Below are 270,955 nucleotides of genomic sequence, written 5' to 3' on the forward strand. Positions count from 1 at the left end.
GTCTATAAAAATAACAAGCAGCAAAGCAAAGCAAATATATTTCTTTAGCAATGCATTAAAGTATCTTACAAAAACAAGTTTCCACATGCTGAACTGCAAAATATTCTTTGACTACAAATAGTTGTGGTCTTTTCTTGGGAAAGAATCTCAGAAAATGCACAATAATACATTTCAACTAAAAATAAAGATTGTATTCCCCTCTTAAGGAAATAGAAAGTTTGCGTGTGTGTATGTGTTTAATACTAGTATTTATAGACCTAAGGGAGTGAGTGCTGCTAGAACTCAGAGGAGCCCAAAGATGAGAATTGAATGGTCCCACAGGGAGAAAACTGCGAAGGAATTGAAAAAAGCAAGCAATGGTTCCCAGCATTATTTTAAAGCCATCTCAGTAGATGCTGATGGTTCTACAGCAAGTAGCAAAATTCTATTCAGAGAAAGACAACGTTCACCTATGAGCACACATAGCTGAGTTCTTAAATATTTTTTCACATGAATGATTCTTCAGGACTGTGGAAAACTTTGTTTCAGTCAAACAAAGCTACTTGTCATCGCCCATCCACAGCATGCTCATTCTTGTTTCCAGGCCTTTACCCATTACATTCTTCTTGGAGAATGCCTGATTCACTTTACTTATATTTGTCCTTTTTGTCTTTTAAAACACAGCTTAAAGCTCTGCTCCTCCAGGAAGTCTTTTCTAATTAACTCATGTAACTGACTCAGTCATTCTTTTGTGGCCCTAATCTATACATTTTATACTATATTTCTATGCAGGCATTTTGCTTTATAGGTGCTTTTGGCTCTGTGTAGGGTGTGTGTGTGTATGTGTGTTCAGGTCTTGGTGGTAAAGTGGCAAGATGTGGTGGGTAGGCATCTGATCTACTTAGATTGTGAGACCCTCGAAAGCAGGGACAATTCCCTCAGGCTGTGGTGGAGTCAGACATATTTCATAAGTGTGTGTGACTTTAGGCAACTCCCATAGGATTGCTGTGAGGATTAAACAGCATGACAAACGTGACCTGCAGGGCACCCGGTAGATGTTCAATAACAGAAGCGCTCTATCTTTTTGTGATTCTAGTACAAGGCTCAGTATGGGAGCTCTTCACTCCAGATTGCTAGTTTTCGTGGCTATTGCTGTTGTGGTTGCTTAATAAAAATAGCCTACGTTTATTCTTCTGGGAGAGTTAGATGGCCATTGAAACTAATGCTAGCATTTAGGAAACACCTTGTCTTTCACTAACTACTTAACCTCCTTGGGCAGGTTGTTACAGGCACACCTCATTTTATTGCACTTCACTCTATTGCACTCCACAGATATTGCATTTTTTTACAAATTGAAGGTTTGTGGCAACCCTGCACCAGGCAAGTCTATCAGCACCATTTTTCCAACAGCACATGCTCACTTCATGTCTCTGTGTCACATTTGGGTAACTCTCACAATATTTCAAACTTGTTTCTTGTGGTATCTGCGATGGTGATCTATGATCAGTGATCTTTGATGTTACTATTGTAATTCTTTTGGGGAGCTACAAACTGTGCCCACATAAGTCGGCAAACTTAATCTATAAATGTTGTGTGTGTTTTGACTTCTCTACCTACTGGCCATCTCCTCATGTCTTTTCCTCTCCTCGATCCCGCCTATTCCCTGAGACATAACAATATTGAAATTAGGCCAATTAATAACCCCACAATGACCTGTAAGTGTTCAAGTGAAAGGAAGAGTCACTTGTCTCCCACTTTAAATCAGAAGCTAGAAATGATTAAGCTTAGGAAGGCATGTCGAAAGACCAGGCAGGCCAAAAGCGAGGCTTCTTGCACCAAACAGTTAGCTAGTTGTAAATGCAATGGAAAAGTTCTTGAAGGAAATTAAAAGTACTACTCTAGTGAACACATGAATGATAAATGAAACAGCATTATTGCTGATATGGAGAAAGTTTTAGTGACTCAATAGAAGATCAAACCAGCCACAACATTCTCTTAAGCCAAAACCTAATTCAGAGCAAGGCAGTAACTTTCTTTAATTCTACGAAGCCTGAGAAGTGTGAAGAAGCTGCAGAAGAAAAGTTGAAGCTAGCAGAGGTGGGTTCATGAAGTTTAAGAAAAGAAGCTGTCTCCATAACGTGAAAGTGCAAGGTGAAGCAGCAAGTGCTGATGTAGAAGCTGCAGCAAGTTATCCAGAAGGTCTAGCTAGGATCACTGATAAAGTGGCTACATGAAACAACAGATTTTCAATGCGGAAAATATAGCCTTCTATGGGAGGAAGATGTCATCCAGGGCTTTTACAGCTAGAGAGAAGAAGGCAATGCCTGGCTTTACAACTTCAAAGGATTGGATGACTCTCTTGTTAAGGGCTCATGCAGGTGGTGACTTTACATTGAAGCCAATACCAGTTAGGGCCCTTAACAGTTATGCTAAATCTACTCTGCCTGTGTTCTATAAATGGAACAACGAGGCCTGGATGACAGCATATCAGTTTGTAGCATGATTTATAGACTATTTTAAGCCCACTGTTGAGACCTACTCCTCAGAAAAGAGGATTCCTTTCAAAATATTACTGCTCACTGAGAAGGTACCTTGTCACCCAAGAATTCTTCTGGAGATGTACAAGTAGATTAATGTTTTTTTTCATGCCTGCTCATACAACATCCATTCTGCAGCCCATGATCAAGGAGTAATTTTGGCCTTCAAGCCTAGAGGTATATTAATATTTTGTAAGGCTATAGCTACCATAGATTGTGATTGTTCTGATGAATCTAAGCAAATTGAAGAGCTCTGGAAAGAATGTATCCTTCTAGATTCCATTAAGAATATTCATGATTCATAGGAGCAGGTCAAAATATCATTAAGGGGAGTTTGGAAGAAGCTGGTTGTAGTTCTCATGGATGAATTTAGGGGTTCAAGACTTCAGTGGAGAAAGTAACTGCAGATGTGGGGTAAATAACAAGAAAACTAGAATTAGAAGTGGAGCCTGAAGATATGACTGAATTACTACAACCTCATCATAAAAGCTGAAGGCATAAGGAGATGCTTCTTATGGATAAGCAAAGAAAGTGGTTTCTTAGATGAAATCTACCCCTGGTGAAGATGCTATGAATGTTGCTGAACTGACAACAGTGGATTTAGAATATTACATACACACAGTTGATAAAGCAGCAGCAGGATTTGAGAGGATTGACTCCAATTTTTAAAGTCCTACTGTGGGTAAAATGCTATCAAACAGGATCATCTGTTAAAGAGAAGTCTTTTGTGGAAGGAAGAGTCAACGAATGTGGCAAAGTTCGTTGTTATCTTATTTTAAGAAATTGCCACAGCCACCCCAGTCTTCAGCAACCACTACCATGATCAGTCAGCGCCATCAACATGGAGGCAAAACCCTCCACCAGCAAAAAGAGTACAACTTGCTGAAGGCTCCAATTACAACTTGCTGAAGAATCTGGTGGTTTTTTTTTTTTAGCAACAAAGTATTTTTAAGTTAAGTACCTTATTTGTTTATTCATAATGTTATTGAACACTTAATAGATAAGTATAGTGTAAAGATAACTTTAATATATACCGGGAGACCAAAAAGTTTGTGTAACTTGCTGTATTGTGATACTTGCTTTATTGCAGTGGTCTGGAACTGAATCTGCAATATCTCTGAAGTATGTCTGTAGTCCACAAGCTCTCTCCCAACCATCAACATGGCAAAATTTCTCTCCACTTCGGCATATAGGTGCCTTTCCCTCTTACCAGTCCCTCCAATACATACTCTCTAGGCTGTACGTTACATAGTTTTACTATTTCTTTCCTATTTCTAGTTTGCTGTTTGTCTTAATTCTAATCTGATTTCATCCATATAAAAACATCAGGCAAGCTACACAATGCAGTTTGTCCTGAATCCTGCCTTTATGGCCAGACCTGATTTTATTTGACATTTATAGCAGAATAAGTTCACAACATTTATTCATATATTTTTATGTCCTTAACACTCCCCTCCATGTCTCTGTTGCACTAATGTTCTCATACTCAGAAGACTACAGTGGTTTTTAAAAGTAAAAACGAAAAGAAAAGGGAGATATGGATGTGGGAGTCAGCAATCATTATGCAGGTGCCTGTGACCCAGAAATGAATGAAAAGAGGCCTGGGTTCAGGGCTGGAGGGCCTGGATTTCCAGATCCATTTGTCATGGAATATATGCTACAAGACAAACCTTTTTACCTTTTGTGCCTTGGTTTCTTCTTTGGGGAATGGACTAAGAACACTTGTTGGTTTATAAGAATTTTAGGCTGAATTACTGGAGATGATGTAAACAGAAGACTTTAGAAAACCCACATAAACTTTAGCTCTTAATAAAGACGATGATGATATACATTGATGTTTCTGTATGAAGCCTTTTCTTTATCTTCCTTTGCCGCTAGTGCCCTTTGGACAGTTACCAATTAACACTGTATTTTGTTCTTTAACTTTTCATGTTACTCTATTAAGACTGCATGTTCCTCAACTGCATGCACCATATGACCACCTGTAGAAATGATTGTAAAATAATTAGTACATATCCTAAAATAGTTACTTTTCAAGATTTTATACTTGAAAAGAGGCTGTCATCATTCATTGTTTTAAATGCTCCTTTGAGGAATGATCCAGTTTGATGAACATAAGAAAATACTGTTGTTTTTACTATTACATTTCTGTTGTTTGATCAAATGTGGGATTATCCAATTTAATTATCCATGCAGTTCATCAAAGTTGTTTCCAAACAGATACTTCATTAAAAATAAGTCATCAAAAGACAAAGATTTACCACCCCTGAGAATATACAAAACATCAAACTACAGGTTCCAGAGCTCTTGCAAAATAAATTCATAAAGTGTACCATCACATCATTGTATTAAATATATACTTCCTCAGAGTGACTACTTTGAAAGCTCAGCTCAAGTTTTGCATACAACTCTTGTTGTATTTATATAAAAATTTTGGGAGGCTGAGGTGGGCGGATCATGAGCTCAGGAGATCAAGAACATCCTGGCCAACATAGTGAAACCCCGTCTCTACTAAAAATACAAAAATTAGCTGGCTGTGGTGGTGCATGCCTGTAATCCCAGCTACTGGGGAGGCTGAGGCAGGAGAATCGCTTGAACCTGGGAGGCAGAGACTGCAGTGAGCACAGATCGCACCACTGCACTCCAGCTTGGAGACAGAGCGAGACTCCATCTCAAAATATATATATATATATATATATTAATTGCAACATGTTAGCATCATACCTCATACCTAGCACCTCTTAGAATAGAACAGAACTCATAGTACATGCTCAACAGTATGCAATTGATTGTGGCTTATTGTTAAGAGTTTGATATGACAGAAGTAGATAACAAAAGAATGGTTAAAAATATTACAAATGAAATATACTTTTTCATATGTAAACAAACCTGGATTCTAGCCATGGTAATCTTCTGAGATGCATATTCCATGATTGTAATGTTTTTAAAAGGACACATTTATAACTTTAGAAATTTAGATGTTTGTCTTAGTGCTAGAAAAGGAAGATATTAGTAAATAGTGGAAAAAGTTAATATGGGAGTCTTGGCAATTGAGTTCTTAAGCAATGGATGGCAAGTGCCCAATGGGTGACTATAGAGGGTCAATTTGGAAAGATTAAGGACACTTAACCTGGGTTCTTCGCTTATGAGTGGTAATATACTAAAATCATCTGAAAGAAATCCAGGATCTGAAAACATATGCTCAAATTCAGACACATGATTAAATCTACTATCCATTCATCTGCTTAATTGAGCAACTCCCATATGCTAGGCACTGTGCTAGGCATTAGAGACACGGTATTGGACTGAACATTCACAATTGCTTTATTTTAGTCATTATTATAAGAGCTATTAAAGAAAAGTAGAATATATTACTAAAGTAATAGGGAGCTTGGTTTTTATGAAATGGACAGGAAAGAGTATTCCAAAACTGTTTATTTATCTGAAAAAAAAGTACTGCTAAAACAGTTATAATAAAGCTGTTTCTACTATTACAGAGTTATAAAGTTTACACATCAACTTTGATGGGCTGCACTGATAATTAAATTGGATAATCTCACATTTGATTAAATGGTTTCAGTCTGCTGAAAGGCTTTTGCTTAGGTTATAATGTAGACTCCTATTTACTATATGATTTTTTGCTGAACTACAAAAATATTATTTAGCACTAACAGAAATAGAAAACTATCAGTTATTGAAGATAAAGCAGTTCATAATGTTGAAATGTAGTAAGTGTACTGGTGTCAATATAATAAAGCTGGTGTAATATTACGAAATGTAGATCAAATATAAGTCACCTGCTCAGGAAGGCATCTTTATTATGGTTTTCAAGTACCTAAGCTAGTTGTGGAACCAGTTGAAGCTGTTTATACAAAAGCTTATTGGAGAAATGCCAAAATATTAAGGCAGAAAGCAAATTATAATTGGATTGGAGAATAGATCTAGCTGCTGTAATTCATTAATTTTTTTAGAAAAGTTAAACCTGGGTGCTTGTGTTTGTTAAAAGAGTAATATAATCAAGACATAACAAAATATTATTTGTATAATGGGAGTCTCTGGTTTTGAACTGTCTAGACACTGAAAGTACCTATAAAAATGTGAACTTCATGTGGGTGGGGATTTTTGTCTATTTCGTCTACTGCTGTTTCTGAAGAGCTTAGAATAGTCCCTTACATTAACAGAGCTATATATTTTTAAATTAATGAATGAATGAAAAGCAAAGTGAAAAATGGTGTATTTATGTAGAAAAGGAAGAAATCAACAAAATGTTAAGTGATGTCACATTTAACATAGAAAAAATAATTTGAAGGCATTGAATAAATTGAGTTTATAAAAAGAACCTACAAAAATAACATTTTTATATTAATAAGGTAAGTATAAAGACATGAGGGAACAATTCACTTAGTGTGTCATCTAGGAAATCAAATACTCAAATTGCAAGCCTGTTTAAAAGGGCATTGAACTACATTATGTGTAATTTGTAGTCACAAATGCCAAGTAAAAGACAACCAAGCTCCTACTTTAGGGAGGCTACCATAAGACTTTTAAGAGATTGTTTTGCTTTCTATGTGACTTTACAAAACTACAGTATGGAAGGTACAATAATGTGGGTATATCTATACTGATACATTTATGAACTCATATGCAACCATTGTTCCTTTGAGATCACGCTATGAATGTTGATTTTCACCTGCACTTTTCCAGCATTGCTAAAGACCAGTGCATAACTCACCGCAATAGTAACTTCCATGTGTCTTGTTCTTTGTTTTGCTGTGCCAATTTGCACTGCCAAGTGACACTGTGACGCTCAGTCTGCTGAAAGGCTTTCACTTAGGAAGAGTCACCCAATTTCTGATGACTGTTCCCTGGGGTTGACCGCCAGCTCTATTGCCTCTAGCACTTCATTGTCGTGTCATTCCATTTTTAATTTTTCAACCTACTTTTGAAGTGTTTCCTCCTGACCAAGTACAGTACACCTTGGTTTATGCAGATACTCATTTAAAAGACTTATTGAAATATCAATGATCAGCAATTCCTATGTATGGATAAAAATGAATAATTACAGTAAAATCACAGAGCAGTAAAATTAGTGGCACTATGGTAATCTGTAGGAGACAGAATAGAGTCACTTTGCTACCCAGTCAATAACATTTACTGGGAAGATACTTTGCATACTATGTAAACTCTTATATCCCCCAGTTGTAGACTTTAATTATCCTCCTATATTTTCAATTCTCCTATATTTTCAATGATGCTTCTTAGAAATTTAAAAGAATGTGAAAGTTCAGGAGAACATACAAGTCAATAAAAGTCATTTAGGAAATTGGGCATCTACTAATTGCTAAGCACTGTGCTAGGTTCTAGGCAAAAATAAATAAGACATATTCCCTTCCTTTTCCTAGTGCACAGGTGGATAGGGGACCAGCCAGGTACACAGTGCAAGGAGAGCAACAGTAGAGGTATGTCCAAGGTACAGAGGTAGTGCACAGGGAGTGATTAATTAACTGTGGGTGTGGGGAGAAACAGTGGTGTCAGGATAGGTTTCTAAAGGAAGGTTTTTAAAGACCAACTCTGAGGCCATCAGGCAGAAAAGAGGAGAGGACATTCCAGGAAGACAGAACAGATGACACAAATGCACGGAGGAGTCAAGCAATATGGTGTGTTCGGGGAATTCCAAGAAAACGAACATCGCTGAACCTACAGTGCTTGTGGGAAACAGAAGAGTAAACAACTCTTGGAGGTTATGTTTGTGAGGTGTGGAGTGGCATAACCAAAAAAAGCATTGAGCTGACCCTTGCTGGGTCTGACAGTTTATGTATATGCTGATGGCTATGAAGACAAGTATAAGTTAAATTATCACAAGGACTTTTCAGTCCTTCTATGACAATATATACAATGTAAAAGGCAACAGCTTTAAGCAGTTTTAAAAATACGATATATCGTTTCTTTTGAGGATCTTGTCCATTTCAGTGATTCTATATTTTAAGTAGTGAATGTTGACACAATAAAAATTCACCTTGCCAGACAGGCAGGCAATCAGGACCCAGTTTATTTGTGACAAGGACTGATTATTCTTTCCTGATGGACATTAACCTTGTTTCTCTTTAGCTGAGACTGCTCTTTGTTACCTTACCGAACTGTCTATCCTGTAGTTTTCCTGTGTGGCTAAATGAAAGATTGTAAATAGCCTTGTAGTACCTAAAACAAAGTATGCAAATAATTATTGACTGGCCAAGTCTATCAGACATTGGATACATCTAAAGCACATGATATAAAGACATGTGCAGTTTTAAGAGTTTACTATTAATCTGCTGAATCTGTCACATTTGATAAATTCTTTGTTTACAAATGACTGCAATCTGTTAATGCTCATTTGTATGAATTCAACATGTTTTCCACTTTGCTCTTTAAAAAGAATGCGTAAGACTGACTGCCGCTAACTATTAGGTGAAGAATATTCCCCTAGAACAGCACAGCATGGCATGTGGTAGAATGGTGCCCAACAAGCATTTATTGGGTGCCACTCTACCACAGAATGAATTATTAATAGCTTATAATCAAGGCCTTTGATTCTTAAGCAACTAAGCCTTTTTATTCTCAGCTTTGACCATATGGAGAAGTACTGTCCAACAGAGAGATAATGTAATGTAAACCACATATGTAAGTTTATATTTTTTAGGATCTGCATTTGAAAAAGTAAAAAAGAAACAGTTGAAAATGATTTAATAATATATTTTATTTAACCTAATATATTAAAATATTGGCATTTCAATATGAAATGGTTATAATATTTATAAAGAGACATCTTACTCTCTTTTTTTTCCTACTATTTGAAAATGTGGTGTGCATTTTATATTTATAGCACATCCCAATTCAGGTAATACATTTCCATGAGAAATACTTAATCGGTATATAGATTTCAGAAAATTTACAGTTGAAAAAGTAGATTCATATACTTAACATACTTTCAAACATAACACAATTTTTTCAGTCACTGAATCAAATCGGTTTTTAAGTGTAAATTATTTGAAATTGAGTCAAATTAAAAATTCAAGCAACATGTCAAGAGCTCAGTAGTCACATGTAACTGGTACTGGACCCGGTAGTTCTAAAAAATTCTACTCCATAGGGCTGACGGTAGGCAATGCTCTTTTCCCACTTTTCACTGTAGGTTTAGCACCTTTTAGATCTTTATTTCCCTTTTGTTTTGTCAGTACTTCAATTTTCTTCCAAAACTTTCATTACCCTAACACATTAAGTTAGGAACCTGTGAATTGAACATGCCACATTTGGTTAATAACCCAAAAAAAAATTACTCAAAGCCTTAAAATATTCCCTTTGTCATTTCTCCATAGTCACAGACACAGAAGCTATATATAGTAACACAAAAAAATTTTGCTCATGAGCATTTTCATTTCTAAGGACTAGGGTTAAACAGTATTGACTCCATCACAATAATGCCTCATGTCATTTTTTTTTCCTCTCCCATGTTTAAGGATCTACTAATGCCATTTTAAGGGGAGAAGAGCTCATATAGGGACAGACAGTATTTCCTTTTGAAAAACATAGTGACTTTTTTTTTAACCTGGGCAAAGTGCATTTTCACTTAGTTTTCACTACATACCAAGCTTAAAATTGTTAGGTATTAATAAGGATTATTTGAATGGCATTTTCTTTTGGATAGAATTGTTCTATCCAAAAAAACAATTTGGCTAGCTAGAATTATGGATTCGAGCTACCTAGTAATGACTCTCTTTGAATGTAGTTTCACTGTTAGAAGTGTTCTTGGGGATTGACTTAAACAATAAATATCCCTTCCTATTATTATGTGATATTCCGTAAATTTCAATATGTGAAATAGTGAGCATTGTGTAGCAAATATAGCTAAGGGATTTGTCCATGGCTTTTAACAGACACTTTAAAATCTGTGGAAGCCACTGTGCCAGAATCTGGGGCTCTCCTTTAAGCTCTGTCTCGAATTAGCCATTATATCTTATGGGGTGAACCTATGGTTTTTGTGACTGGTGCAAGATTGAACAGCACCACATATTTCAGTTATCTTCTTCTGTATCTTATTAACCTGGTGCATCTGTGATCTTGAACAAGTTAACTTAGTGGAATTTTGTAAAATGGAAATAAATATGCCTGTCAGGGTCACCACGATTATAAAGATAGAAAAATATGTGAGTATACTTTAAAGAGCAAAATACATACTACCAGCTGAAGGAATGATTCATATTCCAATGGGGCTGAACGCCTTTTCACAGCTACTTGTTTATTGCTAGGTTAACTCAGGTACTATTGCAACACTAGGTACCCTTGTGTGGCTGCAGCAGTCAGTGATGCCGCTGACACTGTGATGGCAGCCCCTACAGGCAGCCGTCGCAATAGTTAACCAGAAAATAACCAGAAAAATACAGGATTATGCCCTTGCAACTTCAATGTATCTTGGTGATTCAGGATTTTCTGCAGAGGGCACGTAAATGCTTGACATTCTCAGTAACACATCATAGTTCAGGAGGCAGCATTGCAGTTCCGCTGCCTAAATTCTGTTTGAGAAGTGGTGATGACCACCAAAGGGATCTTGTTTTTTTTTTTTTTTTCATTTGCTTTGTGAAATTGGTAAGTGGTTACAAGAGAAAATGCTAAAGAAATAAGTACACAGATGGTGTTCTAGAAGTGAATATAGACTGGGTGAGAATTGCTTCTTTCCTCAAAGGATTTTTGTGTTTGCTATTTTCAGGTCTTTTGGACCCATGCTTCAAGGGTCAAGTGTTAACTTTTCAGAAACAACCTTTAATGAGTCAGGATAAAAACCATCTGGTTCAGGGATTCTTCTTTCAAATGGAGGAAATTCAGAAGAGACGAGAAATTTCCCACCATTATAAGAATTCCACTGGAGGCATACTGAAGCAGCTCAGAAAATCAATGTATCCGCTCCTATCTTTCATTCCTTTTGTCTTCCTGCCCATCCATGAAAGGAAGTGAAAAAGAAATGTTGCAAAGAAGAATAGAGAGACGATAAGGTTTTCGTTCTACAGGCTGAATGTGCAAAATGTAAGCTCTCAAATGAGATTAAAAAAAAATGCAGCCTTGCTTATAAAAGGCGAATGGGTCCTGGACAATGCACTACAGACGCGGGTGCCTACAGGATGTCTTGAGGCAGGTGGGTGGAAGTGTGAGGAAGCCACCTGGAAGAGGGAGGACAGGGCCCAAATCAGACACAGCTCTCCATCCTCCCTAAACAGGCTCGCCTAAGTGACACTTCCTTGTGTCCCAGGAAGTGACGATCAGCCAGTGTAGATGTTGTGACTCGCGGGTCTCACCCACTCCGAGGGTGCTGCAGGGCGCCCAGAGCGAGACGTCTTCCGCCGGCCCCATTCCCGAAGAGGCCGCGCCGTCGGGGGCTGAGACCCACTTGTACTGAGTCTCCAGCCGCCTCCCTAGGCTGCTGGCGCTTCTAGGGGCTTCTGTGCTTTTTGCCAAACTCTGAGGGTGACCCTGAACCTAACGGCTCCCTAGAGAAGGAGACTGACAGAGGGCTCAGGCGAGGATAGGGATTGAGAAAGCGTGGAAACGGGGGAGGAGGAGTAGAATTTAAGAATGGTAAAAGTCCCGAGGTAGGAGAAAAGGAGGGGTAGGATCCAGGGTAGGATTGAATCCAATTCTTCTCCAATGAAACGGACAAACAAACAAACAAACAAACAAAAACAGAAAGAAAGAAAAAGAAAAAAAAAAGCCACTGATTCACATCAGCTCTCTCTCACCCTCAACCCGGCAAAAACCAAACACGAATAAAAATAAAACCACCAGAGGCTCTTAGACGACCGTAAACTCTGCGGGTGGGGCACGAAACAAAAATAAACACAGGGACAGGCGGGCAAGAGAGCGCGGGAGGAGGAGGAGGAGAAAAAGGAGGAGGAGGAGGAGGAGGAGGCGGCCCCGCATCCCTAATGAGGGAATGAATGGAGAGGCCCCCTCGGCTGGCGCCCGCCCACCCGGCGGCGGCCGCCAAGTGCCTCTGGGCGCTGCGTGCCGCGCCCGCTGCTCCGCGCGCAGCCGGCTCGGGCCGCTCCTCCTGACTGAGGCGCGGCGGCGGCGGTGGCTGTGACCGCGCGGACCGAGCCGAGACATTCGCGCCGGGGGATCGGGCGCCGCCGCCGCTGGGCCCCGGGCGCGTGGATGCGGCTGGGTCGGGCGGCGCCGTACACCTGAGGCGGAGAACGGGGCGCGGCGCGGGTGACGCTGTCAGGGCCGCGGTTCCTGACGCCCAGGCGCTCGCCAGGACGAGCCAGGCAGTGATTTGAGGCACCGGCTTCACCTTCACCCATGGTCCGGAGAGCCTAGCGGGGCTCGCCACCGCCTCCCGGCTCCCCTTCCACGCCTCATCCTGCCAGCCTCGCCGCCCCGCCAGCGCCGGGCAACCGCCTCGCCCGAAGCCCTCCCTCGTTACTGTCCGCATACCCCGGCGGCGCCGCCGCGGGAAGCGGCTCCCCCTCCTCTTCCTCCGCGTCCTCTTCCCTCTTTCCCCCGCCGGGGCCGCTTGTTGCACCGCCCCGCGGCCTGCGGGAGCCGCTCGCCCCGGCCTTGTGCTCGCGTCCGCACCCCTTTCCTGTCGCCCCCCGGGGCCCGCACCACAGCCCGGCCGGCGAGACCCCGGCCAGACCCCGCTGCCCGCACAAAATGTCGGCCCGGACGCCATTGCCGACGGTGAACGAGCGGGACACGGAAAATGTGAGTAACCGGAGCCTCCCTCGGGAGCAGTGGGGGCGAGACCCTCCTCTGATCCCCACTTCACCCGCGCTTGGGCCGTCCCCCGTGCCTCGGCGCGGCCACCCGCGGCAGGGTCTCCACCTGGAGCCCGGCGTGACCCTCACCCACTGCTCAGCCCTATTCTTCATTCCAACCCCATTTCGCTTGTTTCCCCTCAAGGGTGAGGGTAGGGAACCGTAAGTGGCGCCCTCTCGCTCGGAGGTGGTCCTCCAGGGGCGGATGGGGTGATGGAGGGCAGAGAAGCAGAATGGGATGGCAGAGTGGGCAGTCAGGATTGCTTTATTTCTACCTCTGCATTCTGTGCCCCCACCCGAATGAATGCTTGCTTTACAATAGCAGACGAGCCGGCTACCTCTCACACTCTTGCTTTTCTGGATCTTTCAATCCTTTGCACTCTCCCCTCCTCCCCCCGCATTGCCCCATGACTTTGCTTTTTGTAACATTGTGTCCACATTTTGGGTCATGGGCACCAAAGCGAGAAGGATGGGAATGGAAGTGGAGATGTGTGCGTGTTTGTGTATGAGTTTATACTGCTGTGACACTCTTAGTAGGGATGAGTAGAAGAATTTCACGAACAGCATCTATGGCCCTGGGGTTACAGCAAAATGTTGAAAAGCCACATGAAGCCAAGGGCTTTTTAATCTCTTCCTTAAGTCAGTGATAATGATGCAGGGCAGGTTTTACTTTAAATATCTCTCCTCCTTGGAGTGTCACAAGGTGCACATCTTTAAAGGAGGGATTTTCTGTGTCTTTGATCAGATTGCCCTCTGGAGCTGTTATCAAGATGCAGATGTGCCGGGCTTTTAAACTCTTGAAAAACGAAAAGAACAAGATCCCTTGTATTTCCACCTTCTGAAAAGTACAGTTGTGTGTGTGTGTGCAAGTTCCTTTGTGGGAAGGTTTTCTTGTTTTTGTTTTTGTTTAAAACACTCAAGACCTGTAAATAGGGCTTGGCTGATTTTCCGACTGATTTTAAGGACCTAGAGGGGTACTAAGTTTTGGTCAGCTGTCCAGAGCTCTCTGTCTAGTTATCTCATCAGCCGTCCAGCTTTTGATATACCACTGACTTCATGGGGTTGGTAAAATAAAATAACGAAGCGCTTTGGTGTTCTTAGACAAAAGGCATGAGAGAAAGGATACAAGCTCACTTCTGAGTTGTTGGAGGGGTATAAACAGATGATTTCATCTTAGGAGGGAAGCACAGAAATTTAATATAACTATACAAAGAGAGAAGAAATTCTACTAAGAGACCATTGTTAGAGGACCTGTGAAGATGTTTCAGAGTATGCTTTTGTCTTCCCTAGCGCCGTGCATTTAAATGGGAAAGATAGTGTAAGGCTGCTGCTATCATAAATTAGAACTTCATTTGCATCATAACTATTTTAGAAAATATAATTGATACATAATTTTGATTGAGAGATTGAACAAGTTCAGAGAAAAAGATGGATATTTTGGTTTGAGTTGGTTTTAAAGCCGAGTTGGCACAGAATTTTTCTAACAGGAACATTAAAAAAATGCCTGTCATTCAAGAGTGTGAATGAAAAGTATGACAGATGATAACCTTTGTTTTTATTAGCAAATTACTGTATGTGTTAACCCAGGAGGAGTGGAAAAATACATTGTTTTTATTTTCTTTTAGATTTTGAATAGTATAGCTTTTCTCATACTTGTATGAATAAGGTACTTCATAAAGACATGAGATATAATTATAGAAATATGCATTAAGGAATAGCACAAAATGCAGCTTCTCATGTAAGAACACACAAAAAAGGATTTTAAAGCTAAGCAATAATAGTATGATAAATTTTGTTGTGAGTACCTTCTGAAAATGATTATGCTGTATAAACTGATTTGCTGTTTCTGAACATGTTATTTCAAAGTCACTTTTATGGTCTTGTGCCTTATTGTGTTGTACATAATGATATCTCCATTTAGCTTACTTTACCCACACCTTATTTTCTCCTAATTGCTGTGGAAAATATCTATTATATGACACCTGTCAATTAATAAGTATGCACTCAGCATGTTCATTTTTTAGGTAAAGGGTTGGGAAGGGGATATAGAAGTAGTGTTTAAGATAAAGTCTCTCCCTGCAAGGAGCTTACAGAAGAGATAATAATCCCAAACAAGTAATGTATGGTAGAAGACATTGTGTAAATAGGGCTAAATTGGTTTATAGGTGTTATAGGTGTTTATCAAAGAGGCCACCACTGATGGCTACGAAATCACCATTGGTGACTCTCTTTATTCTCTAGTTGGTAGTAAATGGCATCATCCATTTTTACTTCTCATCGATGAAATAAAGTAACAAGCCTGCTTGTTAGCTAATATATTAATGCCAGTATGGCAGCCAAAATGTATTTTTGTTTATAGTCATTTTCAATTACATGACATATTTTTAAAAATAGTTACAAAACTTTTATATTCATATGACTATTAAAGGGTTCTAAGTCCTTTGGTATATCAAGGACACTAACTAAAAACATTTTATTTTCCTTAGAAATTAAAATCAACAAATACAGTAATTTAAAACACCATCTTGATATTTCGTTGTCGTTTGCAGTTAATATAAACATTTCTTTGGTCATCCATATAACGTATTTGGATTTTGTGTCCTTGGGAATATATAATATCTACCCTTCTCAGTGTCACTAATATATATTCAGGATAAATAAAAATCCCAAAAGAGGAATATTATAGCACTGATCTCTTATATACTACTGCTATATATAGTAGAATGAGAAAGAATTGCTTTTCTCTAAGAACAGTCTATGTGTACTTTTTCAGGAGTATTTTCTTTGATGAAAGATTTGTGTGTGCCTTGTTAATAGGCCTCAACGGGCTAAATACAACAGGACAACCAATGATTAACTTTTAAGGCAATAAACACTTTGTAGTAAAGTAAAAAAAATGTGTTGCAGATAATAGAATCTATGCAAAATGTGTTTGATTTTAGATTATAAACAGTAAGTCCAGAAAAAGAGTAAAAAAGATTTCTCTTTTTTTCTTTTGTTAGATTTTATTTGGATAATTCCACCATGGATATAGATAATATATTATCATTACTCTTACATGTTTTTTAATGAAACAAGAAAAAAAATTTAGTATTTGGGAAAAACTCCGATTATGCTAATTATTAATGGGTCAAAAATGCTCAGCCTAGCTTTCTGTGATGAAATTTTGATCAGTATGAAGAAAACTCTTTTGACTACTTCTTGGAATGTTTTAAAATTGAATTCAGTTAGACTAAAAAGCCTTTAATAAAAAAAGACTCGATGTTGAGTCTTGTGACATACTGAAATTCATGGCGGTGATTATAATGATTACCTATTGTAACTAAGGTTGCCATCAGTAGTTTGTCTTTTGAGAATCATTGTTAATGGCATGAAGAAGCGAGAGGAAAGCATACCTTTGTCACTATCCTTGGATTTTCTGTGCATCCTTCACATGTCACAGTACCTATCACATAGCATCTAATTGCCTGACTTTGTCTCCCTTAGTCTGTGTTGCCAGTGCCCAGCACAGTGACTAGTACAGTATATAAGAAATCAGTGCTGTAACACCCCCTTTGAATTTTTTCATTTATCATCAAAATATATTGGTGACATTGGTGAGGGTAGACATTACGTATTACAACCTGAGAGGCTGAATGAAGCCTTCAGAGAGAAAATTTAGTGACCTACCCAAGGTTAATAATTCTATCCTTCAAGGTGAATAATGAAAATCTGACACCTTCCACTATTACTGTACTCATGCTGTTACTTCGAGAAAGTGTTTTTTTGTTTTCTTTTGTTTTGTTTGTGTCTTAAAGAGTTTAGAAGAGTGGCTCATGCCTCTAATCCCAGCACTTTGTGGGGCCGGGGTGGGAGGATTGCTTGAATCCAGGAATTCGAGACCAGCATGGGCAACATGGAGAAACCCTGTCTCCACTAAAAATACAAAAATAAGCTGGGCATGGTGGTGTGTGCCTGTAGTCATTCACAGCTACTAGAGAGGCTGAGGTGGGAGGGTTGCTTGAGCCGAGGAGATAAAGGCTACAGTGAGCCAAGATCACACCGCTGCACTCCAGCCCGGGTGACAGAGTGTGAACCCTTTTTTTTAAAAAAAAAAATAGATTTTAGAAGAGCATATGAAATGGTATAAGATACTTTATTAGAGGAAGAACAGGGTATGCCGTCCCTATCCCTACTTCTGAACCTTTACTGTTTTCTGTGTGGAGTGCCTTGCACTTGTCCCTTCATATCAAATTTACAAATCCTTTATGGCTTGTCTCATTGTTTTAACAAGACTTCTGAAATGATTGCAGCTAATATTGTTGTTTGTTGTAGCTGAACAGTGGTGGATGTATATAGTACACATCAGTGGTCTCTAAAGTGGGTGTGCAGGGCAATACATTGGAAGAAGAAATGTATTTAATGTTTGTCACTTCACTTCTGACCTACATGCTATTATTACGTCTTTTTTTTTTATAAAAATCCAGTTCATATAGAATTAGACACATGATTTTAAAGTTATTATTATTGTTATTATTTTTCCTCTTCCATCTCATTGTTTCCTTTGGGTGTCATTTTCTCTTTTCCTGATGAATATCTGTGGAAGTTCTTTTGGTGCAGGATTGTTAGTGATGAACTTTTTTAGATCTGAAGACATATTTTGCCCTAATTCTTAAACGATAGCTTTGCTTAGTCTGTAACTCTAGGTTGATAGTTTGATTTCTTTCACCACTCAGAAGGTAGTATTCCATTGTCTATTGATATACATTGTTTCTGTTCAGGAGTCATCTGCTATTTGGTGTGTGATCCTTTCTGTCTGTCTCTATCTTGTGTGGATTCATATGTCTCATCAGTTATGGGAATGTACCAACCATTATGTCTTTGAATGTTACCTTACCTCTGTTCTGCATAGTATTTCTGGCACTCTGGTTAGATGTGCGAAAATTTATCATTCTATCCTTCATGTTTAACCTGTCATTTATTTTTTTCCTCCTATTTCACTGTTTATCTGTACTCCAATCTGTAGTATAACCTATACTATAGTTACCATATATGTTTAGATCTTTCTTCAGCTGTATATAACCCTGTTAACCTATCTGTTGAATTTTTTTTCATTGTGGTAAAAAGCACACATCAGATACACCCTTTTAACAAATTTTTAAGTGTGCAGTACAGTATTTTTGGTGGGGAGGGAGTAGATTTTAGTGGTGGTAAGGTGGCAATTTTATTTTTTTATTTTTTCACGTCTTATTTTTTATTTAATTTTATGATATGTATTAGATCTATTAGTGCATATTTTGGGGGTATATGTGTTAATTTGATACATTCATATAATCAAATTAAGGCAATTGGGATATCTATCACTTTACATATTGATCTTTTCATTATACTAGCAACATTAAAATTATTCTAGCTATTTTGAAATGTACAATTGATTAGTTAACTATAGTCACCTCAGTGATCTATTGAACACGAGGTCTTTTTCCTTCTAAGTGTATGTTTATACTCATTAATCAATCTCTCTTCATCCTCCCCTTCCTACTAACCCTTTCTAGCCTTTGTTAACCACCAATCTACTCTCTATCTTCATGAGATCGCTTTTTTAACTCCCACATATGAGTGAGAACATATTTGTCTCTCTGTACTTGGCTTATTTCACTTAACATAATGACCTCCAATTTCATCCATAGGCACAATATTGTACAGCACATCTCTAGAAATTTTTCATCTTGTGTGACTGAAACAGTGTACATATTGAACAGCAACTCCCTATTTCCCTTTCTTTCCAGACCCTGGCAACCACCATTCTTATTTTCTGCTTTGATGAGTTTGACTACTTTAGATACCTCACAAAAATGGGATCATGTAACATTTATCCTCTGTAACTGGCTTATTTCATTTTAGCACAATGCTCTTAAGGTTCATCCATGTTATAGCATATGACAGGATTTCTGTCTTTTTTATAGCTGAATAATATTCCATTGTATTATGTACCTTGTTTTGTTTATCTGTTTATCTGCGGGTGGACATTTGGGTTGCTTCTACTTCTTGGCTCTTATAAATAATACCTCAGTAAATATGGGAGTGCAAAGATCTCTTCAAGATCCTGATTTTAGTTTTTTGGATAAATACCCAGAAATGGTCGTATGTTAGTTCTATTGTTGGGTCATATGGTAGTTCTACTGGGTCAAATGGTAAGTCTATTTTTAATTTTTTGAGGAGACTTCATATTGTTTTTCATAGCAGCTGCAGCATTTTACATTTCCACCAACAGTGCACAAGGGTTGCAATTTCTCTACATCCTCACCAATGTTTATTTTCTGTTTTTATTTTGTTTTATGGTTTTTAAAATTATAGCTATCCTAACAGTTGTAAAGTAAATATCTTACTGTGGTTTTGATTTGCATTTCCCAGATGATTTGTGATGTTCACCGTCTTTTTATGTACCTGCTGGCCATTTGTATGTCTTCTTTAGAGAAATGTCTATTCAACTCCTTTGCACATTTAAAAATCAAGTTTTTTTAAATCAAGTTTGCATATAGTTTTGCTCATACTGTAGTGTGCTTTTTCACTCTGTTGTTTTCTTTGATGTGCAGAAGCTTTTTAGTTTGATTTAGTCCTGATTGTCTATTTTTGCTTTTGTTGGCTGTGCTTTTGATATCATATACAAGAAATCTTTGTCAAGACCAATATCATGAAGCTCTTCTCCTATGTTTTCTTCTAGGGATTTTATAATTCAAGTCTTAAATTTAAATCTTTAATCCCTTTTGAGATAGTTTTTGTGTATGATATAAAATGAGGGTCCAGTGTCATTCTTTTGCATATATATATCCATTTTCCCAGCACCATTTGTTGAAAAGACTGTCCTTTACCCATTGTGAATTTTTGGCATCCATGTTGAAAATCATTTGACTGTGTATGCATGGGTTCATTTCTGAGCTCTCTATTCTGTTCTTAGTGTATATCTCTGTCTTTAAGCTATTACTATACTATTTTGATTACCATAGCTTTGTAATATGTTTTGAAGCCAGTAAGTGTGAGGCTTCTAACTTTGTTCTTTCTGAAGATTGTTTAGGCCATTCAGGGTCCTTTGTGGTTCCATATGAATTTTATACTTTTTTTTTGTTTCTGTAAAAAATGCCATTAGGTTAGTTCTTTGTTAGTGCATAGAAATGTAACTGACTTTTGTATGTTGATTTTGTAGCCTGAAACTGTTGAATTTGTTTATTATTTCTAGCAGTTCTTTTTTTGGTATTTGGAATCCTTAGGGTTTTCGGCATATAAGATAATCTCGTCTACAAACAGTGATAATTTTGCTTCTTTCTGATTTGGATACCTTTTATTTATTTATTTTTTTCTTGTCTAACTGCTCTGCCTAGGACTTCTAATACTATGTTAAATAGAAGTGGCAAGAATGGGCATCCTTGTCTTGTTCTTGGTCTTAAAGGGAAACCTTTGTTTTCTACCACTGAGTGTTATTTATATTAGTTGTGGGCTTTTTTTTTTTTCCCACACAATACATTTTATTTTATAAACTACTGTGTACATTTTATACAATTATGACTATTTTCCATGCCTTAAGTTTCTAACCTTATCATTTGCAATGGCTACATTAGAGTGGGTGAACTAGCATTTATTTAACCAGTCCTCTCTCTCTTTTTTTTTTTTGAGATGGAGTCTTATTCTTTCACCCAAGCTGGAGTGCAGTGGCGCAATCTCAGCTCACTGCAACCTCCACCTCCTGGGTTCAAGCGATTCTCCTGCCTCAGCCTCCCAAGTAGCTGAGATTATAGGCACACGCCAGTAGCTGGGATTACAGGTGCACACCACCATGGCCGGCTAATTTTTGTACTTTTAGTAGAAACAGGTTTCGCCATGTTGGCCAGGTTGGTCTCAAGCTCCTGACCTTGGGTGATCTACCTGCCTCAGCCTGCCAAAGTGCTGGGATTACAGGCGTGAGCCACTGTGCCCGGCCCCAGTCCTCTCTTGTTAGATATTGAAGGTTTTTCCATTTCTTTACTGTAAATAACCTTGATGAGTATCTCCATAGATAAGTCTCTAAGTGTATCTATTGTTATTTTTTTTTTTCAGTTTTTAAGTTCAGGGGTACATGTACAGGATTTGCACATTTGTTACATAGGTAAACATGTGGCATAGTTTGTTGCACAGATCATCCTATCACCTAGTTTTTTTTTTTTTTAATTTAAGTTTTAGGGTACATGTGCACAATGTGCAGGTTGGTTACATATGTATACATGTGCCATGCTGGTGTGCTGCACCCATTAACTCTTCATTTAGCATTAGGTATATCTCCTAATGCTATCCCTCCCCCCTCCCCCCACCCCACAACAGTCCCCAGAGTGTGATGTTCCCCTTCCTGTGTCCATGTGTTCTCATTGTTCAATTCCCACCTATGAGTGAGAACATGCGGTGTTTGGTTTTTTGTTCTTGCAATAGTTTACTGAGAATGATGATTTCCAGTTCATCCATGTCCCTACAAAGGACATGAACTCATCATTTTTTATGGCTGCATAGTATTCCATGGTGTATATGTGCCACATTTTCTTACTCCAGTCTATCATTGTTGGACATTTGGGTTGGTTCCAAGTCTTTGCTGTTGTGAATAGTGCCGCAATAAACATACGTGTGCATGTGTCTTTATAGCAGCATATTTATAGTCCTTTGGGTATATACCCAGTAATGGGATGGCTGGGTCAAATGGTATTTCTAGTTCTAGATCCCTGAGGAATCGCCACACTGACTTCCACAATGGTTGAACTAGTTTACAGTCCCACCAACAGTGTAAAAGTGTTCCTATTTCTCCACATCCTCTCCAGCACCTGTTGTTTCCTGACTTTTTAATGATTGCCATTCTAACTGGTGTGAGATGGTATCTCACTGTGGTTTTGATTTGCATTTCTCTGATGGTCAGTGATGATGAGCATTTTTTCATGTGTCTTTTGGCTGCATAAATGTCTTCTTTTGAGAAGTGTCTGTTCATGTCCTTTGCCCACTTTTTGATGGGGTTGTTTGTTTTTTTCTTGTAAATTTGTTTGAGTTCATTGAAGATTCTGGATATTAGCCTTTTGTCAGATGAGTAGGTTGTGAAAATTTTGTAGGTTACCTGTTTACTCTGATGGTAGTTTCTTTTGCTGTGCAGAAGCTCTTTAGTTTAATTAGATCCTGTTTGTCAATTTTGGCTTTTGTTGCCATTGCTTTTGGTGTTTTAGACATGAAGTCCTTGCCCATGCCTATGTCCTGAATGGTAATGCCTAGGTTTTCTTCTAGGGTTTTTATGGTTTTAGGTCTAACGTTTAAGTCTTTAATCCATCTTGAATTCATTTTAGTATAAGGTGTAAGGAAGGGATCCAGTTTCAGCTTTCTACATATGGCTAGCCAGTTTTCCCAGCACCATTTATTAAATAGGGAATCCTTTCCCCATTGCTTGTTTTTCTCAGGTTTGTCAAAGATCAGATAGTTGTAGATATGCAGCATTATTTCTGAGGGCTCTGTTCTGTTGCATTGATCTATATCTCTATTTTGGTACCAGTACCATGCTGTTTTGGTTACTGTAGCCTTGTAGTATAGTTTGAAGTCAGGTAGCCTCCAGCTTTGTTCTTTTGGCTTAGGATTGACTTGGCGATGTGGGCTCTTTTTTGGTTCCATATGAACTTTAAAGTAGTTTTTTCCAATTCTGTGAAGAAAGTCATTGGTAGCTTGATGGGGATGGCATTGACTCTATAAATTACCTTGGGCAGTATGGCCATTTTCACGATATTGATTCTTCCTACCCATGAGCATGGAATGTTCTTCCATTTGTTTGTATCTTCTTTTATTTCCTTGAGCAGTGGTTTGTAGTTCTTGAAGAGGTCCTTCACGTCCCTTGTAAGTTGGATTCCTAGGTATTTTATTCTCTTTGAAGCAATTGTGAATGGGAGTTCACTCATGATTTGGCTCTCTGTTTGTCTGTTATTGGTGTATAAGAATGCTTGTGATTTTTGTACATTGATTTTGTATCCTGAGACTTTGCTGAAGTTGCTTATCAGCTTAAGGAGATTTTGGGCTGAGACAATGGGGTTTTCTAGATATACAATCATGTCATCTGCAAACACGGACAATTTGACTTCCTCTTTTCCTAATTGAATACCCTTTATTTCCTTCTCCTGCCTAATTGCCTTGGCCAGAACTTCCAACACTATGTTGAATAGGAGTGGTGAGAGAGGGCATCCCTGTCTTGTGCCAGTTTTCAAAGGGAATGCTTCCAGTTTTTGCCCATTCAGTATGATATTGGCTGTGGGTTTGTCATAGATAGCTCTTATTATTTTGAGATATGTCCCATCAATACCTAATTTATTGAGAGTTTTTAGTATGAAGTGTTGTTGAATTTTGTCAAAGGCCTTTTCTGCATCTATTGAGATAATCATGTGGTTTTTGTCTTTGGTTCTGTTTATATGCTGGATTACATTGATTGATTTGCATATATTGAACCAGCCTTGCATCCCAGGGATGAAGCCCACTTGATCATGGTGGATAAGCTTTTTGATGTGCTGCTGGATTTGGTTTGCCAGTATTCTATTGAGGATTTTTGCATCAATGTTCTTTTTATATACGGTCTTTTTTATGTTGATGTAATTTTTTTCCATTCTTATTTTGTTGAGTGGTGTTTTTAATCATGAAAGGGTACTGAATTGTGTCAGTGCTTTTTCTGCATCTATTGAGATGATCAGGCAATTTTAATTTTCCTTCTATGAATGTGGTATATATCACATTGATTTTTGTATGTTGTGCCATCCTCGTATCCTAGGGATAATTGCCTCTTGGGCGTGGTACGTGATCCTTCTAATGTGCCGTTGAAATTGAATTGCTAGGTTTTTTTTTTTCCTGAGAATTTTTATATTGATATGCATTAGGGATATTGACTTGTAGTTTTTTTTTCCTGTAGTGACTTTTTCTGGTTTTTTATCATGGTAATGCTGGCTTTATAAAATGAGTTAAGAAGTATTCTCTTCTCTTCTTTTTGGGGGAGAGTTTGAAAAGGGTTGGTTTTAATTCTTCTTTAAATGTTTAGTATAATTCACTAGTGAAGCCATCTGGTCTTGGGCTTATCGTTGTTGGAAGGTTTTTGATTCCTGATTCAATCTCCTTACTAGTTATAGCTTTGTTTAGATGTTCTATTTTTTCATAACTTAGTTTTTGTAGGTTTATTAGGGTTCTCCAGAGAAACAAATCCAATAGGCTGTATATAGATATATGAGAAGATTTATTATGGGAACTGGTCCATGTGATTATGGAGGCCATGAAGTGTCACAGTATTTCATCTGAAAGTGGGAGAACCAGGAAAACCAGTGATATAATTTAGTCTGTGTCTGAAAGCCCAAGAACCAGTAGCTCTAATGCCTGCAAGCAGGATAAGATGGATATCCCAGCTGAAGAAGAGAGAAATAAATTTTCCGTTTTTTTTCTTTATATTCCAATCGGGCTCTCTCAATGGATTGAATGATGCTTGCCCACATTGATGAAGGTATATGCTTTGTTCAGTTGCTGATCAAAATGCTAACCTCTTCTGGAAAAACTCTCTTGGATATACCCCAAAATAATATTTTGCCAGCTATCTGAGCATTCCTCAGCCCAGTCAAATTGACATATAAAATTAACTATCACGGTAAGTTATATGTTTCTAGGAATTTATACATTTCTTCTATGTTATCTGATTTGTTGGAATATGATTATTCATGGTAGTATCTTATATCGTTTTTATTTCTGTGGCATCAGTTGTATTATTTCCTCTTTCATTTCTGATTTTATTTGAGTCCTATCTTTTTTTCTTAGTCAAAGGTTTGTCAAATTTGTTGATCTTTTCAAAAAACCAAGTCTTTTGTTGATTTTTTTCTGTTGTTTTTGTATTCACTAATTTGTTATTTCTGCTCTAATCTTTTTTATTTCCTTTCTTCTGCTAAATTTTGACTTAGTTTGCTCTTCTTTCTCTAGTCCTTGGGGTGTTGAGTTAGATTATTTATTTGAAGTCTCTCTCTTTTTTTTTTTGTTTGAGATAGAGTCTTGCTCTGTCATCCAGGCTGGAGAGCTGTGGTGCAATCTCAGCTCACTGCAGCCTCTGCTTCCTCGGTTCAAGTGATTCTCTGCCTCAGCCTCCTGAGTAGCTGGAATTACAGGTGCCTGCCACCATACCTGGCTAATTTTTGTATTTTTAGAAGAGACGGGGTTTCACCATGTTGGCCAGGCTGGTCTAAAACTCCCAACCTCAAGTGATCTGCCCACCTTGGCCTCCCAAAGTGCTGGGATGACAGGCAAGAGCCACCACACCCAGCCTCTTATTCTTTAACGTAGGTGTTTTTTTAATGAAATCACGATAAACTTCCCTCTTAGTACTGCTTTTGCTGCATCCCATAAGTTTTGCTGTTGTATTTTTGTTATCTGTCCTGGAGAATGTTCTGTGTGTGCTTGAGAAGAATTTATATTGTGCTGCTATTGGGTGGAATGCTCTGTATGTCTACGTGTCCGTTAGGTCAATTTGTTCTATAGTGTTCTTCAGGTCCTCTGTTTCCTTGTTGATCTTCTGTCTAGTTATTCTATCATTATCGAATGTAGGGTATTGAAATCTTTTATTGTTGTGTCGCCGTCTATTCCTGCCTTCAGTTCTGTCATGTTTGCTTCTGTTCTGATGTTGGGTACATATGTATTTATAATTGTTATAGCTTCCTCATGAATTGATGCTTTTATCACTACGTAATATTCTTCTTTGTCTGTTGTGACAGTTTTTGACATAAGGTCTGTTTTATCTGATGTAAGTTTGGCTACCTCTGCTCTCTTTTGGTTATTTCATCCTTTAATTTTTAGCCTGTGGGTGTCCTTAAATCTAAAGTGAATCTCTTGTACACAACATATAGTTGGATGTTATATTTTTAATCCATTCAACAATTCTGTCTTTTGATTACAGTGTTTAATCCATCTTCATTTGGTGCAATTAGTGATAGGGAAGGACTTACTATTGCCATTTTGTTAACTATTTTCCGTCTTGTAGGTTTTTGTCCCTCTTATCCTCTCTTGCTGTATTCCTATGTGTTTCATTGATTTTTTTGTAGTGACCTCTAGTGTAAGCTGGGTTCTATCAGCATCTAAAACCAGTCCCTCTGGCAGTCCCCTAAAAATCAGAGCATTGGATCCGTGCTCCACTCTTTTTCCCCATCTGTTGAATTTTTAATTTCATTTATCATATTTTTAATTTCTAAGTTTTAAGATTTTTCTCTTAAGCTTGTCTGCCTTTTTAAGTAGATTCTTGGACTTTGCTTATTTTATGATTTCATCTTCATTTCCTTGAACATTTAATATATAGTAATTTGCATCCTTGCAATTTAATATATAGTAATTTGTTTCTGGTAATTCCATTATCTGAAGTCCCTAGGAGGTTAGATTTATTGTTGATATCTGCTAATTCTCATTCACTATGGTTGTTTCTTATTGAATTGCTGGTATTTGATGGTGTCATTCACTATGGTTGTTTCTTATTGAATGTGCTGGTATTTGATGGTGAACTCCTCTTTGCCTGATTGTTATTTGTGTGAAACTTGGGGGCCTAAATTGAGGATGCTTCCTTCAGAAAGGGATTGGGTTGCTTCTGCTGGGAACCCCTACTGACGTGGGGCACTTTAGTCTCCTGTAGGGATTCCTGGGAGTTGTAGGTTCAGCTCTCTCACCCTGTAGTGAGTCCAAGACTTAGTATTTGACTCCAGGGTAACTAAGGCTTTTGTGGTTAACTTTTAGCTGTTGTTTGTTGATTTGTTTTTTTATGTTTGTTTACTTGTTTTTGTTTTGCCCTTGGAGGTCTCTCTTACTCTCTTATAGTTCAGTAATTCATTTAAAAAATAGATACTATTTTGGAGTACCCCTTATGATATCATGCCTACTGCACTGTAGAAATTCTGGAATAAGTTTTTTGTAAATGGGTCTTCAGAAATTTACATACTTATGGGATTTCCATACTTATGTTCCATACTTATGTAAATTTCCATACTTATGTTCCTAAACCATGTATCATTTCTGAAATTCTCGTATCTGTATACTTTAAAATGTGCATAATTTTCTGTTTATAAATCTTTCATTTGAAAATTTACTAGATTTTTGAAATCATTTGTTACAATTGTTAGAATGATTAATTTTCAAGAATGGCTCAGGCAAAGTGGAAATCTAACAGAACTTTTGCATAATTGATGAATAGATCGAACTATGAGCATCATAATTAAATAAATGCAAGCAGTTGTCCACTGCTTCCATTTATGTGAGATGCTCTCATTAGCCATGACAGTCATTGAAATTAAGTAGCAACATAAACTGGACTTATAATCAGTCTTTCAGTTCTTTATCACAAATTGTTAAGCCAACATTTACAAAACTCAAGAAACATTCATTTGTATTGTATAACATTAATAATATTTTGCTAATCACTGAAAAGTTTGTACCATTAGAATTCAATATATTTCCAAAAATTTTTATACTATACTTTTTAATATGCATAATCTATTTATAAAGTAATTCATATGTAATTTATTAGCATTTCTATGGGAATGCATACTTACACATTTTGAAGCTAAAAATACCTTGGACTGTAGTTTAGAGGCCATTCTATGCCACAGAGTTTAGCGTTGTTCTCTAATTCTTCTGCGTATAAACTTCTGCTTTCTAGCTAAATTGAAAATATTTTGAGGCCATGGACCACTTTCAACATTATTTCTGTATATCCTTTATTACCTAGCATAGTGTTTGGCATATTTTTTGGTACTCAACAATTTAATAAACCAAGGTCTATTTTATTTATTTATTCTCAAATACAGTGAGTTTATGAACTACCTGAGGAGATTGTTTCAAATTTGCATTTCTTAACTCCTGCTCCCTCCCAATCTTTGTTCTTGCTCAGTTTTTCTAGGGTGGGGTCTAGGAATTTCTCCAAACCCTTAGGGAATTCTTACACAGATAGGTTTTGGAAAACACTGATTTATGTGATGATGATGATTACATTGTAATTAACCTCATATTATGATGAAAATGAAAAGACAATTATAGTTGATGGCTATATTTTAGAAAGTAGGATGGAAAAAATGATAAGTCAATCCTTTTGTAGGTGATGACAACAGTAGAAAATATCAGGGAATTTTCTGTAAGTAGTAAGGTACATGCATGTGGTTGTTATAGGTGTGAGATAGAAGAAAGGGTTTAAAGAGGAATTTCATGTTCTTCCCTTCCCTTTCCTCAAATTTATGTGGTTAACAATAAAGTGGGAAGGGAGATGGCAACCGAAAAAGGAGTTTACCATATGGTGCCTGCTGTGGTGTGAATGTGCCTCCCAAAAGTTTGTGTGTTGGAAACTTAATACCCAATGCAACAGTGGTGGGAGATGGGGCCTAATAAGAGATGATTGGGTCATAAGGTCAGAGCCCTCACGAATGGCTTAATGTTTTCTCAGTAGCAGGTTAGTTATCTCGATAGTGGGTTGTTATAAAGCAAGCCCTGCCCATAGTGCTTTTCTCTTTTGCACACTTGCTTACCCTTCTGCCCTTCTGCCTTTCCACCATGGGATGACGCAGGCTGAAGGCCGTCACGAGATGCCAGCCCCTTGATATTGGACTTCCCAGCCTACAGAATCATGAGCTAAATAAATTTTTGTTCATTATAAATTACTCAGTCTGCCGTATTCTGTTATAGCAACGGAAAAGAGATTAAGACAGTGCCTTTAGTTTTAGGCTGAATCTTTCTCCTGAGAAAGTGTTATTTAATACTGTTTTGACCACTGTATCAGGTTAGTCCAGGTGGTAAACAAATTAGAAGCTGAGCCACAGTACCAAATTATAGTTAACTACCTGTAAAGTATATGGTGACAGGTTTAACAAGACTACCTTTCCTTTTGGGATCAGCAATGCTGCTTTCACAATTTGAAAAGAGGGTTTGCTTTTATTTCCTTTTCTATTCGCTTCATCACAATTGAAGATGATAAGGATACAAAGACAAATGAAACCTGTTCCCTGCTCTGGAGTGACTCAGAGCCTGAAGTGGGAGACAGACATAGAGACAAACAAGTATAGTAGAAAGTTGCAGTTCCTTGTCATCCAGCTGATTAGAACACAGAGTAAAGAAGGAAGGAGAGGCGGGCCAGGTGCTCAAGAAAGCCTTTGAAATGAGGCTTGAAAGATAAGTACTCCTTCACCAAGTGGCTCTGTGGAAAGTTGAGTTGGTGGGAAGACGAGGGCATTCGGGGTGGAAGGTGCATTTGCACAAAGTCCCTGAGTGTGAAGTGGAGAAGAGGAGAACATCACCCTGAAGAGGGCAGCATTTAGTGAGAGGGCCTGGCTTGAGATTAGGCAGGGCCTTACATGCCATAGCAAGAACCAGTCCTGGAGGCCGCAGAAGCTCTTGGAGGATTTAGATGGAGGGTCAACTTGATGAGATCTGTATTAAATATTTTCTGTGTGCCTGCATGCTTTAGAAACACTCTAGTTTTTAAATTCAGTGGGCTGCTTTCTCATGGTTTTTTTTTTTTTTTTTTTTTTTGAGATAGGTTCTTGCTCAGGCTAGAGTGCAGTAGCGTGATCACAGCTCACTGCAGTCTTGGCCTTCCGGGTTCAATCAATCCATCCGCCTCAGCCTCCTGAGTAGCTGGGACTATAGGTGCTCACTGCCATGCCTGGCTAATTTTTGTATTTTTTCGTAGAAATGGGAGTTTCGACATGTTGCCCAGGCTGGTTTCGAACTCTTGGGCTCAAGCGAGCCACCCTATCTCTGTCTCCCAAATTGCTGAAATTACAGGCATGAGCCACCACACCCAGCCTGAAAGCGCTTTTAATACAGTATTTATATACACTTTATCTGGCATATGAGAGAAAGGTTTGGTAAAGGGGAGACGCCAGTGCTAGTGACAAAGACTCTTGACAAACTTTAATTAGGCTGCTCAGAGTCCTGTTCTCTACTAGGCCTTGACCTTGGCCCTCTATTTCCTTCCTTCCCTTACTGGGCCTGCACAACTCCGAATTAGCAAAGAATCTTGCTAAGTCAGTTTGGTGAGATATCACCCTTGATATCTGACCACCCCTGAGAGCTGATTGAGTTCTTCACCCCCCATCTTTGATGTCTGAGTCCTTGGCCTGTCATTTGCAAGAACCACCTTACCCTTGATGTCTTCTTTAGTACTTTTCCATCTATTGACCCTCTCACTCTGCTCCTTGCCTGTAAATCCCTAGCCATCTTTGCAATATTCAGAGTTGAGCCTGTCTCTCTTCCCTATGGTAATACCCCTATTACAATAGTCTTGAGTAAAGTTTTCCTTATAGTTTTAACAAACATCAGAATAATTTTTTATTTAACACCAGTTAAGAAAAGATTCACATTTCATAATGAAACCCCACACATTTTTCACTGTGGTGGTATGTATTGCGAGTATGGTTACAGATGTCCATGGTAACCATAAAACAATCACTTAGTATACTAGAAAGTAGAGTTTCTCTAGATTTAGGGCAGAAGAATAGGATGATAAAAAGGGGCAAGGAGAAGGATTTAGCAAATACTAGGATTGGTATATCGTTGTCCTTTAATGGTGATTGGTCTTTGTGATTTTAATCAGTGATGAATATAGTTGAACTAAAGGGAAAGATTATTTAGCTACTGCTCTGTTCTGGGTTAGATTTATCTTTCTATTACCACCTCTTCAGTTTCTTAAGGAGGGATATTATTGCTTTGTAAAGATAGTGTCCAGCCTGCTTTTAGAAATGAAAAGCAACTAATTGGCTGGGTGCAGTGGCTCACGCCTGTAATCCTGGCACTTTGGGAGGCTGAGGCAGGTGGATCGCCTGAGTTCAGGAGTTCCAGACCAGCCTGGGCAACAACGGTGAAACCCTGTCTCTACCAATACAAAAAATTAGCTGGGCATGGCGGCGTGCGCCTGTAGTCCCAGCTACTCGGGAGGCTGAGGCAGGAGAATCGCTTGAACCCTGGAGGTGGAGGCTGCAGTGAGCCAAGATCGCACCAGTGCACTCCAGCCTGGGCAACAGAGTGAGACTCCGTCTCCAAAAAAAAAAAAAAAGAAAAAAGAAAAGAAAAGAAAAGCAACTATAGGAATAGAAAGCAAAAAGCTATGGATAAGCTAGTTTATCTTGGATCAAATCACTAACCTTTCTTTCTTATGGCTCTTACTGGTACATCTCATTTTGGTACCTACTTACCTGTAAACTGTCTTGGGTACTTTTTTCTGCAGAAATTATTTATTAACTGAATAGCACTACTAAATCATGCCATTGATCCTTCTGGCCACTCTAGATTCTTTCTGTATTGCCTAAATACCAAGAACTAAAAGGAAATAAAGTATTTACTAGTAGCCACTGTTTAAACCAGTGGAATTGGCTTACTAGTGAATTGTTAACTACCAGTGCCCAAATAACATCCTACGGAAGAAAGTCTTGAATAGAAAAGGTTGGAACCAGGTTGGTTGATCACTTCCACCTTTCCCTTCTACCTTCCTCTCCAGGAGGGGAGAAAAACAAGGAGAGGTAAGAGTATGGTCACTGAGGAGACTCTACTCCCCTTTTTGCCAGAATTGAGTATTTATCAGTTGCTAATTCTGCTTTGTATGTACTTTGTGACAGTAGTGTCAAACTGTACTGTGATTTTCTTTTTTTTTTGAGGTGGAGTCTCACTCTGCCACCCAGGCTGGAGTGCAGTGGTGCGATCTCAGCTCACTGCAAGCTCCACCTCCTGGGTTCACACCATTCTCCTGCCTCAGCCCCCCAAGTAGCTGGGACTACAGGTGCCCGCCACCACACCCGGCTACATTTTTTTGTATTTTTAGTAGAGACAGTGTTTCACCGTGTTGGCCAGGATGGTCTGGATCTCCTGACCTCGTGATCTGCCTGCCTCAGCCTCCCAAAGTGCTGGGATTACAGGCGCGAGCCACCGCGCACAACCTCTGTACTGTGATTTTCTTAAGCCTGTCACACACATAATGCTGCAAACTCCTTGAGACCAAGAACACTATTACTGACTCCTGTATCAAGCAAACAGTGATACCTGCACTTTGCAGAATTGCTTACCTTGCTGGATTAAAAACAGCAAGAGTATGTCAACAAAATACATTCCTCTTCCTACAATACTTTAGCACAGTGCTGTGCACATAGCAGCAACTCATTGGATGTTTAGTAAATGTATACAGTTAAGATTCATTCATTCCCTGGAAATAGTGGAGTACTTTAAGAATATGAGGTGATGCTATGTAGATACAGTATTTGCTGGTTAAATTCTGGTCATTTTTTGGTGAACATCTGAAGTATATCGGAGAGAGGTTCCTCTATGTTCATGATCAAAAGTTAAAGTTATCATAAAATTTCAATGTACTTCAAAAAATTAATTTAAGTTGATATGATTATTAGCTTATATTAGGAAATAATTACTGGATTTTGTTAGATTTACTAAATATAACTGAAATGAAGGTTGTAGAATAAGCTCTGACTACTATAGTATTAAATTAAATCAAATGTAATGATTTAGAGAACAAACATCGGGTTGGGCACGGTGGCTCACACCTGTAATCCCAGCACTTCGGGAGGCTGAGACTGGCGGATCACATGAGGTCAGGGGTTTGAGACCAATCCGGCCAACATGGCGAAACTCCATCTCTACTGAAAATACAAAAATTAGCAGGCGTGGTGGTGGGCACCTGTAGTCCCAGCTACTTGGGAGGCTGAGGCAGGAGAATTGCTTGAACCTGGGAGGCAGAGACTGTGGTGAGCCGGAGGCTGCGGTGAGCCGAGATTGTGCCACTGCACTCCAGCCTGGGTGGACAGTAAGACTCCCATCTCAGAAAAAAAATATAATAATAATAATTAATAAATAAAGAACAAACACCTATTGTAATTTCTGGCATGAGTTTGCTGTAACGTTTTTGTTCTTGTGAGAGTGAAAGAACTAGGAAGTTTGGAAAAGAATTTAACACGGTATTTTTAGATAATTTAGGTAAGTGTTTTCTTTTATTACCAGCTTGTAATAAATCCTGGCAAGTGGTAGTGAAAGCCCTCCCAAAGTAGCTTCTTGGGGTGTAGGGGAGTATCTTAGGGAGAAGTGCCTCTAAAAATACAGGCTCAGCCACTCCCTGTTCGCCTCCTCTGTCTCAGCCCTCAGGCTGTGCTTGTGTGGGGAATAGGGGTAATTGCCCTTTGTATACCACAATTCAGATGTAGAGGCAGTGTAATTTCTTGGTTAAGAGCACAAGCTTTGAAGCTCAAGTCCTTGGGTTCAAATCCTAGCTCTAGCATTTATTAGATGTGACCTTGGGAAGCCACTTAACTTCCTTATACCTCAGTTTCTTTACATGTAAAATGGAACAAAAGTGTCTACCTTATTCAGTTGTTGTTTTGTTTAACTAACTGAACACATATAGCGCCCTTAGAACAGTACCTGACACCTAGCAGAAGTGCTAGCTGCTGATGCTGCTGTTATTATTCCATTTAATTAAAGCTTGAAAGAAGTAAATTTGCCAGTTTTAAGTGCATCTCAGGGTTCCTGAATTACATGGTTTTCATTTTTTAAATTTCTGTATTTTACATCATGGATTTATTCCTTTTTATACCAAGAAAAAGTATTACATTTACAACATGAGGTCTTTCTGTTTTACTAGAATTTTTGTAGTAAGTGTAAGAGGGCCACTGTGAAGCTGAATTATCTGCAGGCGGCTTGGTAAGCAGGGAATTAGAGCAGAGTACAGAAGAGGAGAGTTGTTTAGTGACATAGATGTCCTCAGTGGGAATGGACGTATTTGTGGTGTTACATAATGTTTAAGAGCACAAACTTTGTAGACAGGACATTCCTGGGGTTTATCCCGAGCTCAGCCTTTTACAAGGTGTATTACATTGGGCATGTCTCCTTATCTGTAAAACAAAGATAATACACACCTGGTTGGATGGTTGTTGGGTTTTCATTGGTAGGCTTATATAATATACTTTTGTAATAATAGATGTTCAGTAATGGTATCAAAGAAGCAAGGAATCAAACCAAAATGATGAGAAAGTTCACAGTTGTTGATCAGGATGTATTTCTCTTACCCCACAGTCGTGATACAACTAAATTCATGTTCTTTGGGCTTGCCTTTTCTCCATGCTTACCAGTTTCTTCATTTTAATGCATTCATTCTTGAGACTGAGTACAAATATACTTGAAATGATTACAGCTTTAAACATGCTAATGGAATCTCTCTCTTGAGACTGCATTGATTTTACTGAACCCAAATATAAAGGCAAGTCTTAAGTCAGGGATTTACAGCTTGAAGATAATTTTCATAATGTCATTGTGTATGCTGGAATATAGTATTCTTCTGTTGTCTTTTCTGAATCATAATGCTTATATTTTTGCCCCTTAGAAATGATAGATAATAGTTTGATGAGCTAGAAGCAGAGTTAGGAGAAGCTCTTTTTTTTTCTTGAGACAAGGTCTTGCTCCGTTGCCTAAGCTCGAGTGCAGTGATGGGAACATGGCTCACTGCAGTCTAAACCTCCCATGTTCAAGTGCTCCTCCCACCTCAGTCCCTCAAGTAGCTGGGACTACAGGCGTGCGCCACCACACCCCGCTAATTTTTGTATTTTTTGTAGAGACAGAGTTTTGCCATGTTCCCCAGGCTGGTATCAAACTCCTGGGGCTCAAGCAATCTGCATGCCTTGGCCTCCCAAAGTGTCAGGATTACAGATGAGAGCTGAGGAGTTCTTCTAATTCTGTTTGTCCTGTGTCCCTTTAAGGAAAGATATTTTCATCTTTCTTAAAGTAATGCTTGGTATTTTTTTATTCAAAGGAATTAACTTCACCTTGGTCAGGTTTACATAATAGTGACTTAAATTAGAAATACAATCTCATGTTCAATTACCTTTTAGAAGTAAGAACGTTGCCATTTAATTTATCACATTGGAGTTCAGTCAGGGAAGCAGAATTCTGTTAAGTGATACAGAATAAAGCTTTTACTAAGGGATTATACTTACACAATTGTGGAAGCTGGTTAAGCATTCTGTGTATAGTTGCTGCTTCAGAGTCTGGTATTAAGAGGCTGAAATCCTCAGGGCCAGCAGTCAGGAGGGAAAGATGAATGTGACATGGGGGAGTAAAACAAATTAGAACCTGCGAGGACAAACTGGAACTCGTGTCTCTCACTGCCTTCTGTCTTCTAAGATGGGTGACCTGGAGGATAAGCTGGTGCCCTTCATTGGAGAGTTGCCCAGGCATCTGGACCAGAATTCAGAGCAGCTGAAGCAAGTGGTCCAGCGGGAGCTGAAGGAGCTCCATGAGACATGCCAGCAACATCAGCTATGTCAAGCGTGAGTGCTGCTGTGTCTGGCCCTGCACTGACCTTCAGAGCATATAAATGGTTACTGTTTTCATTTCTGCCTTCTTAATCTTGTGCAAATTTCTCTTGTGGCTGATGTTAGCCTAGGACCATAGAGAGAAGGGAATTCTGGGAAACGGAGTTCCAGTTTAGCTAAGTTAACACATTGGAAGTCATTAAAACCCACTCCTTGTCAGCTTGGCCATCATTTTAAGTATGAGATTTAGCCACACTTCTCTTAACCATACTTAAGATAAAGATAATAGCAGAATTAATCTTTAGCCTAACATGATACAAAAGTCTCTTTATCTATCTTTAGGTGATGCTCATTTCTCTTCTCAGTCTCTCCTTATTCCCTGCAACTTCAGTATTAACATAAAGAGTTAGCTAATGTTAACACTTTGATGTTGAATGATGGAGAAATGGGAAGGGGAATCAAAAAGAAAAAAAAGAATTGGTTAATATATATGCAAGTGTATTTACAGCAAAATAAGGAAAAAATATTTATAAGTATTACAGGGCTTGTTTCTGTAACTGGTCATGTGGTTGTAGGTGGTATTTATAATTACCTCCTTCAACTACTGATTCCATATTTCCTTTGCTCTCGGCAAACACTTCAGCTGAGTTTTGTTCTTTGCCTGGTGAAGTAACCCAAGCCTTCATTCCTGAGGAGTCTGGGCCATCAGAAGTCTTGCCTGCACTGGGTTATTGCAGTTTTCCATTGCCTTATCCCATAGGACATGGGAGTAAGAAGAGGTGCCCCAGAGGATCCCCTGCATTTCAGATATAGTCCGTCTTACAGACATTATGTAATAGCAACCTAATTTTCCCTTGATAGTCAGGATCAGTCACCCCAGCCAGTATGGTAACCTCTTTTTTTGCCTATTGATTCACTGCCATGAAGCAGTCTCAACTTGCCATTTAATGGACCATTACTATGACATCTGGTGGAAGCATTTTCTCCCTAGGCACTAAGACTTCTAGACCAGCAGAACCCAAAGTTGTAGGGACTAGAAAAAAATTTTTTTACTAATGGATCACTAAGGATAATAGTGAGAACAGCTATTCCCATTTCTATTTATTGATTCCTGAACCTGTGAAATCTGGTTACAGGAGAAATAGCACCATATCTTAGTCACAAATTTGGAGTACATATTGCATCCTGGAATATATTACCCCAGCTCTGCAAGGTGTCGTTACCCAGCTGGCATCAAAACAATCTTCAAAAGATTGTTTTATCAAGACAGCTGCTTCAGAGTATTGGGGGAATATAGTGAGACTGGTGATTTCTCAAAGCATGAGCCTGCTTTCATTCTTTATTTGCTATAAAATGAGTTCGTTGCCTAGAAGCAATGCTATGTGGAATACCATGATGCTAAAGAAATACTATAATGGTGAAAATGTATTCTGTAAGTCCACCAGTGAAGGTTTTGTCATAGCATTGTGGACAGAGAAGACAAATACATGTCTGTAGCAAGTATCTGTTCCAATGAGAATAGACAAAACACCTTCCCTTCTATTATGAAAGTAGTCTAAAATAATCAACCTGTCACTGGGTGACTGGGTAACCTTCTCTTACCCACCTGCCCACTCCACCCCCTGCCGCCTGCCACCCCCAGGAGTGGTGCTATTTTGGGAGCTCAGTGTTGTTCTATGAAGCTGACAGATTAGCCTTAGTGAATGTTCATCTATGTTGCTGGGCCCATGCATAACCTTCATCCCTGCCATCATGGCTACTTTGTTCATGAGGCCATTGGGCAAGAATGGGTGGCTGGAGAAAGAGAGTAACTGATGTATACAGCATGAGTCATCTTTTCTGAGTATGTACATGGGAAACAGTGATCTCCATATGCTGTGCTCATTCAGGGAGATCTATTCACAGATTTCCTCCTTGTTACTAATTTTCAAGTCATACTCTTTCTAAGTCCTTGATCATTCAGCCAAGCCATTAGCACCAGTCTGTGAATCTCTATAGATTTATACTACATACTCTCTCTCTTTCTAGGCAAAATAAACAACCAGGTACACTGCTCAAAGTTCCGCCTGTACTCTTCCTTTGGTACCACCCCAGAGTGGGACTCTAGTGCTCCATCTACTTATGGGTGGTACCAGCATATTGTGCAGAAACAACTGTAAATAAGACTTGTATTGTTTCTTTCTTCATCACCAGGTCCTAGGGAACTCCCCATGAGGCCATACTTGTTGATTTAGACATCAATGTAGCAGGGGAGCAGGAGTATGGGTCAGGAGCATCTCATGCAATGTAATTTGTTCCTTCAAGACCTGCTCAAGCTTTATCTAATACATACCATTTGCATTTATAGTGGAATGTTGCAGTGCATGCCCAACTTTTTGGCTTGATGAATCGGACAACACCCAGCTCATAATGGGAAGCTTATGTTGAATGGTAACTTGGTGGCCTATGGTCAATTGCTCAGTGTTTACTAGAGTTCGGTAGTAAGCTACTAGCTGCTTCCTCAAAAGAGAATAGTTGTCTGCAGAGAATGGCATACCTTTGCTCCAAAATCCTGAAGATCTACACTGTGGTTCATAAGGGGCCCACCAGAGGCTCCATACTGGATTTCTATCTGCCACAGACAGTTACTTCAAGCACCAGTGAGTCTTCGGGGTTCAAGTGGCTAAGCAGCTTGCATGACAGCCTAGGCCTGTTGCAGACCTCTGATGTTCTGGCGTCCATTCAAAACTGGCAGGCTTTCAGATTAGCTGTAATGGTAATGCAGTATATATTACTTTCACTACTGACATACATGGTACCCTTTCTTAAGGGTAGAAGGGCCCAGATGCAGCAATTTCTTTTTGTCCTAAGAGAACTATCTCAGCATGTCCCAGACCACTAGACTCCTGGGAATTTCACTGAGGAGGCAGGTCCCTGAATTTATGTGGGATGTATATCTCACCCTCTGGCATGCTTGTGTCTTATCACGGTGTCTAAAGTAGTCATTACTTCCTGCTCACCAGATCTAGTCAGTGTAATGTCATCAATATAATGGACCAGTGTGATTTCCTATAGAAGGAAAGGTGATTAAGGTCCCTGTGCACTAGATCAGCGCTTCTAGCTGGGGGCAGTTTTACCTCCCAGGGCACATGTGCCAATGTTTGGAGACATTTTTGGTTATCACAAGTAGAGGTTGGAGTACTACTGGCATCTGCTGAGTAGAGGCTAGGGATGCTGTTACACTTCTTATAATGTGTAGGATAGTCTTCTATAACAAAGAATTATGTGGCCCCAAATGTCTGTAGTACTGAGTTTGAGAGACCCTGAACTAAATTATGACATAAGGGTAGAGGTTTGAAATAGCCCCCAGGTAGGATAGTAAATGAAGCAGCAAGCTGGTTCAGATGTTTCTTTACTAACAGTTATAAATAAAAAAGCATTTGCAGTTCATCAGTCACACACCAGGTACTGGAGTGTGTTGATTTGATTCAGCAAGGAAACCACATCTAGAATAGTGCTGTAATTGGCATAACCAACTTATAAAACTTTGATAACTTAACTGTCATTTTACAAGATTCATCTGTCTTCTGCATAGGCCAAATAGGTGAGCTGAGTGGAGATGTAGTGGGAATTGCCATCCCTGAAAATTTTAAACTTTTTATGGTGGCACTAAACCTACAGTTCCCCCAGGAAGCAATATTGCTTTTGGTTTACTATTTTGGTAAGCCCAAGCAGTTCTAATGGCTTCCACTTGTCCTTTCCCAGTGTAATAGTCCTTAATTCGCAGGCCAAGGGATGAATGTGTAGGCTGTAGCAGATGCTGAGTACATGTCTTCCAACTGTATTCCAGAACTGGGGAAGTAACCACAGAATGGGTTTGGGGACCCACTGATTCCATTGTGAACTGGACCCAGTCCAAAACGTCATTGATCATCTGATTTCCATAAACTCCTGCTTTGATTGGTGGATCACAGTGGAATTTGGGGTCTCTAGGAATTACTACTTTGGAGATAGTTTGGAGATGTGGCAGGGGGTTGAGGGCATGGAAATCTATTACATAATCATCCTATCTGTATTAGATATATTTAATTGTAATGAAAATAATCACATATGACTTAATTTATGTCTCAGTTTATTCTGGCTGCTGTGGGCAGAATTCTTAGGGGTAAGGAGGATGCAAAATAATGAGAAGCAGAGAAAATTGTTGGGAGGTTGTTGATGTATTGAAGTAAGAGATGATGACAACTTGGTCTAAGTGGTAAAGGTAAAGGTGTAGAGAAGTGAATGGATTCGTGACGTGTTTTGGAGCTAAGGTTGATTGCCTTTGCTTATGGGACTTGATTTGAGGAGTTAGGGTGAGGAAGAAGAAAACCAAAAATAACTAATTGATTTTTAGATGTAGAACCATTTAATGAGATGAGCTATTCTGTGAGAGGAGCAAATTTGATATTTGGAAATTAAGTTATGTTTGGCTATGAGAAATCTGAAGTGCCTATTCGATATCCATATGGAGATGTCATACAGTTGACACACAAGTCTAAAATTCAAGGAAGGTCATAGGTAGAGAGAAAGTTTGGGTGTCATATGGTACAGATAATATTGAAAGTCACATGACTGAGTAAATTCACCTAGGGAGAATATATAGCCAGGAAAAAGGGGAGAGTACCAAAAACATAGTGGACTGAATTGACATGGTTCCCTTTCTTCTTGCTGCTAATATGTAGATAGACTTAAAATATAATTTCTGAAAGTTTATTAACTACATAACTGAGCTTTAAAGGACAAAGGAATGAAGAGAAATCAAAGCCAGAATGGTAAGCACAAGCTGACATAATGGCATTCCTCAGGGCTTTTTGATCCAGCATAAGAGTTGGGACATGTAGCTCTAACACTGTCTTAGGGACAGGAAATACGGTATCAGCACCATCTGTGCTGGAAGAACTGGAAATGAACCTCCTGTATGAAGCTCAAAGCCTTGATAGCTCTGTCTCCCTGCAAAGAAAGTTAGAAAAAACTCTGCCCCTTAGTTGAGGGAGTTGACAAGGAAGCTTGTCATCAGTACCGGAGGCCTTAAGTTTAACGGGGAGACACTTAAACTTAAATGATTATTCTAAATAAATGAAAACATCAGCTCCATGCTATATGTCGAGTAGAAACCCCAAACTATGAAATTAACTTGAAAAAAATTTCATGACTTGTTTTTGCTAGAAACAAGTGAAAAAGTGCTTGGTAGGATTACTTTCAAAATCTAGGACCCATGGGACTGTCACAAAAAAAAAAAAAAAAAAAAACAAATTACAGATTTCATGAGGAAACTAACCACTTGTGGAGAGAGTTAACAAATACAAAAAGTAGTAATACCACCCTAAGAACTGGAAATAATGCGACTATCTGAACAATCTGAAATAAAGCAGAATATAAATTTGTTTAAAAAGTTTTAAAGGCAGTAATAAATACCATAATAAAAGAATAAGAAATGAAGAGAATTAAGCTGATTAGAAAAAGAACTAAATAGAAATTATAGAAATGAAGTATGTTGTCACTGAAATTAAAATCTCAGTAGAATGATTAAGCAGCAGATTATTCCCAGCCAAAGATAGACTTGATGGACTGGTATAGATCTGAGGAAATGACTTGGAATGAATCATAGAGAAATAGGGACTGAGGATATTAAAGACTGGTTAATAAATATGGAATACAGATAAGAAAGTGCAGCATTCATCTAGTAGACATCCAGGAGGAGATAATAGAGTAAATTTTTGAGAGGCAGTATTTGAAAGATTGTGGCTAGGGGTTATCCAGAAGTGGAGAGAGATACATGTCTTCAGATTGATGCACAGCAAGTACCAGCAGAATAAATAAAAGGAGATTCATACCTATGGAATGGCAAACTCACAATAGAAAGAAAATTTTAATAACAGAGAAAACATGATTTCCAAAGTAACAAAAGTTAGAGTTCTCATCAGCAATAACAAATATTTTTAAAATGAAATAATGTTTTTAAAGAATATGAGAGAAAATATCAGTCTCATGTTATCTTCTTAACTAAATGATCCTTCAAGAATAAGGACAAATTAAGCTGGGTGCGGTGGCTCACGCCTGTAATCCTAGCACTTTGGGAGGCCAAGGCGGGCGGATCACTTAAAGTCAGGAGTTTGAGACCAAACATGGTGAAACCCTGTCTCTGTTAAAGTAGAGCTGGACCTAGTGGTATGTGCCTGTAGTCCTAGCTACTCGGGAGGCTGAGGCATGAGAATTGCTTGAGCCCAGGAGGTGGAGGTTGCAGTGAGCCAAGATTACACCACCGCACTCCAACCTGGGTGACAGAGAGAGACTCTGTCTCAAAAAAAAAGGACAAATAAAAGTTTTTTCAGACAAATGAAAACTAAGATTTTTCTACCTATGTACTCTTATGTTTGAATTACAAAAAAAATATAGTTCAGGGAGAAGGAAACAGAATTTAGAGGAAAGAAGTTGGATACAAGAAGTGATAATATGCAAAAGAAGTTGCAGGTTGATAACTATGAACAAGAACTGACTGTAAAACTGCCAAAAAAGAGCAATTGCTTATTTTTAGGGTGTTGGAAAAATCAAGTGAGACAAAGATGCTAGATAAGAATAATATGGAAAATGCCTGGGCACTGTGGCTCACACCTATAATCCCAGAACTTTGGGAAGCTGAGGCAGGTGGATCACTTGAGCCCAGGAGTTCAAGACCTGCCTGGGCAACATGGTGAAACCCATCTCTACAAAAATTACAAAAAAATAGCTGGGCATGCTGGCATGCACCTGTACTCCCAGCTGCTCAGGGGGCTGAGGTGGTAGGATCACCTGAGCCTGGGAGGTCAAGGTTGCAGCAGTGAGTCATGATCACATCAACACACTCCAGCCTGGGCAACAGAGTGAGACCCTGTCTCAAATAATAATAATAATAATAATAATAATAATAATAATAATAATAATATGGGAAATGGCAGGGGAAACATTGGAGCTAAAAATTCTGAGGTCTTCAGTTATTGGGGAGGAGGATGGAAATGGACTATTTTATTATGCATTATGCATTTAAAAATTTAAAAGAATAAAAACTGAATGTATAACTTCATAGCAGCTTGCAGTAGGGAGGAAGATTGAAGAAAAGTAAATCCAGTGGATAGAAGAAAAAGAAAAAACCAGGTAAGATAATCAGAAAATAAATATAAAAGGATTAAACTCTCTTATTTAAAAAAATAGTTTCTCAGCTTGTGTAAAAACTAGTAAAACATAACTCTAGCTATTTTAAAGTGACTAAAGCTTGCTGACAATGAAAGGTTGAAAAAAAGATGATTAAGAATCTGACATATCAATATTAATATCAGACTAATAAGATAAAGAGCATTATTAAAGATAAAGGCCATTACCCTAAATAATCAAAGATATTATTAACAAGGAGATATATTACTGTAACTTATACATATATAACAACATGGTCCAAAATATATAAAACAAAAAATTGATATATTTATAAAAGAAATGGGCAAATAGATGATTTTTAAGAAGCATCTCTAATGATAAAACTATAGAAATAAGAATAAGCAAAACTTGAACAAGCAAAATAAGTATTACTCAATGGAAATGTATAGAGTCGTATACTCTCAAAACAGAATATACTCTTCTCTTGAAACATTTATAGAACATTTCAGCTAAAATGCAACTAGGATGAAAATTTATTACCCTACATACACATATTAGAAAATAAGGAATTGAAAATTAATCAGCTAGTGTTAGAGAACTAAATAGGTTCAAGAGGTCAGTTTTGCAACCTAAAATAGGTTAAACAGATAAGGTAAGTAGAAGGAGGAAGTAATGAAAATTAGAGCAGCCATTAATGAAATAGCAAAATAAAGAAAAATTACAGAAATCAGAAACCTAAAAAGCTGGTTCTTTGAAAAGATGAATAAAACAGAAGGGGCTTTGGGACAGAGCTCTTGTGCATGTCAACATTTGGTGCTAGAGAAGAGCAGCAAAGGGCAGTGAAGTATCTGTTAGTAGGTTAGAAGGAAAATCTGGAGATTGTGGTGTTGTGGAAGCCAAGAGAATAAAGAGGGATAGGTCATCTGTGTTAAATGCAGCTGTTGTCAATCAGCAGGTAACTGATGATCTTGACAAGGCTAGTCTCAGTGGAATGATGGAGGCAAACCTGGTTGGAGTGGGTTGAAGTAAACACAGAGAAGTGATACAACAACTACAAAAACTTCTTTTAAGAACTTTTTATATATAGGAAAGCAGAGAAATAGGCCCATAGTTGGAAAGGGACATGTGGTCATGGGAGAATTTTCTCTTTACCATGAGATACAGGAGCATGTTTATATGCTATTGAACAAAGTCTATTTGAGAGGGAGTAATTGATGATTCAGGTAAGTGAGACTAAGTGCGGGAGCAAAAGCTCTTGAAAAGATGGAACTGAACAGAATCCATAGCATGGGAAGTGGTTTTGGCAGGGAGATTTCACATAGGCAGAGAATATGGAGGCAGTGGGTAGGCTGCAGTTTTGATACAGATTGATGACTGAGTGGATCTCTAATTGTTTCTGGATTAATGAACCATAAAGCAAAGACATCACTGGCAAATGGGGATGTAAGAAGACAGAGGAGGAAGAATGAAGTGGAAGTTTTAGAGAAGAGTAAAGTGAGTGTACAGTAGAACATACTTGGGGTGTATGTTCTAAGACTGTGTTAGTCTGTTTTCACACTGCTGATAAAGACATACCCAAGATTGGGTGATTTATAAGGAGAAAGAGGTTTAATGGACTCACAGTTCCATATGGCTGGGGAGGCCTCACAATCATGGCAGAAGGCAAAAGGTACCTCTTACATGGCGGCAGGCAATAGAGAAAGAGCCAAGCGAAAGGGGAAACCCCTTATAAAGCCATCAGATCTCATGAGACTTATTCACTACCATGAGAACAGTATGGGGGAAACTGCCCCCCCATGATTCGTTTATCTCCCACCAGGTCCTTCCCACAACACATAAGAGTTATGGGAGCTCCAATTCAGGATGAGATTTGGGTGGGGCCACAGCTAAACCATATGAAAGATCCCCCCAGTGGATGGCTGAAACTGCAGATATACATATACTGTGCATGAATTTCTTTTTCCTCCTTTGCAACTTCATGGTTAGATTTGTTCTTCCCATGGATCTTAATTGCCTCAGCATGGGATTATTATTTTTTCCTTAATGTTGAGAACTTGCACCTTCTCACTTAAATTAAGTACATCATGGCTTCTCTTTGGCATACCTTAATTGCCAGCATCACTGCCCTTGCACTTGGACCATTACGAAGTAAAATAGAGTTACTCAAACATAAAAGCACTGTGATGCCGAGACAGCCTATCTGATAAGTGAGATGGCTACTAAGTGACTAATGGGTGGAAAGCCTATACAGCATGTGTATGCTGCACAAAGGCATGATTCAGGTCCTAAGCAGGACAGAATGGACAAAGTAAGACCTCATCATACTATTCAGAATGATGCACAATTTAAAATGTATGAATTGCCTATTTCTGGAATTTTCAATTTAATATTTTCAGGTCATGGTTGACCTTAGGTAACTAAAACCAGAGAAAGTGAAATCACAGATAAGCTGGGAATACTGTACTCAAAGTACAGAGGACTGTCAGGTGATGTTGAGTCCTCATTGGGATCTGTGACCAAAAATTTAAGTGAAATCAGGGAGCTCATTTGTATATGTGTGTAACAATGTTGAGCTTTCAGGTGCAGATGTAGAGTAGGGAGTGGTTGGGTTTTGGAATGGTGTGGGTTTGCCAAGCAAATATGGAAGAGAGTGTGGAAAGCAGGGAAGTTAGGGATGTTTGCAAAGGAGTGGTTATACCGAAGGACCCTGACATATAACCTGAGTAAGGAGGTGTAGGTAGGACATTACAGGGATGAATGGTAGTGAGAATGGGAAGGGCCAGTGAATTAGAGGCTTTGAGGTTAAAGAAAGCTTTGAATATTCCAGGAAAGGTATTTGAGACCAGAGTTAAACACATGAGATAAATGCTCTGTATCAAGCTTGTCCAACCTGCAGCCCCTGGGCTGCATGCAGTCCAGGGCAGCTTTGAATACAGCCCAACACAAATTTGTAAACTTTCTTAAAACATTACGAGAATTTCTGTGATTTTTTTTTTAAGTTCATCAGCTGTCATTAGTGTTATTTTATGTATGGCCCAAGACAGTTCTTCTTCTTCCAGTGTGACCCAAGGAAGCCAAAAGATTGGACACCTCTGCTCTAAATGTTCTTAGCTTCTCTGTGACAAGATTTACTTAGAGGGATACATGAAAAGTTAAAAAGTTACAAAGAACAAGGTCAAACAGAGTTTGATAATAGTGTTTCTAAGCAATGTGACAGGATTTAAGCACTTCCTGGGAAGATCCATGCCATTTTGAGACACATGATCAGATAAATATTGTTAATATTGTCTGAGTTATTATTAAGATCTACTAGAATAGTATAGACAATGGGTAATGAAAATTGGACTTGGGTGAATGAAGAGACAGTATGTTAATGAATAAAAGATCAACCATTTTGTATTTGGAATTTGGCCAGGGAGCTGTTGTGTTCTGTTTACTTCTAGATATTCTAGATTTCAGAGTTTCATGGACTTAGAAAATTAATAAAAATAAAAATCTATTGGCAATGGATGACATTGCGAGCTTTTTGTTTGTCAAGTATGTGGGGGAAAACTTACCATGAGAAGAAGGCCATGATTTCAGAGGGATGATCCTTTTAAGAGAGAACATTTGGCAATCTTACACTAATATATGTGTATGCATTTGCATATGCATACAAATATATATTTTTTATTTGCTGAAGACCTGTGTAAACTTTTATCTGGTTGGAAATATTTTGGAAACCTTAACTTGCTTATTTGAGAATCTTGGTATAGCCAGTTGGCCTTTTGATGATACTATTACTATTAACAAAAACAGGCCGGTCATGGTGATTCACGCCAGTAATCCCAGCACTTTGGGAGGCTGAGGCAGGTGGATCACTTGAGGCCAGGAGTTTGACACCAGCCTGGCCAACGTGGCGAAACCCCATCTATACTAAAAATACAAAAAAAAATTTGCCTTAGTGTGGTGGCACACACCTGTAATCCCAGCTACTTGGAAGGTTGAGTCACGAGAATCACTTGAGCCTGGGAGGTGCAGGTTGCAGTGAGCCAAGATAGCGCCACTGCACTCCAGCCTAGGTGACAGAGCGAGAAGTCTGTCTCAAAAGGAAACAAAAACAAAAACAGTAGCTAAGATAAAACTTCAGCCATAATGAGTAAAGGAATTTGAAGGTCCCCAAAGAACTGTGTAATTGATGAGGATTTCCATTAAATGCTCAGTACCATTTACAAACTCCCACCTCCCTCAACCCAGTAACATTTTGTATAGTTGTCACTCCATGTCTGTGGGGATTGGTTCCAGGACCTCCCTCAAAAAAAAATTGACAGATGCTTAAGTCCCTTTATATAATATGGCATAGTATAATATTTGCATATATCTTGTGTATATCCTCCTATATACTTTAAAGCATCTTTAGATTACTTATAATACCGAATACAGTGCCTTCACACCAGTTCATTCATGTGGATTCAATGTAGTATTTGGCAGAGCAAATTCAGGTTTTGCTTTTTGGAACTTTGTGGAATTTTTTTTTCTGAATATTTTCAATCCATAGTTGGTTGAATCCATGGATGTGGGACACTACAGATGTAGAGGGCCAACTGTACATATTGATATCAGTCCTCTTCCTGCATTTAAGTAGGTAGCTTGGCCAGTAGCAGGTGCTGAACTAAGACACAGTCTCTTGGCAGGCCAGGGCTGTCTTTATTGCTTTGTCTACAAAATGTGGTTCTTAGTATGGTGCTCAATAAATGTCTGAGATCAAGGTAAATGAAATAATGTATCCCAAAGGCAGCTCCTAACACTGGAAGGGAAAATCCTTTCAAGCAGTAAATTAATGTAATTCTTGATTTTGGCAAATCGTAAATACAACCTGCAAAGACAATGAGGAAATTTATAAATAATTTTCCTTAAAAGAAGGTAAAAGAAAAGCCAAAAAAAAATTACCAATTACCTGAAAAATAATGGCTAACATTTATTGAATGCTTAGTATACCTCTTACTGTATTGTATGTTACTCATTCCATTTACTCAGCGTTACTGAGTTCCTACTTGTGAGTACTGGGGACTGTTCCTAGGAATCAGGACTATAGAAGTAAATAAGACAGACAAGATTCTTATTCTTACAAATCAGATGAAAACAAGTAAATGATAACTGTCTATCATTTTAGATAGTAGTAAGTTATGTGAAGAAAATAAAGGAAAGTTAAAAGATGGAGAGAAACTGGCAGGAGGCATTTTTAAAAACAGTGATCAGAGAAGACCCCTCTGTGTAGTTGGGTGAAAATTGACCATAGCCCTTTGAAGAAGATATTATCATTCATTTTCCTACTTGTGGTAACCTAGGAATACCCAAGTTAAAAAACGTGCCCAAGGTCACACAGCTTACAAGTTGCAGTGCCTGGATTCAAACCAGGTGGCCTGATTCCAGACCTGTTCATTTCTTTTAATCACTGTGCTAAAGTCTGTAGGAATGAATGAATAATCAAAACATATTTTTAATGGAAATATTTTTAATTTGAACCCCCATCTTTTTTTGCTTTAAAAAACTGATAATCCAGTTTATATAGAGAGAGCCTTCCTTCTTTATTGTGCTGTCTTCCTTTTGGTTATTTCATTGTAAATCAGTACTTCCGTTAGAGGATAGCAGTGGAAAAGAGAAGAGTTGCCAGGTTAAAATGGATTACATGCTTATTTATTAAAAACATTAGTTTAGTGAGAGACAAAGTAGAAATCATTGCATTAAATGGCCTTTAAATAGCCTGTGGATTTAATTTCTCTGAGTTCTCTGTGATCTTAATTTAATACAAATAATTGAGGGTTTTTTGTTTTATGTGTTTTTAGTCTGTAACTTCTTTTTGTGTCTTGGATTGAAACAGTATTCATTAACTAAAGGCTTTGTGACATCTAATGAGTATGAGGTACTGCACTGGGGAAGCCCAGTCGTAGGGCTGTATGTATTTGGATGTTTAATCCTTTGTTTCATACATGAAAATCTGTTGTGAGCTGAGTATCTGGTACAAAGTGTTTTGTTTGGTATGAGACAAATGAGTCAGCACTTTTTCTGCCCTTTGGAGACATACAATTAATTATTTAATTATAGCGATAATTGTTAAGAAGGTAAAAACCAGATGTATATGCAAATTGTTTTCTCTATATATTATCCAATTAGGTCTCGGATGGTACAAGGTAGATAAGAGATCTACTGAATTACAACTCAGGTGGCCTGAGAATTGCTGTTTAATGTTGGGAAACAATTCTAGCTGACAGAAACATAGCATCCTGTGTGTACCTTTCTTATAAAGTACCATATCATATGGAAACTGTTAGTTTTTCCTACTAACCTTTAATATTTTGGGCCATTTCTTGTAATAATGTTTATTTCTTCAGCAACTATAGGTTGTCAATTAGTATTGGTTAAATTCAACAATTCAACTAGACAATGTAATGTTGAAGTGTAGGGACTTCATCTTATTCCTGAAGTAATACTGTCTTTTTTCTTCTTTAAGGCTGTTTATTCAAATACCAAAGAAGAAGTATCCAATATAATTTCCTCTTTATTATCATTATTCTCATTTTCTTCTTTAGATTACTTTTTCCCCTCCTTCCCCTTCTATTTTTTCAGAGAAGAAACTTGCTTATATTGTAATTTAAAACACTACAGAACTACCTATTTTATGCAAAAGCATGTAAAATCCCAAATGTGTATAATTCTGCCTTTATATTTCAGTAAGGTATTGTTTGCAGTAAATTTTTCATTAAGAATAGAACAGTAGATGTGAAAAATGAGCAGAGCTTTAGGGGAAAATAAGTATATTTTAATTATATCCATCAAATATATTCCCATTTGTTTCTCACTGAGCATTTAAGCTATAACATGAATGATCAGTTTTCTCAGCTGTGACCATCATTTAGAGCCTGTGGGTGTCTTTCATCAGCTAACAACCTATTTCAGATGGTGCCACAATATTGAGGTCCTTCTGGGAGCCACCAGTATCCCTATGGTAATATCCAGAGAATACTACCTTGACTCTTGGTTTTGTAAAGTGGCCCATAATCTTGATTTGTTGAAGTTGCCGTCATTGTTTTGGAGGAACAGAAGGAAATGCTGAAATGTGAGTGTGTACTTGTATATGCACTGTTCTGTGAGGGCTGGCTACATGGCAAGCCCCTGGTCTTGGATTGCCTATGAAGAGCGGGGGTCGGGGGGAGGGAGGTTGGAGCAACAAAATATAACTGGGAGTGGGGAGGAAACAAAGGCTTCCCTAGCCCAAAAGCTCAGGCTAAAGACTCTGTAGGAGGAAACTGGCCTTGTTGTAGTAGCCAGTGAGAGATATTGATGAGATTTTTCCTTGTCCATGCCTGTAAGAATTCCCATCAGATTTTTGATGTTTTTCTCTCACTTATTGTTTTTAGTTATTGGTAAGGCTGGACAGTCACAAGCCTCTGGCACAAGGGGCAGAGCCTGCCTTGCAAAGCTTACCATGTAGATGAAAGCTGATAACACTCTGTAAACACTCAGCCCCAAGAGGAATCCTTTGGTATCTTCAGAGACTGTTAATGTTGGGATAGGAGGAAGGTTTGGGGAGGTAGCTCTAGTGAAAAGCATAGGTCTTATAGTAAGATGGATTTAGGTTTTGCCTCTGGAACTGACATTTACTAGCTGTGTGACATTTGTTTTGCTTTCCAAGCTTCTGATGTCTCATCTTTAAATTGGGTAATGTTATCAGTTTCTCAAGCTTACAGTTAGGATTAAATAATATAATGTCTAAAAAAGCATTCAACACAGAAGACATTGTCAGTGTTGAGTAAATGATGACTGCTATTACTATTATTGGACTGGTAGTAACATTATTCCTGTTTTCAGGGATTACAAGTAGTTGCCAATGTGTTCTGCTCGTAGTAGAAGCTAGGACAAAATGGAAGAGAAGTGACCAGATGAAAGAACCACCATTTAAGGCATAAACCTATGCTATTTAGTCTTGAATGATCTATTAATAAAGAATAATACTGAGTCACACCATTTCACCATACATCTATCTGCTAGAATTTTCTAGTTTGGATCTCCATCTGCAGACCAGAAAACATTTGTACTTGAAACTATTATTGGTCAAGCAGTTTACTGAGAGCAAACCGTTGCTGGGGTTTTTTGTTTTGTTTATTTGTTCATTTCTAAAAGGAGGTGATGTGAGTGGATGTAAATACACTGTGCTTGCCAGGATCAGTAAATGTAATTTGTGTGGGCATGTATGTAGTTCCCTAATGACAGCAGTATTAACTAAACAAATTATGAAATTGAAGAAAAAATGTCCATACATAGTAGATATTTAGTTAGCCTTTGGTGAACAAATTCAGGCATAATCTACTAATTTGCTTAGAAAGTAGGTAAGTAGTTTCTATCTACTTAGTAACTACTTAATAGCAGCCATCATTTACTCAACACTGACAACATCTTCTGTGTTGAATGCTTTTTTAGACATTATTTTATTTAATCCTCATTGTAAGCTTGAGAAACTGGTAACATCTGCTAAGTAACTACTTAGAAACTAACTACTTAATAGTCTTTTGTTTAAATATTTTTGTTGATAGGTAATATATTCAAATACATGAAAATTTTAAAAGTTCAAAAGGGTATGCCAGTGAAGTTTTCTTCCCCACCTAGTCCTTAGTATCTTGAGTTTGTTTTCATACATATTTTATGTATATATAAGCAAATACAGATTTCTCCCTTACACAAATGGCAGCATATGACACTGTAAGTGTAATAGTATGTCTTAGAAATGATTGCATATCACTATATGAAGATTTTATTTCTAAAAATTGCTTAATACTCTACCTATGGACATATTTAACCAAGTTTGCTACTGATGGCTATTTAGGTTGTTTCCGACCTTTTGTTATTACAAATATTTTATTGCAGTGAATGTCTGACCTGTACTTGTGTAATTTCACATTCATATGTGTGGGAATTTATTTGTAGGCTAAAATCTTAGAAGTGGAGTTGCTGGCTCATGGAGTAAATACTAAAGAAGCTTCTGATAGGACAAAATTAGTACTTGTGTTTTACCTATGAGGGATGGAAAAACACAGGAGAGCTACCAGTTATGTGGTAAGCCTTTTCACATTAAAGGCTATTCAGGCCTCTTCCGATTCCTGAAGAGATACCCGAAAGCTAGAATTGCTACTCTGGACTTTCCCTTTATTTTAAAACAACTCGGATTAGGCCTGTTTTTCTGATATCAGAAATATTGAAAGGCATTTGTTCCACTTTGAATTGTGACAAGGACAGTAATCACAGTAGGTTCTGGTATTGAGAATGTGCCAAGCACTGTGTTAAATGCTCTCTTTTGTATAGTTCTAATTTAAAAATCCTTGACTTATAGGTAATAACAACATTTTATAGAATAGTAAACTGAGGCTCAGAGAGGTAACTTCCTGAAGGTCACATTACTTAGTGGCATAGGCACTATTTGATACTAAGTCTGTCTAGCTTTAAAGCTTATCCTCTTAATTACCACATGGCCCCTGCTTTCTATCCATTTGTATTTGCCTAGTATATTTTACTTTTAACTTTTTTTACTTCAGTTGTTTTATATGTGTCTCTTATGGGCAGCATATAGTTGAATTTAGGTACACCCCTCTCATGGTATAAAAAGTCTTTTTCTTTTGAATAGGTTAATGCAACCCACTTATGCTCAGTAATATAATAGATATGTTTGTTAAAATATTGTTAAATTATTGTATTTGAACCTTTTTGGTACTTCTTGATATTTGTACTTTCTCAGACACTTGGGATATAAAAGTAAATGCAATAAATATCTTTGTTCTTATGAGGGTGAGAAAACACTAATAAACAATCAATCAGTAAGGCAAAGGAGATGTGTGGTATGAAACAGGTCAAAGTAAACCTCACTGCAAAGATGAGATTTAAGCAAAGACTTGAGGGACCTGAAGGAATTGGACAAACTGATATCTGAGAGAAGAATGTTCTAGGCAGAGGGTACATCTAGAGCAAACGACCTGTTGTATGAGTGTGCCAGACATTCCTGAAGAATGGCTATGAAACCAATTTGGCTGGAGCAAGGTGAGTGAGAAGGGGCATAGTAGTAAATGAGGGCAGAAAGGTAATAGGGGGTCCGACTTTGTTAGTCTTACCTTATTGGTCATATAAGGGCTTTGATTTTACTGTGAATAAAATGGGGATCTGTTGCAGGATATTTAACAAAGAGTGTGATGATATGATATGAAAAAGAAAATGTTCCCTATACTCCCGTTTCCCAGTCCCCTAGCTCCCTTTTCTAGAGGTAACTACTTTCTCTTCTGTGTCTTGTGTAACCTTCTGGAGATAGTCTGTGCTTATTGAAGCATGTGCATGGAGGCACATGTACACATATACACATTTACAAAGAACATACCATACATACATAACCAGCTCTGCCTATTGATGGACTTTGTGCTTGCTTCTGTTTTTTGCTGTTACAAACAGTGCTACAATAAATATTGTATGTGTTCATCTTTACACTCATTTGTGACTATGTCTGTAAAACTAATTACTAGAAGTAAAATTTCTAGCCCAAGGATTGTGGGAATTTACTTGATAGTTGTCTCCCAACTCCTCCTATACATAGAATTTGTGTCAATTTTCACTGTGACCAATGATATATAAGTATGCCTAGTTCTATACCATCACCATCAAATGCTATCAAACTCTAATCGTTGTAATCTGATAGATGAAAAATAGATTTTATTGTAGCTTTAATTTATATTTCACTTATGATTTACTTCATATGTTTAAAAGTCACATATATGTCCTTTTCTGTGAAATATCTGTATACATCCTGTGCACATTCATATTTGCCCATTTTAAAAATTGACTTGTGGAAGTTTAGTATTTTAAAATTAACCATTTTCCTGCCATATGTTACAAATATTTTTTCTCAATTTATTTTCTGCCTCTTTACTTTGATATAAGGAGAGTTTTTTAAAAAATCAACTACTGTCTTTTAAATTTGCGATGTCACATTTATTAAACTTTTTTTTAGTGACTTCTATTTTATGTTATACCTAGAGAGCCATTTCCCATGCTGAGACTAAAAAACACTTGCTGAACTGTCGATTCTTTCTTCTAGTACTTTGGTGGTTTCTTTGTCTTTGTGTTTTTTTCTGTTTCTTTTTACATTTATATCCTTAATCAATTGTGAATTTATTTTGGAGTAAAGAGTGATACCTCACTCCTAGAGATTCAGCTTTATTTTTTCTAGCTGTTCCAATACCATTTGTTGAATAATTTATTACTTCTTCATTGATATGAAGTGCTAAATTTCACACTAACATATCACATATGTTTGCATTTAGATCTATTCCTTAGACAAAGGTTTTTAAAAAGTTTTTTTCACCTGGAACTTCTGTAGGATTTCTTCTGTCTTTTATTGTTTTGTCATTCAGAGGTCACAGTTTGTGATGTGTTTATAGATGTCAGTAAGCCATGTTTCTGAAAGGTTCAACCTTCTGGAATAAGTCCAGAAGTAAGTGGAAAAATGTTCCTTTGTACCTGTTCTGTATCTAATGGAATTATTGTTTACATGTGAAGTTGAAATAAGAAAAATTAGTAGCTGTAAAGATTCAGAAAGTGTAGCACCTACACACCTATCTGAAAAAAATTTTACAAACTAGAAAAATCGAAGAGAAGTGCAAGGATGTAAGAAACAATGGTGAATAATATATCATTTCATAAAAATTAATTTAAAAATTTGGAACAGTGCAGTGCTAGAAATAATAATAGAAAGACCAAATATGACACTGAACCTGGCTTAGTTGAAGAAGGAGTGGAAACTCCAATATGATGTGTGGTGTTTCCTGGGAAGTGATATCTAAGCTGAATGCGAAAGGATGAGTGAAGAGTTAACCCAGTGATTTTTCTCAGAATGTAATGATTATTAAGGATGTTTCCTGTCTCTTACAACTTTTTGAACCTCCGAAAGATACTTTATTGATTTACTTGGATTTTCTAGGTTTATATTTATACCAGCTGCAGAAAGAGAATACAAATAAATCTTTTCCATGTATATATCTTCTTAAGAAGTATTGCTGATATATCTAATACTACTGCTTTGTTGAATGAGGGTGTTTGATGGGATATTCTTGTTTCTGTTTTTATGGTTTATCTCACTTAGTACTACTCTATGTTTTTAAAGTTGAAGCAGTAAATTGTAATATTTTTCTTGTATAGAGTTAACTTTGCCTTCTGATCATACACCTAATTGATTGAAGTGATAATTGTTTAATATGTTATTGGTGATATCAGCTAATATTTCATTTAGGTTCCTTGGATCTCTATTAATACACTGTATTGGCTACTTTTCTTCATTATTATCTTACTGTTTAGGTTTTAAAACTGAACCCATTTCTAGTACCTAAAAACAAGTCAGGTAAAAGACTACTTGTAATATGAACATTTGGAGAAGTATGCACTTGCTCAATAAGGGCAGGCAGGAACATATGGTACAATTTCTCCCTTTGGATTTATGCTGTGCATAGCATAGTAGCTTTCAGAAGGTTTTAGTGGCAATTTATTTCAATAGCTTTTTCTTTTTCCATTGTTAGAACTCATATTTTTGTGTTTTATGTTTTTGTAAATAGGTATGTGACTGTCTTATCAAATTTATTGACATCTCATTGAAATAAGCTCCGATATATCAAATAAAATTGATTTTTTTGTTTGTAATTAAGTTACATTTTGTGGAGGACTTTTAGTTTTGTTGATTTTAAAGAACCAGATAAAATAATTATTGGCCAGTTTGCAGAAGGATTTAAGTTGAGTATTTAACAATAGAAGATAACATATTTAGTGGGTCCATTCATGTACTAGTCACTATATTGAATGATAATGCATGTAAAAGACGTAGTGCGTGACAACTTAAAAGCTCACAGTTTCATAGAACATGGTTTAAAAAAATAAGGTAGTTTCATTGTAAGGTTGTAAGTATTATGTAAAAGAATGTTTCAAGTGCAGTAGGAACATAGAGGAGGAGAATCACAGGTCTTTTGTGCTTCATAAGCATTCTTTTCCAGCTGTTAAAACATTTTTGTCACTCATAAAAGTACTGTCACTGACAACATCCACCATCGTACTATTTAATATGAAAATTCACCTTCAAATGCCAAAACAGGGGAAAGAGGGAGAGATTATTATTGTATAGTAACATAATAAAGGAAGCGTACCAGCTCAGAGAAATATTTCTGACAACTAAACTCAGGCAGATTCATTGCTTGGATCCTTATGAAGTAGGTATTAATTATTATTAAAGTATCTTCAGCCATGTTCCTATACAGATGTAACTGTTCTTTTTTATTTATTTATTTTTATTTCTTTAGAGACAGGGTCTCACTATGTTGCCCAGGCTGGAATGCAGTGGCTCTTCACAGGTGCAGTCCCACTGTTGATCAGCACGGGTGTTTTTACCTGCTCTGTTTCTGACCAGGGCTGGTTCACCCCTCCTTAGGCAACCTGATGGTCCCCCACTCCCAGGAGGTCACCATATTGATGCTGAACTTAGTGCAAACACCAGGTCAACATAGTGTACTACAGCCCAGAACTCTTGGGCTCAAGTGATCCTCCCACCAGCCTCTTGAGTAGCTGAGACCACAGGGAAACACCACTGCAGCCAGCAAAGTAGCTGTTCTTTAAGTTATCCTTTGATAAAAAGACAAGTTATCACTCTAAAGAGAACTAAAATATCTATGGAAAGAGCTTAAGGGAGCTAGAGAAGTGTTCTTGACTTAGAGTTTAAGAACTATGTGCTTTAAGAAATCTGTAAGCTTCCATAACTTGATAGTGTTGTTCAGATTTTGTGTATCCTTACTGTTTTTTCTTTTCCTTTTTTTTCTTTTTGGAGACAGAGTTTCAGTCTTTTTGCCCAGGCTGGAGTACAATGGTGCGATCTCTGCTCACCACAACCTCTGCTTCCCGGGTTCAAGCAATTCTCCTGCCTTAGCCTCCCAATTAGCTGGGATTACAGGCATGTGCCACCACACCTGGCTAATTTTTTGTATTTTTAGTAGAGACGGGGTTTCTCCATGTTGGTCAGGCTGGTCTTGAACTCCCGACCTCAGGTGATCTGCCCTCCTCAGCCTCCTGAAGTGCTGGGATTACAGGAGTGAGCCACCGCGCCTGGTGGTTGTTTTTTCATGTATAGTTGTTCTTTCAGCTATTGAGAGAGTAATGTTGAAATCTCTGATTGTGGTTTTGTTTTCACATATACTTACTTCTGCTTATAAGTTCCACGTACAGTATTATGCTTTGCTTTGAACAGTCATATGTCTTTTAAATAAATGAAGAGATGGAAAAATGTGTACTGTTTTGTATTTACCCACATATTTTCTAGTTCCAGAGCTCTTTATTCATTTATATAGATTCATTTTACCCTCTATTGTTACTTTCATTTCTTTAGCATTTTTTATAGTGTATGTCTGTTGGCAACAAATTCTTTCAGTTTTTGTTAATCTAAAAATGTCTTTTTTGCCTTTTTTGAGGAATGTTTTCACTGGATAATGAATTTTGACTTGCATTTGATTTTTCTATAGCACTTTAAAAATGTTGTCATCTGACTTCCATTGTTGATTAATGAGAAGTGAGTTGCCATTTGTATTGTTATTCCTATGTGTGAATGTGTCATTTTTCCCTGACTCCTTTTAAGGTTTTTGTTTTCCTCTATGCATGGTTTCAGCAATTTGACAGTGATCTTCTACACTGGGTTTTTTTATTTGTTTGTTTGTTTGTTTGTTTGTTTTGGTATTTATCCTTCTTAGAATTTACAGTTTGGAGGAATTGTATGGCCATTATTACTTCAAGTACTTTTTTCTACCCTATTTTCTTTTATTCCTTCTCTGGGCCCCATTTATACATGTGACAGTTTATGTGATATTGACCCACCACAGATCATAGAGGCTTTGTTTATTTATTTATTTATTTTTTTGAGATGGAGTCTCGCTTTGTCGCCCAGGCTGGAGTGCAGTGGCATGATCTTGGCTCACTGCAAGCTCCGCATCCTGGGTTCACACTGTTCTCCTGCCTTAGCCTCCTGAGTAGCGGGGACTACAGGCACCCGCCACCACGCCTGGCTAATTTTTTGTATTTTTAGTAGAGATGGGGTTTCACTGTGTTAGCCAGGATGGTCTCGATCTCCTGACCTCGTGATCCACCCACCTCAGCCTCCCGAAGTGCTGGGATTACAGGCATGAGCCACTGTGCCCGGCCGAGGCTTTATTTTTATTCAGTCTTCCTGTGTCCCAGTTGTTAAGATTGGCTATATTTTATTAATCTGTCTTCAAGTTCATTGACCCTTTCTTCTTTGCAGTCTACTGTAATCCTATCCAATGAATTTTTCTTTTTAAATGTTGCAGTATTGTAGTATATTGTATATTGTAGTATATGTAGTATATATGTAGTATATATTGTAGTATATATGTAGTATATATTGTAGTATATATGTAGTATATATTGTAGTATATGTAGTATATTGTAGAATTGCCATTTGTCTCTTTATTATAGTTTTCATTTTTCTGCTAACATTTCCCATATACTTGTTCTTTCTGGCCATATTTTCCTTTACTTTAAAAAATGTATTTATAATATCTGCTTTAAAGTTCTTGCCTGCTGATTCCAACTTCTGGGTCATCTTGGGGTCTGTTTCTGTTGACTATTATTTCTCTTGACAGTGAATCATATCTGTCTGTTCCTTCATGTGTCTAGTAAGTTTTATTTACATACTGGACATTTTTATTGATACTCTATGGAGACTCTGAATTTAATTATCTTCTGAACTGTTGGTTTTTGCTTTAGCAGACAGTTAATTTGGCTTGACTCAAACTTCAAATTCAGCCTGCGTTGTGGTGGCCAACAGGCCAAATACCTACTTTATTATCTTACACTTCTAACTGCCTTGTTCTAATGTGTTCCTTAGAGGTTGTCTTGCTTATACATCGTTTGGGACTTAGCAAAGCACCTGCAATTAATATACAAATTTCATTTTTCTTCTCCATGACTTCATTTTTCCCAAGGTTTTCTCTCTCACTTTCCAGCCATTTTGTGAGCTCCCAAACCTATCCTCAGACTCCTTTTTAGCCGAGAAAACTGTTGCTGTCTGCTTGAGTTTAAGTCACATGGAGTGAGGTGGGCCAGAGTTTGCCCCCAGCTCGAAACTGTAACAAGCCAGATTCTATGTTGTGAAATTTTTCTTCATTCAATGATCAACTTCCCTTAAGACTTTGCCTGCTTTTTTATGGCTCTTCAGAGCCTTCAAACAGTTGTTTTTAATATTTTGTCTACAGATTATATTTTTGTCTGCTGATAGGTTTAGTTAGTTACAAACTATTCTTTGTTGGAAGCAGAACTTCCCTACTCCTTTAATAAAATGACTTTGAGAAATGAAAGTTTGGTTATTGTTTCTAAATTGCAATGACCTGTATTGGTGCTAATATCACTTGGCCAAAGGGTGGTTGTGGTATGCAAAAATAGCATATTCCAAAGTCCTGAGAGCAGAGCTGTGACAGCCCTACCTTCAGGTCTAATATGTTATCTGACTTTTTAGGAGTATTTGAATATTCGGTCACCAAGCAGATTTAGTGACTGTCATAAAACATTGCAATTTTTAAAAAATATTTCTAAGGATGTATAGCCAGTGAGTAGAAGAACTTCATTTCAGTCAGTATTAAAGGCGGGGAAAATTCTCTTATTACTCAGGAATTTGAGTCTGGTGCTCCATGGGATGCAGCACTGAAGAGCTAATGAAATCATTATCTCTGCTTACTTTGACTACACTGCACACTCAGGGCAAGCTTTAGGGTCACATTACCACTGCTGCAGAAAGAATAAAGGAATTCACAGTCTACTGGATTAAGTGGAAAACTTGAAGAAAGAATGACAGGATTGGAACTTGTGTTTTCAGATAAAGGTAGAAATTTAAAATTCATAGACATGCTGTAATTGAGCTAACATAATTTCTTCTATTTAACAGCCTTAGGATTGAGGTAGTTCCAAATTAAATTCACTGTTTAATCTAGCATGAGCTGAATTGATATTCTTGCCACATTTTCTATTTGAGAATTAAGCTATTGATCAGGAAAGTGAGATCAGCTATCCCAAACTGTACTTCAAAGAGTCCTTCCAAGGAAAGGTTGTCTCCTAAGTGATGCTGTAGCAATCCTAAGGAAAGATGTAATTTTTGAAAATATTTGTTTTGGTGGATATCTTATAATCAGAATATATAATATATTCAGAATGTATAATATATGTAATATAAAATATATGCTGTGTATTCTGATTTTTTATTTAAGACATATAAATGTATTGTGTATAAATGATCATGTTTAATGTTGAGGGCTAGGAGATCTTTTTAAAAAATCATTGAGAACAATTTAAACCTGTATCCCAAAATGTGACATGTTACACCAAGGGTTGGCCAACTGCAGCCTATAGGCCCATGGGTATTATTTCTCCAGAATCGTTTGTCGATCTCTGTGTTACACCATACTTGGTGATGGGGATGCAAAATAATCAAGGATTCTGCTCCCATACAGCTTACAATGAAGGGTTTCTCCTTAGGGAATTGACCGTATATAGCTCCTTTTTTTTTCTTCTCTCCCTCCCTCCCTCATCCTTTCTTTTCAGACTCTGCTAAAATGTAAACATGTCTGATAAGAATCTTCCAATTGTTCATAAGTTTTTCCCTTTTCTCTTGTGTTTACTTTTTAATTTTAAAATAACGATAGCATTGTGTATCTACTGACATTGCCGTGTAACAAATCATCCCAACCTAAGTGGCTTAAACCAAGAACCATTTATGATTTCTCATGAGTCAGAGTCAGCTGGGGATCAGTTGATTAAATCTTGGCTTAACTGGCAGTGACTCTGCTCCATGTATTTCTCATCATCCTGCTGTCAGTCTGGATAAGTCCTTCTCATGGTGATGGCAGACAGCAAGTTGAGACACAACAAGGCCTCTTGAAGTCTAGCTTGGGACTCGCATACCATCATGTCTAACTCATTTTATTGGCCAAAAAAAAAAAAAAAATCACTTGACTAAACCCAAAGAGTGGGAAAGTATGCCCCCACCCTCAGTGGGAGGGTCCTGGAAAAGTTACATGGCAAAGGGTGTGAAAATTTGGGATTAATAATACAGTCCATCAAAATGTGGTATAGTATTAATATATAGCCTACAACCAGCATTAGGAGCTGAGCTACATCTCAAGTATTTTAATGCGTATTGCTTTTATATGCAGCAAAGATCTGGACAGCATGGACTTACTCCTCAGAAGTCATTCTATAAGGGTACCAGGAGTATGAGGATCCTAAATCCCTTCAATTTAGTTAGTATGTATCAAATGCCTTATTTGTGCCTAACACTATATTAAGTTATGGGGCTTTAGGAGCTTTAAGTCAACGGTAAACACAGACCATGGACAAGTACTTAGAAGATGGTGTGAGAGTTCTAATAGTTGAAGTATATATTGGGTATATAGGTAGCAACAGAAAAGAGGAATAATCATCTCTGTGAAAAGACATAGAAAGCTGTGTGGAGGAGATACTCATATTAAATCTTGAAAGATGAATGGCCAGATGCGGTGGCTTATGCCTATATCTCAGCACTTTGGGAGGCTGAGGTGGGAGGATTGCTTGAGCCCAGGAGTTTGAGAACAGCCTGGCCAACATGATGAGACTCCATCTCTACAAACAAAACAAAACAAAACAAAAAAACAGTTAAAAAAGTAGCCAGGGGCAGCAGTGCACACTTGTAGTCCCAGCTACTCAAGAGGCTGAAGTGGGAAGATCACTTGAGGCTGCAGTGAGCAGTGATCGTGCCACTGCACTCCAGCCTGGGTGACAGATCAAGACCCTGTCTCAGGAAGAAAAAAAAAAAGATACATCTTGAAGGCTGGAGAAGTCAGCATTCCCTGCAGAACAAGTTCAGGTAGAGAAGTACTAGTTGTAGGAAATATCATGGCAGTCTGTTAACTCTTAGAAATTAAGTACTATAATTAAAATCTCTTGTTTCTACCCAGGTAATAGAAGAGTCTCCAAGAGCCAGTGAATAACTTTGTATTTTACTCCTTCTTACATTATTTTCATTGCAGTTCTCAAATGTTGGCATGCATCAGAATCACCTGGAAAACTTGTTGAAATACAGAGTGCTGGACCCTACCCCCAGAGTTTCATATTCAGTAGGTCTGGAATAAGACCAGAGAATTTGCATTTTGAACAAGTTCTCAGATGATTCTGATGGTGCTGGACCAGGGATAACACTGTGAAAACTATTGCTTTATTGAATCCTTCCTGTGTATCTGGCAGCCTGTAATGTGCTGAGTACATAAAGATGAAAAGAAAACATCTGTGCCCTAAAATTGTTTATAATAGGGTGGTGGGAGACAGACGAGTAAATGTATAATGATAGCACAATGGAAAGCATGCTGTGATACGTGGAAGTACAGGTTGTGGCGAGAATACCCCAAAGCGCATCCAACACAGAATGAGGCCAGAGGTTGCAGATGTGTATAAGACCCAGCAAAAACCCTTAATCCTGAGCTGAGTTTTAAAAAATTATCATAAAATAAAACAAAAAGTAGTAACAAATAGAAAAATGACTTTGAATCATGCTTTGCGTGAGATTGGTAAATGGATTCCTCTTTAATGTTGCCTTTAAGATCAAAATTCTTTAGGAAGCTGTTGCTTTTACAGGTGGGGCAATATAACTCTGCATTAGTCATTTTGCAAACAAAATATATCCTTTCCTTTGTTATTTTGTTTTACTCTTCTTCAGCAATTTTTTAAGAAGCCAGAGAAAGATGTTGTGTTTATTATGTGTGATTCAACATTTTCACAAAAACTGCTAGAAATTTTATGTATGTCAAAATGCAGACAAAGCTAGACAAGAGCAGGAACAATCACAGCTAGTGAAACAGAGCTGGTTAGGCAGCTTGACCTGGGAATTTAGGTGTTGAGTCCATAGGTGAACAGGATCAGCTCTCCATTGCAATTGTAGGTTAGCGTGAGACCATGAGACAAAGTGACATCTTTGCCTCCAGAACAGCACTGATGCAATGGATAGATTATGGACCTGGGCAGGACTATAGATAGCTTTCACTTGGACATGATAAACTGGGTGAGGGGGTTGGGCAGAAATGAATTAGAGGTATACTTGAGGCAGGCTGCTGATTGGTCAGTTCTTTGAGTTATATGCCCAGAAAATGGAAGCAAGAACATGACAAATGGCTGGGCTAGTTTTGAGAAAAAGATTTATACCCATGAGGTTGTCTTGGCAATAAAGACATTCTGCCTTTTTAATGAAGCAGCCCTGAGCTATACTGTCATCACAACCTAAAGCGATAACACCTTTATAGGAATAATGGTTTGTGAGGCTTCTGGCTGTATATTTACAATTTTAAATTGAAAGCATATCCCTAAAGCCATGTAGAATATTTCACTTTATTTTATTTTTTTGAGATGGAGTCCCGCTCTGTCACCCAGGCTGGAGTGCACTGACATGATCTTGGCTCACTGCAACTTCCGCCTCCCAGGTTCAAGCGATTCTCCTCCCTCAGCCTCCTGAGTAGCTGGGATTACAGGCACGTGCCACCACAACCGGCTAATTTTTGTGTTTTTGTAGAGATGGGGTTTCACTGTTTTGGCGAGGCTGGTCATGAACTCCTGACCTCAAGTGAACCGCCTGCCTTGGCCTCCTTAAGTGCTGGGATTACAGGCATGAGCCACCACCATGCTTGGCCTGAATATTTCATTTTAAACAATTATACTCTACCTGGTAAAGGGAGCTGAAGTCCAGAAGAAATTATAAATAGAATGCTCAAACTTTAAAAGGATGTAGTGCAATATGTTTTTATTGAAGAATTGGTAATAATAATTATTTGTACTCTTTTTACTTGTCCTTTTATAATATAATTTAATTAACAATGAAATCTTGTAAACTTTTTCTTAGCATACATCTGTGGATGGATATACTGAACCACACATCCAGCCTACCAAGTCGAGTAGCAGACAGAACATCCCCCGGTGTAGAAACTCCATTACGTCAGCAACAGATGAACAGCCTCACATTGGAAATTACCGTTTACAAAAAACAATAGGGAAGGGAAATTTTGCCAAAGTCAAATTGGCAAGACACGTTCTAACTGGTAGAGAGGTAAGTTTGCACAATGCCTTTTAATATCTGCCTGGACCTCTCTGGAGTCTTGTTAAAGCTTCCTTATAGCCCATGTTTGGGAGTAAAATGACAGTTTCAATATGATTAACACTGGGGTGTGTGTGAATGGAACATTAGTAGGCAGAGGTTTATCACGGCATAAAAGTTGACCTTTTAATATTTAGAAAAGAATCATTCCTATATATTAGCATCTCATAAATCAGGTGTGCTGCAGATGAGCTTTCCTCAGATTCTGACTTTCGTTATATGATTTCTGTGAACATTTCTGATTGCCATTGCTGCCCAGCCCTCAGGAACAAAAGTTCTTGCTGCTTGATATAAGTTAGGTATAAATATGTAGAAAGTCACCTGCTAATTTGTATCTGTTTAGAGACTACATTGAACAAGTACTTCTATATGGGTGGTTTTCTCAGGTAATAAGATAATTGGATTTCTAAAATCTCGTGTGTTTTAAGTTATATGTATTTATATAGTAAGAATTTATATATTTGCACATATGTACGTTGTGTATATATACCTGTATGCTAGGGTTACAGACTTTATTTGAATAAATGTGTAACATTTTGTATTATATAACGTTTACTAGATCTGATTAGGACATTATAAAAAAAAATCTCAATCAGGCCCAATGCAGTGGCTCATGCCTGCAATCTCAGCACCTTGGGAGGCTGAAGTGGGCATAATTGCTTGAGGCCAGGAGTTCAAGACCAGCCTGGGCAACATGGCAAAACCCCAGCTCTACAAAAAATACAGAAATTAGCTGGGCTTGGTGGTGTGCAACTGTAGCTACTTGGGAGCTTGAGGTGAGGATTACTTGAGCCCGGGAGGTCAAGGCTGCAGTGAACTGTGGTAGCACCACTGCACTCCAGCCTCAGCAACAGAGTGAGATCCTGTCTCAAAAAAAAAACAAAAACTCAAAGAAAATATTTTTAATAAATTTTCACTTTGCTCTATGTATAATATTATTGTCGTTTCCCATTGAATTTGGTTCCTTCTGTCTATTCTGACCCCAGGAGCCATTCAGAGGCAGGGAATACTGGGCAGAGCCTTAGATATTCAAGTCCATTTTGTCAGTTTGCTCTAAGTAAGCTTGGATATCCAATCTCTCTACCAACATAATTGTTTTATTCACATAATATTTAACTTACTGCAAGTTCACAAGCCACTTCCCCCTATAATTGTTGCTTATCAAGATCGTGAGTAAAAGGTTAAGATACAGGATGATTTTTACTTTAAAGAAGGAAACTTAGAAGAAATAACAAAGCTTTCATTTCATTGGCTCAGGATCAAAAGATTAAAGACTTGGGTCAATGGAGTATATTCTAAGACTGCCAAATTATCAAAATGTTACTATCTGATTATGTGAACACCTAAAAAGAGCTAAATTATATCTAGTTAGGAATGAAACAGAAATTGGATTTTTTGAAAGTTTTATTCATTAAAATATGCATTTTTCAAATAGAGTTTAATGATTCTTCTTTTTTAGGTTGCTGTGAAAATAATAGACAAAACTCAGCTAAATCCTACCAGTCTACAAAAGGTATTTAATTAATTTAATAAGTAATTAAAATGTGAGTTTATCATTAATATGTGATGTTCTGTAAAATCAGTCATTCTAAATTTTCTATTAGGTACAATTCTACATTTCATCAATATAAGAAGAAAAGACATAATATAAAATGTAATGTTTATGACTTACCAAGTAGTTGCTTGAAAACTATCTACTACTTAAATACATGTAGTATATGAAAGAAATGTATCTCTTCTATTCAATAGAATAAAACCTTGTGTCATACATTTTGAAGTATTCAGGATTTGAAATATTCAAATATTTTGAAGTATTTTCAAGTATTCAGAATTGACCTCTGAAAATTAGACTTATATTAAATGAATAATCCATTTACTGATAATATCTGGTGCCTTAGCTGTTATATAAAATGACAAATGGTGGTGACCTAAGCCATTTAAACTTTTGTGAGTTTTCAGATAAAGTCCAGAGACCTTGCTGATAAGCTTCTTAATTAAAAATCTAGTTAGAAGTTAATATTGTTCATAGGTGAGTTTCCTTTTATTGCTTCATTTGCTCTTCTTCCTTCTTCCACAAGAACTACTAGTCTTTCAGATAACTCACAGTACAAAATAAGAATGTTTCTTTAAAGGATTGAAAATATGAAACAACATAGAGAGAAAAGAAAGCAGTTAGGAAGGGGATTGCCTTAGCAAACCAAAGCTGTTTCACGTTACTTCATTAATTACTTAAATGGGAAAATTTTCTCAGATGCACATTTTAGTACTTTAAAAATGAAGCAAATGTTTTAACATTTATGCTGTATGTGATAGGTTTGTATAGAGTGAGAGAATATACATTGTGACTTTTATTAGAATATAATGGGACCATTGTCACATATGTAATTTTAATACAAATGACTTTGAATTCCTAAAACAGAAAGAATCTTATAAGAAATTGTTAGTATGTGTGCTTACATCTGCTATGATTATAGCATTAGATTAAAAATTTAGATTTGTGATATTCAAACTTTCTTCTCATTTGGCTCAGTCCCAGATTTCTTCTTAGAGCTCTGCCTTTGTACTTATCGGAGATTCTTTTGAAAATTTGACAACCAGTATAACTTTTCATAACACTGATATTTCTGCCCAGTAAGAACATGAAAACTTTGCTGGGTTCTTCTTTTTCTGTGAATGTGAGATAATGTATTATGGGTCTCTTCTTGGAGAAAGTCTCTTCTTTTAGCACCAGTCTTTTTGCTAACCATGATGCCTTTGTGTAAGTGAGAAAAAGACATCCTACCTGGACCAATTAACTATGCAAAGATGCTGTTTTTTACTGGGCTGGAACCACAGTAGGACATATCTTTGCCTACCCCTGTGCTGGGAACCCACTTAAAATGCACAAACTGGGTAATTGTACACAGTGTCCCTGTCCATGGCCCACATAGCTTTTCTACTTTTCCTGGATTTAGTTGTGGGTTACTCTGGCAAATTGAGTGATTTTTAAGTGGCATCTAGAACTACTCAGGCCTGTTGTGCTAGCTGGAATACACAGCAATGCGACTCCTACTCTGTCTTTCCCAAGGTTGTATAAACAAAGTTGTACTTATTGAAACATGTGAACATGAAACTGAATGTTGCTTTCTTTATCTGAATAACTAAAACGTGTACTTGATGATGATAAGTAATTTCTGTCATAAAATCTACTAATCTTGTTGATAAAGTATTGCTTTTCCAAATAGGCATATAAAAATGATACAATTTTGTTTTCTTTAACCCGTGAAAATAAAGATGAAGACTCACTAAATGTAGCCAGTACACTGTGTGTGTGATTGTTTTTTGAGTGATTTACATGTATGTTGATAGATTTGCTTTCTTTTAGAAGTTCTGAAGGAAAAGCAGATCAAGTCTTCATTAATTCTCATGTGTTTAGAACATTCAGCATTTGACCTTTCCCATTTAGGCAGTAGCATCTCCCAGTCAGTCATACTTAAAAAGTAATGGAATGTGAAACAATCCATTTTTCCCTAGCATTGAAAAAGACAGTAAAATTTGCTTCCATGTCTTAGGTATACTCATAAAAGGCAGGTAATTATCGCACATTTATATGAAATAAGGATTCATTGTAATCTCACTTCTAGAAGTGTTTGGGTAAATTTGTTCTGGTTTGATCTGAATTTAAGCTGATCCCTCTCCTTTATCCTCTTCTGTGTATCAGATATTTATAGGAATTACTGCCTTCCTTTGCAAACATCAATGATAGATAAAAGAATCTAAAGTTGATACACCAACTGCTTAATACTGCCAAAATACAAAGTTCTTAAACGTGTTTGGTTTTTGGAATTGTTAAGTATCTTTGGCTTCAATATTGTTCCCATAATATGCTCATATTATTTGTATTACATATTTTGAATTAATGGAATCCAATTCAATGAGTTTTCATAGTTAAAAAGTATTTTAGGTAGATGCTATTTTTAGTTCTTCCTCTTCAAAGCATTAGTTCTACCTCATAGAATAATGTATTTTAGAAGAGGGTCCATGAACCATACTAGTGATTCCTGGGTTCTTTTTTTTTTTTTGAGACAGAGTCTTGCTCTGTTGCCCAGGCTGGAGTGCAGTGGCGCGATCTGAGCTCACTGCAACCTCCACCTCCCAGGCTCAAGCGATTCTCCTGACTCAGCCTCCTGAGTAGATGGGACTACAGGTGCATGCACCATGCCTGGCTAATTTTTTTTTTTTTTTTTTTTTTTTTGTATTTTTAGTAGAGACGAGGATTCACCATGTTGGCCAGGATGGTCTCGATCTCCTGACCTCGTGATATACCCACCTCGGCCTCCCAAAGTGTTGGGATTACAGGTGTGAGCCACTGCACCCTGCCTCCTGGGGTTCTTTTAAGCAGCCTACTAATGTTGAAGGAAAAGCAAGACAATAAAATAATATTTTTCATAGTTCATAAATTTGAAATGTAAGATCATTTTCTCAGAGATATCACTAGTTTTGAAACTTGGACACATCAATTGATGCAAAGATGACAAAGTTTGTGTCAGTCTGTCTCAGCTTACAGTCACCAGAGTGCAGTTTATCTCTGCTAACATTTTTGTATCTTCTGTGTATTACTTATTAATTTACATTTTCTATTGTTTTACTGTGTTATATTATGTTGCATATTCACAAAAGTGGCTAAGTGGTTCAGAAGTGATTTCCTAAGTAGTAAAATCTGTAATGAAAATAAAAACAAGACTTAGTACAACTCAGAATTATGTCATTATATAATAGATGACTGCTGCGCTAAAGTTTTATAGAATGTGAATCGCTTTGCTAGGACAGTGATTTTACACAAACAGGAAAAGGGTAAAACATTTAAATTATTGAATTCTGAAAATTAGACTTTATTAAATGAATAATCAAGTTACCGCTCGTGTCTGGTGTGTTACCTGTTATATAAAATGTTGTCAAATGGTGGCCTAAGCCATTAAACTTTTGTGAGTTTTTAAATAAAGCCCAGAGACCTCTCTGGTAAGCTAATTAAGTTTTCCAGATTATCTGCAAAATAATCTTTGTCATGTTGAAGAATTTGGTAACTAAAGGTAGAGAGGAGAACAGAACCATGGGAGCAATATTCAGAATTCAATATATTTTAGCAAATTATCAGAAACCAAACTTGCAAAACCAATCACAAAATTATTGACAAATATTTTTATCAAGGAGAGAGCACAAGAAGCTCTTTGGAAATATTCCTTAACAAATGTCACTATTGGACATATATTGAAATATCAGCTACTCTCACATATACATGCTATATAGCATATTTCACTCTATAGCTGAACAAAACCACTTATGTGCTGAGTACTTCTTTCATACAGTTCTTGTCACATGTGTGGATCATTTGAAGGAACAATTTGGCCAGTTCTTACGTGGGCCAACAAAAACATAAGTGATAAGAGAATTATTATTTTGTGAAATGATATGTAGACTGCATAAGTTATCTTTTAACCAATAATGATGAAATACCCCTAGAGCTTTTTTGAGGGTTAAAGGTGGGGATATTCTGCAAGGAATAATTCTGCCATGTGAATAAATAAGATTATGCCTAATAGCCAGTTACCCACTGTTTCACTCTCCATGAAATTAGTGGTCAGCAAAATGCTTTTAATTTTGATTTGGTTTTGGACAAAGTACTGAAAACAGAGTATAACATAAAATCATAGGAAGAATTGGTGGGAAGTATACTTTTCACACTGAAATATGAGGATTTTGAGGGAAAGGTGTTTAAACAAGTGTTTTAAAGGTGATACCAATAATATTAATATCTGGCTAAAATATCAACAGTTTAAATGTTGAGGATGTGATCATCAGATTTGCTGAGAAAAACAAACTGTGCAGTTTAGTGACCAAAAATCTGACTTTTCTAAACCTTGTTAGCCCTCTTTAATTACTGGGGAAAGGGCTCAATGACATATAATTGGGCATTTTTAACATACAGATGTGCATCCAAATATGAAAAATATCTTCCAGAGCAAGCATATCCAAAGAGTATGTCAAAAATCTATTTGCTAATATCCCTCAAATTAAAACTTCCAGTCTTTCACGTTTTGAGTTTAGTAAGCTCAACAACCTAGAATTTCACAGCCATACATAATCTTCGGGGAGAAATATCTCTTTAAGGTTAGATTCAGTAATCACTCTGAATGTCTTGAGAATTACCTGAAACATTACCTAATGCTTATTCATTTTCCCAGTCAATCTATGATTGTGACTTGGGAATTTTCTTGCTGATTTTATTTCTTGTATCTCTTTTGAAAATGTCTGCTTTTATCTTTCTCTATCATGACCAGTTTAGACAAAGTCACTGTTATCTTCTTGTAGCCTTCCAACTGCATCCACTTTACATACGTATACACACACACACACACACACACACACACGCGCGCGTGCGCAGAGAGAGAGAGTTTAAAATGTAATACATAGAGTTTAAAAGTTGTCAAGGATGCAAAATACGTCTGTGAATATGCTATCCCTTTGTTTAAGCTTTCAGATGGCGTTTTATTGTTTGTAGTCCAAAAATCAAATTCATTAACATGGTATAAAGGTCCTCACTTCCTTTTCCACCTCATGGACCATGAACTCGCCGTAGCTTCTCTTCACTCTCCTCTTCCCCGACTCCTACAGCTTTAGTGATTTTCATCTGCTCCTATTCATACTCTATTCCAGTTACCAGGCCTTTGCAACTTTCTCCCACCTTCTGGGTAAGGCTTATCTCCCCTCTTCCCTTAATTAGTCCTTACTCATTCCTCCCATTTCAGCCTAGAGTCACTTCTTCAGGGAAACCTTTCCTATTCCCCTAACAGTGTTAAATCCACTTACCCTCCATAAAATCAAGCACTCATAACCAAGGATTATTTATAAATAACCACTTTATTTTTATTTGTTTTGGTTTTGGTAGTCGTTTGTTGATTTGTTTGTTGACACTTTTTGTTTCTGATGTTTTTGTTTTAATGCCTGTATTCTACCTCTAACTCCAAAAACCTCTGTCCTAATTGCTTGGTTTTTAATAGCTGCAAAGCATCCATTTCTATGTTCTCAAGAAGCTACTTAAGATATACTGAAATCAATGTGGAAGAATTTTCTCTTGAGGGAAATGAAGGAGGCTTAGAGTCTTTAAGTCACCTATGAAGTTTAGACTAACTATCTGGCTGTTTTAAAAGTCACAGTCTTATTTTCTTATTTAGTTATTTTAAGCATCGTATTTTCATGTTTTTCTAAGCTTGGCAGTTTGTTGATATAATAAACTAGTCTATTTTTAATTTTTGGATGGGGACTTCAAAATGTCTTTCCCATTTTAAAAAAGTTGCTTTCTCATGATATTTATTTATTGCACTAAAATGTTTTGTTCTAATCTTGTTTTTAAAGAAATAAAACATCACAGCTATAATTGAAGACCCATGTGTCATTTCTTGGTTCCAGTCTTGTCTTTCCTACCTAGAAATAACCACTATTCTGAATTTGATCTTTCTTATTCCCACTTAAATTTTTAAAAACTTTTTTTTACATATGATTGTACTTAAAATACAGTATATTAGTTATTTTAAAATTTCCTATCTTTCTGTAATCAGATTTTTTCATTTAACATTGTCTTATAGTTTATTCATGCTAACTATATAGTCTCTCCTTTCCTTCCTTCCTTCCTTCTTTCCTTCCTTCCTTCCTTCCTTCCTCCCTCCCTCCCTCTCTCTCTCTTTCTTTCTCTCTCTCTCTCTCTCTCTCTGTCTCTCTCTCTGTCTTTCTTTCTTTCTTTTTTTGGACGGAGTTTCACTCTTGTTGCCCAGACTGGAGTGCAATGGCGTGATCTCTGCTCACTGCAACCTCCACTTCCTGGGTTCAGGTGATTCTCCTGCCTTAGCCTCCCAAGTAGCTGGGATTACAGGTGCCCGCCACCAAGCCCAGCTAATTTTTTGTATTTTTAGTAGAGACAGGGTTTCACCATGTTGGCCAGGCTGGTCTTGAACTCCTGACCTCAGGTGATCCACCTGCCTCAGCCTCCCAAAGTGCTGGGATTACAGGCATGAGCCACCGTGCCCAGCCTTGTTCATTTATTTTTTATTGCTATTGTTAGATCCCATTGTATGAATATGCCATGCATAGTTTATCCATTTTCTCCTTAATATACTATATCTATTTATTTTCCTGTTAGTGGATTTTATTGTTCTATGTATTTTATTTTGTTTTTCTAGTTAACTATTTGTTTTTACTATACAGATAATGAATGACCATTATTGTGTATATCTTTTTGAGAAGATGTATAGAGGGATGTCTCTCTTCAAGTAGAATTGCTGGGTTGAAGGGCATGCATAGCCTCAACTTTACTAGATAATGTCAAATTGCTCTCCAGTGTAGTTGTACCGATTTTTACTTAAGCCAACACTGTATGAGATTTACTGTTGCTCCACATTCTTGCCAACACTTTATATTACCATGTTTTAAAATTTTTGCCAACCTTATGGGTGTGAAGTTGTATCTAGTTTTAGTTTTAATTTCCATGATTTCTAATGAGATTGGCCATCTTTTCAAATTTAGGCTGCTTTTAAGTTTAATATCTTCTTTCTGAAATTATTTAACTTCATATCTCCAACAATTACTTTTACTGAGCACCAACTTATACCCAAAGCTGTGCAGGATCTTAGGAGAGATTCAAGTAATGTGAAATTGGTACTAGTTCATAAGAAATTATAAGACTTATAATCTTCTTATAAGAATCTTATAATCTACCTATGTGAAGACAAAACTTTGGGAAACTGACACAGGCTATCATTTATAGAATATTTCCTTCTATTACTTTGCAATGAATAATTGGCTGCAAGTTATCAAGTTTATAAAGAAATACTGAATAATTATTTTACTGTTGTAGTTATAAATCATCTAATATATATTCATTTAATTATATTCAGATCTCTTTCTGTGCTACGATTTCATAGGAAGACCTTAAGAAGTTAGCTTAAATTGTTATAGTGCTGCTAGCAATAATTTTACAAAATACTTGACATCCCAATGAGATGTCTAAAAGCTAAAAAGGAAATGACATGATGATCCTAGAATTTAAAAAGCTGAAAGTTTAATCTGTAGGATTCTGTTAACATAGATAAAATATATATATACATAATCCCTCAATAAATGGCACTTATGAGATAGTCTAGACAAGGACCTAGCAGTCTCTTGGAACTGCATGTCACCTTCAGGGTAAAACCACACCCACACTTCATATTAATAGGCCAGTAAACTGTCAAATATACAGACAGAAGTTTTATAAAGATTGCAGTGAAGACAAAGAAGGGTTCCTATCCCTCCTGAAACCCAAATCAGAGCAAAATCCTTGAAAGGTGAAGAAGGCTATGTTGTAAGGCACAAGAACTGTATGCCAGCCTTCTACTAGCCCAGTTTACTGTGACTCTGAAGACAGCCTGAAAGAACTCTCTCAGGAGGAACAAGCTGAACCACTGCCTTTGTCAAGCTCCCAATGACCACAATGTGCTCCTTCTGCCTCAAGATCAAGCAAGCGATGGCGAAGTCCTGTGACATTGATGAGACCAAGGGCAACTTCGTCAGACTGGTGAGCAGGTCTGATGGAGAGAAAACCATGTGCATTTGGCCCCTGACTATGACACTTTGGGTGTAACTAGAATGACGATTGTCTAAGCCATGTCCAGTTGGCTAGTTCTAAAAATGACAGACTTTTTCATCATCACAAAAAGAGTGCTAGCAGAGGAATGGAAGAGATAGGAAGGAACAAAGAGCAGTTGAGAAGAGAAAAGGAAAATGCACATAATTGAGGGAAATATTGATTGACACTAATGGAGTTTGGCTAACCCTGACCTAAGCTCTAGCCAGGAAAGACCCAATTGAAAAGTAAATATCTCCAAAGAATTGAAGATTGTTTACTACTTTAGTTATCTGGAACAAAGCCAAGAACCAAGAAGGAAACAAAGACCTCTGAACAACTAGAATAGCTGTGATATAGAAGACATATCTCAGGCCTTCACTCCTGGCTTATTTTCCTAATTTAACACACAAGTCTAGCAAACTCTGGCCTTAATTTCCAGCCTACAGCAAACCTGAAACAGTAAATTTGAAGGGGAATAGTAAATTCAGAGCTCTTTTACTAAATTTACATTTGCTAGCAACATTGTGTGACATCACAGTTTGAAAATGAGAAAGAAAAAGAACTGAAAATTAACATCAGAAACTCAAATAGTAGCATGGCACTGCTGTTCTTAAAATTACCTCTATTTTTTATACTTGTACCTGGAGTGTATGACACATGCAATAATTAACTTTTTAAAGAATAACTCTGTTTCAAAGTAAACTTCTTTTCATAGTCTAAATGCCTACTCAGCTCTCTCCACTGACCCAAAGAAGTGTGAAGATTGGCACCTTGCTGATGAGGATCTGCTCTGGGTTAAAAGATCACATATGTATATGTGGCTCTTCCTCTCCCTCTCCCTGCTTCCTTTTGCCTCATGCAGCTCATGCAGAAAACTCTGCCATTAGCTTCGGTCTCTTTCTTTCATGCAGCCAGCTGGAAAATAAAGAGTTAGGCAGGGGTTTAGGGGAGTCTTGGAGAGGAAGAGATATCTTAGACATTTGCTTAAGATGTGGTACTTTTCAATTGGCCAAAATTCTCTAGATTTGGAGGGTTATCATATTAGTCTGCTAGTCGGGCCATCACAAAATACCACAGACTGGGTGACTTAACAGAAATTTTCTCACCTTTCTAGAGTCTGGAAATTCAAGATGAAGGTGTGTAGGCAGGTTTGGTTTCTCCTGAGTTCTCTCTCCTTGGCCTGCACATGACTAGTTCATCCCTGACATTTCTCCCTCTTTTTAGGACACCAGTCATATTGGATTGGAACCCCACTCTTCTGACCTTATTTAACCTTCATTAGCTCCTTGAATTCCCTGTCTCCAAGTATAGTCACACTGGGCATTAGGGATTCAACATATGAATTTAGGGGGGCACAGTTCATTTCATAACAGGGATCCAAATCCAGCTGACAATTCAAGTGTTTCTTTGTGAGGAGAGATGCTTGATGGAATAGGAATCTGGTATTCCATTATCCTTACTCAATATACCATGTAAAACATCCTAATGTTCCTTCTTACAGCAACCATTCTTCGACAACTGCCTATCATTTTTAGTCAACACACACCCAAACCCACGCACATCTTCTTGTTATCGCTTATGTTTTTTTCTCTCTCCTTGTCCAAAGCTGCTGAAGGAGAGGAAACTAAGGATTAAACAATATACTCAAGACATCTTTGAGATATAGGAACCCAATGGCTGTGTATTGTTGTTTTATTGGAATTAAAAATTCCAGTTAAAGTTCTGATTAGAACTTTGGCCCTGCCTACACGTCTTTTTCTTGCTTCTTCAGATGGAAGTGGAGTGACCTTCTGTTTAGGTGTTGTTTTTGTTATGGATGCCCCAGTTTTCACAAAATGATTTTAATCCTGTCCCTCAGCTCATGTCTGTTCTTTGTAGAACGGAATAACTGCATTCCAGGTACCAGTCAGGGATTGAATTTATGAACTAATTGCAGTCAAAAACCCAACTTAAGAAATAATTAAATAAAAAAACACCCCAATACTTTTGGAGGAATTCCTGAAGAATTTGCTGCCAGTCTATTTCTTTAGATTAGTTGTTCTGAAACATGGAGCTGCCAGGAAACATCAGTATGTTTCTGTTAGTTTTGAGATATGTCCCAGCCGATTCTAAGAGAAAACTACCAAATTTGCCAGTAATTTCATAAAAAGTAACTGGAGTAAATTCAAGATTATTCATATGACAGTGTTGTCTTCAGTATACTGTAATTTGATGTACTTTGTCAAGACAAGAGAAAGAAGAGGAGTTAGAACCCAGAAACCAGCATGGCTTATTCATGTTGTAGCTTAATGGGCCACACTTCCTAGTACACAGGAAATGCCTGTGCCAATTAGAGAGTACAAGTAAAAGCCCTCTTTCATAGTGCAGTAAGGAGCTGTTAATTGAAAAAAGCAGGTTAAAGTGAGGAATTATTAAAAGTTATATAAACATTTAACACTTCTATTGTACACACAAATGTATATGCATTGATGAATCTTTTCATGTAGGGCCAAAGCTTTTTATTTATTTATTTATTTTTTGAGTTTGGTTCTGCCAATTGTCATTCTGCTTTATTTACCTTGTACAGATCACACTCATAAGCTCATAATACCCTTCCTACTATTTCCAGTTTTGTTTTGTTTTAATTAATGAGAGAATTGAATGACACTCGGGCAGCAATCAGAGCAGAAGCCTAGATTTTATTCCAGTCTTTTGCATTTATCTTGCCCACACCTAGCTGGACAGCAGTCTAGCAGCTTTTATCTAGTATTTCCAAAGTATTCAATTTGGTTTGTTTTGTCAAACAACAAACATGTACTTCATTGGTTTATGTAAAATTTGTATTGGACAGACTTTGAGGCAACCCCCATGATTCTTGCCTTCTGATGTTCACACTTTTGCATAATCCCTTCCCCTTGATTGTGAACAGGACCTATGACTTGCTTCTAACCAATGCAATAGGGAAAAGGTGATGGAATTTCACTGTCATGATTATATCATATTATATTATATTATATTATATTATATTATATTATATTATATTATATTATACTATCTTGCTAGCAGACTTGCTCTAGAGACTATACTTGCTGGCTTAAGAAAGTAAATAGCCATGTTGGAGAAGTCCACTTGGCAAGGACCTATGTACAGTCTCTAAGAGGTAAGGGTGGCCCCTAGCTGACAGCCACCAAGAAGCCAGGGTCCTCAGTACTAACAGCTAAAAAGAAATGAATTCTGCCAGTAACCTGGGTTAGCTCAGAAGTAGATTCCTCCCTAGTCAAGTATCCAGATGAGAACCATCCTGGACAACACGTTGATTGCAGCCTTACGAGACCTGAGCAGAAGACCCAGTTAAGTCAGGCTTGGAATACTGAGCCGCAGAAACTGCAAAGCGACAAATGTATGTTGTAAATTGCTAGGGTATGGTACTTTGTTACTCATCAATAGGAAATTAATATATAAACTATTTCCAGTGGTAACTGCAACTGGCAAACATGTTTGGGACCTAGATAACCTCTGGTAAGCATGATTCTCAACTGCTTGGAGTGTAAGGCTGCAGGGAGCACCACTAGCCAAGAGCATTATGGGTGCACAGATGTCACTCACTGTGTGTTGCAGAGGGAATGCAGAGCAAAGGTTGGCAGGTTAGTTAGTAGAGGCCAGTTACAAAGATGTCTGATATACTGAAATGCTGAGTTGTGATTTTTTAAGTCATTTCCTACAGCTTAACAAATAAATAAAATTTTAACAAGAAAGCAAGAATAGATGAAGAAAGTAGAAGCAGTAATTCATTTAGATATTCTATATGAGTGTAGGAGAGCAAGACTGATGCCAGGGACTTTTCTGTTAGAGATATATAATAGCAATAATACAAATAAATTACAAATGAAACATAATAATGCTACTTATATTAATAACAAGTTCATAAACTTTAAAATCTATATCTTATAGCAAAACCAAAATAAGTACTGTTTGTATTTATTCTTTATAATATGTTCTCGGAGGCTTGGGGAACACTATTTTTAAAAAATTATGTTCAATTTTTAAAATTACCTCAGTTACACTTAAGCATTTTTTCTTATAAAATGACTTCTAAATGTTTAAATGGCTGATTTTACTACTCAGTGCTCATAAAATGATTTTATGAAAGTCATCAAATAATAAGCTACCGTATTTGACTTGACTTTCTGGAAAAAATTACTTGGTTACATTAAAACCTAGAATCATCAGATTTGTGAATTTTGGTTTTATAGCTATATGTGAATCTTGTCTGCTCATATTACTTGTGAATTTTATCTGCTCATGTGCCACAGTAAGAAAAAAAATAGGTTGAAATAAGAAGCCTAGATCCTCTGCAAATCTAACCCACAGAGCCCCACCCCTACTGTCAGCCTGGGAGTCTCTGGGCAGTGGTCACCTGATGAGGTGCCCCCTTGTTTCTCTTTGGGGTTCTCAGGGAGGTGAGTCTGGGGCGGGTTAGGTAGGCAGAGAGGAGGCTCAGGTGGAGTCAGAAGCCAAGGTAAAAACCCTGAATGTGTTCTGAGGGGACTACCTGCTCAGACCAAGGGACCCCATGGAGCTCCATTTCTGTTGTCAGTCCTGGGTAGGCCCAGGCAGGGGTGGCATCCTTTCTGTGTCAGAGTGAGAGGCCCCCTCAGCCCTCACTCTGGATAATCACCCAGATTCCAGGCACATTCTCCTCTGCTGACCTGAGGGCACGCCACTCAGACCAAGGCCCACACCTCCCTGAGACCCCTGAGGAGGAATTGAGGGAATATGACTTCTGGCTCCCTCTGCCCAGGACCTCCAGGACTGCCCACGGTAAGGACCCTTTCTCTGATGTGACAAATTAGAATCAACAAGATATTTAATGAACATTCTACATTTCCTACTGTCCACAGGCATCTGGTATTGTTGAGGATTGGAGCAGGCTTCTCAAAAATTGGCTTGAAAAGGCTTGAAAATGAACAACTTGATTAACACATAGGTGAAGGATCTGAACAGACACCTCATCAAAGAAATTATATAGATGGCAAATAAGCATATGAAAAGATACTCCACATCATATGTCATCAGAGAAATGATAATTAAAACAATAGTGAGATACTGCTACATACCTATTAGAATAGCAGAAGTCCAAAACACAGCACCAAATGCTGGCAAGTTTGTGGAGCAACAGGAACTCTCATTTGTTGCTGGCGGAAATGCAAATGGTACAGCCACTTTAGAAGAGAGTTTGGCAGTTTCTTACAAAACTACACATATCTTACCATATGATCCAGCAGTTGCATTCCTTGGTATTTACCCAAGGAAGCTGAAAACTTACGTCCACACAGAAACTTGCACATGGATGTTTATATAGCAGCTTTAGTCATAATGGTCATAACTTGGAAGCAACCAAGACGTCCTTCAGTAGGTGAATGGATGAATAACCAATGGTACATCCAGACAGCAGAATATAATTTAGCACTAAAGGGAAATGAGCTATCAAGCTACGAAAAAACTTGGAGGAACCTTAAATGTGTATTACTATGTAAAAGCCAATCTGAAAAGGCTACATGCTGTATGATTTCAAGTATGTGACATTCTGGAAAAGGCAAAACTGGTGACAATAAAAAGATCAATGGTTGCCAGAGGTTAGGGAAAAGGGAGGGATGAACAGGTGGAACACATTTTTCAGAGCAGTGTTAGTATTAGTCTATGTAATACTAAAATGATGGGTACATGTCTAAACCCATAGAATGTATAGTAGTAGCAAGAGTGAACAGTAATGTAAATGTGAACTTCCAGTGATAATGATGTGTAGCTCCATCGATTATAACAAATGTACCTCTCTGGTTTGGGATGTTGATGGTGGGGGAGGCTCTGCATATGTGGGGACAGGGAGTATATGGAAACTGTTTGTACTTCCTGCTCAATTTTGCTGTGAACCTAAAACTGCTATAAAAATAAAGTCTATTATGTTTATGTGTATCATAGATATGTATATGTATGTATGTATATGTATATAAAATGACTTCTGGTGCTACTTTGACTTTTCCTGGTTCACATACCTGAGTAAGGCAATTTGGTCAGTGAATGCAGCTGTCCCTCTGTGGGTCAGATGCTCAGTTTTGACAAGCAATCAGTAGCACGCTAATAGCTAATAGCTTTTTAAAACCTGTTAGCCCTGTTTGGGAGGTGAAGAGTTCAAAACTCTGAGGAACGCTTCTGAGTGAAGGCTGACTCCCATTGTCCAAGGCTGCAATAGCAAAATCATCAGTTACAGTGACTTGGAGCTCAAAGGGGCCATTAGGACTGTGGAGCACAAAGGTAGAGCAGACGAGGCTCAGAGTAGGCACTTGAGAGTCATGAGATAAGGCTAGAGAGGTAAATAGGATCTTGATTTTTTTCTAGAGTCTGGTAGCCAGTGTTCAAGATTAGGGGTTTAGTTCTAATAGCATTGAGAAACCACCAGTGGATGTTAAGTAGTAGATAACGGATTGGAGGATGGGAGGATAGAAAAGATGTGTGGATAACAGGTTGGAGGATGGGAAGGTAGAAAAGAGAGTCAGAATGGTTGTACCAAGACCAGTGAGATTCAGTGTGACAGTAGTGTCAATATGGATGGGTAGACGTTGATGGATTTGAGATAAACTGTGGAGGTGAGTAAAAATGTCTTAATGATGCATCGATGTAGAAATTTCAAGAGATGGTGTTGTTAAGGATGATCCTAAAGTTTCAGTTATTAGGGTGCTTGACAGACATATGGAGCTGGGGAAAACCAGTATCAAATTTGATGTGAGAAATCAAGTATTGGGTTTGAATTTCTGTGAGACAGCCAAGTGAAAATATTGAGTAGGTATATATGGATTGGATATAAATGTTGGGATGATAAAGTTAAATTTAGTAGTCAGCAACAAATCGATGATATTTGAAGCCATGATAAATCATTAGGAGAAACATGTAGAGTGAGAAGATAAAGGGGGCTAAGGGCTGAACCCTGAGGACCTCCATGTTTAAAGGTTGAGTAGAAGGGGAGAGGTTTAGTGGAAGACTGAGAGGGGTCATTTAGGCAGGAGGATGGTCAGGAAGATGTACTGTCAGAGCCAGAGCAAGAGATGATCTCAAGTGTACTGAAGACCCTGTGTACTGAGAGGTTAACCCGTATGCTCTTTGTCCCAAATTTGAAATGAAAATGTGTTTCAAAGTTACAGAAAGTACTTGTCTTGAACATGAATGAATCCACCTTTATATTTTATTTACTGATAGGTAATTTTTAATTATTAAAGTTGTAAGTATCATGGACTTTATAAAAATTTATTTATATGAATATACATATGCACACATACAGACTCCCTGGGTTTATGTAGGAATTATTGAGAATAGCTAGGGAAAGCAAGCTTTTTTGTAGGAGGTAAGCCTTAAGTCATTTTGTTTTAATTGGGGTGAACATTTATTGATTCATTTTTGCACATTTTATTTCTTTCCTTAAATTGTGGTAAAATATACCTAACAAAACTTACCATTTTAACCATTTTAAGTATACAATTCAGTGGCATTAAGGTGCATTTACATTGTTGTTCAAACATCACCATCAATCTCCAGAATGTTTTTCGTCTTCCAAAACAGAAACTCTGTACTCATTAAACAGTAACCCGCCCAGTGCCCCATCCTTCCAGCCCCTGGCAACCATCATTCTACTTTACATCTCTATGAATTTGACGACTCCACTCTAGGTACCTTATATAAGCATAATCATACAGTGTTTGCCCTTTTGTGACTGGCTTATTTCAGTTAGCCTAATGTTCTTAAGGTTTATCCATGTTGTATCTATCATGTGTCAGAATTTCCTTCCTTTTTAAGGCTGAATAATATTCCATTGTTTGTATAGACCACATTTTGTTTATCTCTTCATCTGTTGATAGACTCTGGTTGCGGGGCTATTGTGAATAATGCTACTATGAACATGGGTGTACTAGTATCTGCTTGAGTCTCTGCTTTCAATTCTTTGGGTATATGACATATACCCAGAAGTAGAATTACTAAATCATATGGTAATTCTGTTTTTAATTTCTTTAGGAACTGCTATGTATTTTTTTTCATGGAGGCTTTATCGTTTGTCATTCCCATCAATACTGCAGAACTGTTCCAGTCTCTCCACATCCCCGCCAACATTTGCTATTTTCTGGGCAGAGTTGGGGGTTGTTTTTTGATAGCAGTCATCCTAATAGGTGTGAGGTGGTACCTCTTTGTGGCTTTGATTTATATTTCCATAATGATTAATAATGTTCAACATCTTTTTGTGTTCTTTTGACTATTGTGTATCTTTGCTGCAGAAATGTCACCTCTGAAAGTAGTAACTTTAGATTTTATTCTGATAAAATGCATATGTCTTAATATACTTTCAGAATATCACCAATTTTTGGTTCTCCTATTTTCTTGAACAAATTGCTTTATTTGGAAGCTAACATATACTCAAAGACATAGAGAAAATAATACCAAATTATGCTTTTGAAAAATGTGCCCTGTATTGTTTAAAAAGTAAAATGAAAAGGAGGAAAATTTTAACATTTGTGTTTCAAGTCGCTTCTTGTCATTTTGTTTTTATATAAATTAGTAAATGTGTTTTTATTGTTCTTTAATGTTATTCTACAAATCTACCTAAAAACCTTACTGAATCTTTCATTAAAATGTCTGATCAGTCAGAAGAGATGACTTTAAAGAGTCAAACCCCTAAGGAAGGTGGTTTCTGGGTAAAAATCATATGAAGGAGCATTTAGTTTCATTTTCAGTGTTTTTCTTCTGTAGCTTTTCATAAGGAATGGTTAAATAATTGTAAGTTTTACTGTGTATAGTGTATTCACACCACAGACACACACAGATCATTTGAGTTCATCTACTTAAAATTCTTTTAGAAACCAAGTCACAGCGAAGTTAATGTCACAGTCTAAGTTAACATAGCTTGTTTGTACAGAGTTGGGACTGAGAAAATATCTTGTTTCAATGCATTGCCAGAATCCTGTAGCATTTTGTAAGCAGATTAATTTCTTCAAATAAATATTTTAATTGGCTCTCTGCTTGCTTGTTTTTTTTTAACAGAAATATATCTACCTGTTTTCTTTAACAGTTATTTCGAGAAGTACGAATAATGAAGATACTGAATCATCCTAATATAGGTATGAAATATATATATATTATATATATATATATATATAATTAGCGATGAAGTGTTTTCCTTAATTTGAGGGTATTTGAAAAGACACAATGTTTAAGGATAGTTTATTTAAGCAGAAGAAAAGTGATAACCTGAGTGATAACCCCAGGAAGTGATACTTTGGGTAAAAATAGATTACAAAGAAGCTAACTGGAGGCTACAGATTGCTGTTTTCTGCTACCTTGCTATCTTCTGCTCTCCACTAAAATAATTGATATCATTCAGAATTAATGCATACAATTTTTTTTAATTTCCTAATTAAATGTTTCTAAATTTAAAAAAAAATGTCTTTCTGGCCGGGCGTGGTGGCTTATGCCTGTAATCCCAGCACTTTGGGAGGCTGAGGCAGGTGGATTGCCCGAGTTCAGGAGTTTGAGACCACCCTGGGCAACACGGCAAAAAAATACAAAAATTAGCCAGGAGTGATGGTGCGCACCTGTAGGCCCAGCTACTCAGGAGGATGAGGTGGGAGGATTGCTTGAGCCTGGGAGGTGGAGGTTGCAGCGAGCCAAGATCGCACCACTGCACTCCAGCCTAGACAACAGAGTGAGACCCTGTCTCAAAAAAAAGTCTCTAAATAGATATTGCAGGTCATTTAGGTATCTATAAAAAAAAAATGGCTTTCAGATATTTTGATACTATGCACTTGGGTTTGATCATAGGTTTACAGGCAAAATAACTTTGCGTTTTAAAGAAAATAAAAAGTTGATTTCAATTTTAGTAAAATTTTTCAGTAAGTTCTGATTTCTCCCCCTTTGCAAATAAACGTATTGATTAGATATATTATTATATGAAATCATTTGATTGTGACAAGTAAAATTCTTTTTAAAATCTGTTTTTTAAAACACTTTTTTTTGCACATTTAAAAATCTTATCTGTATATAGTTGTTAAAGTATTTATTTGTGGTGAATATTTGAACTACATAAATTTGATAATTTGGTAATTTTTCTAACCAGAAACTTTCATAATATCACAGAAATACAGAAATTCTTTTGTTTCTGTACCAAAGATTATTTAGCATTTTTTGATGTCTCACTGTAATGTAACATAGTCTCTTTTTAAACTTCAGTTTAAATTCTGTTTTTCTGATTTTAAGAGTTCCTTTTATTACCTTATTCTAATTTGAAAAAGTAATGACCTTTTAATCCTAGAAACTTAACTTTTTCAACTCAAGAAGTTGGTTCTAAATCACTTTGTGGTAAGTAGTTTTCTGTCATAGGAGTAATAATCTTTGAGAGACTTTTTGAACTTAAAATTGTGATTAATAATGTTTAGCAAGTAGTCAAATTTTCTACTAGTTTAGTGTTACCTTAGATTTTCTTAAAGCATATTCAATCTGTGCTAACAGTTATAGAGTTATATCTCTAATTTTTTTTCAGTAAAATTGTTTGAAGTTATTGAAACAGAGAAGACTCTCTATTTAGTCATGGAATACGCGAGTGGGGGTAAGAATGAGGGTGATTGAAAAGTTCTCTTTGCTGAGACATACAGAAATGTTAACACCTAAGAGTTCATTATGACATTTATGTCTTCAGTGTTAATGAATCTATTGTTTTATCTAAATGCCTTTAAATTACATCTTAAGGAAAATTCAGTGTTTACTTTTAAGACCTTTCGATCTTACATTATAAATGGAATTTTTGGCTTATTTACATTTTACTTAGGGACATTTTTTGAAACGTTAAATTTGTATTTTCATCTTATAAATGTATTGATTCTCTTATCTAAATTTTACTATATCATATCATGATTAGAAACTCTTGGCTATCAGCAGGGAATCTCAAGTACAGAATGTATTTAATAAAATCTATAATAAAAGCTTGTTCTAGGTCAGTGTTTATTTCACTGATTGTTCACATATGACAGATTCTCAATATACATACATTTCCAAGATAATTCATAAAGTGAATTAAATATTTCAATTTAAACAAGTATTGATCTGTACATTTTATATGTTAGAGGACTGAGTTGACAGGGAGATAGCAAGATGCATTTGTAGTAGAATATCACATATGTTTTAACTATCATGGTGTCAAAAATAGGAATGATTTTGAAACACTGATATGTGATAGAAAATCATCTTCATCTCCTGCACTTTCCCTTAAACGAGAAATGTGTCAGCTCAGAATCACTTTTCTTTTAGACTTAGGACTTCACTTTCTCAGAAATGGGTTGAAAATTTATGGAATTAATCATTTAATAAGTAAAAATAAAGAATACTTAAAGGGAGGTTTTAAGGGCTCAGGATTTAAGCAACTGAAGAAGAAAGAAGGCAGCTGAAATTATTTGGCTGGTTGATTTTTTGCTAATCAATAGAAAAACTTAGTGTTGAACTTACTATTGAGCTCTTTTAGTTAATGAAATTTATAATTTTTATGGTGATTCAGATTTTATGTGAACTAGAATAAAAAGGATTTATCTAGTCTGTAGCAACTAAACTATATTTATACTGTCTCGTATTTCTTTTCTTTTTCTTTTTTTTTTTTTATTTTGAGACGGAGTCTTGCCCTGTAGCCCAGGCTGGAGTGCAGTGGCACGATCTCGGTTCACTGCAAGCTCCGCCTCCCAAGTTCACTCCAAGCTTCGCCTCCCAGGTTCACTCCATTCTGCTGCCCCAGCCTCCCGAGTAGCTGGGACTACAGGTGCCTGCCACCGTGCCCGGCTAATTTTTTTGTATTTTTAGTAGAGATGGGTTTTCACCGTGTTAGCCAGGATGGTCTCGATCTCCTGACCTCGTGATCTGCCTGCCTTGGCCTCCCAAAGTGCTGGGATTACAGGCATTAGCCACCGCGCCTGGCCTCATATTTCTAAAAAACTACTATAGATGTTAATATATTTAATTGCTTTTGCAGTTGTTTATACAGATTGAATATTTTAGTCTTTTTTTTTTTTTTGCAAAACTTTTGTCACCTGAAAAAAATATTTCAGTGTAGGTTCTTTGACTTAACTTGAAAATCTATCATTAATGTTTATTATGATAGGATTTTAAAAATTGTATTAAAACAGCCATGTAAATTTCCATAAAATGTGGATCTATAATAAAACTAATGAATCTACAGATACCACATAATGAACTATTTCTCTATTTTTATGTCCTTCAGTTAGATTGCTATAATAATCTGTCTCATGGGAACCCCAATTATTATTTTTAGTTTAGTTAGACTCTTTTCTTCCTTTTAGTGATATAAAATTTAGAGAAAGGGGCTATACCCACTTTGATATGGGAAATCATAGACTGCTAAAATTCTGTAGACACCCTTCTCTTTTTATAAAGGCCCACTGCAAGGCTTTGTTAATATTAATATGTGTACTGACTTAATGGTTAATGGTAAGTACAGTCAACTCTCTATTGGTGCTAATGAAGGGGAGTAATGGCTAGAGTAAGAGTATGTAAGGCCTTCACCACTCTCCTTCAGTAGCATATTTGGGAGGCACAGTGGGGAGTAGTGTAGAGAAATGGGTACAGGAATTCAGACCACACCAGCCAGTCTCATTAAATCCTGATTCCTGCGATAGGTTTTCTTTGAGTTTGCAAGTTAGTGATTCTGTAACAAAAACCATCATGGTTCTGTGGCAGTAAATCTAGAATGATTTTCTTGCCTTTTTAATCCATAAATGGCAAGGTGACTCTGGAAAATAAAACACTAAATATTTTTCCTCTGAAATTTCTACTTAGTTTAGGATCAAATCTGACATGTACACTAGAAAGGTAATGTGAATAAGAATTAAGTCAGACAACTGCCTCTTTGCCAAGAGTTGATTCTGGTTCACTAATGGAATGAAAATTTTCAGTGATTAGAAAATCAAAGAAATCTTTTTTTTATTTTGAACCATGTTTAATCCAAAGGAGCCTATTAAAAGTAGGTTTCAGGACTACTGTGGAATGATGTGTTTATTCTTCCTTTTGTTCTTTCAAACAACATTTATAAAATGCTTACCATGTGTCAGGTAATGTTCTAGGTGCTGGGAATACATAAGTGAGCAAAGACAAAGTCCCTACCCTCAAGACACTTACATTCTAGTTGGGGAAGTAAATCATACACAAACAATATATGATAAGTACAGGACTATGTCATGTAAATACCTGGGGTAAGTGTATTCTAGGCAGCACTTAAGAGTAGATCCAAATTTTTTGAACTCTTGTATATATCTTTCCTAGCCTAAACTCAGATATCTAGAATTAACTGCTATGATGGGTTAACTAGAATTAACAACTATTACCACATATCTAGAATTAACTACTATGATGAGTCAACTAGAGCATCCATTCATTTCTCTGTTCTCATCATCCCATTTAATCACTTAAGTATGCTTAATATTATATAATATGCTGTCTAACATTGTAGATGTATTAGTTTCATGTGACATACATTCATTACGTATTTGATTTTTAATATTTTATTTATATCCTAGGATTGATATTGCATATATATGTAATATATCTGTATACCTAGGTACAAAAATGCAATTTATTGAGTGCTTACTATATGCCAGTCGCTGTGCTAAGCACATGCATTATTTCATTTAATCCTTACAACAACCATGTGAGTAGACAGTAGGTAGAAACTGAGTCTTAATGAAGTTAAGAAATCTTCCTAATAATGTCTTTCAGTAGTACTTAGGGCTAAAACAAAATTCATACCAAAATTGGTCTGATTCTAAAGTCTGAGTTTTTTTGTTTTTACCACTTTGCTATACTTTACAAGAACACTTTAAGCCATTTTGTGAGTTTTTAATATACATGTATATCTATCTGGTACAAATTATAAGGACACAAAAATAAATTTAATCCTTATACTAAGATAATATTTTATTTTTAAAATTGTAACTCAAGTTTAATTTAGTTTTAAGCTATTACTAACTAGAGAAAAAGGAGAAAAACTTACAGACATGTAAAGTAATGGATCCAGTAGAAAATTTATACAGCTTCTAGTTCTTTTTAAATTATTTCACCAAACATTTATCTATCCACTTCGTGTTCTGCCATGAAGATGAAGATGCAAATTAAGTACAGATATTATGATGATTTTCAAGTAATTTACAGTTCAGCTGGGGTATTAGAGATACACACACAAATGATTTAATTCTGTATAATTTGTGGCTGACTACTAGAATGTATGAAATGAGTAGAGTGAGAATAAACACAGAGTATAGGAAAGGAAAGAAATAAATCAATGTGGATGGAAGTAGTGAGATGGAATTTTATCCAGACTACATGACAGGGAGAATTTAAAAGAGCAATCCAACAAAACACACTTCATCATTTTGTTTGAAACGTAGGCCCCAAATACAAAGCCAAATGTAATTTTTGATTGACCAGGCTGTGGCTTCCCTTTACTAGAATGTATAATAAAGAGTTGACTGTATTTTTACATAATACTTGAAAGCAGAAAGCAAGTTTTCTTGGTTGTGTTTTTATGACTTATTTTTTAAAGAGTTTTGCTAAATCACAAACTGCTACAGATACTCAATTTTATATGTAATTTTTTCCTTTTTTCTATTCATGTGTTAGTTTGTAACTTACATAAACTAGCAGAAAATTGTGGGCCAAAAGTTTCTTTATAAACAAGGAAAAAACTTGACATTGCATATATTGTTAACCAAAAATCTATGTATATTTTACTACCTGCTTTACCTTTCTGATTCAGGTGAAGTATTTGATTACTTAGTTGCCCATGGAAGAATGAAAGAGAAAGAGGCCCGTGCAAAATTTAGGCAGGTATGGAAAGTAGTTTTCAACTTTGTTTTGCTGATAATTGTAGCGATGTACAATGGACAGTATTACAAACTGGACTTCACAGCACATGGTATTTTAAAAAGAAGAATTCCTGCTTTCTTATATTTTTAAGGATGGAAAACTCCTAAAAAATAAACCTTTCTGAATTTAAATTTAAATAGTTGCAGATGGTTATTTTCAGATTGTCATAAAGAATAAATATTTATAGATGAGACTCACCTTATTAAGACTCTCTGAGAGTCCTGGAAACGTAGACTAGACTGAGATAGAAAAAAATTAGTTAACCCTTTGAAGTCTTTATCCAATAATTATTATAAATTATTACTGGCTTTATATATACAGCATATATGTGTACTGTTTAAAGAGTTTATTGTATTATATTTTTTTAATTAAAGATGTTTTGGTGTTTAAACTCATTTTTGTAGATTTAAAGAATATGGTCAATTTTATTTTAACCAAGTAGGCAAGAAACTCCAAATTGTGGCAGAGGAATATGGTAAGATACTCATATTTCCAGTTCAACTTGAATATGACTTATTACAGAAATGATAAAATAAGAAAAAATAAATTTATCTAGAATTTTATTTTTAATTTTTAGAACTGAAGTGATTGAAATAAGCATACATATAAGTTACCATATAAATAGCAAATTAGTGAATTGTAAATTGTAAGCATACATATAAGTTACCATAGAAATAGCAAATTAGTGAATTGTAAATTGTAAATTGTTCATAAAATTTACTAAAGTTTAAGTGGATAATTTACTATATCCTAAACTTTTATTAAATTTAGAATTTTAAAAATGGCTCGCTACCTCTTCTGCCTGCATGAACACTTTAATTCTACAATTAAAGAGGTTCTGTAATCAGTATGTTCGGAAAAGACCAAATACTGATATAAGATCTTTCTCTAAGATACATATGTGTGTGTTAACATGTTAAACAAATAGAGAAGTCCTGAAAGGGAGGGGAGGAAAAAGCCTGTTTAACTTGTTGTAACATGGCATTCTCCAAATTGACCATGAAATGAGTGTGTTTGTTTTGTGAAACCTCTGTTATTAATGTTTCACAGAATTATTGCTTTTTGGAACACAATTTGTGAAATGCTTTATACCAAAGGTATGCATAGCACTTTTATTTGTGATAGATTCCTAGAAATATTCGTGTTAAAATAGCTGAATGTAAAGACAACTAGTAATAAGGAAAACAACTTTAAGAAACTGAATGGCATTCAACCACGTACTGTAATATTATTTTCTATCCTGGGATGGAAGTTCAAGCTTACCCTTAAATAAAGTATTACACACATCATTTTTTTAAATTTTTATTTATTTTATTTTATTTTATTTTATTTTATTTTTCTTCCTTTTTTAAATTATACTTTAAGTTTCAGGGTACATGTGCACAACATGCAGGTTTGATACATAGGTATACATGTGCCATATTGGTTTGCTGCACCCATCAACTCATCATTTACATTAGGTATTTCTCTAATGCTATCCCTCCCCCAGCCCCCCACCCCACGACAGGCCCCAGTGTGTGATGTTCCCTGCCCTGTGTCCAAGTGATCTCATTGTTCAATTCCCACCTATGAGTGAGAACATGTGGTGTTTGGTTTTCTGTCCTTGTGATAGTTTGCTGAGAATGACGGTTTCCAGCTTTATCCACGTCCCTGCAAAGGACAGAAACTTATCCTTTTTTATGGCTGCGTAGTATTCCATGGTGTATATGTGCCACATTTTCTTAATCCAGTCTATCATTGATGGACATTTGGGTTGGTTCCAAGTCTTTGCTGTTGTGAATAGTGCCACAATAAACATATGTGTGCATGTGTCTTTATAGTAGCATGATTTATAATCCTTTGGGTATATACCCAGTAATGGGATTGCTGGGTCAAATGGTAGTTCTAGTTCTAGATCCTTGAGGAATTGCCACACTGTTTTCCACAATGATTGAACTAATTTACACTCCCACCCACAGTGTAAAAGCGTTCCTATTTCTCCACATCCTCTCCAGCATCTGTTGTTTCCTGCCTTTTTAATGATTGCCATTTTAACCATTCTAACTGGCGTGAGATGGTATCTCATTGTGGTTTTGATTTGCATTTCTCTGATTACCAGTGATGTTGAGCATTTTTTCATGTGTCTGTTGGCTGCATAGATGTCTTGTTTTGAGAAGTGTCTGTTCATATCCTTTGCCCACTTTTTGATGGGGTTGTTTGTTTTTTTCTTGTAAATTTCTGTGAGTTCTTTGTAGGTTCTGGATATTAGCCCTTTGTCAGATGGGTAGATTGCAAAACTTTTCTCCCATTCTGTAGGTTGCCTGTTCACTCTGATGGTAGTTTCTTTTGCCGTGCAGAAGCTTTTTAGTTTAATTAGATCCTAATTTGTCTATTTTGGCTTTTGTTGCCATTGCTTTTGGTGTTTTAGTCATGAAGTCCTTGCCCATGCCTATGTCCTTAATGGTATTGCCTAGATTTTCTTCTAGGGCTTTTATGGTTTTAGGTCTAGCATTTAAGTCTTTAATCCATCTTCAATTTTTGTGTAAGGTGTAAGGAAGGGATCCAGTTTCAGCTTTCTACATATGGCTAGCCAGTTTTCCCAGCACCATTTATTAAATAGGGAATCCTTTCCCCATTTCTTGTTTTTGTCAGGTTTGTCAAAGATCAGATGGTTGTAGATGTGCGGCATTATTTCTGAGGCCTCTGTTCTGTTCCATTGGTCTGTATTTCTGTTTTGGTACCAGTACCATGCTCTTTCAGTTACTGTAGCCTTGTAGTATAGTCTGAAATCAGGTAGCATGATGCCTCCAGGTTTGTTCTTTTTGCTTAGGATTGTCTTCACAATGCAGGCTCTTTTTTGGTTCCATATGAATTTTAAAGTAGTTTTTTCAAATTCTGTGAAGAAAGTTATTGGTAGCTTGATGGGGATGGCATTGAATCTATAAATTACCTTGGGTAGCATAGCCATTTTCACAATATTGATTCTTCCTATCCGTGAGCATGGAATATTCTTCCATTTGTTTGTGTCCTCTTTTATTTCGTTGAGCAGTGGTTTGTTGTTCTCCTTGAAGAGGTCCTTCACGTCCCTTGTAAGTTGGATTCCTAGGTATTTTATTCTCTTTGTAGCAATTGTGAATGAGAGTTCATTCATGATTTGGCTCTCTGTTTGTCTGTTATTGGTGTATAGGAATGCTTGTGATTTTTTGCACATTCATTTTGTATCCTGATACTTTGCTGAAGTTGCTTATCAGCTTAAGGAGATTTTGGGCTGAGATGATGGGATTTTCTAAATTTACAATCATGTCATCTGCAAACAGGGACCTCTTGACTTCCTCATTTCCTAATTGAACACCCTTTATTTTTTTTTCTTGCCTGATTGCCCTGGCCAGAACTTCCAACACTATGTTGAATAGGAGTGGTGAGAGGACATCCCTGTCGTGTGCCGGTTTTCAAAGGGAATGCTTCCAGTTTTTGCCCATTGAGTATGGGGAATGCTTCCAGTTTTTGCCCATTCAGTATGATGATATTGGCTGTGGGTTTGTCATAAATAGCTCTTATTATTTTGAGATACGTTCCATCAATACCTGGTTTATCGAGAGTTTTTAGCATGAAGGGCTGTTGAATTTTGTCAAAGGCCTTTTCTGCATCTATTGAGATAATCGTGGTTTTCATTGTTTGTTGTTTATGTGATGGATTACGTTTATTGATTTGCGTATATTGAACTGGCCTTGCATCCCAGGGATGAAGCTGACTGCATTGTGGTGGATAAGCCTTTTGATGTGCTGCTGGATTTGGTTTGCCAGTATTTTATTGAGGATTTTTGCATTGATGTTCTTCAGGGATATTGGTCTAAAATTCTCTTTGTTTGTTGTGTCTCTGCCAGGCTTTGGTATCAGGATGATGTTGGCCTCATAAAATGAGTTAGGGAGGATTCCCTCTTTTTCTATTGATTGGAATAGTTTCAGAAGGAATGGTACCAGCTCCTCTTTGTACCTCTGGTAGAATTTGGCTGTTAATCCATCTGGTCCCGGACTTTTTTTGGTTGCTAGGCTATTAATTATTGCCTCAATTTCAGAGCCTGTTATTGGTCTATTCAGAGATTCAACGTACTCCTCGTTTAGTCTTGGAAGAGTGTATGTGTCCAGGAATTTATCCATTTCTTCTAGATTTTCTGGTTTATTTGCATAGAGGTGTTTATAGTATTCTCTGATGGTAGTTTGCATTTCTGTGGGATCAATGGTGATATCCCCTTTATCATTTTTTATGGCATCTATTTGATTCTTCTCTCTTTTCTTCTTTATTAGTCTTGCTACTGGTCTATCAATTTTGTTGATCTTTTCAAAAAACCAGCTCCTGGATTCATTGATTTTTTTGAAGGGTTTTTTTATGTCTCAATCTCCTTCAATCCTGCTCTGATCTTAGTTATTTCTTGCCTTCTGCTAGCTTTTGAAAGTGTTTCCTCTTGCTTCTCTAGTTCTTTTAATTGTGAGGTTAGGGTGTCGATTTTAGATCTTTCATGCTTTCTCTTGTGGGCATTTAGTGCTACACATTCCCTCTACACACTGCTTTAAATGTGTCCCAGAGATTCTGGTATGTTGTGTCTTTGTTCTCATTGGTTTCAAAGAACATCTTTATTTCTGCCTTCATTTTGTTATTCACCCAATAGTCATTCAGGAGCAGGTTGTTCAGTTCCCATGTAGTTGTGCGGTTTTGAGTGAGTTTCTTAATCCTGAGTTCTAATTTGATTGCACTGTGGTCTGAGAGACAGTTTGTTGTGATTTCTGTTCTTTTACATTTGCTGAGGAGTGCTTTACTTCCAAGTATGTGGACGGTTTTGGAATAAGTGCAAAGTGATGCTGAGAAGAATGTATATTCTGTTGATTTGGGGTGGAGAGTTCTGTAGATGTCTGTTAGGTCTGCTTGATGCAGAGCTGAGTTCAAGTCCTGGATATCCTTGTTAACCTGTCTCATTGATCTGTCTAATATTGACAGTGGGGTGTTAAAGTCTCCCATTATTATTGTGTGGGAGTCTTAAGTCTCTTTGTAGGTCTGTAAGGACTTGCTTTATGAATCTGGGTGCTCCTGTATTGGATGAATATATATTTAGGATAGTTAGCTCTTCTTGTTGAATTGATCCCTTTACCATTATGTAATGGCCTTCTTTGTCTCTTTTGATCTTTGTCAGTTTAAAGTTTGTTTTATCAGAGACTAGGATTGCAACCCCTGCTTTTTTTTGTTTTCCATTTGCTTGGTAGATCTTCCTCCATCCCTTTATTTTGAGCCTATGTGTGTCTCTGCACATGAGATGGGTCTCCTGAATACAGCACACTGATGGGTCTTGACTCTTTATCCAATTTGCCACTCTGTGTCTTTTAATTGGGGCATTTAGCCCATTTACATTTCAGGTTAATATTGTTAGGTGTGAATTTGCTCCTGTCATTACAACGTTTGCTGGTTATTTTGCCCAATAATTGATGCAGTTTCTTCATAGCATCGATGGTCTTTACAATGTGGCATGTTTTTGTAGTGGCTGGTACCAGTTGTTTCTTTCCATGTTTACTGCTTCCTTCAGGAGCTATTGTAAGGCAGGCCTGGTGGTGACAAAATCTCTCAGCATTTGCTTGTCTGTAAAGGATTTTATTTCTCCTTCACTTATGAAGCTTAGTTTGGCTGAATATGAAATTCTGGGTTGAAAATTCTTTAAGAATGTTGAATATTGGCCCCCACTTTCTTCTAGCTTGTAAGGTTTGTGCCAAGAGATCCTCTGTTAGTCTGATGGGCTTCCCTTTGTAGGTAACTCAACCTTTCTCTCTGGCTCCCCTTAACACTTTTTCCTTCATTTCAACCTTGGTGAATCTGACAATTATGTGTCTTGGGGTTGTTCTTCTCAAGGAGTATCTTTGGATGTTCTCTGTATTTCCTGAATTTGAATGTTGGCCTGCCTTGCTAGGTTGGGGAAGTTCTCCTGGATAATATCCTAAAGAGTGTTTTCCAACTTGGTTCCATTCTCCCTGTCACTTTCAGGTACACCAGTGAAATGTAGATTTGGTGTTTTCACACAGTCCCGTATTTCTTGGAGGCTTTGTTCATTTCTTTCTACTCTTTTTTCTCTAACCTTATCTTCTCGCTTTATTTCACTAATTTGATCTTCAGTCACTGATAGCCTTTCTTCCACTTGATCGAATCGGCTATTGAAGCTTGTGCTTGCATCACGAAGTTCTCGCACCATGGTTTTCAGCTCCATCAGGTCATTTAAGGTCTTCTCTACACTGTTTATTCTACTTAGCCATTCGTCTAATCTTTTTTCAGGGTTTTTAGCTTCCTTGTGATGGGTTCAAACATCCTCCTTTAGTTTGGAGAAGTTTGTTATTACAGACCTTCTGAAGCCTACTTCTGTCAACTTGTCAAAGTCGTTCTCCGTCCAGCTTTGTTCTGTTGCTGGCAAGGAGCTGCGATCCTTTGGAGGAGAAGAGGTGTTCTGATTTTTAGAATTTTCAGCTTTTCCGCTCTGGTTTCTCCCCATCTTTGTGGTTTTATCTACCTTTGGTCTTTGATGTTGGTGACCTACAGATGGGGGTTTTTATGTAGATGACCTTTTGGTTGATGTTGATGCTATTCCTTTCTGTTTGTTAGTTTTCCTTCTAACAGTCAGGTTCCTCAGCTGCAGGTCTGTTGGAGTTTGCTGGAGTTCCACTCCAGACCCTGTTTGCCTGGGTATCACCAGTGGAGGCTGCAGAACAGCAAATATTACAGAACAGAGAATATTGCTGCCTGATCTTTCCTCTGGAAGCTTCGTCCCAGAGGGGCAGCCACCTATATGAGGTGTCTGTCAGCCCCTACTGGGAGGTGTCTCCCAGTTAGGCTACATGGGGGTCACGGACCCACTTGAGGAGGCAGTCTGTCCATTTTCAGAGCTCAAACACCATGCTGGGAGAACCACTGCTCTCTTCGGAGCTGTCAGACAGGGACATTTAAGTCTGCAGAAGTTGCCTGCTGCCTTTTGTTCAACCATGCCCTGCCCACAGAGATGGAGTCTAGAGGCAGTAGGCCTAGTTGGGCTGCGGTGGGCTCCACCCAGTTCAAGCTTCCTGGCTGCTTTGTTTACCTACTCAAGCCTCAGCATTGGCAAATTCCCCTCCCCCAGCCAGGCTGCTGCCTCGCAGATCAATCTCAGACTGTTGTGCTAGCGGTGAGCAAGGCTCCGTGGGCGTAGGACCCGCCAAGCCAGGCACGGGAGAGAATCACCTTGTCTGCTGGTTGCTAAGACCTTGGGAAAAGCGTAGTATTTGGGTGGGGAGTGTCCCGTTTTTCCAGGTAGTCTGTCACGGCTTCCTTTGGCTAGGAAAGGGAAATACCCCAACCCCTCGTGCCTCCCTGCCCTGCTTCAGCTCGCCCTCCGTGGGCTGCACCCACTGTCCAGCCAGTCCCAGTGAGATGAACCAGGTACCTCAGTTGGAAATATAGAAATCACCTGTCTTCTGGGATGATCATGCTGGGAGCTGCAGACCAGAGGTCTTCCTGTTCGGCCTTCTTGGAATGTCCCTCGACATGTATTTATTTTATTTATTTATTTTTTATTTTTATTTTATTTTTTTGAGACAGAGTCTTGCTCTGTCACCCAGGCTAGAGTGCAGTGGCGCTATCTTGTCTCGCTGCAACCTCCGCCTCCTGGGTTCAAGCGATTCTCCTACCTCAGCCTCCCAAGTAGCTGGGATTACAGGCACACACCACCACGCCCAGCTAATTTTTGTATTTTTAGTAGAGATGGGGTTTCAGCATGTTGGCCAAGCTGGTCTTGAACTCCTGACCTCAGGTGATCTGCCCACATCGGCCTCCCAAAGTGCTGGGATTATAGGCGTGAGCCACTGTGCCCAGCCACACACATCGTTTTAAGTATTATTCATTTAATATCAGTCACAGTAGCTTTTGTTAGTAGCAGACCAGCAAGAAAGTTCCAATTTGCGTTAAATATTCCCATTAGAATCCTAATGTATATTTTAAAGATTATTGCTACTTATTTTTTAAGGCAGCTAGTTTTACTTATTTTTTGATAGATGTAGAAAATTGTACTGGGTACTATATGGAATTAGAGAAGTTGGAAATGCCTGCTATTTTAAAGAGCTTTCCATCTTTGCTGGTGAGCGAGAGCAGGATAAGAGGTTGGGACATAGGTATTTTAATAGAGATACAAATAATTACTAAAATTGGCTTGGTTTTTTAAATAAAGTCTGTAATATTTTGAAATCATCTTCATATTCTTTACATTGCAGAGACTGAGTGCCAAATGAATGCTATATAAATTGTAAAACAATGGCAAATATTTTCTTTATAATGTATTTATTTACTATAAATTTTAAATGTATTTAGTATCTATATATGTTTTCCCAAAACTAAAAAAGTTACTAACTCACATTTTTACAAACCAGAGATATGTAAACATACATACACACATGCACACACATACATTATTTTGTAGTTACCTGACTACAGATAAATTTATACTTAAATTTATTTTTGAGGAGCTTACTTTTATTTATGGATTTGATTTAAACTCTTATGGACTTAATGAATATACATTTACTTTTATTTGCTTTTTTATTTTAACAGTGAAAGAATGTATGTATTAATACTGTGTCAACAATAATAAATGTATATACATCCTTGACCTTACTCTTAGAAATACCAAAGACACTTGGGCAGTTTAAGACCACTGAGCAGCCATTGCCCATACAATGCTTTTACATCCCTTAAGACTTGAGCCTACAGAAAAAAAAAAGTCGTAATATTGATTCAATTCTTGCAATATCAAGTCTACCACTTATAAGTATTAACAATTGCAAAGTAACCGTGATAACTCCACCTCAATGGAAAACACTGATGTGTGTGGTCTTACCGTCAGTACCCAGCTGACAGTAAATCATGTTTTCAGGATCCATTAATAGAAGGCTCATAGGGAAGTTCCGATATCCTATTTATGGAAGTACAGAATGGTTTGAGATGGGAAGGTCTAGCTGTAAAATAATGCAGTAAAAATTGGGCTTGTGGAGGGGGATTCTTGCATTGAGTCAGAAGGCAGAACTTCTTTCATGGCAGAAATTGTTCCCTGCTAAGCAAATGTGGTAATACTATAATAAACTACCACATTTGACTGATAGCTCAGAGTTCATAGAATTTGGGGAGAACACATGCTTAATGCAGAGGATTCTTTGTAATTATCTTTGCATTCTTGATGCTTTGAGGCTCAGGAAATGTTTGATTCCAGAAGTACTTATAGAACTGTTTTCATAGAGACCATTCTGTCTGACATGAGTTGCATGGCCTCTGATCATGTTTGGTAACCAAATTATTATCTGTTGCATACCTTCAGTGGCTCATACAAACATGTGACTAACAAAAGATAATGTAATTATCAGCAAATTTCTGGCACTCATGATACGAAATAATCTTATAATATGAACATACTATAACCTATATAGTATGTCTAATAAAATATACATATAAATGTATGTATCTTTTGGCTAATGAACATAATTCAGTGAAAATTGGGTATTAGAATTTTGAAGCATATTGCTTAAGAAAACTAATACTACAAATTTTCATCATTAGAACCTTCTGTATTTTGGGGAATCATACTTCAAATTGATTATAATCATTCCCAGTCACCCTGCCCAAGAACATCTAGTGGTTCTGCAGTACCTGCCTAGTTTTGAATTCATGACTTTGACCAACCTATTTGTCAAGATTTGACTCCCACTGTCACCATTTTTCCACCTCCTTTTCTTTAAATGATTTTTGGTTTGGTTTGGTTTTGTGGGGTTTATTTTGTTTGTTTGGTCGGTTGGTCTGTTTGTTTGTTTGTTTGTTGTTTTTGAGACAGAGTCTCACTCTGTTATCCAGGTTGGTGTGCAGTGGTGTGAACATGGCATACTGCAACCTCGACCTCCTAGGCTCAAGAAATCCTCCTGCCTCAGCCTCCCGTGTAGCTGGGACCACAGGTGCACACCACCACACCTAGCTAATATTTTTATTTTTTGTAGAGACGGGGTCTCACTGTGTTGCCAAGGCCTGGTCTTGAACTTCTGGCCTCAAGCGATCATCCTCCCACTTCAGCTTCCCAAAGTGCCGAGATTATAGGCATGAGTCCTACCTGCTTTTCAAATACACAGTTCCCTTGTCATTAATGCATTTCGTCACCTCCCCATCCCCAGATCTCCACATTTTAAAATATTTCTGTCCTTCAAGGATGGCTTAGACCAAATATCACCTCCTTCAGGAAGCATTTCCAACTGAAATTATTCTTTATTTTTTATGATTCTCTCATAAAAGGTAGAGTTCTGTGATTCTACCTTGTATTATAGGGGAATAATATATACCTCTCTATATACAATATATAGAAAGGTAATAATATATACCTCTATATATAATAATATATACCTCCATAATACAAGGTATATAGAGAATATATACCTTATTTTCTCTTCTTAATCAGATTGTAAGCGCCTTAAGGACAGAGTCCACTTAGTATTCATTTTTGTATTTGCCTAGCAACCATCACATTTCCTTGCACATAGCAGGTACTCAATAAACTGTTGAATCAAAATGAATTAAATGGAATTGTGTATTACTCATTGTGTGTTGATGATTTTGTTTTGAATTCATGTTTTCTCTGTCTTCAAACCATTTTAATATACATTAGAATAATTTTATAATACTGAAATATCAGTTTACTTGTACTTTGAAGTTTTTTTTCCACCCATATTCCTATTAGCATGGTCATACTTCACATCACCTTTAGACTTTTAAAAAAATCTCATTTTTGTCTCCATTTGTAAATGCCTAACATTCAAACTGTTTTTATATTTAACTGAATCCACAGAACTGAATGTTCTGATGTACATTAAAATGACTGTCCTTCTATTCATCAGATGTAATTATATGTACAAAATAGTTCTTAATTGATTGCTATCAGATGCTTTCTATTTCTGTATTTTATGTAATAAAGAACTATCATAGAATTGTTTATAATCTATTTCTCTCATAGTTTTGGCCTTTAAACTGTTGGGTTCCTCCTTGTTTAGTCCTTTTCTCCAAAGAGCCCTGTGTGATAGTTAAAAATTATGGCTGCATACAAAATCAAGTTACAGGCATAGAATACTTCACCTGACTGAATTAGTGACAGGTTTAAGATTGAATTTCATTTTTCCCTCTTTTCTGTTGCTGATCAGGTTTCTTTTTAAGGCTCAAACATTTTCCTTTCTCTTTATATATGAACAGATAAATATAGATATTGCTAAATACCTCATTGTTAAGTTCTTAGTGATTTGGCCTCACTAAAGAAACATGCCTTGAACACATTTGATGTAATTCCTAGAATAGAGTTTTGCTTTTTTAACTTGAGACAATTATCTTAAAATACTAATTCATGTGTGCCAAAGCTTTTATTTCAACACTATAATAAACCATTTGGCCAAAACTATAAATTGTACACATTCAGTCACATAAACAGAGAACTATAAATGATCCATATGAAATCTTCACAGCCTCTGACAAAGAAATATTTTATTGTATTTTCGCAAGAGAATATTACTTTACCATATTTTCTGCATTTAACAGTGAAAGTTTCATCACTTTAATGTGTATAGTTTTCTGAACTAAAAGCATTGCATATTTATTAAATATTACCTTGAAATCCGAATTAGTAATTTATCTAAATTGGAGGTGATTATTGGGGAAAATTGCGTTTTTTTAATAATTTGACTCTTTTATCCAAATGTTTATTCCAGATTGTATCTGCTGTACAGTATTGTCATCAAAAGTACATTGTTCACCGTGATCTTAAGGTAAGCTTCTGAGTGTAATTTTTTTAAAAAAAAAATCGTTATTATTAACATATATTTAATAATAATATTAGAGCTGTCTATTTTATTGCCTAACTGTGCTGCTGGACACTATACAAGTAGTTAGTTTTTGATTCTCACAGCAACTTTATGAAAGGTAATATTTTCACTGAGCAAATGAAGAAAATATGAGTGATAAGTTTTCTAGCTTTAGAAGTTAGACGATTTGATTCACTATTAATTAGTTTGTTTTAAATGCATAGATATGGAACTTCGTTCCCAGCCAAAAGTGTGGGACCTCAGGCAGAAGCAAAGTCAGAGCACAGACCCATGTTTCCCTTACGTAAGAGACAGTATTCACACTCTACCTTAAAGCTCAAAGAACTAAGGAAAGTTGTAAAACATTTTTATGAACATTAAATGTGTATAATAGTACAAATGAGCATACTTTGGAATAAGAAATGTGTAGTTAGTCAATAAATGGTTGTGCCACATAGATTTTGTTGAAAGTGGAAACACCCTGGACTAAAATGTTTATACCTGTTTTTCCTTTTTTCTCTAATCTTCCAAATTTAATTTGCATTGTCCCTTACATAGGACTCTTATTTTTCTGTTTTACTTTTTTCCTCATCACCTTTATCAACTACTATCACCAGTTTGGGTTATATTTGAATATATTATCCTAAACAGTTGTCAAAAAGTCAAGTCTAATTCTGTATTTTAGCTTCATTTTTCAGAGCTTATGAATTTTCTGTTGCTCCAAATTTTTCTATTTCTTGGTTTCCTTCCTTGGCTATTTTAAGGGGAATCACTTCTATGATGAATGAGAAAGAAAAGAACTGTTCCCCTGCTTCTGTGTTTAACTCCCAGTTTATCATCTCATTTCTTATATGAAAAAAATCTGCAAAAAATAATCATGTTCAAAACCTTGTGTTTTCCCTCCAGTCCAATAGAGAGAGTTTTCCTGTACATTCCTGGAAGGAGACCTCAGAACCCCTTGCAGCTCTTCTCTTCTGAGGCAGCTTGGATACTTTGATATCCATCCAGACATTTTTAGAGAGACTGAAAAAAGTCCAGCTTGCTCACAAACAGCTGCAGAAATTTACAATGACCAGCCCCTTACATCAGAACATAAAAATAACCTGGTTTTGTCACAGTTCAAAAATGTGACAATCTAATATAAATTTTTCCAAATATATGTGCTTTTATAGTATTTATGTGATAAATTATACCCTATTTTTATTGTATATTTTGGGTTCTAGGTGTATCTGCATTTTCCAAAATAAAATGAAAACAAATATCCCAAGCTAGTATACCATAAAAAAGAAGAAAAGAAAGGTTGTGGTGGGTAGGGAGGGAAGAGATAGATGATGGGCAGAGTGCTTGACTCTTATAATTGTTGGACCTTCCAGTAATATAGAGAAATCTGATTTTTGTTTTAGTCAAATTTTATTTCTTTTTGGAACCTGATAAAACACATCTACAAAGTAACCTATTACTTTGTTAGTCTATCCATCCATTGTAATAGAGTTTAAAATAAAACATGTACAAAAGCAAGTCCTTTATTGAGTTGCTTCTGTTTACAAAAGGGACATGTAAAATATTGTCTTTGAGTGATTCTGCTTTAGGATTTTGGAAAACCATCTCAAAACGTGGAAAATTCATTGTTTTCTATGTAAAATATACATCAAGAAGAGAATCTAGTTTTAGAACAGCAAAAAGAAGCTTAAAACAGACAAGATATAATGGAGGCTGTATTTTTTGGTCATGTTTTACTGAAACAGTACTTTGTTGAGAAAACATTCTACAAGAGAGAACAAAGGAATGAATTAGTAGTCACAGAACCTCTGACAGGCAGTTACTGTAGATATACCTTTGAGCCTTGCTTTAACCAACAATACCCTATTAAAATAGAGCTCCTTTGGGTAATCATGTTGGTTTAAGTCCCAGATGGATTCGTATTATGTTCTTTAGAGTAGGTCATATTAAGGTACGCTTCCAGGATGTTTCTGACTGTGAGGAAAAAAATGAGTTTAAAATAACCTATGAAAGAAAATAGGTTTTAAATAACCTTTCTTAAGTAGTTGCATATATGCATATAAAGAGAGCTTTCCTTATGTAGTGTTAAAATTTAGTCTTATGTAGATGTAATTCAGAACAGTTATGCATTGAAGTACCATACTGGGCTTCTAAATTTGATACTACATTTAGAAATGAGGGGCAAGAGATATGTAAGTTTGGAAGCTAAAACTCTTTTACAAATATTTTTATTTTATGTAGGCTTTTTACATTGTTCTTTCTATTATTTTCCTCTTAGGCTGAAAACCTTCTCCTTGATGGTGATATGAATATTAAAATTGCTGACTTTGGTTTTAGTAATGAATTTACAGTTGGGAACAAATTGGACACATTTTGTGGAAGCCCACCCTATGCTGCTCCCGAGCTTTTCCAAGGAAAGAAGTATGATGGGCCTGAAGTGGATGTGTGGAGTCTGGGCGTCATTCTCTATACATTAGTCAGTGGCTCCTTGCCTTTCGATGGCCAGAATTTAAAGGTATCAGCTAAATTCTTTATTAATGTTTTATCCCCAAGTATGATTATGTCAAAAACCAGTTATAAGTGCTTTCTTTCACTTTTATTAAGGAACTGCGAGAGCGAGTTTTACGAGGGAAGTACCGTATTCCCTTCTATATGTCCACAGACTGTGAAAATCTTCTGAAGAAATTATTAGTCCTGAATCCAATAAAGAGAGGCAGCTTGGAAGTAAGTAAATTTTTGTACTCCAAATTTAAATTTTAACAATTAAAATATTCCAGGAACCGAAGAGCATTTTTCTCCTATGTTTTCTTAGGAAAATTGCCAAATTATCTAATCTGCCTTTTGTTTGTAGGTAGGGAAAATTACATGACTTTTTTTCACTTTCAAAAGTTGCCACAGTAGCTGTCTCTAAAAACTATTATTTCCTCTTTGTTCTGCAGTGCCGTATTAAATAAAAACAACACAAAAATAGAGGTTGACTTTTAGTTAGAGAAGGAGGAAAACGTAGCTGCTGTCAGAAATTGCTTTGTCGAAAACAGAAACCTTGTTTTTAGTAAGTACTCAATAAATATTTCAAGGATAAAAGAAAATAGTGAAAATTCTAATCTAATGAATATTTCACAGCTATATCTGACATTGATATCTAGCATTTAAAAATGTAGGGCTGGGCACGGTGGCTCACGCCTGTAATCCCAGCACTTTGGGAGGCCGAGGCGGGCAGATCACGAGGTCAGGAGATTGAGACCATCCTTGCTAACATGGTGAAACCCTGTCTGTACTAAAAATACAAAAAATTAGCTGGACGAGGTGGCACACACCTGTAGTCCCAGCTACTTGGGAGGCTGAGGCAGGAGAATGGCGTGAACTTGGGAGGCGGCGCTTGCAGTGAGCCAAGATCACGCCACTGCACTCCAGCCTGGGCGACAGAGCGAGACTCTATCATAAAAAAATAAAATAAAATAAAAATGTAATAGAAACCTCTCAACTTTAGTAAAGAAAATTTACAAATATTTAAGTACAACATACTGGAAACAGGCATTTCATTTCTTAGCACACTGTTGTGTTGCCTACATATGTTCTGTATGTGAGGTTATTTATAATAATAGACACTATTATAAATGGACTAAGTATGTTACAGCCAAGCAAGTTCACATAACCAAAATGTCTACTATTTTTTTTCTTCTGGCACTGCAATTAGAATAATTTATTTCTTAAGTATTTTGCCCATCTGTTTTTAAGAATGATATTTTAGCCTTTACTAAGATAATTTCAGAGATTCAGCATGCATTATTCACTAGTACTTTCTGTCTTCTTTTATTTACCTTAATAGAAAGGGTAGAGAATTCAGAGAATTAACCTCATATAAACTGTACTTTTTTAGTGTAGCAATGGGGCTTTCTGGCATGGACTTCATGCTGCTTAGGAGGCAGCCTTATAGTGAGCCATCCCTGTGTACAGAGCTCTCAGGTTAGTGTGGGCTTTGTAATTTTATTTCCACAAATATTTTTCAGTAGAGGATACAGCATGTTTTGATGGAAGTTAAGGGATGGCGACTTCCATTGGGAAATTATTTTAAATGCTTTGTGTCAGTTAGTCAATTATCATGATTTTTTTACCGAATTATTTGTTTAAATGTGATTAGTTATAGCTTATGAGTTTTGTGGGCTTTTCCCTCCTTATGGGGTTAAAAAAAATGAGTTAATGCTTTAATAGAGAACATGTACTATATAATGCCCACTTTTATATCACTTATTTTGAAAGCTTTCCATCATTATTCATAGAAAAATTAGGTGAAATATTTAAAAAGCTAAAATTTTTGACTCTCATATCAGTTCTAAAATAATGAACTTTAGAGAACATGTTTTGTAATCCTGTTTTGTGACTAACTTTTATCATAAGAACCCCACTTGACCTGAGTGACACAATAAAATGCTCAAAGTTGAAGCAGCAGCTTAGCTAATGAGCAGAGCAAAAAGAACATACAAAAATTATTTTGGGGGGATAGATATTACAGATCTCTATGGACAGTAGGTAAGATGTGCTTATGTCTTAAAGATGATTAATTTATAGTAGCCAAACACTTTAGTCTTTTATCATTATTATTAACATGTTGAGGATTAAAATATTAGAGTGCTTTGAGTTGAATTTAAAAGCCAAATTTTTATTACTAAAATATTTGATCATCAGAAGCTCATTCTAATATATTTCAGTATAGTCTGCAACTTTCTGTTCCAGCTTACCAAAACAAAGTTTTTCAGCTATGAAACCACGAGTCCCCACTGGAAATATTATATTATAGATATTACTATACAAAGGCTGATTTGCTTCACAGTTCCCAGAAATGACTTTCCAGGGAAACTTGACACCATTTTTTAAAAAAGAAATATTTCTTATACCATACCTTAAGAAACTCTCCTAGAAATATTGGTGACTTCAAAAATTGTTAGTCTTCACTTTTATTTTTCATACCAATTTTATTAGCTTTACAGTAAAAAACCTGTAAACTTTTTTAAAGCTATTTTCAAAATACTCATCTTTATTATGTAAATATAACATTTTATGTGTTAGTAATGTTTTATATTATGTTCCATTCTTTTTTTTAACCTTAGAAGCTTTTGATATGCACTTCTTGCTTTGTCATAAGAATGCACTCCTTCCTTTTTAATAGCTATGTTATTCTCCTTGGGTTACGTAACGTAATTTATTTAACTATTCCCTGCTTATTGCACATCTGAGTTGTTTCCATTGTTTTTGATAAAAAACAATGTGGTATACTTTTTTCCCCTTTGGGATATATGTTTAGATAAATTCTTCAGAGTGGAATTACTGGGTCAAAGGGTGTAAGTGATCGGATAGCTCTTTTATCATTGCCAAAAGATATGTGTGACCCAAGGCTTTTGAATGTACCTATTCTCCATACCCTGATTCAATAATGGATACAAATTCTAGTATTTGATGCCTCGCTTTAATTTGTATTTCTTTTATTAGCAATAAAATGGAATATTTTTAATGAATAGTTTGTGCTTCTTCATGTATAAGCTCTCAGTGTCTTTTAACTACTTGTCTTAAGGAGTCTGGTTAATAAGCCTCGTAGATTTGTACCAACTTTGTATATTTTAATATAAAATATTTTTCTGGTAATTTCCACATTTAAAAAAAATGGAACATCATGAATGTTTTTTCAGTGTTACTTTAGTGTCATGAATTATTGATTAGAGTATCCTCTAGTCTTTCTTCACTATATATTTTGCTAATATTGAAATTTGATTTAGAGAATTTTACATGGTTGCATATTGTTTCAAACTTATTTAACTTACCTTTCTGTTGCTACCAGACATAACTGTGTATTTTATTAAAGTGTTTCTTAAAGACTCATAAGTTAAATGCCTTATTTATCATCTGTGAAAATAAAAATTATTGAAATTAGTTTCACATTCTACTAGGCCTATAGTTTGTTTCTAGACATAAGCAAACAGTTATATAATTTTTTCAGGTTATATATGTGAATGCTGTCAGCTCTTTCTAATTGTACTAGTCTGGAACTTCCATGTGTTATACTGTCCTCTCATAATGAGGGCATTATGATTTTAAACGGATTTGTGCTTTATGTTGTACACTAGGGTTTTTTTTAACCCATTTATTGGAATATTAGTATGTCTAGATTTTTTTATTAGAAAGAAACTGAAAAACTTTTCTGCTTTCCCTGTTTTGTATGTGTTCATTCATTTTTCCAGTGTTTAACCAAGATGGACTATATTACCTTTCAAAACAATGCAAAATTTGAGCCTGAAGCAAAGCTCCTCTTATTGCCCTCTCTTTGTCGTCATTGGTCCTCCCATAAAAGTGTTTATTTTGACTTTTGATACTTAATTTTTCAGGTGTTACTAAAATAATCTTTACAGTCTTGTTTATGTCTGCCAAATGACAGTAAAGCAAAAAAATCAATTAATTCATAATTTTTTAATGAAAGATTTCTGTGTACAAATTCAGAAGCATATAGTATATTTTACAAAGGTTGAAATCATTTAAGTAAAATTATTTGTCTGGCCGTTCTAAATTCCATATTTTTAAAATGTGCACCTCAGGCCAGGCTTGATGGCTCATGACTGTAATCCAAATACTTTGGGAGGCCAAGGCGGGCAGATCACCTAAGTCCAGGAGATCGAGACCAGCCTGGGCAACATGGAAAAACCCTGTCTCTACATTAGCTGGGCGTGGTGTCACACATCCTGTAGTCCTAGCTACTCGGGAGGCTGAAGCACGAGGATTGCTTGAGCCCAGGAGGTTGAGGATGCTGTAAGCCATGATTGCGCCACTGGACTGCAGCCGGGATGACAGAACAAGACCCTGTCTCCAAATAAGATAAAATAAAATAAATGTGCATCTAAGTATAGAGTGTATATTTCCCATAGCTGGTTTAATTCTTTAATTCGTCTGAATTAATTATTTTGTTAATATAACTCTCAGGCAGTCATTTATGTTCATTGGCACTGATGGCTAGAGTAAACTTTGTTTTGTTAATTTTGGAATTGTTTTTGTCCTCTAGTTTCTCATGAGATACCTGAAATGAAATCGGAGTGGATGAGTTTATTCAGCTAGTTTCTATGTCTAGTGCAGTTGGTTGGCCTAGTTCTTTATACCATGCCTGAGACCACCCAGACTCGGGTTACATGAGCTCTCTCCTGTCACCCAGTACCTCCATTTTCTGGGAAAGTTTTTCCCTCGACTTTTAACGTTAACTCTTTTGGTTACCATGAAAGAATTTTACATATGCATGAGGTTCACACAACTAAGGGCAGGTAGTCCATATCTCTCTTCCCTTTCATGTATCCATACTTCGTTGCTTTCTATGCTTTATTTTGGAAAAAAATAACAGAGTTATTAACAGAGTTAAACCCCCACATCTTCCCTTTCTTAAGGAGATCTTCTTTCCAACCTTTATCTTCCATTCTGAGAAGATTACTTTTATTCTGCTTTGAAATACAACTGTTGTTGTGAGACAAACTCCTTAGTAGACTCTTGGTGATTCCCAGTGGCTAGAATAATAATAATAAAGGGAAACAAAACTGTTGATTCTCTCATTGCTGCCCAATTCTCTTTCTTTCCTTATCACTGCATTTTCTACTTTTTCTGACTCAGCCTAGCCTCAAATCTAGTTTTATGTGAGGATTAGCAGTCAGTCCTTCTGTGTCCACCTATTGTATTTTTTCCCGTGCTAATTATAAAATGTTGTATAAAATGTATTCTTTCATTGTATACAATCTGTGTGCTTAGTAAAAGAAGGGTGCCTCCTCACTGTTCCTCACATCCTTCTGCCATGACTTTGCACCATTCCAAATACTGCTTATATTTCAAATCAGTTTACATCCTGCCCCCTTACAGTTCCTTCCCTGAAAATCCCAGCCCACACTTCAAGTTGTTCTTTTGGTCTTTATTAAAACTCACTGCTAATAACACAACTTTAAATAGTTAATTCTGTTGTGTATTCAAATAGTTTTGGCTGACACCTGTAATCCTAGCACTTTGGGAGGCCCAAGGGGGCGGATCACCTAAGGTCAGGAGTTTAAGACCAGCCTGGCCAACATGATGAAACCCCGTCTCTACTAAAAATACAAAAATTAGCTGGGCATGGTGGCGAGCGCCTGTAATCCCAGCTACTCGGGAGGCTGAGGCAGGAGAATCACTGGAACCTGGGAAGTGGAGGTTGCAGTGAACTGAGATCATGCCACTGCACTCCAGCCTGGGAAACAGAATGCGATTCCATCTCAAAAAAAAAAAAAAAAAATAGGTTGGGCACGGTGGTTCACAGCTGTAATCCCAGCACTTTGGGAGGCCGAGGTGGGCGGATCACCTGAGGTTGGGAGTTTGAGAGCAGCCTGACCGACATGGAGAAACCCCGTCTCTATTAAAGATACAAAATCAGCCAGGCATGGTGCCCATGCCTGTAATCCCAGCTACTCCAGAGGCTGAGGCAGGAGAATCGCTTGAACCTGGGAGGGCAGAGGTAGCAGTGAGGCGAGATTGTGCCACTGCACTCCAGCCTGGGTGACAGAGCAAAACTCCGTCTCAAAAAAAAAAAAAAAAAGTTTTAGATTTCATAAGTAAATCTCATTTCCCCAAATAACAAACAAATCACTTAAGGGTTTGATCCATGTATATATTTTTTCTGACAGGAACATATGGATATGAAGTGAGCACCAAATAAATACAACTTAACTGAGAAACATCAGAAAGTTATTTTCATTTTCCTTCTAATTGCTTATCTCTCAGCTGTCAAATCTGCTATTGCTCCTATATTTCTTGCTTAATTTATAGAAACCATATTCTGCCAGGCACCTGATTTAAAATTCTCAGAACTCTCTTGTATTCCATCCATTCCCTCAGAACCAAATGAATCTTGTCATCAAGTGCAATAGATTATACTTCTGGTTTCTTTCTTCCATTTCTTCATGTCTAGTTCAGTCCTCTGTTCTCTTTCCTGGACGTTATAACAACTTCGTAAGGTGTCTTCTTGTTGCTAATCTCTGGATTCTGTCTTACCCAGGGATCTTGTAGCAACATTATTTTAAAACACTACCTTGTTCAAAAACAGGCATCTGTAGTGAGAGAAACAGTATATAAGGCACAGCCTTTGTCCTCAAGGACTTTAAATAATGTGAAGGAGATAAACCTCTACACAACTAACTGTAATCAAAGGTAGAGTTTAATAACAGTAACACTAGGATATAAGCAGAGTTCCATGGGAGCACAGGAGAAGGACAGATGAGTGATTAAGACGAGGTTTTATTCATTCAATTTACAAATATGTACTGACCATTTAGTGCTGGGTACTTTTAGGTGCTGGATATGCAATATTGAACAAACCAGACATGGATCATTCTTTGATTGGGTTTATGGTCCAGTGGTGGAGATACATGATTAACAGGTAAACCAAAATATTACATAACAACAAGCTACATTCAATTGTAGGCAAAGATCAGGGTGCCATGAAAGAGAGTAACAGAAAGGTCCCAGGCTTTATGTGGTCATTTTGAAATAAAAAGGAACTTAGGTGGGAAGATAGGGGAAAACATTCTAGGCAAATATCCTTGTCTTTTATTCCGCTGAGAAAATAGAAACCAAAAGTCATGAGTACTCTTCACTTACCATTCCCATACCTTAAACATTACTGTTGAGACCAACTGATGGGAGGGATGGAAGGCAAGCAAGATGACGCAGACACAGGGCACCAGGAGGAAAGTCTGTTACTACTACGACGGGGATGTTGGAAATTAATATTATAGACAAGACCATCCAATGAAGCCTCACCAAATCTACTACTCACAATTTGCTGCCCAGCTATGGTCTCCACTGAACAATAGAAATCTGTCACCCTCACAAACCCAGTACTGAGGAGATGACCAAGTACCACAGGGATGACTACATTAAATTCTTGCGCTCCATCTCTTCAGATACATGTTCGAGCACAGCAAGCAGATGCAGATTCAACGTCAGCAAGGACTGTCCAGTATTCAATGGCCTGTTTGAATTCTTACAGTTGTCTACTGGTGGCTCTCTGGCAAGTGCTGTGAAACTTAATAAGCAGCAGATAGACATCGCTGTGAATTGGGCTGGGGGCCTGAACCATGCCAAGAAGCCTGAGGCATCTGGCTTCTATTACATCAATGACATTGTCTTGGCCATCCTGGAACTGCTAACCTATCACCAGAGGGTGCTGTATATTGACATTGATATTCACCACGGCGATGGGATGGAAGAGGCCTTCTATACCACAGACTGGGTCATGACTATGTCTTCTCCTAAGTAGGGAGAGAACTTTTCAGGAACTAGGGATCTACAGGATATTGGGGCTGGCAAAGGCAAGTATTATGCTGTTAACTACCTGCTCCGAGATGGGATTGACGACAAGTCCTATGAGGCCATTTCAAGTTCAGTGCTCTTACAGTGTGGCTCAGACTCCTTATCTGGGGACTGGTTAGGTTGCTTCAATCTGATCATCAAAGCACATGCTGGCCTGTCGTGGTGGCTCATGCCTGTTCTCAGCATTTTGGGAGGCCCAGGCAGGAGAATCACTTGAGGTCAGAAGTTTGACACCAGCCTGGCCAACATGGTGAAACCCCGCATCTACTAAAAATACAAAAATTAGTCAGACATGGTGGTGCACTTCTGTAATCCCAGCTATTCGGGAGGCTGAGTCATGAGAATCGCTTGCACCCTAGAGGCGGAGGTTGCAGTGAGCTGATTGCACCAGGGCACTCCAGCCTGGAGAACTGAGTGAGACTCCATCTCAAAAAAAAAAAAAAAGGGTTGAGGGGGGCATGCCAAGTGTATGGAATTTGTCAAGAGCTTTAACCTGCCTATGCTGATGCTGGGAGGAAGTGGTTCCAATTTGTAATGTTGCCTAGTGCTGGACATATGAGACAGGTGTGGCCCTGGATACAGAGATCCCTAATGAGCTTCCATACAGCGACTACTTGGAATAGTTTGGACCAGATTTCAGGCTCCACATCAGTCCTTCCAGTATGACTAACCAGAACACGAATGGTACTTGGAGAAGATAAACAGCGACTGTTTGAGAACCTGAGAATGCTGCCCCACAAACCTGGGTCCAAATGCAGGTGATTCCAGAGGATCTGTCCCTGAGGAGAGTGGCGATGAGAGCGAAGAAGACCCTGACAAATGGATCTCGATCTGTTCCTCTGACAAACGAATTGCCTGTGAGGAAGAGTTCTCTGACTCTGATGAGGTGAGAGAGGGTGGCCACAAGAACTCTTCCAACTTCAAAAAAGCCAAGAGAGTCAAAACAGGATGGAAAAGAGAAAGACCTAGATGAGAAGAGCAAAGTCACAGAAGAGGAGAAAACCAAGGAGGAGAAGCCAGAAGCCAAAGGGGTCAAGGAGGAGGTCAGGTTGGCCTGAGCAGACCTCTCCAGCTCTGGCTTCTTGCCAAGTCCCCTGCCTTTCTCCACCAACACCTCAGATTTTATGCTTTCTATTTCTCTGTGTATTTATAGGAAAGTTTATTAAATATAAATATCCCCAGGGACTAGACAGAAACCAAGGCCCTGAGCCCAGGGCAGCTATGCTGGGTGAACTCTTCTAGGAGCTGCCTTGCCACCCATCCTTCCATCCTTCCCCAGTTCTTAACTTTGAACCATAAAGAGTACCAGGTTTGGGTGAAAGGGATACTTTCATGCAACCATAAGACAAAATCCTGAAAATGCCAAATGCCTGCTTAGTAGCTTTGGAAAGGTACCCTTATTGAACATTCTAGAAGGGGTGGCCAGGTCTTCAAGGGTCTCCCGTTCTTTTCAGGCTGCTAATGTAACATCAGCCATTTTTAGATTGGCTCTGTCCTCATACCTTCCCAGTGGCCTCAGGTGAGCCAAGAAACTCACACTGCCTGCCCTTTGTCTTCCCCTAATTCTGCAGGTGGAGGTTGGTGGTCTAGTTTCCTTTTTGAGATACCGTTTTCATTTTTGAGACCTTTGTAATAAAATGGTACATTTCTATACAAAAAAAAATAACTGTTTAGACCCCATCTCTCCCCACTGCTTGTCACAGTGGAAAGATGTCTTTTGTTGAAGACTTCACTCACTCATCTGTTTGCTGTATCTGGTGACTACCTTCCTTCTCAGTATCTCACCCCTTCAAAAAGGCTCTCTCCTGTAACCAACTGAACCTTATCTCTATCGACTCCTTTTCCTCAGCTTTTATACATACGTGAATCTCTTCCACTAAAAAAGGCATCCTTCAACCTGGCAATCCCCTTTCAGTGCTGCCATCTTGCTCCTCCTTTGTAGTGAGCCCTTTTGAAGAGTATCTACACTTAAACCATCACCCATTCCTCACCAATCCATTTACTTTCTGGTTCCTAGTGCCACCACTCCACTGAAACTTCCCCCAGCAAAGTCCCCCATCTCTGTTGCTAAACACAAGGGGCTACTTATTTAGGCGTCACCTTATTTGACCATTTGGCTATATTTGACAGGACTCTCCTCTTCGAACTCTTTCCTCGCCTTCCATGTCATGCTGTGCGGGTTTTTCTTCTTGGATTTCTTTTCTTTCTAACCTTTAAATACTAGTGTTCCTTGAGGCTGTAATCTGAGCCCTCTTCTATTCATTCTTACACTATTCATTCTTCCTGGAGAATCGCACCCACCCCACAACTTTTGTACAGCATCCTCTGTAGGCTAAGGATTCCTGAGTCTCAATCCCTAGCCTTCCAAGAAAATATGAATTCTCTAGAAAGTTTAATTTAAAAATGTATCATGTGGCTGGGCATGGTGGCTCATGCCTATAATCCCAGCACTTTGGGAAGCCGAGGCAAGCAGATAACTTGAACCCAAGAGTTCAAGCCTGGGCAACATAGTGAGACCCTGTCTTTAAAAAAAAAAAAAAAAATCATGTGATGATGACTGCTGGAAAAGCCTCCAATCCAGCACAGCAGTATTCTTAAGAGATTCCAGTTGTTAGAGATCTTCCCTGGATTTCTTATTTTCTGGTGATTAGCTTTAGGTAGATATTAATAAATGAGGGGAAGGTACCTGGGCAGTCAAGAAATTAGCCTTCAAAAGATATATATATGGGAAGTTATTTTTCTAATTAGTGGAATATTGGCAAGTAAAGTTTAAAGATGGAGAATGTACTTTACAGGACCTGGAAAAAGCAATTAATATATCAGCACCTAAAATGAAAACCTAAAATTCTGTAGTAATAAAAAGTGAACAATCTTTCTAAATTAATACAGAATTATTCAAATAAGTTTCTTCCAGTTTTCCATTGCCTGACCATGAGTATAGTAAATTCTCTACAAGATTGCCTTTTTTTTTTTTTTTTGGTGGTGGTGGTGGTAAAAAACACGTAACATATATTTACCCTCAACAACTTCTAAGTGTGTATCACAGTGTCGTTAACTATGTGTACATTGTTGTACAACAGATCTCCAGAACTTTTTCATCTTGTGTGACTAAAACTCTGTACTCATTGAACAAATCCCCATTTCTCCCTCATCAGCCCCAGCAATCACCATTCATCTTGTGTGACTAAAACTCTGTACTCATTGAACAAATCACCATTTCCCCCTCATCAGCCCCAGCAATCACCATTCTATTATACTTTATGTTCCTATGAGTTTAACTACTTTAGATAATCTGTATAAGTAGAATCATGCAGTATTTGTCTTCTGTGATTGGCTTATTTCACTTAGCATAATGTCCTCAAGGTTCATCCATGTTGTAACATATAACAGGATTTTTTTTAAGGCTGAATAATATTTATTTGTATTTATGTACCACATTTTCTTTATCAATTCATTTGTCAATGGACATTTAGGTTCCTTCCACATCCTGGCTTTTGTGACTAATGCTGCAGTGAATATAAGTTTCTGAATATCTCTTTGATATTCTGCTTTCAGTTTTTTTGGATAAATACCCAGAAGTGGGATTACTGGATCATATGGTAGTTCTATTTTTAATTTTTTGAGGAACCTCTGTACTATTTTCCATAGCAGCTGCACCATTTTAGATTCCTGCCAGCAGTTCACAGGGGTTTCAGTTTCTCCACATGCTCACCAACACTTGTTTCTTGTTTTTTTGATAGTGGCCATCCTAATGAGTATAAGGTGATAGCTCACTATGGTTTTGAGTTCCCTGATGACTAGTGATGTTGAGCATCTTTTCACACAGCAAGCATGCTTGTTGGCCACTTATGTATCTTTTTTGGAGAAATATCTGTTAATTACTTTGCCCATTTTTTATTCAGGTTATTTGTTTTGATGTTATTGAGTTGCAGGCATTCTTTACATATTCTGAATATTTACTCCTCATCCAGTATATGTTTTGCAAATATTTTTCCCATTCTCTAGTTGGCCCCCACAAGGTTGCCTTTTAACAGCCCAGGACTGTCTGTTATTTCACAGCCTTAGCTTAATCTGACTCTGGTAATTCACATCAACCCCAGCTTGATTCTTACCTAATTCCTAACTCTAGACTTAAATTTTGACTGCCTTCCCTTCCCACATTATCTTAGCTATCTTTATTGATAGCTTTACTGCCAACCCTGATTTTCATTCCCCATGACCTCTTCTTTACTAATATTTTAGTAAATGATGATTTTAAAATAAGGCATATATTTGGCATAAAACAGGAAAAAATTATAATCTCTGTATTAATCTTAAATGTAAAAATCTGAAACAGAAGTTAAAATCTGTTTTATAAGAAGTAAATTCTTATGTTAAAATATCCAAATTTGAAAATATTCCCTTTGAAGGAATAAGAGAGGCATGCTATTTTGAATCAATGCATTTGGTGAGTGTGTAGGGAGATAGTCATAGTTGTTGTGTGTGTCCCAAAGTCTTACACCTCTTTTTGGCCCACTAATCAAACTAGAAATGTCACATGAAACTTCTTGAGTGAACTAGTAATTTTACATTTGCTAAAATAGAGCTATAATAAGTGGCTGAATGTTCTGATTGACCACACATAATGTAGAGTTTATTTCCTAGCAAATAATGAAAGATCGATGGATGAATGTTGGTCATGAAGAGGAAGAACTAAAGCCATATACTGAGCCTGATCCGGATTTCAATGACACAAAAAGAATAGGTAAGTATTTAAACATGGTAAGAAGTGCTGTCCCTAGGCAACAAGTAAGAGTCCTTTAGTGTGCCAAAATAGTGTTTAAGAGTATAAATAGGAAGCAATTTTTATTTGAAAAATACTTGCATTGTCATTTTAATGATAATATGCTGAAAATTATACATTTCAAGTTCCCTAATTTGTTCCCATATATATTATGGTCTAATTCAATGTTTGACAACAGTGATATAAAACCTAATGTAAATAAATCGAATTCTTTCCTTTCAGTGATGCCCAGCAGGAGGAATGGCTGATGTAACTATCAGCACTGATCAGACTGATAAGCATCAGCGAACATAGCATGTATTTTAACCAAAGACATAGAGGCACCGAATTAAGAGTTGAACACTTTGGCTCTCCCTTTCTTTTTCCACTGTCTTAGCAATGTTTATTCTCCCTCCTCACTCGTCCTGCTACTGCCCATACCCAACCAGAGCTCTCCTTCTAACTTGTTCTCTTCATTTCACAATCCCTTCCCAAAGCCATCATTTAGTCTCAGCTGAGTCATCTCAACTGTGTTCCTATCTGGCTTGAGGGCAGAGTGGCAGGGGAGAGCATTTTAGGGTGTTAGGAACCTGATCAGAAAAACCATGGAAATTCAAATCTCCCAAAGAAGAGTCAACCTACTGCAAATCAGAAAGCAGAAAATTTTAAGAGATGAAAGAAACCACTTCACTAGTAGCTGAGGACGAATTGAGAGAAAGACAGAGAATTTTGTGTGTAACAAAGACTGACATGGTCTTAGACTGGACAAAGAAAGTTAGCTCAGGAATGTATTAGGCAATGAGAAATTAAGTGGGCCCATTAATATATTAACCATGATGTAGGTAATTTCTGCATGTAAAATTATCATTGTACAATATCTGTGAACATATGGTATCCGTAGGTTAATAGTCCAGAAGTTTTTAAAACTACACTTTAAATTTTCATGACTAAGTTTTCATATTCAAAGATGGCAAACTTGCCCATTTTTGTTGATTTGTTTACGAAAATAAAACCATTTTCAGAAAATTTCTCTTTTTTAAATTTCTAGACATTATGGTCACCATGGGCTTTGCACGAGATGAAATAAATGATGCCTTAATAAATCAGAAGTATGATGAAGTTATGGCTACTTATATTCTTCTAGGTAGAAAACCACCTGAAGTAAGTTTTTCACCTTTTCAGATTACTGTGAATTATTTCTTGAGCTAATATATTAGTTAATATATTCTTTGTGGAATCAAAAATAATATAAAGATCCTACCCTAACATTCTTATTTATTGGAATTCAAAAATCAAGATGTTAAATTATGAACTGGTTGTATTTCTGGGTACCAAGAGAGATTTTATGAAAGAATAGGTCTACTGTCTTTCTTAGCTCCAAGAGCCACCATTCACAGCCTGGCCTTTGAGAATGGCCTCCCACACAGCTTGTGCATCCAAATGTAACAGTCCCACCAAAGGTAATATGGTTATTCCAAGTGTGCAGAAAAGACAGTGAGTGAAACATGAGGAAGTGATAGCATTTAAAATAAAATGTATGTCTTAAAGGATTTTTAAAAGAGGTAACTCCAGGAAAGGTTATTTGATGATATTTTGCCTTATAAAGTGTCAAGTGACTGATGCTTTCAATTGGGAATTCTCAAGGCCAGGAGAACTATAATAAGGAGATGGATTCAGGAAATAACTGCATACAAATGGTGAACTATGTTAGTCAGTTTTGCATTGCTATAAAGAAGTACCTGAGACTGGGTAATTTATAAAGTAAAGAAGTTTATTTGACTCACAGTACTGCAGGCTGTACACAAAGCATAGTGTTGGCATCTGCTTCTGGTAAGGGCCTCAGGAAGCTTACAGACATGATGGAAGGTGAGGGGGAGCCAGCATGTCACATGGCAAGAGGGAACAGGTGAGAGGTGGGGGAGGTGCCACGCTCTTTTAAATAACCAGATCTAGCGTGAACCCGTAAAGGGAGAACTTGTTACCACGAGGGCAGCACCAGGCCATTCATGAAGTGTCCACCTTCCTGACTCAAATACCTCCCTCTAGGCCCACTCCAACATTGGAGGTCACACTTCAACATGAGATTTGGAGGGGACAGAGCATCCAAACCATATCATGAAGCATAAAAGCAATGATTCTTTAGGAAAACAAATATAAAGGCTATACATCGAGAGTCAAGAACAGATCGCAGAGCATTAACAATTTATTGGAAGTTAGACATCTGTGGGAGGTATTTTAGAGAGAAAAAGCTGAAATTATTTATAATTCCGTAGTAACTGTTAATGGAGCAGTGCATTCCAGCTGACATATATTGAACCTTTATTGTACCAGAAACGATGCTGTGTACTGTGAATAGAAGGACGAGAAAGTCTCTGCTCTCAAGGAGCCCTTAGTCTAGAGACGAGGTGAGCAGTTAATAGTATGGTACAGTATGTGTTCTGATTTGGGGGATGCACAGCATACTCTGGGAGCATATAGGTGGACATGTACCTACAACAGGCTAAGGTCAGACCCACCAAGGCAGGTCTGTGTGACATGTAAGAAGTAGAATTAACAGTAGCACTTGGCGACCAGTTGGAAATAAGAGATAAGAGCCCATGAGATTTCCAATATGGAAGACTGTGTAAGCACATTTGCCAAGATAGGAAAGGTACAGATTTCAGGGGGAAGAGGGGAAGTTCAATTTGAGCTGGTTGAATTTGAGATTCCTGTTGGATGGAGCTATTAGGCATTTGGATATAAAGATCTGAATTGGAGGGAGAGATTTGAATAATTAATAGATTTGGAGTCTTCATTAGAGGGGAACACATTGCACACAGTAGTGTGCCAGGAACTGTTCTAAGGACTTTACAAATACTAATTAATCCAATCCTCCCAGTGAACCTACCAGGTAGGTACTATTATAATGGAAGAGAATCTTTAGTGGAGACATTAATAGCTAGAGATGTGGTATCAAAGAAGCCAAGTCAAGAGAATTTTAAGTGGGAAATAGTATGAATGGTTATTTCTAAAGGCTTTGAACTGAACTGTTTCTACTTAGATTTTAAAGTACACTCCCGAAGTCTTTAATTTTCCTGTTAATTTAAATATAAAAGAAGCACTAATTTTATAAGTATATAACCATGCCACGCATGAATTTAAATGAAGTATGAATTGTATCAAATATAAACGAATGAGGCTACTGGTAAGTAGTAAGAGCCTGAACTTCGGAGCCAGCTTCACTGGATCTAAGCACCCCCACCCCTGCCCTACCCCAGCACAACCACTAACTATGCAACTAAGGCAATTAATTTTCTGTGCCTCAGTTTTCTTATCTATAAAATGAGGGCAATAATGTGCTTATCTTTTAGAATCATTGAAAATGTTAAATGAATGAGTACTTATAAACTCGGAACAGCTTCTAGTGAATTATTATGTGCTTAAAAACTTGAAACAGTTTCTAGTGGATTATTATGTGCTCTGCATTAGCTGTTTATTATCATCGGTATTGCTCTGTGATTTATCATTAGTATTATCTATATATGAATTTAGATTTCCTATTGGGATGCCAGTGATTCCAACAAAAGTTTGCTGGCAGCAAACAACTTGTATGTTACAGAGAGAGGGATAGTGTGTCAACCTGCAGTTTACCATGCTGAGTTCTAAATAAATATAATTTCCTGATCAGAAACAGTAAACCAGATTTTTTTTTTGCAAATGTGGAGAAAACCAAACAAATCTATATGTATGTTTATATGCATACATATGTGTATATACATGTGTGTATATTTAAAATTTTAGATTTTATTGTAAGTTTGAATCTCAGTGATGCCCCTTAACTTTTTTAACCTCAGTTTTTCCATCTATAAAGTGTAGGTTAATACATCATAGGTTTGTTGTGATGATTAAATAAAGTGACATATAGAAAGAGCTTATTTAGCACAGTGCCTAGTCTATAATAACCCATTCAGTAATTGGTAGCTGTTATTTCGTATTTTGACTAAACTAAGGATTTGTACAAGATAATACAAGATTATGAGTAGTCACTAAAGCGTATTCTATCCAGTTCACCCCTTTTCCTGCTTGCCAACTTAAAGTTCTAGGCCCAATACTACACTGTTTTTTCAGTTTGGATTACTTCTTGTATAGCTTTAAGTCATTTAGAAAATCAAGAGTGCAGTGTTTGTGCAAACTTTTTTTTTTTTTTTTTTGCTTTAAAATCCCTGTGGTTTTTCTTCTTATAGTTTGAAGGTGGTGAATCGTTATCCAGTGGAAACTTGTGTCAGAGGTCCCGGCCCAGTAGTGACTTAAACAACAGCACTCTTCAGTCCCCTGCTCACCTGAAGGTCCAGAGAAGTATCTCAGCAAATCAGAAGCAGCGGCGTTTCAGTGATCATGGTAGGGGAAAAAGTCACATAAGTGAAGCAACACACGGGTTCTTCCCAAATTTGTGTTTTTAAAGCATTGTACATTCACGTCTCTATGTGCTTGTGTTATCTAGTTCTCACAGACTTATATTACTGAATTATAAATATAATCCCTTTTGCAGGGACTGACCTGATTTTTGAAATCAAAATTTAATCTTCGTTCAGAGTTTAAAGCATGCAAATATGGATAATTTTAATACAGAGTTTTTGTTTGTGAGCAGAAAGTAGATCAGTTGTTTTTCAGCTCATTATGCTATTTTTAAAAAAATTATAGCTGGTCCATCCATTCCTCCTGCTGTATCATATACCAAAAGACCTCAGGCTAACAGTGTGGAAAGTGAACAGAAAGAGGAGTGGGACAAAGATGTGGCTCGAAAACTTGGCAGCACAACAGTTGGATCAAAAAGCGAGATGACTGCAAGCCCTCTTGTAGGGCCAGAGAGGAAAAAATCTTCAACTATTCCAAGTGTGAGTAAATACTCTGGTATATTGCAATTTATTGTAATAACTTGTTTTAGGGTTATGTGTAAAATTTTTATCTTTCATTTTTTTAAATGATTGAAAAATTTAAAGGGAATTATAATTTAAAGAACATGCAAAAGGGACCACACTTCTCATAAATGCAAGTTAAAAACAACAAAAAAGAATTCTTTTTTGCATGCGTTAACACTTAACCTCAACACAAAATGGTACATGAAACTTTCCTGCTTCATTTTCCTTTTTATAATGTTTATTTAATATTATATTGGCACATTTCATTTTTATTTACCAATAAGCTGTTTAATGAAGGCAGACTCAGTTAAATAATTAATTTATAAAGTTGCCTCACATTATTCACTTAAAACAGCAAACTAGAAATTATATAATGGGAACTAGAAGAAGATGCTCTCCCATAAGGCAGCAGGAAAGAATAGAGATAAGAAAATATAAAAGAAAACTAAGATATACGAAATGTAGAAATAAGACTTGGTAACATTCAGATAATAGGTGTTTTGAAAGGAAAGGGAGCAAAATGAAGGAGGAGAAATAGTTAAAGAAATAATAACAAAAAATAAAGAGGGAAGATTTCATTTTGAAAAGACCCAGAGTGACAAATAGAAGCCAGAAAGAAAACCTATTCCTGGACTCTTAAAATAGAATTTATAGATACCAAAAAAAAGATGAAGAATATTTTAAAGATTCCAGAGTCAGCGCAGACGACCTTAAAAGGAACAAGATTCTGTAGTCCCAGCTACTCGGGAGGCTGAGGCAGGAGAATAGCTTGAACCCGGGAGGTGGAGCTTGCAGTGAGCTGAGATTGCACCATTGCACTCCAGCCTGGGCAGCAGAGCGAGACTCCGTTTAAAAAAAAAAAAAAAAGGAACAAGATTCAGATTGACCTTAGGTTGATCAATAGCAACATGGATACAGTAAGATAAAGGGAAACATATTTTTAAAGTATTGAAAGAAAAGCTCATTGAGCCCAGAAATCTTATCTAGCCATGTTGTCATTTAAATATGAAGGTACAAAAACCATGTTCTTTGGCATAAAATGTCTCAACTGTTTTACTACACGGTGACCATTTGAAAACACCTTAGTTGGAGGAAGCATTCTTACGGGAAGAGAAATGAATCTAGAATGTTGCTGTAAAATATATAGGAGTTGAAAGTAATCAACTTACTAAAGTATTTTATGTAGTAACATAAGCAAAAAGAGGAAAATAATGAAAATTCAGAATCAAAACTCTGAATAGTATCCAGGGCATAAGGATAGAGGTGGAGATTAAAGAAATATAAACAAACACATGCCTTGTTAGGCAGATGATAGGAGTAAGTTTAAGAAATCATTAGCAGTTAAGAGAGCAGGCACAGTGGCTCACACCTGTAATCCCAGCACTTTGGGAGGACGAGGTGACTGGATCACTTGAGGTCAGGGGTTTGAGACCAGCCTGGCTAACATGATAAAACCCTGTCTCTACTAAAAATATAAAATTAGCTGGGCATGGTGGTGCACACCTGTAATCCCAGCTACTTGGGAGGCTGAGGCAGGAGAATCTCTGGAACCTGGGAGGCAGAGGTTGCAGTGAGCCAAGATCATGCCATTGCACTGCAGCCTGGGCAACAAGAGTGAAACTCCATCTCAAAAACCAAAAAAAAGAAAGAAAGAAAGAAATCATTAGCAGTAAGCAGCAAACATGAGTTCAGGAACTTAAGGGTGAACAATGTAAGAACAAAGAATTAAAACCTTTAAACCAGCAGAAGGAAAAAAAAAAAAACCTCAGCCTGTGGACAGGAGAGAAAAAAATTACTTTAAATAGCAAATGCAAGATAAGATACCAAAATGCGCAAAATTCCAAGTGGCTTCAACTCCCTAATACCCATTATTTTATGTAGTCCACTGGAGCCTTACCTCTTTTGAATATGGTTATGTATATTTGAATATGTATGTATGATATGATTAGATTATCACCTTTTAGTCTGTGGAACAGATGTGCATAACCACTTCAAGAATTGATGGATAAAACCACTTAGCTTCTACCTGATCTGTTTAGAAATGATTGAACTATAATGGGGCTTAAATTTTTTTTTTTTTTTTTGCTACAGAAGCCACTATTTGCCTTAGAGGACAGTTTCCAGTGTAATCACCCCACATAGCAGAAAGAAATAATTGGTCCCGTACTTTCTACCATTTAATATTAACCTGTCATTTGACTGAACTGAGTCTTATTTTTCCATGAACATACTCAGCTTTGTCTATCTCCATGTCTGTCTTTATGTAGTGCCCTTGCCTAAACAGTCCCCTTACATTATGAAAATTCCATTTCCATAGATCATTTCAAGTCTTGTCTCCTGGACAGAATCTTTTATGGCCAAATACTCCAAAACCCATCAGCTTTTTCAATTGCTTATCCTGTCATTTAGCTCTTAGCTGTTTATATGCTGTCTTGTTTCATTCACTGTTGTTTTCCCATGTAAACCTTATCTCCCCAAATTTATAATCTGTTGTATATTGACACAGCAGCTTTCTCAGAGTCATTAGTGCTGAAGCATACAGTGTGTATTCAAAGCATATTTATTAAAGAAGGCATAAAAATTAAGAAATTAGTTTAAATTCAAATTAAATATGTCACACTTATTTATCATTTTTTTAAAAAAAACATAAGCGAAAAGATTTTGATAGAGAAATTCTGTTCTTAGCCACATAATACTATAATATATTGTTATTTACTGTTTTAATTTTGGTAGTTTGAGAAACCAAAGTAATATATTTTGTTTAATTTTAGCACTATAGGAGTTTCTAAAGTAAAATTAATCATCTCCTCTTCCCTATCCATTTCCTTTTAGTCTGAACTCCTAATTATAACTAGTGCTAATCATTTAGGATTAATTCTTCTATAGGTTTTCCTTCATTAAAGAAAACATAGGCTGGGTGCAGTGGCTCATGACTGTAATCCCAGCACTTTTGCAGGCCATGGAGGAAGGCTTGCTTGAGGCCAGGAGTTTGAGACCAGCCTGGGCAACCTAGTGCAACTTGATTTCTACAAAATATTTTAAAATTAGCCTGGTGTAGTTCCAGGCTAGTTCCAGCATGCCTATAGTTCCAGCTACCTGGAAGGCTGAGGAGGGAGGATGACTTGAGCCCTGGAGTTTGAGGCTGCAATGAGCTATGAGCTATGGTTGTACCACTGTGCTCCAGCCTGGGTGACAGAGTGAGAGACCCTGTCAAAAAAATAAAAATAAAAATAAAAATAAATAAGTGAATGTATATGTACACAGAGCATTATTTTATTTTACTTTTTTATAAAAATGAGATCATACTATGTAACATTTTAATTTATTTCACTTATAATAGTTTGGGGGTCCTTCTAGATCGGAACATCAAGATCTTTTTAATAGATGCATATTATTTCATTGGTATTAACAGATAGATATAATTTATTCAACCTTTCTTTTGGTGAAGTGTTCAGAGTTTTTCATTCTCCAGAGTGCACATCCTTATACATTTATGTTATTGGTATACTTCTATTAGAGGCATTCTCAAAAGTTCCATGTCTGGGTCTATGTGACTTCTTTTTAACCTCAGTGGCAAAGAGGCAGGCTCCTCATGCTCCTCAGTCCATGACACAGTCACCCTTGGTCTGTGCAGTCCCATCCCCACTGGCACTCACCTCACCTAAAACCTCAGCTCTGATGTGTCTTAGTATACTTGACTATGTGTATATCCTTGGAATATATACATTTAAATTTTTAATAAATGCTACCAAAGTAATTTTCCAAATGGTTGGGATAATTTAGAGAGTAGTTATTTCTCCACAAACTCATCAACAGGATATTATCAATCTTTAACATTTTTGCCAATCTGAAGGGCAAAAAGAAAAAAAAAGTTTCCATTTGTTTTCAATTTGCATTGTCTTGTCTATTGGTGACATTGATGGTGTGGCCCACAAAACCTAAAATGTTGACTATATGACTCTTTACAGAAAAAGTTTGCTAATCACTGCTTTAAAGCCAAAACACACAGCTTTAATACCTTTTCTTTGAGGTAATTTTTAGAAAGTACTTGAGCATTTACAATTCAAGCCCTGTAATAGTGTAAAATATTGCCTGAACAAATGAACATTTTTACCAGTGTCAGTAGAATATAATGGAAAACATTAAATCCATTCAAATGGCATGAAATGGTCCCTTGCTTTCTGATGGAAAAAGAAATAGTGCCCATAACATCCATAGGTAATTAACAGGTGATAGTACATTTAACGTTTATAAAATCAGAATTGTCTTAGTCAATAGTAAAAGCTCTTGCTTATAAGTATGATTCTATTGACAGTATTATTTAATATTAGTTTAGTATCTTGACTGAAGGATGATACTGGCAGATGATCTTTAAAACTGGCCAGTTGATAGCATGGGGAGAGTTTTGAGTTAAATAGTTAAATAGAATAATGGTTGGATAAATGTTTTGGTTAGTTATCTGAGTCATCTGTTTTATTGTTCATCACCCACAACCATCACAGACTAGAAATGAAAGGAGTCTCTCTTAGTTCATTTTGTGTTGCTATAACAGAATACCACATAATGGATACTTTATAAAGAAAAGAAATTTATTTCTTACAACTCTGGAGGCTGGGTAGTTCAGTATCAAGATGCCAACTTCTGGTGAGGGCATTATTGCTGCATCATCCCGTGGCATAAAGTGAGGTCAAGAGGGCACATGCAAGAAAATAAGAGGGGGCCAAATATGCTTTTTATAACAAAGCCACTCTCAGATAACTAACGCACTTTCACAAGAATTCCTTTGTGAGACTAGAGCCTAATCACCTCTTATCAGCCACACCTCCCAACACTTTTGCATTGGGGATCAAGCTTCTAACACAGGAACTTCAGGAGACACATTCAAACTGTAGCAGAGTATTACTATTTGTAAGTAAGGTGCAGGAAAAACAAACTTAATATTTTCCTTCTAGAAATTCCCATCCAAAAATTATATGTGGGAGTTCAGGGAAAACCCTTGACTAGCCTAGAAACTTGGGAGCTAAGTGTTGAGTTTTGAAGACACAAATATGTTGTGCTGTTTTTGAATCAAGAAAACAATAAAACTTGTAAAGGTATTTTCCATATTATCTATCACATGTGTGAGCAGTACAAAATATAAAATGATGTAAACCACTGTGGTATGAATCTTAGTGCCCCCTGCACCCTCTGCCAAAATTCACATGTTAAAATTCTAACCCTAAAGGTGGTAGTATTAGAAGGCAGGGCCTTTAGGAGGTGATTAGGTCATGAGGGCCCTCACGAATGGGATTAGTGCCCTTACAAAAGAGGCCCAAGGGAGCTTGTTCTACCCTTCTACCGTGTGAAATCACAACAAAAAGATGGCCATCTAGGAAGCGGGCCTTCACATGCTGAGTATCTCTGCACCTTGATCTTGATCTCACAGCCTCTAGAACTGTGAGAAATATATTTCTGTTGTTTATAAGCCAGCCAGTTTATGATATTTTTTTATAGCAGCCCAAACAGACTAAGACATGAACGCTAAGAAAAGTATTAATCAATTTTTTTACAAAATAAAGGGAAGAAGGAAGGGCCAAAGATGGCTGAGTAGAAACAATGCCTGTCTGCATCTCCCACCGAGAGGAACGCAAAAGGCGAGTGATTTCTGCCCTTCCAACTGAAGTACCCAGGTTCTTTCATTAGAACTAACTAGGTGATTGGTGTAACCCAAGAAAAGCAAGGAAAAGCGGCAGGGGTGGGGGTGGGCGGTTCACCCAGGAGCTGCACTGGGCAAAGGGACCTCCCTCCCCGAGCCAAGAGAGGCAGTGAGGGAGTGTGCTGCCTGCCTGGGGCACTACGCTTTTCCCACAGATTTTTGCAACTCATGGATCGGGAGATTCCCTATGAGCCTACACCACCAGAGCCCTGGGTCCCAAGCACAAAACTGGGCAGACCCATGGCAGCTGCCCCTGTCAGCAGCCGTTTGGACAGGCACTGAACTGCAGGAGTTTTTACATAATCTGGTGGCTCTCGAAACTCCAGAAAGGCAAGAGATTTGTCCACTCCCGTGGAAAGGGGGCTGAAGCCAGGGAGCCAAGCAGCCTCACTCAGTGGGTCCCCCTCCCATGGATCCCCCGCAAGCTAAGAGCCACTGACTTGGAATCCCCACTGGCCAGCACAGCAGCCTGGAGTCTGCCTAAGATGACCAAGTTCCCAGCGTTGGGGGCAACCGCCATTACTGCAGCTCTAGTCAGTGATTTTCCCCTGCCAGTGTTAGGGAGGCTGCATGGTTTGGACTGGGCTGTATTCCCCCACAGCACAGCATAGCAGCTGTGGCAGATCATGGCCAGACTGCTTCTTTAGGTGGGACCTGGATCCATCCCTCGTCACCAGGCAGGGCCTCCCTGCAGGAATCCCAGCAACTCCAGCCAGGGTCTTACAGACAGAACTCTCATCTCCCTGAGACAGAGCACCTGGGGGGAGGGGCAGCTGTGGTCTCAGGTTAAGCAGTCCTACCTGCTGACTCTGAAGAGTCTGGGCGTTCAGAATGAGGGCAATTCCCTGAGCACAGATCACCAGCTCCACCAATGGGCAGCCAGACTGCTTCCTTAAGGACGTCCGTGATACTGTGCTTTTTGTCTGGGTGAGACCTCCCAAGTGGGGTTAGTAGACAACTCATATGGGAGAGTTCCAGCTGGCATCAGGTTGCTGCCCCTCTGGGACGAAGCTTCCAGAGGAAAGAGCAGACAGCAATCTGCTGTTCTGCAGCCTCCACTGGTGATACCCAGGCAAACGGTCTGGAGTGGACCCCCAGAAAACTGCAGCAGACCTGCGGAAGAGGGGCCTGAGTGTTAGAAGAAAGACAAACAGAAAGCAACGACAAGTACATCAAAAAAGACCCCACAAAAACCCCATCCAAAGGTCAACAGCCTCAAAGATCAAAGGTACATAAATCCACGAAAATGAGGAAAAACCAACAAGAAAATGCTGAAAATCCCAAAAGAAGAATGCCTCTTCTCCTCCAAATAATTGCAACACCTCTCCAGCAAGGGAACAGAACTGGCTGAAGCTGAGATGGATGAACTGACAGAAGTAGGCTTCAGAAAGTGGGTAATAATGAACTTTGCTGAGCTAAAGGATTATGTTCAAACCCAATGCAAAGAAGCTAAGAACCGTGATGAAAGATTACAGTTGTTAACTAGAATAACCAGTTTAGAGAGGAGCTTAATGACCTGGTGGAGCCGAAAAACACAGCACGATGCAAACACAAGTAGCAACAGCCGAATAGACCAAGTGGAAGAGAGACTATCAGTTTGAAGACTGTCTTGGTGAAATGAGGCAGGCAGTCAAGATTAGAGAAAAAAGGATGAAAATGAATGAACGAAACCTCCAAGAAACATGGGACTATGTAAAAGGACTGATTGGAGTACTTAAAAGAGACAGGGAGAATGGAACCAAGTTGGAAAACACACTTCAGGATATCATCCAGGAGAACTTCCCCAATCTAGCAAGACAGGCCAACATTCAGATTCAGAAAATACGGAGGACCCCAATAAGATACTCCACAAGATCAACCCCAAGACACATAATCATCAGATTCTCCAAGGTCAAAACGAAGGAAAAAATGTTAAGGCCAACCAGAGAGAAAGGCCAGGTCACTTACAAAGGGAAGTCCATTAGACTAACAGTGGACCTGTCAGTGTAAACCCTGCAAGCCAAAAGAGATTGGGGGCCAATATTCTACATTCTTAAAGAAAATTTCCAACCCAGAATTTCATATCTGGTCAAACTAAGCTTCAAAAATGAAGAAGTAAAATCCTTTTCAGACAAGCAAATGCTGAGGGATTTTGCCACCACCAGGCCTGCCTTGCAAGAGCTCCTGAAGGAAGTACTAAACATGGATAGGAAAATTTGTTACCAGCCATTACAAAAACACACTGAAGTACACAGACCGATGACACTATGAAGCAACTACGTTAACAAGTCTGCAAAATTGGCCACCCAGCATTATGATGACAGGATCAAATTAACACATAACAATATTAACCTTAAATGTAAATGAGCTGAATACCCCAATTAAAAGACACAGAATGGCAAGCTGGGTAAAGACAAGATCCATCAGTGTGCTGTATTCAAGAGACATATCTCATGTGCAGAGACACACATAGGCTCAAAATAAAGGGATGGAGGAAACTTTACCAAGCAAATAGAAAGCAGAAAAAAGCAGGGGTTGCAATCCTAGTTTCTGACAAAATAGACTTTAAACCAACAAAGGTCAGAAAAGACCAAGAAGGGCATTACATAATGGTAAAAGGTTCAATTCAACATGAAGAGCTAACTATCCTAAATATACATGCACCCAATATAGAAGGACCCAGATTCATAAAACAAGTTCTTAAAGACCTACAAAGAGACTTAGACCCCCCCCCCCCCACACACACACAATAATAGTGGAAGACTTTAATACCCCACTGTCAGTATTAGACAGATCACCGAGACAGAAGATTAACAAGATACTCAGGACTTGAACTCAGCTCTGGACCAAGTGGACCTGATAGATATCTGCAGAACTCTCCACCCCAGAACAGCAGAATATACATTTTTCTTGGTGCCATGTGGCATTTACTCTAAAATTGATCACATAATTGGAAGTAAAACACTCCTCAGCAAAGGCAAAAGAACTGAAATCATAATAGTCTCCCAGACCACAGGACAATCAAATTAGAACTCAAGATTAAGAAACACACTCAAAACCACATAATTACATGGAAATTGAGTGACCTGCTCCTGAATGACTTCTGGGTAAATAATGAAATTAAGGCAGAAATCAAGAAATTCTTTGAAACTAATGAGACCAAAAAGGCAGTGTACCAGAATTTCTGGGACACAGCTAAAGTAATGGTAAGAGGGAAATTTATAGCACTAAATACCACATCAAAAAGCTAGAAAGATCTCAAATCAACACCCTAACATCAAAACTAAAAGAACTAGAGAACCAAGAGCAAACAAACCCCTGAGCTAGCAGACAAGAAATAACCAAGCTCAGAGCTGAACTGAAGGAGATAGAGACATGAAAAACTCTTCAAAAAATCAATAATCCAGAAGTTGGTTTTTGAAAATATAAATAAAACAGACCACTAGGTAGACTAATAAAGAAGAAAAGAGAGAAAATTTAAATAAGCACAATCAAATGATAAGGAGGATGCCACCATTGACCCCACAGAAATACAAACAACCATCAGAGAATACTAAAAACACCTCTATGCAAATAAACTGGAAAATCTAGAAGAAATGGATAAGTTTCTGGACACATACACCCTCCCAAGACTGAAAGGAATAGCTTGAATCCCTGAATAGACCAATAACAAGTTCTTAAATTGAGGCAGTAATAAATCGCCTACCAACCAAAAATAGCCCAGGACCAGATGGATTTACAGCTGAATTCTAATAGAGGTACAAAGAGGAGCTGAAACCATTTCTTCTGAAACTATTCCAAACAATTGAAAAGGAGGGACTCCTCCCTGACTCATTCTGTGAGGCCAACATCATCCTGATACCAAAATCTAGCAGACAACAAAAAACTTCAGGTCAATGTCCCTGATGAACATCGATGCAAAAATCCTCAATAAAATACTGGCAAACTGAATCCAGCAGCACATCAAAAAGCTTATCCACTGCGATCAAGTTGGCTTCATCCCCAGGATGCAAGGCTGGTTCAACATACGTGAATCAATAAATGTAATCAGTCACATAAACAGGACTAAAGACAAAAACCACATAATTATCTCAATAGACACAGAAAAAGCCTTCGATAAAATTCAACATCCCTTCATGTTCTCAATAAACTAGGTATTGAAGGAACATATTCTGAGTTCCTTAAAAATAGTAAGAGGCATATATGACAAACCCACAGCCAATATCATACTGAATGGGCAAAAGCTGGAAGCATTCCCCCTTGAAAACTGGCACAAGACAAGGATGTCTTCCCTCACCACTCTTATACAACATAGTATTGGAAGTTCTGGCCAGGGCAATCAGGCAAGAGAAGGAAATAAAGGGCATTTAGATAGGAAGAGAGGAAGTCAAATTGTCTTGGTTTGCAGATGACAGGATCCTGTATCTAGAAAATCCTATCATCTCAACCCAAAAGCTTCTTAAGCTGATAAGCAACTATATCAAAGTCTCAGGATACAAAATCAATGTGCAGAAATCACAAGCATTCCTTTACACCAACAACAGGCAAGCAGAGAGCCAAATCATGAATGAACTTCCATTTACAATTGCCACAAAGAAAATAAAATACCTAGGAATACAGCTAGCAACGGAAGTGAGGGACCTCTTCAAGGAGAACTACAACCACTGCTCAAGAAAATCAGAGGACCAAAGAAGATGGAAAAACATTCCACGTTCATGGATAGGAAGAATCAATATTGTCAAAATGACCATACTGCCAAAGCAACTTATAAATTCAATGCTATTCCCATTAAACCACCATTGACATTCTTCACAGAATTAGAAAAAAACTATTTTAAAATTCATATGGAACCAAAAAAGGGCTCGTATAGCCAAGATAATCCTAAGCAAAAACAAAGCCAGAGGCATCACGCTATCTGACATAAAACTGTACTACAAGGCTACAGTAACCAAAACAGCATGGTATTGGTACAAAAACAGGCATGTAGACCAATGGAACAGAATAGAGAACTCAGAAATAAAACTTGCATCTACAACCATCTCATCTTCAACAAACTTTACAAAAACAAGCAATGGGGAAAGGAATCCCTATTTTAACAAATTGTGCTGGGAGAACTAGCTAGCCATATGCAGAAAATTGAAACTGGACCCTTTCCTTATACCTTATACAAAAATTAACTCAAGATGGAGTAAAGACTTAAATGTAAAATCCAAAACTATAAAATCCCTAGAAGAAAATCTAGGCAATACCACTCAGGACACAGGCATGGGCAAAGATTGTATGATGAAATCGCCAAAAGGAATTGCAACAAAAGCAAAAATTGACAAATGGGATCTAATTAAACTAAAGACCTTCTGCATAGCAAAATAAACTGTCATCAGAGTGAACAGACAGTCTACAGAATGGAAGAAAATTTTTGCAATCTATCCATCTGACAAAGGTCTAACATCCAGAATCTACAAGGAACTTAAGCAAATTTACAAGAAAAAAAGAACCCCATTAAAAAGTGGGCAAAGGACATAAACAGACATTTCTCAAAAGAAGACATACACATGGCCAACAAACAAGAAAAAAAGGTCAACATCACTAATCATTAGAGAAATGCAAATCAAAACCATAATGAGATACCATCTCATGCCAGTCAGAATGGTGATTATTAAAAAGTCGAGAAACAACAGATGCTGGCAAGGTTTCAGAGAAACACTTTTACACTGTTGGTGGGAATGTAAATTAGTTCAACCATTGTGGAAGACAGGGTGGTGATTCCTCAAAGATTTAGAACTGGAAATATCATTTGACCCAGCAATCCCATTACTAGGTATATACCCAAAGGAATATAAATCATTCTGTTATAAAGGTTCATGCACACTTATGTTCATTGCAGCACTATTAACAATAGCAAAGACATGGAATCAACCCAAATGCCCATCAATGATAGACTGGGTAAAGAAAATGTGGTACGTATACACCACAGACTACTATGCAGCCATAAAAAGGAATGAGATCATGTCCTTTGCAGGAACATGGATGAAGCCAGAAGCCATTATCCTCAGCAAACTAATGCAGGAACAGAAAACCAACACCACATGTTCTCACTTATAAGTGGGAGCCGAATAATGAGAACACATGGACACAGAGAGGGGAACAACACACACTGGGGCCTTTCAGAGGAGGGCGGAGGTCGCGGGAGAGCATTAGGAAAAATAGCTATTGCATGCTGGGCTTAATACCTAGGTGACAGGTTGATAGGTGCAGCAAACCACCATGGCACACATTTACCTATGTAACCTGCACATCCTGCACATGTACCCTGGAACTTATAAAATAAGATTTAAAAATTAAAAAAAAAAAAGAAACAACATTTTAAAAAATAAGGGGAAGAAGAGATTTCTTTTAGGAAGACTCAAAAAGATTAAGAATGCTATAGTAAGTATAAAATACTGTATATAAACTTATGGTATAATTATATAAAATATCACTTTACTGTGAAAGAACCCCCAAAAAGTTGTTTACATGGTTGGTTTCCACATTGGGGAAGTTACCAAACTACAGTTTAAGAGTCTGCAAGGGTAGTTTTCCACCTAGTTCCCAAATCCTCAGCAGAAAGAACCTTACCTGCTTAGTGATAACTAGATCTTTTTTATTTGAACTAGGAAAGTCAGCTATAAAAGTTAGTTTTATATGAATGTATGACAAATGGAAGCAGTGACACTGTGTTTCCATAACTTTTGCATAATTGTATCTTAAATTTCCTTGGGGAAATACAACTGATGGTTGCCATACCTGAATGTCACTGGCATTGAAGCCCCAAGGCAAGGGAGGTAGAGTGGGAGGAGCACAAATTCAGAGGCACAGCTTGGAAGGAGAGATCCCATTCACCATCAGCCTTTGAAAAGGAAAGAAATGTCATTGAGAATAGCCAGAAACATTTTAGAGGCTTCTAGAAGATGTATGGTAGCATGATTTGACAAGGAATTAAGTTATTCATATGACAGTTTGGCCAAAATTATGAGATTATCAAAAGCAAATATTTTTATATTGGTACATTTGGTGCCCATGGGGTGATTTTACAGCTTTTCAGTAATCCTGTGCAGTTTTAATAATTGCCCAGGGTGTTTTTCCTGTTTCCTATTACGTATTTCTAAGATTTGTCCTCTAGATTTCAAATTTCCAGTTAATTTCTAGGGAATTAAATATTAGTAGCTTCTAAGAGTAAAGTAGGAAATAATTTAAGTGTTCAAAAATTAGGAATTTATTGATTAAAATAAAATATGGTATGTCTGTACAGTTGCATAGGCTACAGCTGTAAAACTTTAGTATCACTTGATGTGGATAGATGTTAATGACATGTTAAATGGGAAAGCAGGTAATGAAACAATTTCTTTCAAACTGTGAAATACGGATGACATTTCTAGTTTTTTGAGAACTTTTGTGTAAGTTAGTTTCATAATGCGTCTGCATAATCGAATCAATTTTCTTTGCCTTAATAACATGGACCAAGTCTTTTTTTTTTTTGGGGGACAGGATTTCACTCTGTTGCCCAGGCTGGAGTGCAGTGATGCAATCACAGCTCACTGTATTCTTCTCAAGTTCTTGGGCTCAGGTAATCCTCCCACTTAAGCCTCTCGAGTAGCTGGGACTACAGGTGTGTGCCATCACACTCAGCTAATTTTTTTGTATTTTTTGTGGAGATGGGGTTTTGCCATGTTGCCTAGGCTGGTCTTGAACTCCTAGCCTCAAATGATCTGCCCTCCTAGGCCTCCCAAAGTGTTAGGATTAGAGGCATGAGCCATCACAATTGGCCTACATGTTCCAAGTCTTACCTAAACATTTTAATAATCTTAGCCTGTTTTGCTACCATACTTTTATAGTTTTTAGCATATGCTTTTTATATAACTGGTGACAAAATTCCTTCCATCTAGGAACCTGCACTACTGAAAAATTTTAAATCTGTATTCAGTTTTGTTTATATGAGTTTTTTTCCTTCTTCAAAGTGAATTCAAGCAAGTATCTATTAAGTTTGTAGCCCTCATGATTCAACAATGTTTAGGTTGCTTATATATTTTAAATGCTGGGTTAGTCAAAAGTAGCAAAAATTTTTGTTCTGTTGGGTAAGGATTAAACAGAAGAGTATTATATCCACATTGAAAATCATTTCTGTATATTTTATTACTGGTGAGTAGTCAAGGATTTGGCAGGCACAACAGTGGGTTACAGGTCAAAGGTTGTGTGCATGGTAAGGAGAATTACCTGCCTATCCCTTTTTGCTTATTTTCTCTCTTCTCTCCAAGGCTCCTCAGACTTGGCCTGCCTTCTAGCTCAAACCTGAGACTCGAGGAAATATCTTCAGGGTGGCACTGCACACACCACTGTTGGTGGCCTCAGCTGGACATGCCTTTGATCCTGGGGCATTTAGTCTGCTTAATATTCCTGGTGGTTGAGAGAGTTTCCCAAGCAGGTGAAGAAAGGCAGCCCACTGGCTTCTGAGTGGGCATGCCATCTTCACTGCCCGAGGCTCCTGTTGGTGATGATACTTAGTGTGGAGTTGGCTTGCACTCCTTGTTACTTAGAGCTGCTCACACCCCTGCTCCTGCCCTTTCTCTACCACCAGCTCACAAAGGAGGGAGTGAATAGAAACCCAGCTCTCCTATTGCTTCCAAACTGCTGGCTGCTATTATAGGAGGATAAGCTAAAACTGTAATGAGTTCATTTTTGATGCTTTGTCTTTTACTTCTGAAATCTAAATTAGAGAGAGGCAGGGGATAATCTTGTTAATATAAGATTCTGATCAATTAAAATTCTGTGGATTTTTCTCAAAGTCAGCTTAAATACATTTCTTTGGCTTTCCACAAATATATTTATAATTTTTTAATTGCCTTTTTTTTATTCTTGAAGAACAATGTGTATTCTGGAGGTAGCATGGCAAGAAGGAATACATATGTCTGTGAAAGGACCACAGATCGATACGTAGCATTGCAGAATGGAAAAGACAGCAGGTAAATGCCACAGTGCCAAGTAGTAATACCTTTGCTGTTGTTCTGTGTTAGTGCCCTTGCTGAAATGCCTGCAGCCGAATGGGTCAGGAGAAAAGCAGTTATTACATGAAATAGTAAGATTGCAACCAACCGTTCTTAGTAAGACATCTTTCCTGTACCAGGATAGAAGGATGGGAAAACATTTAGAGAAAACAAGAAACAAATCTCTTTACCTGCCAATTTCTGAGTAAAATCTGATAGTAAATATTTTTCTATAACAAAGCAGATCATACCATCCTAATTTCATCTTCATAATTTGAATCTTATTCTCTTATGCACCTGCTGCCTCCTTCCCTTTCACTTCCCATCAAGTCATTGCTGTATCTCAATAAAGGCTTTATTTTTCTCCCTCTGAAAAAAATGTGACCATCTTATTTCTCATCATTCAGAACCACATAATTTTTAAAGTGTTTTATTTCAAATAATAATAAATCATATTATTTTTATTACTTAAAAGATGTGTCTTCTTTCTATCATGAGTCACAAGGACTACTCATCAATATAGTACAAAGACATGGAGCCTATTCTAATGAAATTATTTTCTTAGTACCACCTTCAGTCATTTCAGTAGTGTGTACAACCCATTCTCACATTTGTTTCTTCTCACTTAATAAGAATGTAAAGTAAGTGCTATTGTAAGGCATACAAAGAAAAATGTATCTTCTTTGGACATAAGATAATTGGAAATTGATTTCAGACTTATGATTTTTCCTATACTAAATTTTAATCTGCAGCTCCTTTAATCTGCAACAGTTAACCTATTGACTCATAATATGATCTAAAAGTGTTTTGATGAATCTAGAGATAATATTTTTGGTATAATTATCAATTCTGATTGTATGAATAATGGACAATGAACTACAGCAACATATCACACCAAACTGTGACTTTGGGGAAGTAAAAAATGACTCCAGTCATAATAATTTTATCTGAAACTATCGTATATCCACAAAAATAATTTTGTACTTTCTCACATTTACATACATAGTGTGTGTGAGATTTTTTTCATAGATGATAGTGATAAATTCACCCTGTATACTTTTCATAAGAATATTAATTGTTTTGTTAGTCATTAATAATGCCACTAATGTTAGTTTCTTTCAAATGTTTCAGTCATGAAAGGTGTTAGTCAGTTTAGATTTTTTAAAATATAGTTCTTAAATTTTAGTAAACCACAAATTTTCCTCTTTTTTTCCATGGTCTTCTCAACTGCTTTATGGTGAAAGCCTTACGGAGATGTCTGTGAGTAGCATATCTTCTGCAGGCTCTTCTGTGGCCTCTGCTGTCCCCTCAGCACGACCCCGCCACCAGAAGTCCATGTCCACTTCTGGTCATCCTATTAAAGTCACACTGCCAACCATTAAAGACGGCTCTGAAGCTTACCGGCCTGGGTAATGTGTTGGTTACATCTCATTTTGTTCATTAAGAGTTTCTAAAAATATAGCACCATGTGAAAATACATGATAGTCACCATCACATTAAGACCTTTCTAATAAGATTCAGTGTTTGTTATGGAGGAAAAATTGAATTGTAACATAAACTTTCTATGTACTTTGGCTGTTATTGGAAATGTTGCATATAACTTAAATCATTTTCTAGAGGAATTTTTTTAAGGATTTGATTTTACATCCGTCTATAAAGTTAAAAATTGCTGTTTAATTTGTCATTTAGGTAAATTGATTTTTTTATTATTTAAACCATACGAACAAACACTAGACTGTGAGTTGAGACCCGCAGATAATGATCAGGCTCAATTCCTTGTTCTTAATAAAACCAGGCTTCAGTTTTCCTGTCAATGAAACTGATGAACTCAAAGAGCCTGTTCAGATATAAAATTGTATAATTGTTTTTCTAGTATTTTTCTATTTTAAGATTTCCCAAATTCAGTACATCTGAACATTTTAACCCTCTGTTAGATTTGTTAGGCATATTGGTGGTGCCATGTGGTATTGTAGCATCACTGAGGCCTAAATTAGAAATAGGAAATTATTTTATTCAAAGCCTTTTTAATAAACAATAAAATTTGTGTTCAACATTGCTAAGTGGTTTCAGGAGAATATTAAAAAAATATTTGCAGTACTCCTGGTTTGGCATTCCTGATACTGAAAAGTATTTATCTTTGTGTCCCTGTTTCAGTCATTTCTTGATTTTTAGTGACCAAACAAAAGGTACCTAATTTCAAACTGAAATTTTACTCCAAACCCATGTCTCACATCTCTAATGTGAACAAATAAAGTAGGGCCAAAAGAAGTAGCCATAGCTATTTGTTTCAAGTTTTTAGCTTGAGTGAAAGGTTTTCTTGTCATTATTCTGAATGATATATCTTAATTTGTCCCAGCAGTACAACCCAGAGAGTGCCTGCTGCTTCCCCATCTGCTCACAGTATTAGTACTGCGACTCCAGACCGGACCCGTTTTCCCCGAGGGAGCTCAAGCCGAAGCACTTTCCATGGTGAACAGCTCCGGGAGCGACGCAGCGTTGCTTATAATGGGCCACCTGCTTCACCATCCCATGAAACGGGTGCATTTGCACATGCCAGAAGGGGAACGTCAACTGGTATAATAAGCAAAATCACATCCAAATTTGTTCGCAGGTCAGTACCAATGTACTGTCGTGTTTTGATTCCTCTAGAAATTATAAAGGAAACTAGACTTTTTAAAAAAATCTTTATAATAATTTTCTAAAATGGTTTCATAACATTTCATTAGAGCTGCTCTTTTACAGAGTTGGAAGAAAAAAATCTAGGAAGACATAAAGTATTTTTCCTTAAGAGAGAGAAAGGAAAAAATGGACAAAATGAGATTTTAAAAATCTGTAAAATAAAATGGAAAGAACAAAGACTTAACTTCAAAAATGTGTGTTTTAACAAAAGATTATTTTATATTTAAAAGCCTTGATTGAGGAAAAGAAATGAGTTTACATGTTTCCTTCAAATTTATCTTGACAATACTTTTAAATTGCTTACTAATAATATATAATTTACATTTTTTTCTTCTTGCATAAAAAGCCTACACACCAGAGTCACAGATCACTTATGCAATTTTACATCATAAAACCTTATCATCAAAACATAGTAAACACAAAATGAATACATGTATAGTAAAGGTCTAATCTACTTAAACAATACAATTATACTTTCTAAAAAGTAAGCATACTTACTATGCTTACTATGCATACGTGTACAGTGCACATTGATGATACAAGTTGCTACTACAATGCAGGCTGATGTGGATTTCATCTATTCCTGGTCCCACTAAATGCCTACTTAAGCCCTGCGACAGACAAAGCACTGTGTTAGGTGCAGAACAGAATCTAAAGATAGGTAAGATGGCATCTGTGCCCTCCAGATTCTTATAGTCTTGTAAGAAGCAGACAAACAACTAGCCATGATATAAAGCAGAACATGTGCTAAAAAGTGTGGGCAACATGCTGGATTCCAGAGGAAGACACAATTGTTTCTATCTAGGGAGACAGTGAAGGCACCCTATCATATAATCATTTCAGCTGAGCCTTCAATGATGGGTAAGAAATAATTATACTTGCTTTAAGAAATACTAATTAAATACTTAGTTTCCAATGTTATTAGTGTTTCTAGGATTTCAAAGAGTGGATGTGGAAAAGAGAAGAAGCAGCTTCAGTCTTACTTGCCTTGTCATGGAGCTATTTATAGGCTTGGTTCATACATCAGTTTGCCCAGTATCACATAGCTGAATTAAAAACTTTAAAGCCTCAAATGTAACATAAATTTCTAACCATATCAGTCAGTGACTTTGTACCATTGGGGCAATTACTATGCAGCATGAAACTTGCTAGAGAAAGAACTAAAAGTTCACCAACAGAGTCAGCATGGAAGTTAGATCATAGTGTTAGCCGGCCATCTGCAGGGTACTAGTCAGATTATCAGTAGTTTCTGCTTTTGGAATTTGTCTATTTAAGGCCATTTCAAAAAGCCAGTACTTTCTCATGGTTAAGCCAGAATTAATTTTAAAGTGAAGAAAAATAGGTTTATAGTTTAGTGCTTGATTACTAATTGTGCATTAAGCATTGTGCAAAATATTTCTCTTAACTGCAACAAAAATTTAGACTCTAGGGGAAACAGAGTACTTTGGAAAGGAAGTCGTGAGATAGAATGCCAAAGCAAGAAAGTGCCTTAGAGCTGGTCTGTTGGGAGGTTCTGATAAAGATTGCCATATAGTCTTTGAACACATATGTGGAGACCTACTACACGCAAGGCCCTTTTGTAGGAGCTATTGCTACGGCAGTGAGTGAGACTGATGGGTCTCCTGCCTTCCTGTGAGCAACTTACTATCTTGAAACATTCCACACATTTAAAGCGTTTCCCTTGCTTGGCTCTGGTTTTCTCCTACCTCACAGACTAGCTATCACTTCTCAGGCTCCTTTGCTGGCTTTTTTCAGATTCCCTTGCCTTTCCCCCAACCTCTAAATATTAGAATGCCCCAGAGCTCAGTCTTTGGACACATTTTTTTCTCTGGTTTTCCTTACACTCTTGGTGATCTCAGTCAGGCTCATGACATTAGATTCCGTCCTGTATGAACAACTCCTAACTGTATCTCTAGCGCACATCTTTCTGCTGAACTGCAGACTCATATCCAACTGCTGCTCAGCCTCTCCACTTAGATACGTTATAGACTCTGAAACAGAACATGTTCAAAAGTAAACTCTCGTTCCTCTTCCCAAACCTGTCCCTCCCTCATTCTTCACCGTGTTAGAAATTGGCAGCCTTGTCCTTACAGTTGCTCAGACCATAAGCCTTGGAGTTATCCTTGACACTTCTTTTCCTCATACCACCTCAGATCCATTGGCAATTTGTGTTGGCTTTACCTTCACAGCATTTCCAGGATTTAACTGCTTGTATCACTCCCGCCACTGCCTTCATACTCTGAACCACTATTCATCTTTCACTTCCTCATAGGTCTCCTAGTTTCTGTCCTTGTCCTCCTCTTCTGTTTCAGCAGTGTCATGTCAAGTCTGATCATGTCACTCTTAAATTTAAAGCCCCTGATTAGCTTTCACCTTGCTCAGAATACAATTCTGTGCCCTCACTGTGGCCTGTGGGGCCTTGTGTAACCTGGCCATCCATTTCTGCTCTGACCTCTTCTCCCACTCTTCCCCTTGCTGCTTCCACACCAGCCACACAGGGACCAGACTGTCCTCAAGTACATTAAGCACTGCTTTGGCATTGTGTACCTGCTATTCCTTCTGCCTGGAATTCTCTGCCCTGAATACCTGCATGGCTCACTTCTACACCAAACCTTATGATTTTCTAACCATAGCTCATTCTTATATAGGGAACAACCCAGTTTGTTCAGTTGAGTATATATTGCTATCTGTAGGTAATTGTTTTTTAAGTGTTAAGTGTTGGAGAGCATGCTGTGCTGCATATGCTGTTAGAGCCAGCTGCACCTTCTGTAGCTCCATCTGCCTCCTACCATGGCTACTTAAAGCAGACTTCCTGGGCTCTTTGAAACAATTGCCAAGTAGCAGAAATTTTTCCAATGTTCCTACTGGCATCCAGGTAGGCAGGAACAGGGTATGGGTCAATTGCTATTTCAGTCAATTACAGCAGAGGAGATAGGGTCTAAGGGACATTTCACTCCTAATGTTTTAAGTTTGGCAGCTGTGGTATAGGTGTTTGCTAATAGTGAATAATAAAGCATAATATAAATAGGACAGAAAAGTCCAGTGAGATTTTTGTCCCTTCCTAAAGGAATTTTGTCTTAGCAGTGGGAGTCAACAGCATTACTGTCTTGCTTGCCAAGTTGGTATACTGCCCATCTGTGTATATCAGTTCATCTACATGTAACTGAAAATGTACATTTCACTTTCAGCCTGCTCAAAAATGTTTTATTTATTTCAATGTGCTATAATAAAAATGGATTTGTATAGATGGCATTGAATTTTTATTATACTTCCCAATGAAAATGCCAGTTATTAAAAATAGAAATTTAAGAAATTACATTTGAATGTGAGAATACATTTTAGTATTCTTTTAAATTCAGATAGAAAAATTTTTTTTTTCATAATATGTTTGTTAAGAAAGGCATGTATTAGTTAAAGACCCTGAGAGGCATAAGGCGTTCATATTCTTAAGAACAATTTAAAATTTTAGGGCTTGGTATGTGGGTGTGTTTTATGAATTTGGGGGATGGGAGAGTACCACTGATTTTATTCTTATTGCATTCGTTTTACATAAATAATAGAAATGTTTCTGGAATGGCTAAAACATTAAGACAGTATTAACTTAAGGATTCAAGTTGGTGATTTTTCCCACTATTTAATAGTATTTTACCCTTTATCACAAGATATTTAATTACCTTTAAAAATAACAAAGCATTAAAATTTTGGTAGACTTCAAAAATATTAATTACATGCAACACAGAACAATTAGTAGTGTTTTCCTGGTTTTATTTCGCAGGTGGATATCCAGGTAAGGTCAGTGTTTTTATTTAAGATTGAATCCGTGTTTTTAGACTTGCCTACATGGATAGGCTGTTAATTTGCTGTGATATTTTATCATGTGCATGAATTGTTAGCATAACTTCTAAAAGAAATTGCTTATTTGGAAATTGGTGTTTATTTGCTAACTACAAGGTTAATGTATATATTTTCTAAATTGAGCGACTACTAGAATTATACATAATTACAAATTTGAAGTTGAATCTTGCTATTGATAATTATTAAATAGTTTTAACTTTAGATTAAACTAAACCAAAAGATAAATTATGACTTCAAATGAATCATGGCTGGGAATTGGAAGATTATGAAAAAAAAATTTCAAACTTTCACCTCATATTGCCTCTTGACAAAAATGAGTAGACGCTCAATAAATGATAAATTACATGCGGTTATGGTGAAAAATATGAGAAATAGTCTCAGACTGACTAGTAATAGAAAACTGTCATGGTAGAAGTTTGCTCAACAAGCTAATTTTAAAATAATTTTAGATATAGGTTTTCTTGATATATTTTTTACTTTTATCATTAAATCTCAACCTTCACTTTGTTTTGAGGGATCCAAGTGAAGGCGAAGCCAGTGGCAGAACCGACACCTCAAGGTGAGGAGCCACTATTAATACTTCGCTGCTAGGTCCCTGTGTATGAAAACGTACTTTTGAAATACTTACAGCACTTAATGATCATGAATAGATCTAATAACTAGATAGCATGCGTATTTTAGATTTTTATATTGGGGTGGGTTTTCATAATGTTACCTAGCATTCAAGTCAGTCAACTTTAAGTTTGTTTTCCAAACATGCATTTGAATTGTGTACTTGGTATAGAAATAGGCTTTCTGTTCTATAAAGTATGTCAAGCTAAAGAATTAATAGATTAAATGTACTGATATTTTTCTCACTAAAGTAATGTAACTAAAATTAGTCTGAGTCAAATAGCACAAATAACACAGAACAGGGAGATAATTACATGTAGGAAGATTTGATATTAGTAATATATTTTAGGTGATAATTCAGTGTTTGACCACATTTAAAAATTCTATCCAGGCATACTTTTGGGGATTTCTTTTTTTGACATTTCATGCTAGTTGTATATTCATTCTGGCAATGGGTTTCATACTTGAGCACAATCAGAATTACAGGGAAGGCTTGATAAAAAGGTTGCTGGATCCCACTCCCAGGGTTTCTGATTCAGGGGCCGAGGCAGGTGCCTGTGCATTTGCATTTCTATCAAGTCCCCAGGAGATGCTTATGCTGCTGTTCTAGGGACCACATTATGGACATGTTAGTACTTGTGTTCATATTTTACAAACGGGAAATTTAAGAAATGAAGACATTAATTTATTTTGAGTGTACCCAAGCATTAAGGGATGCAATGTAAATTTTACAACCAACAAGTATTCCACAGTATGAAAGGCTCTGGCTTCATTCAGGAACGATTGTGACCAGCTGAACACAAACCTCCAATTTGATTTCTACTTTTCAAGTTACTTAAAATATAAAACATAATTAACTTTGGAAAACTATAGCATTCCCATGTAGTCTTTTTAACAAACTGTGCTATATTTACATTTAGTAATAATAGTTGAAATGTTTCTTTGTAGAGTTAGGTACCTGAGTCACCACAGTAGGGAGCCACAGGGGAGCAAGACAAATATTCTTCACTTTCTTCTGCCTTTTATAGAAACATGGAGGACTTGTTCTTAGCCTCTCCCTCACTTAGTCTTCACTTTTGAGCCCCTCCTTGCATTTCATCCTATATTTCCACTAAATTTCCCTCTGAGACATTTAGTAGTGTGTGGCATTGCAAGTGGCCCTTAATAGTTGCATTTTTGTCCTTTTAATGTAACTATATAATTTTATTACATTATAAGAATTAGTAACTGATATTTTATAAATGTTTACACAATACTTTTCACATTCCCTTTTGTTTGGTTGTTGTTGGGTTTGGTTCTATTTTTGCTTTTGAACTGACTTATTGAATACTAACTATAAAGTACTTTCTGATCATTTAATTTTCACAACAACTAGGTGAAAATGCCTATTTTACAGATGAAAAAAAACAGCAAGGAACATAGGTGGGATCAAGCCAGCTATAATAAGGTTCTGTCATTTCAGGGAGATGAGGTGATACTGTGGTTAGAAGTATAGGTTCTCAGCCAGAGTGCATGGGTTTCAGCTATGTTCCACCACTTACCTTACTGTGTGGCTTTGGGGAAGTTACTTCAACTCTGCGTGCCTCCATTTCCTCACTCTAACTGCCTCATAGGGTTGTTCTGAGGGGTAAATGAGTAATTAATACATTTTAGGCACTTAGGACAATTCCTGCACCTAGTAAGTACTCAATAAATGTTAGCTGTTATTATATTAATATCCACATTTCCAGGAGCTTTCTACAATGGACATTATCAGTGGTAATGTCTGTGAGACCATGCAGAAAAATATTTCATTGTCTTAAGGTCATCTTAAGGTGGAATAGAAGGAAACTAGACTTAGAATAATATCCCTAAATTCTAGTCTTCACTTTTCAACTCATTAGCTCTATAACTTCAGAAAACTAATTTTTTTTTTTCTTCTGAGACAAAGTTTTGCTCTGTTGCCTAGGCTGGAGTGCAGTGGCACGATCTCAGCTCACTGCAACCTCCACCTCCCAGGTTCAAGCAATTCTGCCTCAGCCTCCCAAGTAGCTGGGATTACAGGCGCTTGCCACCACACCTGGCTAATTTTTGTATTTTTAGTAGAGACGAGGTTTCACCATGGTGGCCAGGCTGGTCTCAAACTCCTGAGCTCATGGTCCTGCCACCTTGGCCTCCCAAAGTGCTGAGATTACAGGTGTGAGCCACAGAAAACTAATTTTAAGTTTTCCAGCCATCAGTTCCATCTTTAAAATGAGTGCTCAGTCAACTGATCTCTCAGGACCCTTCCAGGATGCCGATTCCACCAGAATTATACATGTGACCTTGGTAAATGACTCTGGTTGGCTTGCAAGCCCTAAGAGGCCTGTGATGCAATGGCTTAGATTCAGTGGGCAAAAAGAGAAAAATAGAGAACACGATGAAGTAAATACTTTCCATACTTATTAATGGTCTTTGGAAATTTATTTTCTCTACGTATTCCTTTCCTTATTTTCTCAAGATTGCATAGTTTGCAGAGCTTTGGGGACTCAGATACCTAGGCTCAGACACCTGGAAATGAAGTAGATAATATATATAAAATTACACATGAATATATATCATACTATTGATACAAAATGTATATATATTAATTTAAAAGATGTATGCAGTAGATTATAAACTCCTTTCAAGGGACTTTTTTTTTCTTAAATCACATAAGTGAGATAGGTTAACAAGTTGCAATTATAACATCTCTATTTGGATAATTGTTCAAGAAATTTAATTACAGGATTTTCTGTATCACGAATAATCTATTAACTTTGATGAAGCTATGAAGGTTTCTTTCTATGACTGTTTGAAATAGGCTTTTTGTTTCCATATTACTTGGGGGATGCCTGCAATAAGTAAAATTCAGTGAGATTTAGTCATTTAACAAATATGTTAATTATTACTATGTACCCAGCACAGTTCTAGATGCCCGAGATATATCAGTGAATGAAATAGACAAAATTCCTTGCCCTCCTGGAGTTTACAGTCTAATGGTAGATTCAGACAACACCCTAACAAATGGGTTAAATAATATGTTAGAATGTGTAAGTGCTATCAAGAAAAATAAAGCAGGCTAAGGGGGCTTGGCCATGCTAGGATAGGAGTTAGGGTACAATATGAGCAAAGATTTGAAAAAAGCAAAGGAGTTAGCGTCGCAGCCATCTGGGGAGAAGCATTCATGACAGAGGGAACAGTCTGTGCAACAGCCTTGTGGCAAGAACATAACCCGTGTGTTCAAGGAGCAGCATGGAGGCCATTGTGTTCTGATAGGAGTGAGGAAGGAGAAAAATTCTAGGAAATGGGATTGGGGGTAGTAGGAGTTGGAATGGAAGTCATGGGGAACGTTGTAGACTGTTTTAAGGATGTCTTTAGTGAAATGAGAAGTCACTGGAGGACATTGAGATGTGTGGTATAATCTAACATCTTTACCTAATTGCAGTACAACATTCTTTCTCAACCTTACCAGGTAAACGAATTATCTTTCCCTCTGAAGTTACGACATTCCTCCTATCCAAAAAGGCAGAAAAAAGAAATTTTTTATATTTCAAAAATGTATATTTACAAATAGAATATTAGTGGTTCCTATTTTGTGTGTGTGCTTGAACAGAGAAATATGGAACTGAAGAAGGTATTAAGTTCTTCACTTTCAGTTGCAGACTTGTTTCCCTCAAACCACTTATATTTAAGAAAAATGCTATTTTAGATTGACAATATTAAAAGTCAAAACAGATGGCATCTTGGGGTGTGTTTCTGTAACAGCAAGATAACATAAATCTTTGCGTCCATCTGAGGGTGGTCTGCAAATTAGGTAGTGTTATTAGGCACTGAACTATGACCACTTAGATTTTATGTGTGTTTTGATCTCTTTGCTGAGTGAAATATTTGCTTTCATTCTTTCCCTTTGCCCTCTTGTTCCAGAAGTACATCAGGGGAACCAAAAGAAAGAGACAAGGAAGAGGGTAAAGATTCTAAGCCGCGTTCTTTGCGGTTCACATGGAGTATGAAGACCACTAGTTCAATGGACCCTAATGACATGATGAGAGAAATCCGAAAAGTGTTAGATGCAAATAACTGTGATTATGAGCAAAAAGAGAGATTTTTGCTTTTCTGTGTCCATGGAGACGCTAGACAGGATAGCCTCGTGCAGTGGGAGATGGAAGTCTGCAAGTTGCCACGACTGTCACTTAATGGGGTTCGCTTCAAGCGAATATCTGGGACATCTATTGCCTTTAAGAACATTGCATCAAAAATAGCAAATGAGCTTAAGCTGTAAAGAAGTCCAAATTTACAGGTTCAGGGAAGATACATACATATATGAGGTACAGTTTTTGAATGTACTGGTAATGCCTAATGTGGTCTGCCTGTGAATCTCCCCATGTAGAATTTGCCCTTAATGCAATAAGGTTATACATAGTTATGAACTGTAAAATTAAAGTCAGTATGAACTATAATAAATATCTGTAGCTTAAAAAGTAGGTTCACATGTACAGGTAAGTATATTGTGTATTTCTGTTCATTTTCTGTTCATAGAGTTGTATAATAAAACATGATTGCTTAAAAACTTGTATAGTTGTCTAGATTTCTGCACCTGAATGTATGTTTGATGCTTTGATTTGAAAATGTTCTTCCCTGTTATTTACATTCTGGTGGGTTTTTAAAATTCTTACCTCCATCATGCAATTTTGAAAATTGTGTCCAGAATTAAAAGTGCATAGAAATAGCCTTTACAATTGTAGCATGGACCTTTAAAAATTGTTTTAAAATCTTATTTAAATTTAAACCAGAAGCTGAAAAATAGATCAGCTTTATTATACACAAAATTATTACTGCTTATCTTTGCTCTTTTCCTTGTTATCCCGCAAGGTTTAGTTGAGAAGATACAAAATGTTTACAGTGTTGGCACTTAGAGTTTTTAAATTCAAGTACATGAAATTCAGTAATAGCATTGCCTTGAGCTAACTAGGAAGTACCGGGAAAAAAGTTAAATCTACATCAAGTTTCTTTTGAACTTTGAAGTGTTTTCTGACCCACTGCTAACTGTAGCAACAAAATTTAAAAGAAAAAAAACATACTTTATCTGGCTATTATAACATAAACTGTCACGTAGGTTTGCTGCCTTCAGAATACCGCAATTTAATTGCGGGAATATAATAATATTGGGACTGTTTCACAGCACAAACTCATCTTTACAGTGTTGATCAATGCATCAGTTAAGAAATAATGCCACCTCAGGAATTAACTGGCATTGGGAACATTTGCCTCATTCTCCTGCTATCCTCTTCATTCACCCCTGCCACTGTAATATCTATAAGTACTTAAGAGACTTGTGAGCAAAACATACTATTTATAACAGTATATGATTGATTTATGCTTATGTGGTTGTTCAGTTTGTTCCCATGTAACTCGTTTGTTTTAAATATTTTGCCAGATTTCTTGTATTTATTCCACATCATTATGCCTATAATGTGCCGCTTTGTGATTGGGCATTTGCCTACTTTTCTTTCATAATTAGTGATATATGCGATGTAAAACCACTAGTAAAGGTACATTTTAATACTTGTTATTTTATACTGAATTAGCCTTGGAGGTTGACTGTGCAATGTTATTTACTGTTGTAATTACTGTAATACCAACATATGGGCCCCATCTGCACACTCCTGAAAAACAGAAAGTGTATTCAAATTTTATCAGTTTAAAGAAAATAAAGCTGTGATAAATACTGTAATTCCAACCTACATTAGAAGGTCTAAGTGTAGGTGATGTGCCATTCCATAATGGCTTCCAGACTAGGGTGAATTTTATGTTCTGTACTGTACTGTGATGTAGCTTTCTTCTGTAACAGTTATGTTTTAAAATTAAGTGAGTTTTTTTTTTGCCTTAGCAAAGGGTGGTGTTTGAAAAAAAAAATGTGTAGCCCCTTTTTAACCTAGTGTTCATTCAAAAAAAAATTGATGCAAATCTTTATTCACTTTCACTGGTGCACACTGAAATTTTACTTGAACAGTTCTCATAATAAAGCACTTGTCTTTTGCTCTTTATCAGAATGTGAATTACCTGTTTTCTGGTACAAAAGTATTCTGTATGAGGAGTTTATTGTATGTGTTCTAAATTTAGTTGGCAAAGGGTGAAGCTGTGAAGGTTTTCAAGATTATTGAAACTATGAAGGTTTCTTGTCATTATGACAAGAAAGTTTAATCTTTTTATAGGAATTCCTGTCACTGAAATACGTTTTTAAAAAAATAGACTCATGTGTTTTCCACGGTAGAAACTGATATTTTTTTACATTTTCTCACTGTGGCCAACTCTTCTGTGTTTGTAGAAAGGAATTTGACTTCAATATCTTTTATGAACTAAAAATGAAATCTTGATACTCACTTTAGATTTTTCATTTTATGTGTTCATGACAACATAAATATTTTTCAAAGATTTAGAGGAATTTTGCAATGTGTTTGCATAAATAAATACCAGTTTATGTTCACCGGCTATGTGATACCAGGATTTCCTTGGCTTCTGTTGAAATATTATTTGATATGACATCCCTTATATTAAATTAATTATTTTGTAGAAACTGGGGCACAGCATTTTATTTGTTAAATGAAAAGAATAAGATGAAATATACTCCAGAACCTTGATCCAATAATATTCTCTAAGATAGAATTTGATTTAAAACCTAAAAGCTCTTATTTTGAGGTGATTTTCACCAACAGTGTCATTTCGCACCATGGGGGGAGAAAAGCATACGGTGAGCAGCAAGGCACCAATTTACTGTAAACTAGTGATTCCATTAGCCTGTGCAAATTAATCAAGCTGACCTCTGCCTTCATTTTCGAAATACCCATTGAAATACCTACTGTGTCTTAAGATACATAAAAAACAATTATAAAAGATGGTTCCTACCTCTCTGAGATTTTGGTCCATTTGAAAAAATAGATGTAAATATATGCACAACTAAAACATACACACACACAGAGAGGAAACTGAAAGCGCTGAAACAAGCACAGATAATAGATGCTATAGAAATTCAGAGAAGAGTGAATTCTGTATGGACATTGGAAAGGTGGGTCTTTTAAGGGATTTGAAGAGTGGGTAAAATTTAAGAGACAATAGAAAAGATCCTACAGATGGAAAAAAAGCTACAAGTTAGTAATAGCTCTAAGTCATGTTAAAAAATAAACCACATATTCTAGGAAGTGGCAGGGTTCACATAGCTTGATTAATAGCTGATTATGTAAAGCATTAATTGGCAGTCTCAGCTTGGACTTGATCTATGGATAGAGGGGAGAAATTATGAGGTTTTTTTAAGCCAAGGAAGTACCTAATAAATTGGTTGTTAAAGAATGGCTTATTGGCCGGGCGCGGTGGCTCACGCCTGTAATCCCAGCACTTTGGGAGGCCGAGGCGGGCGGATCACGAGGTCAGGAGATCGAGACCATCCCGGCTAAAACGGTGAAACCCCGTCTCTACTAAAAATACAAAAAATTAGCCGGGCGTAGTGGCGGGCGCCTGTAGTCCCAGCTACTCGGGAGGCTGAGGCAGGAGAATGGCGTGAACCCGGGAGGCGGAGCTTGCAGTGAGCCGAGATCCCGCCACTGCACTCCAGCCTGGGCGACAGAGCGAGACTCCGTCTCAAAAAAAAAAAAAAAAAAAAGAATGGCTTATTAATTCAGCAAGTTTGTTGAGTGCCAGGGTACATTAGTGTCTAGGTTCTAGGAAATAGCAGTAAAAAAAATGTATCATAGAAATGTATGAACTCGATTAAAGACTAGAGGCAGGAAGATCTTTTCAGAGGTTAAAACAATAAAGCATGAATGAAATAGCATAGATGTGGGGTGGTTAACACAGGGTGGAAAAAGGTAAAAGGAAAGAGACATTTCAAAAGATGTATCAACAAGGTATATGAGAGACGTTTCAAAAGATGTATCAACCTGGTATCATGGGCCAAGTGCAATGGCTCATGCTTGTAATCCCAGCACTTTGGGAGGCCTAGGTGGGTGGATCACTTGAACTCAGGAGTTCAAGAACAGCCTGAGCAACATGGTGAAACCCTGTCTCTACAAAAAATACAAAAATTAGCTGGGCATGGTGGCATGCACCTATAGTCCCAGCTACTTGGGAGGCTGAGGTGGGAGGATCGCTTGAGCCTAGGAGGCAGAGGTTGCAGTGAGCTGAGATCATGCCACTGCACTCCAGCCTGGGTGACAGAGTGGTCCCTGTCCCCCCTCCATCTCCAAAAAAACAAGGTGTCATGAATAGGATTCACAGACTGTAAGAAAGATGATTGGGTGGGAGCAGAGCTTCCTGGCATAGGATTCAAGTTTTCAGCTTGCATTTTAAGACTTCCACTTTCACTTAACGTGGAGCAGCAAGTACCAGATTTACTCTCCCACCTAAGACAATGAAGAAACGAGATATATGAAATAATAAATTCACACAATGTTTTCATCAGAATAAAAACAATTTTTAAGATATTGGCTATTAGTCAATGAAGAACAATGATCCTTGAGAGGAAAACAAACAAAATGACCTCTATGATTGGCCCAGCCTGTGGCACACGGAGAGGAAAATCAAGTTGGAGCTTGGCATTCTCTCTGGTTAAGAAGTCAGAACTGAGAGGCCAGGGAGGCCAAGACAGCTAGAGTCTGCAGGGAAGAGCGGGGTGGGGGGATACCAAAGAAGCAGCTCTGGAGATCTGCAGAAATCAGCACATGAATGTAAGAAAACTAAATGAGGCCAGTGAAAGAACCACCTGAAAGTATTAGAGGGAACAATTCATCGAACCTCATGCAAGGGTAATGCCTGTTCCACCCAGTCATTTGTAGAAAACAATTCATGGAGCAGTGGGCATAGTACTCAGAAGAGTTTTGCCTCAGTAGTGGGAACTACTTAGCACTAAATACTGCCTTGGTACTGCTTAACACAAGCCATATCCAGAAGGATAAGGGTTTCTGAGTAACAACTGTGTCCCAGAACAAAGCTCAAGAATATAGTAATAGAAAATGTGCCAGGCACGGTGGCTCACGCCTGTAATCCCAGCACTTTGGAAGGCTGAGGTGGGTGGATCGCCTGAGGTCAGGAGTTCAAGACCAGCCTGGCCAACATGGTGAAACTCCGTCTCTACTAAAAATACAAAAATAAGCCAGGCGTGGTGGCACATGCCTGTAATCCCAGCTACTGGGGAGGCTGAGGCAGGAGAATTGCTTGAACCTGGGAGGTGGAGGTTGCAGTGAGCCAAGATCGTGCCACTGCACTCCAGCCTGGCTGACAGAGTGAGACTGTCTCAAAAAAAAAAAAAGAAAAGAAAAAAATACAAAAATTAGCTGGGTGTGGTGGTGCATGCCTGTAATCCCAGCTACTCGGGAGGTTGAGGCAGGAGAATCACTTGAACCCAGGAGGCAGAGGTTGCAGTGAGCCGAGATCGCACCATTGCACTCCAGCCTGGGCAACAAGAGCAAAACACCATCTCAAAAAAAAAAAAAAAAAAGAAAAAGAAAACAGAAAATGTGCATCACTCAACAAGGTAATAGTCATCATAGCTTGCATTAATTCAAGGTTATCCTGCATGCAAATATGCGGGAAAATACAACACATAATGAGAAATATCAATTGACACTGAACCAGAAATGGCAGAGATGATCAAATTGATGGACAAAGACATTTAAACAATTATTATAACTATATATGTTCAGAAAGGTAGAAAAAAGGTTATGTTAAGTAGAGACATTTCATGTAAAAAAAAAAAACACTATTCAAACATCTAGAAATGAAAATTAAGATTTCTGGGGCCAGGCACAGTGGCTCACACCTGTAATCTCAGCACTTTGGGAGGCCGAGGCAGGCGGATAATGAGGTCAGGATATCGAGACCATCCTGGCTAACATGGTGAAACCCTGTCTCTACTAAAAATACAAATAATAATAATAATAATAATAGCCAGGCATGGTAGCTGGTGCCTGTAGTCCCAGCTAGTCAGGAGGCTGAGGCAGGACAATGGCATGAACCCAGGAGCCAGAGGTTGCAGTGAGCCGAGATCACGCCACTGCACTCCAGCCTGGGGGACAGAGCGAGACTCCATCTCAAAAAGAAAAAAAAAAAGTTAAGATTTCTGAGGAGAACACACAAATGGAATTAGTAGATTGGGCATTGCAGAAGGAAAGATAGTGGACTTGAACATATCACAATAGAAATCCAAAATGAAACAAAAAAACAGCTGAAAAAAGATTAGAGAGCCGTAGGACAATGTCAAGCAATCTAGTATATGTGTAAAGTCCCGACAAAGAGGAGGAGGTGGGGAGAGAAAAAATGTTTGAAGATATAATGACCAGAATTTTTCCAAATTTTCAGGAAACCATAAACAGACCTAAAATGTTTCATAAATATCAATTAAGAAAACTATACTAAATTTTCATATCACAGGTTGCTTAAAACCAGCAAGGGGGGAAAAAAACAGTAAAATCAGCCACAAAAAAAACCAGACATATTACATAAGGAAGAAAAAGGAACAAAAATAAGAACAACAACTGACTTCTTGCAGAAATGATGCAAGCCAGACAAGTATTGGGAAAAATATAAAGTATCAAATTAGAATTCCATACCCAGATAAAATGATCTTTCTAAAACAAAGGTGAAATAAAGATGTTCAGACACATAAAAGCTGAAATAATTTATCACCAGCAGACTTGCATTAGAGCTGAGAGGCCAGGGAAAGAAATGTTAAATAAAGCTCTTCAAGCAGAATAAAATATATACCAGATGGGAGTCTACAAAAAGGAATAAAAAGCACCAAAAATAACAACTATGTTGAGAGTAAAAATATTAACAATGCATTGTAAGATGTATAACATGTAAAAGTAAAAGTTATGGCAACATAGTACCAAGGTTTTTTGCAAAGCTCTTATATCATGTATGTGGTGGAGATGGAGTATGTTAAAGATGTGTACTGTAAACCTTGCAGCAACCACTAAAAATACAAAACAGAATTATAACTAATGAGCCAGCAAAGAAGACAAAATGGAATTTTTAAAAATTCTCTTAGAATTACATCAAACTTAAAAGCTTCTGCCCAGCAAAGGAAACAATCAAAAGAGTGAAAAGACAACTTACAGAATGGGAGACTATATCTGCAAACTGTTCGTCTGAAAAGGAGCTAATATCCAAAATATATAAATGAACTCAACTCAATAATAAGAAAACAAATAACCTGATTGAAAAATGGGGAAAGGACCTGAATAGATATTTCTCAAAGGAAGACATTCTAATGGCCAACAGTCATAAGAAGGGAGAATGCTCAATAGCTCTAGTCATCAGGGAAGTGTAAATTAAAACCACAATGAGCTACCACCTCACACCTGTTAGAATGACTGTTATAAATTGCTGAATGATTAATAAATGCTGGCAGGGATGTAGAGAAAAGGGAACTTTTGTACACTGTTGGTGGGAAAGTAAATTAGTACAGCCATTATGGAAAATAGTATGGAAGTTCCTCAAAAAATTAAAAATAGAACTACCATATGATACAGCAATCCCACTACTGGATATACATCCAAAGGAGATGAAATCTGTGAGTTGAAGAGATATCTGCACTGCCGTGTTCACTGCAGCATTATTAACAATAGCCAAGATATGGTGCCAACCTAAATGTCCATAAACAGATGAATGGACAAAGAAAATGTGGCATATATACATAACGGAATACTATTCAGCCTTAACAAAGGAAGGAAATGCTGTCAATTGTGATATGAGTGATACCTCCAGGACATTATGTTAAGTGCAATAAGCTAGACACAGAAAGACAAGTACCCTATGATCTCACTTACAGGTGGAATCTAAAAAAGTCAAACTCATAGAAGCAGAGTAAAATAGTAGTTACCAGAAGCTGGGGGTGAAAGGATAATTGGGGAGATATTGGTCAAAGGATACCAAATTAGACAGAAGGAATAAATTCAAGAGATCTATTGTATATCACAGTGACTGTAGATAGTATGTTTCATACTTGAAAATTGCTAAGACAGAAGATTTTTAAGTGTTCTCACACAAAATATGATATGTATGTGAGGTAATACCTATGTTAAATAGCTTGATTTAGCCATTCCACAATGTATACATATATAAAAACATCATGTTGGCTGGGTGCAGTGGCTCACACCTGTAATCCCAGCACTTTGGGAGGTCAAGGCAGGAAAATCGCTTGAGCCCAGGAGTTCAAGACCATCCTGGACAAACAGTGAGACCCTGTCTCTACAAAAACTAGAAAAAATTTAGCCAGGCATGGTAGTGTGTGCCTGTAGTCCCAGCTACTTGGGAGATGGAGGTGGGAGGATCACTTTGGCCTGGGAAGTTGAGGCTGCAGTGAGCGCAGATCGTGTCACTGCACTCCAGTCTAGGTGACAGAGTGAGGCCCTGTCTGAAAAACAAAAATGAAAACAAAACCATGTTGTACAACACAAATATAATAATTTAACTTATCGGTTAAAAAATGTTTTAATTGAACCAGAAAAAAAAAAAACACAATCCAAAGGAAGGCAGTGGGGAAGAAAAGCAGAAAAAGAAACAAAGGAAACAAAAGAATAGATGACAAAATAGAAAACAAACAACAAATGGCAGTCTTAAACCCAATCATATCAAAATTACATTAAATGTAAATGGTCTAAAAGCCCCAGTGCAAAGGCTGTACTTGGCTGATTTGATTAAAAAATCAAGACCAACTATATGCTGCCTACAAGAAACCCACTTTTAATATAGACACAAATAAGTTAAAAGCAAAAGGATCAAAGAATCATGAGTTGCCTAGTTTAGAAGTAAAAATAATGTTTGCTTTCAGGCTTAGAATTTTTAAATCATAGCATAAAGATAATCAAGCTTTACCCCTCTATTTAACACATAAATAGGTTGCAGCTCAGTGCAACAACTTAGATGGCAGGCTAAAGTGATGGACTCTGAATGAAATATCCTATAGACAGATTATAAACTGGAAGCTGGATCTAAAGGCAGATTTGGATGTTCTCAGTAAACATATGATGGTTGTAGATTCAGGACATGATCAGTAACTGAAATAAAGAATATATAGTCATGATCCAATGATAGGTACTTGGGGGAACACGAAGAAAATTTATAAATGTTTTCAAATGTGAAAATCATATATCCTTTATCTATGGGTTTGGAAACATTAAACATAAATTATTTATTTGGGGAGTATAAAATTTAATATTTTCCATTCTCTAAATTAATATTATAACTGAATTATTTATTGCTAAAAATTAGATTTTTGCATTTATGTAGAAACTTGTCTACATTACATTTAGAACTTTTTTAAAAGCCAGAATGGTTAAAAGTTAATTTTTTTCATTCATCATATTGGTTGGTAATAGCATTTGCATTTTCTTTTTTTGGTTTTGTTTTTTGAGATGGAGTCTCGCTCTGTCACGCAGGCTGGAGTGCAGTGGCATGATCTCAGCTCACTGCAACTACCACCTCCCGGGTTCAAGCTATTTTCCTGCCTCAGCCTCCCAAGTACATGGGACTACAGGCATGTACTACCACACCTGGCTAATTTTTGTATTCTTAGTAGAGACAGGGTTTCACCATGTTAGCCAGGATTGTCTTGATCTCCTGACCTCATGATCTGCCCGCCTTGGCCTCCCAAAGTGCTGGGATTGCAGGTGTGAGCCATTGCACCCAGCCTGCATTTTCTGTATGTGTAATAGAACACCACAATACATTTTCATGAGTATAAAGCAAGAGGTATGTGAAAGAGAAGGATATGTGATGAAAGTGAATTATCTGGAAAAATTACCCCTTTAAAAAATTACAGCCTGTTTTACAAGGCTGTTAGGACACAGTATAGTATGGCAATAAGTACAAAAACCCATTTGTAGATATGGAGTGTTACATATTAGAAACATCATCTTTTAAAAATCATCAATATTTTAAAAATTTCTACCTACTTAACAAAAGCTCTACTGTATGTTCATTGCAAATAGACATGTTCTGTAACATTTCCTAATAATTGCTGCTGTACTCAGTGGTTTGGTGCTAATACATTTGAAATATAGACAAGGTGTGGGGAAATGATACTTCAATCTTGATCTTTATTTTTCTAAGAAAAAAGTAATTCAAAAAATTAGTGATATTTACTTTGAAAATCAAAGACTTTGAAAAAGTATTACTTTTTACTTAGTATTACTATAACTTTTTACTTTGAAAAAAGCTGGCATTTCTTAGTTTTAGTCTTAGTTTATCTCTAAGTAAGTTGTATTTTAACATAGATGGGGCCGTGAAAGTAGTAAAGCAAGTAAAACAACAAAACCCCTCCTCCTTAATGTTTACGATAAATCAAATTTTCTTACATGTTTATAATGTCTAACTCATACCTTTTTACGTATAAACAAATCTAACTGGAATTCTTTATACATTCCTAAAATGCTAATTTTATTAAAGTAGAATCTGAGTTACATTGAGTTAATATTTTTTCTTTATGCCATCATTAATTAAATTATTCAACATGAGGCATTCTGAAGTTTGATATTCCTGTACCCACAGTGGACAATTTTTTCAACCCCAACAGTAATTTATATAGAGTATTATTCTTTATGTCTAGATTAATTGATAATAAGTGCCCAAGAATCAAAATATAGATTGAAAGAGCTCTTATGATGCTGGCTGTAAATTAAGCTGTCTCTCCAAACTGGTCATGCTACTGCTGCTTCAGGAGTAACAAAGACAAGGCCAGCCTGCCCTAAATATTGCCAAGGGCAGGCACAAGAGCACAAAGAAAACCAAAGAAGTCCCAAAGGAAACCCCTCTTCCCCACTCCCATCCCTCCAGCTCAGTCCTCCACTGGGAGGGGCATGAAGCACAAGCGTGTGGACAGTTTCCTGATCTGCATTTATTTCACTCGGCCAGTTACAAGTCTTACTAAATCTATGATCATTCAACTTGCTCTTCCCCATTTTGATTTTTCCAGATACAAAGCTGAAATCTAGGCATACTTTCCATTACATTTAATAATAATAATAACAAGAGGAAAGAGGAGAAGGAGGAGGGGAAAGGTTATATGGTATAATGCAGTTCTTAATGAATCCATGCTACTTGCTAATAATTACCTTTCATTTTCCTTCCTCGGTGCTTAGTTCCTAAGCCACTCAAAGATCTTTCTAGATCTTTGATGTTTACCTGTTTTGGTAGTGTCTGGTGCCTCTTCTGTTTTGCTCAATTTCTCAAAGCACACTTAACAGCAATTCAGAAATTTCACACTTTTTTTTTCCTGAAGTTTGCCAGAAGTATTTATTTTACAAACACATTAGTGGGACTTGAGACTCATAAAGAAGAAAGCCACAAAATCAATATAGGACCTCCTGTAACATCTGGTGAGCCAGGAGAATTCTGAAACAAATACACAATAATTGGCACTAAGCAAACCAGAGCAATAACACATTGCACGACAGCTCCTAGTACACAGCCTGGCTCATTGCAGCCACTTAAAATGCCACTTGGGGTGGGCCAGGTTGATGTAGCAGGTCCCCTTTTTAAGAGCATTTCGAGAGGCTGACGTTGACAAGCTAGTGTCAGAGATTGAGGTCCTCTCACTTCAAGGACATTTGAAGTTATGTAAATGTATACGTTTTTCTCAAGCTAATATTGCCATTCGCCTATGTATCCAAAGTTTCATCTATGATATACTATACTATGCTAAGCCATAACTGCCATACAGTTCCAGATCATTCCACTCCATCTAAAAGACCTTTTTGAGTACCTAACAAATGTGAACTATTGTGGGGGAAAAAGTAATATATTAGAAAGGTGAGGTGAAGTGATATATTAGAAAGGTGAGGTGAAGGAATTCTCTTAGTTTCTACAATTTAAAAAATTAAGAAATTTCATACTCTGAGCTGTTCTAGTGCCTTTGAATGTTATTTTTGCAGCTAGGAGTCCTAAAATAGAATGGCAATGAAAATAACCTTATATGCTATTCTGTTTTTAAAAATCAAAGCATTTATTCATCTTCTTTAAAAAATGACAGCTGTTTTATGAAAATTTAGAAAATATAGGTAAGCCAAAAGAGGAAAAAAAAAAAACCTGAAACACCTCACTATCCAGAAACCACTGTGAATAATTTGCTGTATGTCCTCCAGTGTATTTCAGTGGCAAAATCTGTATATAGTTGTAGTGAGTTTGAATGTTGGGGGTTGATCAAGAAAAAGACCAGACCATGAGATGACAGTAGCACACAAGAGCTTTATTTTGATAAGGCTTGGACAGATTGCATGGAAGGTGAAAGTCCTCACATCAGGAGACCTTCCAGATACAGCAGCAGGGCCACCACCATAAGGGAAAAAGGACAAGCAACCTCCCTGGGGAGAGGAGGATCAGAGAGGGTTTTGCAGGTTTGAGGATGTCACTTAGCAGCGTAGTGAGGAGCCTCTTGGTCATAGATCCTTAAGGGACAGCAGCCATCTGGGGTCTTTTGTAGCCCCACAGTTTGTCTTATATATGGCAAGAAGGTGTTGTGTGCAGTTTCACAGGTTATGCAAAGCAGGTGGGCTCTAAAAGGGTAAAAAAAAAAAAAGGGGGCTATATTTACAGCAATTGGATGTGCAAGAATTTGAGTTTGGTGCCGGCAGGCTTGAGTTAATGATCCTGGGGTGTGGTACAGAAGTAAACACCATGGGTGTCAATACACAGAGGCCGACTTGAACCCATTTATTCAACAGTAATTTGTTTATTATTTATTATTTTTTTTGAGATGGAGTCTCACTCTGTTGCCCAGGCTGGAGTGCAGTGGCACGATCTCGGCTCACTGTAACCTCTGCCTTCCAGGTTCAAGTGATTCTCCTGCCTCAGCTTCCTGAGTAGCTAGGATTACAGGCATGTGCCACCACACCCAGCTAATTTTTGTATTTTTAGTAGAGACAGGGTTTCACCATGTTGGCCAGGGTGGTCTTGAACTCCTGACCTCAGGTGATCTGCCCACCTCAGCCTCCCAATGTGTTGGGATTAAAGGTGTGAGCCACCATGCCCAGTATTCAATAATAACAAAAAATGAGATTCATACTGACCACTGCTTTGCAACACACCTTTTCCACTTAAGCTCTATGGACCTCTTTCTGGGTCTTTATGTCTATATTCTTCAACATTCTTCAAGCTTTTTTTTATGAAGTGGAATTTTTTTCCCCCAATGCATGAAGTGGAATTTTTTTCCCCCAATGCATTGTTTCATGGAATAAATATATGGAAAAAAAATACACACACACACACACACACTACACACACATATCTATATGAAAATTATATATATACATTATATATATGTATATACGTGTGTGTGTGTGTGTGTGTGTTGGAGAGAAAAGAGTGAAATTCTGCTTGCTTTTGCCAGCTACCCCCTTCTGGCTTTCTGTTAAAGTCTAAGGCGATAAGCCTCTGCTATTATAAAATATTTTAATGGTTTTATGATATTCTGTGTAATAAGATTACTTAATGACCTGTTTGACAGACATTTTTATTTTTTTCCTAATTCTTCATATCATAACATTGCCATGAATGTCCTTGTAATCAAATCTATACATATTTCCATAATTATTCTTTGGTAAATTTTTTTCAAAACACATGACTATTTTTATAGTTTTTGGATTTTTATTTTTTCTTAACTATGGTTATATTCTATCCCTGAAGCTGGCAATAATTTTCCTTGAGAGAAGAGAATGAAATAAAAAATTAGTTGGGAATTTATTGCCTCTGTCACAAAAACACAGGTTAAGAGATGGGCCAGGTGGGCAGTTTCCAGGGTTCCAGTTCATAGGAGGGGCCAAGACAACACCAAAATGTAAGGAGATGGAAAAACTAGATTCACCAGAATTCCTCTTAGAAAAAGTCTCAGTGGGTGGTTGGAAAGAATACTTTCATAAAGGGCTGAAGATGGGGAAAGAGAGACAAGACGTCCTCAGGAACATGCTTGTAAAATAACATGTTCAAGGAATTGCCTTTTATTCAAAGTCCTTTTACTTTTATCCAGTCCTTGAACTTTTATTGAAAGTTCAAACCACAGAGCTGGTTTGGCAAAGTGCATTGTACATATTTATTGACCTCCCCTGCCCTTGCTGTAGTTTTCAGTGATACCTCTAAATATTAAAGAAATATAATATTAAACTAATTAAACTAGCATAGCTTTTTTAAAAAGTTCCAGATTAACAGATTTGCATGTCCAAGGATGCTCTGTCCCCCTCAGACTCATGCTCTCACTACTCTACTCTGTTCCAGTCCTCTCTCCAGCTCTCTGGAAACCCACTCCAAAGGGGCACTCACCACCTCATCTCTGCACAGGACTTCCCTTCCACCTCCCAGTCTTAACTTGCCTCCTCTGAGAGGCAGTATTTACCTGCAGCTCTCTTTGAATAAAGGCTGTTCATTTCCTGTGCCCTATGTGTCTCCATAAAGAGAGTGTCCCCACCTCCTCTTGCTGCTTGAGGAAGTGTAAAGTAATGTACAGGAGTCATCTTTTTTTTTTGAGACAGAATCTCACTCTGTTGCCTAGGGTGGAGAGCAGTGGCACAATCTCAGCTCACTGCAACCTCTGCCTTCAGGGTTCAAACGATTCTCGTGCCTCATCCTCCCAAGTAACTGGGACTACAGGCGCACTCCACCAGGCCCAGCAAATTTTTGTATTTTTAGTAGAGACAGGGATTTACCATGTTGGCCAGGCTGGTCTCGAACTCCCAACCTCAAGTGATCTGCCCACCTCAGCCTCCCAAAGTGCTGGGATTACAGGCGTGAGCCACTGTGCATGGACAGGAGTCATCTTCGACCAGACGAAAGACAGCAGTGCTGAAAGATAACAGCCCAAACCCTGCCCATGTCCTGCATTGGGCCCACTTTTCACAGGCTCTTCGTGGTGTTTTCTACTTGGCATGGTTCCCTCCAAGAACTTTCTCAGCAGTCCTTACCAAAATCAAATCTGTTGTTAGACATGTTGCTTAGGCCGGGTGCGGTGGCTCACGCCTGTATTCCCAGCACTTTGGGAGACCATGGCAGGCGGATCACCTGAGGTCAGGGGTTCAAGACCAGCCTGGCCAACATGGTGAAATTCCGTTTCTACTAAAAATACAAAAATTAGCTCTGTGTGTTGGTGCATGCCTGTAATCCCAGCTACTCAGGAAGCTGAGGCAGGGGAATCGCTTGAACCTAGGAAGCGTAGGTTGCAGTGAGTTGAGATCATGCCACTACACTCCAGCCTGGGCGACTGAAACTCCGTCTAAAAAAAAAAAGACGTGTTACTTAGAAACAGCATCAATGACAACAACAAATAACCTGATTAAAAATGGGCAAAGGAACTGGAGAGACATTTCTGCAAAGAAGATATAAAAATGGCCAATAAACACATGAAAAGATATTCAAGATTTCTAATCACTAGGGAAATGCAAATGAAAACCACAATGAGATACCACCTCACACCGATTTGATGACTACTATAAAAAACAAAAACAAAAAGTATTGGCAAGCATGTGGAGCAATTGGAACCCTTGTGAATTGCTGATGGGAATGTAATGGGCAGCCCCTGTGTAAAACAGTATAGTGATTCCTCAGACAATTAAAAATAGAATCACCGTATGCTCCAGCAATTCTACTTCTGGGTATATACATGAAAGAATTGAAAGCAGGGACTCCAGTGTATTTGCACATCCATGTTCATAGTAGCATTGTCCACAATAGCCAAAAGGTAGAAGCAACTCAGTGTTCATTGACAGATGAAAGGATAATGAATGGGTAAACATATGCGATGTATATGTACAATGGAATATTATTAAATTTGAAAAGGGAATGAAATCCTGACATATGCTACAGTATGGATGGGCCTTGAGGACATTATACTAAGTGAAATAAACCGTCACAAATGGACAAATACAGTATGATTCCTCTTATATGACATACCTAGTCAATTTCATAGAAACAGAAAGGATGGTGGTTGCCAGGGGGTGGGGAGAGGGGATAATGAGGAGTTAGGATACCAACAAAGGGCAGAAACAACCCACGCTTATCGGAGCCATCCCCTCACCCTAGACACATATTCTCTTACATAATTTATTCCTCTTATTTTCTAAACTTAGCAGATATAATTCAGTGCCTACAGCTTCATTCGTGGGCCTCTTCCAATATTCTCTTTTCAAGATAGCAATTCCAAATTTGTATACTTTTGAGTGACTTTGCATCTTAATGTCTCCTTTACCCTCCCTTTAGAGCAGGCTGATTTGGAGAAAGAATACCTGGCGAGTACTGCAAAACAGGACAGCCATCAAAGATTCTTCCCTGATGACATCTCAGTTTCTTTTTTCTTTTTCTTTTCTTCTCTTTTCTCTTTTCTTTTCTCTTTCTTTCTTTCTTTCTTTCTTTCTTTCTTTCTTTCTTTCTTTCTTTCTTTCTTTCTTTCTTCCTCTCTTTCTCTCTTTCTTTCTTTCTTCCTCTCTTTCTTTCTCTTTCTTTCTTTCTTTCTTTCTTCTTTCTTTCTTTCTTTCTTTCTTTCTTTCTTTCTTTCTTTCTTTCTTTCTTTCTTTCTTTCTTCTTTCTTTCTTTTTCTCTCTCTGTCACCTAGGCTGGAGTGCAGTGGTGTGATCTGAGCTCACTGCAACCTCCAACTCCCGGGTTCAAGCGATTCTCTTGCCTCAGCCTCCTGAGTAGCTGGGACTACAGGCATGAGCTACCACACCTGGCTAATTTTTGTACTTTTAGTGGAGATGGGGTTTCATCATGTTGGCCAGGCCGGTCTCGAACTCCTGACCTCAAGTGATCCACCCTCCTTGGACTCCCAAAATGCTGGGATTACAGGTGTGAGCCACCATGCCAGGTGACATCTCAGTTTCGTGAGCATCAACGTGGCCTCTGTTCTCTCCTTATGAAAACAGTTCTTTTCCCACTTTCCTGGCAGCTTCCCTGCAGCCCTTCTCCTCATCAAACAACTATTACGTAAAAATTTTAAAATTTGATGTTCTAATCATAAAAATGCATTCTTCTTATTGTTGTTATTATTTGAAAATTAAATGACCCCAAAATAGGCACACAGCAGACATAACTTGTTTTTTTCAGCTATTTGTAAAGGAGCTGAAAAGGTTAGATTAATCCAAGTAGTTTTACTTCAGATGTTGAGTACAAAATGGGATGTAAACTTGAGTTATAGTATTTTTCTTCAATCTGCTCCTTTTTAAAGGTATAATCCTGTTTGTTAAATGAATTTTACTTAACTATGGAAATAAATGTATCCAGACTGGAAAACTGGTTCCAATTTTTAAACTCTTCCATACTTAGTGTTCTCAGAAGATCAGGGACCGATGAGGCCTGAGAAACTATTTCAGCCGTGCCCTCATTTCTCTCCTGAGGAAACTGTGTTCAAAGATGTCTTAAGTGATTTGATCCAAAGTCTTTCTGAGCAAGGTCTCAGCCCTGGCTTTCAGAATCCCAGCCTGCTGCGCTGCTGGTTCTTTCCAACATCATCATCAACAACCACCTACCAACACCCACGTTTCTCTTTGTGGACCTAACTTTAGAAAGGTTTGTTCCATCAAGCTGCACTTAAATAATAATCCTTTGTCAATTAAATATTCTGGTATCAGATAATCTCTGCTACCCTATTGAACGGACATAAGTCCAGCCAAAAGGACAGAAATGCCATATCATTTCTTTCTTTTTTTTTTTTAACTCATCCATGTTTCTGTTTATATATAGGATAACAAATTCAGAAACAATGGGAAAATAATATATGAAACCTTAATAGGAAATATAATAGAGATTACAAAACACCACCATTTGATTTTTTTATGCAAATACTTCAATATTCCAATATTTTTACTCACTTGTTAAATAAAGCACACGCCTCGAAATGCTAAATAATTCTGTTAGTCTAAATCTTTTAAAGAATAAAATGTTGGTGAAAAACCAAGATTGTTTAGTAAGGTATGTACGACCTTGTTTATTATCTATCATAGATATCAAGATGATCATAGTTAATACCAATTTAAGCTTTACAGAATAATGTTTTAGGCCCAATATTGATATATTAAATGAAGGTATCAGAGAATCTTGTATTTATGGCATCAGGTTATAAAGATCTATTCAAAACCATTTTTGTCAAAGTTTAAACCCTGGAACAAAAGTCAAATTGTTTCTAAATGAGACACAAAATGATTCTTGCTAATAGTACAAATTTTGTCCCATGGGTAATACTATTGTCTTTTTCTTTTTTAAAAAAATTATTTCGATTTTTATTTTAGATTCAGGGAAGACATGGGCAGGTTTGTTAGCTGGCTATACTTACCATTTCTTTTAAACGTTTTGACATGTTCAAATTGTTAGTTTCTGTTATTACCAGAGAGAACCACTAGAGGTCAGGGAAAACCCCTGCCCAGGACAGTGCTTCTGTCCTACCACCTGCAGCAGTCGGAACCCTCTGGATCTGTCTGTACAACAGAGACCCCAAAGCCCCCTTCCCAAGAAGCACTTGGTCTTGTGTCCCACATACTTAACTAATAGCATGTCTTTTTTCTTCTGCCTACTCATGGATTTGAGGCTAACATCCTTCCCTGCTTAAGTTGGATTTTGCACATTTTTTAATCTGCTCATGCGATTTAAACATCTTTCCATCTGGCTACAAAGGCACCTTAATTCCATTCCATTGGATTCCTTATATCCCGAAAGTAAATGCTTTCATACGTTTTTAATCAAATTTGATAAATTTTGATGAAAATTCTCTCGATAAATTTTGATACAAATTTTGATGATAATGTTGATGAAATCTGAAGAATTTTGATGAAAATTTGATGGAATTCTGCACTCTTTTCATATAATGTAAATCTGATGGGGCCAAAGCCTTAGAGATATAAAAATGACTTCTAAACATGACATAGTGTTTCACAGCTATATTATTTTAATGTCATACTTTTTTCTCAGGTTACTGCGATGAACCAATGGCTTTTCATTGACACAATTTGTTTCAATTATTTGTAGTCATCAGTTCTTTTTCAGTGATCAAAATGTCACAATTTAGCCAAAGGAAACTTTTAACTGGCCCACGTAGCCTTTTTACAAAAAATGCACAAAATATTTAAAGTATCTTTGCTTTTCGGCAACAAGATGCCACAGGCCCATTTTGTACATCTGGTCCCAGATGTGAGATCTACCAATTTTCCTAGTCCCAATTTCTCTCAGAGAAAGAAAGCAGGGACCCAACCATGAGCACTGTGGGAGACCACGGCAAGCGGATCACCTGCCGTGATATTAGAGACCCAACCATGAGCACTGTGATGTGCTTATCTGGCTTCGTGCTGCTGGGATGATAGAACTTATGGGCCGTTTCAATGGACGGTCATGGGAAAAGTATACATACACACAGACAAACATATGTCTAAGAAGTTCACAGCCATTTTCAAGTTAGTCCCAATATTACTTCACAACCATAATACGTAAATTCTTAATCCTATACTCAAACTATAATTGTGCTTCATTTTCTTTTTAATGGATGACTCATATTTGCCATTCTGAAGCTCTTGATTCATAACAAAGCTAACGTAATCACTTATTTATTTTAGATCCAAAGTAGGTCCAATAAAATAAATAGGTCCAAAATAGCGATACTGTACTAACTATAAAGCCACTAAGTAGAATTCCAGTGTTTATTTGTAAATTGCCTTTGTCCTTAGAGTGCAGGATACAGAGGGTATAGGATACAGAGTACAATTACTTTGATCTAGAGTACTCTGAAATAAATCCTCACTCTGTGGGTTACAGAAGTCTATCCAAATGTTTCCGTTCGTTTTCCGTTTGAGTTCTTAGGATTTTAGCTTTCACTTTCTGCTTAGAGTCTATATGGGGTCGGAGGCAAAAGGGTAAGTCAGTTTTATCACGAGGACAAATAGAAATATCCTAACAGTTCAATGTTCAAAGTACCAGAAAAAATTTCATTTATTCACTGTCTGCCTCACCTCCAATGACTTATTGCCCAGAAGTTACATGTACAAGATTTACATGTGCATAAAAAGCTGTACAAATCCATTCTGACTTCCAATATTCCTCTGAATATATTTAGGAGCTACAGTTTTGTGTATTCAATTAAATTTTAATTATACTACATCCGGTCCTGAGAGCTTTATGATTTATCTTCTTCCTCCCTGCACCCCAGCTTCCAGTTTTTCTTTTTTCTCTGTCATATATGACAGCATTCCCTTCCAATTAACACAGTATACATGTTAAGTATCATCATATCAAGTCACAGTTATAAATTATAATAGTTAGTTTTACAATATGTTTACTTGTATATGCCAAGACACTTTTCCTTGTTGCTGTTTTGTTTTGTTTTCTCTCTCTTTTTTTTTTTTTTTTTATTTGAGATGGAGTCTCACTCTGTCGCCCAGGCTGGAAGTGCAGTGATGCGAACTCACCTCACTGCAGCCTCCACCTTTCGGGTTTTAGCGATTCTCCTGCCTTAGCCTCCCAGGTAGCTGGGATTACAGGCACACGCCACCACGCCTGGCCAATTTTTGTATTTCTAGTAGAGACGGGGTTTCACCATGTTGGCCAGGCTGGCCTTGAATTCCTGACCTCAGGTGATCTGCCTGCCTCGGTCTCTCAAAGCGCTAGGCATCAGCCACCGTGCCCGACCCCTTGTTGCTGTTTTCTAAATATAGTAGTAATTATTAAGATAGTTTAATCTACCTAGAGGGATGTAAATGTATATAGTAGAATGGCATACTGTTGGCAAGGGAGATAGAGACCAATGCAGGGTTTTCAGGTTTTGTCAGAAATGTCCTTTTAACTTATAAGGCTGTAATTCTGACCTGAATTCTCTACACATGTATTTTTCTATTATCAATATTATTAAAGGCAGATAGTTCCATCGTTTTTTTAATCTTCAGTGGCTTTTGGATATGTACAGTCCAATAAGACATAATTCCGTTACATTGTTAAATAATTCTTTTAAATGTTAGGTATTATGCTTTAAAACTTTATCCAGGGGAGACTTCTGATTCTGCTTCTGATATAGAATGATTCAAAAGACTTTTCAATCTGGTGGTAACACAGATGTAAATCTGTGCACACACAAATTAAAATTGCATTATATTGTGGTATCAAAGAGTGTTGAGTGCAAGACAGCCTTGGTGCCTGGGATTCCAGAGAAGGGCATGGCTTTCACGGGTGAGCAGCGAGCTGCAGCCGTTTCCACGCCTGGGCAAGTCACTGATCTGGGCAGGGCTGGGCGGAAAGTGGGCTTTTTCCATAAAGTGGGCTCTTTTCTGAAAAAGTGAGCCTGGCACTCAGGCGCCTCTTCTGGCGTGAGCGGACGCCAGCCATGCTTTTATAATAGTTACGGTGTGGGCTGGAAGGACAGATTGGAATTTGCAAAAGCCCCAAATAAGAAAATAAACAAATCACACAGCCCCGTGATGCCACCCTCACTCCTGCAGTTATGCTGAGAAAGCCGCGGGAGGAAGCCTTGCCAAGCAGAGCTTGCATGCTTGCTTGTGCATCCGCACAGTGGTTGGTGCCTCGGCTCTCCTGAAGTTGAAGCCAAAAGTGAACCCAAACGCCTACGCTGCACTCCATCTCCTCCCAGCTGAAAGCCCCACAAGACCAAAGGCTTTGGGCCCTGGACCATGATGGCCCAGAAGGTCCAGGCTTGAGCTAGCCAGAGGTGAATGCACTCTGATTAGCGCTCCGGCCCAGCCCCACCACAGCTGAGCTAACTCTTGGTAGGTTTTAATGGTCAGTCCCTCAGGACAGCCACCAGCAACAAAAAGGCTTGCTCTTAAATTTTAAAAATTCTTCATATTCCACAAGAAACAATATATGGAAGACCCTTGTTTCATGTTTGTAGCAAATTCTAGTTGAAATACCCTTTAACTGCAATTCCATGATACATTGTATTTATGTCAAGTCTTTGCCCTTTATCTTCAGTGTAAGAACTCTAACCCTTCAGATGAAATAAAAATGTGCTGTGCTTGGCCGGGCACGGTGGCTCACGCCTCTAATCCCAGCACTTTGGGAGGCCACGGCGGGCGGATCACCCGAGATCGGGAGTTCAAGACCAACCTGACCGACATGGAGAAACCCCGTTTCTACTAAAAATACAAAATTAGCCAGGTGTGGTGGTGCATGCCTGTAATCCCAGCTACTAGGGAGGCTGAAGCAGGAGAATCACTTGAACCTGGGAGGCAGAGAGGCAGAGGTTGCGGTGAGCCGAGATTGTGCCATTACACTCCAGCCTGGGCAACAAGAGCGAAAATCTGTCTCAAAAAAAAAAAAGAAAGAAAAAAAGTGCTGTGCCTGAGATTTCTAACTGTGCATTTTATGGGGCCTGCATGATTACCACAGATATGTATTTGAGGAGAAAAACACTTAAATGTAAATGTTAAATTTCTTTTTCTACTACATCATCTACTTTTATCACTTTTTGAACTAAAAGGTATTTAATGTGGAAGGCCCCAATAAAAAATGATCTTTAAAAAAATAAATTTTTTAACCTAAGGAAAGATAATTTTTTACCATCCTTTTTTTTTTTTTAGGCTGCACCAAAAACTGAGGCTTAGCTGGTATACAAGACTGCCACTACCACCACCTCTATGCCCCCCACCTTCCTTTTAAGTTGCAATCTTTGGAAAATTAAAAATATTTTCCTATCTAGTTCATGGTTTATAACCAGTTCTTATCAGCCAAAGATGTACTTCTTCCTGAGTCTAAATCTATCTTGTAAAAATAAATTAATTGTTTTAAACAACTTTAATTCATACAGTCTCAGGTCTATCCACATTCTCTTACTCTAAATTCACACATTTATTACAAAATGAAAGAGTAAAGAGTTAAACATAAGGTCCTTATGTCTACAAATGGAAACTTGGTTTTCAATTAAATATGTATAGCTGTTTCTATGCAAGTCATTCCAAATAAGCAATTATTTTTAAGCTTCTGAGGTCTCTACACATTTTTGAACTCAATAACTGACGATGTGTTTTCATGAATCTTAGCTCTCCAATGTACTTGCTCCTTTGGAGAACAAGTTTCTAATTCTTATCAGTAAAGAAAGATTCCTACAAGAGGTGAATGTTGTGGGTTGTCACTCAGCATTCTTCTCACCCTCCTTCCAGCGTGCAGAGTCTAGGAAGTGAAATCATGTTCCAGGGTCCCTCGGGTACTGGAGGAAATTGAGCAAGTTAGCTTAGACTAATCAGGTGCACTCCCGAGAGTTTTGGAAGGCAGAGAGGGTGGAAGCCATGCTTCAACTGTTTATGCTGCTTCTGCTGACAAGGGCAGTCCTGCAGATGTTGGGATTTTTTGTGCCAGAATGCCAGCGTCTGGTCCTCAGTCTCATGGGTATTTAGAGAAAGGGGAGGGGGTGCCTGTGTGTTGCCAGTGCAGACCAGCAGTCTGTTATGGATTAAATTGTGCCCCAAACCTCCCAATTCATAGGTTGAAACTCTAACCTCCAGTACCTTAGATGTGATTGTATTTGAAGATAGGGCCTTGAAAGAGGTCGTGAAGGTTGAATGAGCCTGGGTGTGGTGGTTCACACTTGTAATCCCAGCACTTTGGGAGGCCAAGGCAGTGAATTGCTTGAGCCCAGTTCAAGACAAGCCTGGGCAACATAGTGAAACCCAGTCTCTATAAAATCTACAAAAAAATTAGCTGGGCATGGTGGCTCAGGCCTGTAGTCCCAGCTGCTTGGGAGGCTGAGGTGGGAGGATGGCTTGAGCCCAGGAGACCGAGGCTGCAGTGAGCTGAGATCACACCACTGCACTCCAGACCCTGTCTCAAATTAAAAAATTTTTTAAAAAAAGGTTGAATGAGGTAATAAGGGTGGGGCTCTAATCCAATAAGACGGGTGTCCTTCTAAAAAGAGGAAGGACCAGGGATGTGCATGCACAGAACAAAGGTGATGTGAGGACAGAAAGAAGGTGGCCATCTGCAAGCCAGAGAGAGAGGCCTGAGGAGAAACCAAACCCACGGACACCTTGTACTCAGACTTCCAGCCTCCAGAATTCTGAAAAATAAATTTCTGTTGTTTAAGCCACCAGACTGCAGTATTTTGTTATGGCAGCTCTAGCTGACTAACACACAGGCAAGGCTGGGACTGTAGCTAACTGTCGGGATTTGGGAGCTTGCTAGGTGGCAGCTGAGGTGCTAATGTCCTTACAGCCACCAGGTCCAGTGGCAGCCTCCTGGTGCCCAGCTTCCTCACTACAGCACAAGTAACAGCTCAGTGGTCATTCTAGGAGTTACACTGGAGATGGCCCAGCCTAGAGCTTGCTATTCTAGCCCTTTGTGAAATGTGGAAGCACTGAAGTCCGTATATCAAATCCTGTATCCACATGGCCATCTTAAAGGCTCAGGATAGGAAAACCAGTTGTCATAGTCCGTTCAGGCCACTATAAAAAACATCATAAACTGGGTAACTTGTAAACAACAGAAACTTACTTCTCAGAGTTCTGGAGGTTGGCAAGTCCAAGATCAAGGTGCCAGCTGATTCTATCTCTTGCTGCGTCCTCATAAGGCAGAAGGGGTGAGGGGTTTCTCTCTTGGGCCTCTTTTTATAAGGACATTAGTCCCATGAGGGCTACATTTCATGACCTAATCACCTCCCAGAGGCCTCCCATGCCCAATACCATCAACTTGGGGTTAGAAATTTAACACATGAATTTGGGGGTTGAAGGGGGGACACAGACATTCAGACCATAGCATTGGCATGGAACCACAGGACCCTTGGAGATTGAGAAGGGCATAGGTGATCAGGGATTCAAGGGTATTTGCTGGGTCATAACCAGTAGAGTAGAATGTTTCCAGTGAGGGCCTGTAAAAAACTATGGACAACCAGCTTCAAACACCTGGTAGGCCTTGTGGGTGAGACAACACCTTGGGCAATACTAGCCATGGAAGATGTTTTCTGCACTCTTCTCTGTTTTGGCCCTGGAAGAGTCAGAAACCAGTTTACAAGCTTGGGAGACTGAGAAACACTAGGTGGGGGAAGCAGAAGAGAAATTGTTGTTTCTCCCCAGTCCCTACTCTCTCACCACCACTGCACACAGGTACACACCCACATCAGGTGCTGCCTGAGGAGAGAAGATTTACTTTAAATCAAGTTCAAGGTTCTGAGTATTACATGGAATTGAACATTATACGATTTAGGATTATATAGATGAAGATTATGTTTAGTTATTTATTTGTTTATTTTTATTTTATTTTTTTTTTTGAGACAGAGGTTGGGACTTATTACTTCTGTGTGAATAGAAAAACTACAGGACTGCTGGGCGTGGTGGCTCACGCCTGTAATCCCAGCACTTTGGGAGGCCTAGGCGGGTGGATCACTTGAGGTCAGGAGTTCGAGACCAGCCTGACCAACATGGAGAAACCCCGTATCTACTAGAAAATATAAAATTAGCCAGGCATGGTGGCGCATGCCTCTAATCCCAGCTACTCGGGAGGCTGAGGCAGGAGTATCACTTGAACCTGGGAGGCGGAGATTGCCGTGAGCCAAGATCGCACCATTGCACTCCAGCCTGGGCAACAAGAGTGAAACTCTGTCTCAAACAAACAAACAAACAAAAAACCCTACAAGACTACCTAAGTTTTCACCGAGGAGCAAGAGACTCATTCTCTGAACAGAATAACTTGTAGAGAGACAAGGGAATGCAACATAAAGACAGTTTCTGATTACATCTCCTTAAATTCTGCTTGTTCACTGGTTATAGAGACTTAATCTGGAGATCAATTTTTAATTGTTCTAGTGTTTTGCCTTTAAAGGCAAACTAAATGTTGTTGTGATATTTGAACAGTATTTTGTACTGACAAAAACACATTTTAGGCCCATGGATGTTCTACCTTCGTCTCTATTTGTATTAGTCCGTTCTTGCACTGCTATAAAGAAATACCTGAGACTCAGTAATTTATAAAGAAAAGAGGGTTAATTTGCTCACAGTTCTGCTGGCTATACAGGAAGCATGATGGCTTCTGCTTCTGGGGAGGCCTCAGGAAACTTACAATCATGGCAGAAAGTAAAGGGGAAACACGCAAACATGGCCAAAGAAGGAAGATGAGAGAGAGAAGGGGGAGGTGCACACCACCCACTTTTAAACGACCAGATCTCGCGATAACTCACTCACTATTACTAGGATAGCACTGAGGGGATGGTGCTAAGTCATTCATGAAGGGCCACCCTCATGATCCAATCACCTCCCACCAGGCCCCACCTCCAACAGTGGGGATTACAATTCAACATGAAATTTGGTGGGGACATAGAACCAAACTATATCACCATTTGATAAGCAGCCTAGGGTTCTTTGAGGTCGGTTTTGTACAAAAAAAAAAGGGACTACAAGGGTCTCTGTTTGTTTATAAAGTAATAGTTGCTTTAGCAAAATTACAAATCTACAAATCTACTTTCTCTTAACCTTTTAAATTCAAATTACATACTGTTTTAAACTATTTACTCACCCGATAAAATTTTACAATTACTGTAAGGAGGCACTTTTACTGTTTAGTTAATTCTCCTAAACATTTCAAGCAACTTTTACAAATTTAATATTTGACTTTCTTTTCAAGTACTTCAATTCTATAACAAAACTCTAAGTAATTCTTATAAATATAGTAAGTTAAATTCATTTTCATACCCATTTCACCTGAAATTGAATTGTACATAAATTTTATATACTATTTTACATATAAAGACTCTATGTTTTTAAGATTAAATATAAGTCATTACTTATTACCTTATTACATAAGTTAAATAAAAGCGTAAATCAATTAGCTGATTACTTTTTTTTTTTTTTTTGAGACAGAGTCTCACTCTGTTGCCCAGGCTGGAGTGCCGTGGCACGATCTCCGCTCACTGCAACCTCTGCCTCTTGGGTTTAAGCGATTCTCCTCCTCAGCCTGCCGAATAGCTGAGACTACAGGAGCACGCCACCATGCCTGGCTAATTTTTGTATTTTTAGTAGAGACAGGGTTTCACTATATTGGCCAGGCTGGTCTCGAACTCCTGACCTCAGGTGATCCACCGCCTTGGTCTCCCAAAGTGTTGGGATTACAGGTGTGAGTCACCGCACCGAGCCACACATTTTCACTTTTTTAGAAATGGGGCCTACGTTGCTCAGAACTCCTAGCCTCAAGGGATCCTCCCACCACAGCCTGTGGAGTTGCTGGGATTACAGGTGAAAGTCACCATGCTGGCTCACATTTTAAGTTGGAATCACAAAACTAATTTCTTTTGCATCCTAGTGAACTAAATTGTCGTAAACATTGTATGTGCTTATACCAACATATACACGTTATTCTTAAATTTAATCACAAACTTTAATGTTAAAATATCAGTGTATCTAACAATCTATGTTATTTTATACCTAAGTATTTTTTTGAGATGGGATCTCACTCTGTCGACCCCTTTGGAGCGCAGTGGCACAATCATAGCTCACTGCAATCTCCACCTTCCAGGATCAAGCGATCTCCCTACCTCACTGGGACTACAGGTAAACTTTTGTATTTGTTTTTCTATTTCTAGAGATGAGGTCTCCCTGTGTTGCCCAGGCTAGTCTCAAACTCCCAGGCCCAAGCGATCCTCCTGAATAGCTGGGATCACAGGTGTGCGCCCCTACGCCTGGCTAATTTTTTTTTTTTTTTCTAGAGATGGAGGTCTCACTATGTTGCCCAGGCTGTTCCCCAACTCCTGGGCTGAAGCTATCCTCCCGGCCTCTCAAAGTGCTGGGATTACAGGCGTGAGCCACTGCTTTCGGCCCTTAATTCTACATTAGCCAGAATTCAAAGGCATTTACCCACTTAAGAAAATAGGGCACTCTCAGCTTGTTGAGATTCACAGTACACTGATAATGCTTATCTCACAGAGAGATATTCCTGAAAATCATGATTTTAAAGACTGCGCCATATGCTGGCATGTCTGCACCAGAATTTCCTTTGCGCCTCCCTGTTGGTTTGCTCCACTTTTTCACTGAGTCAGACCGTTGAACACCGTGGACACACTGTCTTGCGTTTCCGAATATTTCCTAGAATACGGACGTTTCCTAAGACTCACGATAAAGATTTTCTGATCGTCTCTCCAAAACCTTGCCACCAATTTGCACTCCCACGAATCCTGTTACCGTGACTATCTCGCCATGCCCTCCCTAGCACTGAGCGTGATCTCTAGTATCATTTTCCATCGTTGCTAATTTGAACATGAGCAGATGGAGTCCTATTATTTGGGGTCATTAATTTCGTAGCAAGTGCAGTTGAAGGTGTTTTGCATGTTCATTGTGCAGTGCGCGCCGTAGTCTGCACAGTTTGGCCGGCAGGTGGGATGAAGGGCGGGGCTGGCGGAGCGCGCCCGCCGCCTGGTAGGCCAGTTCGGAGCGGAGCCAACGCTATCCCGGGCCCCACGGCCAGGGGGCGCTGCGGCCCCCCCAATCCCCCGCCCCGTCCGGGCTGGGGCGGAGGAGCGGGCGGGGACCAAAGGTTGGTGTCTTTGCGCTCGGACCTTCGCCAGAGGGGCCGGGACATCATGACGGTGGGAGCCAGGCTCCGAAGCAAGGCGGAGAGCAGCCTCCTGCGCCGCGGGCCCCGAGGGCGAGGGCGAACCGAGGGGGACGAGGAGGCGGCCGCCATCCTGGAGCACCTGGAGTACGCGGACGAGGCGGAGGCGGCGGCCGAGAGCGGGACGAGCGCGGCGGACGAGCGGGGCCCGGGGACCCGGGGCGCGCGGAGGGTGCACTTCGCCCTCCTGCCCGAGCGCTACGAGCCACTGGAGGAGCCGGCGCCGAGCGAGCAGCCCAGGAAGAGGTACCGGAGGAAGCTGAAGAAGTACGGCAAGGTAGGGGCCCTGCGCCACCACTGCCCGGGGGGCGCGGGTGTGGTGTCCCGCGGGGGAGCGGGAGCCGGGTCCTTACCATCGACTCACCCAGTTTCTCCGGGCTGCACCTGCGACCCCTCCGCCCCCGCTCCCATTCCCTCGCCGGAGGGAAGCCGCGAGTTGCGAGTCGTGATAGAAACTTAAATCGGGGGTTGCGCTGGGTGGTCCCTGCTGTGCCTGCTATTGCGCTCCTGGCTTCTTAAGAACATTCTCAAGGGGCTCCTACCGCGGTGGTTTTTATGTAAGATCAGGAATCAGTTTCCTGATTACAGATGGGAATACTGAAGCGTTAGCGCGGCAGGTGACTTGGAGAAGGTGGCCCAGTTGGAAAGAAAGAAATTGCAACCCAGTGTATTTGTTTTCCAGTAACATCCCCTCCAGGATATCCCACTAGTTGAGAAATGTTTGGGTTACTCTCCCAAATATTCCCAAGGTTATTTCCCGAGCCTGGGAGCGCAACAAATACATAAATAGGCGCTCGTTGAATTTTTCTCGTCTAGCCAACTATCAGTGTACTCTGGGGCCTTCAAAACATTCTGCCGTTTGTCTCGGGGAGATGGGGTTAGGAAGAATGAATATGGGAGAAAATGACAGTTTCCTTCGCGGAAATCAAAGCGCAGATGCAGTTCCCAGGTGTCTCTGCATGGAAACAGTCGAAGCTGCTGCCGGAAGCTCTGCTGGCCTGGACAAGGCCACCCAGAATAAAGTCACAGAAGTTACTGTGTCCTGGCCAAAGGCCACGGGCCCCATCTGATTTATTGTCTATTTATCTGTGTTGCCCAATGCCGTCTTACACCTGAAGCCATTCAGTCTCCATGCCTGGGAGCTTAGGTTTATCATCCTCTTTAAAGGTATGTCAGCAGCTTCTGGAGCAGAATACAGGCAGGGGTAAAACTATAAAGTTGGGTCTTTCAGGCTTAGAGCCCTGCTAGGACGATTCATCTCTGCTTTGGGTCCCAGTTGAGCACAAAGAAGCCATCATGTCCCTCTCCATTGGTGAACTGATACTGCAGAAACCTCAGCTCAAGGACTAGGACTTGAAGATATTTTGGGGGCACTCATTATGCGTCAGGCATTGTGCTGAGCAGTAGAGATGCGAAAATGAATACAGTGCAGCCCTGCCCTAGAGAAGGGCACAGCCTCCCAGGGAGACACTGACATAGCTGGCTCCCCCCGCCCCCGGGGGGGCTTCAGGGCACAGAGCTCAGGCAGTTCACTCCTCAGCGGTGAGCTTGTAAACTCAGGGAAGTTTTCAAATCACGGTGACATGAAAACTGGGCACAGAAGGATGAGTTAAGATTTCACCAGATAACAGTGAAGTGGTATGAAGTAGGCACACTTCATCCCCACTAGAACGGCTACTCCAAAAAATGTCCAAACAAACCGAATAACAAATGTTGGCGAGAATGTAGAGAAATTGGAACCATTGTACATTGCTGGTGGGAATGTAAAATGGGACAGCTGCTGTGGAAAACAATTTGGGAGTTCCTTAAAAAGTTCAGTGTAGACTTATTCTGTGATCTAGCAGTTCCACTCCTAGGGATGTAACCAAAGAATTGAAAACAGGTACTCAAATCAATGTTTATATACACATTTTAATGGAATTATTATTTACAATAGTCAAAAGGTGGAAACAACCCAAATGTCCCTAAATGGATGAATGCATAAACAAGTGTGTTATATACATACAATGGAATAGTATTCAGCCATAAAAGGAAGGAAATGTACTAATCCATGCTACAATATGATGAACCTCTAAAAATATTATGCTAAGTGAAGTAAACAAGACCCGCAAGATCACATATTGTGCGTATGATTCCATTTGTATGGAATGCTTAGGATAGGTCAACCCATGGAGATGGAACACAGATTGGTGGTTGCCAGGGACTGCGGGAAAGAGGAATGGAGCCCATCTGCTTAATGGGTAATGTGTTTTTTCCTGGGGATGATGAAAATGTTTTGGAACTAGATAGAAGTGGTGGTTGCACAACAATGTAAATGTACTAAATGCCACCGGGCTGTACGCACTTTAAAATGGTGAATTTTATGTTATGTGAATTTTGCCTTAACTAAAACAAACAAAAAAAACAAGATTTCAGTGGATAGAGAAGTGGTGTCATCTCAGGTAGAGGGGCCATCACAAGCCCAGCTGTGGGCATGAAAGCTCTAGAGTGTTGCACGCTAGTTCAATGGACCCAGGAGGCCAGGTGAGAGGATGTCGTCAGGTTAGGGTTGGATCTCTCCTTTCTGCCCTTCAAAAGTGACTTCAGCTTCTACTTTCTTGGAGCCACCTGAGAGGGTCACCAGGCTCAAACATGGAGATATAAAGCAGGTGACCCCTCTTTGTTCCCCGAGACCCCAGCTCCCCTCTGAGAGAGTAGTTGGGTAGAAAGCTCTACTCAGATCAAAGAATTCCAAATGCACTCTCTTAAATGACACTGAAATAGTGGTTGAGAGATATTTTATGTTTCTTTGCATTTCATTTCTCAAATCTGTGTTTTTAACAGTGTTCCAGTTAATGAACTATTTTAGTAGATTTTTTTTCCCTAAATTACAAAGTGACAAGTAGCTTTTAAAGTATAACAGGCTGAGCAAAATGGATGTACAAATACCAAAAATGTCACGTTTAATGCAGGCGATTGTCATTCTGATCTTGTTTATAATGGATCACTCTTGATTGTTAAGCTTGTTCCCAGAGAATATGTTTTTCTTTTGTTGTTTCAAACATGTAAGTAAAATTCCCCCAGTGATTCTTATCACACATTTAAAGAACTGTATCTCTTAGCAACATCACATACCCACACATGCGCATGCCCCAGCCCAGTGTCTCTTTGAGACATCAACAGGGTAATGTCCAGGAAAGCAGTGTCTAGAGAAGACACAGACATTACTTGGTTCTTGCAAAGCTCCTCATTTAGCGGGAGAGGTACCAAAGGAAACACTCAGCCTCTTTCTACATGCTCAGGATACAGTAATGAGCACAACAGAGTCCCTGCCCTCCTTCTGTTACTGTGAGGGACCCTGTAATTTAAACTATTGAAAGCTCAGCTGGGTGTGGTGGCTCACACATGTAATCCCAGCACTTTGGGAGGCTGAGGCGGGTGGATCACCTGAGGTCAGGAGCTGGAAACCAGACTGACGAACATGGTGAACCCTGTCTCTACTAAAAATACAAAAAGATTAGCCTGGCGCGGTGGTGCATGCCTATAATCCCAGCTACTTGGGAGGCTGCAGCAGGAGAATCGCTTGAACCTGGGAGGTGGAGGTTGCAGTGAGCTGAGATCGCGCCATTGCACTCCAGACTGGGCAACAAGAGCAAAACGCGGTCTCAAAAAAAAAAAAAAAAAAAAAAGCTCAAGTAAGCCAGAAGTCATAGGAAATTATAGTCTTAAGAAACTTTCCCAAACAGACAACAAAAATATTGGGTTTATCTATCACCACCACAAACCTAAATTGCTATGTAATCAAAAGAAGCAGATGTTATTTAGCAGTAATAATAGCTGACATTGGGGGGCACTTATACTGCCTGCAGTTTGTGCCAGGCCCTGTTCTCAGTGCTTTGCTTACATGATCTCATTTACTCCTCTTAACAACCCAATGAGGTGGTTACTAAATATTCCCATTGTATAGGTGAGGAAACCGAGGCCATGGGAAATTAAGTAAGTGATAGAGTTGGAATTCAAGCCCAGGGCATGAGTGGTTAACTAGAAGCTTACATATTGCCTTTATTTAAAAAGGGAAACATAGTATGGGGGTTAAGGTCATAGGCCCTGAAGTGAGATTTCTTTGGGATTGAACTTCAGCTCTGCCCCTAACCAGATATATACATGTGGACAGATGTAATCTCTCTGTGCTTTGAATGATTGAAGTCTGATAGACAAAGGCCACCAGGGACATGCCAGTAGCCAATCCACGTTAGGTTTATGTGCTTAGGGCTACAAGGGAGAGTGCATGCCAGAGGAATTGTGGGGTCTTCAAAAAGTGGAGATCTCAAGTAACGAATTGAATATTTGAGTCTGAACTAAAGAGTTCTTCAAATCTAGGAGATACTTGTAGTCATTAGAAATGGATGAGACCATCTAAGGAGAGACTGTAGGGAAAGAAAGAGAGAAGGAAAGACCCAGGACTGAGTATTGAACAACACCAACATTTTAAAGTCTGGTAGAAGGGATAATTTAGCAAAGAAAGCTGAGGAGGAGCTCCCTATTTAGGTAGGGGAGAACTAAGAATATGGAGTCAAAGACGCCACATGATTATTTCATAAAGTATGTCAAAAGCTGCTGAGAGGTCAGGGAGAGAAAGACAGAAAAGCGTCCACTGGGTCAGGCAGCATGGGGGTTGTAGATGGCCATGACCAGACAGTCCCTCATGGGTTGGGGTAGGAGCCGGAGTCAGAGGGAATAAGAAGCGCAGACATGGAGGCAGTATATGTGGTTGGCTCTTTTGGCTGGCTTGGCACGATGGAGGGCAGAGACTGGGGCAGGATATGGAGTCACGGTGATACCCGAGCATGTATGTAAGCTAATGGGATCCAATGGAGAGGAAGCGAATGATGGAGGTGGTGAAGGGAAAGCCAAGATCAAGGTGGGAGAAGGCACTGACACCAAGTATCAAGGGAATGGCTTGGGGGAAGAAGACCACTTTCTCCACCGTAACACAGGCAATGCGGGAGAAGCCAGGGGCAGCCACAGGCAGGGCTGTTGAGAGTGGTGGAAGGTGAACGTGTTCCCTGACGATGTCTGGGTTTTTTTTTTTTTTTTTTTTTTCTGTGAAAGGTGAAGTGGGATCATCTCATGAAGGTATGGAGACTTGGGTGTGTTCGTGTGTGTTGCAAGTGGGGAGGCTTAAGAAGGGAAAAGGTATGAGGCAGTACCCGGGGGAGAGAGAAATTCATCCTACTGGACAGATGTGGAGGTTTGTCAGGTGGTGTTGGAAGTCAAGGTGAGATATGTGATTGTGATCAGGAATTTTAAGTTAAACCAGTCTGAGTGGTTATGGTAATATGGAAAAGTCAAAGGACTGAGAGACAAGGTATGTGGCCTAAGGCACAGGTTATCTGCATGGACATTGATATCACCAAGAGTGATGACAGAAGTTGAGGTACGGAGGGGAAGACCATGGGCAGCCGTGCAATAAATGTTTGGTGGTGGTGGTGGTAATTTTTCTGTTGCAATCACATTTGAGTCCTTTAGATGTCCCCTGTCTAGCACCTGACATTCCCTGAATGTCCCCTACCCAGCCTTGTAGAAAAGGAAGAGGAGGAGTGGTTACCAAGAAAGCATTGCCCAAGCCTGACCATCAGGGAGCTTATAATGGTATTGGAAATGCTGGACTTACATAGATATAGCAATTAGAAAATGGCAGAAGACTACAAAAGGACAGATGTGTGGGTCAGACAGAAATATGCCATTGAGGTAGAAGGAGGAGAAGATGGGCTTTCAGATAAGGTGAAGGAAGGAAAACTTAACCCAGCCTTCTGACGGTCCAGTAATTTTTAGCTGGAACAGAGAAGAGGAGTGATCTTTGGTTTAAAAAACAAAATAAAACTGCTTTAGTTTTAGAATTAGCAGCCTTACTGCTGTTTCCAAGAAGGTCTTTGAATTATCTGGAAATAAGCTGTGCTTGAAAGCACTTTGCAAGGTGATGATGTCTGCTGTGAGCCGCTACATATTCTTAGGCTGGAGGTGGGCACCTTCCACCAGAGATGTGGGAATGTGGTAACTTGCTGATTTGTCACAAGAGAATCAGGAAAAATGATCTTTATATATGTCGCCGTGACTCATTTTTTTTCATGAAAGATGGCAGAATTAAAAAGTTGCCTACCCTAATCCTTTGCTTTTCTCTTTTATTCCTAACACTAGAATGTCGGGAAGGTCATCATCAAAGGATGCCGCTACGTGGTCATCGGCCTGCAAGGCTTCGCTGCAGCCTACTCCGCCCCGTTTGCGGTAGCCACCAGCGTGGTATCCTTCGTGCGCTAATGGGAGCTGCTGTGGCAGGTGCCCCCAGAGTGAACGGGAGCCCCTGCTGTGGGAACTTTGTGAATCCTGGAGCATCTCAGACTTGAACACACAGCATATTTGGAAGAGAAAACATGCCTTTCTTTGTTGAATCACATTAGTATGATGAGTGAGTCATCCCTGCCCATCTGCTGAGCTTCTCACATCTCTCAGTCACACGTGGACCCAGTGGTCAATCCTGCAGAGAATTCGGCGGAGGTTAGGTTTGGGAGTGGAGCTAGCGTGCTAAAGCCAGAGCCTTCACGTGAAGGTGGCAGGCACTGGGGCGGAAGCCAACACTCAACAGATGCAAGCAGTGTGGGTGTGCAGCAGAACAGTGATCTTGGGGGAGGAAGAGGATGTTACTAGAGTCAGATGATTTGCTGTATTCTCCTGAAAGGTCGTAGGCTGACAGGCGCTCACATTCCTTGGCTGCCTCGGTTCTGAGGGCAGCTAAGGAGCTGTTTATTCCTCAAGTCATGCTCCCCGATCTCCTTCCTCTACCACTCTGTCACCAGGAGTTTAATTACAGGCTTGAGGAGAAGAAAGGAAGAAAAGATATCTTGATGCTTTGAAAACTGTGTTGGCAGTGTGGCATGACTGTTTAAAGTAGATAAAACCTTGTCATTTTACCCCATCCCTGCATGACTGTGAAGCTGGCGAGGAAGGAGGAAGAAGGGCAAGTTCAGATGCAGGCTGGGTGGCTGGGACAGGTTGGCTAAGGGACTACTCTGGAGGGCTCTTCTGCCTGGCATTGCCCACTTCGGCCCAGCCACGTGTTTGCAGCGACCAGAGTCCCTGCAAAGGTGTGGCTGGCTGTGGTCAGGGTGCTACTAGCACCATCAGCGCACTCCCGCCATTGGCTCAGCTCCTCTCTGCCAGTCCAACTAAGAGTGCTTTGTCCTGGGTGGGACATAGGGGCTGAGAGAGATGGGGGGAGACATAACACCCAGGAATGAAAATACAGATTTAGAGAAGGAACCAGTAAGTAGGAGACAGATGTGAAGGAAATGGAAATGAGGCAAGAGGACATTGGAAGAGAGAAGTTTGCTGTCCAGGAGCCAGGTCTGGAGCATCAGTGTGAGGGAGTTCAGGTAGGCTGGGCCTGTGCCTCTAGGTAGGGACAAGGGAGGCTGGGTAGCCAGGGCTGGTGCTTAAAACCCCTGAGGCCATGAGCTCATTGGCTGCCTTTGTAGCATCCTGTCTTCTTCTGTGCTGCCTGGTTTGATCTCATCTCACCTGGATTCAAAGGGTAAGGTGGGCATGGGTCTTGGGCCTGACACCCACCAAGGATGACCTGTGGACTGCCATCGGATGCTGAACAGGGAGATGAAAGGAGGTCCTCTTACCATACCCCTCTGCCAACCCCCCAGTAGGCCACTGTTCTGACTTTGTTTCCAGAATATCCAGAAATCCAAAGGGGCTGTTGCTGAACAGTCTGCAGGACCAGTGACAGCACCTACCTGTTGTCCCAAGGCATACAAAGGAGGCCTCAACGCTCATGCTTCTCTAATCAAGCCCTACCAAGACAGACAGAAAGACAGACAGAAAAAAGGAAGGGGTAGAGGAGAAGGTTGAAGCTGTGGAGCTAGACTCTGCTTCACTTCCTGAAGCTTCAACTTCATGTCGAAGATTCACTGGGACCCAATTCCTGCATTGTTAATATTTGTGAGGAAAAGTGAAACAAGTGATCTGGTTTTAGCCCAGATGATGAAAGTGGATATGGCACATTTTCACACACGTGAGATAATTACAGCTTGCCCCACAACACTGGGTGTTGGAGAAAGGGAGAGATAGTCATAAGTGGAAGAAAAAGCCAAGCATAGTGAGTGGGAAAGAGAGTGAGAGCCTGTGCAGGCTGCTGACGAGCCCCAGGCAGCCCACAAGTTTCTCGTGGGGAGATGGAGGCAGAGCCCAGGGTAGGGGACAGAGCTGCTGGGGCCTTTCCTTGCCTGGGAATCTGTCCCAGGAAGAGCTTCCCCACTCCCATCCCCCAAATTGGAAAAACCGTACATTCAAGCCTGTTTGGCCCTGAAATTCTTAAGAATCTGGTTAAGAATTAACTCACTAATGTCAAAAGTCAAAACCTCCTAGGGGTTGTCCTGGGAGTCAGGTTCACGGGTACAGAAGATGAATCTCAGATGTCACTCAACCTGAGCCGTCATTCTCTGTGGCAGGGCTGCCCTGGGTTTCTCTTACTCAATCCCTGGAGTGTAAGCATTTGGATTGTGTCACAGATTACCTTTTTACCTTTTCTTTCTTTTTTTTTCTTTTTTTCAATATCAGTGCCCACACCTTACTGAGTATTGAGTTTTAGAGCTTTCGCTTGATGTGCTTGACCAAGAGACTTCTTTTGTATCCTTTTCTTGTCCTATGATGTAAATAAAAGCCTCGATTTATGTAATGTTTCTGGTGTGAAGGGTTCCCAGCTCCTCACTTTCTAGCCTTGCCTGAGGGAGATTCCTGGAGTCCAGCCACACTGAGAGCCTGGCACAGCAGGTGATGACCAGTCGGGAGAGACCTCCCTGGGAACCAGTAGGAGCCCACAGCTGCTCCCCAAGGACCCAGGGGAGGGAGAGACCCCAATTCACCTGGGAACTCTGCATGTGTGTTAAAGGGGACAGTTCTCTCTAAGCCAGCAGAACAGGCTTTGCCTTCTAGGAGCCTCAGCTCATGAGTTTGTTGAAAAATGGGCCGGGCACAGTGGCTCACGCCTATGATCCTAGCACTGAGGCAGGCAGATTGCTTGAGCTCAGGAGTTCGAGACCAGCCTGGGCAACATGGCGAAACCCCATCTCTACTAAAATACAAAAAATTAGCTGGGTGTGATAACGCACTCCTGTAATCTCAGCTACTTGGGAGGCTGAGGCAGAAGAATTGCTTGAACCCAGGAGGCAGAGGTTACAGTGAGCCAAGATCGCACTACAGCACTCCAGCATGGGCAACAGAGTGAGACTCTGTCTCAAAAAAAAAAAAAAAAAAAAAAAAAAAAATTCCAGAACCTCCAGCTCAGATTTAGAGAGCCTAGCAGGGGGGCAGGAGCTGCACTGCCCACAGGGTGCTGAGAAAACTCCAATGCAGCTGTTCCTCTGCCTCAGCTGGGAAATGCTGGCCCCTGGGGCCCTGCTGCACGTTGCATCTGCCAGTGGGACTCCAAGTGGGAGGCTGGGCCAGAGGAGGGGCCCTGCCGGGTTCCAGGCCTGCACTGAGTACGTGTGGTATGCCTGCTCACTGAGTCCTCACAGAAGTGATAGAGAAGGTCTTGGAGGTGCGGAAGGTGGAGAGGAGAGGAGTGGTCCTGGTAGCCATCAGGGCCCACTGGTCCCAACCTGCTGTTAGGCTTACAGCAAAGCAGAAGAGAGGGACCACTGTGTCTTCAGCCACCTTGGAGTCATCTCTGCTGCCCCTCTGCCCAGCACCTGTGTCATGCCAGAGAAGTCCCGACAGCCTCTGTGACCAAGAAGCAGCCAGAGGCAGGACTTGAACTCAGACCACCTCCTCCGCCCTCCAATAGTCTTCTGAGGAATGGTAGTCTCCCTTAGCAGAAAACAGTTGTGGCCTCAGGAAACAGTTATTGCAGTGTTAGATTTAGGCAGCTGTGGTTAGGGGGTTTGCACCCATGAGGTCTTTTTCCAGCCCCTGACTGCAGGAGTACAGAGGAACTGAGTAAACTCAATGATGCCATCACTTCCAGAATGTTTTTGAACATTTGATAGATCACCCCAGAAGCTTATTTTGTAATTAACACACAGAAAAAACATATTTGAGAGGTTCCATGGTTTTATCAAAAACCCAGATGGTTCTTGAGTGAAAAAAAGTCTCTACTGCATTGACCATTCATGGGGAAATGTGGGAAAATAAAAAATATATAGGGTATGTATTTTTTTTTTCCTAGAGGCAAGGTTGGTTTTGAGCCAAACCACTCCAAGGATAGCCAAGGGAAAAGGAGATCACTTCTGATCTACAGGGCTCAGTGCCTGAGCCTAGTGAGTGCAGCAGCCACCCTGCCAAGGAAGGCAGAACAAAGGCTTTATTGCTGGAAGCCTCAGGCCAAATCTCCGCCTCTAAATGCTTCCTGCTTTCTACCCTTCAGCCTCATCTGAAGACACAAACTAGGATTAGAATAAAGCACCTTGAAGATGGGCTTTGCTTTTTAAAAAAGTGTTTCTCAGGTAGTGCCTCTTGCATAACCTGTTGACAAGGCTCTGAACAGATGCATCTGGTTCAAACCAGACATAAAAATCCCAGCCAAAGGACCAGACAGAAATAGAGCTGAAGAGTTCACACTTCCTTTCACTTGCTCTTTAATTCCATGGTATTATTATCATGTCCATGGTCACAGAGCTCGGAAGCAGAGATGCTTTCTGGCAAGGATGATGATTTTTGCATTTTGAGTTCTTAGAGTCAAGGAGAAAAAAAGCATGTAATTATGAAATATTTTCACAGCCATCATTCTCGTATACAAAATCAGACTTGAATTTGTCTTTCAGTGTTTTCATTTTAATAAAGCAATGAGCCATTCATAGAATTCCACAAGCCCCTGAATAGAACCCCATCTGCTTCCCCTGGACACACTTCTGGGACATATATGATCACTGCAAACTAAGATGCATTAAACATCCAGTAGGGGTGAGGTGCAGTGGCTCATGCCTGTAATCCCAGCACTTTGGGAGGCCGAGGCGGGCGGATCACTTGAGGTCAGGAGTTCAAGACCAGCCTGGCCAATATGGTAAAACCCTGTCTCTACTCAAAATATAAAAATTAGCCGGGCATGGGGGCAGGCGCCTATAATCCCAGCTACGCGGGAGGCTGAGGCATAGAATCGCTTGAACCTGGGAGGCGGAGGTTGCAGTGAGCCGAGATAGTGCCACTGCACTCCAGCTTGGGCGACAGAGTGAAACTCAGTCTCAAAAAAATGAAAATAAATAAACATTCGGTAGGTACACGAGGCACTGTGCTGGGTGGTTCAGCATCATTTTATCTCCATTTCATTCTCAATAACAGTGTCGATGAGGTAGATATTATGATTATCTCTGTTTTATAGATAATAAAACTGAAGTTGAGGAAAGTTAGGGAATTTGGCTCTGGTGCTTTGGCCAGGAGGTGCTGAAATCAGGACCCAAGACTATGCACTTTCTGTCAGTTTCAGCTGCCTCTTATTTCCATTTCCTCTCAAGCTCCTGTCAACTGAAGGGAAAAAAAATCAAGCTTTTAAAGCATTAAAGTCACTTTTATTCAGAAATCTTCTAGATTGAGGCTTAAAGCCGAGGAGCAGCCCTTTAGAGAGGTCCTGTCAGGCTGCTCCAGCACAGTGTTTCAGCCCATTGCTTATACGCAGGTGGTGCAGGTTAAGTAGCTGCAAAATCACATCAAAGTTTGGGTTCAAGATTACATCAGCTCCAGATTACAGAAGTGTAACCACTGACCGCGGGTAATTCCACCACCCAGACATATGGTGATGGACGTTTCCTGATCATTTGAGGTCTTCTACAGCACAGTGTGAAGTGACTGTGGAACAAACCATAATCTTCTATTATTGCTTGTTTGGGGGACGTTATGTGTAGGAAACAGCAAGGACTATGATCATTTATCTTTTAAGGAATGTAGTGACTCAGGCAAGAGATATGGGGGTGTCCTGTGCTGTATCCTATTTTGTCTTCAGTGCATCCTTCAGAGAGTTGCATGTTGTCACAGTCAGGGGCTTCGTGAAATTATGCTGGCAGGCAGAGTTGAGGGAACATGGCTTCTTACCTTTGCTGCTTTGGCTCACACTCCTGTTAACCTCCAGTGACCACAAGGAAGAGAAAGCTTTAGATGTAATTATATCCAACATGTATTCCTCATTGCATTTATGTAATCAAAATAGTTAGCAAGACTCCAATAAAGACTTGAGGTGCCGAAATTATACTCTGGATTTTTGAGATGCTGAGATAGTTTAGCTGGGGATTTGCCATGGTCAAAACACAGAAGGAAGAATGTGAAGGGTTGTGTGATTCCCAAGTCGATGGGGTTGAATTTGCTTTGCAGTTTTGCCACACTTCCTTGGCGTGATTTCTGCAGCTGCAGTAACTATTCCCACTGGCTGCAATTTTGTTCTCATGATGCAACCCTCCGTTTTTCACCCCAGGGGCCCAGAAGCCACCTTTCAAAGCTCCAGGGGCAGCAGGAAGCCACCCCACCTAATAGGAACAGTATTGGCATTGGACCAGCTGGCTTCTAATCCTGTATCTGTGTGACCTCAGACAAGCTCTTCAACTTTGAATTTCATTTGCAAAGTAGATGGCATCTATTTCAGAGGCTTATTCGGAAGGTTAACTATGGAGTGTATTAAGAGCCCAACCTGTAGGAGATTAAGTGTTCTGCCTCTGCAACTGCCCCTAGCTGAAAGTCAGCTGCCTCTGACCCGTGGGAGGAAAGGAAAGAGGTCTGAGAGCTAGGGGTGGGGCAGGGTGGTGGGGAGAGTGCAGGGAGGGAAACAGGCAGGGGTGAGAGGGAAAGGAAAGGAGGGACACAACCTCTCTCCCCAACCATTTGTGTTTTTCTCTCCTTCCAGAAAGATTGGAGACCTAGCTTTCCCTTTGCTGGAAAGCAAACCCAGCGGCAGGAGCTGCAGGGGAACTGGGTTGGGGGCTGTGGCTCAGGAGCAGCAGGAGAGAGAGGGCTGAAGAGGATGGAGCTGGGCTGGTTCAAGGCAGCGGGAAAGAAGGGGTTTGTGTGTAGCTTTTGGTATCTTCCAGCCACCCCTGACAAGGAATGACTCAATTTTTGCCCTGAACTCACTTCCCCTTCTGGTCAGCCTATGGCCTTGTTTCTGGAGACCCAAACTCACCTTATCTGTAACGGGATGGAAGAAGTCCTGTTAGCTCCCCAAGGCACAAGGGTGCACAGGACAAACAGGCAGTTTGAGGATCAATGAGAAAACCCCTGGGCCCTGAGGAGGTGCACAGGGGTCGCTGTCACTGCTCATTGCAAATATGATGGCAACATACTTAATAATAGCTATTATGACAACCTGGAAGGCAAATATGCACTTTCCTTAATCTCCCAAAGTATTTTCATTTGTGTATTTATTCACTTATTCAACAAACACAGTTGAGCCCCTGCTGTGTGCTGGCCTCATGCTAGATGCTGGGCCTGCTCCACTGGGAGGTGTTAGAAGGGAGAGAGCCGTTATGGCTGTGAGTCCTAGTGTCAGATTCTCTGTTGAGGGTTGGAGTTTAATGTACAGGGTGATGACTAGCGGGAGTGCCTTGATCAACCCCACAGGAGAAGGAAGCAGGACTGGACAGGGGGAGAAGTTGAGCTGCAGTGCAGACCCAGCAAAGGCCTCAGCCCACCCCACCAGGAGCTCCGAAACTAGAATGGCCCTTCAGGGTTGACCCGACTTGCAATGGGATGGCCGGGCCATTATGTTAGGGAAGCATGGGCCTCAGAGAGCCAGAGTGACACCATTTTAAAATCAACTCTGTCGGCTGGGCGCGGCGGCTCATGCCTGTAATTCCAGCACTTTGGGAGGCTGAGGCAGGTGGATTACCTGAGGTCAGGAGTTCGAGACCAGCCTGGCCAACATGGTGAATCCCTGTCTCTACTAAAAATACACACACAAAAAATTAGCCAGGGGTGGTGGCACGCACCTGTAGTACCAGCTGCTCAGGAGGCTGAGGCAGGAGAATCGCTTGAACCTGGGAGGCGGAAGTAGCAAAGAGCCAAGATGGCGCCATTGCACTCCAGCCTGGGCAACAAGAGCGAATCACTGTCTCAAAATAAATAATAAAAAATTAAAAATCTCTCTTAAAACTAGCCTAGCAAGACACTTTCCTTGCCAGTCATGACCCATCCTAAGATGTTTAAAGCTAAGAAAACAGCTTGATAATGCCTTCAAGGACAAATTCCTACAACAGAAAGTCCAGACGTCCCATAACAATATACGCTTTCAAGATAATGATAGTTATACTTGAATGTATTAATACACTAAAATGTTAAGGATAGTTTTATTTAAATCAATAAAATAATAAAATTTCTCAGGCTATCAACCCACCTGGACGTAGGCACAACTTAGCTTAGTGTTGACACAGGGAAGGTCCCACATAAGAAAAACACATAAGGCACAGCTTAGCTTAGTGTTGACATAGGGAAGGCCCCACATAAGAAAAACTTAAAGACATTCGTCTGCTTGCTTTCTGAGGACACCTTACTCTGTAATGGAGTCACTTCAATAAACTCGCTTCTTTCACTCCACCCCACAGCTTGCCTTGAATTCCTTCCTGCACAAAATCCAAAACCCCTCTTTCCAGTAACAATTATACCTGACGTTGATCAACTGATGGACGAGTTGCCCTGGGACAGAGATACCTTGAGGCCAGGCAGCTCTGGGTTGCTGCGGCAATCCTTGAAGGGGCTCTGCGCTGCAAAGTTGTCTGCTGACAACACTCCCAGCAAGTGGCACAATATCCTCACTCGAAGGAGGATCTGGGTAGCATATTGATCTGTCCACCACACTGGCTCTGTGGAATCTGACTCCACAACTCACGGTGTGACCTTGGGCAAGAGGCTCAACATCTCTGATGAGTTTGCCCAACTGACAAATGGGGGTAATACCACTTCCTAGAGCCATCAGCAGGATGGAGTGAGTGAATTCTCACAATAGTGAAACCCACAGAAAGAACTTGGTGTGTATTGTCTTGCACACTTCCAGGCAACTATAATCCAGTACGATGAGCATGTAGAAGCAGGGGTTGAGGGGGCCCTTAGGAAGGGCACCTCACCCCATCCTGGAAAGGCTTCTCAAAAGGAAGGGGTATCCAAGCTGGGGCCTGTGGATGAGTAGGTGATGCCCAGGCAGAGGAAGTACAGAAGGGTGGGAGAGGAAGAGGGTTTTAGGCAATGGTAATTACAGATGCAAGACCCTAAAGGTGAAAGAAACTCAGAAGCGACAGTGTGGCTGGAGTGGGAGACCAGGGGCTGGCAGGGAGAGGGCAGTGGCGGGTGCCTCAATCATGAACTGACCTTGGCAAACAGAAGCCTTTACAAAGCAGGTGCCTTCTGCTGCAAGCATAAAATAATCTGTTGTTATCATAATAATAATGATAATAACCTGTTTGCTCTTCTGATTGGTCGGGACTGGAGCCAGCCCTCCTAGATAGCCTGGGCTTTAGAGCGACGGATGCTAGTTGGCAGGGAATTATCAGGAGACCTTGACCTCCAAGGCCAGGGAGCGGTGGGGCAGTAGCCTCCTCCTCTTAAGGCCCTGCTGAGGCGCTATGCCATGAGGTCATCCCGGACACCTGGGCAAGTTGTCCTGCTTAGCTGGGAATTTGGAGCCATGCTCAGCTGACACAGGAGGCAGGGAGAAAGAAAGCATTTAGGGCTTTCCTTTCTGCCTGTTCTCAGCCCCAGGAAGCAACCTGAGCGCTATACTGGGAGTCAGCAAGGCAATCAGCCACATGTGACCTCGAACCAGTCACCCACCTAGCTGAATCTGGGCATCTTCTGCAAAACAGTGCGGTTGAAGTAGATGGTACATTCATCCCTCCCTGCTCTGGCATGCTGAGTCTGAGGTGTTTTCTCCTGTCCTGCCTCTAAGAAAATCACCTCTTGTTTTTTTTGGATCATTGTCTTTCATTTCATGAGGGCCATTTCCTATTGGGCTCCCTCTTGACTTCTTAAGCAGCTCCCAAGGCCACTCTGACAATATCAGGCCTGCCGCCTCCTCTCACGCTGCCCCCCACAAAGGAAACAAAAACAATGGGAATCGCTTCTGCCCCATCTCGGATAGGTATCTGTGTTGTTTTGCTGGCCCTGCGGCTGTTTTTCCCAACCCCACCATCCGCTCTGCCCTGGGCTCCCTCCTGACCAAGGTTCCCAGTGGCAGAACAGTCAGGATTGGCCAGGAGAGGCCACTCCCGGCCTTCACCCCAGCCTCCCCACTCTGCACTTTAAATTCTGCTTCTCTCTCAAAGCAAGGGCCCCGCCTGAATGAAACCTTCCCTGATCTCAGCAGCTGGAATGAATCAGCCTCTGGACAGGGGAGCACGATGTGTGTCCCGATATTCAGCCCCTGTCTTATTCTGCTGCGTATGAGAATTACCTGTTCACAGATATGGTTTCCCCTACTGGCCCCAGCCTGATGTTTGCATATAGTGGGTGCTTCATGTTTGGCTGGGAGAGGGAAGGAGGGAAAGAAGAAGGCAAGAAAGGAAACAGTACAAATCTCTATAGGAGGCTTGGTACATCTAGGGCAACATTAGTCTCTGTTCATTGTTTTATGTCCAACATAAAAATCTGTAGGGAGTGTGTGGGCTCTGGGTACTTCCATTGGATAGCTCTGCTCAGGAACAAGGAAGTAGGCTGTGAGGGAGGTCTCCCTGGGTCACTGCTGACAGCCCTGAGAAAGCTGCTCCAACGGCCCTGCTGCTGCACTCAGGTACCCTTTGCCTGGAGCAGAGTGTTCAGAAAGTGTGCGTGGGTGGGAAGGGTGGGACCCTCAGCTATAGTTCTGGGGGCTGTCCACAGGCTGCCCTAGGTGTGGTCCGGATGTGGATGGCATTTGTCCCATGTGTTGCCTGGCCTGACTGAGGAACAGCAGGATGCCCAGGAGGAGCAGAGGGACAGGGAGCTGGGTTGGGGGGCGTGGAGCTGGGGATGGGGCCATCACGCAGGCCTCATGGGCCGTGTGAAGACTTGGCTCTTGCTCAGAGTGGGATGACGCACTGCTGCACGATTTTGAACAGAGGAGGGCAGGGCCCTAAAGGGAGAGACGCTCATTAGTTCATCTCACAGATGAGGACACTGAAGCAAAGTGACGAACTCGCCTAAGCCCCAGCCCCACCGCATCTAAGGTGTGACTTCCTCACAGCCCCCTGCTCATGACCAGCCCTGTCCGTACTTACTTCTCCATCAGTTTGCTCACTTGTTTGCAGGTTCACTCCCCCAACTCGAATGTCACCTCTGTGAGGGCAGGGACAGGTTTGTTCGCTGCTGAATCCTCATGCCTTCAACGATGCCTGGCATGGAGCAGGGGCTCTGTGTCCATCTGCTGAAGAGTGAATGAGATCTTGTGATGTCTTAGTCATGTGTGCTGCTGTAATAGAATACCACAGACAAAGTAATTTATAAAGAATAAAGTTATCTTCTCACAGTTCTGGAGGCTGGGAATTCCAAGGTCAAGGCATTGGCAGGTTCAGTGTCTGCTGAGGGCTGCTCTCTACTTCCAAGATGGCGCCTTGTTGCTGCGTCCTCTGGAGGAAAGGAAGGCTGTCCCCTCACATGGACAAAGGCAGAAGGGCAAGAGGGGTGAACTCTCTGTCAAGCTCCTTTATAAGGGCCCTAATCCCATTCATGAGGGAGGAGCCCTCGTGGCCCAATCACATTTTGAAAGACCCAACTCTTAATACCATCCCATTAGCAACACCTGAATTTTGGAGGGGACACATTCAAACCATAGTACTGATAAGATAGGAAATGTATATTTGGTCTCTGCCCCTGGTTCCTGTTACAGAGCTCCTAAAACTCTTATAATTTCCTGGGCGATAGGAACATATTTTGTTCTAATGAGGCACCTCTTGGTGGGCTCCTAGATGGGGGCTGGGCATCAGAAAGAACAAGCCATGTTTAGAAGCTTGGAGATTTCGGCCCCATCCCCCATCCTCTGAGAAGAAGGGAGGGGCTGGAGACTGAGTTAATAATTGATCGTGCCCATGTGATGAAGCCTCCAAAAATTCCCTGAGCTTCACTCAAGTGGTGGGAGTTGAACAATGAGAACACATGGACACAGGGAGGGAAACATCACACTTGGGGGCCTGTCAGGGAGTGGGGGCAAGGGGAGGGAGAGCATTAGGGAAAATACCTAATGCATGTGGGGCTTAAAACCTAGATGATGGGTTGACACGTGCAGCAAACCACCATGGCACATGTATACCTATGTAACAAGCCTGCATAGGTTCTGCACATGTATCCCAGAAATTAAAATTAAAAAAAATAAATGATTTAAAAAACAGAAAAAAAAATTCTTGAGGGCAATATATACCTCATTTACACTGATGTGATTATTACACATTGTATGCCTGTATCAAAAATATCAATATCTCAGGTACCCCATAAATATATACACTTATTATGTACCCACAAAAATTAGAAATGAACAAAATAGCCATTCTGACTGGTATGAAATGGTATCTCATTGTGATTTTGATTTGCATTTCTCTAACAGGATCAATTACACCCAACCTCAGCATCATAGAATATACTAATGTAAAAAACCTGCACATGTGCCCCCGAACCTAAAAGTTGAAATTAAAAATAAATAAATGAAATGAAACTTAAAAAAAATCCCTGAACTACAAGGTTCAGAGAGCTTCCTGGTTGGTAGACACATCACATGCTGAGAGGGTGGCACACCACAGTTCCTTGGGGACAGAAGTTCCTGCACTTGAGACCTTTCCAGACCTTGCCCTATATACCTCTACATCTGGCTGTTCGTCTGTATCCTTATCACAGCCTTTATTACGATAATAAACTGGTAAACATAAGTGTTTCTCTGAGTTCTGTGAGCCATCCTAGCATATTAATTGAACCTAAGGAAGAGGTCATGAGAACTCTGATTTATAGCTGGTTGATCAGAAGTATAGATGACAACCTACCACTTGGGATTGGCGTCTGAAGTAGGAGGCGGTCTGGCAGGACTGGGCCCTTAACCTGAGGGATCTGACTGACTCCAGGTGGCTCAGGTCCAAATCGATTGAATTATAGGACACCCAGCTGGAGTCTACCGGAGAAGTGTTTAGTGTGTGGGGAACATCTGGTCTCAGAAGTGTTTTGTGTTGAGTGTTGGGTGTGTGAGTAGGAAAAATACTTTGACTTTGTTCCTATCTCTTATAGTAAACAAGGACAGACAAACACAGCCCAGAGAGGAGGTGCTGGCATGACCGGTGCTGGGTTCTCTCCAAAAAGTCAGCACTCAAGCTCCCATACAAATTCTGGGGCTCCATGCCAGCCTGAAGTCCAATATGTGGGTGTCTGCTTAGGGTCCTACCCTAACCCACCGTGACACTGTACCTTGGAGAGTCAAAGAAGTGTGCTTGGCTCTATAGTGTCATTCATTACCAATTCCTTTCACCTACTGATTTATTTATTTTGAGGCAGGGTCTTTGTCACCCAGGCTGGAGTGCAGTGGTGCAATCACAGCTCACTGCAGTCTCAACTTCCTGAGTTCAAGGGATGCCCTGCCTCAGCCTCCCAAGTAGCTGGGACTACAGGCATGCACCACCATGCCCGGCTAATTCTTTCATCTATTTAGTCACTCAGACATTTAACAAATGTTACCTGACACCTGCTCTGCACCTGTCACTAGGCTGGGACAGTGCACAAGCAACCAGGGGCATGGTGCCTGCCTCCTTGCCTCCTACTGAGGGGCAGACCAAGGATAAAAGACAAATGAGTAGTCAGCTGCTATGGGGGAAGCAAATGAGGAGGCCTTAGCCTCCGGTGGATGGGCAGGGAGGCCTGTGGGAGGACTTGACAGCCTTGGGGCAGGCGCTCTGGGCAGGGATAAGAGCTGCGAGGTTGTCAGAAGGGATGCCTTCAGTGCCTTCAGGAGGGTGGGGGCTCAGCGTGGTTGGGAAGGGAAGCCAGTTTCGCTGGAGAGGGGAGAGGAAGGGAGTGGGGGTGGGAAGTGGAGGTGCCTTCTCCCCACTTCCTGTAGGCTGTATTGACAGCGAGGGGAAGTGAAGGGGAAACTTTTGATAGGCTCTAAGTAGTGGGGAGGCGTGGCAGTAGGATCCACTCCATGGTTTGAAAAGATCCCTCTAACTGCTATGGGAACAGGCTGGCCTGGGGTGTGCCTTGCTGAAGCAGAGAGGAGTGGAAGGGGCCTTGGGTGGTCCAGGAGCAATGGAAAAGAGAAAGCCCACTGGAGCCATATTGAGGAAATGGGTGCATTGGCTCAAGCCTGTAATCCCAGTGCCTTGGGAGGCCAGAGTAGGAGGATTGCTTGAGGTCAGGAGTTTGAGACCAGCCTGGGCAACATAGTGAGAACTCTGTCTCTAAAAAAATGAAAAATGTTTAGCTGAGCATGGTGACATGTACCTGTAGTCCCAGCTACTCAGGAGGCTGAGGCTGGAGGATCCCTTAAGCCCAGGAGTTTGAAGCTGCAGTGAGCTATAATTTTGCCACTGTACTCCAACCTGGGCAACAAAGAGAAACCCTGTCCCCAACCCCTTTGCCCCCCTACCCCCCAAAAAAGGAAAGGAAAGAAAACAGAGGTAACAAAATTTGTCTATGTAAGTGTGGGACTTAGGGAAAGCGTGGAACCAAATAATTCTCTGGGATTTTGGTCTGAGCGACAGGGAAGGCACCAGCTGGAGGAAGAAACAGGAGAATGTGGAGACTTTTGAGCCCAAGGCCAAGATTACTGTTTATTTGTTTAATTTGCACAATGCCTCTATGCTGGGCCAGAAAGACAATGTGCAAAGCCAAGCTCTGGGGTTTTCTGCTGCAGCCAAAGTATTTCCTGTGCCCTTGTCATTTTTACCTTGGAACCTGTACAGTCACATGGTTGGCCCCGTCCCTGACCTTGTCCTCCCTGGGGGAGACAGAGACTTACTGTACACACACTCCCCATTGGTGTCTCCTGGCTCTGGAGTCTGCTTCAAGGCACATTTCAGGCCCTCCTGAAGGGGACAGAAGTGGTGCCTTTTGTGCATATAAGGCAGAACTGAGTGGAGGAAATTAACACGCGCGCCTCAGTAAAATTCAGGCCCTGCTAGGTGCTCAGTATCACGTCATTTAATCCTCATAAGAGCCCAGTAACATAGATGTTATTATCCTTCTTATTCAAATGAGGAAGTGAGACCGAGAGGCCTCTCCTTGCACAAGGCCCCACAGGAGACATCTCAGGCTGGGTGGATTCCACACCGTTCTTGGTCATGCCTTCCCTCCAGATAGATCCCGAAAGGCTTTTTCTGCTCTGGTTCTCCCACTCCCCTCAACACACACATACATTTTATGCTTGTCATCCAGGTGGACTTTACACTAGGCAGTTCCCCTTTCCCAAGCACTTCTCTTCCCATTTGAGGGTCTGTGGGTTCCCCATGTTGATTTCTCCAAAACTTAGGGAAGAAACAACTTTGTGGCTTCCAAATACAGTATTGGGTTCAGTGAAATCCCCCTCTCCTTAGGGAAATATGGGCAGCAAAAAAAATGTTTTTTTTGAGACGGAGTTTCCCTCTTGTTGCCCAGGCTGGAGTGGAATGCAATGGCGCGATCTCAGCTCACTGCAACCTCCACCTCCCGGGTTCAAGCAATTCTCCTGCCTCAGCCTCCTGAGTAGCTGGGATTACAGGCTCCCGCCACCACGTCCGGCTAATTTTTTTGTATTTTTAATAGAGACAGGGTTTCACCATGTTGGTCAGGCTGGTCTTGAACTCCTGACCTCAGGTGATCCACCCACCTCGGCCTCCCAAAGTGCTGGGATTACACGCGTGAGCCACGGCTCCTGGTCGGGCAGCAACTTTTATGCAGCGCACCCCCTTGTTATTCAGTTAAGGGGTGATGTTTCAGGCAGAGGCTGAGGGAAGGGAGAACTGCTCCTGGGGAAATAGAGTTTAGATGGATCCGGATTGGCTGGAGCCATAGGCTCACACTCTTAGAGATGATTGCTCTTGCGGGGAGCCAGCCAGGTGAGCTTGGGCACAAAGATCTCTAGGGGCCCCTGCACCCAGGATAACACTGCGTGGTGGACCCAGACGTGCCTGCAGATGAGTTACTTTAAACCTTTCAAGGCTTTAAATGTCCTAAAAGTGTTTTTGTTTGATTACTATTTATTGTTCGTCTTCTGAATATTTACTCACAGAAGATTTGAATGGAGGAAAGAGGGATATGAAAAACACTGGTAATTCCACCACTCAGACATACGGTGATGGACATTTGCTAGATCATTTGATGCCTTCTCCAGCACACTGTGAAGTGACTGTGTGGAATGAACCATAATCTTCTATTATTGCTTGTTCGGGAGGCCTCCAGTGTTCTCTTCTGGATAGATCTCTGCAAGATCTTTGCTTCCCAAACTGCACACCACTGTGCTGTGCTGGAAGCATGAGAAACCAGACGACAAACGGGGTCTGCGGGCTTGGAGCTACTGTTTATGTGATGGAGGAGGCATTTTAAATCTATCTGGAAAGGGTGGATTACTTGATAAATGATGATGGGACAATTCGCTATTTATGTAAAAAATAATAATTTAAATAGATCCCTATATCATGCCATATTCTCACCCAAATTTCAGATAGAACTGTGGGTTAAATTTAAAAAAAAGTGTGTGTGTAATATAAATTATAATATATGCAGAATTGAAACAAAACACTTGTAAATTAAAAGGAAAAAAAGAACATTGCAAATACATCCTCAATAATAATAGAAATGCAAATTAGCACAAAAATACACCATTATAACCTATTCAATTGACTTAAAAAAATCCATTGCTTCCTTATACAAACCCTTGGCTACAGCCAAACTTTCTGAACATGTCCTTCACAGTTTTTTTTTTTTTTTTGAGACAGGGTCTTTCTCTGTCGCCCAGGCTGGAGTGCAGTGGAGCCATCTCGGCTCACTGCAACCTCCGCCTCCCAGGTTCAAGAGATTCTCCTGCCTCAGCCTCCTGAGTAGCTGGGATTACAGGCGCCTGCCACCACACCTGGCTACTTTTTTTGTACTTTCAGCAGGGACAGGATTTTGCCATGTTGGCCAGGCTGGTCTCAAACTCCTGGCCTCAAGTGATCCGCCCACGTTGGCCTCCCAAAGTGCTGGGATTACAGGCGTGACCTACCACACCCGGCCATGTCCTTCACATTTCCATCTTTTCTGCCTTTGTCCATGATGTGATCAGCCTGCAGGACCACACGTCTAGGTCTTCTGTACTTTCCTACTTAGGAATTTTCACATTTTCAGGCCCAGCTGAAAGCTTTTTCTGAACCTCTCCCTATCTCCCTCTTCCTCTGGCTAGAGGACCCCTCCCACCTCTGAAATCCCTTAGCTCTGAAAGTGTTACTGATTTTACATTAGCTTATTGAACTGCAGTTTGCTTTATATTTGCATGCAAGGAATCCATTTTCCTGACTATAATGTAAGCCCTGTTTCTAAGTTGCTGCTGTATCCTCTAACAAACATTTTTATATAAGGACAGTCTTTTTAAAAAAAAACAGATTTAGTGGGATATCATTCACATATCATACAGTTTACCCATTTAAAGTGTATAATTCGATGGTTTTTACTATGTTTTCAGGGGTGTGCAAACATCACCAAAATCTAATTTAGAATGTTTTCATCACTTCAAAAAGAGACTATGTACCCATTAGTGGTCAATCCAAATTTTCTCCCAACCCCAGATACCTACCAACCAACTTTATTTTTCTATGGATTTGCCTATTCTGGACATTTCATATAAATGCAATAAAACAAAATGTGGCCTTTGATGACTAGCTTCTTTCACTCAGCGTGATGTTTTCAAGGTTCATCCATGTTGTAGCATGTATTAGTGCCTCATTTGTTTTCAGGGCTGAATAATATTCCATTGGTTGGATACATCACATTTTGTTCAGCCATTCATCCATTGATATTTGGGTTGTGTCTGTGTTTTTGTTTATTATGAATAATTTTGCTATGAACATTTGTGTACATATTTTGTGTGGACATGTATTCCCATTTCTCTTGGGTATACAACTATGTTTAACATGTTTTTCAAACCATTTTTTTTCCCTCTGTTCTCACATCAACACAGTAATAATGAACACAGAAGACTTCTATGACCTCAAAATATGTGGGTATTTCTCTCTACCAGCAAGCAAGCAATGAATTCTGTAGATGACACCCAAATGGTCATCCTCTAATTCAGTGCTGGTACTATCTACTTGGAGATAGTGTCAGATCTCACAGTTTGAGGGATCAGTCCCCTGAGACTGTGTCCCCCGCTTTAGACCCAGTCACAAGTCTGGGATTCCAAAACTTCTGATCAACCATCTTTAAGTTGGGGTTCCCATGCCCCCCTGGATTAATTTGCTGGATTAATTTGTGTTTGATTAGTTTGCTGGAGCAGCTCTCAGAACTGAGAAAAACAATTGTGTTTACAGGTTTATTATAAGGGCTATTACAAAAGATACAGATGAAGAGAGGCATAGGGTGAGGCATGGGGGAGGGAAAGCAGAACTTCCATGCCCTCTCCTGGCATGCCACCCTCCAGGATCTCCATGTTCCAACTATCTGGAAGCTCTCTGAACCATGTCCCTTTGGGTTGTCATTGAGGCTTTATTACATAGATACGGTTGACAACCATGTAGAAATGTGATTGGACAAAAAGTGCCTGATCTAAACCCAGTAAGCTTGTCTATTCAGACTTTTTGTGGCCTCTCTGCATAGCATTCCTTTCCCCAGGGTTTGAGGCAGGACTGCTTCTGGAATGAGAGTCTTTTGACCCACAGTTAGATTAAAGGCTTGCCTTGGGAAGGTGTAAAGAGGACAGGAGAAGGTCAGAGAGAGAGATTCTATTTCCTGAGGCCTGCTTCTGAGGCTAAAACACCTCAACATTATAGTAAAAGACTGTAACAAGGGCTAGTGGAGTTATTAGCCAGAAACCATAGAGGAAAACCTAAACATATAATCATAATATCACAAGTTATGAATGGAATTGCTGGGTTATTGGCAACTCCATGTAGAACATTTTGGAAAAACTGCCAAATTTTTTTCCATAGTGGCTACATCATTTTACATTACCATCAGGAATGTATGAGGGTTCCAGTTTATCTACATCTTCACCAGCATTTATTGTTATCTTTTTTATTATAGCCATCTTAGTGGGTGTGAGGTGATATTTCACCATGGTTCAATTTTTGTTTCCCTAATGATTAATGATGTGGATTGTCTTTTCTTATGCATGTTGGTCATTTATGTATCTTCTTGGAGTACTACCTATTCAAATGCTTTGTTTTAAAATTGAGTTACTTTTTCTGATTGTTGAGTTGTAGCAGTTCTTTATATATTCTGCATACAAGTCCCTTATATAATAAGATCTATAATGTGCCAATATTGTCTTCTACTCTGTGGGGTGTCCTTTCAATTTCTTGATGGTGTCCTTTGAAGTACAAAAGTTTTTAATTTTGATTTGTGAACTCCAAATATCTGAGAGGGTCTCAGTTAATTTAGAAAGTTTATTTACAAAGTTTGTTTTGCCAGTGTTGAGGATGCATGCCCATGATATAACCACACAAAGTCCTGATGACATGTGCGCACGGTGGACTCATGGAGAGCTAAAATGTCCGTGAATATCAAGCAAAACAGGAATTAACTGCATGGACTGTACTCATCTTTTTGACTTATTGCTTAAAACATTGCTGATCCTTTGTTTTGTTTTTCGGAGTCTTGAAACTTTTCTTTTGAGCTATTGACAGCTTTTAACAATTGAGTACACTCCTATGAACAAAATTTGGAGCATATTTGTTTCTCTCTACCTGATTTCTGAAGAATTTGGAAACTATTTGTGAGTATTCTTAACTTACGACAATACAGTTATTTGCATAAGTGCAATAAGAATCTGTTCTCATTTGTAAGAGGACACAATTGGAGAAACTGGTTATTTTACCAAGGCTTTGACTGGAATGGCATGCTTTCCTTAAGGAATAAAACCTGACTTATGCAGCCAATAAAAGCCCTTGGGAAAACTGGCCTCATACTTTGTCTACAGAGTCCCTGTACAGGGTTTCTGACCTGTCGTTAGTAAAGAATGTCACCTTCTGACAGGCCCAGGAGCCCTAGGTTTATCTTGGAACCTCAAGAGGAGAGGTAATTCACCCAACTCATAGGTATTTGGTGGTGGCACAAATCCATCGCGGGGTTCGGCTTTAAAAATGTCTTGATATTTCTTCTATGGAACAAAGTTTCATCAAAGCCAATTTTAAAAAGCCTATGTGAAAAATAATTATTCTTGCTGTACTTTATACAAATAATCTGGACAGGTAAAATAAAGCAGGTTGGTCCTACCATGATTTGTCTTTAGTGAAAATGGGAAACTGGAGAGAGAGAAAAAATATGTTTCAAAAACTATAGTACACTTGTTGTTAGATTCTAGTCTTGCCTAATGTTTTTCAATTTTTATTATTTTCTACAGTTTGGGCTGAACTCTAATTTTTCCTGGCTACAAGTCTACAAAATAACATTTTCAATATTTTTTTTCTTTCTTTTCTTTTTTTCCCCAATTTTTCCTAATTTGAAATCACTGAAAACTAAGCTGTGTTTCTTAAAGCCCTGCAAACTGAAGCTAGACAACTTAAACTTCAGAAGAAAATAACAGCATCCCATTTACATACATAAGCCACTTTCCAGGATCATTCTTTTGTTTGCTGTTGTTTTTCTCCCTTCCTCCCCTTATTTTCTCTTTATAGGACATGAGACTTCATAACCTGCTAAAAATGAACTTTTGGGACCTACCTGTCTAGGAATAAACCATCCTTGCCATGAGAGATCAGATGAAACCTGAAATCAGAGACTCATTTTCTTCTAAAATACTTTCTCTAAAAGATTTTAAAAAAGAATAGGGGGGAAGTGTGAAAGGAAAATCTTGGGGCCCCCAAATTACTGAACTAAAGGTAAAAGTCAAGCTGGGAACTGGTCAGGGCAAACTTGCTTCCCATTCTATTCAAAGTCATCCCTCTGCTCACTGAGATAGATGCGTATGTGATTGCCTCCTTTGGAAACGCTTATCAGAAATTCAGAAGGATGTAACCCTTTGTCTCCCACCTCCCTGTGACCTGGAAGCCCCCTTCCTTGCTTCGAGTTGTCCCCGTCTTTCCGGATGGAACCAATACACTTTTTACATATATTGATTGATGCCTCGTATCTCCCTAAAATGTATAAAACCAAGCTGTGCCCCTTTTTCCACTGTTCTGATGTCACAATCTCCAAAGTTATTAGAAACCTGCATTCAAGGGCACCAGTTATAGCTGATTATAAAACAACTGTCTAAACAGTACCAAAGCAAGAGAACAATTGTCTGTGGATGACAAAATGTTTTAGGGCCACCATAGTCAAAGACACAATTGGCAAGAAAGTTTGTTACCTTTGTGGCACATAATAATTTTAACGTGACAATTATGATTATTACTGATAATGTACACTTAGTCATATCAGAATTACAGGAGTTGCCCATAATTTTGGAACACATACAAATAACATATTTACACAAATATGGCCCAAAGAAAACCAAACACTGTTTCATACTGAGGGAAGAGAGAGACCCTCTCCTATTGTTTGATATTGTTTTACACTCAGAAAAGGAAAGAGAAGCGAAACTAAAGGCAGGTAGCCTGGCGCCTAGGAACCAGACCCAAAACCAAGGAACCAGATCTGAAACCAGGCCTGGGCCTGCCTGACCTAAGCTGGGTAGTTAAAGATCGACACCTGACCTAGCAACTGTTGTTATCTATAGATTCCAGACACAGTATGGAAGGACGTTGTGAAACCTCCCGTTCTGTTCTGTTTCACTCTGACCACTGGTGCTTGCAGCCCCTGTCACGCAGCCCCCGGCTTGCTCAATTGATCACGACCCTCTCACGTGGACCTCCTTAGAGTTGTGAGCCCTTAAAAGGGACAGAAGTTGAGCACCTGACGAGCTCGGATTTTAAGACGCTAGTCTGCCGATACTCCCAGCTGATTAAAGCCATTCCCTTCAGTGTCTCGGTGTCTGAGGGGTTTTTTCCATGGCTGGTCCTGCTACATTTCTTGGTTCTCTGACCAGGAAGCGAGGTGATTAATGGACGGTCAAGGCAGCTCCTTAGGCAGCTTTAGCCTGCCCTGTGGAACATCCCTGAGGGGGACTCCAACCAGCCGGAGCGACACGGATCCTGAGAGTGCTCCCGGGTAGGCATTTGCCCCGGTGGGACACCTCACCAGAGCAGTGTGTGGCACGCCCCTGTGGAGGATCAACGCAGTGGCTGAACACCGGGAAGGAACTGGCGCTTGGAGTCTGGATATCTGAAACTTGGTAAGACTAGTCTTTGGAACTTGCCCACTCCATTTGAGTGGAAGCATGGCCTGATCACCCATGGTGTGCCTTTATCAGCACTTTGGTATTGGTTTTGACTTGGTTTGAATTGCTTGATAGGACTGGTCTTCGGAACTTGCCCACTCCATTTGAGTGGAAGTGTGGCCTGATCACCCACGGTGTGCCTGTACCGGCACTTTGGTTTTTGTTTTTGACTTGACTTAGGTTGCTTGATACTTTGGTTCTGGTTTTGACCTGGCCTGGATTTCTGGATACTCTGATTTTGGTTTTGATTTTGGTTTGGTGTAAACCGCAAAAGTGTGTGTGTGCCCTTTTTACCTGTTCTTTGTTTTGTGGTGTATGTGTGGTGTGAGTGTGGTGTTTTGTCTTGAAGAAGCATGGGTCAGGCACAAATAAGCCCACCCCGCTAGGAACTATGTCGAAAAAATTCAAGAAAAGATTTAAGGGAGATTACGGTGTTACTATGACACCAGGAAAACTTAGAACTTTGTGTGAAATAGACTGGCCAGCATTAGAGGTGTGTTGGCCATCAGAAGGAAGCCTGGACAGGTCCCTTGTTTCAAAGGTATGGCACAAGGTAACCTGCAAGGCAGGGCAACCAGACCAGTTTCCGTACAGAGACACTTAGTTACAGCTGGTTTTAGACCCCCTTTCCCAAAACAGTAGTTAAGTGAACAGCAGCATAAGCGGCTGGCAGAGGCAAGGAAAGACCAGCAGAGAGAAAGAGAGGAAAGAGACAGAGAGAAAAAGAGGCAAAGAGAGAGAGGAAGAGACAGAGAGACAAAGAAGGAGTCAAGAAAAGAGAGAGGCAGAGAGAGAGGCAGAAAGAGAGGAAGAGACAGAGGCAAAAGGAAAGTCAAAGAGAGAGAGAGAGAGAGAGAAAGTCAAAGAAAGAAAGAAAAAGAGAAAGAGAAATATACAAGTAGTTAAGAAAAAAACAGTATACCCTATTCCTTTAAAAGCCAAGGTAAATTTAAAACCTATAATTGATAATTAAAGGTATTCTCCATAACCCTGTAACACTCTAATACCACTTTGTTGTCAGTGTAAACAAGGGCATATCCCGAAAGCACTGAGGTCTTCCTATCAAAAATCCTTAATCCAGTAACCCGTGGATGGCCCAGATGCCTTCAATCTGTAGCGGCAGCTGCTTTGCTAACGGGAAAAAAAAGGGCCATCTATACTAATTCTAAGTTAATTTAGACTAAACGAGGTCTTATTAATAGCAAAGGATAACTGAAATCCCAAACTTACAAGGTTTTCAACAAAAGTAAAGTTTGCTAAAGTTAACAGTGTAACATGTATTACAGTAACTTCTAATCTTGTGGCCGTAGACAATCTAGTCCACAGACATAAAGAAAGTTCGCTTTAAAAAAAAAAAAAAGAATGGTTATCTTCAAAAAAAGAAAAAAGGAAAAAAAGGGGGAGGCAGAATTTACATAAAAGAGTGTTATATGGTAAATTCTTGTCCTGAAATAAATTAACTGGTTGTTTAAAGAAAGAAATGTTTATAATAAGTCAGAAAGTTGAGACATGTCGAAGAATTGTCTGTGAAAGTCATGAAAGAAAAAAGGTTATAAAAAAATTTTATGCAAAAAATGTTGTATAATTTAAAAAGCAATAAGGCCTCCTGAGTAGTATTGAAGAAACAGTTTTATGTGCAAGGTGTATAAGAAAAGTAAAATATACCTTTGGTAAAAGGAATATAAGGAGGCATAAGAATGTGGATTTTTACCTACAGTAAAAGGTTAAAAAAATTATTGTTTTGAAAGTTTAAGCAAGTTTTAAAACATCAATTGTAAAGAAAATTCTGTGTGTAAACATATTAGCTAAAGTTAAAAAGGTATCATCCAGTTTTTCTGTGAACTGGACATTAAAGTAAAAACACAACAGGTTTTTCTTAAAGCACCAACCTGGTCTTTAACAAAAATTATAAAAGGTTAAAAAGAGTCTATAAAATCTTACCTTATGGTCAAACATGAAAATTTGGATAAATATGTCTACAAGGTTTTATTAAAATTAAATTTAACATTAATAACACACTAATATAAAGGTAGAGTTTAGCTTATCTGGTATAAAAATCATACAAGAAGCATTATTAAATATAAAATTGTGTTTAGCTTTCTTTGGTCTAAAAACTAATAAAAATAGGTGCTAAAGGAAACATGCATTTTACTAGAGGATCATAGAAGTTAAAGACTTAAAACAAACTTTGGCAATTAAGACAGCACAACAAGATGCAAATGCCTGGTTGGAATGGATCAAATATTCCATCTGCACGTTAAACAAAAGCAATTATTATGCTTGTGCACATGACAGGCCAGAGTCCCAGATGGTCCCCTTTCCACTAAGGTGGTCCTCCAGTCGACCAAGCATGGGCTCCATGGTAGCTCTTTTCCAGGATTCTACAGCCTAGAGTAATAAGTCGTGCCAAGCTCTCTCTGCTATATCCCAATGTCCGGCACCCCGTAGGTCAGCCCCCGAAGGCCATCCAGCTTCTGTCTCCCAACGCTAAGTTCACTTCGTGTCTCTCATGACAGGGAGGAAACTTAGCATTCCTTGGAGACCTGAAGGGATGCAGTGAGCTTAAGAATTTTCAAGAACTTATCAATCAGTCAGCCCTTGTTCATCCCCGAGCGGATGTATGGTGGTGTTGTGGTGGAACTTTACTGGGCACTCTGCCAAATAACTAGAGTGGCACTTGTGCTTTAGTCCATTTGGCTGTCCCTTTAACCCTGGCATTTCATCAACCAGAGGAAGAAAAAAAATAAGACATCATAAAGCGAGAGAAGCCCCTTATGGGTCTTTCAACTCTCACATCTATTTAGATGCAATTGGAGCCCCGCAAGGAATACCAGATCAATTTAAAGCTTGAAATCAAATAGCTACAGGACTCAAGTCAATATTTTGGTAGATGACAGTCAATAAAAATATAAATTAGATAAACTACATCTATTACAACCAACAGCAACAAGCTTTTCATGAGTTAAAAGAAAAACTCAGGTCGGCCCCAGCCCTGGGGCTACCTGACCTGACAAAACCTTTTACACTCTGTGTGTCAAAAAGAAAAAAAAAGGCAGTTGGAGTTTTAACCCAGACCGTGGGGCCCTGGCCAAGGCCAGTGGCCTATCTCTCAAAACAACTAGACGGGGTTTCCAAAGGCTGGCCCCCATGTCTAAGGGCCCTGGCAGCGATGGTCCTGTTAGCACAAGAAGCAGATAAGCTAACTCTTAGGCAAAACCTAAACATAAAGTCCTCCCATGCTGTGGTGACTTTAATCAATACCAAAGGACATCATTAGTTAACGAATGCTAGACTAACTAGATACCAAAGCTTGCTCTGTGAAAGTCCCCGCATAACCATTGAAGTTTACAACACCCTAAACCCTGCCACCTTGCTCCTGGTATCAGAGAGCCCAGTTAAACATAACTGTGTGGAAGTATTAGATTCAGTTTATTCTAGTGGCCCCAACCTCTGAGACCATCCTTAAACATCAGTAGACTGGGAGCTGTATGTGGATGGGAGCAGCTTCGCCAACCCCTGCAAAGTGACTCTGAAGAAGACGACAAGCCCTGCTCCAGTCACACCCGGAAGCTGACTGGTCCACGCATGGCCGAATCATGAGGAAACTCATCGCAGGACTCATTTTCCTTAAAATTTGGACTTCTACAGTAAGGACTTCAACTGACCTTCCTCAGACTTAGGGCTGTTCCCAGTATATACATCAAGTCACCGAGGTAGGACAAAAGATTGCTACAGTCCTATTATTTTATGGTTATTATAAGTGTACCGGGACTCTAAAAGAAACTTGTTTGTATAATGCTATTGTATCCAAGGTATGCAGCCCAGGAAATAACAAACCTGATGCGTGTTATGACCCATTTTAAGCCTCCCATGAACACAGTTTTTAAAATAAAATTAAGGACTGGTCCTTTTCTAGGTGACACAAGTAAAGTAATAGCTAGGACAAAATAAAGAGGGGTTCCCAAGCATATAACCCTAAAATTTAATGCCTGTGCCACTATCAATAGCAATCAGCATAGAATAAGATGCAGTTCTTTAAATTGAAAAAAGTAGGAAGTGTTGCCTTCCTTGTTGGAAGCAAGTAAAACTCCAAAAAAAAGGGAGTTGTACAGCAAAATAAACTTTAGATCTCGACCAAATTTTGTGAGATCAGGGATTGTCTGGAGGGGGTGTTCCCAGACCTCAGCAAATTGTCTTATTGGTTTGAGCCATAAACATAGCTCATGCTGGTACCAAGCACCGATAGGAGATTTGTCAAAGGTCAAGAGCACCTCCACTCAGAATCCCTCGCGGTTACCAAAATGCGAACCCCCAAAATCTGAGACAGGTCTCAGTTAATTTAGAAAGTTTACTTTGCCGGCGGGGGCGGTGACTCACGCCTGTAATCCCAGCACTTCGGGAGGCGGAGGCAGGCAGATTAGGAGGTCAGGAGATAGAGACCATCCTGGCTAACACAGTGAAACCCCGTCTCTATTAAAAACACAAAACAATTAGCCAGGTGTGCTGGCGGGCGCCTGTAGTCCCAGCTGCTGGGGAGGCTGAGGCAGGAGAATGGCGTGAACATAGGAGGCGGAGCTTGCAGTGAGCCGAGATTGCACCACTGCACTCCAGCCTGGGAGACAGAGCGAGTGTCAAAAAAAAAAAAAAAAAAAAAAAAAAAAGAAAGTTTACTTTGCCAAGGTTGAGGACACGTGCCCGTGACACAGCCTCAGTAAGTCCTGAAGACATGTGCCCAAGGTGGTCAGGACACAGCTTGGTTTTTATACATTTTAGGGAGACCTGAAACATCAATCAATATATGTAAGAAGTACATTGGTTCCATCCAGAAAGGTGGAGACAACTCAAAGCAGGGAAGGGGCTTCCAGGTTACTGGGAGGTGGGAGACAAAGCGTTGCATTCTTCTGAGTTTCTGATAAGCCTTTCCAAAGGAGGCAATCAGATACACATCTATCTCAGTGAGCAGAGGGATGACTTTGAATAGAGTGGGAGACAGGTTTGCCCTGAGCAGTTTCCAGCTTGACTTTTGCCTTTAGCTTAGTAATTTGGGGGTCCCAAAATGTTCCTTTCTCAGATGAATTCCACTGTGACTATTTTTTTTCTTTTGTCTCTTGTGCTTTTGGTGCTGGCTAGGAAGGCTTAGCCTAATCCAAGATCATGAAGATGTACACTTTTATTTTTTCCTAAGAGTTTTAGTTCCTATAAAACTATATAAAAATATAGTTTTAACTCATATTTAGGTCTATGTTCTATTTGGAGTTAAATTTCTGTATGGTGCACTTTGAATGTGCATATTCAGTTGTTACAGCACCATTATTGAAAAGACAATTCTGGCCGGGCCTGGTGGCTCACTCCTGTAATCCCAGAGCTTTGAGAGGCTGAGGCAGGTGAATCATCTGAGGTCAAGAGTTTGAGACCAGCCTGGCCAACGTGGTGAAACCCCATCTCTATGAAAAATAAAAAAATTAGCTGGGTGTGGTAGTGCACGCCTATAATTACAGCTACTCGGGAGGCTGAGGCCTGAGAATTGCTTGAACCTGGGAGGCAGAGGTCGCAGTGAGCTGAGATCCTGCCACTGCACTCCAGCCTGAGTGACAGAGGGAGACTCTCTCAAAAAGAAAGAAACAGAGAAAAAGAAAAGATAATTCTTCCCCCACATTAAATTGTTTTGGGATTTATGTGAAAAATAAGTTGAAGGCTGGGCGCTCGGACTAATGCCTGTAATCCCAGCACGTTGGGAGGCCAAGACTGGAGGATCGCTTTAGCCCAGGAGTTCAAGTCCAACCTGGGCAACATAGCAAGACTCCGCTATGTATATTAAACATACATATAAGGGTTTGTTTCTGGGCTTTTAATTCTATTCCAATGAACTATATGCCGGACTGTGTGACAGTATAAAAAATGTCCTAATATTTGTAGTTTTGTAGTAAGTTTTGAAAGTGTGAGTTCTCCATCTTTGTGGTTTTTTTTTAAATTGTTTTACTCTCCTTGGTTCCTTGCATTTCTATATAAATTTTATTATTAACTCATCAATTTTCACGAAAAGAAAAGCCAGATGAGATTTTTGACAGGATTGCATTGAACCTATAGATTTGGGGAATGCTGTCATCTTAATATTGTCATTCAATCCATGAAGATTAGATGTTTTTCCATTTATTTAAATTTTCTTTAATTTCTTTTAACAGTGTTGTGTAGTGTTCAGAATATGAGTTTTGCATTTCTTTTGTTAAATTTATTTTTAAGTATTTTATTATTTTTGATGCTACTGTAAGTAGAATTATTTTTTAAATTTCCTTTTCAGATTATTCATTTGCTGGTGTATAGAAGTACAATTGATTTTTGGATATTGATCTTGTATTCTGCTATCTCACTAAATTTATTTACTGGACTTAATAGTTTTTTAGTGATTACTTAGGATTTTCTATATACAAGACTATGATATAGTAGAGATGGTTTTACTTCTTTTTCAATATAGATCCTGTTTTTTCTTTTTCTTGTCTAGTTGCTCTGGCAAGAGACTCCAATACAATATTGAATTGAAGTAGTGAAAGCAGACATCCTTGTCTTGCTCCTGATTTTAGGAGGAAAGCATTCCATTCTGTTTTTCACCATTAGGTATGACGTGAGTTTTTCTTAGATGGTCTTTTTCAGATTAAGGAAGTTCCCTTCTGTTGCTAATTTGTTCAGTATATTTACCATGGAAAGATGCTGGGTGGCACAAACATGGCTCACTGCATCCTCAACCTCTTGGCTTCCAAGTAGCTAGGACCACAGGTGTATGCCACCAACGCTCAGCTAATTTTTCAATTTTTAGTAGAGACAAGGTCTTGTCATGTTGCCCAGGTCTGAGTTAGTTTTGATAATTGGTATTTTTCTAGGAATCAGTCAGTTTAAACTAGTTTATCTAACTTGTTGGGACACAGCTTTCATAATACTCTCTAATAACCTTTTAAGTTTTGTAAGATTGGTAGTGGTTTCCCATCTTTCATTCCTGATTTTATGAATTTGAGTCTTCTCTCTTTTTCTCTTGTTAGTCTAGCTAAATGTTTGTCAATTGTGCTGATCTTTTCAAAGAACAAGCATTTTTGGGTTTCATCGCTTTTCTCTATTGCCTTTCTATTCTCTGCATTATTTATTTCTGCTCTAATCTTTATCAACCCCTTTCTTCTCCTTCTTTTAGGTTTAGTTTGCTCTTCTTGGTTTTCTTTGAGGTAGAACATTAGGCTACTGAGTTGGGATTTTTGGGCATTTATATCTCTAAGCTTCCTGCTAAGCACTGTTTTAGCTTTATCTCCTAAAGTTTTGGTATGTTGTGGTTCCATTTTCATTCATCTGAAGGTATTTTCTAATTTCCCTTGTGATTTCTTGTTTGCCCATTGATGATTTAGGAGTGTGTTTGATTTTTACATATTTGCGAATGTTGTAAATTTCTTTCTGGTATTGTCTTTCCAGCTCCCAGAGGCTGCCACATTCTTGGGCTCATGCCCTCTCCCGTCTACAAAACCAGCAATCACATCACTCCAAATTCTGCTATCATTACATCTTCTTCTCTGACTCTCTTGCCCCTTTCTTTCCCTCATAAGGAGACATGATTACATTGGGCCAACCGGGATAATCCAGAACAATCTTCCCATCTCAAAATCTTTAACTTAATCACATCTGTGAAGTCTCTTTTGCCATGTAAGGTAACATATTCACAGGTTCTGAGAATTATGATGTGGACATCTTTGATCAGTTATACTTCTGCCTACCCTATCTTCTTTTCCTTCTTTACTGTGAAATATAACACACGAGAGCTGAGGCTGATCCCTATAGACAGCTCTCCCAGAGAAAGCACTGGTCTTCTGCAGACCTCCAAGAACACCGGCTGTAGGGTAGGCTGAATGAAGCCAATCAATCCTGGTAGAACTCACTACCGGATAGATGTACATTTGCAACTGCAAGGATTTGCCTGTAGTTCCTGGTTATGCAGGTAGGGGGCTGGTTCTCCCCCAGCCATAAACACTGAGGTGCTAGAATTGGGCTGGAAACCCAGGGTCTCTCTTTTCAGCTTATAATTGACTGCCAGCTACTGATCATGACAGAGAGGAGCTGGTTCTTCTCCCATTCATGCAGCCTAAGAGCCCCAGAGCCCAAGGACCAACGCCCCACTCTAGGTGTCTGTTTTCCACTCTGTTAGATCACTGTGCACTGCCCCAGAACATGATGGATAGTGGGACCCCTTTCTGCTGTCCTGATGTCAGTATTGGCTTGTCATTCTCCTTATTTTGTCATTCTCCCAACAGTACACATGTTGAGAGTGCAGGAAACGTAATAGTGGACAGATCATTATAAAGTGAACACCTCTGTAACCCCTGAACAAGCCACAAAAAAGAATGCTCCAGGCTCCAGAAGTTTCCCCCTGCTTCTTCCCAGTCACATCACCTACTCTCCCTTCTACATGAAACCACAGCCTGGTTTTATGGTTATTACCTGATTGCGTCTTTTTGTGGTTTCACCACCATCTTGTGTATCCCTTGACATCGTGTTTTAGTTTTTCCTGGTTTTGAACTTTATAGGAATGGAATCACACAGTATGTATTATTTTATTGTCTGGATTCTTTGGCTCATTTTTAAAAAAAGTTTAACTCGTGTGTGTGTGTGTGTAGCTATAGTTTGTTCATTTTTATTTGCTGTACATTCATTTGCTGAATAAATACACCACAACTTATCTATCTATTGTGCTGTTGAGGGACATTTGGGTTGGTTTTGTCTATCACCAATAATGCTGCCCAAAACATTCTTGTATGTGTCTTAGTTTTCTAGTCTACTATTTAATATTATTGGAAACCAGGCCTCTGTTTTTATAATGATTGCTGTTATCATTGCCAAAGACTCCTCCTTTTAGTTATTGCTTCCTCAGCACTTTAGGATATTGCAAAAGAAAGCAGTCAGCTTGGCCCAAAGAAACCTGGAAAACATTGATGATTTCATTGTGGCCGCTTTGAAGGCAGGATTGTTTTTCTCTTGTTTACCATTAGATCCTCAGTACCTACCAGACATAGTTTGTTGCATGAATGAATTATGGAAGTGGGCTTTGTACCATGTCAAGCCAAGCTAAAGCAGTAAACCTTTCCTGAAGTTTCTATAGGTGAGACCTATATTTCCTTACTATAATATTCTCTCCTAATTAACCCACTGTCTTTATTATACCACATGCTCAGCAGAGTCACGATAAAGTGAGCCAGAGTGGGGAGTTTTTGATGCTTCTAATCTGAGTCCATATTGGCTTTTGGAATTTTTTCATTAATCATCCTAATAATGACTAGGAACATTCCAAGCTGTGGACTTGGGCTTTCTGTATGATACTTGAAATCCACACGGGCAGCTGGGCGCGGTGGCTCACGCCTGTAATCCCAGCACTTTGGGAGGCCGAGGTGGGCAGATCATGAGGTCAGGAGATCAAGACCATCCTGGCTAACACGGTGAAACCCCATCTCTACTAAAAATACAAAAAAATTAGCCAGGCATGGTGGCGGGCACCTGTATTCCCAGCTACTCGAGAGGCTGAGGCAGGAGAATGGTGTGAACCCGGCAGGCGGAGCTTGCAGTGAGCCGAGATCGCACCACTACACTCCAGCCTAGGCGGCAGAGCGAGACTCCATCTCAAAAAAAAAAAAAGAAAAGAAAAGAAATCCACATGGCCTTCCTCAAGGAGTATCAAAATCCTAAGGTACACACTTTCCTATACATATGATTAGGGAAAGCTGGTCATTTTTCATTATTCTCAAATTGTAAAAACTTTGAACTGGAAGAGAACCTCTAGAAGCTGTGCATTTAGATTTGGAAAAATGAAGGATGTGAGAGAAAACGTTTGTCATCATGATGGCTTTTAATTAGAGGAACTAATTGGGTGGAAGATGGACTTTTAGGTCTCAAAAACTAATTATTCATGCAGCGAAAGGAAGGGAACAAGGCCTAAATGAGGCACATGTACAAACTCTCTCTTCTTTTAACTGAGTATCTAGCATAGTCACCACAAGTCTAATTGGGCATTTCCTTTTAAAACTTCTCTTAATAGCTGCCCTGGTACCAGAGTGAGCTCCCCATTCAAAATATGCTTTTCAGCCTTTCTCAACAAGAATAGAATCTTTCTCTTGACTCCACACCAAAAGTTATTTTTCCTCCCTTTGAATCTCTATATCACTAGGTTCCAACCTCCCACATGACCTTCATCACTTTCCACCTTGTATTATATTTATTTATTTATACATTTATGTATATGTATATTTTATACACTTGATTCTAAGATTGTAGGGAGAAGAATGCTCCCAAATTTGTTTTGCAAATGTAAGAGTCTTGCATATAATAGATGCTCAGTCATAATTCATATGTATCAATATTACAGCTTGTGGTGAGCAAACAACACTAAAAGAGATAATCGTGGGGAAGATGCTGATGAGGCCAGGTGGGGTGAGCATTACTAAATATATTGATTCCCCATTTTGATTACTGAGAGACAAAGAAAGACATTTTCTCTCCTCCTTCTTCTTCTTCTTCTTTTTTTGAGACAGAGTCTTGCTCTGTCACCCAAGCTGGAGTGCAGTGGTGCCATCTTGGCTCCCTGCAACCTCCACCTCCCGGGTTCAAACGATTCTCTGGTCTCAGCTTCCCTAGTAGCTGGGATTGCAGGTGCGTGCCACTACGCCCAGCTAAGTTTTGTATTTTTAGTAGAGATGGGTTTCACCATGTTGGCCAGGCTGGTCTCAAATTCCTGGCCTTAAGTGATCCACCCGCCTTGGCCTCCCAAAGTGCTGAGATTACAGGCATGAGCCACCACGCCCGGCCAAGAAAAACATTCTCACACTGTCAAAGGCTCAAGTGAGTTATCCAAAGCAAAATAATTTATTTGAAGTTTTATATTTGTCTTTTACATATACACATACATATATGTAGGTACATATATATTTTTATTCTTTTATAAAGAAAAATTATTTATATGGTAACAATTGTGGAGTTTGGTTATAAAGACATGTTCTCCACCCAAGAGCATTTATTTTCCTTTGTTAGAAGTTTTAATGTAAAATCAGCCAAGATTCCTTTTGTTAAAGCCAACAAGTGTTTTTAGCACATCTTTCAGATGAATTAGTTTCCTGTTGTGTTTCACAGGCCAATCAAAGATGGGCAGGGATGGTCTCAAATTGACCCTTCTACCTACAGTGTTTCTGCTGTGTGCTTATAAAGATTGAACTTCTGTATTCTCATTCCACATCCATGAACACACACAACTCCAGCTGCTATTCAATAGATGAACTCTGATAAATGTAAGTTTTCTAGTACATTGATGGAATTTCTATAGCAGGATGTATTGAGCCCATTTTTTTATAAATTAGTTGACAATACAGTATTCTGTTTCACTGTACCCTTTGAAGGGAACATGAAAAGAGGGCAGTTCTACAGAAAAGCCCCCCACCCCAACCATTTCCTCAACCCTCTACACACTTATAAAGGGCATTGTCTTTGCCACTGCTGTTCATTCTCTGAGGCTTGGGTTCAAAGGCACCTCAGAAGTCTTACAGGAGAGAGGCAAAATGCAGGCCTACACTCTTTTGCTCCTTCAGCAGTGGACATGTATTAAATGTTCTCAGACCTCTTCTCCATCTGTTAAAGACCAACACAATCCCTAAATTGATGAGGGTAAGAGATTGGCAAATCTGCTCCATGTTACTGACTGCCTTATTCCTTCCCATTTTCCTCACCATGGCTTGGGATAAATTATCCAGCGTCCTAAGGGTTACTGTCAGGTGTCTCTGCACAGGCACTGTGCAAATATCAATTCATGCCCTCCCCCACCTTGATGACAGATTCATCTAAGACCATTTAAGCAATCCCTTAAATTGCTTGTGTTACGAAAGAAAGGGAACTTCAACATTGTTGGAAGGAATCTAAAATGGTACAGTCACTGTAGAAAATCATTTGGTAGTTTTTCTTCAAAAAGTTAAACACAGAATTAGCACAGGACCCAATGAATCCACTCCAATATAGACCCATGAGTACTGAAAATATGTTATCTTACAAGAATTAGCCAGGTGTGGTGGTGTGTGCCTGTAGACCCAGCTACTCAGGAGGCTGAGCTGGAAGGACTGCTTGAGCCCAGGAGGTCAAGGCTGCAGTGAATTGTGATTGTGCCACTGCACTCCAGCCTGGGCAACAGAACAAGGCCTGACTCAAAAAAAAAAAAAGAAAAGAAAAGAAAATATGTACATGAGTGTTCATAGTAGTATTATTAATAACAGCCAGAACAAAGTTCATCAACTGATGACTAGATAAACAAAATGTGGCCTATCCATATGATGAAATATTATTCAGCTATAAAAAGGAATGTTCTGTTGTTATATGCTGTATGCTCAGGGATGAAACATGGAAACATTATGCTAAATAAAAGAAGTCAAACACAAAAAGCCACATATTGTGTCATTCCATTTATATGAAATGTCCAGAATAGGCAAATCCTCAGAGACAGAAAGCAAATTAGTGGTTGCCAGGGGATAAGGGGAGCAGAGCTGGGACTGACTGCTATAGGTATGAGGTTTCCTTCTGTGGTGATAGAAATATTCTGGAATGAGAAGTGATCGTTGCATAATAGGGTGAATATACTACAAAACAATGGAATGTTGATATGGTTTTGTTGTGTCCCCACGCAAATCTCATCTTGAATTATAGCTCCCATAATTCCCACGTGTTGTGGGAGGGACTCGGTGGGAGATAATCGAATCATGGGGGCAGTTTTCCCCATACTGTTCTTGTGGTAGTGAATAAGTCTCACAAGATCTGATGGTTTTATAGGGGGTTTCCCCTTTTGCTTGGCTCTCACTCTGTCTTGCCTGCTGTCATGTAAGATGTGCCTTTCACCTTCCGCCATGTTTGTGAGGCCTCTCCAGCCACATGGAACTGTGAGTCCCTCAATCCTCTTCTTCTTTATAAATTACCCAGTCTAGGGTATGTCTTTATCAGCAGCATGAAAATGGACAAATACAATTGTACACTTTAAAATGGTACATTTTATGTTTTGTGAGTTGTATCTTAATTTTAAAAAAGACCATAACAATGCTTACAACCTACATGCTGTAGAGTAGATCATACTTACGTCATTATTTTCTGGTCATACTTAGGAAAGAGTAAAGACTGTCACAGAATAAATGAATGAATGGACGAATCAATTGATGAACTGATGAATAAGTAGAATGAAAGGGAGCCTGGGAAACAGAGGTCTTTTGTGACTAAACATGGGTGAGGAGACACTTCGTATAATTTTTTTCTTGGGCGAGTAGTAGAACACAGAGAGGTTGGAGGGAAACACTAGCAGGACTTGACTTTACAGGGAATTTGTTTTGGAAAGGATGTCCCCAAGCAAGGAGATTCTCTTCCCTTCCCAAAACACTGTATCCTGCCATAGCCTTCTTCCACTCTGAGTGGGGCACGTGCTGCCAAGATGAAAAGCAAATCTCCCTGTAGCAGCCAAAGAAAACAAACACAGAAAAAAAGCAAATGAAAACTGGGAGAGGAAGCAGGATTCTGCATCCTGGTTGATAACATCGTCAAAATCAAAGCCACAAAGACACACAGTCAGGGCCACTGATAGAGCTTAGGGGCCATCCAGGGCAGGGTTGACCAGAGGTGAGAAGGTCCCCGGACCCTCAGTGTCATCAGCCCAAGCCCCCATAATTTTGTAACTAATATTGATGGAATAACAGGGCCCTTCCCATATACAGGTTAAGACCCAACAGATGCCTCGGGTAATTTATTTACTTAACAAATACAAACTGAGATTGACTGTGCCTGAGATACACAGGGAGAGGCACAAGTCCCAGCCAAGGAAGGGCATCTTCTAGGTAGGAAGTTTCCTGGGACTGATCTCTCAACTTATTTCTTCTGGCCTGTCCCTTCCTCTCGCCACATATTCTTGGCACCCTGTCCTTCTCCAGGGCCTTTCCCCCTCCTCCTCCTCCCCTAAAAAGGAAAGTGTGAGGAAGCAGCCATGGGACCTCCCCTTTCTGGCTGGGTAGGCGCTCCTAGGTGAGACGAGGAACTCTGAGTGGCTCGGCTATTGCAGGAGCAAGTGCCTTCTCCTACTTCGGACATGGGATTGCTGTGAGGACCGAATAGCCTTCTGCTTCCGACAGAGTTTTATAGACTGCAAAGTATTATTCAAATGGCAGGGAAAATAGAAAAGTGTGGCATTGTTTCTCCCACACTTTTCTATGACTTCTGACATTTCAAATATAGTATTCCTCCTATTTCAAAATACTCTTAGTCCCGACTCTTCACTGAGTTGGGTAACAGGAGGTTGTTCCTTAGGACTTACTCACCAGAAAGGAAAGGAGGGTTTCCTTTCACTTCCGGTTAGAACCAGCTTCAAGCATTTCCTCCCCACCCTTCCGTCCAAAACCCTGATCACAGCGCCCCCTCGTGTAAATCCGGAGCAACTGCCCGGGAAATCCCCCGTCTAACCCGGGCCAAAGTCAAAAGCTGAAGGAGGGGGTCCGGTTGAACTCTGGGTGGGCGGGAACTGGGGCTCCTACAGGGCGGTGATGCCTACAGGGGACAGGCTCCAGTCAGGTCCGTTTGCTTCTCATTATGCTGAATATAGACCTCATATTGCCAGATATTTTGATTTTAAAAGACAAGCTAGACACTTCCCGATTAAAACAACTGTGTAAGCCAAATAAAACAAGCTATGGGCCAGGCTGTGGGGGGGCTGCAAACCGTCAGGAAGCTTTGATTTCTTGTGGAAAAGATGAAACATTGATGATAGTTAATCCCAACACATTGACAAGGAGCGATCCTGGTAACAGAAGATATCTTATATGATATATAAAAATCACAACTGTGAACATATTTGACAAGGAGAAAAAAAGAACAAACATTCTTAACATACTTGCTTCTGAGTTTTCCCATCTATATTTGCTGGCTATATACTGATTTTCTTAACTTCCTATATTAACCAGAATAAAACCAGAAAGTTTCAGTAAAAATTATGGGGAAAAAAACTCAAAATAGAAAAAGAAATTCCCATTAATTTTTTTCCCCACTATTTGGAGATAAAATCCATTTTCCTAAAGGTACATATTCACCAACTTCCAGAATGCCAATGCCCATGAAGGGTTTTTTGAGCTTTCTGGGGTAGAAATTCATAGTTCTTAAGACAACAGGCAAAGCCTGCACAATTTGTTCTCATCCCGACTGTTAGCCTCACCTCCTGTCATTCCCTTTGCTGGTCCGATCATCATACGAAACTATTTTCCTCCAAAAACATTTCTTTTTTTTTTTGGAAAATTGTATTTCTCGTTGATTAATTGCTTTTACTCTCTTTTCCATTTTTGAAGCTCCTATGCATGCGTTCTTCGTATCCCAGTTTACATGTTACCTCCCACTAACCTTCAAGCAGAATAAGCTGCCCAGCCCACAACATGCACTTTCAAAGCTCTAAGCCCATATCTTTAGGAAAACAATTACTATTTTTCTTATAATTATTTGTTTACACATGTTTTGATATTGGGAATCTACCTAAAGCTGTGTTGTGTCACCGATGAGCCATAAAACTTTAAAAATATCTAGTAGATTGTAGGCTGATAGGGAATATTTGCTGTTTCGCTCTCCCAGAGCCTAGTACACCACCAGAATCATTGCATTGGATTTTTAAATAATTTTATTTTTGAATTTTTTGAACAAGTAATACTTTTCACAGTTCAAAATTCAAAAAGCTTAAGTATACAAATGAAAACTTTCCATTATATTCATGTTTCCAGCCACCCAGTTTCTCTTCTTATTGGTACATGATGTTACTCACTTATGTGGAATGAAGTCCACATTCCTCTGCGTGCAGTATAATTTTTTCTACCATCTGTGCTTGTTTACCTTCCTAGTACACTCCTCTCTCCTGGCCTTTGCTCTCTACTTTCCAGCCAGGATTGAAGTGGCTATTTCCCGATATGCTACCTTAGCGATTTACTGGCTTCTCAAGATCAGACACTCTATCTTCCTCTATCATTATTAAAGACTACATACTAGCATCTAGCGTATAGCAGGGCGTGAATGAAAGTTGCTCACGCTTGGACAACAACTGACCCTTGTGCTTGTTCTCCTGGAGCCCTTTTGAGCTCTTAGCCGCCTCAGATGTTGTTCTGGGACACACGTTTGGCCGTTGAGGCATTACTTCCCTGGGTATCCTGATGACAACCCCCAAACCTAACCTAATCTGAATGTGTGTCTTCTCCTTGCAATCTAAAGAGGTGCCCGACTAATACACAAGTAACTCTCCCTGAGCTGAGCTGGTTTGTTCTCCCAGGTCAAATCCTCACAGGGAGGAAGAGAAACTTGTGGGCATGCAGAGATGTTAGTCACTATGAATGGATAAAACGGCACAGGGATACATATTATACATGTGTATAATATGTATAAATGTTTATATTTATATAATATGTAAGATATAATTTATAGTATGTATTATATGTAAATATGTATATATGTAAATATATACTATAAATTATGTATATTCTAAATATATATTTATAATTAATAATTAATTATACTATATAACTATGTACTTATATAATATATTTCTATTAAATAAATGTAAATATATAATATATATTTATATTAAATAAATAGAAATATATTACATATAAATCTATATGTATATAAGTGTGTGTATATATATTTTTTGTTACAAGGCCCTAAAGGCCCTAAACAAGGCTACATTGATTTTTAAAAATTAACATTGTACTTACTAATGTTTCAAGTTAAAAAATATTCTTTAACTTTGAAGATCACTATACATAGCTTATCATTTCATTCTCCCCCTTCCTTCCTTCCTTTCTTGTTTTCAATCACTTTTTTAAGGGGACTTTTGTTTTTGACACAGTCTTGCTTTGTCACCCAGGCTGGAGTGCAGTGGCATGATTATAGCTCACTAAAGCCTCAAACTCCTGTTTTTATTTTAATTTTTAATTTTTGTGGGTACATAGTAGGTGTATGTTTTTATGGGATACAAGAGATATTTTGATACAGGCATGCAATGCATAATAATCACATCAGGGGCTGGGCGTAGTGGCTCATGCCTGTAATCCCAGCACTTTGGGAGGCCGAGGCAGGTGGATCACAAGGTCAATAGATTGAGACCATCCTGGCCAACATGGTGAAACCCCATCTCTACTTAATATACAAAAATTAGCTGGGCATGGTGGCGCGTGCCTGTAGTACCGCTACTCAGGAGGCTGAGGCGGGAGAATCGCTTGAACCCGGGAGGCGGAGGTTGCAGTGAGCCGAGATCGCGCCACTACACTCCAGCCTGGTGACAGAGCGAGGCTCCGTCTCAAGAAAACAGAAAAAAAAAAAAGCCGGGCGCGGTGGCTCATGCCTCTAATCCCAGCACTTTGGGAGGCCGAGACGGCGGATCACTTGGGGTCAGGAGTTCGGAGCAGTCTGGCCAACCTGGTGAAACCCTGCCTCTTCTAAAAACACAAAAATTAGCCAGGCGTGGTGGCGGGCGCCTGTAGTCCCAGCTACTTGGGAGGCTGAGGTGGGAGAATTGCTTCAATCCGGGAGGTGGAGGTTGCAGTGAGCCGAGATCGCTCCATTGAACTGCAGCCTGGGAAACAGAGGGAGACTCCGTCTCAAAATAAATAAATAAATAAATAAATAAATAAATAAATAAATAAATAAATAAAATAAAAAATAAAAAATAAAAAATTTACATCAGGGTAAATGGGGTATCCATCACATCAAGCATTTATCCTTTGTGTTACAAAAAATCCAATTACACTCTTTTGAAGTGTGCAATTAAATTAGTATTGATTATAGTCACCCAGTTGTGCTATCAAATAGTTGACCTTATTCATTCTTTCTATTTTTTGTACCCATTAACCATCCCCACTACCCAAACTCCCAACTCTTCCCAGCCTCCGATAACCATATTTCTACTCTCTATCTCTATGAGTTCAATTGTTTTGATTTTTAGATCTCAGAAATAAATGAGAACCTGTGAAGTTTGTATTATTGTGCCTGACTTATTTCACTTAATGCAATGACCTCCGGTACTGACTATGTTGTTGCAAATGACAGGATCTCATTCTTTTCTATGGCTGAATACTCCATTGTGTATATGTGCCTCATTTTCTTTATCCATTAATCTGTTGATGGACATGTAGTAGGTTTCTTTCAAATCTTGGTTATTGTGAATAGTGCTGCAATAAACATGAGAGTGTAGATATCTCTTTCATATACTGATTTCCTTTCTTTTGAGTATATACCCAGCAATGAGATTGCTGGATCTTATGGTTGCTCTATTTTTAGTTTTTTGAAGAACCTCCAAACTGTTCTCCATTGTGGCTGTACTAATTTATATTCCCACCAACAGTGTGCCAGGGTTCCCTTTTCTCTACATCCTTACCAGAATTTGTTACCGCCTGTCTTTTGGATAAAAGCCATCTTAACTGAGCTGAGGTGATATCTTATTATAGTATTGATTTGCATGTCTCTGATGATCAGTGATGTCGAGTACCTTTTCATATGCCTGTTTGCCATTTGCATGTCTTCTTTTGAGAAATGTCTATTCAGATTTTTTACCCATTTTAAAATCAGATTAGATTTGTTCCTATAGAGTTGTTTGAGCTCCTTATGCATTCTTGTTATTAATCCCTTGTCAGACAAGTAGTTTGCAAATGCTTTCTCCCATTTTGTGGGTTATCTCTTCACTTTGTTGATTGTTTCCTTTGCTGTCCAGAAGCTTTTTAACTGGATGTGATCCCATTTGTCCATTTTTGCTTTGGTTGCCTATGCTTGTGGGGTGTTACTCAAGAAATCTTTGCCCAGTCCAATGTCCTGGATAGTTTCCCCAAAGTTTTCTTTTAGTCGTTTCATAGTTTGAGGTCTTAGATTGAAGTCTTTAATCCATTTTGATTTGATTTTTGTATATGGTGAGAGGTAGGGGTCTAGCTTTTTCTTCTGCATATGGATATCCAGTTTTCCCAGTACCACTTATTGAAGAGACTGTTCTTTCCCCAGTGTATATTCTTGGTGCCTTTGTGAAAATAAGCTCACTGTAGATATATAAATTTATTGGTGGGTTCTCTATTCTGTTCTATTAGTCTATGTGTCCATTTCTATGCCAGTACCGTGCTGTATTGGTTACCATAGCTCTGTAGTATAATTTGAGATGAGGTAAAGTGATTCCTTCAGTTTTATTTTTTTGCTTAGGATAGCTTTGGGTATTCTGGGTCTTTTGTGGGTCCATATAAATTTTAGGATTGTTTCTTTTATTTCTGGGAAGAATGTCATTGATATTTTGATAGAGATTGCATTGGATCTGTAGATTGCATTGAATCTGTAGATTGCTTTGGGTAGTATGGACATTTTAACATTGATTCTTCCATCCATGAACATTGAATATCATTCCACTTTTTTGTGTCTTCTTCAGTTTCTTTCATCAGTGTTCTATAGTTTTCACTGTAGAGATCTTTCACTTCTTTGGTTAATTCCTAGGTATTTAATTTTATTTGTAGCTATTGTAAATGGAATTACTTTTTTTGATTTCTTTTAAGATTGTTTGCTGTTGGCATATAGATATGCTACTGATTTTTGCTTTTTGCTTTTATATCCTGCAACTTTACTGAAGTTTTCCAATTTATTGGCACGTACCTACTCATAGTAGCTTTACTTATCCTTTGAATTTCTGTGGTATCAGTTGTAATGTCTCCTTTTCATCTCTGATTTTATTTATTTGGATCTTTTATAATTCTTATTTTTAATTTTCACGGGTACATAGTAGGTGTATATATTTATGGGATCCATGAAATGTTGTGATACAGGCATGCAATATGTAATAATCACATCATGGCAAGTCTTCTGTCTTTTTTTTCTTAATTAGTGTGACTAAATGTTTGCCAATTGTGTTTATCTTTTCAAAAAACCAACTTTTCATTTCATTGATCTTTTGTATTGTTTTCTTCATTTCAAACTCATTTATTTCTGCTCTGATCTTTATTGTTTCTTTTCTTCTAATTTTAGGTTTGGTTTGCTCTCACGTTTCTAGTTCTTTAAGATGTAGTGTTATACAGTGTATTTGAAGTTTTATACTTTTTTACTTTTATACTTTTTTTTTTTTTTTTTTTGTGAGACGGCTTCTCGCTCTGTCACCCAGGCTGGAGCACCGTGGCGCGATCTTGGCTCACTGCAAGCTCTGCCTCCCGGGTTCACGCCATTCTCCTGCCTCAGCCTCCCGAGTAGCTGGGACTACAGGCGTCCGCCACCACGCCCGGCTAATTTTTTGTATTTTTAGTAGACATGGGGTTTCACCATGTTAGCCAGGATGGTCTCGATCTCCTGACCTCATGATCCGCCCGCATCGGCCTCCCAAAGTGCCGGGATCACAGGCGTGAGCCACTGTGCCTGGCTTACTTTTATACTTTTTTATACATATAGCTATAAAATTCCCTCTTAGTAATACTTTTGTTGTATCTCATAGGTTTTGGTATACAGTGTTTCCCTTATCATTTGTTTTAAGAAATTATTCAAATTCCTTAATTTCCTTATTGACCCACTGGCCATTCAGGAGCATATTGCTCAATTTCTATGTATTTGTATAGTTTCCAAAATTCCTCTTGTTATTGATTTCTAGTTTTATGCTACTGTGGTCAGAGAAGATATTTTACATTATTTCAATTATTTGAATGTTTCAAGACATGTTTTATGGTCCAGCATAAGGTCTATCCTTGAGAAAATTCCAAGTGCTGCGGATAAGAATGTGTATTCTGCAGTGATTGGATGAATGTTCTGTAAATATCTATTAGATCCATTTGGTCTGTAGTGCATATGAAGTTTGATGTTTCTTTGTTGATTTTTCTGTCTGGGAGATCTGTCCAATGCTGAAAGCGGGGTGTTGAAGTCCAGCTATTACTGTATTGGGGTATATCCCTTCCTTTAGTTCAAATAATATTTGTTTTATATACCTTGACACTCCAGGTTGGGTGGATACACATTTATATTTTTATATCCTTTTGCTGAATTGACCCCTTCTTCATCATTATGATCTTGTCTCTTTTTATAGTTTTTATCTTGAAATCTATTTTGTCTGATATAAGTATAGTTAATCCTGCTCTTTTTTGGTTTCCATTTGCATGGAATATCTTTTTCCATCCCTTTATTTTCAGTCCGTTTGTGTCTTTATAGGTAAAGTGTGTTTCTTGTATGTGAGAGATTGTTAGGTCTTTTTTTTTTAATCCATTCAGTTACTTTGTGTCTTTTGATTGGAGAGTTTAGTCCATTTACTTTCAATGTTATTACTGATAAGCAAGAAATTACTCCTGTCATTTTGTTATTTATTTTCCGACTGTTTTGTGGTCTTCTCTTCCTGTTTTCCTTTTAGTGAAGATTTTCTCTGGTTGGATGTTTTAATTTCTTGTTTTTTTAATTTTTTGTGTATCCATTATATGTTTTTTGATTTGAGGATACCATGAGGGTTGCAAATATTATATCATAACCCATTATTTTAAACCGATGACAACACTGATTAAACAAAGTAACAAGCAAAAGAAAACAAAAAGCTCTACACTTTAACTTAGTGCCCCTGTTTTTTAACTTTTTGTTGTTTCTATTTACATCTAAAAGTTGTTGTAGTTATTATTTTTGATCAGTACATGTTTCAGTCTTGTCATGTTTAAGTAGAAACTTAAAATATAAGCAGTTTATACACCACAATAATAGTGGTATAATAGTGGTATGATAGTCTATGTTTTTCTGTGTACTTACTATCAACTCTGAGTTTGCACTTTGAGATAATTTCTTATTGCTCATTAATGTCTTTTTCTTTCATATTGAAGAACTCACTTCAGCATTTTCTGTAGGACAGGTCTGCTGTTGATGAAATCCCTCAGCTTTTGTTTGAAAGTCTTTATTTCTCTTTCTTGTTTAAAGGATATTTTTCACTGGATATACTCTTCTAGGGTCCTTCAGCACTTTAAATATGTTATGCCACTCTCTCCTGTGAGGTTTCCACTGTGAGGTGTCCACTGAAAGGCTGCTGCTGGATGTACTGGAGTGCCACTGTGCATTATTTGTTTCTTTTTTCTTGCTGCTTTTAGGATCCTTTCTTCATGGGAGTTGGATTATTAAATGCCTCAAGGTAATCTTCTTTCAGTTAAATCTCTTTGGTGTTCTATATAACCTTCTTGTACATGAATATTGATATCTTTCTCTAGGATTGGAAATTCTCTGTTATTATTCCTTTGAACAAACTTTCTACTCCTATCTTTCTCTCTACCTCCTCTTTGAGGCCAATAACTGTTACATTTGCCTTTTCGAGGCTGTTTTGTAAATCTTGTAGGTGTGCTTCATTCCTTTTTAATCTCTTTTCTTTTGTTTCCTCTGTGTATTTTCAAATAGCCTGTCTTCAAGTCACTAATTCTCCCTTCTGCTTGCTCAATTCTGCTATTAAGAGACTCTGATGCATTCTTTGGTATGTCAGTTGCATTTTTCAACTCTGGAATTTCTGCTTGAATTTTTAATTATTTCAATCTCTTTGTTAAATTTATCTGATTGGATATTGAATTCGTTCTCTTTGTAATCTTGAATTTCATTGAGTTTCCACAAAACAGCTATTTTGAATCCTCTGTCTGAAAGGTCACATATCTCTGTCTCTCCAGGATTGATCCCTGGTGCCCTATTTAGTTCGTTTGGTGAGGTCATGTTTTCCTGGATAGTCTTGATTGCTCAGGGATGTTTGTCAGTAGCTGGGAATTGAAGACTTAGGTTTTTACTGTAGTCTTCACAGTCTGATCTTGTTTGTACCCATCCTTCTTGGGAAAGCTTTCCAGGTATTCAAAGGGACTTGTGTGTTGTAATCTAGGTTTTGGTCCCTGCAGCTGTATCTGCATTAGGGGGCACACTAATCCTGGTAATTCTGTGCCTCTTGCAGACTTGTGGAGGTACTTTCTTGGTGGTCTTGGATAAGATTTTTAAAAAACCCTCTGGTTACCAGGCAGAGATTCTTGTTCTCTTCTCTTATGTTCTCCCAAACAAATGGAGTTTCTCTCTCTGTGCTGAGCTGCTTGGAGTTGGGGGAGGGGTGACACCATCCCTCCTATGGCCACCACCATAGGACTTTGCTGGGCCACACCTGAAGCCAGCGCAGCACTGGGTCTTGCCCAAGGCCTGCTGTGACCACTACCTGGCTACTGCCTATGTTTGCTTAAGGCCCTAGGCCTTTACAATCAGCAGGTGGCAAAGCCAGCCAGTCTTACATCCTTCCCTTCAGGGTGGCAAGTTCCCCCAGGCCCCATGTGGGTTCAGAGATGCTGTCAGGGAGCCAGGGCCTGGAGTCAGAAACATTAGAAATCTACCTGGTATTCTATTCTGCTGCAGCTGAGCTGGCACCCAAATCACAAGACAAAGTTCTTCCCACTCTTACCTCCCCTTTCCACAGGCAGAGGAGCTTCTTTCCATGCCAGAGGAGCTTCTTTCCATGCCACCATCGCCATAGGCCCACCGGAGTACTGCCAAGCTACTGCTGATGTTCGCTTAAGGCTCAAGGGCTGTTCAGTCAGCTTGTGGTGAATACTGCTATGCCTGGGACTCACCCTTCAGGGCATTGGGCTCCCTTCTGGCCCAGGACAGGTCCAGAAATGCCATCCAACAGCCCGGTCTTAGAACCAAGGACCCCAAGAGCCCACCTGGTGCTCTACTCCACGGTGGTCACACTGGTACCTAAGCTGCAAGGCAAAATCCTGTTTACTCTTCCCTTTGCTTGAAGGAGTCTCTCCTTGTAGCCACCACTGCTGGGAATGTGCTGGGTCACACCTGAAGCCAGCATGTTTCAGAGTCTCACCCAAGTTGAGACTTGGTCCCTAGTGCCTTATTTAGTTCTTTTGGTGACGTCATATTTTCCTGGATGGTCTTGATGCTTGTGGATGTTTGTCAGCATCTGGGCATTGAAGAGTTAGGTATTTATTGTAGTCTTCACAGTCTGGGCTTGTTTGTACCCTTCCTTCTTGGGAAAGCTTTCGAGGTATTCACAGGGACTTGGGTGTTGTAATCTAGGTTTACAAACTAGTATATGCTGTGTAGTATATCCACAGCATATACTACCTGGGTACTGCTGCTGATTATTCATGGCTCTAGGGCTCTTTAGTCAGTAGGTGATGAATTCTGCCAGGACTGAATCCTTCCCTTCAAGGCAGCAGGTTCCCTTCTGCCCTAGAGTATGTTTGGAAATGTCATCTAGGACCTAGGGCCTGGAATGGGGGCTTCACACCTCTGCCTGGTGTCCTATTTTCCTGTGACTGAGCTGGTATCCAAGTTGCAAGACAAAGTACTCTCCTTTTCTACTCAAGTAAGAAGACTCTTTCAGAGCTGTGAGCTGTGCTGCCTGGGGTTAGAAGCGTGGGTCAAGAAATCCCTTAGATGTGCTGGCTACTGTCTCACTAGGTTGCATGGCCCCCGAGTCCACTGGCTGTGAGCCCAGCACAGCACCAGGACTTGCTTAGAAGTTGCAGTCCTTGTGGCTTATACTGCCTTTCAAGTTTATTTAGTACCCCAGAGCCCGTTAGCCTGTGGAAGCAAGGCTTGCTGAAACTTAAGTTGTGACTGCTGGGATGGGTGATTCCCCTCTGGTTGGGGCTGGTCTAAGTGCTCCTTCCATGGGTGTCAGCTGAGTTCTGCCCATATTGCTTACTGCTGTGATAGGAAAGCACTGAGTTCCAATGCAAAGTTCCACAATCGCTGTGCTCTTCCTCCCCCAAGAGCACAGACTCTCTCTTGGCCACTGCCAGGAGACTGGGGAGGGTGGTACTGGCAATTCAAGACTATCTTTCCTACCCTCTTCAGTGCCCCTTTCAGTGATACGAAGTTAAAACCAGGTACTTTGATTGCTCACCTGATTTTTGGTTCTTATAAAGGTACTTTGTAGTATAGATAGTTGTTAAATTGGTGTCTCTGCATGGAGGATGATCTATAGAGGCTGCTAATCAGACATCTTGCTCTGTCCCTGCCACTTGGTTTTATGTGTTCAAGGGAAAGTAGGTGAGAGATCCAATGCCATCTTCCTTTCAAAGCTGAAGGTGCTGACTATCAAGCTTGAGTTTCTAATCTGGTGCTTTCAGCCCTGGTCATGTGGCTGGATTTTCATAGTCACTAGGGCATTTTGACTTCCTAGCCATGGTTCTTCTTCCACTATATATATATGCTTAATATCCATTCAAACTCCTGAGTTTAAGCGGCTCTTCTGCCTCAGTGTCCAAAGTAGCTAGTATTACAAGCATGCACCACCATGCCTGCCTCATTCTCTCTTTTTCTGTTGTTTTAAATTTTTTGTAGAAACAGGGTCTCATTATGTTGCCCAGGCTGGTCTTGAACTCTTGGGCTCAAGTGATCCTCCTGCCTCAGTCGCCCAAAGCACTAGGATTACAGGTGTGTGCCACTGGGCCTGGCCTAAGGGGACCTTTGATTAATGTTTGGCCTGCATCAAACTGGGATGTAAGTGAGAAATAAACTTTTATTTTGTTAGAGCATTGAGATGTTGAGGTTGTTACAATATTTTAGCCTAGCCTGCGTCATGAGATTTGTTATATGGGTTGAAGGTTGACTATCCTCACTGCCTGATAATCTGATGTGCTCATCTCCCCAGGAAAGACAAACTGCTACATGGCCCTGATGAATACTTCCATTGGCTGCTGGGTACTCACCTTCCTGAAGAGGACCTGGCTAAGCAAGGTAATATTTGGGTTTTAGGCTTCTTTTTTTCTCTGGTTTCTTGGTTGATATTTTAATTGACAGAGTTTTCTTTATCTATGTCAGTGCCTCTAGGCAGACAATGATGTCTTATTCACTAGAAAGATTTTTCCTAAGCAGAAGTTGCCAAAATATGACAAACTAGGGGAAAAAGTTATGACTTGGGAAGGCATGATAAAAGGGTAATTTTCTTAATTTATAAAAGGATCTTATAAATTAACAAAAAAATAGATAAGTTGATTCAAATCAGAAGGGAAAAAAGATATGCAAACAGCCAATTAGACTCATGAATCCTCAACCTTTGATATGGTTTGGATCTGTGTCCCCAACCAAATCTCATGTTCAATTGCAACCCTCAGTGTTGGAGTTAAGGCCTGCTGGGAGGTGATTGGATCATGGGGCTGGTTTCTCATGGTTTAATACCATTCCCCTTGGTGCTATCATCCTGAGAGTGAGTTCTCATGAGATCTGGCTGTTTAAAAGCATGTGGAACCTCCCCCCTCTCTCTGGGTCCTGCTCCTATCATGTAAGACATCCACTGCTGCTTTGTCTTCCACCATGAGTAAAAGCTCCCTGAGGTCTCCCAGAAGCAGAAGCCGCCGTTCTTCCTGTACAGACTGCAGAACTATGAGCCAATTAAACATTTTTTCTTGATAAATGACCCAGCTTCAGGTATTTCATTATAGCAGTGTGAGAATGGACTAATACAGCCTCTCATCACCCCTCACTAATTCTACAAATGAAGATGCTGGGCTGCAAATGTACACATTACTGATAAGGAATTTCCCTGCTCCCCTGAAGGCACCCCCAACCCCAGCATTGGTGAAGCTTAAACAGGGCAGGCTATGATAGATAATGGCTGGTGAAGACAGCAAAGACTTGGCAGCACTCACCATGGCAAAGTTCCTCACTTGATGTCTATCCCCATCATTTTGCACATGAGGAGGTGGAAGCATGGAAAGGTCAAGTTACCCATCTATCTAGGTAACTATTTCTTCTTTGATGTCTCAAAGATACCTCTCACTCGCTGTTCACAATAGGCTCATCATCTTTTTTCCCAGACTATCTTCTTCTCTTGAATTCTCTTTTTTTTTTTTTTGAGACGGAGTCTCTCTCTGTCGCCCAGGCTGGAGTGCAGTGGCGCGATCTCGGCTCACTGAAAGCTCCGCCTCCTGGGTTCACACCATTCTCCTGCCTCAGCCTCCCAAGTAGCTGGGACTACAGATGCCCACCACCATGCCTGGCTAATTTTTTGTATTTTTAGTAGAGACGGGGTTTCACTATGTGAGCCAGGATGGTCTCGATATCCTGACCTCCTGATCCGCCCACCTCGGCCTCCCAAAGTGCTGGGATTACAGGTGTGAGCCACTGTGCCCAGCTTCTCTTGAATTCTTAATCTCTGAGAATGGTACCCCCATCCCACCCCAGACTTTTATGCCACAGAGCCAGGAGGCCCCGTGGGCTCTTCCTCTCCCTCTGGCTCTGTGTTCTGTCATCACTATCTCTTGTTAATTCTGTCCCCTGACCATCTCTCCTAACCACATGTCTATCTCCAGCCCCACTGTTATTTTTCCTTGATTTGGAATTACATCAGCCTGAACTAGGGCATTTGCAACTCATCTAACCATCTTTGGTGTTACTCTTTCTCAGAGCAGCCAGAATGGCCTTCCTAGCACCCAAGTCTAATCATGCCAGACTGTTGTTCAGAATTCTGAGGTGTCTCCACATTAAGTAGAGATAAGATGCCTGTTGATCTGACCTCTGCCCACCTGTCCTGCCTCAACTCCCGCCACCTGCTGCATGCACAGGTACATCCTAATACAGCTGGATTGCTGGTGGTTGCCCAAACATGCCACACTCTCTTGTTCCTTCCATTTTTTCAGGCTATTGCACGTGCTGCTCCTTTTGCCCAGAATCCTCTCCTTTACCCATCTCCAAGCCCCTCCTCATGTTCAAGTCTCAGCTCCAAAGCTCCGCCCTCTGAAAACAGCACTGTCCTGAGATTCAGCTGCTCTTTTGCCTCTGCATCCTCTGCATCTTGACCTTGCTTCTCCTCTGACATTATCCTCTAGACTTGCAGGGGAGGTGTCAGTCTTCTGGGGAGTCAGTGAACTGGATGGAAGGGCAGCTTCTTCTAAACTTTAAATCCCCAGTGCCAATCTAGGACGAAGCCTGGTGAATGATCAATATCTATGTGGTGAAAGAAAGAGATGATTAATCAATAAGACATTTGCCCTGTCTGGGAGCTCACGTATAGCGAGGCGATGGCTTTGTAAGCCCCTCACTCTGACAGCAGGCTTGTGGGCAGGGAGGACTCTGACCCTCCTCAGGAGTTGGGAGAGGCAAAGGGGGTCAGCTACAAGTGTACACACATCACATTCACCACACCATGCTTAAAAAACAAATCCATAAGTCGCAGCTGCCAAGCATGATGTAAATGTATGGGGATTGAGGGACTAATTCTGCTGGCCTGAGGTTTTTTCCTGGGTGGGGAGAGATTCAGGCCCTGTTTTGTCTTTCACTTTTCACAAGGAACAGCCAAAGGGAACCTGGCTCCTCTGGTTCTCCATCCTTCCCGGAGTCTCTTCCCACACTCCAGAACGGGCCCCTTTCTCTGGAGGTGGCCAGCCCAGATTTGGGGGGTGGCCCACTGGTTGGCCTCCTTAAACTTTCCTAGAACTGTGCCACAGTTTAAGGGACAAACTTTTGAAAAACAGAACAACAACAAAAAACTTGAAAGACTTCAAACCTTAATTTGTCTGAGAAAATCCACTGTTAACCCAATAGCTTGCTTGAATGGAGGTGTTAAAGATCAACAAAGCCAGACATTAGTTAAACCATGAAAACAGATTTTACTCAGTAACTACTTACAGTAGGAGAAAAAGCTGATCATTCTCATTTGTGCATAGCAGAATGGGCGTTTTAAAGGGTGAAGGAGAGAATAGGGCCGGGAAGCTAGCAGGGGATCAAGTGAAAAATCATGAAGGGGCGGTCAGTATTAATGACGGGCAGCTGTGCCTGGAGCTGGCCGTTATGAAGCTGGGATTCTATCCTCCCACAGAGACTGGGGGACAGAGGCCTATCCTCCCCATGACTGCATTTCAGAGCAATGGCTTTCAGGTCCTTGAGAAAGACACTTCTGAGGTGTAGGCGATACATATACATCTCAAAGCAACAGAGAAAGGATTCACAGTTGTAAGCCCTTTTAAGAAAATATCCTAAAAAAGGGAGGTCAGGGGCTTTACCATCGGGTGTTGGCTAGAATAAACGGGGAATTCTCCTGGCTGCCTTGAGCTTTCTCGGGAAGACATTTTACTGGGGTCGAGGTTAGGCGGCAGCGGAGGGTGGGGGACCTTGAGTCATGCTCCTATAAGCCACGCTAGAGTTCCTCGTCTTTGAGTGCAGAGGTTTAGACTGTGTCTTTGTGTGCAGAAAGTCCTGCAGTTCTCACAGCGACCTGCCAGAAAAAGTCGTTCCCAAATGTTTGTAAATCCTCCGTTGGGCAACCCGCCTTCACGTTCTGCGGTGATCTTGTCGAGCGACTAAGCGTGCAGTATTAGCAGAGAAGGGGGTGGCAGAGTGCTGGCGCTGAAGGTCATGTTGCATGGGTAACTGTCGTGTTGTAGGGGCGGGGAAGAGGGAGGAGACACTGACCACCCCAGAGGCCGCCCCATTAGCTCGCTTGCTTTGGGCGGCGTCGCTCCCACGGCGCCCAGGGTACCCCCGCCGCTGTCTGCCTGTCTTCCTCCATTACCGCGCAGGCTTGGTCACCGCATTAAGGCATTCCCGCTCTCCGCGGAACTGCTCTGCCGTCTCGGCGGTGAAAGTGTGAGAGGGTCCGTAGTTGGGTCAACTTTGACTCCTCTCGCCTGCCCGGATCCTTAAGGGCCTCCTCGTCCTCCCGGTCTCCGGTCGCTGCCGGGTCTGTGCGCCGGTCCGCGCCCGCCCTCGCTCTGCCATGGGCGCTTCCAGCTCCTCCGCGCTGGCCCGCCTCGGCCTCCCAGCCCGGCCCTGGCCCAGGTGGCTCGGGGTCGCCGCGCTAGGACTGGCCGCCGTGGCCCTGGGGACTGTCGCCTGGCGCCGCGCATGGCCCAGGCGGCGCCGGCGGCTGCAGCAGGTGGGCACCGTGGCGAAGCTCTGGATCTACCCGGTGAAATCCTGCAAAGGGGTGCCGGTGAGCGAGGCTGAGTGCACGGCCATGGGGCTGCGCAGCGGCAACCTGCGGGACAGGTACAGCACAGCGCGGGCGCGGGGCAGCGCGGAGCCTGCCTGGGATGAGGAGCGGGGGGGCAGGTGGGGCCCGATCTATCTGGGAAGGACTATAGAGGTTTGCCACCTGAGTTTCTGGGCTGACTGTTGGGCCGTTGGTCGTTTATCTGGGAAGGCCAAGTTCATGCCAGGTTTATTTTTGGTAAAGTAGGTAGGGGCAATCCCTTGCCCTTCCCTAGACGAGAGATTCCTCCTCTGTAACAGGAGGGGGTCTGACCTGTATCTCCAAGTCTCCTTAGCTCTAAAGTTTGTGATTCTATCCTAGTATACCAAAGTAGAAAAATAAAGCTATTGGCACTAGAAAGCAGCAAGAAAGAAACCAAGTGTTGTTCAAGGACATTGGCTTAGGCCTTGCTGGGCCTTGTTCCTCACATTTCTCCAATCCTGGGGGTGCCCTGGAGGCCTGATACACTTTGATGAAGGATGAGCAAGTGGCATGGGGACTCTGGGGCAGAGGTGATACTTGCCATTAAGGGAATAGTGTCCCCCCTTCTCCCATAGGCAGAGTTGTTCACAGCCTGGAACTTTGGGACTTTTGGGCCTGACACATAGACATTTCATACTTAGGATTAAGATGCCTTCTTCTTTTTTTTTTTTTTTTTTTTTGAGACAGAATCTCACTTCGTAGCTCAGGCTGGAGTGCAGTGGCACTATCTCAGCTCACTGCAACCTCCATCTCCCAAGTTCAAGCAATTCTCCTGCCTCAGCCTCCCAAGTAGCTGAGATTACAGGTGTGCGCCACCACGCCCGGCTAATTTTTGTATTTTTAGTAGAAACGGGGTTTCACTCTGTTGACCAGGCTGGTCTCAAACTCCTGACCTCAGGGAATCCACCAGCCTCGGCCTCCTAAAGTGCTGGGATTACAGGTGTGAGCCACTGTGCCCAGCCAAGATGTCTTCTTATCTGGCCGAGATGGTTTAGCTGTGGGCCTGTGTCCGAGGGGAGGGAGGTTTGCAAGTTGATCATTCAAGGATTCCTCTAGCAGAGAGCCACCTGCATCCCTGTGTTCACTCCAGGACACGCGGATGCACTGTTTTCTGAAGACTGCTGCCCTCTTAAAGAAATGTGGACTTCCATGGTGTTGGAAAACTTCAGAGAGTCTTAGAGAAGTGTTGTGTACACAGACCATATGAATCATGGGAGGATTTTCATTCTCCCACCCTTACCCCAGATTTCTTATCCTGGAGAGCTTTTTCAACTATAACTTCCTGAGATTCCCATCCCAGGACTACGGAAGCAGAATCACCAAGAGTGGGGCCAACTCGTGTAGAATGTTTAAATCTCCCCCTGGTGATTTTGATGCTATAATTAAAGGATTTTATCCGAGACCATGAAGAAGAAGAGGATGTTTAGAGCTTATTCAAATATGAAGGATAAGAAAAGCCTTCCTATTACTGGAAAGACTTCAGGCTGTGTGGGACTGGACACCTTCCAAAAAACTGGGAGAACCAAATTCTCACGATGCATGTCCAGAGAAAATTAGTGTTGCAGGCTAGGTTGCACTACTTCCTTCCTCGCTTGAAGGGTTGGTTTCACAGACAGTTTCCAGTTCTAATCTGCGTTTCCTCTGATCACCTGAAGAACGGTTTCTTTCCCACTTCTCTTTGTCACTGCTTTGCCATGACTACTGCAACCATGGAAAGAAAATACGTGTCCTTTGCCTGTGCTTTTTGCTCCCACTGGCATCCTAAAATAAATACAACTGTATTACCTTTCCCTTGTTTTAAACAATAAACGCTTAGGATGGGGTGGGGTGATGTGAAGCCTGGGGTAGAGGGAAAGGCAATGAAATTAATGTTATTCAGTGTTAAAATGCAGCAGACACTGAGCTAAATCCTGTCGCATAGATTAGCATATTTAAACCTCATAACAATCTTGTGGGCTAGATAGTATTATCACCATTTTGCAAATAAGGAAACAGTATCAGAATGAAGGAGTATCCCATCCAAGGCCAGAAAACCAGTGTGTGCTGTGGGGATGTGAACTCAGATCTGTGTGAGTACAGAACTTATGCTGTTTGTATGAAACCAGTGCATGATATAAAACTATAAGGATTGCACTGAGGATCAGGAGACTTTGGGCGAACTTCTACAAAGTTGTCTCATTTGCAAAAGAATGAGGTTGAACTTCATGGTCTCTAAAGCCCCATTTTAACTACATTTTATTTATCAAAGCATAATTAACAATTTGAAAGCAGGCTTGCTGGAGAGAACTCTGTTTGATAGCCGCTGTCTTCTCCACCTGACAATTTAATAACACTACTACAAATGTTCCTAGAGTTCAGGGAAAGGCCTCATTTAATGAATTCCATTCTGAACCTGTGTCTTTGGAACTAACTGTTCCAAGGAGCTGGGATTTTCCTCTGGAAGTGCTCTGGGTCTCAAATTTCTAAAGGTATTTTGTTCAAAGCTCTTAGTATACTTGTGAACACTTGGCTTGAGCACCCTAAGCATTGAGTGTTTAAAGTCCACCTGGCAGAATGCTGGCATTCGGTGCCTGGTGCAGTTGCTGGGAGGGCGTGCTTGTCCTCCCTGACCTTGGAAATCTCTGCTCTCCTTAGCAGCCATATGTGAGTTGATCAGTTTTATCTCTCTAAACCCTTACTGAAGCCAGTCCTTTATTTCTTCTGCACAAATGATGAACTGTTGGAGAAAGGAATCCCTTAAGTTTATTATTGTCCAGGGTGTTATTCCCTGCCCAATTCCTGCTGTTTTTCTCCTCCCACACTCAGTAGTAGAGTTCCTGCTTTCCCTCACTTTTCAGTCCTTCCTGCTCCCCAGGCCAGTTTGTAATTGAGAAATGATATTTTTTTCTGTTGTTTTGGGCTCCACTTACCCGTTGCTGTTGGTTGTTCGGGGCTCTATAGCTCTTTTGGGGAATCGGGGCTCCAGGCTTCTACACTGATCCCTCTACCACATACTCATGTTTTACCTGTGAATTCAAGGTGCTGGCTTTTAGTGTTGCAGACTAGGTTGGGGTAACTTGGTTATGATGAAATCTATGCTCCAGACTTATCTCTTCTTTCAGATCTGGCAGAATAGAACTAGTTATTCATTCACTGGGCATCATTTTGTGCACAAGAGGTGAAAAATAATATTGCCCAGGTTGACAGGGAAATGAGATGGTTGGGGTATGTTACAAATGGTAACCTTTTAACCTGTGATTGCTGTATTTGTCCTGTTCCAAAATTGGACTCCCTGTAAGTTGCCAGTTTTTCAGTGACAGTGATGAGTGGGAAACCTCTAGTGACAACTTCCCACTGTTAACCTCAGCAGTTAACACCTGTATTATTATACAACAGTCTGGAGCCACAGGCCAGGCTGTGAGCCACGGTGAAGGGCGACATTAATAAGGGATGAATGGGAGATGAGAAGATTCAGCCCATGGAGAAATAATGTCAGAAATAATGTGCAAACAGGTTTGCCACTCCTGTTTGGACATGGCTCTGGTTGTGTGCAGATCTCAAAGGGAGTCTTGTCTGGGGAAGGGGCATGTTGGAAGTTAAGGGTGAAGGCTTTAGTGAGGCTAACCAAAGAAATGTGCACCAAGGGACAAGGCTGGAAATAGGGAATAGGGCCCAGCCCTGTGAGGCATCTAAGTCAGTGGATGCCTGCCTATTTCACTGTAGCCCCATTCTCTGGGCAGACATCCTCAGATTTACAGAACCCAGCCCCAGGATGAGTGAGCCAGAGAACTGTGGGATCTAAAGACATCTTTGACCAGGCAGGATGGCTCACATCTGTAATCTCAGCACTTTGGGAGGCCAAGGAGGGAGGATTAATTGAGCCAGGAGTTCCAGACCAGCCAGGAGGTCCAGACCACAGTGGGACCCCATCTCTACAAAAAATAAAAAGATCAGTTGGGCGTGGTGGTGTGTGCCTGTAGTCCCAGCTACTCAGGAGACTGAGGCAGGAGGATCGCTTGAGCCCAGCAGTTCAAGGCTGCCATGAGCTAAGATCACGCCGCTGTACTCCAGAGCCTGGGTGATAGAGTGAGACCCTGTCTCCCTCTCTCTTGATATTAATTAAGTATAAATATATATAAATGAATAAATAATACACATATGCATATATACACTTAGGAAATGGTGGGCTGGGCACGGTGGCTCACGCCTGTAATCCCAACACTTTGGGAGGCCGAGGTGGGCAGATCATGAGATCAGGAGATCGAGACCATCCTGGCTAACACGGTGAAACCCTGTCTCTACTAAAAAAAAAAAAAAAAAAATACAAAAAATTAGCCGGGCATGGTGGCGGGTGCCTGTAGTCCCAGCTACATGGGAGGCTGAGGCAGGAGAATGGTGTGAACCCAGGAGGTGGAGCTTGCAGTTAGCCGAGATCGTGCCACTGCACTCCAGCCTGGGTGACAGAGTGAGACTCCGTCTCAGAAAAAAAGAAAAAAAAAAGAAAGAAAGAAAAAGGTGGTCTCCTCAGTGGGGTGGGGACTTGCTGCTACCCAGTGTCACCAGCTTTTTGGAAGCAGGTAGTCAAGACAGTTACTGGAATGCCTTTACACTGCCACACCATCATAATGCCAGTTAGCAGAGCACAGGCTGCCAGCCATTGTCTTCTGGTGTGGTTGCGGGGAAGGGACAGTTTAGCCAGCACCTGGAAAGGACTTTACGGATAAGGAGGTTGCAGATGTAAGACTATCTGTCAGGGTCAGGACAGGGCAGAGACGGAGCTCCCTGTGCTGGGATATTGGATGTCCTCCTGAGGTCTCCTCAGCCTTTCCCTGATGGCTCTGGTCATATTTTGGAATGTCTCCCTGGGAGGAGCCGCCCCTGCTTCTGGAAGGGGCTGTGCTTTTTATCCTCCTCACATTTGGAAAGCCTCTGGCTTTCAGACAATTTTTACTTATCAGTGCCTGCATTTTCCTCACCCGCTAGTCTGCAGATTCTATCTTCTTTCTAAAATAGTGATATTGGGCTAGGCACAGTGGCTCATGCCTATAATCCCAGTACTTTGGGAGGCTGAGGCGGCAGGTCACTTGAGGCCATGAGTTCAAGACCAGCCCAGCCAACATAGCGAAACCCCATCTCTACTAAAAGTACAAAAATTAGCTGGGCGTGGTGGTACACACCTGTAATCCCAGCTACCCGGGAGGCTAAGGCAAGAGAATCACTTGAACCAAGGAGGTGGAGGTTGCAGTGAGCTAGACTGTACCACTGCACTCCAGCCTGGCTGACAGAGTGAGACTCTGTCTCAAACGAAATGAAACAAAACAACTAAACGAAACAAAACAAAATGAAACTAAACTGTGATATTGAAATTTATTTTCCCTAGGAGTGGAAGATTTTTTTCTTTTTGGCAACACAGTCTTTTGTGTGGTACAGCCCCAACCTATATGCTAGGCTGTAGGTAAAAGCCTAACCAACTGGGCCTGGCCAGCTTCCCCTCACTCTTCAGCTCATCCCATAGAAATACAAAGTAAGAAAACCAAGTCCAGTACAGTGGGCTCTCTAGGAAATAAGTGGGATTCTTATCTAACATGTGACTTCTGTGTGTCTTTGTTCTCTATGTCAGAATGTGTGCATGAAGAGGAAAGGCTGTTTGGGAGGTTTCCTGATGTAGGACCCCCGCATGCCGCGGCAAGTTAAACAGAGCAGAGGCTGGCCTGGTTCCGCTTGGAGGCAGCAACATTGCAAGACCTTTGTCTCAGACTCAAACTCACTTGGCCAACCTCATCTTGTTCTACAACAAAAGGACCTGAAAGCTATTTTACTTCTCCCAGGGCCACAGAGACATATTTAACAGACCTGCAGAAGCTTCTAACCAAAGCAGAACCCCCAGACAAGCAGCAGGGTTGACTAAGCAGTGAGGGAGAGTCTCTGAGCCAGGCTCATGTTCTTGTTTTTGAAACTGGAGATTGCCATACATCAGCCAGACACTCTCCCAGAACTGTTTCCGCCAAATAAGCTCTTTCTGGGGTCACCAACTTTTAGACCCAAATCATTTGGCCAGACCTGGATAATTGTCTGGAAAATGATTGTTAGGTCCCAAGACGGGGTGGGTGGAGAGTTCTGAGGAAGTAGAAAGCTGGAGGGAAGCTGTTGGGAGGTGGAAGAGGATTTTCTGAGTGTGCCCTGGTTTGTTTCTCTGCAGGTTTTGGCTGGTGATTAAGGAAGATGGACACATGGTCACTGCCCGACAGGAGCCTCGCCTCGTGCTCATCTCCATCATTTATGAGAATAACTGCCTGATCTTCAGGGCTCCAGACATGGACCAGCTGGTTTTGCCTAGCAAGCAGCCTTCCTCAAACAAACTCCACAACTGCAGGTGTTCCGCTTGGGGGCATCCACAGAACTGCAACAGGCTTGGTTTCTCTTCAGGCTCCTCCTTGCATTCTGTCTTGCTATAGTTTCTACAGTAGAGGATGACATTGGTAAAGGAAACATTTAAGAGAAGTGCAGTTTGAGTTGGGATTGGGCATGAGTGGATGATGCAGGGTATTGTTTTCAGGGTACCTAGGATTTGTTTTAATCAGGTATGGTTAGACACGCAGACATAGAAATGACTGTCCTGAAAAAAGAAGATGTTATACCAACAGATTCTCTAGAAACTGGAGGCACGCTACGCCACGCAAGGCCAAGTGGGGGAGTACCAGGGTGGGTCAGGAGGCAGAGGGAGCAGGGGGAACATGTGGGCAAGGGCTTTTATTGTGGTTTCCACAGGAAAGGAGAAGCAAGGCAGGGGCGGCAGGCTTAGGGCTGGCTAGTTTGAACAATTTCAGCAGGCTCTGGGTCACAGGTTGTCTGGTACTTGGCTCTAGGGTTGACTAGGGCATGGGACTAGTGGCCCGGCATGTAAGCACCAAATAAAGGAGGTGACTGGGAGTGCAGACTCTGGATGGGTTGGTGTTCCTATTACAGGCACACTTGCAGGTCATCAGTCTATTATTTCTAGGAATTGGTCAGCCCTGGAAGAAGCAGTTTCTTCAGTGTCAACAAGGCTCCAAGATGTCAAAGCGTAAAACATGCAGAAAATTAAAAGCAGGATTACTACAAGTATAAAGGTGGTACAATGTGCTCATCTTTAGGGCTTTTCTCCTTTCATTCAAATCTTCATTCAGAATTGTCAACTCTCCAACCAGGCAGACAAGGGAGTTAGTGGAGACTTTAGCAGCTGTATCTCAGGGCTGGGTGAGAAGGATGCTGGAGCTTCCAGAGCTTTTCAAGTTGACTCTGCGGCCTCTGAAGTGTGTGGTTGAGATGAAGACATATTCCTTGGGTGTAAGGGATTTCCACTTCTGGCCAAAGACACACCTCAGGCCTTGGCTTCCTTTTGGCCTATGGGACTTCTGTTGGGTTGTCAAGTTCCGTGGTTTGCTGGGGTCTTGTCCTTCCACATTAAGAAGACTTAGATGCTTGTCATGGGATGAACTGGATCCCTTGTCACCAACTGAGCTTGTTAAGTGTGTGGAAGTTGGTGTTGTCCCAGGGCTCAGAGGGGAGCCTCAGATTACTCCGTGAACTCTCATCTTACGCTTTTTCAAGCAAAGCGTCTAAGCTGAAATCCACAACTCATGGTTCCCAATTTTCAAAAGTCTGAAGCAATAATTCACTGAATTCAGTATTTCAGGTAATTATCTTAGCAAGCCCATGAGGGGGTCATTAATTCCACTTTACAAACGAGGAAACCACGTCTTAGATCACTGCCACGAAAACACAGAGCTGGGATTTGAACCCACTTCCCTCCTAAGGCTTTTGCCTTTAACGTGTTTGTGTAGGGAGAAGAAAAGCTTTTCCATAAATGACAGGTTTTGAGCCCATCAGTTCATTGAAGAGGAAGTGTGTAGCCATCTCGGCTTAATTGGAAGACATGTGAAGGTGATGGGTAAATACGTAGCTGACATGTGTCACATGAGTAATATAGGTGTTGCCCTGTAGACTCACTGTGTTGCCAACAGTGAGCAAGTTTTTCCCCCAAGGCTCTTTACCAGCTAAATAGGCAGAAATCTAGGGGGACACTCACCTTCCTGGATGGAAAGAGGGAAAGAGGAAGACCTTGCAGGTGAGTTGCCTGGGTCTGAAAAAGACAGCAATTGCAGCCTATTCTTTTTTATTTATTTATTTTTTGAGACGGAGTTTTGCTCTTGTTGCCCAGCCTGGAGTGCAATGGCACGATCTTGGCTCACTGCAACCTCCACCTCCCAGGTTCAAGCGATTCTCCTGCCCCAGCCTCCTGAGTAGCTGGGATTAGAGGCATGTGCCATGACGCCCAGCTAATTTTGTATTTTTAGTAGAAATGGGGTTTCACCATGTTGGCCAGGCTGGTTTCGAACTCCTGACCTCAGGTGATCCACCTGCCTTGGCCTCCCAGACTTCTGGGATTGCAGGCATGAGCCACCGTGCTCAGCCTGAAGCCTCTTCTTATGTAATTCTGTTCCATGCATGAATTGTAGATCTGGATGAGGTGGGAATAGAGAGCCTGGAACCCTGGCAGTTTGGTGAAAATGATTGAGAGCTGTGCATTTGGATTGATGCAGAGGTGTAGTCAGCGCACTGCCCTCTCTAGCTGGTTAGACATGCTGTAACTAGTTCAGCCTGTATTTATAAGCTATTTTTAATGGATTCGTTGCCAAGGGAACTGCTAAAAACTGAAGAAATAACATAGATAGTGTGTTTAGCTAGTGCCAGCTGCTGTGACAAAATACCATAGTCTGGGTGGCTTAAACAACTGACATTTATTTCTCATAGTTTGGGAGGATGGGAAGTCTAAGATCGAGGTGCTGGTAGATTGGTGAGGTCCCTTTTCAGGGCTGTAGATGGCCACTTCTCGTTATGTCCTCACATGACCTTCCCTGGTGCCTGCATGAAGAGAGAAAGCAATCTTGTGTTTCTTCCTCTTATAAGGGTGCCAATCCCAGCATGAGGGCTCCACCTCATCTAACCCTAATTACCTCCCATAGGCCCCACATTGGGGGTGAGGGTGTCAACAAAGGAATTCTGGGGAGACACAAACATTTAGCCCCTAACAGATGGTAAGCGACAGAGTGATTACCACAGCCAGCCCACCAGAGCCCAGAATCAAATAACATAAACCAACAACCTCAAGTTAGTAAAAAGAAAAGTCCCTTCACAGACATTTGGACAAGGCTGAAGTGTTATGAATTTTATATTATTCTACACTTATTTTATTTTATTATTATTATTATTTTTGAGATGGAGTCTCGCTCTGTCACCCGGGCTGGAGTGCAGTGGCGCGATCTCAACTCGCTGTAACCTCTGCCTCCTGGGTTCAAGTGATTCTCCTGCCTCAGCCTCCTGAGTAGCTGGGACTACAGGCGCACGCCACCACGCCCAGCTAATTTTTGTATTTTTAGCAGAGACGGGATTTCACCATGTTGGCTACCATGGTCTCGATCTCCTGACCTTGTGATCCACCCGCCTCGGCTTCCCAAAGTGCAGGGATTACAGGCATGAGCCACCACGCCCGGCCACTTATTTTTTTTAAACTTTCACTGTTAGTGTTTTGAATCAGCTTTCCCTGTTCACCTTGTGTGGTGTTAAGTTTTTTTATACTAATTATAGACCAGTATGGCTTCTTGATTATCACAAGTATTTATGAATAATTATTACCTTTTTTTTTTTTTGAGATGGAGTTTCGCTCTTGTTGCCCGGGCTAGAGTGCGATGGCACGATCTCAGCTCACTGCAACCTCCATCTCCCAGGCTCAAGTGATTCTCCTGCCTCAGCCTCCTGAGTAGCTGGGACTACAGGCATGCACCACCACACCCGGCTAATTTTTGTATTTTAGTAGAGGTGGGGTTTCACCATGTTGGCCAGGTTGTTCTCGAACTCCTGACCTCAAAGTATCCACCTGCCTTGGCCTCCCAAAGTGCTGGGATTACAGGCATCAGCCACCGTGCACGGCCTGATTATTGTCTTAAAAGGTGAAGCTAATGTTTTAAAGTAGGGGGAAGTAAGACATGACTTCAACCCTATATTGAATTTGTGGTTCAATTTACAGAAAATTGATGTGAAAATATGTGTGTGTGTGTGTGTGTCTGGGTGTGTGTGTGTGTGTATTAAATAAAGCACTTGCAAGAGGACCTGGTATACAGTAAGCACTTAACTGGATATTAGGTCTTAAATAGCTATTATCTTTATTGTATTAATCCACCTTATCTATGAATATTATTTTTCTTCACTTGTTTGTGTCTTATCTCTTTAATAAAGTTTTATAATTTTATCTGTAATGTGATTTTACATGTTTTGTTAGATTTAGTCCTAAACATTTACTCTTTTCTTCCACTTTTACATAGCAAGTCTTAAAAACACTTTTTTTGTTTGCTGTGTAAGATTGGTATTATTTATTCTTTAATTATTGATAGAACTTGCCAGTAAAAGTATCTGGATTTTCTTTGTAAGAGTCTATTCAAGTTTTTATGTCCTCTTACATAATTTTTAGTGAGTTACTTTTGATTAGTGAGTTAAGAGATTGCTTACTAATGAAGTTTTATTGAACCCAGAGTGAGGGTCAGTTTTTTCTATGGAATGTTGCTGATGAGACATTTTGTGTCAAAATGTAGAAGAGAGTGGACTTTGCAGAAAATTCTGCAAGAATTGGAGAAGATGGCATGGCAGAGGGAGCGATACCATCCAGTGCAGGGATGGGAGACAGGGCTGGTGGAGGGATGCCTTCCATCGGGGGGAAGGGGCTCCGGTTAATCAGTATTCCATTGCCCTGTTGGGGGCTTTTCTGCTTTTCAAAGTGCCACCCATAAGCTTTCCCGGGTGGGTGGAGACTGTGAGTAATATGTGTGCACTTATGTACAAGTGCTGTTCTGAGGGGATGAGGGAAGAGCTCCATCCAGGAGCATGTACTTAGGGAACTGCTGAACAGTGGGATGGAATCAGTTTTAGGGGAAAGGCAGAAGGCCAGGAGAGGATCATGAGATGTCTGTAGAGCCAAGAATTAATCAGAGGTGAAACAGTGGCTTCGAGAAGGGGGTTTAGAGGGAAGGAAAAGGCCCAAGAAATGTGAAAGGAACAGCACTGAGATTTGACAGTAGATAGGAGAGGAGGTGAGAGGTTGGGAGTCTCTACCCTCAGACCAGGATTGTGAGTTGCAGGGTACACAGGGGTTCATCTAACTGGGAGCACCTCAGGTGTCCACATTGAAATCCTTCACATGCATCGCCTCAGGAGTCCTCACACTGGTATGAGCCTTCCCACGGGGAGGGGCAAGCCCTTCCCATGGTAGATGAGGGTAGGGGAATCAATTTCCAGATCCTGTGAATTATATCTACAATCAGCAAGTTCTCCGGTCTCACCATAAACATTTCTTCTTTGTACAGAGGAAAGGCTTTTGTCTGTCCACCCCACATCTTACTAGGGGCATTGCCCTTGGAGGGAAAAACATACAGGGACCCAAACAATGAAAAATGCTGGTGTTGATAAAGAGGGTGATGTTAATGACAGGGTAAAATGGTTGTACAAGTCAGTGGTTCCAACTCTTTGTCTTACATTAAAATGAAGGGGCCTCCAGTGAAATTGTTGCTGATAAATCATTAAAAATACTTTTTGATGACAAATCACTATGTGAAATATATTGCCTGGAGATTCAAGGAATAAGTGAAATTACTATAACTCCCATTTCTATCTATTTGTTTGTGTGAAAAATTCCTCAGGGCTTATTTAAAAGAAAGAAAATTGATACTGAACCTTGTCTTATTCTAGCAATATGTGAGATTCATTCAGAGTTTTATGGATATTTTATGGGGTTCATTAAGCATTTGATTTCAAATAAAATTTCACTTTTTAAGTTCATGAATTATAAAAATATATAGCATATCTATTTTGTTATGATCAATTGTATATAAATCATAATTGTAATGATAACTCAATCCTGAAAACATTTCTTCACACTTGAAAGCTTAAGAAACAAAACAAATTTAATTGATTCAAAAGAAATACAGTAAGTGAGCGATAGCCATAAAAATACATTAGGATAAAATTACATAAGTAAAATAATATACATATGTGTTCATGAATAAAAAGAGGAATAATACAAAAATGTTTAAATGGATAATGGTGGATATCAAACCAACATGGCATTTAGATCCCGTTACACACTTTTAAAAGCATAATGTAATCATTTTATTTTAAATGTCAGTGTTTAGAATTCAATGGAAATGATGTCTTTCAGAACAAATTAAACTTATGATGAAAAAGTTTACCTGTCAACTTATAGTTCTGTGAAGGGTCCATAGCTTTTTAAAACTCCATTAGGGGAATTTAAGCAAGAAAACCTTGAGGGCCGCTGTGTTATCTAAAGTTATCTGTTCCCACCAAGTGACGTAGGTAGGTACCATATAATTATTTCCAATTTACAACTGAAGACAGGTCAGAGGAGTTAAATGATTTGCTTATGGTCACAGAACTAGAGAATGGCCGAGTTCCAATTTGACCCAGGTCTGTTGGATTCTAAGCTCAGGGTGCATCTGCCACAGGGCAGCCCCTCTCCTCTTGTGAAAGTGTCCTAAATCCTTACGTTCATGGACCAGCAGCTTAGGCATACAGAAGCTTGTTGGGAATGCAGAATCTCAGACTCTAACCCAGACCTACTGAACCAGAATCTGCATTCAAACAAGATCCTGGAGGATTTGCACATACATTAGGGTTTGGGTAGCTCTTCCCCAGAGCACACTCTACTCCTTTCTCTTGCACTTCTGCCCAGCTTTGACCCAGGGACCACTTAACAGCCCTCTGGGATGGTCAGGTCCCAACAGTCCAGCTGTTCATTTTTGACACCATCCCTCAGTGTATTGATATAAGTAAGTAACCTGGTGTTCTTTTGTGACCTTTCCAGGATATTTGGCCTTGACATTAAAGGCAGAGACTGTGGCAATGAGGCAGCTAAGTGGTTCACCAACTTCTTGAAAACTGAAGCGTATAGATTGGTTCAATTTGAGACAAACATGAAGGGAAGAACATCAAGAAAACTTCTCCCCACTCTTGATCAGAATTTCCAGGTGAGCTTACAGAGAGTTTACCTTCACTGCTACTAGTCACCCTTCTCTTTCTGGCTTCCTTCCCAGTTGATAAAGAGCCTCTCTTGGGACCTCAGTTAAGAAAATATGATAATGGCCCTGGTGAGTGATAATGAGGGCACAGCCTAGGCAGAGGTACCAGGGGATGGAAAAGAAGGTGGATATGAGAGGTGTCTCAAAAGTGGGATCTCTAGGGTGTATGGAGGATTGAATATGGGAGATATTGTGGAGGGGGGAGCCAGGGGTGACTCCCAGGTAGATGGAGATGCAAGAGAAAACTGGCTGGAGAAACAAAAGTGAGAAGTTTGTTTGGGACTAAATCCAAGTTTCCTGGAATTATAGAAGCGGACTTTGTTCTGACCCGCCCCTCACAATCTGTGACATGTGCTTATTTCAGGTGCTGGCGAGGCGCCTCCCCCTAAGGAAAACTGTCCCCTGAGCACCTACAGCACCTGGCAGCTATTTTTCAAATTATCAGATAATACAGAGTGCCGACATGTACGATGGTTTATACTAGGCTCAGTGCAAAAGACCAAAGCCTCTGATTCTGCCATGAGCTAAGGTTTAAAATACAAGGACCTCAGGGAATTTCTCTCCATAGCCCCTAAACTACAAGCTCCTTGAGGGCAGGGGTTTTTATCTGCTTTCTTTACTGCTGTTTCCCCACTAGAACAGTGCCTGGTAGGTGCTCAGTAAATGCCTAGTGAGTGAATGGTGTTGTTGAGGAAATTATTACTGGAGTATAGCTGATTGGCAGCAGGTCCTCGCTGTTTGAGGATGATGGGGGAAGGGGGTCGCTGCTGGAGTGGGAGTGGGAACCCAGGAAGAGGAAGCCTGGTGAGTGACATTGGCCCAGAGCCGGCCCTGGCTGCAGCCCTGTCCCTGTGTATGGGCAGGAACTGCTCCAGCTCCTGGCCACTGCAAGCCCAAACTCACATCTCTCTCCTTCCTGAACACTGCTCCCCTCTTCTGCACTGAAGAGGTTTTGCTTCTGGACATTACTTAGCTTTGTAGTTGGTCTAGGCCATTTTGTGGAGTGGTGGGGCCTGACTATCCTGTGTTCTTGGCAAGGTGGCCTACCCAGACTACTGCCCGCTCCTGATCATGACAGATGCCTCCCTGGTAGATTTGAATACCAGGATGGAGAAGAAAATGAAAATGGAGAATTTCAGGCCAAATATTGTGGTGACCGGCTGTGATGCTTTTGAGGAGGTAAGCGACCCACTGCTTTTGTGCATCATGCTCAGATGTGCTGCTCGCGGTGCTAAGGGAACTCTGCTCTAGCCAGAGCCAACTCAGATCCGCCAGGGTCCAGTCATTCACTCATTGCTGCTGCCATCACTCATTGCTTGCGGAGTTGTTCACCCATTGTTGCTGCCATCAACACGCTGGCCTCGGGGGGCGTTGCTCTCACCCGTTAATGCTTGGGCCCCAAAGCAAACAGTCAAAACTCGAAATTGTAGCAAATCTGAGGTTGGAATATGTAATCATAGCTCAGAGATAACTGAGGGAAGCGAAGATAAAGAGAAAGATAAAGCCATTTTCCACTTCTCTATCACTCAGCAGAGCTCTCAAAGATTTGAGACTTTCAGAAGACCCATGCCCCAAAGTGCAGACCAAGAGGACACAGGCAATCTGCCCCGGAGACATACCATGCTGTGGCCTGAGTTCTCTCCCAGGGCACCCACATGCTCTTCTATGGGATTGACACCAGACATTTCCACCCTTTTCAAGGACACACCTTTGTGGTCTTAAGGGAAAACTACATCAGAACCCAGTAGAAACCCTGAACTCTGTATGTGATATATATATAGCTGGGTATTGCTTGGTGATAAGAAGGATTAGCCATCATATTAAGCCTCAGGGGTGAGCTAAACTTTCCGAGCAGTGGAAGTAACAATGACAAATACCATTTATTGGGTGTTTACTGGGTGCTAGGCATTGAGCTAAATAATCATTTCAGATAAATTACTTTATTTGATCTTTACGATAACCCTGTGAAATTTGTGTTACTGTCTCCTTTTTATAAGGAAAATGAAACTCAGAGGTGTTATACACTTTGCCTAGCAGAGAAATGGTGACTGGCATTAGAACACAAGACTTGTAACTCCAGCATCTGTAGAGCTGGGGTGACAATTCCAATTTAGAGATCCCAAATAGTTAACTCTGAGAGAAGAGGCTCTTAAACACCCTCTCAATTCTTTGCTCCCCTGAATGAATGACCGTACTTCCTTTTGTGTGAGTAAAATGTGCCCTAATTTTTTTTTTTTTTTGAGAGAGAGTCTCGCTCTGTCACCCAGGCTGGAGTGCAGTGGCACGATCTCGGCTCGCTGCAAACTCCACCTCCTGGGTTTGTGTGATTCTCCTGCCTTAGCCTCCAGAGGAGCTGGGACTACAGGCACATGTCACCACCTTGGCTAATTTTTGTACTTTTAGTAGAGATGGGATTTCTCCATGTTGGCCAGGCCAGTCTTGAACTCCTGACCTCAGGTGATCCACCTGCTTCAGCCTCCCAAAGTGCTTGGATTACAGGCATGAGCCACTGTGCCCGGCCCCTAATTTGTTGATAAACATGGTTCTTTAGGATAAACCTTTGCACTGAGCCTTGTATAAACCATCGTACATGTAGGCACTCCGTATTATCTGATAATTTGAAAAATAGCTGCCAGGTGCTGTAGGTGCTCATGTCTATAGTCCCAGCACTTTGGGAGGCCGAAGCAGGAGGATTGCTTGAGCTTAGGAGTTTGAGACCAGCCTGGATAACATGGCAAAACCCCATCTCTACTAAAAGAATATAATAATTAGCCAGGTATGGTGGTGCGTGCCTATAGTCCCAGCTACTTGGGAGCCTGAGGTGGGAGGATGGCTTGAGCCCCGGGCCGGAGATTGTGCCACTGCACTCCAGTCTGGGTGACAGAGCGAGAACCTGTGTATTTAAAAAAAAAAAAGGAAAAGAAAAGAGCAATAGCAATGTATACAGAAGTTGTCTACTTGATGGTGTTATCTTGTCATTTGTTATCTAGTTGAATTCCTCTGTGCCTTTGTTAGTTTTTAAAATTCAATCATCCATTATAGGTCAGGCATGGTTTGTAGGAGCCCAGATACAGATGAAAAGATATGGATCCTGCTCTTCAGAATGTTCCAACATGAGGGGCATGGCCAGGAGACAATGACAGCCCAGTGTCAGACGTGCTTTAGTGTACACACTTAGAAGATACCAGAGATGTGTAGAAGTAGAACTACCTAAATCTGCCTGGAGAAGGGAGGCCTGGGCATGGGGAGGGGTCAGGTCCAGGTCCCCGGAAGCAATGCTGTTCACCCTATACTTGTGTGGATTGTGTGCAGGCCAGGGTCAGAGGAGGGTCTTTATGGGTAAAGGTGACAGGCAGTTGGGAGGCCTAGAAGCACAAGAGGCCATGAATAAAGGGGTGCTTGGGAGCATTTTAGAATCACAGGAGCATGGGGGTAAAGGAGAAATGTTAGGGAGGCTGCACTGGAGCTGGCTGGAGGCCACCACACCAAGGAGTTTGGATTTTATACTGTGGATATTGAGGAGCTGGTAATAACTCTGAGCAAGGAAGTAATTATGATTTGCATTCTTCCAATAAATATCTGCCGAATGCCTGTACAGTGTGCCAGGCACATATTATTCTGGCAACTCTCTTGAACACTCATTGAAAGGCAGGGAAGCCTGAGACAGAAATACCAAGGCCAGGCCCAGTCACTAGAGAGTCTTTGTTTTTTTCTTTTTTGAGACAAGATCTCACTGTGTCACCCAGACTGGAGTACAGTGGTGCAATCACGGCTCACTGCAGCCTCGAACTCCCCAGCTCAGGTGATCCTCCCACCTTAGCCTCCCAACTTCCCAACTAGCTGGGACTACAGGCATATGCCATCATGCCTGGCTAATTTTTGTATTTTTTTGTAGAGACAGGGTCTCCCTATGTTGCCCAGGCTGGTCTTGAACTCCTGGACTCAAGCAATCTGCCTGTCTTGGCTTCCCAAACTGCTGGGATTATAGTCATGAGCTACCTCACCTAGCTAAGAGTCTTTTTTCTAAAGTGCAGATTAGCAGGCCCTACCTGAAACCTACATGAGCATTGTGACAAGGCCTGCATCTCTGCACTGGCAGCAGCATTCCAGGTGAATCTCATGCCCACAGTGTCTGGAGAAGCACTGAGCTAGGAGAGTGCAGGGACCACGGGGGTCAGAGATGATACAGGGTCAGGGCTGGGAGGGCAATGGAGAGTGCCAGAGAGGAAGAGGCCCCCGACGTACTCAGGAGACTAGTTTCTTGAGGGAAGGAACTAGATTTTTCTAAGAATGAATCTAGACTTGGTGGGACCTGAAATTTATACAATTTGGGGGCCCCTTTAAGAAAAAAATAAAATTATTGACAAAAATATATAAAATTAACAAAAATAAAATTAGGTTCAAGGCCTTGAAAGGTTCTGTGCAAATAAGGCGCCTGAGGCTCAAGCCTCAATGGCTTGCCAGTAAACCCACCTCCCCCTCCCAGTTCTAGTTTCCCACATTGTCTAGTAGGATGTACATAATATCAGATTCATTAAATGCCTGGCAAACAGCAAATGAAATTCTCTGTTTCAAGAAGTATGTTACTAAAGATTGGAATGGAAATTAGTTCATGGAGTAGAAATTAATCCATGAAGCAACAGTTTTTCCACAGGAATCCTGTAATTCTTCCATTATTTTCTGAGAAACTTTCTTTTAGGGAATAAAATGTTTCCTGATTTGTTTCCACTAAAGAACAGATTATTTTGATATTAATTTTAGTTTAAAATCCTGAGCCAAGGAAATAAGAAAAAAGACACTCTTGTCCCTGGCTGAAGCATTTTTGCTTTCCTGTACCTTGCCAACCTATAATTTTTGCTCTCCTATAACTTGTCAAACTGAACCTAAGGCTAATGTAAACCTAATCCTGCTTTCTTGGGCAGTGAGAGTGGAGTTGTCTCTTCTTCTTCTTCTTTTTTTTTTTAAATAATAAACTGAAAATAAAAGTACAAAAAAAAAAAAAAAGGCTAGGCATGTCCTAGAACTTTGGGAGGCCAAGGCGGGCAGGTTGTGTGAGTCCAGGAGTTCGAGACCAGCCTTGGGCAACATGGTGAAACCCCACCTCTACAAAAAAAAAAAAATTAATTAATTAAAAGTGAAAAAAAATAAACTGTTAAATGAATTTGTGCTCCCAAGTCCATTTGTCATTTTATTCCTGTGCTATGATGGGCTTACAGAAGTAGCAAATCAGGTAGAACACTGATTTTTCTCGAACAATCCTCTGGCCACGCACATTAAAAAAAAATCCTTCTTATTAAATGACGCTAATGTTGCTGATTTATTCTTCCTTAAATTAGGAAGCCCAGTAGTTAAAGGCCTAATGCATTAATCTGTTTACCTGGTACCATCACAAAACTGTAACTCTTTCAATGAGTAGGACTCTCTTAAATATTAATGTAAAATGAATATTCAATAGGCCAATTAATCATTAAAAATTAGCAAACCTCAGCATGAAATTCAGGCCATCATTTATTGCAAAAACACAGAGTAATAGGAGAATGTATTGTGTAACATTTACTGTCTGTGGCCTAAAGTACTTTGTACTTTGTCCGTGTAGCTCAGAATATTAAACGATTTTTAAAAGGCTGCTTCCTTGGGTCAGTGTGGTGTGCTTGAGTTCCGGGAATGCAGCAAAATGAAGTTTAGAAATAATGAAATTGACCAATGCTTCCTATCTCTGTAGTTGGCCATTGTGGGGTCAGTGTTTACTGATCTTTGCTCACTGTCCTGATGAGATAAACTTGATATTTTTAATGGAATAACTTGTTTGTATCAGTCCTCACTCCACATTATGAAAGAATTGTGGAGAAGCTTGCAGAAAACTCTTGGTATGTTATCTTTCACTCAGGAAGTGTTTCTCCAGGAAACTTCCAGAGAGGGAGATTTTGAAGCTGAACAGCTGTGGTTGGACTCTGAGCCTCACTGCTTACTGGCTGTGTGGATTGGGTCCTCCCAGTCCTATCCTTTCCAGCTGTTGAGAAACACAGTTTTTGTAAATCATGATCACTAGACTTTTCAGTCCCCAGAAACTGAGTTTGGGTGGGTTAGGATTTGAGATAACAAGTCCGTTTTCTGGTGTAAGAACAGCAGTCTCTACCAGGCTTCAGGGATTTCTTGAAGTAGCGGTAATGATAACAATATACAAAAATAGCAGCAAGAATCACGACTCACTGCTATTGAACACTTACTACGTTACAGGCACCGTGCCAAACCCTTTACATGCATTATCTAATTCTAGTTCCCTTTCCAGACTGTGGGTCACAACCCATTATTGGGTTCTAATATCAGTGTAGTGAGTCCTGACTAACACTTTTAAAAGAAGTACAGGAAAGTATAGGGTGGAATAAAAGATATCAGAGTAAACTATATGTAGAAGGGTTAAGAATTGTCTTGCAAAACTCTCTTATGTGTACACATGGGAGAGTATTAGGAAACAGTGTAAAATGTGGTTTTCACTGTGGGTCATGGCTGAAAATGTCTGATAGCCATTGAGGCGGGTAGTGTTTTGATCCTTGTTTTTCAGATAAGGAAACTGAGACTCAGAGAAGTTGAGTAACTTGCTCTCGAGGTCGCATAGCCAGCGTGTGGCCAAGTGAGGACTTGCACTGTGGCTGGCCGTCAAAAGTCCCTGAATATCAGCCAACTACACAACTCTGCCACCTTGTTAAAGCCATTTTCAGGTCATTTGGCAAACCTGTATAGGGCCCCAGTCACTGTGGATGGGCTGGGGGGTCATGGGTGTCAGGGGCTGCCCTCTGAAAGAAGCAGGACAATTGTGCTCAGTAAAAAATGGAGAAGAAGAACAGGTATCAGCTTTGGCATAAGGAAGATTAGCCTGAATTTCATGTTCATTATCTCTGTTAGAAGCAAGCTGAAAGCATCTGAAAGTCATTTTTCTTTCGTAATGAAAAGAACCAAGCAGGGGCCTGGGGAATGCAGGTGTCCCCTCCCTGCAGGCGTTTGTGGCATGCCTTTCAAGGTAAAAGTTCCATGTCCTCATCTGGGGAGCTTCTGACATGCGTATATTTTTAGGGGACTCCAGCAAGAGTCTTGGATGGATTTGCCTTGATTAGGAAAAGCTCCAGTGATTAAAACAGGAGGATAGGCATCAGGAGTGGATGGAGTAGGAATACATTCACATTTCTGAAGAATTTGCCAACAGAACTCCTTTACTTAAGGAGATCTCCTTCTACATTTGCTTTTTTGATTACAACTGAGTCATTTGTAATATTTTCCAGAGGGGCTTTTAGGGGTTGGGCAAGAGGGAGTGAAAGATGGCGCAGCCAAGGACTACAGGACTTTCGCCTCTTTCTCATCAAGGAGAAGGAGGAGATGCTTCTGCGAGGTTCCTTCCGCACAGCCTCACACAGCTTTCTTATCACTACACCCAGTGAGTAAGCGAGACACCCCTGGAAAGCCCGCAGCTAGGGCGGCCAGCGGAAGGCGGATTAACAGGAGACCTGCAGTGAGATCTGCCTGGGCCGGTGGGTCCCCCTCTGGCTGCACATCGGGCCAGCGGACAGCCTTAAACAACACTGGTGCCTCCATCTCAGGTGCAGCTTGGGCAGAGGGAGCTTTTGAAGCTCCCCTGGGGTTTCTAGTGTGTAGCCAGGGGTGGGAACCACTGGGCTAGGGTTTTCCAGGGGAGCAAAGTCGTAACTGGCAGGAGTTGCGGATGTGCCTGGAGAGCAGAGTGGCCTTTAAATCATCGTGAGCTTGGCCTTAACCTCCCTGAGCATGATTTTCTGATCTGAAAGTTAACAGGTTCTACCAAGGGACTTTAAAGGCTCTTTGCAGCCCTCAAGTTGTTTAACTCCCTGGGCACTTTCTTCTCTCTCTCTCTCTTTCTCTCTGTGTATGTGTGGTCGGTAAAGGCACTTTTTCACAAATGTCTCTCAGAACGCCCTGTCTGATAGAACCGCTGCATTGGCTTTTTCTTTTTTTTTTTGGCGGTCAGATCACAAGGTTAGGAGATCGAGACCATCCTGGCTAACACAGTGAAACTCCATCTCTACTAAAAATACAAAAAAAAAAAAAAAAAAAAAAATTAAGCGGGCGTGATGGCGGGCGACTGTAGCCCCAGCTACTCGGGAGGCTGAGGCAGGAGAATGGCGTGAACCCGGGAGGCGGAGCTTGCAGTGAGCCGAGATCGCGCCACTACACTCCAGCCTGGGCGACAGAGCAAGACTCTGTCTCAAAAAAACAAAAACAAAACCAAAAACAAAACAAACAAAAACTCATATTGCACATGCTGTGTTCTAGCTTTTTTGTAAGTGAACTCGTTTAATCTTAACAGTCACTTAAAGTCCATTTCTCGAGATGTCCTTCACCATGCTTTTTCTAGTTTATCCCTGCCCCTGAGTGAGCAAGGCTTTGTGTGAGACCTTGTTGAACTGAATTCGAGGCAAGGACTTGGCCATTGAGTTGTGTTTATCAGGTCTCATCCACTTCTAAATATGTTACATTTCAGACCAAGGAGGAAGTGTGTCTTCAGAGACGGTGGTGCGCGGTATTCCCCTCGAGTGAGTGTGATACGTGAACGCACGCTTATCGATCCCTTGTAAGGAGAGGTCATTCACTTTACAATGCTACCCAAGAGACAAGCCCTTCAAATACAGATGTTGGAGTAGAGACGGCAGAGTGGAGGTAAGGCAGGATTGATCTCAGAGACCATGACCCCCCATACCTTTCTCTCGCTGTTCTCTGGAGGGCTGTGAGTCACTGCATGGACAAAGTGTGCTGAAAAGCAGTCCAGCACAGCCCAGGCTACTGCCTTTGGGAATTCAATTGGTAGCTGCCCCTCCCAGCCTCTGCTGTTGGTCATGTGGGACCACCCAGCCAAGCCCAGAGTGGGAGACTAGAATGTCTTATGTTCATCAGGCACTAAAATTCTCGTGGCCGTAACCTCCCCTGAGAGGAAACTGGTATGTGGGTGGAACACACAGACGGCGTCAGCCTGCAGGATGTCCCAGTCAGTGAATACACTTCAGAGCAACATGGCCACATCTCAAGAGCTCTGCTTCCCTTTTTGTAGCCTGTTGCTGGTGTTTCTAAGAGTAGGTGGTCTCCAGAGAACAGAAGCCAGCTTCTAAAAAAGCCTTAGGCAGTCCAGGCTCCGTGGCTCACGCCTGTAATCCCAGCACTTTGGGAGGCCGAGCCAGTCGGATCACCTGAGGTCAGGAGTTTCAGACCAGCCTGACCACTATGGTGAAACCCCATCTCTATTAAAAATACGAAAATTAGCTAGGCATGGTGGTGGATGCCTGTAATCCCAGCTACTTGGGAGGCTGAGGCAGGAGAATTGCTTGAACCTTGGAGGCAGAGGTTGCAGTGAGCCAAGATCGTGCCACTGCACTTCAGCCTTGGTGACAGAGTGAGACTGTCTCAAAAAAAAAAAAAAAAAAAAAAAGCCTTAGGCTTCTGTCTTTCTCTTCTGCTAGGATTTTCCAGGTCCAAGTGTCCCAAACAACAGATGCCTCCAGGCACATTTAATATGCATTAAGGTTTACAGAAATGTGTCTCATGCGATTCCGTAGGAGCATACACCAGATATTGTGTAATGTGAGGATACTTATCCTTGAAGGATAAAGCACACTGGGTCTCCACACAGTGCCGTTCAAACATGGGGTCATGAGAAAGCCCAGGGAGTCTGGAACCAGGGCTGTGGAAAACATTTTAGTGATTAATTTCAAGAAGCTTTTCAGATAGTTAATTTTTTTCTGATTATAAAGGATATTTTAAAAAGTAACTCATACTCTTTGCACAGCTTGAAAAACACAGTATAGATTAAAGAAACGCATAAAAATTCCTCATTGGGTAACAGCGCCCACCAGGGCCTCTCGGGGGGTGGGGGACAAGGGGTGGGAGAGTATTAGGACAAATACCTAATGCACGTGGGGCTTAAAACCTAGATGATGGGTTAACAGGTGCAGCAAACCACCATGGCACAGGTACACCTATGTAACAAACCTGCACATTCTGCACATGTATCCCAGAACTTAAAGTAAAATTAAAAAAAATTCTTCATCATCATACTATTAAAAGGTAGCCTGTGATAACATTTTGTTGTGTTTCCAGTATGGTTTATACAATATTGTAGAAATAGTATTAAATTCCACCATTTTCATTTAATGGCACATGGCAACCAGCTCTGTCTTTGCAAATCCTTCATTTGCGTGGTTCCAGTGGTTCCATGTTAGTCCATCCTGTGACTCTGCAATAACTTGTTTAGCCATTCCCTTATGATTGAGCATTTAGGTTGTTTTCCATTTTCTCTCACATAAATAATGAGCAGCTTTGTAAAATGGTGGGTATCTACATTTCCAAAAGTATTCTTAGGAAATGCTAATGCAGCATTTTAAAGGCTCTCTGTATATATTGCCAAATTGCTTTCCAGAAACCTTATACCAATTTATATTCCCTCAAGGTGAGCATAAGCGTGCCCTTTTCATTGTGCTCTTCCTGGCATTGCTATAATTTTTACTAATTTAGTAAGTGAAAAGTAATGTCCTATGTAAGTTGGTAATTCTTAGTGTATGGCATCCTGTCTTAGTCCCCAAATTCTAAAATATTCATATTTGCAGCAAATGTTTGAGGGTTTCCTAGTGCTAGTCTCTGAGATAGATGCTAAGATTACAGAGATGACCTCACTGTGTCTGCCTGCAAGGGTCTCAGGGCCAAGTGGGATCAAGGCTACAGTAGGTAGAGGGCTGCAGCTGAAGTCAGGACATCAGACTTGAAGGATCCCAGTGAGAAAGAGGCACTCTGGGCAGGGTGTGTGTGTGTGTGTTTGTGTGTGTGTGTGTGTGTTTGGGGGCAGTGGATGCTGAAGACTTGCTTGATATGAACTGGATCCAATTGCGGGAACCATGGCATGGTCTTTCTTTATAAGAAGAGTGATTAGATTTTGAAATATGACATTAAGGAATATTCATTAGCTTGTATGTCTTAAGAATAGAAAAAATAACTTTCGGTTTGAGATCATTTAACTCTGGTATAATGGGAAATATATATTTGGGCTTCGTCTCTGGTTCCTGGCACAAGCTCCTAAGCCCTTGGAATTTCCCGAGTGACGGGGTAAGAGGAGTTTCTTTTGTCATTCATAGCAAGCCCCTTTCAATCATACCTGACTTTATGCTAGTGAGATGACTCTTGGGGAAAGAGGGGTGTCCCTAGACAGCTTTGGTATGTGAGCTGGTTCTTAGAAAGACTAAGCCATGATTAGAGGGTTGGGACTTTCAGCCCCACCCAGCCCTGATCTCAGGGGAAGGGAGAGGGGCTGGAGGTTGAGTTCAGTCACCAATGGCCAATGATTTTATCAATCATTTACATGAAATGAAACCTCCAAAAAACCCCTGAAAGATGGGGTTTGGAGAGCTTCTGAGTTGGAGAACACATTGAAGTTCTGGGAGGGTGGTGCACCCGGAGAGGGCATGAAAACTCGGAGAGCCTCCATCCCCATCCCTTGCCCTAGACAGCATTTCCATTGGGCTGTTCCTGACTTGCGTCCTTTATAATAAGTCAGGAACAACAGTAAAGCCTTTTTTGAGTTCTGGGAGTCATTCTAGAAACTTGTCAAACCTTAGGAGGGGATTGTGGGTACCCTCAATTTATAGCCAGTTGGTGAGAAGCATGGGTGGCCTGGACTTGGCTGGCATCTGGGATGGGGGGCAGTCTTGTAGGACTGAGCCCTTACCTAAGGGATCTCTACTTGCTTCTAGTAGTGAGTGTCAGAATTGAGTTGAATTGTTGGACACCCAATTGGTGTCAGAGAATTGCAGAAATGGTGTTGGAAAAGACATCATGTATTTGATGTCACAGAGAATCTAATGAACTATCTAGACAAAAATTATTTTTAAGATGTGCTGTTGGGATTATACCTCTTATAAAAAATAAAGCAAAAAAGGCAAAAGAAAAAAATTAAGATTTATTATGAAAAACAAATAATGTTTAAATCTTGGTGAGGAGCCTTCCAGATTTATTGCTATAAATGTATACACATAGCTATGTATACAGATTTTTTATGTACATGGAATCATCCTCTATTATATATAAACACACACACACACACACACACACATATAAAATGTGCCTTGTGTTTTTTTCACTCAGCAACACCTTGAAAAGTGTTCAGTGTTAATAGATATAGACTCACATCCTCGTTTTTTTTTTTTCAGACAGGGTCTCACCCTGTCGCCCATGCTGGAGTGCGGTGACGTGATCTCGGCTCACTGCAACCTCTGCCTCCCGGGCTGAAGCCATCCTCCTGCCTCAAGTCTCCTGAGTAGTTAGGACCACAGGCACACACCACCACACCTGGCTAATTTTTGTAATTTTGGGAGACACGAGGTTATATCATGTTGTCTAGACTGGGAGCACCCTTTTTTAATACCCGAATAATGATTATTGCACATATGTCCCATGTATATTTAGCCAGTCTCCAGGAGGTGACTTGGAGCTTTCTATAATCATGTAGAGTCATTGATATCAAGTCAGAAAAATTGCTATGGATTTAGAAACAGAATAGTCTTATTTACATATTCCCTCGACTTATCACAAAATAGTTTAAAGTTGTTTCTAACAATTGTGCGTACAACACAATATTATAAACACATGAGTAGAAAACCAGGAGCAGTGAAAGTGAGGCGCCAGTCCTGCGACAGAGATTAAGCAGATGAAGGGGCTGGGATGGTGGTGGCAGGAGGCTCAAGGAACAGAATCCCAAAGGCTTGGTGGCCTGGATCTAATTTGAACTGCTGCTCTGATCTGTGGTCTTACAAGTGATGTCTTTCATAGCCCATTGCCACGGCAGGCCATGCAGGCTCTTTCCACCTCACTCTCAGCGGTCTTATACTTCTGTGGTCAGCTGGTATTTAAGAACTCACCTTGGCCTCCATTCTCACCTGACTGTGCACTCTCTCTGGCTATACATAGAGAGATGGACTATATAGGTAGAGATATATATTCTTCACATCTGTATCTACTTCCTCTGTCTGTGTGGATATAGCCATGCAATTGTGTGTCTATATAGACCCGTGTGTGTGCGTGTGTGTGTGTGTGTGTACACACATTCGTATGCATCTACGGAGAGAGAGACAGGAAAAAAGGGAGGGAGACTCTCCATTAGTAGTCAACTTTTAAGTTTCATACATCCAATTTTTTTGCTTGGCAAATGCCTACATGGATCTATGAAGGTTTCAAACAGACAAACACCCTCAGTTGTGTGTTCCACAACACCCACCCGCCCCACCCTTATTTCACTTCTCTCTCTGGGTGCTGCTTGTGATGGAAAACCCTCTAGTCCTAATTTAGTATTTACAAGATGTGCACACGTTCATTCATAGCAAATCCTCAGGATTATTTCCTCAGAGCTGAACCCTTATGTATAGTACTCCCCTTTCTCCTTGCCTTTTCCTCTTCCTTACCTTGCTTCTTTCATCTTGAAAACTCCATAGTTTTATCCCATCACTCTAAGTAAATGTCATTGGGGCCTGGATTTCGGCAGACTGCGGAAAGGTTGATTACCAGCAGGGGGCGCACTAAGCGTCTCGAGCTGATTTTGTGTTTAGGGAAGACCCCGGAATCTTTTTCTCTACCTATTTACTTATTTATTTTTATCTTTCCAACTTTTATTTTAGGTGCAGGGGTACAGGTGCAGGTTTTTTATATAGGTAAATTGTGTGTTGCTGAGGGTTTGGTGTACAGATTATTTTGTCAGGCAGGTAATAAGCATAGTACCCTATAGTGTTTCAATTCTCACCCTCTTCCTACTCTCCACCCTCAAGTAGGCTCCCGTGTCTGTTGTTCCTTTCTTTGTATCCATGTGTATTCAACATTTAGCCTCTACTTATACATTAGAACATGTTGTATTTGGTTTTCTGTTCCTGCAGTAATTCTTTCAGAATAATGGCCTCCAGCTCTATCTATGTTGCTGCAAAGGACATAATCTGTGTTTTTTTATGGCTGCATAGTATTCCATGGTGTATGTATACCACATTTTCTTTATCCAGTCCACTGTTGATAGGCATCTAGGTTGATTCCATGTCTTTGCTGTTGTGAACAGTGCTGTGATGAATATACGCGTGCATGTGTCTTTGTGGTAGAATGATTTATATTCCTTTGGGTATATACCCAGTAATGGGATTGCTAGGTTGAATGATGGTTCTATTTTAAGTTCTTTGAGAAATCTACAGATCGCTTTCCATGGTGGTTGAACCAATTTACATTCCTACCAACAGTATATAAACATTCCCTTTTCTCCACAGCCTCGCCACCTGTTATTTTTTGACTTTTTAGTGATAGCCATTCTGATTGGTGTGAGATGGTAGTTCATTGTGGTTTCGATTTGCATTTCCCTAGTGATCAGTGATATTGAGGATTTTTTCATGTGCTTGTTGGTCGCGTGTATGTCTTCCTTTGAGAAGACACTGGAACTTGCTGAATAGCGTATTTCACTCTTTGTATGTCTAGTAGAATGTAATGGAAATTTTAATTTCATGCATTATTAAATTTATTTTAATAGTATATAATTTATTATTTTAAATAACTGAATTAATAATTGCATTTAAACTTAATTAGCATAGTATTTTTTTTACTGCAAATAATGCTTTACACCAAAATGCTGACAATGATCAGATTAGGTTGAGAATATATATGATTATAGGTGGTGATTAATATTTTAGGAAGTAACTAGAGCCGGCATTTGGGGGTGTTGCGGACGATTCTTACGAATCCAGACAATTTGCTCTTTTAAACGCGGCCTTGCGGTTGTCTAACAGTGAGAATAGATGACTAACTGAATTTGTCAGACTCCCTGCCTTCTGTCATAATAACGACGCAGAATTGCCACCGTTATGTGTCTTGGAAATCTTAAATTCTTTAGCTCTCACACACAAAAAATTGAACGGAAGATACTTGGAGAGCCAGGGTCCATTCAGCACAGCGCGGCTGGGTCGGCTTCCATTCCTGGGTCCGCAGCGCCCTCGTGTGGTAGGTGCCCAGCCTTCCTGGCTGCATCTCAGGCCAGGGTACCCATTGATCCTTACTTCCCAGTACAGTAGCTGCCTTCCTGGGTCACACCCCATCGGAGGTCACGATCTACCAGGAGGTTAGCCACCCGCTGTGGTTGTCTTGTAGTTCTTCGCAATAAGTTACTGGCTAGGAGTGCTTGTAATAAGTCCTGAGTAGGACATGGCGATTCCATTCCTTACACATGTTGTGTACACGCAGTTATCCTCAACTGGTTGGTTGGACCGTGGCGTTTATTTCCACAAAGCAGCAGTTTCCTAAAGGATGGTTTAGAACCCAGTGCATCCATGGAGACCTCCTTACTTTAGTCTCTAGCTGTGGTCATGCCCTGTAGGAGATTTCTGAGTTTTGAAGACCCGGTTAGGTACTGGAGAATCATTTGCATTTGCTGAAGCACCACTATAGGCCCGGGAGGGGGTTGGAGGGGCTGGCTTGCCACTGAAGGAGGACCAGACATGGCCTGGTCATCAGCGGCAGAGGGAGAAAAGTTATGGGGCTAGTCCCTACCCCCTGCCCTGCTCTGCCTCCTGCAGAGACTTCAGACCTCTTATGCCTCCTGCCCAAGCGAAGCAGCCAGGGGAGTAGGAATAGGTTTCTTTAGTTCCTAAGTCAAGACGATTGTTTCTCCGAATTCCTTAGACTCACAGTCTATGTTGTTGATTTATGGAGGCAGTAGTGAGGCCCCGTACCCCAATGCCTCCTACCTTGAGACCTGGACAGAGGATTGCCCTGTGAAATTCAAACCTTAAATCAGTAGGTAGCAGCAGAGACAGGCATGGTGCCTTAAAGATAAAGAATACAGATGGCCTCCCTATTCACGGAGGGGCCTGCAACCTTTATATAGCTCTACATACATCCCCTCCCGTGTGCAGATGCTTCTTGACTTACCATGGGGTTACCTCCCAATAAATGCATCATAAAGTCAAAAAGTTGTAATCTGTCTGGATATATGTATTGGTCTGTTCTCACATTGCAATAAAGAAATACCTGAGACTGGATAATTTATAAAGAAAAGAGGTTTAGGCTGGGTGCGGTGGCTTACACCCTGAAATCCCAGCAGTTTGGGAGGCTGAGTTGAGCGGATCACCTGAGGTTAGGAGTTCAAGACCAGCCTGGCCAACATGGCGAAACCCCATCAGTACTAAAAATACAAAAATTAACCGGGCATGGTGGCACTGCCTGTCATCTCAGCTACTCAGGAGGCTGAGGCATGAGAATTGCTTGAATCTGGGAGGCGGAGATTGCGGCTGCAGTGAGCCGAGATTGCGCCACTGCATTCTAGCTTGGGCAACAGAGTGAGACTCTGTCTCAAAAAAAAAAAAAAAAAAAAAGAAAGAAAGAAAGAAAAGCGGTTCATGGTTCTGCAGTCTGTACAGGATGCATAGCGGCTTCTGCTTCTGGGGAGGCCTCCCGAAGCTTCCAATCATGGTGGAAGGCAAAGGGGGTCCAGCTTCCTACATGGCAGAAGCGGAAGCAAGAGAGCGAAGGGGAAGTGCCAGACACTTTTAAGCAACCGGATCTCGCAAGAACTCACCCACTATCATGAGAACAGCACCAAGGTGGTGGTGCTAAACCATTCATGAAAGATCCACCCCCATGATTGAATTCTGTCCCGCCAGGTCCCACCTCCAACAGTAGGGATGACAATCCGATATGAGATTTGGTGGGGACACAGATCCAAACCATATCATGTTATACGTGTATATGTAATATTGAAGGAGTTAAGATCACATGAACCCAAAATATGCCGCTCCAGCATGTTGACTTTTTTGAGTTAAGAACACTTGAAAAACAGAGGTGCAAGAAGATCACTCTGCCCTTCCGTTTCTTAAAAGCAGGAGATGAAATTCCTGTGTAAAAGATGTCTCCCAATACCAGAAGGAAAGTGTCATGCTTATCATCAAGGACAAAAAGTTGAGGCTGAGGGAAATCTGTACAAACCCTGTCAAGCCAATCCTCATCTTCCCTGTCCCTCTCTACCTAGTTAAGTACCCTAGTCCTGCCACATCTTTGCCCAATTCTGCATATAATGTAAGTGTTCAACTCTAATTGCATCTTCATTTTGTCATGAAGGTTCCAGTGCCACGTAAAAGTTATATTAAATAAATATGTATGCATTTCTCCTGTTGATCTATCTTACGTCAATTTAATTACTAGGCCCAGCCAAAAAACCCTAAGAGGGTAGAGGTGATTTTTGCCTCCCTACAATATAATCCATATAACCACCTTATATATGTATATGTATGTGTGTGTGTATAAAAACAAATCATATTATATATATAATACAATCTCTATATTCCTCATATATGTTTCTGTATATGTGTGTGTGCACATATAAACATATATATGGTTAAAAGCTGGGTAGTTCAAAGTCCTACCTTCAGAATCAGTAAGATTTCAAACCCAGCTGCTTTACATCCTCCAGTGTGACCTTGAGACAATTTTGTATCTCTCTAGTCCTCCATTTCTTTGGGTAAAATGGGGCTCATGATAGCGCCTCCCTCAAAGTTGTGAGGATTGAGTTAATCCCTGAGGCAAGTGTTAGTGGTTCCCACGTTCAAGGGTGGGAAGGCAAGGCACAGTCAGTGGCAGTGGGATCAGGACCCCATTAGCAGGCTGCCTGTCTGTGAAGGTGGCAGCAATGAATGTGTGAATCATGACTGCCTTCTCTTGGGTGATGTCCCCACTCTTCAAAGAACCTTCAGATTGTAACTTGGGTTCCACTGCAGCTTAGCTACAAGGGAAGTGTGGGTTTGTCTTGCAAGTTACACATTTCTCATTGTATATCTACACATTGACTTTCCTGTTAATTTATGACTCTCATGGCAAACTGCACTCTATAGAAGATCTGTCATCCCTGCGATGATGGAATCAGGGTTTTGAGACTGGGAGTCAAGAGGTGGACCTGAACTTGCCAGCATTCTGCCTCCCTTTGAGTCCTCTGGGAGATATTTCTTGGTGTCACCTTGTGCTGCTTTCTTCTGCTATAATAGTTTCATACTTAATATGAGCCAAAGAATAAACAGACTCAAAGGCTAATGAAGCCACCATTTAAAAGATAACTTTCTCTTTTCTCTTAGGATACCTGGGATGAACTCCTAATTGGTAGTGTAGAAGTGAAAAAGGTAATGGCATGCCCCAGGTAAGGAGCCTAGCTAGACCCCAGGACTGTGGTGTGGCCCATTCATTGGTTCCTAAGCATCACCTAACCCTTGGTTACTGCATAACAGGTGTATTTTGACAACGGTGGACCCAGACACTGGAGTCATAGACAGGAAACAGCCACTGGACACCCTGAAGAGGTAGAATACCACCACAGCCAGTGTATTTTAAATATTATCTCCACCCCAGAACTACCTATGGGTTTAGGTGCTATGTCTGCTTTAGGGAAGATATGACCTTTCTCTCCGGAGAACCTTCCAGTCTACCTTCTGACTGATTCGCGTCTATTGGTTAATGAGAGCACTGTTGCTTCCTCTCTTTTTCTGGATGGATCCTCTAGTGCTTTGGATAAACTTTTTTTTTTTTTTTTTTGAGAGGAGCCTCACTCTGTCCCCCAGGCTGGAGTGCAGTGGCGTGATCTTAGCTCACTGCAACCTCCACTTTCTGGGTTCAAGTGATCCTGCCTCAGCCTCCTGAGTAGCTGGGACTACAGGTGTGTGCCACCATGCCTGGGTGATTATTGTTATTTTTAGCAGAGACAGGGTTTCACCATGTTGGCCAGGCTGGTCTCAAACTCCTTGCCTCAGTGATTCGCCTGCCTCCCAACATGCTGGGATTACAGGCATGAGCCACCATACCCAGCTTTGATAAACTTTTAATTCTATAATACTACATTTTGAAATTTTAGTATCTCTCATATCAATTTTTAATACTATTTATATATGTCTTTCCAAATGTAGGCCTTAAACACTTTATTTAATCATGTTTATTGCAACTCAAATTCCTTTATTAGAATCAATATCAAGGAATATGAGAATAATTGAAACTGCATAATGAAATATTAGAAAAAAATGAATGTAATGAGTTGTCAGAGCTTTTTTACCAAGGAGCTTCTTTTATGCTAAGGATTTCTCTTTTGTTTTGTTATTTAAAGAAGTTTGGCTGACTTTAGTTCCCAACGAAGATAGTGATTTAGGCTTAACATTCTTTGGAGCTGTATTCTATTTTGTTTCTCTTTCCTCTGTTTTGTGGATTGTTTCCAATGGGTTTAGCTTAGAAAAGAGGTTATTTCATGATGACTTCAGATTTACAATTCTATTTTGTTTTTGATTTTTAAGATGTAGTGATAATTATTTAAGATGCTGTGAAAGTTATTGTTTTCTTTAGACAGGACACTGGAAAAAGATTAACATCTGCAGTAGTCCAGACCCATCTGCCAACTTCATGTCTGTCTGAATTTTTGTTCACCAGTGAACCCCAGCTTTGGGCTCATAAACCTGGAGGGGGTTGAAAGCATGGTGCTTAAATGCACTAAACAGAAGATTTGTAGAGTTCAGGGCCATTCCATTTTGAGTTTTAGGGGCATTTGTTTCAATGAGTTGTGAAGTTGAAGGTACCCATATAGACAAAGTATTTATTTTATACTTACACATAAGTTTTTTTCTTTTTGGACTTAAACTGAAGCCATGGAGAAATTGCGTAGACTTTCAGGATACTTCTAGAAAAACTAGAATTATTTGCAGTTTGACTAATTGTCCACAGACTTCTCTCGCAACATTTTAGAAAATTCTTGCTGTGTATTTATAAATAACTTGGAAGGCAAACTTGAGTTCTATTGAGAATACTTCGATTATTATTTCCTTTTTGTGTCTGATGATTGAATTTTTGCTTGTTTCAGCTACCGCCTGTGTGATCCTTCTGAGAGGGAATTGTACAAGTTGTCTCCACTTTTTGGGATCTATTATTCAGTGGAAAAAATTGGAAGCCTGAGAGTTGGTGACCCTGTGTATCGGATGGTGTAGTGATGAGTGATGGATCCACTAGGGTGATATGGTAAAGGGTCAGCTTTGCTTCTGAATACGCTGTCTTGAAGCCATTGCTGCATTTTCTTGTGTTAATTTTTTTTATGTTATGCTGCTTTAATTCTTGAGAGAATGAACAGTTTTATATTCTGATCTTTGGAGTTGGAAAATGCCCTTAATTTCTGTTCCCTGCAGTAATTTGTGTACTCCTACCTCAGCCTTCTCCACCCCTATTTCCCATTTAATGGTAAAATGCTGATGGAAGAGGCTCAGCAGAAAGACAGGTATATGTTCACAGCTCATTACAGAATATCATTAAGGAATAGGGAAATGAAGGTGATTGATTCTCAGAGTTATGTACATTCTCAGAGTTATGTATTTATTTTTTCTGTCTCAGATAGAAGGGAAAATGTTTAAATTATTCAACATCAGCTTGGGAAATGTTTAAATTGAATGTCTTTTATCAAATGTATTTTTAAAGTATAATTGAAGTTTGAAAAAAAATCAGTGCATCATGGTGACTGGGTCCTGAATCATGAGTTAGAAAATAATGTTCTCACATTGATTTCATTGTGTCCAATACAGCCCTCACTCCTGGAGGCAAAAGCCTAACTCCCAAATTAAAGGAATGAGAAAGTTGGACAGAGGACCTCAAATTGGAGATTTTAAGCAAGTTTTCTCATAAAATCCATGACCCAGTTCTTTAAGTTACCTCATCTCCAAAACTCTTGACCATCCTTCTCTCTGATTCTGGCCTGAGCTTCTCACGTGTGTTACTTGCCTTTGTAGTCTTGACACCCACAACCTGACCCTCCTTAAGGACAGTGTAACACAGTGGCTTAGAAGGTGTAGATCTAGCATTAGATAGACTTGGGTTTGTAATCCAAGCATCTTCCTAACTTGGTTGAGATGTTTAACTTCTCTTTAAGTCTCAGTACCCTTATCTGCAAAGTGGGAATAATAGTACTTACCAAAACAAGCAATAAAAGTTATCTTGAGTATTAATTCATATAAAGTTGCGCTGCAACACAAATAAAGTGCTCAGTAAATATCAGTTATGTTTTTTATTGCCATCATTCCATCATGATCCAGTCTTAGGTTCCATAGTGGGTATAAAGATGACACAGGCTTTGCCTTTGAGGTGGGCAAAAAGGAGCTACACTTCTATTGATGACTGTTATGACTAGGTATTTGCATAACCATAACCATATTTCATAACATATTTCATCCGTTCTGAGATCCTATTCTAACATCTCTGATATCAGTCAGCTTCTTATAACATTCAGGATGCCTTTTGAAAAATATCAGTGATGCATAAAATTATCAGTGATGCATATAATAATGGTGCATCTTACAATTGGTATATCTTGGATTTGATGAAATACAATAAGTATTAATACTAGAGGGGAAACTGTGAAGCTCCTAAGTACCTGGCATTTCTAAAAGCCCCATTTGGGGAGAGTGGACCCAAGCCTGAGCCATCTAGCTTGAGTGAAACTGATCCTGTGTCCTGCTGTTCCAGTCATGATTGACTGGACCTGGATCATTGTGTGAGCCAAGGGCTTTCATGTGTTCTCTGCATCTGAGGGAGCCCAATGGCTGTGAGATACCATAACGATTGAGGGTTTTCCATATCACTCCGTCACAAACTCATCCAATCAGATCCTGTTTTGCAGTGGATGGAGGCAACAAACATCTGTGGTTCACTCAGCCTCAATTTCCAATTGTCTCTGCTGCCCAGAAGGCCTTGTGTAATCTTTATCTGTGAGAGGATCTCTGTGAGATAGATATGATAACAGGCACTTTATGGATGAGAAACAAAGGCTTAGATAGGTCAGCTGACGTAGGGCCTGGGAGCTGATGTGAGTTAGAGCTAATGGGCCATGCTTTCTGCACAGCACTGCACCATACATTTATATGTGTAACCTCAATAAGTGACTGTTTTGTGGGAGTTTGAATTATTTATGAACAGTAGGATAAACAACCAAATAACCAGAGATTCTTATTATTTATTCAGGCTTCAGCAACCAGGAGGGATTGACTGAGATCTTAACAACAGCAGCAACGATACATCAGCAAATCCTTATTATCCAGCCTTCAACTATCTTTACCCTGGAAAACAATCTCGATTTTTGACTTTTCAAAGTTGTGTATGCTCCAGGTTAATGCAAGGAAAGTATTAGAGGGGGGAATATGAAAGTATATATATAAATTTTAGGTACTGAAGGCTTTAAAAATAATTAAGATCATCAAAAATGCTATTTTGAATGTTATCATGGCTATTACACTTTTACTTCCTGACTTTAATATTGATGAATAAAGCAAGTTTAATGAATCAACTAAAAAGCTGCAAAAATGTTTTTAAAATGTGTGCCTTTTATTACCTATCAGTCTATGTTTTGGGAGAAATGGGAAGCAACAGATCACTGTGTCCTGATGTGCAGGACGCATGTTACCACACTCACAAATGCCTAATATTGGTCTTTATGTGGCCATTGAGTCCTGTTGACTTTCCACTCATGTGCTTTTTACTCTAGCATTATGGAATCTGGGCTGTACTTGAGTATGGAAATTCTCTTATAGACTTAGTTTTAGTACTCTATTACACCTTTACTAAGCCACATAAAAGTAATCTGTTTGTGTGTAACTGCCAGATATACCACCTGGAATTCCAAGTAAGATAAGGAAGAGGATGACATTTAAAAGAGAATGGAATTTTGAGAGTAGGAATGCAAGGAAGACAGCATGAACATATTTTTTTCAGTGCAAATAATTTTTTCGTAACAAAGAAACGAACAACTTTGGTATGATCTTAAGCAAAAATACTCACTGAAATAGTATGTGGATGAATTCACCTACTTACAATTTTATGGTTTCTTTGTAAATAATAAATGTGAATCTCAATCCTGCTTTATCTTTGGTATTTATGAGTCTTCTTCCTGGGTTTTTCTCTTTATATTAGAATTTGAGTCACTGCAATTTATTTTTCCTTACCCTTTCTGATTGCCTCCAGAGATACAATCTGACTCCACAAACACTGGCTTCTGTCATTGGCAGGGGGCGAGGGCGTTGTGAGCTGCAGGCACACAGGTGGCCTGTCTGTGGCAGGATGGCCAGTGTCCGCAAGGGGCCTTCCTAGTGGTCAGTGAGGAGTGGCTGTTCCCTCCTCCTCCATTTTCCTTTGCTGGGTTCTGGGACTGAAATTCACCACCATTCCCCGCACCCTGTGAGGTAAAAGTGGTAAGTGAGCTGTAGGCCTGGGTAAATTCTGGAAGTGATGAAATTGAAAAATCAGAACTTCAAAGTCAGCCATTAAAATAGGGAAGCCATTTTTTCCTCTTAAATTTTCAAAGAGGAATTCAGGAGGGAGATAAACAGAAACGCACATTTGGTGCCCCGGAACTGCCTTTCCGAGGAGGATCAAGTCGTGCCTCCTGCTGAGCTGTGTCCTTTACAGACAAGGTGTGACCTGGGGTTGGAAGAGAAGAGAATAGAGCAGAAAAACAGGACAGATAAGTGTTCAGGCCAATAAAGACAGAGCCTCCCTGAGCACTGAACTGCTCTGCAGTGAGTTGCCAGCTGGAGGAAGAGTGTTGTTCTTTTCTCTTGGCGAACTCCCGCTTCTCATCCATGCACCCTTGCCCTGCATGGGCAATTCTGGCTGAGTCTTGCAATGTACACTCCTGGCTCAGGGGACCATGGCTGAGCTGGGGATAACACAGACTCTCCTTGACCAAACTTCGGACTCTCCTGTGCCCTTTTCTTCATGAGGCCTTGACCTTGCCACCCTACTCCCTGCAGAGCCCAGTTTAGCAAGAATCCTGCTTAGTCAGTTTCCAGAGTATTCTCCCATCCTTAATATCTGATCACCCTTGATGTCTGCTCAGATTCCTCATATGTCACCCTCAGTGTGTAAGTCCTTGCCTTGTTCAGTAGAATCCTGTTAAGTGGGTTTATCAAGAATCCTCTACACTTGATGTCTCCGCTTAGTGATTTTCCATTCACTGACCCCGAGGAACTTCGCTCCTTGGCTATGAATCCTGAGCTGTCTTTGCTGTAATACAGAGTTGAGCCTAATCTCTTTCCCCTATTGTGATGCCCCTGTTACAGTAGCCTTGAATAGTCTTCCTTACCTTTTTAACAAGCGTCTGAGGGAATTTTTTTCCTTTAATAGCTTGGTACATCAAGCAGGAGCCTGACTCCTAAACCACGCTGTTCGGGGTATGCTAACATTGTTGTCTGGAATATAACCTGATTTGGAAGTGACAAGTGACTGAGGTGAGTGCCTGCAGGACCAAGTGACTTTCCCTCCCGCCGGAAGCAGCCCGGGGACCTTGTGCAGCGTTAAACTGAGCCAAGGCCCTTGCCAATGCAGCTCCAGCTCGAGGCTCCCCGCCGGTAGGAGTCGAGCGTCCCCGAGCCGTGTAGAAGGCACTCTCAGACGCCCATTGCCGCTCCCAGGGGCCGCCGGGAGAACTCTGGCCTTGGCTCGCCGGCGCGGAGGGCCTGGTAGCATCCTCCTTCATCAGACCCCCACTCTCTGGAAGCTCCTAGCCCCTGGGCAGACTGAGGGGAGGGCGGCGGCAGCAGAGAGCTGGACACTGCACAGGCCAGGCAGGGCCTACCAGCTCTCCACTATTCCCAGGAGAGGCTGCTGCCAGCTGTCTGATTTCTAAT

General features: G+C 39.9%; 3 protein-coding genes, 1 long non-coding RNA gene and 2 pseudogenes across 20 annotated transcripts, besides 7 other annotated features; 4 read left to right on the forward strand and 2 right to left on the reverse strand.

The window, feature by feature from the left end:
- Positions 404-698: a silencer, noted in NCBI's record as "tiled region #1437; HepG2 Repressive non-DNase unmatched - State 24:Quies". NCBI's record gives its function as "represses a minimal TATA promoter and a strong SV40 promoter by Sharpr-MPRA in HepG2 cells {active_cell/tissue: HepG2}" and the evidence as "EXISTENCE:reporter gene assay evidence [ECO:0000049][PMID:27701403]".
- Positions 12,513-148,838, forward strand: MARK1 (microtubule affinity regulating kinase 1). 12 transcript variants are annotated; one of them, XM_017001305.3, is made up of 19 exons: positions 12,513-13,250; positions 61,023-61,113; positions 63,731-63,934; positions 65,442-65,495; positions 82,708-82,756; positions 84,175-84,240; positions 88,444-88,514; positions 100,316-100,372; positions 102,687-102,923; positions 103,013-103,132; positions 115,412-115,511; positions 116,578-116,690; positions 119,753-119,906; positions 120,210-120,403; positions 134,997-135,097; positions 136,363-136,527; positions 137,475-137,729; positions 142,167-142,211; positions 146,189-148,838. In XM_017001305.3, the coding sequence occupies exons 5-19, from the start codon at positions 82,729-82,731 to the stop codon at positions 146,541-146,543; spliced, it is 2,061 nt and encodes a 686-aa protein (XP_016856794.1). In that variant the 5' UTR covers positions 12,513-13,250; positions 61,023-61,113; positions 63,731-63,934; positions 65,442-65,495; positions 82,708-82,728; the 3' UTR covers positions 146,544-148,838. The 12 variants fall into 12 exon arrangements, with proteins under 12 accessions (XP_016856794.1, NP_001273053.1, NP_061120.3 ...); NM_001286124.2 differs by lacking the exon at positions 61,023-61,113; NM_018650.5 differs by lacking the exon at positions 61,023-61,113 and having other exon boundaries at positions 137,478-137,729.
- Positions 12,577-12,876: a silencer, noted in NCBI's record as "silent region_1825". NCBI's record gives its function as "represses an Ori minimal core promoter by ATAC-STARR-seq in GM12878 lymphoblastoid cells {active_cell/tissue: GM12878}" and the evidence as "EXISTENCE:reporter gene assay evidence [ECO:0000049][PMID:35858748]".
- On the reverse strand, positions 56,116-56,412 carry RN7SL464P (RNA, 7SL, cytoplasmic 464, pseudogene; annotated as a pseudogene).
- HDAC1P2 (histone deacetylase 1 pseudogene 2) lies at positions 110,083-112,019 on the forward strand (annotated as a pseudogene).
- Positions 167,255-167,755: an enhancer, noted in NCBI's record as "H3K4me1 hESC enhancer chr1:220856220-220856720 (GRCh37/hg19 assembly coordinates)". NCBI's record gives its function as "activates a minimal SCP1, AML or CMV promoter by ChIP-STARR-seq in naive H9 embryonic stem cells {active_cell/tissue: H9 hESC(naive)}" and the evidence as "EXISTENCE:reporter gene assay evidence [ECO:0000049][PMID:30033119]".
- Positions 174,571-174,810: a silencer, noted in NCBI's record as "silent region_1826". NCBI's record gives its function as "represses an Ori minimal core promoter by ATAC-STARR-seq in GM12878 lymphoblastoid cells {active_cell/tissue: GM12878}" and the evidence as "EXISTENCE:reporter gene assay evidence [ECO:0000049][PMID:35858748]".
- Positions 174,740-183,530, forward strand: C1orf115 (chromosome 1 open reading frame 115). The gene is made up of 2 exons (NM_024709.5): positions 174,740-175,088; positions 180,989-183,530. Exons 1-2 carry the CDS (start codon positions 174,780-174,782, stop codon positions 181,106-181,108), a joined length of 429 nt encoding a protein of 142 aa, NP_078985.3. The 5' UTR covers positions 174,740-174,779; the 3' UTR covers positions 181,109-183,530.
- Positions 180,782-181,981: an enhancer, noted in NCBI's record as "BRD4-independent group 4 enhancer chr1:220869747-220870946 (GRCh37/hg19 assembly coordinates)". NCBI's record gives its function as "activates an origin of replication core promoter dependent on BRD2, P300/CBP, MED14 and CDK7 cofactors, and independent of BRD4, by STARR-seq in HCT116 cells {active_cell/tissue: HCT116}" and the evidence as "EXISTENCE:reporter gene assay evidence [ECO:0000049][PMID:35650434]".
- Positions 183,531-228,696: 45,166 nt separating the features above from the next.
- On the reverse strand, positions 228,697-233,192 carry LOC124904516 (uncharacterized). Its single transcript, XR_007066884.1, has 2 exons — positions 232,196-233,192; positions 228,697-231,140 (listed from the first exon to the last, which is right to left on the reverse strand). It is a non-coding gene; the product is annotated as an uncharacterized LOC124904516 (long non-coding RNA).
- MTARC2 (mitochondrial amidoxime reducing component 2) lies at positions 232,699-269,192 on the forward strand. 6 transcript variants are annotated; one of them, NM_001317338.2, is made up of 8 exons: positions 232,699-233,180; positions 239,324-239,497; positions 246,035-246,197; positions 247,287-247,427; positions 264,395-264,456; positions 264,545-264,616; positions 266,155-266,316; positions 268,296-269,192. In NM_001317338.2, exons 1-7 carry the CDS (start codon positions 232,909-232,911, stop codon positions 266,276-266,278), a joined length of 1,008 nt encoding a protein of 335 aa, NP_001304267.1. In that variant the 5' UTR covers positions 232,699-232,908; the 3' UTR covers positions 266,279-266,316; positions 268,296-269,192. The 6 variants fall into 6 exon arrangements, 5 of the variants coding, with proteins under 5 accessions (NP_001304267.1, NP_060368.2, NP_001317971.1 ...); NM_017898.5 differs by having other exon boundaries at positions 266,155-266,309; XM_011509684.2 differs by lacking the exons at positions 232,699-233,180; positions 268,296-269,192 and adding an exon at positions 235,707-235,788 and having other exon boundaries at positions 266,155-266,309.
- Positions 253,504-253,798: an enhancer, noted in NCBI's record as "tiled region #12019; K562 Activating DNase matched - State 4:PromP". NCBI's record gives its function as "activates a minimal TATA promoter and a strong SV40 promoter by Sharpr-MPRA in K562 cells {active_cell/tissue: K562}" and the evidence as "EXISTENCE:reporter gene assay evidence [ECO:0000049][PMID:27701403]".
- Positions 259,736-259,890: a silencer, noted in NCBI's record as "fragment chr1:220948701-220948855 (GRCh37/hg19 assembly coordinates)". NCBI's record gives its function as "represses an EF-1alpha promoter that drives an FKBP-Casp9 reporter gene in an ReSE screen in HepG2 liver carcinoma cells {active_cell/tissue: HepG2}" and the evidence as "EXISTENCE:reporter gene assay evidence [ECO:0000049][PMID:32094911]".
- Positions 269,193-270,955: the final 1,763 nt, after the last annotated feature.

Source organism: Homo sapiens, chromosome 1 (genome assembly GCF_000001405.40).
Source record: "Homo sapiens chromosome 1, GRCh38.p14 Primary Assembly".
In the NCBI taxonomy this organism is placed as follows: Eukaryota; Metazoa; Chordata; class Mammalia; order Primates; family Hominidae; genus Homo; species Homo sapiens.

What these genes read in the sequence shown, in the direction of transcription:
- MARK1 (NM_001286124.2), top strand. Translation starts at nt 13,200, where the DNA reads ATGTCGGCCCGGACGCCATTGCCGACGGTGAACGAGCGGGACACGGAA. An exon ending in ACGAGCGGGACACGGAAAAT is followed by an intron (nt 13,251 to 63,730) that starts GTGAGTAACCGG and finishes ACTTTTTCTTAG; the next exon opens with CATACATCTGTGGATGGATA. An exon ending in TCGATGGCCAGAATTTAAAG is followed by an intron (nt 102,924 to 103,012) that starts GTATCAGCTAAA and finishes ACTTTTATTAAG; the next exon opens with GAACTGCGAGAGCGAGTTTT.
- C1orf115 (NM_024709.5), top strand. Translation starts at nt 174,780, where the DNA reads ATGACGGTGGGAGCCAGGCTCCGAAGCAAGGCGGAGAGCAGCCTCCTG. An exon ending in AGCTGAAGAAGTACGGCAAG is followed by an intron (nt 175,089 to 180,988) that starts GTAGGGGCCCTG and finishes TCCTAACACTAG; the next exon opens with AATGTCGGGAAGGTCATCAT.
- MTARC2 (NM_001317338.2), top strand. Translation starts at nt 232,909, where the DNA reads ATGGGCGCTTCCAGCTCCTCCGCGCTGGCCCGCCTCGGCCTCCCAGCC. An exon ending in AACAAACTCCACAACTGCAG is followed by an intron (nt 239,498 to 246,034) that starts GTGTTCCGCTTG and finishes TGACCTTTCCAG; the next exon opens with GATATTTGGCCTTGACATTA. An exon ending in GCTGTGATGCTTTTGAGGAG is followed by an intron (nt 247,428 to 264,394) that starts GTAAGCGACCCA and finishes CTTTTCTCTTAG; the next exon opens with GATACCTGGGATGAACTCCT.